The sequence below is a fragment of the Tyto alba genome, unplaced genomic scaffold (genome assembly GCF_018691265.1).
Source record: "Tyto alba isolate M040663 unplaced genomic scaffold, T.alba_DEE_v4.0 Super-Scaffold_23, whole genome shotgun sequence".
NCBI classification, from domain to species: domain Eukaryota; kingdom Metazoa; phylum Chordata; class Aves; order Strigiformes; family Tytonidae; genus Tyto; species Tyto alba.
This window is the reverse complement of record NW_024881297.1, coordinates 25,066,758-25,270,242: the sequence shown is the minus strand read 5'-3', so window position 1 is coordinate 25,270,242 and position 203,485 is coordinate 25,066,758. Positions and strand designations below refer to the sequence as shown.

At 39.4% G+C, this 203,485-nt stretch overlaps 8 protein-coding genes and 1 long non-coding RNA gene across 19 annotated transcripts; 6 read left to right on the top strand and 3 right to left on the bottom strand.

The window, feature by feature from the left end:
• The first annotated feature begins 773 nt into the window (after positions 1-773).
• On the top strand, positions 774-55,081 carry SEC24B (SEC24 homolog B, COPII coat complex component). 4 transcript variants are annotated; one of them, XR_004407807.2, is made up of 26 exons: positions 774-1,031; positions 6,785-7,489; positions 13,948-14,133; positions 19,449-19,553; positions 24,286-24,366; positions 26,048-26,229; positions 27,815-27,999; positions 29,137-29,239; positions 30,140-30,266; positions 30,895-31,004; positions 31,971-32,083; positions 33,630-33,748; positions 34,111-34,166; positions 34,484-34,690; positions 35,354-35,477; positions 36,118-36,276; positions 36,726-36,899; positions 37,568-37,678; positions 38,847-39,022; positions 40,609-40,746; positions 42,875-42,979; positions 44,049-44,141; positions 46,292-46,395; positions 47,665-47,771; positions 51,935-52,869; positions 55,033-55,081. XR_004407807.2 is itself a non-coding variant. In XM_032997646.2 (25 exons), exons 1-25 carry the CDS (start codon positions 908-910, stop codon positions 51,940-51,942), a joined length of 3,702 nt encoding a protein of 1,233 aa, XP_032853537.2. In that variant the 5' UTR covers positions 774-907; the 3' UTR covers positions 51,943-53,036. The 4 variants fall into 4 exon arrangements, 3 of the variants coding, with proteins under 3 accessions (XP_032853537.2, XP_032853536.2, XP_032853538.2); XM_032997646.2 differs by lacking the exon at positions 55,033-55,081 and having other exon boundaries at positions 51,935-53,036; XM_032997645.2 differs by lacking the exons at positions 51,935-52,869; positions 55,033-55,081 and having other exon boundaries at positions 47,665-49,567.
• A 5,072-nt stretch (positions 55,082-60,153) lies between these two features.
• On the top strand, positions 60,154-112,683 carry MCUB (mitochondrial calcium uniporter dominant negative subunit beta). Its single transcript, XM_032997648.2, has 8 exons — positions 60,154-60,432; positions 102,914-102,989; positions 103,248-103,418; positions 108,545-108,649; positions 108,891-109,051; positions 109,870-110,073; positions 111,412-111,528; positions 112,485-112,683. Exons 1-8 carry the CDS (start codon positions 60,322-60,324, stop codon positions 112,560-112,562), a joined length of 1,023 nt encoding a protein of 340 aa, XP_032853539.2. The 5' UTR covers positions 60,154-60,321; the 3' UTR covers positions 112,563-112,683.
• Positions 112,684-113,072: 389 nt separating this feature from the next.
• CASP6 (caspase 6) lies at positions 113,073-125,413 on the bottom strand. 7 transcript variants are annotated; one of them, XM_032997790.2, is made up of 8 exons: positions 123,205-125,413; positions 121,490-121,531; positions 120,676-120,718; positions 118,564-118,614; positions 118,011-118,087; positions 117,400-117,575; positions 115,126-115,282; positions 113,073-114,504 (listed from the first exon to the last, which is right to left on the bottom strand). In XM_032997790.2, exons 1-8 carry the CDS (start codon positions 123,236-123,238, stop codon positions 114,266-114,268), a joined length of 819 nt encoding a protein of 272 aa, XP_032853681.2. In that variant the 5' UTR covers positions 123,239-125,413; the 3' UTR covers positions 113,073-114,265. The 7 variants fall into 7 exon arrangements, with proteins under 7 accessions (XP_032853681.2, XP_032853680.2, XP_042652909.1 ...); XM_032997789.2 differs by having other exon boundaries at positions 118,564-118,710; positions 123,205-125,411; XM_042796975.1 differs by lacking the exon at positions 123,205-125,413 and adding an exon at positions 122,969-123,187.
• An 898-nt stretch (positions 125,414-126,311) lies between these two features.
• On the bottom strand, positions 126,312-131,768 carry PLA2G12A (phospholipase A2 group XIIA). The gene is made up of 4 exons (XM_042796702.1): positions 131,434-131,768; positions 130,202-130,278; positions 128,885-129,050; positions 126,312-127,916 (listed from the first exon to the last, which is right to left on the bottom strand). Exons 1-4 carry the CDS (start codon positions 131,654-131,656, stop codon positions 127,798-127,800), a joined length of 585 nt encoding a protein of 194 aa, XP_042652636.1. The 5' UTR covers positions 131,657-131,768; the 3' UTR covers positions 126,312-127,797.
• Positions 131,769-131,911: 143 nt separating this feature from the next.
• On the top strand, positions 131,912-149,782 carry LOC116962790. Its single transcript, XR_004407812.2, has 3 exons — positions 131,912-132,000; positions 132,652-132,832; positions 149,475-149,782. It is a non-coding gene; the product is annotated as an uncharacterized LOC116962790 (long non-coding RNA).
• Positions 133,935-149,480, bottom strand: CFI (complement factor I). Of its 2 annotated transcripts, XM_009974063.3 has the most exons (12): positions 149,132-149,480; positions 147,218-147,536; positions 145,800-145,944; positions 144,324-144,502; positions 143,198-143,308; positions 141,558-141,674; positions 140,412-140,450; positions 139,815-139,918; positions 139,084-139,199; positions 138,052-138,326; positions 136,824-136,925; positions 133,935-134,911 (listed from the first exon to the last, which is right to left on the bottom strand). In XM_009974063.3, the coding sequence occupies exons 1-12, from the start codon at positions 149,189-149,191 to the stop codon at positions 134,694-134,696; spliced, it is 1,785 nt and encodes a 594-aa protein (XP_009972365.3). In that variant the 5' UTR covers positions 149,192-149,480; the 3' UTR covers positions 133,935-134,693. The 2 variants fall into 2 exon arrangements, with proteins under 2 accessions (XP_009972365.3, XP_042652635.1); XM_042796701.1 differs by lacking the exon at positions 140,412-140,450.
• Positions 149,783-149,850: 68 nt separating the features above from the next.
• Positions 149,851-154,892, top strand: GAR1 (GAR1 ribonucleoprotein). Its single transcript, XM_032997597.2, has 7 exons — positions 149,851-150,175; positions 150,365-150,555; positions 150,636-150,790; positions 152,228-152,287; positions 152,702-152,837; positions 153,740-153,850; positions 154,204-154,892. The coding sequence occupies exons 2-7, from the start codon at positions 150,378-150,380 to the stop codon at positions 154,215-154,217; spliced, it is 654 nt and encodes a 217-aa protein (XP_032853488.1). The 5' UTR covers positions 149,851-150,175; positions 150,365-150,377; the 3' UTR covers positions 154,218-154,892.
• A 708-nt stretch (positions 154,893-155,600) lies between these two features.
• RRH (retinal pigment epithelium-derived rhodopsin homolog) lies at positions 155,601-173,743 on the top strand. The gene is made up of 7 exons (XM_009970955.3): positions 155,601-161,021; positions 167,137-167,327; positions 168,944-169,043; positions 169,765-169,918; positions 170,276-170,444; positions 172,533-172,711; positions 173,638-173,743. The coding sequence occupies exons 1-7, from the start codon at positions 160,916-160,918 to the stop codon at positions 173,741-173,743; spliced, it is 1,005 nt and encodes a 334-aa protein (XP_009969257.1). The 5' UTR covers positions 155,601-160,915.
• Positions 173,744-175,146: 1,403 nt separating this feature from the next.
• Positions 175,147-188,901, top strand: LRIT3 (leucine rich repeat, Ig-like and transmembrane domains 3). Its single transcript, XM_009970957.3, has 4 exons — positions 175,147-175,324; positions 176,538-177,016; positions 185,177-185,482; positions 186,551-188,901. Exons 1-4 carry the CDS (start codon positions 175,209-175,211, stop codon positions 187,660-187,662), a joined length of 2,013 nt encoding a protein of 670 aa, XP_009969259.3. The 5' UTR covers positions 175,147-175,208; the 3' UTR covers positions 187,663-188,901.
• The last annotated feature ends 14,584 nt before the right edge of the window (positions 188,902-203,485 follow it).

Here is a 203,485-nt window from a genome sequence, read left to right as displayed (position 1 = left end):
AGGTGCTAAATTGAATAGAGATTCTTTGCCAACAGTAGAGGCTCACCAACACTTTCCTTTCTGTTTAGATAATACATAGCACATATTCTGTAAAAAGACAAGAGCATTGCCTTCTCTCTCCTTGCTCTTGTCAAGGCCTTTCTGTCTATATAGGTAGTAGATACACGCTATAGAGAGGGAGAATACACAGTCTGCACTCCTAATACAGAAAGAAAAGCCATGCCTCAGCTCACTCTGCCTCACTGAAGCTTTTCTGTCTGTATATAGACTAATTACAGGGGGAAAGTTGTCACTTCACCTCACCTCACCTTGTGAGGCCTTTCCCCCCGACGCAGAGCACACACAAAGTGTTTCAGGGTACCTATATTCCTAAGATATAAACAGCATCTTTTATCTACACCGACTGAAACGACTCACCTAGGCAAAATGATGTCAGGTGTATATACTGTATACGCGCATGTTTGTGCTGTGAGGAAGGGACGGTGAAGCCTCAGCCCCCCCTCCCCGGGCCTGCCCGCCCGCACCCACAGCGTTACAGCCGGGACAAGCGGCCGCCACCCCCCGCAGGCTGAGCGGGCTGGGCCCCGCCGCGCCTCCCCGCCAGGCCGGGCGGGCGGCTCCCCGCAGGGCCCCGGCCGCCGCCCCGGCCCCGGCTCCGGCAGCCACCGCCCAGGCCCCGCGGGCCCAGCCGGGCCGCGGCGGCGGCGGCGCCGCCAGGGGGCGCTGTGGGCGACGGCGGGAGCGGCGCTCGGGCCCGCCTGCGCGCTCCCGCCCTCCCCGCTCCCCTGGGGCGGCCCGCGGCCTGCCGCCCGCTCGGCCCCGTCCGTTGGCGACTCTCGGCGCCCGAGGCCGGCGAAGGAGGAGGAAGAAGAGAGCGGGCCGGAGCGAGGAAGCGCTGGGAGAAGCCATGTCCGCGCCCGCCGGGCTGCCGCCGCGGCCTGCCGCTGCCGCCACCGCCGTTTACCCGGGCGGGCCCGGCGCCTCCCGGGAGGCCGCGGTCCCGCCGAGCGGCGCGCTGCGCTACCAGAACGGTGAGGGGCCGGCGGGCTGCGCGGGGCCTGGCGCTGGCGGCCGCGGCGGCGGGGAGAGGCCGCCCGCGGGGCCCCCGGGGCGAGCTGCGCCGCTCCGCTCCCTCGCTGCGGGCCCTGCCGGCGCTGCGGGCGGGGGGCGCCGGGGGGGCTGCCCGCTTCTCCCTCGTCCGCGGGCGGGGGGTCGCGGCGGAGCCGGCAGGTAGCGAAGCCGTTTCTCTGAGGCAGCGGGAGCCGCCGGGCAAGCACCGGCCCGGCCCGGGCCCCCGCCGCTGCGTGCCGAGTTAACTTTTCAGCGGGCGCGGGCTCTGCCCAGCCTCGGTGAAGGAACGGGGGGGGTGTGGGGAGAGGGGATCCCCCTCTTTCTCTGCCCGCCAGTTGGGCTGTGGCGCCGGTTTTGTGGCCTTTCGGGAATGCTGCGGAGGCCGAGACACCTCCAGGCCTCGGCCCTGGCAGTCGCGCGTGAGAGTAGGGGCAGAAACCCCCGGACTGTTGGTGGGAATGCTGACTTTAATAACTGCTTATGGACTTAAAAGTTGTAGGCGTTCACACGGCTGGATTTGGGGTTTGAGTTAAATCAACAGGATTGGACCAGCGGGAATGCGAGTCACTAAAAAATAAAATAGTTCGAAGTCATAAAATACTGACTTGCTTTTCAGATGGAGGGGTAGTGAGATGAACCATGCTATGAATTAAAATGATTACCCTGTGGTTGCTCATTTTTAAATTGCTGCACTATAAAATCAATTCTATATTGATACACCTCGTTAACTTTTCAGAATGCCTGTATGATCTTTGACACCACTTAATGATGATTTGGTGTCTAAATTGGGCCTCTTGCTTGCATAGAGTTTTAGCTCCTTTTATTTTGTAGTCAGGCATTTTTCCTGCACAAATCAGTATGCAGGGTAACGACCTACAGAATCTTTAATCATGAATATTTCTCATGTCCCAAGGGGTAGTTAGGCCATAAGCAGCATTTACATGCCTGTGAAGTAGGTTTTGAGTCAGTTTGCAGGTAATGCAAAAGCCACTGAAGGGAATGAAAAGGAAAGTAATTAAATGGTAGATTTAGGGGAGATACTAGTACCTCGTGTGCACAGACTTTAGTATTGTAATGCTGAGTTTTGTCAAAATTATTCTGAAAATGCCAACTTATATGGCTTTTAATAAAAATCCTGTCATTATCAGGACACAGGTGCAACAGGATCAATAATGTGGAGGTGTGTTTTGCAGAAACAAACAGAAACTAGTATCATACATTCTCCTTGTGTTTTAAACTGAACGAAACAATTTTAAAGAGCCATCATTTATTATTTTAATTAACTCTACCTTGCTGCTAATATTCTTAAAACCAGCTTGTTTAAAACCTTGTAGTAGACCACTTATTTTCTGTGAAACATTTTCTCTTTAATTCTGGTAAATGTATACAATGTTCAGTAATAGTCTTCAATTTTTATTGTGTAACTTGCTAACTACTCAACTTGAGTTTCTGTGTTCTTTAAGATAGCTTGCAGTGATGTGTATTTGATGATCTGTAGCCTGGAACTCTGAATTTGTCATTTTTAGCAATAGCATTCCAGAAATTTTAGGTTAGTGTATTTGTCTTCTTTTAGCACTGATCTTCTGAAGTTATAACATAGAATTTGAGGCTCTTTTTTTTTTTGTTTGTTTTTTTTTTGTTTTTTTTTTTTTTTGTTGTTTTTTTTTTTTTTTTTTGGTTTTTTTTTTTTGTTTTTTTGTTTTTTGTTTTTTTTGTTGTTGTTGTTTTGGGGGTTTTTTGTAAAATTGTAATAGGAAGAGGAGTAGAGGAGAGTAGTGGCAGGAAAAGACTATACTGGAAATTTCCATTCTGTCCAATAGAAACTAAATTTCACAAAGGAAATTGTCATTGCTTTTGAAATTTAATTTTATGTCAGTAGAATAGAGTATAAATATAAGATACTCAAGTGAATACAGCTTTTTCTATATTGTCTGAAAGAAAACACTAGTGTATCCTTTCAGGTGTTTAGAGTGCTCTGTGTTTTAAGTTCATAAAATGGATTTTTCAGGTAAACTTTGAAGTTACTGGGATCTGGTGAAAGAGGGGCTGTTTTTTACAGAAAGCAAGCAACCTGTTGAACATACAGTGGTATTAAAAAGGATGTTGAGGGTTTTTTTTAGCAACTTTTGTCTGGTCCAATGACCAAGTCCTATGAGACCCATGAAGACTTTAGTTACACTATAATTTAAGGGTTTTTTTAAAAAAAACAATCCAAAACCTTCTTGTTTGTGTGCTGTTTGGTTGTGCTTTTTTTTTTTTTTTTCCCTTCTCTTACAGTGCTTTCAGTTTGATCCTATACTGAAATTAAGTGTTTAAAAAACAAAACAAAAGAGCCCTTGTGTGGGGTGTTGTTCATAAGTCTGGGGCTTTAAAATGCACGACTTTATTTGAAAGAACTGTAAGTTTGAGAAGCTTTTATTGTAGTAGTCTTAGAGGTGGTTTTGTGTGTAAGTGGATCTGTTTCCTAATTTCAGTGTGATAAAATGCTGCTTGTTAAATCAGTACTAGAAGATGATGTATTTTTCCAGTAGCGGTGGAGGACTGTAGTGCTAACAATTTAATGTATTGAAATGTTATGTTGAGAGGATAATTGTATTGAATCCCTGTGGTTCTCCAGAAGATTTTTGTCTAGTTTTATCTACAGCTGGTTTGTAAGATTGCCATTGGTATCTCTACTAGCATTTTGGGACCTTAATTTTCATTATGATGTTATTTAGCCTTGTTTTCCATCCCTCCTCAGACTTCAAATCTTTTGGATAGTTTCATTAACCTTGATAAAGAGGATAAAGGTCTGAAAGATAAGAAATCCCTGAATATTTGTGAAAATGGGACGCTGGTTGAATGAAGGAGCTAGACATTAATTCCATGACTGAACTGTTGTGAGAGCTCAGCAGCAGCTTGATTTGTTGGCTGATTTGCAGGCAGTTCACAAGGTGCAGAATTGCTGCACCCATCCATCCCATAAGGGGTATGTAGTGGGTGAAGGGATGTTAAAAGTTACAGAAATCTAGCAGGTGTTCTTGGCTATAAAGGAAGTTGGTGTTGTAGGGTACATAGACTACATGTGGGAAGGGTAGGTAGCAGATGGGTAAATTGTTCAGGTGGGAGAATGCATGGACATAAAAGCCAAGCAAACATTTACTAATTCACATAGTGGTTATAGCCATAGCACTGTTGTTTTGGTTTTTAGGGCTTTGTTTGTGGTGGCTTTCCCCCCCTTTCAAAAGTGTTGTGGCTTTTGGGGTACACCTGTTAATGTCTGTGTAGTTATACTTTATAATGTTATAAAGTATATAATGTATATACTTCATATAAAGTATATGAAGTGTAATGTTATATTCGTCTGTAGGAGAGGTGCACTTTCTTTGTTATAGAGATGGTGTTTTAGCAGTACACATTCTGTGTGCAGCTAAGGTTTTCAACTCCTCTCTTGGAGTTTTTTGATAGATTTGTCAGGTGTTTTTGGAGGAAGGCAGAGTACTTGAGACATCAGGACAGATGCTGCAATTAACCAGATTTCAAAACGACATTGAACATGTACCCAGATTTCCAGTGTTGAAAACTGTCCAATTATCTAGTCATCATTAGTAGCTTCAGCTACTAATTGCAGCACAAAAATTAGTTTCTACTCACATTTTTTATAATCACACAGACAAAAAACTCACTTCAGATAGTGGGAATAATCTTTCATCTGTAATTGTATAACTTACTTTTAAAGGACCAGGAGTTTGAAATCAAAAATACAATTTTTCAAACGTCACGTTTGCCTGTCTTAGGTCTTCATGGGATTTATACTCTTGTGTGGTCATGTATAGTTTTAAACTTACAGGTGCTTCTACTTAAAAATGTGAATAAAGATGACTGAAATGTTCTGTAACATTGAGGCATTCTGATACCTTTTAATCTGTCTTTCTTTATGGTGTGTGTTTTTAAACCAGAGCTAGATCCTGCAAGACTTTGCAATAGATGATTTGATATGCAACCTTTTATTTAGAAGTCAGGTGCTCCTAAACCAGTTTCTAAATTATATCTGCTCACTTAGTTTAATCCACATATTTTAGTAGAGCAAATGCACAGACTCTTGAGAGAAAAAAATCTTTTCTTACCCTCTTAAGTGACATAATTGCTTAAAGCATTAAACTTGACAAACGTAAGTTACTGGTGTGTATTTGAGTTTGCTCTTTCAGTCTTTAAAAAAGCAGGTCAAAATTCTTCAAGAGTTCATGTAGCTGTTAATGACTTGTAATTCAAAATAATTTTTCTTTAAAGGAGAATAAGCTACAGAGCTCTATGAAGTAGCCCCCACTTTTTCAAGAAAATAGTGAATCTGAAGCACAGTTACATACTGTCCTCAAAACACGGGGTGTAATTTTTTTTTTCAAACTCCTTATACTTTCTCCCAAAGTGCCTTTCTGTCTTTTGACCCAGCAGCCCAAGTTACTTTTGTTCCTTTTTTAACTCCTTTCTCTTCTTCTCAACTTTCTGGCTTGTCAATTATGAAAAGGCGTTTTTGATTTTGTCAGAAAGAAATTTTGGACAGTATGTTTCTTACTTACAGGATGCTGTTAACAAATTTATTATTAAAATTACCTTGCACCTTAATCTTGGTGTTACATGGAGAACAGTCACGTTTCAGAATTTTGAGACAAGAGAAGCAATGCTTAAATTTTGTAATCATTGTAAATATAAGGGGGAGATCAGCAATTCGTTATCACAGCTACTCTTTAATTTGCAAGTGGCCCAGTGCTGTGCCTGGGAAATAACACCGTAGTCAGTGTGGCGTAAGCAGTAGGGTGTGGTAATTTTAAGAAAGGAAGTTATCCTGGGAAATGCATTTGTGGTTCCCTAGAAAATAAAAATACGGTTCAGGAAAAGAACTTGAGGAAGGACTTTCAGATTTACCATTGATCAGTTGGCATTGAAAAAAGCAACTTGGACATAGCTAACATTTGGTCTCTAGCAAACAAGTACTTGTTTGACCCTTGCTGGACCAGTATGTAATTAACTTCTAATGTTGCAGAGCCAGTTGCAGTGGCAGCAGAGGCCAATTTCTCTGATACCAACATCTCTTACACCTGATGTAAGTATCAGGCAGTAAACAGAAATTAAGTGTCTTGTCAGATAGTCGCTAGTTTCATAAAAACATTGGTTTTCATGAAAGCGTAATACAAAAGAATACAGAAGACAAAAATAACTGCCCTGCAGCACTTTATTTTGGTCACTGCATTGACAGTTTGTAAAGAAGAGTACCTACATTTTTATATGTTGACATATTGGTTTGGCTGCAGCTTTTCGTTTTTCATATTCAGTCATTTTCTTTAAGGCATGCTGTTGTATTCAGACACTTAAAAAAATCAGTGTGGTGCTTACTGTTTCTCACTATGTGTTTGAATATTAACTTCCTAACAATGCTTAAAAATAGTCAAAGTATAAATGTGAGGCATACAATCTTGGCATGGAAACCTCTTTCAATACTGGAAGCGATCCGTTTTTCATTTACTTTTGTGTGTGTTTGCAAATTACTTCAAATAGTGTATTTTGCATGCATTATATTATGTACTTGGTTTATTCTATTTCTGCTGATGGCAGTTGGCCTCAAGAATAGTGACAGAAAACGAGAAGAAACCAGTTGTTTGTTAGAGTAAGTACAGAGTCCATTGGCACTACTAGCAGATTCACTTTTAATACATGTGACATTTTCTCTTCGTTTCAGGTCCCGTGCAGAGTCGGATGCAGTTCCCCTCTGGCTATGGCTTGCACCCTCCAAACTATAGTGCACCCTCAGGACACTATTCCCAAGTGCCCAACAAAGCTGCTGCTTCACATGTGGATAATCAGTATAGAGCCGGTTACTACCCTACTTACTATTCAGCACCAGCACAAAATGTTATGACACCTTCTGTGGGTACCAACGTGTTGAATACACAGGAATCGCAGCAGCTCTACAACAAAACTCCTCCCCATTCAGTGGGGTCAGCTGAGGGACCTATTCAAGGAGCAATATCATCTGCATCCTACTTGCATACGAGTGTTCAGCAGTCATATTCAGCATTTGGTAATCACTACAGCACTTCTGTCAGCTCTTCAGTTGCATCTCAGGGATTTCCCCTTAATTCTGATCATTACACCATGCCTGTGGTTTCTAGTGCCATGTATCCTAATGTTCCCTATTCTGCGGCTGCTGGCAGTGTGTATGGGCAGGCATTTACCTCTCAGAGCCTACCTGCCGTTGGACAGTTCAAAGAGACAAATACGTTTTCTAGCCAGAATACATCAGTACCTCATTCACTTCAACAGCATGTTTCCGTGGGATATAATACAACAGTATCAACTGTTTCATCTGCTCAGTCTGTTCAAGACAACCTTTGCAGGAATCTCACTGGATCAGTTGCTAAAGTAAACAACCAAATACATACAGGTATGGTATTGTTCGAAGGATAGTGAACTTCCAGATGTGTCTGGGAAAGATCAGAAATCATGTGTTTTTGTTGGTTTGTGCTTGTTCATTATGTGAAGTTCTGTGTTGTAATTTTGAATTCTGTCCTTATTCATTCTTGAAGCTTTTCTTGTTTGGTTACCACAGTCCTCACAGTAGCAGCTAATCATATCACTGACATGTTTCTATAGAGAGATACAGAAAAAGACTCTTGTTTGGGATGGTTTTAGTTTACTGTTTTTTGGTTTGTATGTTTTTTTTTTTCCATGTGAGTGGCCTTAGAAGGGAATTTTTTCATGCAGTTTTGAAGGAATGCATGGTTTCCAAAATATGTCTATTAATCACAAAGATACTTTTTTCCTTTTCTGGCTAGAGATTTTTTTTCAGTCATGATCTAAGATGATTGTGTAAATTTTACATAAGTGAACACATATGTACTCTTCAGAAAGCTCAGAAAAAGTGGAAGCCTACATGGGTTTGGAGTCAGTTGGGGTTTTTTAATTAATATTTTCAATAGGCATTTAAATGAGTGCAATTACGGTGGTTTTTGCTGATTTCTGTAAGCAGCAACTTGATGTTTTTAGTATGGAGGTAGCTATAGAGAATGAAGTTGTGAAGGTGCCAGTTGAGGGCAAGTACACTCGGTCCTCGCTAGTAGCTGCAGCTTCTGCTTCATGGGAAAACTCAGTGCAAGTTTACAGGGTAGGCAGTACTTGGTAGGAAGAATGGAAGAGATAAGAGATGTGGGAGTGCCTCCACATTCTCCCTCTGAGAGCAGTAGCATGTGCAGGAAAATTCTGGTTTTCTTTCTATACTGGTAATTTTCTGACTTCCTGCAGTTTTGACTTGTAAGCTGTGCAAGACAAATGATTTTCTTTTTCTGCCAAGACAGATATTAGAAAACTGTAGAATGTTTCCTTTTTTAATGCCAGATATTTCAGATTATAGTTTAATATTGGAATTGTTTTACAAGTCCTTGTAACTGGGGTTTTTGAAGACCAAGGACTTAGGAAAGAACATGGTTTTGATGATGGTAAAGCTTTGCCTGGGAAAACCAGCTAAGCTTAAATCAAACTCATCCAATCCATACCAAGGTTGAATTTAGTTTCAATATTGTAATAATTTGAATTCTGTCTGTATGAGGTGCTCTGTGCAATTTTCTGTAACATTTCAAAAACATGAAACAAAATACAATTTAAAAAAAAATAGGGAGCTCCTCATAAAGCTTCTGAAGTTAATGGCATTTCACAGTTGAGCGTAAAAATGAATTCTTTCAAGGACTAAAAGCTTAAAACTCTGTCCAGAAAAACTGATTCTGTTGAGTGCAGAATCTACAGCTGGACTTGACAGAATACCGGTATCATTCCAGAACAGTAAGATTTGCAGTGGTTATATGAAAATGACATCTTGTTTGTTCAGACTGCTAGTATTTTATTTACAGCAGCTTTTAATTTAAATGCCTGTTAACTTTATTTCCCTTGGAGGTGTCTTGAAATCTATGATCATACAATATATTTTATAAGGAACAGCTGTTTTAAAGGTGAAACAGGGGAGCTGACCAGACCATGAAGGGCAATATGAGCAATGGATAGTCTTATTTCTGAACCATTCAGTGCTCTTAAGGGAGTGATTGAGTTAATACATGGCCTTGAGAAAAAGTAGTAATATTATGCTTAAATTTCAAAGAGATGATGATAGAACTGGCTGTGGTAGTGGTGTGTAATAGGTACACACTTTGCAGTTACCAAAATAAACACTGATCTACTGTTTCTGTTACACTTGAGTGATATTGCAGTACTTAGTTTGCTTGCTTGACTGTAGACATAATTACTTAAACCACATTTAAACTTTCTGAGCTTGTAAAGCTGCCGAGATAAGCATGCCATGTGCTTCGTTGCACAGTGGACTGGATTGTGGAACTGATTTATCTGGAGAATGACTTTTTTCTCTCCCCTTTGAATCCTGGTTCAACCTCAGCACACACATGATTCTGTATTTACTGACTGGGAAAGAAAAAATAAAGGTAATAACCAGTAGCTAGACTGAAGGAAGAGCTGGGCTGTTTTATTATTAAATTCTAAAGACTTAAACCATTTTTGAAATCTGGGGCTCAACAGATTGCCTCTGGTAATATCTGACTTTTTTTAGTCTAGAATTCAACATTTTTGGGTAAAATATATTAAAAATTCAATTGCTACAACACTTGGCTAATGAAAGATGGCAAGTAATTGTTTGGTCCTGGCATAATTGATTTACTTTTTGGGACACTGATATGGTTTCTGAATTCTCCAGTGCAGTCTTACTGTTCTCAGATGGAGTCATTCTATATATAGCACTATAATTGTTTGCAGCCTTTAAAAAAAAGGAGTTGGATTTTGAAAATTATATACCAGTTCTTGTATGTCCTTGGAAAATGTCTTGAGTGCAACACACAAGGAATTTAAGGAAATGATGAATGATTCATAAGAAGGATTTTTTCTGAATATTTCATCTTCCCTGCTCTTCTCCGGGAAGGAAATGATGATGGAAAACAGTTGCAGTCTGTTCTGTGCACAGTTTTTAGCAAAATCGATTGGAAAAAAAAAAAACAGATATACGGAAATTCATAAGTGTGCTTTCTGTGACTGCTCATGTAAGTTTGATACAGTAGCCTACTATTAGTTGGAGTGCCAGTAAGACAGTTTGCTGTCATTGCCGCTGCTGTGAAAAAAGACACCTTACAATCCTTATTTATAATTTAAGAAAATCTTAGGAAAATGGTCATTCAGGATACTACTGTCTTCATGTATTTTTCAGTAGCAGTTTTGAGCAATCAGTGAATACTGAAAGCTCTATGATGAAAACGAAACAATCTTTATATGGAGGAATGCCATGTTTTTGATAAAATCTGTGTGTTTAAGCAGGACTTACTCAGGGAACTTAGGCTGGCATGAGCTTTTCAGAAGTTTGGTGATTTCTGAATTGTTTTCTACTTGAATCAGAGAAGTTTTAAGTGTTGGACTTACAATTGAATTTTTAAAGAAACCAATTCCTGTAGGGCCTTGGAAAGCCCCCCAAATGGTAAATCTATTAAGATCAAACCCCTGAGCTGCTGTATGTTACATACTAAGGACACAGAACTGCAACAAAATATTTTTCTAAAACTTTGGTAGGCACTGTCTGAAATCACTGAAGTATTTTCAGTGGATCTTGGTGAGATTTCACTAGAAGAAAATAAATTTATTTTAAGAGGAATCTGTTGCTGGAAGTTGACTTATTCTGATGAGTAGCAGCCAGTGAGAATAGTTTTATTTGCTTTAGGAATTATCAGTAAAGTAGAATAGAAATATTTAATTGGAGATTTTTCTGCTTTCTGGTTTTAAACTGGTTTCATCTAGGAAGAACACCCTCTTCTAGTTCTAAAATCTGTACTTCTTCGGATCAGTGTTGGTATAAAGCTGTCCAGAAACAGTGTTACGCTATGTAAATAACACACTTTGTATATTATTTAGGCTTTTTCACTTTCTAGGACAGTAGCTTTTCATAATGTTTTTCCAGCTTATTTCAGCTGAAATCAGTGCACTCTGAGTTTTCTTGGTGCTTTCCAATCAGTGTGGATGTCAACCAGGATGCTCAAATTTTTCTGGACTTCTCTCTGTCTCCCTGAGGAGAGAGAAATAGAGAGCTTCTTCAGTGTGTATATGGTATGGGTTTCTTTGCCTCACGAATCTTGTCTGTTGTCCTGTAATAGTGGGCAGTGTGCTTGAGCTGGAGATGCTTTAATTTCTTTCTCTCATGCACATACTTCCCCTTATGTCAGATCATGATCTAAAGTCCTTGCTGCCCCAGTTCCATAGGAATGTAGGCTATAATCCTGTAAATCTGCTAATATAGGTATGGTTGGAAAAAGGGGAAGGACTGCAGCTGCGATAGGATGCTGTTGAAAACCAAACTGCAGGGAGGTGGTAAATGGCTCAGTTGAAACTGCATGTTGAGGGGGAGCAGGGAATCAAGATCACAGCTGTAGCAACTCAGAAGGCCTGGTTCTTGCATCTTGTTTGAAAAACTTGAGAAGATACTGTGGTGGTGCACTTTCCAACTACTAGCCGTAGGTCTCCCATTGGAAATGCAATAAAAACTTTAAGTGATAGTGTATAGGAAAAATGATGAATTACACTACTAATTTGCACAGCTCAGCATAATCTTTCTGTAAAACATACCTTTCAGCTCTAGACCTTTATTGGTATATGGCTTTTGTAACCAAGTGGCATAGTTGGTCATTTTTAGTGAAAGAGATGTTCATGGTTGAAAGGCACACACAGTGCACATTAAAAGTGAGAGGAGATAAAAAACAAAAAATACTATGTCACTGAGATTACTTTTTATACTTATTGCTGTGTGGCCAGGCTCTTGGCTTCTCGTGACATCAGTTAGTGGGAATGTTGTATGGCTTCATCAGGCTTGTCCTGGATAAACTGATGTGAAACTTCTACTCTGAACTGGTGTTCAGTCCAGCTTTGTCTTGAACTAAAATACACTATCCTAAGTTGATCAGTACTTATATAACAGGTTGAAAATTCTTACTGGCCAGAAGAAAAAAAAATTGATAGCATAATTACCATAACTGTAGATTGTCTCATATGATGATAGTTGCTGGTGATATATTTTTAAAGGTTAACTTTGTCCAAGTGTTTCCTTTGGTCTTGCTTACTTACAGCTTTCAAAAAATTTCCAGAGTCACCAAATAAAGTTGAACATGTAATTTTGCAGGTTGGATTTTTATACAAAGAAAAAATGACGTGTTTTTTTTTTGCTCTGAGTTTAAAAATGTTTCCTTACAGTACATGTAAAGGATCCATGTAATTTTGAAGGATATTTTGGATAACTTTTGTTTGAGAATAGATATTAGTACTTAGCAGGAAGGTATTACATTTTCAGGTAATCTAGATGTAAATTGGTTTTGGCTTTGAACGTATGACACTGATATTATAGCATTTAGCATGCTGTACAGCAGTCCTTGATGCTGCAAGCATTGCTGTATTGACTTGAAGTGTGGAAAATACCATAACCCCATAAACAACTCTGCTACAAAACCTGGATAAACATAGTAATGTTGCAAAGACCTTCTCATGTTGTCTTGCGTATCTTGCTTGAGGAAGCTGTGTAGCTAACCTAACAGGAACATTTCTGCTGAGAGATGCTGATGTTTCCATGGGGAGTCTACAAGACATAATGTGTAGAAGCAGAGGTTATAGCAAGTACATTTCAATAGAAAGTGCTGCGTGTGTGTACTTTGGAGAAAAACATAGTTCAATTTTGATACCACTTGTGAAAAAAAGCTAATATGTATGCTTAACATTATATATGAAAACTGCATAATAAATAAAAGTTCCATTAAGGTGGTGAAAATGTATGCTGTTAATTTTGACAGTAAATTAGAAAAGCAGAAGGATCAGTTTAAGCCACTTCTTATTTTCCCCCCTCTAAAAGAAGCCTCAAGTTCCCCATAAAGTCCTTTCAGATATCAACTCCATTATTTAAGGAAAACTGAAGGACTACATGAACTACACTGCTATATGTGCAGAGGAAGCAAAGTTAATATTACATGTGCATCCTCTAGTAAATTCTGTACCTTAAATAAGTACTCTACAAATACAGTGAATTTTGTTCTTCCTTAATTTCTGTGTTCGTTTACTGAGTAGTATTGGTCACACCAATTCTTTTCTATTCTTAATTTTAACAGCTTGACCTGTCTGGTTTTTTTAGAAAGAATCATAATATGATGATTTTTTTCAATTTTGAAACAAAGAGCAACCCTCTTAAATGCTAACTTAATTGAAGTTATATTGTCCTTATCTGATAGGAATTTCAACTGGACTGTGTTAAATCTCTCCAAGCACTAATCTGACTTTTTAAAGAAGATTATATCTAGTCCAGATGTTTAAAACATCAGAGGTTCTGTGGAATACTCAGGGTTGATTGAAACAGATTGCTTGGAATATGGGTCTCATAATTGAGTATCAAAATTGCAAAGTGCCAGCCCTGTGAGTGAGGCAGAATACTGGTCTACACAGCTGACTTTCAGGGCTCCTGCCTGTGGAAGGAATGTTGTGAGGGAGCTATCCCACTTATCTGGGAAGAGGAACTTTTGAAAGCATGAAGTTGTGGGGATGGATCAAAAAGGGATCAATTTAGCGTCTGGTTAATCTTGATCTTACTACATTGTGCTTTCCTTTTTGCTGTTAGTTGTCAGAGCAATTTGTTCATTTTAGTGGAGTTTTAACATTATAGGTATTTAATTTAAAAACTAACGTTTCTGTATATACTTGTTTGAAGGCATCTCTTTTTGAAGTACTGTATTGTTTTTGTAGTTATTATGAAATCAAATGTGATTGCTTGCATTGCCTAATTGTCTGTGCAAATACAACCAAAGCATTCCTGCCTTCTGCTGTTGTTTCCAGGTGGCATTGATTCTTCACAGCCCGTGCACCCTGTGAACCAGAGCGTTCTGTTTACCAAGCCAGGGGCTGCAACATCTGCTTCCTCAGCTGTGATCTCCTCAGTAAGGACACCTGCTCCAAGCCTTTCTTCACAGCCACGGTCTTCGCCCTCTGATACACAGTCACCAGAGTTGGCCCATCAGGAAGGTACTAAAAGGGAATGGGGAGTTACAGTACAGACTTCTGCCCTGTTCCACATGCGCACGTGATTGCTGGAAGATTTATTGCAGCTCTTCTCCATTTTTCTGACTGGAGTACATATCTTGTATCTCATCAGGCTCCCTTAGTGTTCTTGTTTTATACCACCTTGATTCTAGCTTCTCTTAGCTCTTCTGTGTGATTTGCTTTGGCCATATGTCATCTTTGGCTTGTTTGTCTTGTTGGCAGTCTTACAGGTCTCTTTCTCAAAAAGCCCTTCTTTTAGTTCCCTTATTCTTCTGAGAAGCTGTTCCCTATTTTAACTTAATGGAAGAAGGTCTTAAAATTAGCTTTTGTAATCAGTCTGTATTGAAAATCAGGTGAAAATTAGCAATTTGCACTGGGAAACAGAGTTTGACTATTAATCAAGCCAATAGAATTGTCCTTTTCCCTAGCTGTAAGCTCCCATGGAAAGCCACTGCAAGTGTTCTTGTGGGAGAACAGAGGAGTTCTTGCATAAGCTTCTTCCTATTCTGATGTTGTTAGCCTCTTCACAAAGAACCAGTTGGGTTTTGAGCCATCTTCAGCCATGCAAATTCTGCCCTGATGTATTGACTTGCCTCTTGACTGTTACATGTTTCTGTATCTAGTATTTCAAATCTAATTTACTGTGATTTTTTTTTTTTTTTGGCCATGCTTTCTCTTGATAATTTCAGAATTTTACATTCTTATGGAAAAAGAGCTCAGTGTGAAAGGTAGAAGTAGGCACTGATTTTGTCCAGAAAAACATGATATGTCTAGTGTTCAAAATAATTCCCAAAAGCATGGTGTGTGACTGTCACAGCATGTTTTTTAATCTTACATTTCAAAATCCTCTGACAGTAATGTCAAAATTTCCCCTTTTCCTCCATTTCTTCCTTTTTCTGGTGGAGTGGAGAATGTAAAGAAATAACTTGTCTGTGAATCGGCTGTGTATGTTTTACAGGCAAAAAGATAATATGTCGTTGCTGTAAAGTCCTATGTGCAGTATACCTTTTTGAGGAAAATAATAAATCAGTTTTTGAAACTGTGCTTGGTTCTTGCGCAGTTTTATAGTTGATTTTGGTACTGTGTAGAATCTGTACTGTAGATGTGCTTGCTAGACAAAACTGTTGCTTCATCTTCCACAGAAATAGCATAATCGTGTTTCTAATGAGGAAAAGGATTTTAGCTGTTTAACTGTGCTTGCCTTGATGTGTAATATACCTGTTCTTGCAGTGATTCCTGTATAGTCTGTGAACACTTGGTACATTAAATACAAATCACTGCAGTCGCTGCTGAACTCTTCACTGAATTCGAATACTTCCATATAAGTGAAGGTTAATGCAGTATGTAGCTGTGTGAACACACTTTAAAACCAACTATATGCCTATGTCAGAAATATAAAGATAAGTCACCAGGAATTTGCATTGACCTAGCTGTATTTACATTAATATAATCAATAATAAATCCATGTACATGTTATTACACACATATGTTTCTATGTTTAGATGATACTTTTATGAGCATTAGAAGTCTTCAAACTCTTTGCATTTAGTTTCATTTGAGGAGTCTCAAATACATCATGTACTCTTGTAATACATTTTTATCAACAGTTAAATGTGATAACTTTATTTGTAGAAATTGACCTACTGAAAAAATAGAACACATTACCTGAATGTTTGTCTGGCTCGTTAGAATTCCAAGTGTGTTTCTCATACAGAGATAAAACGGACTGATTTTTTTCTTATTACAGAGTAGCATTGTCTACATGAAAGCATTCTGGAAAACCTGTTTGAATTAATTTTTAAGGTGGATTTCATTGCTTTAAGCTCCTGTGTGAGCATTCCTATACAGAATTAAAATATTCTGTTTGCTTGGGTAAGTTGTAACAGGACAAAAAAACTTAAAATGTGTTAAAATCTATTTAATCTTACATAAATATTCATACAAATTTAATTGAGATAAACTAATTTACTTGAAAACGACATTCTAGAGATGAACTCCAAGAGTGTCTTTTCTCTCTGGATGTTATTTGTAGACTTCATTAGGTTTTGTGTTGATGAGAAGAGCTGATGAGTAAATGAAAATAATTTAAAGCAAAGAATTTAAGAATGGAGAAGAGGCGAGTTTGTTTTGTAAGAACTGCTATTTGTAAGATTAAAATCCTAATGCTGTAGTAAATTTGTTGAAAATAAGAGGTAGAAAGCCAATTAACATCTATTTTTGCATGTGGTTATTTCCCTTTCATTTTTGGTGGCACATCCATTAAGAAACTTAAGCTACATAAAATATATGCTTTATGTTTTAAAGTCTTTCATGGTATGCGTGATTGTACTTAAAATACCTAAATAGTTGGTTTATTTCCTAGGCAAATGAGTTCTTATCCCAGAGTTTCCTTTGTGTCCTCCCACCTACATTTCTAGGTGTATATAAAATACAATGGCATAAAGCCTTAGAGTGCAACATTACTGTATTACAGGTACACTGGTAACAGGGTTTTGAAATTTCCAGTCCAAGCAATCTGTGATGTTTCAAGTTATGTGGTTGCATTTTAAGACGGAGCTATGAAGTAATATCACTCAAAATAAATAATGACTTCCAAATAAGCTTTTGCAGTTATAAGTGTGGGAGATCTTGACGTTATTAGCAACTCTGTAAAAGATACTAAGCAGAACTGAGTTGTCACAACAGACAGAAATGATTAGGCACATGGTGGCACTTGGAACTGCTGTCTTCAGCCGCCCACTTCTGCCCCTCAGTTGCTTTCTCCCCCGTGCTGGCCTACTGGTGGCATTTCTGGGCAGTGAACCAGAATTGGAGGCTTTTCTACCTGAGAATGACTTTTAAAACTAAGTTATTTTTCAGCCATAGCAGTTCTCAGATGGTTTTTGTGGCTACACAGTTGTGCTAGCACAACACAGGAGTAGCTTAAAGGCAGAAATTTGTAGTACTGCTGGCAATGAAAATAAAAAATTACTCAAACTCAGAAGGCCAGTAAGAGTCAAACCAGCCCTGACTCCAGGGGATTCATGGTGACATAGTTCATGATTCCTAAACTTCTGTGTCACTAGCATATTTTTTTAATCTCTTTTTCTGTATTCTTTCTGAACACGTGCATCCTTGATGTATGTGACCAGTGGCTGGAAAAGGGGGAAGTTTAAGAGTAGAAGTTTGTTTGTTTTTCAGAAAACATTCCAAAGTAGTATTAGTAGAATGACTAATTCAGTCTTCTCTTGTCTGCCCATGCTTGGAATTTTTGCATTGGCATGCCCTTTAACTATCTGTGCACATCTGTGCTATTTGTTAGAGGTCAGTCTTTGCACTCGCACTGTGCTCACCTTCTTTTCCTTTGGCTCTCCATGTTACAGTCTCTCTTCTTGTCATCCTGACTATTTTTCCCTTTTACTTGCATGTTAATTATTTTAGTTTTTTTTTTTTTCTCTTTCGCAACAGTGCACTTGTTCTGTCTTATTCCCCAGTAGCTCTCCCAGGCCTGAGGAAAGAGTCGTCTTGGCTGTAATCTGGTTTTGTGCAGAGAATAGTTTTCTTGTATCCTCCTTATCAAGTACCTCCAGTAGCCTTCATAAAAGATGAAACTATGAATCACTCAAGTTAGTCCTGTGTTTTAGCAGCATAGGGAAACTGAAGCATTGTACCTCCTTGGTTGCGCTTGATTTGATTTTTGCCTTCATCATTGTGACTACTTGTATTGTGGAGAAACTGGATTGGAACTGTAGGAATATTAATGCACTAGATCAAGTGAAATAATGTCAGTCTCTTTTTTGCATTAACCTCTGTATGAAAGTTCAGCTGCTCAGGAATCTTGTGATATGTTTTTCCTGGTTTCATTTTACTTCCACTGTTTGAATAGATACTCTTTACCTTGATTCTGTTGGTTTTTCTTACGTGAAATTGAAGTGGTCCTCTTGGATTCATTTTCTAACCCTTTTGAAAAAAGCCATGAAACTAGCATCACTTTTAGCCCATAGTTAAAATAAAATAAAGGTTGATATAGTTGATTTAAATTGTAGGTGGAGGGGTTATTAATCACCATGATGGTTTCATATTATGCATAACATACAATGCTTCTGTAGTGCTTTATGGTGTTAAAATAAAAAACACTACTCTAATGGTGCCACAGTGCTTTTACAGGAAAAAAAAAAAATAATCCCAAATTCTCAAGTCTGAAAAATTCTGAAGAGTTTAGAAGAATTAGGATATTTTCTTGCTATAGCAATCCATTGGACTGCTAACAGAAACAGTGGTCAGTTGCATTTATTTAGGGTGTCTTTGCCTGACTGCAAGCATCAAATCCTTGCTAACCCTGCCCCGTAACAAGAAAAACTTAAGATTTCTTGGGGGAACTAAAATTGCATCAGTAACAAGCGATGTAGGAATTAATGATAAGCCATTGCTGCATGCTTTACTCTGTTTTAAAATGTTATATGTATGTGTTGCTTTTGTGTATTGTTCACATCTGTTTAGAGTAGAAATTGTAACAAATAAAAAACATCAAATAAACCCTACCAAAAAACACACTACCAACAAACTTTATAGATTATGATTTGGAGGTGATGGTGGTAACAGTTGTTCCATTGTCATCAGATCTTAAAAGTTGGTAGTGTATTTAGGTCCTTAAATATGGGTCTATGAGCCTGAATTTAAGCACTAATTTAAAAGTAAGACTAACCAAGATTTTGGGTTTACCTAGCTTAAATTTCACTGACTGTGTTGCTGAGGTATATGTTTGTACTCTCATGTGTTGCAGCAGCAGTATATTTCATTAATTTCTGACAGTGTTCACAATTCCAACGTGCATTATTCCTATCTTAAAAGGGGCAGGTGTGCCAAGCAAAAATTTAATATTAATGTTTTCATAACGTAATTTGAATTTATCTAGTAAGGAACTAATTTATTTCTATATATTAATTTTGAAAGTATTCCAGCAGACAAACTGATAGTAAATACATATATAGAAAAGCTCTCTGTGTGTGTTATATTCCTGATATACATGTGTGTACACATGTGCGCACACATATATATATATATAAAAAATTGCCTAACTTCCATATGCTACTAATACTTTGCTAAACTAATCCACTAAAACCTGCTTCTGCTGTACTGCTCATATAGTTCATATGAGCTATAGTTCTGTAGTCTAGGGTTGTAGATTTAACTTTTTGCATGTTGGGATTTTCTCTACAATGGCTAATTTCTCTCACTTTTAATGCAATGATTTGTGACTTTTGTTTCTCATCTTTCCTGTCTGTCTGACTCTTATGTTTGTGCTTTCCACTTCACAGGCATGCAGTATGGTGGATATGTTAATAATCAAGCTAGCTCTGCACCAGCTCCCTTGTCATCAAGTTCAGATGATGAGGAAGAGGATGAGGAGGATGAGGAAGCAGGTTGGCTTTAGCTTTACACCAGTATCATCTTCTCTTCCTACTCAAGTTTTGTTCCATATTTCCATCCCTTGAAACTCTTTCCTTTAAGACAAAATGTCGCTCTGACTCATCATGTATCAAGTTAACTAGAAATTTCCCAGCTGTTATTAGTATAGTAAACAAAAAGCAGTTTAGTAGTGGTCAGCAAACAGTCTTTTTTTGTCATGTTAGTATCAGATGGTTTATGTATCTAACAAAGTAATATTCACAGCTTGCACGACTCCCATTTTTTAATATTTTGATTTGCAGTAGGTTTTAAACTCTTAACTGAAGATAACTAGCTCTAGAACTTAGACTGATAATTGTTTATATTAAGTAACAAGATGCAATTTGTATCATTACATTAAACAGTGTTTACTTTGTTTCTCATTTTATGTATAGGAAACTCTTACAATTAAGGTAGTAAAGTAAATAATAAAAGGTACTGAGTATGCTTTTTAAGACAGTAAATTAATCTGTGCTGCTTTTTTTTTTTTTCTAATGTATGCGTGTCTGGTCAGGCACATAGGTTCAGCTTTAACCTTCTTGCTTTGTAGAGAACTTAAAAAGTTTGTTTACTTTTTAAGCAGCAGTTTGTCCTGATTGGTTAAAATGTTACGTTCTTGGTTGTAAGGATTCTGCCTGTATTTTGTCAGAATGGCCTGGTTTTTTGTGAGGTTGTTTTTCACTGCCTTAGTTTCTTGGATGGGAACTTTTTTTCTCCTAACTTAAAGAAAAGTCTTTACAATCTATATATGAGTGGTAACAGTGTAAAAAGCATTTTGAGATTAAACATTAGGCTTCTACCCTTGCTCATAGATGGAAGGAATAGCACATACCTTGTGCTGGTGTACTACTCCCATTTGTGTGTGCTAGCTTTGAGTATTAATTTGGGATAGCAAACTCTTAAAACATTACCTTTAAGACTATAATTCATATTGTAACTAGGCAGAAAAAAATCAATGCCATATAATTCTGAATTTTATTCAAATAATTAAATCATAAAACTAGAGTACTGTGAAAGTAGCTTAGTGCACTTTTAATGATATCATGAAGACTGGAGCAAAACAGTAACATCCAAGTTGTAATTAAGAACAGTGTGATGGATTCATGTTATCAATTTAAATAATATTGATTTAACTCTTATGTTGAATTATTGGTAGATCATGAGAAGAAAAATAGTTGCTGCTGCTCTTTTTCCAGGAAGGTATTTTCAGCCAAAGACACTTGTGATTGTTCCAGCCAGAGAAGGACAATTGGTGCAACAGTACAAGTGATATGATTACCCCCCCACCCTTAGCAGAACACAAGTATTAGGATACTTTGAGTATCCTGTATAATTCTTAATATTTCCGATTATTGATTCAGTTTCTTTACTTTCTTACCCTTTGTGTGATAACACATTCAATCTTTAAACACTTGAGTATTAGTATTAAATTATGTACAGTAACTCTTGAATAACTCATATTTTTTAAATCTAAGGATACTTCCTAATTTTCAGTGCTTTTTTGTTCTCATAGTATGAGCCTAATTAGACTGTAGCATCTAGAAAACAATTCCACTTTGGGATATGAAGTTTCCTTTGGCTGTTGTGATGCAACTGCTTTTTGAACTCTGCTTTCTAAAGAGGAGGCTAAAAGAGCCAGGAGAGCATTTTGAGGTTTTTTTTTGATTGCAGGGCTACCTACTGATTTTCTGCAGATAATTATCTTTGCCTAATCCCATGCCAAGGTTTCTAATCCCATGCCAAGGCTTCTGTCAAAGGATATGTCAGACTTTTTTTTTTATCAATCACAACCTTTGTCTCCTTACTTTGCTCCTTAAACCTACCAGAGGCAAAGTTTTCATACTCTCTACCAACTTTCTTTCTCAATTTCCATACTCCACTAAAGACTGTAGTCTTTGAGCTATCATTGTATTTCAGTTTATTTTATGCAAAAGAGTGAAAGGGCACCCAGGTTCAATATGTAGGCTACCTGATTAATAAGCATCCTGGTTTATGCCCTGTGACCAGGAGTTACTATAAATCCTAAAGAGATTCTGTAGACAGGTTTCTAGCTCAGGCTGTGCCAGTGGTTTTATGAAAAATAGGTGTTGGAACATCTGGTTGCTTGTGTTTGTGTAAGTTCCACATTTTTTTTGTCACTCTCACCAGTTACATATTTAACTATGTTGCCACAGAATTCTTCAGAACTCTGAAGGCAAGAGTTGTCTTGATACTATAATTACTTAACTGTAAAAGCGTGTTATAGGCATGAGTTTTGTCTAAGCAGTGTTTTCTAGTATTTTTTCTTTATAAAACAATTTTATATAAAACTTCTTAATACGTTCTCTGGTCTCGTGCTAAAGTAAACTTTGACAGCTGTTGTAGCTTAATTTAAGCATAGGAAAACTGGTTTTCAATTTTGTGGAAATTCTTGTGGTTTTTAATGATGGAGAATTTGTGACCAGCTTAGCATTTGAAGCTACTTTTGGTCTGCAGGAAGCTCTGCAACTCACTTGTTTTGAGTCAACTGTTCATTTTCCAGTGCAGAGTAGAACAGGGCACATTGTAATTCTTGTAAGCATTGGGACTCTGACAGTTCTCCAGAATATGTTACAAAATTTGAAAGTTCTTTAGAAGCAAAGACCTTAAGTGAAAGGTCTCCAGTAAGTATATGGAATACACAATAGTAGGATTCACTTTCTCATTTTAAGTTAGGCAAATCTTGTTTGTGTTTCAAAATATCTGAGATGGTACTTTCTAACTAGAACTGTTCTGTATGTCAGAAATAATGCTTTTTTTTGTAGTAGCAGTATGAGTACGACTAAGCTGAATAATTTTTACTTACAGCATGCTTTTAAAATATATTCTTTGATACATTTGTCAAACTGGTTTCTCTTATACTTCCCAACCTCTTCTGGAAAATTCATAATATTTCTTCTTTTTGACTCACTGTATCATTAATCTTTTTAGTGAAAAGAGCAAGCTGATTTTATATGGAATTATAATATAAATGGATATAATTCTATGCATACCTTTACTGTGGGAAAAACTCTGTCAAGTGTGACATAGTGGTTAAACCAGGAAGCTTGAACTAGTGTCTTATGTTCACAGCTGTGCTTATATCGTCTTGGTATTTTTTTGAAATGCAGAACTAAATTCTGGTCAGATAAGAGAAACTTCTTGAAAATTCTTAAATCTTGATTTTGATGACCTAATAAAAATGTATTTTGGCTTTTCTGTAGTGGGACTTACTAACTGTTAAAAGCTGTGTTCTTGCACAGGGAACAAAATAATGACTCCTGTTTCCTTCAGTTTCTAGAATAGAAAGATAAAATGTGGTAGGAAAGGAAATCTTGCAGTTACGTTCTCTTATCAACTTCAGGAGAAAAAAAGGGAAATTTACAGTTAAAAAAAATCTGAAAACCAACGTATGAGCTTCACAGTGTTAATACATTATTTAAAATAGAATCTGTTGTTAGTGTTATGTTTTACTGGAGTAGGTTTTCTGTTTTGTAGCTGAATGTTTGAAAGGCAAAATGCTCAAAAATAATCTATACTATGTTGCCATAGTATTACTGTGGCCCAAATATCAGTGATGTTATGTTTCCGAATGCAGGAGCCTCTTTACTTGGAAATCTCAATTGAAGTGGGATCAAATCTCAGATATTCCACCATTGAAGTTCTCCCTTGAAATACTTTTAGCTTCACAAGGGGATGTGTGATCGTGGCTGATCCTTCTGCAGAAAACAGTATCAGTGAATCTTTTGAGTCTGTTCTGCCACAAAAGTTATATATATAATTGTCTTCTTTTAATTCTTAAATACACCTTTTCTTTGCTGTCACACTTCATGGCTTGGGGTTTTTTAAGGAGCAGACACGTTTAATCTTCTTGGCCCTTTTTCTTTGGAAATGTATGTGAAATGTCACTGGAAGAAATGTTTTTAAAATATATTTTTTGTTTGCAGTGGCTTACAGTAAGATATCCAAGATACATGCACGGAGTGAACTAAAAATTAAGCATTAGTAATCTCTTCAGTATTAACAACTATGTAGCTGCCCCTGTGTTTTTTTACTTTTGACTAGTTAACTTTTGTTACTTACTTGTACGTAGTTACTATTTATTCTGACTGAAGCTGAGACCTCTTGTCAGTGTTCTATGAAAATAGAAGCCTTACCCTGAAAACAAAAGAAGCTCTGAATTACAACAGCACAGAAAGGAGGAAAGAATTAAATACTTGTCAGTTTAGCTTGAAGGTGGAGATGGTGCATAATCACTCTGAAGACAATAGGAATCTTCTGTTTTCAGTTGTGAAGGAAGTCATGATAGAGACTATTTTGAAAATGCTGTACATTGCTTCAGTTGAGGTAGTCTCTAGAAAGAAGTTTTAGCTTAAGAGAAAAATATTTTTTATTTCAAGAAACAACTTTTTTCATTGTTTTTATCCTTTTCCCATTGTTCTCTGTCTTGCTATTTCTTGGGCATGTCCTTGTTTGTTTTTTAATACCATGTTGATTGTTTTTCTCTTCTTCCCCCTCCTCTTTCAGTGGTAATACCTTTCAAGTTTTAGGATTGAAGTGTTATGGGTGGGTTTGGTTTTTTTTTTTTTTTTTAGGAGCTTTCTGGACAGTTTCTTACCTAAGTTTTTTAGAAAAAATTCTCAGTCTCTTCTTTCTCCAAAATGTGCCATTTCTGAAGCATCTAACTTTAAATTATTTTCTTCCCCCCAGCAATTGATAGTTCCTCTACTACTAGCAGTGCCTCTCCTGTTCTGAACAATTATGATGCCCTGGAAGGAGGTGGCTATCCAGGTAGGCAATTTACCACATGTTAATTCTGAATTGCTTGTTTAAAGACTTAAACGTTCACTGTTCATGATTTGTTTTTTCTATTTCTGGTGTTGTTTATTGTTAATTAACAAGTAGGTGAGAGGAAATGCCTATGAAAAGAGTGGGGGCAATCATCAGAGAGAACATACATCACTTTTTTAGTCACTTGTCACAGTTTTAACATTGACGTTAGAGTAACTATTGAGTAAAACTTGCCTGTATCTTAATTCATACTTGCCGTTGTAATACTGAGGGTAGTGCTGAAAGTATGCGCAGTGTGAAGGCAGCCACCTTTCTCAAAGTTACACTGTATGCCTGATTGTGGTGACATTAGTAGCTGGTAACAGTTGACATGCCACCAGCTTGCAGAGATGCTTGAATCAGTTTATTTTCTTCTATTTTTCTTCATTTAAAGAAAATGGCTGCTATTTTGATTATTTTTACTCTAAAAATATCAGGAGTGTCAGGTTTGTTCCAAATGAACCTACTATCAGACTACCTCAGTCATGAAATCTGTAGAGCTGTTATTTTGAGAGGTGGAAACGATGCTGTTTAATGTAGGTATGTTAGACAATATTTTAAATAATTGGGTTAATTTTGGGGGCCTCACCTTCTGGCTCTCTTCCACTGCTCTGGCCTCTGAGAATGTCATAGCAGTTTCCTTAGTTTGATGGGTTCCTGTGTAAAGTGAAATGTCTGTCAAATAAAAAGCAGATATTGCTATCCACATAGGGTCTAGCTCATACAGTAAGCAGAGGCATGGCTGCAGGATTATGAATTATAATATCTCAGCTAGTAACTAAACATTTTGGTTCTGCTGACGACAGATTCTGAAAATAACTTGATCTTTCTGTTTTCCTTAAAGAGCAATGGAATCGACTTTAAATTTATTCGATGTTGATTTTTTTTTTTTCTTATTTTTTTTTCTTCTTCTCCTGGGGCGCTTATGCCAAGTGTAGATTCTTGAGTGGCTGGTTTCTTCACATGCTGCTTTTCCTGGTGGATTTTACCAAGTTTAAATTCTTTGGAAACTTAGCTCATATTTGTAGATATTTCTAAAGAGTAGTTTCATCTCTTTACAACTTAAATTTTCTACGAATTTGTGTCTATGTGTTACTTTCAATTTGGCCTTTAAAAATAGTGGGACTAAACTCTGCTGCAGGGATATACAGAAGGGACTTGGAATACTTCGGGAAGGGCTCTGTGTACATTTAGTGAATAGTTCTGTCATCTTAGCCTTATGTTTTAACAGTATTAGTAAATGGTAGAGGAGAGACAAAGCATGAATGGTCCCTTGCAGTCTATATCAAGTGCAAATCTTGGAATAAAATCTGGTTCTAAGTGGTTTTGTTTTGTTGGTAGGTTTTTTTAATTTAGTTGAAATACTTCTTTTTTTATTAAATTGTGCCTTTTTTTTTAATTCACATTTTCTTTTAGTAGTTAAACAAGTCTACAGTCATCTTTCCATGTATACCCCCTTTATCAGCATAATTGCAGTAATCTTCCTTGCCGATTTATTTGGTCAGTGCTGATAAACAGCTAGATGAATAATGCAATAGCTTATAAATGGGAGTGTTGTTTAAGTATTTAGTAGTTTACATTTAAATTAAGAAGGAAATAGTAAGTGTATTCAATACCTATGGGATTTCTTTTGTCCTTCCAGAGGCACGTTCTGTGACCAGCAGCCCAGCTCCTGCTCCATCAGTTCCCCAGACATCCAAAGCTTCAAAGCCCTTTGGTTATGGATATCCAGCACTGCAGCCTGGCTACCAAAATGCAGCACCACCTACTCCTGTGCAGCCTAGTAATTCAGGGCACCATCCTGGGTTTCAGCACTACCCACAGGTTTGTATTTTTAATTTTAAAGTTACTTCATGGAAAGAGTCTTTTCTGCATTACATATTTAATTTTTTTAGATATTTTATAATTTCTGAGATAATTGATGTTAAGTATAATATTGATGTCATAGCTATCAATCTTAACTTTTTATTAGAAGGCTTTTGAATGAAAATTTTAAGTGTATCTCCACAAACTTAGGCTTAACAATTTTGCTTGACTAGATCTTGGCAACATCCACAGTTTTAAGGTTTGGTGCTTCAAAGAGCTGTACTTTATTGATAGGAAACCATGAAGAAGCATAATGAAGTACTTGATCAGCAAATGTATGTTTGATCAGAGCACTACTGTGGGCTATGATCTCAAGCATTAAATCACCTTACGAGCAAAGCACAGCATAGGGTCCAGATGAAAGAGCTCTGTAGAGCCTGCGCTGGGTGTGCGGTGGAGCAGGCCTCCTGCAACTGATCTGTTTTCCTGGTACAGAGAGCACTAACACCCCAAGAAGTTGTGTTACAATCACCTGGCTTCCCTTGCGCGTGCGAGTCACCCAAAAGCAGTGAAATCTGAAGAAGAGGCAGACACTGAGGCAAATAACATACGCTCCTCTGCACTGCTTCAGCAATTGTGTAGGGAATGGAATGTACCGATTTACAAATCCCACTCTCTGAAATAAAGTCCAGCTGGCAAATGTATCAAAGCTGCTGTTCTAGGTGATCAAAATTCCTTACTGATCTGAGTGGAGTACCATAAGTTAGCATATAATATCCAGAAGTGCTTCTACTGTTATAGAGGTAACGTAAAATGTGAGCTAGAGGAAATGTATGGGAGTTTGTTGTTTTCTTTTGAAGTTTAAAGATTTAGCTTCATATTCACTGTAGTGAGAGATTGAGTCAGGCTTCTTGCAGAAGTACACAGTAAAAGAACAAAACCCAACAATTACATGTTGCAGTAAGTGAAATTCTGCTTGGGCATATAAGGTGAAAATTCTTCAGAATGGGAGTGGGGAGCACTAGAACAGATTGTGCTGTGAAGTCTTCAATCCTTAGATATTTTGAAAACTCAGCTGGACAGGGCTATGAGCAACCTGATCTAATTTTGAAGTTAGCCTTGCTTGAGCAGGGATTTGACTACCAGACCTCAAAGGTGCCTTCTAACCTAACCTTTTCTCCTCTTCTACTGTGTTTAGTTTTGTTTTAATTTAAAAACAAATATATAAAAACAGTTTCTGTAACTTGGAAAAGTTACATTGTAACAACTTTGAAGAGGCAGAAGGAAAAATTGTCAGCCTTTCTAGTAACTTGTTTTCTTATGCCTGGAAAGCCTGAAGGATTATGTGTGACTTCCAGTGTTGATTTGTATCATGAATTTGAATTTTGTCCAGTGACACATATTTGGAAAGTATGTCACATTTGTCTTTGAATTTTTAAGTTTCTACCGTACAACTCTCTTCCTGTTTGTTTGGGTTTGTTACTAAGTAGAGCTTTACCTTTTTTTTAATACATGTCTGGAAGAATTGGGATTACAAGATTTATGGTTATTATTTAAACAAGACTGTGTGCTTACCCATTTGCAATGCTCTTACTTTTTTCAGCAATATCCAGGTGTGAACCAGCTGTCCTCTTCATTAGGAGGGTTAAGTCTACAGCATTCTCAGCAGCCAGAAAGCTTGAGACCAGTAAACCTTACACAAGATAGAAATATTTTGCCTGTGTCTTCAGTTCCAGCACCTGTGCCTAACTTGAATTCTGATCTTAGAAAATTAAACTGCAGTCCAGAGTAAGTGTACTGTGTCTAGAACAGCATCTTAATAATTACTAGTCGCTGAAAAATACGTCAAAAAATGTCTGAACTGACTCTTGACTTAAAGTTGTTGTGATGAGCTAATACAACCCCTTGACTTGAAAATAAGTTAATCCTCTGCATCCTTACACAAATGTCGAAACTGTCCTGCTGTCAGAATACATTATATGCAGTGTGTATAGCTGGCTTACTAAAGCATTAAGAAACCTGCATAATCTTTGCCTTGTTTTCTCCATCTAAAAAAAAATAATCTATTAGTAAACATCTTAATGTTATGCAGCACACTTCATAGAATATTTTTGTAATATTGCATAGGATTTTTTCCCAGAAAATTATGATGATCATGCATAAATACACTGAATAAACCGTGAGTATATCTTACTGTGGTAATCCTGTAATCATGATGTATCCTTTCACCTTTAATTGAGATAGTAGATAATACTACTTAATGTTAAGTCAGGTGCAGCTGAGTACAATGGAAATTGATCTTCCCTAAAGATCTTAATTCTAATTCCAAAAGAAATTGTATTCATTGCCCCAAATTAACTCAGTTTACTGCCCTAGTGACAATGCATGGTACCACTAGAAAACTGGGGGTCTCAAAGTCATTTTTAGGTGTGGAGCACTTTGGACAGAACTATTCGTGCATTGGATTTTTCTTAGTGCCCTGTATTTAGCTTTAAGTCCATCCTCCAATTAACATACACAAATTTTGACTCTCAGTATTTGAGATCCTTTTCTACTATTTTCTTATATAAATGTTACTTTCTGAGAACTAGTAAATACTGTATTCCTTCACCCAAAAAACCTTTATAATGAATAAAAAATCATTTTACATTATGCATTGTACCTAAAGCAGTGTTATCTCTTTATTGTAAGTTCATCTTGGTATACTTGCGTTGCTGAACTACTAAATTGGGGAATGGGGAACTATTTTTTGTTTGTTTCTTTAGGAGACTTTTTAAATCTCTTTGCATTATTTTTGTTTATTAAATCATCTTTGTAAAACATAGGATTTCTTAAATTTCAATATTCTTTCAAATCAGGTGTTAACACAATGTTTTTAATGTCTTAACATTTAATTTTGAATGTCATGTTTTTATTTCCTTTCAGCTCATTTCGATGTACATTGACAAATATTCCACAGACACAGGCTTTGTTAAACAAAGCTAAACTTCCTTTGGGTTTGTTGCTACATCCCTTCAGAGATCTAACGGTAAAGTAGCTTACTTTTTTTTTTTAATACGTGTATTTAGTAAGCATTTGTCCTATTTTTGTTCAAACAATAAAATATAATGAAGTCCTAAATTTAATCAAAGTCCTAAATGTAACAAAAGTAGCAAAAAATTGTTCGGGACTTAGAGAGGAGGGGAGAAAAGCCTTGAAATTGCTACTTCATTGAAATTCATAAGGGAGAAGCTTTGGACAAGTTCTTAAAATTTTTTTCCTTATTTTTGGAAGTCTTTGCTTGCCTGTGGTTCTCTGAAGCTCTGAATTACTACTCTGTGTTGGGCTCAGAACTGTCAGATAACTCTTGAAAAGGTGTTTACGGTGCCCTCTTGGAGAGGTGCTCGTGTTGAATATATTACTGCATGATAAATGCTGTTAATAGGAGGTAAATACAGTGTAAGATTGAAGCTGTACTCATAACTGTTAAGCAACTCCTCTCCATCTGATTTACTTGCGTTTATGTAAAAATGTGAATAACGGTCTGGTAGGACTTAGTTTCATATAATGTGTGTTCTTTGGATAAGGTTTGCTGCCTGTCACATCTAGTTATCACACAGTTACCCTGTCTTTCATCATTTCTCTTACCATAGTAGCTGTGTAGTTGTAACTGTGTAATCTAAACTAATTTAATTAAAAATCTTATTACATGTTTGATTTGTGAGATTGGATCAAGACAATAATTAAATGTTATTTCTTCTGATTTTAAAGGGGAGGATATTTTTAATAGGCATCATAATTACTCTGTATGCAAGCGAGCTAAAATGATAAAAGGAAAGGTGATAGAATATCTAGTCTCAGGAAGCTTTTATACACTGTACCGCGCAGTAACATTTTCCATAAAATGTATTGCATACCTTTGTTACAGCTTCCTATTGTTTCTTTTTAGCAATTACCAGTAATAACCTCAAGCACAATAGTGAGATGCAGATCTTGCAGGACATATATCAACCCTTTTGTTTCTTTCATTGATCAAAGGAGGTGGAAATGCAATCTGTGCTATAGAGTTAATGATGGTAAGTTTTTTGTAGCAGGAAATGCTTGCATTTATAGAATCTCTTTCAAGTATCTGTATCATATCAGTCCATGGGATACTTTAGATTAAAATGATAGTGTTCTTAAGATGTTTTTTAAAATCTCTGGATCATTAGTCAGATGTGCTGTGCGTTTTCTGAAGTGAAAGGTTGTTTTGCAATTTTCTCTGAGACAGAGAAAATGTAATCATGTTATTCTGATTTAGTTGTGTCGTGAAATCAACTTACTCCATTGACTGCTGTTGCAATATGCAAATGGCAACATGCTAATAGCTAATACTATCTGCAATCCAGGCCAGAGGTTATGAGAAACAATACAGATTGAAGCTTGTTGTGAAATGCACTGTTTGCATTGGTGTTTTAAAGTTGGGGATATATTGCTGTTGAAAATAAACTTTCTTTTGTTCCCAGTTATTTAACTTTGATGTTGCTTGGAATACTTGAAATATTCCCTCATTTTATGTATCCTTAATGTGATTTTTTTTTTCTGGTTTTAGTGATAATTGAAATATGTCTGCATTAGTTTACTTGTAGCTGCTATAATGATTTTTGTTTGCTGACAAACATCTAAACTTTTTTTGTGGGAAAAAATATAATTTTTTCCTTATAGTTCCTGAAGAATTTATGTATAATCCTCTCACACGATCTTATGGAGAGCCTCACAAGCGGCCAGAGGTTCAAAATTCTACGGTGGAATTCATTGCTTCCTCAGACTATATGGTAAAAAAAGTTTTCATGGTAACTTCAACAGCAATTGCATGTTAATATAAATGCATTTGAAATTAACATTGCATATTACTCCAGTAGTGTGTATACATTTTCCTATGAAGGTCCTTTTAACACCAAAGAATAGTTAAAAATCATATTTATTTTGAGTTTTGGCAAATGTAGATATTCAGAGTCTTGTCAGTTAAAGGCAATTGCAATGTGTATAGTCATCCTGTGCAGTTTAATGTGGCATAGTCTAGTCTGAGTCTGATGCAGTGTGGTTTCTGGGTTTCTCTGTCATTTTGAAGAGGTTTTGAAAGACCAGTAATGGAATAATGAGAGACTTAGGTTCAAATTTTTAATTAGTAATTATGACAGAAGCAATTCTAACTAGGAGTAAACCTACAATTGTTGTCATAGTAGTCTTGTCTCCAAAAAAGATAAACAAGGCCTGGAAAAAGATCCAGTTCATAATGACATTGTTAACAGCAGCAAAAATAAATTGTTCTCCTGTCTTTGAATTGAAACACTGTAGCCAAGATATTTGGCAGTGAATAGATTCATCTTGTTGTGTGCTTGAGAAAAGGATGTAGGTAGAATATTTTAATCCCATTTAATAGATTGCATTTTCCACATACTGAAAGAACAATGGTGTTTTGAAGAGTGATTTCCATACCTGGCATCAAAGAGCCATATTTAAGTTGACTGTTGGAAGGAGAGACCAAAATATCCAACTTCTGTTCTAAAGCATAACATTGTATGCTTATTACAAGTGGGAATTATTAGCCACTGGGAATTGTGGTTAAGTCTATCCACATGACTCATAGTTAGTGAATCAGTTTTTTTGCATAATGTATACCTTGCATTTTTCTGAGTATTCCCTTTTCCCACTTCCCTTTCTAATGACTAATAATTTTTAACATTTCTTTAAAAATGATTTTTGAACATTTTTTTATTTTTATTTTTTTTACTTTGTAGCTTCGTCCTCCTCAGCCTGCGGTATATTTATTTGTTTTAGATGTATCTCATAATGCAGTGGAGGCTGGATATTTGACAATAGTCTGCCAGTCATTGCTGGAAAACCTAGACAAGTAAGAATATAAATAACCTTTTCATATTAGCTAACGTGTTACTATGAACAGTACTAACTTAGTTTTGCAGAAAACTTGCATAGTGTTTAAGCGTTCTGTCCCGAAAGGACAGAAGTTCAGTTGTCTGAGATTCTGAAATGCAACTCAGGTGTCTAAAAAACAAAACAAACAAACCCAAACCACCAAGCAAGCCAAAACACCAACCCCTGCCAAAAAAACAGCTGATGAAGCAAGTTACATGATGAGAGCCATCTTCCCTGCATGTAATTAAAGGCTGATCTGCAAATAACTAACTTATCTGCAAAGAATATTTAGCTGTAACTTCTAACAACATATTGGTTGTACAAACATCTATAAATTGTGCTCTTCTTCCCCTGCCAAAACCAACAAAAATAACTAAATTACAGAGGTTAAATTGGCTGAGTCTTGAGCTGAAACGGTTGAGGTGCTGCATACTGGCACGTTGTAACTGCTGGTGTGAGACTGCCTGGGTGAATGTGCTGTCAGTTCGGGGTTAAGTCACAGTTACCTAGATCTACCTGTGCCGCTTTCTGTCTGTTCTCATTTTTGCACTGGAACAGCATGTATGGGAATGTTGGTGGTGCTTTTTGAGTGAGGGTTAATAAACTTCACTATGTTCATGTCTTCTGAAAACTGATTTGCATCCTGTGGAGGTCTTGCTCTGAAAATTCTCCTAGAAGTTTTTCTTAGGAAACTTGAGTTTCATTCCTGATAAAGACACCAACATGCACAATCAAATTCTTCACTTACATTTATTGGTTTAGTCTTTCTTTGTTCGGCTCTTTACAGGTATTTTTGTCAACAGATTCTCAGAATCATTCCACATTTAGGAAAATCCATAAAATACTGTCGGGGTTTGGGCTCAACCCAGGACAAATACCATGCAAAGTCTATAGGAAAGTCAGCACACCTGGTTAATTTTTATACCCAGATGGTAAAACCAATATTTGCCTCTGTTGCTTTTTTTCACCAACAGGGTTTTCAGCACTTGCTGATGTTTTGTATTTTATTGGAGAAATCCCATTTAGTTTTTCTTTCTGTATTTTTAATGCCATACATAGTAGTATAGGCTACATGAGGAATGAGTATGTTGTATTGTAGAGACATTGAATTTTGGTTTATAGCTGTAAGTACTCTATAACTACATTAGTAAATCGTTTTTTTGAATTATGAAAGAGCAGAATGCACTATTTTCTGTTGAAGAACTGAGAAGGCTACCTTCTTCCATGTGTCAGTGTAACATTTAAATGAACCTACTAAGTTCTCTCTTGGAATGAAACGTCAATATATTTAGTGAGTGCTTATCTGTAACACTTAGTCTTGTAAACCGTATCATTACCCTAGCTTTTCAGAAAATAATGAAGAAATATTACTTGTGTTCATGTTTCAGATCTCCTTTCTTTTGTTCTCCTTTCACCCCTGTATACACGAGCTGAGTTTCTGCTAACATCAGCAGGAGCTATATGTATGTGTGTATCTCGAGAGAAAAATCTAGGGCTTAATACTTTATTTTTTAATGCTTCAGGCTGCCTGGAGACTCGAGAACAAGAATAGGGTTCATAACATTTGACAGCACTGTTCAGTTTTACAACTTGCAAGAAGGTTTATCTCAGCCTCAGATGCTGATTGTCTCAGATATTGATGGTAAGTAAAAAGAAAATGGAAACTAAATTTTTGAGAAGCTACTTTTTTTCCCGGAAGAAAGATGAGAATCTCAGATATTCTGGTGTTAGGTCCATTTTATTGAATATATAGGGAATATATTTTTTTAAAAAATAATTTTACACTAACTACAGAGTAGGTGGTGTTTAAAACGTGAAAATCAGTTGTTAATTTTGCTTTGAACAAAACAAGCTTTGTGTAGACTGTATTATTCTCTCTGATATATGTATCAGAAAAGTAAACTGTATTTCATGGTATGTATAGCAGTGGGCAGTGAAATGATTTGTTCTATTTTAAAGCTATTTTTTTTCTTTAGTAAAATTTTTTTTCTATTCTCCCTACAGATATTTTCCTACCTACACCAGATAGTTTACTTGTAAATCTCCATGAAAGCAAAGAGGTATGATTGCTCAAAATATATCATTAAATTGAAACAGTTAAATATTCAAAATAGAGGTTCCTTTTAAACTTTGAATTCAAGCCTGTCTTCACAGTATGTAATCCTAATGCTACTTCTTAATTATAGAAGTATTACAGAATGTTTGTTTGCATCATAGTTTTTAAAATTATGACTTTGTTTTCATTCGTGTCTTGAAACTAAGCTGATGTATTTGATACTGATTGTTTCACCTCAGATATGGCAATGCAGCTTTTTAGAAATAGCAGAAAATCTCAAGCTTGCAAAATTTCCTCAACACCTTTCAATCTGTTCTGCAGCTGATAAAAGATCTGTTGAATGCATTACCAAATATGTTCATCAATACAAGAGAAACACACAGTGCACTGGGCCCTGCTCTTCAGGCTGCATTTAAACTGATGTCTCCAACGGGTGGCCGGATATCTGTGTTTCAAACTCAGTTGCCGTCTTTGGGAGCAGGGCTTTTGCATTCCAGAGAAGATCCCAATCAAAGATCAAGCACAAAGGTACAAAAGCTTCCTCTTAATATTCATCTCATGAGACTAGGGACTGGCCATGTCTTTCTGACTTGCATAATTCTGCAGATCAGCTCTTGTTTTTCGTTTCTAGCAATTCACTGATTTTTTTATTTTTAATTATTCAATGTCTGTGTTTATGCATTTAAGATCACTAGTTTATACATGTGTATATGTGTTATTGTTTCAAAGTGCATGATCTGTCATTTGGGCCTTTCATCCATAACTTTTCTTGACAAACAGAAGAAGCTGCAAATATCTCTGACTCAGTTAATATCAGCCAGGGTTTTGAACCAAAGTGTGGATATATAAAATTGTAGACCTAAAATGTGATTTCTTAGTATTTTTATGGCCTTGGAGTTTGCAGTATCCAGTAAATGCTACATAGTTACATGAATGTTTATTTGTATGAGAAGGTAAACTTCCTATGAGAAGGTAAACTTCCTTGAAAGTAGGATCATAACTGCTTGTAAATATAAAGAACATGGAGCATAAGGAAAAAAAATTCTGCAGGTGCAAATGCCGATGAATTATTGCTTAAAGGAAAATTCCTTATGATACTTTGCCACTGAATAGTATGTCTTTTTTTCCATGAAGTCTTAAGAGAACGCGATCGTTGTCTTAACTCTTTCCTGTATAATTTATTCACCAAAGGTCGTTCAGCATCTTGGTCCAGCAACAGATTTTTATAAGAAGTTGGCACTGGACTGCTCGGGCCAGCAGACTGCTGTGGATTTATTTCTCTTAAGTTCTCAATATTCTGATCTAGCTTCTCTTGGTAAGGAGTACCTAATGTATATGTTCACTCTTTTCGCACTGTTGTCAGTCTTTGGAAGCATAGGCCACTTCAGGAATTCTTAAATCATGTATATTTTTTTACACTTTTGTAAATGCAGCTAATGCTGCAAAGGAATTGACTTTTAAGTTGATAGCAGTAAAGAACAGGAGTAATGGTTTGGTGGTATCAGACCATTTATTCTTAGATTTCACAGTTTTAACTGAAAAGGTACTCTCCTGTTCAAGAATAGGAAACAGCCAGATGGCAAGGAATTAATGAAGTTTATTCACAGGGGTAGAAACGGAGTTCTTATCTTTCAGTATTAAACCAAGATTCATCTCTGTGCACACGATTAATTTTGCCTCCACACCATTAAATATTTCTGCATGCACTCCTGTCTTAGCTGCCAAAGGTAGCATGCTTATTGAAGTAAGTGTATAATTAGATAACTGTGTATCGGGATGACTCATCATTTTCTTCAGTGGCCTGAGTGTGGGCCAGTCTCATTGTCTTACAAATGTGGGTCATATCAAGAAAAAGATGAACACAGGTGTGACTTGGAGAAGGTTGGACACAGTTTTTGTGTTCTGACTTCGTGCTACAATTTTACTTCTTAACTGTATCTTTGCCTCCTTCACAGCTTGCATGTCCAAGTATTCTGCTGGATGCATCTATTACTATCCATCTTTCCATCGTAGCCATAATCCTGCTCAGGCCGAAAAGTTGCAAAAAGACCTTAAGAGATACCTTACCAGAAAGATTGGATTTGAAGCAGTTATGCGCATAAGATGTACAAAAGGTATGTTTTAAATACTGATCTGTGTGCAAAGTTTGGTGTAAGCATGTTAAATACCATTTTGAATGTGCTTAGTCTTTAGCACCCTTAGATTTCAGGTTATTTCTTTTTCACTGAAGAGTAAGATAGTTGCCTTCTTTATGTAAGATATATTAGGTTTTGCCATTTGATTTTTTGGTTTGTTTTTTACATAAGATGGCACCATCTTGCTTCAGCTAGGTTGACGTGTAGTGTAAGGGCATCATTCAGTTTGGAGTGTTCAGAATTGAACGTGAACTCTGCAGGATCATGCTGAGATGTCTTAATGATTCACATAATTGATTCTGCATGATACTTAATCTAACTATTTTTACTGTTTTCTTAAACATATCCTGAGGACTGTGCGTTTTAATTATTGTAGGAGTTTTCCGTGCTTTTTTAACCTCAATCTGAATTATTTAATCTTTCTCTAGGTCTTTCAATACACACTTTTCATGGGAACTTTTTTGTACGATCTACTGATTTATTGTCCCTTGCCAATGTCAATCCTGATGCTGGATTTGCAGTACAGATGTCTATCGAGGAAAGTCTGACTGACACATCTTTGGTTTGTTTTCAGACAGCTCTTTTGTATACTTCCAGCAAAGGTAAATAAATGGATTTGCCACTGGGCTTTTTGTTTCTTTTTCTATATATGTTTGTATAGTTAGTTCCACAGTGTTTTGTTGTTGTTTGTACCCTAAGAGAATCTTGTCAAAGCTAGTGAGCCTCCTTGGCAGTTAATCACATAATGTAAATCTTCATAAATGCTATTTTGATGGGAAAGTGTAATTTGTCTTCATCTTACATAGACTTGATTCAGCAAGATTCCTTTACTTAAAAGGCATACCGTTGTTACAAGCAGTAGCATGTTTGGCACATGCTTTATCCAATCCATCACAGGTCTGTAATTTTGGAGTGAGTTGCTAGTACACTGGGCGGGCATAAAGAATAGCAACTGTGTTCTATTGTGGAAGATGTCACAAAATTTTGGGGTGGAAATTGATGTACTTCCTTTGTAGGATTGAGACACTTACTGTGGATGTTATAAGCTAGTTTATGTTATGAACTTGTGCTGATTTGTAAGTTGAATGCTTTAGAGCATTGCAGAATTTGAACAGGTTAAGAGATAGCAACAGCCAATAGTGTTACATCAGTTTCCTGACTGGTATGTTTTTACGAGTGCATCTTAGATGAGAGGAGATATGCTGTAATGACTGAATGTGTATACTTCTACCAGGAGATGTCGCATAATGTTTTCTGCTTTTTTTGTTAGGCGAACGTCGAATTCGAGTGCACACACTTTGCTTGCCTGTCGTAAGTTCACTGGCTGATGTATATGCAGGAGCAGATGTACAAGCAGTTGTATGCCTCTTAGCAAACATGGGTGAGTACAGACCAGGAAGATTCAAATATCTTTTTGTATGTTCTTAATTTTTCCAGCTGTTTAAAGGAAGTATTGAATGAAGCCTGGGTATTATAGGAAAAGGTTGCAGTGAAGCACACTGAATTCTGAGAATACAAAAGATGGCAAAATCAAAGTTATACCAAGACTATTATCTGAAGTCTGAATACTTGGCTGACGTTAATCTCCTAAAAGGAGCCGCCTTACATTGTTCTCTAAAGTTTATTAAAGGACAAAGAAACATAGTACCCTTGGATCAAAACTCTCATTTTTGTATCATCATTATCATGATTGCTATCTCAAACTTTAGCATTCTAGGATTACTTAAGAAACAGAGTAATTCAGTTTAGTGAGTTGCTGGAGACTAGAAGGGAACTTCTGACAACAGCGTATCCCAAGATATGCATTAGTTTTCTATGCTTCTGTCATTGCTGGGTTGAGAATTCTAATTACCCCGACGTGTGGGTCACAAGTAGCTGTTTCATAGGCTGATCTCTACCTTTGAAGGTGTATAGCTCAGTGCAGCATTTTAGTATATGCTATGTTGTATATTAATAGTCAAATAAATTTGAAGAAATAAATAGTAATTCCATGTCTTGTCTTAAATGTGCATTCAGTCCAGCAGGTGGCTTCCTCCAACCAAATAATTTGCAACGCTTTCTCAGCAGAGAAAGATGAAGCTTCGTTTACACTAATCATAATTATGCCTCTGAAATAATGGAATAAATTTCTTATTTAAAAAAAAAAAAAAAACACAAAACAAAACCAAAAACTGCTGTAAATCTTATCTTGGAGGTGGGACAGCATAGAGTTGCACCAACAGCTAAGTTATTTGTATAAGGTTTACAACAAGATTTATATCTAGTCTTAAGTATATACCACAGCTTTAAACAATTTTTTTAAGTCTCCCAAGAGTAGGAACTAGGGACCAAAGATCAGCCATGCTGGATTTTTTTAAGCATTGTGAAAATGAGTGTCTGTGTGGGCAATTGTTATTGTTTTATTTACTCCTAAAAAAACTTAAGACCACAGGTGTGGGATTTTTTAAAAATCTTAAAATATTATCCAGGAGCACAACTAATATTTTCGAAATTCAAGGGAACGAATGAAGCCAACTCTGGTAACTTCTTGTATCCTTCTAACCCAACAGCTGTGGATCGCTCAGTTTCATCTAGTCTTTCGGATGCAAGAGATGCCTTAGTTAATGCTGTGGTAGACTCCTTGTCAGCATACATGTCAACTGCCTCAAATCTGCAGCAGTCCATGCTGATAGCACCAAATTCCCTCAAGCTGTTTCCACTGTATGTTTTGGCCCTTCTCAAACACGTATGTATAATCTAGTCGATTAATATTTGCTATTGAATTAATTGTTCCATTTGAGGAATTCTTCAGCTGTAGGTCAAGCAATGTCTGCACTTCTCTAAAACGATGAAAATTGGGTTCTGCTCTTCAAGCTTATAGGACTTTCACATAAAATACGATTATGTTAGCTTATTTTAAATTCCTAGTGCCTGAATAGTTTATGGTTTACTTGATTGTGAAGTTTTTATATTTTGTCTTATTTTGGTTTACAATGCAGACAAAACTAAATATATTGTAACAATTGGCATTTCTCAGATTTTGTCAGCTAATCGGTGTTGCCTGTAAAGATTGTTGGAAGCTGCTTATTAGTGCTTCTTCAATTTTATTATGTGAAAAAAACCTCAAGTCAAATATTTTTTTTCAGTGCGTATGCTTTGTACTGTAAAGTACCAAGAAGGAAAATTACTTTCCATGGAGATACAATGAAATCTGTTACAGAAACTGAAGTGATATATTGTGAAGTTCACATAGTAGTTACTATTTTTTGATGATTTTTTTTAATATTTTTGTTTGTTTTAACAAATATAATCTTTAGAAATAAAAGGAGAACTTTACCGCAGGAATTTGTTATCATTAGATCTCATAGCTTAAAAATTTTCATGTCTGACAGTTCTTTGTTTTCTTATCATGAATAAACCTTTATGTAAGTTTGGTAGGAAATCCAATCATAATAACTTATTTTCTTTGGCTTACGGATTACTTCAGTCTCTGTTACATTGATTGGGACTTCTTTGGTACTTGCAGAAGTGATGTAGTTAATGGCGAGGAAAAAAGCAGACCATTTATTATCAAGAGGATCTGTGTAAAAGACAGAAGTAAGAGTGGCTGAAACAGGAAGTTGTTTAGGGGTTTTGTTTTTATTATCTTTGTCAAGAACAATAAAGCAGCCTGGGATATAGAGAAACCAAACGTAAAACGCTTGTGGCAGCCAAGGAGAAGAGGACTGATGTATTTTGTAGAAGTGAATATGAACTTTCATTACAGGAATCTTCTCCACTGAATCAGAATATGGTGGGTTGCTTCTAAAGGAGATCTGAAAAAGCCAGCAGGAGAGTTACAAATTAGATTTTATCCTATGAGAGCCTAGTTTCTGCTATAAAACATGAAAATGTATTTTTCTTCCAAAGCTTTCCTTAACATTTAATTCTTACTAATATAAAATTAGAGTTAATCTTATCCACAAAAGTGTATTTTTGAACTCTGCTAGGCTCCTATCTTCCCAGGATATCTTGCATAGGTGAGTTTCACAGGCCAGTAACATTTGTCAAGAATAAAAATGAGAAGTACTGGCCCAATGACCTACAAATTTTACACAAAGCGGGGAAAATATTTTTTCTTCTCCTTCATCAATAAGGAGGGAGAACAGATTAGGTTTTAAAAGGTATTGTATTCAAGCTGTATTTGATTAAGATTCTCATGTATCTCAGATACAATTTCTTCACAAAAGCATTGCCATCTTTGCTTGACACTTTCAGAAAATCTGAAATACACTGGTTAAATGTGACATAAAATACAGGATTTATTTGAGTAACAACACTGTTCTCTTACAGAAAGCATTTAGAACAGGCATGAGCACACGCTTGGATGATCGCGTATATGCAATGTGCCAGATGAAGAGCCAGCCTCTTGTTCATTTGATGAAAATGATACATCCCAACTTGTACAGAATAGACAAGTTGATGGATGAGGTAATGTATGAAGCCTGTTTTGTAACATCTTTTAGTTTTAATGGTCTGTTAAACCTGACATTGTGCTGTAATAATTTAATTAAAGTTGTTAAGGTAAACTGAGCATTTTCCATCATTTATAAAAAAATCAAGAAAACCATTTCTTTACGAGTTTTGAGTTGCAAGTACAGTAGTGTGTTACGAGCAGAACTGTGCTTTTACTTCATCTTGTTTCAGTGACCACAATAATTCCATGTTTTTCTATTACACAAATAAAGCAGGGGAGATTGTATATATTAGAAACATCTCCCATGTGGTTCTGTGTTTTAGAACTGGGGGAAATGGATGAAGTAGATTTGGTGGAGGACTCTTAAGTTTTGTATACTGAAAGCAGATAAAGTTTCCTGCCATAACAAACTTCCATTGGTTTCTCAGACTAATGTGAACAAAACAGAATTGTATTTCTAGATGGTCACAATCAGACTGGGGAAGTACTTCACATACAAACCCAGGTTTTATTAATTCTCATTTTACAGAGGTAGCCTATGCAATTAATGCATTTTTTAATAGTAAGAAGTAGGATGGAATTTTACTTGAGATCAAAGTTAGTTGTAATTGCAAAACTGTGGGGTTTTTTAAGTTTTCATGAGCTTGCTAGTCACTAGCTTTGGAAAAGTATATATAGGAGTTTGGTTGTAAGTGTCATTCAAGTTACTAATATAATCTTGTATAGTTCCTCTGACAGTTGGTATTGTTAAGCACAACCTGTGAGCTAGTTACAGTTGCAAAGTTCCTTTTCAGGTATTTGGTAAACTCACATATGCGAATCTAAACTGTGTGTTCTTCAGTGGAATTGCTGAGTTAGTATTTTTTACTCCTCCCCCCCCAGTATTTGTGAAGCTAACTTCTTCAACTAACCTTGTTCAGTTTTTTGCGGAATTTATGCCGAAACACTATATTCAGTGTGCAAGTGCTGTAAAGAGCCAGCAGTGTCTTTGGGAGATCCAGTTTTATTAGCCAAAGGATTTCAGATGAGTTATTTCTGGTAGAATAACACCAAAAATAGGGCTTATTTGACTTACTGAAATGAATTGGCAAAAACATTTAAAATCATACAAAAGTGTGTTAATCTGCTATTTAGTACTGCAGTTTAAAGTATTTGTGACAGAGGGTGTTCTTAAATGCTTTGTTTCTTTATGATGTATAATACAGAACTTTTTAAAAATGCTTTCGCTGGTTTTATCTTAACACTTATTGATTTTTGAGAGCACTGAGTAAAGCCTGGAACTCTCCCAAGTGGAATTCAGTAGCTTTGTTTTCATCATTATGTATAAATCCCCAAAAACTTATAATTTATTGCCTTATAATATGAAATCTTTAAAATAGTGATTTTTTTTTTTTTTTATAATCTTTTAACATGTGGAGGTCTGCTTAGTCTCTAGACTATTTTTTCCCTACATTATTTGTAGAATGCTTTATGGGTTCTTAACAGATATTCAGCCTATTTTTGCATTCAAGGGGGAAGCAGCTTTAATCTGAAAATACTGGGGGGTTGGGTTTTTTCATTGTTTTTGTTTGGTTTTATTGCTGGAGAGGAAAGTGGAGTTATTTTTTAATAATGCCATTGCTAACAGCCAGATTGTTTAATCAGAGCAGTCATAGTGCTCTGCGAAGAAATCCATGTATCACTTCAGACAGGATGTTAAATAAAGGAACTTCGTTACTTGAATGCGGTAAAGTAGTGGATGCTTACAGGGAGTAGAATTGTATGTTTTTCTGCTCTTGCAACATTTCTAGTGAAGCTGAATGCAATTAAAAAAATCCATGGAGGTTGTTTGTAGAAAATATAAGTGTAAACACTAGAATTCTTTGGGGAGTTTGATATCTATAGCATGAGAACTGTTACATACACAAATTAACTTGCATTATTCTTTTCAAGGTAATAAAGTAGCCTTTAGGTTAAGTAACATTCTAGAATTATTTGATGTACGTAATCATTTTAGGCTTAACATTGCATTTTGTTACATGAGAATCCTCAAAACTTTGATAGACATTAACAGTGTGTTTTCCTGTTTCATTTTACCTGGTTAAGATGCAAAATAGGATTTATTTATATTCTAGTGTTATTGAGTACTGGTTTTTGTTACAGAGTACAATACATGTAAATGACAGAGTTGTTCCTCAGCCGCCTCTTCAGAAGTTGTCTGCAGAGAAGTTGACAAGAGAAGGAACTTTTCTTATGGATTGTGGTTCAGTAAGTTACCAGTTTCACAGTTCCTTTTTTTTAAAAAAAAAGCGATGCATGCTGAATTATTAAAAGCAGTCAACTCTCAACAATAGCACTGTAGTGAATCAGCATTCAAGGTAGCCTGACAGTAATCCAGCGAAAGGCTTTCATATTTTGATCAGAGGAGTATCTTTGAGGTTGCATATTAAGACTTCAGAGGTTAATTTTTTTCATGCTGGACTGATCAGAATATATCAAGAGTTCACATCAAGTTTTTTGTTTCTGGAAATAATGAATTTTCATTTTCCAGAGTTTCTCTTAATGGTTATTAAATCATATGTATTATAATCTCTCTAACAAAGCACTTCTCATTGATGCAGGAACCTTCTCAGTTACACACAAATATATAAGTGGTTTTATGATTTGTGGCTTGTGTGACATAAGAGTTGCAAGAGTGAGGGAATTGTGGGGAGTGAACAAAATCTGCAGATATAGTTTAAGGTATTTGTAGAAATGACACTAAAATGTACTTAGTTGGATAAAGCATTATGCTACTCAAATAATGTGATAAAACATTATGCTAATGGCAGTCTAGAAGGTGCTTTAAACCTTGTATGAGTTCAGGGTCTGAGTGTGAATGTCCAATTAGCTTGTCTTCAGCCTGAAATAATTACTCTAATGTGTTTTGATGATTGATACTTTACTATGGTTTGTTTCAATTAGAAGTCACTGTGTGTTAACTAATGCAGTGGTGTGACTTTATAAAGTTTTAGGTTTTTAGTTTTAGGAGGTAAGATAAGAAGCTACTGCATTAACTGTTCCAGCATACATGTGTCCTATATCCTCCCTCGTTCAATATTTACATTCTACCTGTATTTATTTTCACATTTAATCAGCTTATTCTAAATGCTACAAATGTATTAATACATAAATTAACAAGTAGTGAATATAGAGCTCTATGTATGGATTGCAACTGGAGCTCTCAAGTGATTCATTTGCATGAAAGATATTATTCTGGTATTATTACGTCACCACTTGTTTGTTTCTCTAATAAGTATGAGAGGCCTTTACTAAAGCTGATTCTGACATCTTACAGATTTTTTACATTTGGATTGGGAAAAACTGTGATAACAACTTCATAAAAGATGTCCTTGGTTACCCAAACTATGCGTCAGTACCACAGAAAATGGTAGGCGTTTTAATGAACTGTGCTGTATAGTGCATATATTTGGAATCTATATTTAATCTATTTCTTCTGCATTTTCAGGTCTTAATTATGTAACTATGAATTAGGGGTTTTTTATTGGGTACCTTCTAACCTCTTGCCAGCTTCATAGGAGACTTGAGAAAGTCATAGAATCTTCAAGAAAAGAATGTGAACATGTTAATTTTGGCATTCATGGACTAGCAAAAAATCATTCTATGACATTACTGCTTTTACTATTTTAATGGAAATATATATGGGTTTATAAGAATAGGATGAAATTTCATAGAATAAATACAGAAATTACCTGTTCAGGTGTGTTAATTGTTAAGATTAGAGTTATTTTATTGATACGGTTTTCAAAAGCCTTGTGTTCTCTGAACCTGGCGTAAGATACCGAATCTATGGTATGACATAATAGGCCTCTAAGTAAAGAGCAAGAGTTAAATTCTGCTCAGCTTCCAAGCCGTGGGTCAATGTTAAAAAGAAACATTTTTAACTATTAGAACATTAGTGACCTTTGGATGTGTGTTTTGGTGGAGGGATGTTATAACCTGTACCTATAGTCTTGTGCTTGAAACGGAGCAGCAATTAAAGAGAAGACCCCTCTTCTGTGGGTAGTGATTCCAGAATGTCACAAGCAGTGGGTAGGGCTGGACCCTTTTAAGACACTCTAGAATAATTCAGAATTAAGTGGTTATATTCAGATAGTACCAAAAATGTGTTAGTCATTGTAGAAACACATAGGAGAAGGACATGGAGACCTGACATGGGGACCTGCTTGAGTGGGTCCAGAGGAGGCCACGAAGATGCTCAGGGGGCAGGAACACCTCCCCTATGGGGACAGGCTGAGAGAGTTGGGGGGGTTCAGCCTGGAGAAGAGAAGGCTCCAGGGAGACCTTATAGCGGCCTCCCAGTGCTTAGAGGGGGGACAGGAAAGGTGGGGAGGGACTCTTGATCAGAGGGTTCAGGGATAGGACAAGGGGTAATGGCTTTAAACTGAAAGAGGGAAGATTTACATTAGACATAAGGAAGAAATTCTTCCCTGTGAGGGTGGTGAGACACTGGCCCACGGTGCCCAGAGCAGCTGTGGCTGCCCCCTCCCTGGAAGGGTTCAAGGCCAGGTTGGACGGGGCTGGGAGCCCCCTGGGCTGGGGGAAGGTGTCCCTGGCCATGGCAGGAGGGTTGGAACTAGGTGATCTTTAAGGTCCCTTCCAACCCAAACCATTCTGTGAAGACGATGTCTCCATATAAAGCCTGCAAAAAGTGAGTGACAAGTTTTAATTGTAAGAACCACTTAGGGTGGTGAGCTTTAAGGCTACTGTAAAATTGGACTGCTTGTTCAGCAGTTTGTATTTTGCTTGTATTAGCAATTTAAAACTGTCCCCTCTGATCAGCTGGTGGTATTAGCTGACAATTTTCAGGAAGAACTTGGATAAAGGAAGGATGGTAACTTTTTTTCAGTGGTTATATAGCATCTAGCATAAGGAAAATGAGAGAAAAAAATAACTTAAACAGAAGTCATCTTTGCTTTTAAGTTGTCCTCCATTCATTTACTACAAAGGTAGGAATGGAACTACATTTAAATCTGCAATCAATTCTTTTATATCATATTAATTGTGTTAAAAGGTTATATTGGCCTAAGGGTTGGTATATTTAGCTTGGTGGATGGCTCAAGAATTTTTAATTCTATTTTCTTCAGCTCATTCCCCAACCAAATAGTCCAGTATAATCTTTGCATTTAAATTTCTTTACAATTCAAATTTCCCTTCTTCATGTTTTGTTCATCTTTTCAGTGATGCAGAATGCAACATGAAGGAACTTGATTGACAGGGGAAGACAAAGACAAGAATACTGCTAAAGCAGCATTTTGAAAAGATGACTTTTTAAATGAGCTTCCTTTGTAAAATCTTTTGTACTTAAAAGGCAGTTTAAGTTAAAGATGTACTGCTTCCTACAGAATGGGTATTACTGAATTTTTGTACTTTAAGCTGAAGAAAAAAAATGTGTATATGTAACCCATGGTTGGTAATTTCTTAATAGAAATTGTGGTTGGGTCATGACTATCAGGATCTATTTTTTTTTTAAATAGTTTTGATAATAAAAGATGATTTCTTTCAATTACCTTAAACCAGACACAGCTTCCTGAGGTAGATGCGCTTTCTTCAGAAAGGACACGATCTTTTATATCTTGGCTTAGAGACAGTAGACCTTTAAGTCCAGTTCTTCAAGTAATAAAGTAAGTATTTCTGTTAGATACTGAGTAATTATTGGCAACTTGTATTAACAGTTTTTAATCGACATTGGTGAAAAGTGGGAATATCTGGCCCGGAAGAAAATGAGTAACATCCTCTTTCCAGTAAATAGTGCTGTTATCTCAAACCCCGTAGGGACAAATATCATCTTTGAATCTAGTGCAAATTCAGTTACTAATACTTTTATTGGTAGGAATTAGTTGCCTATTTTTATATTGTTAAGAACACACTAAAGCATTGGATGTCCTTACGATCAATGGGGTTCACCAGGTTAATTTCTGCTATAGCTTTTAATTTCAATATGTACATTTAAAAAAAAAAAAATCAAGTAAGGTTAATACTCTGTAGATGGTTTAATAACTGTATGTATTTGTTACTGAGCTCCATAGGGCAGCAGTTGATTTATGACAAATGAGACAAGTTCTGAAGCCTTTTCAAGCCACTACCCACCTAAAGCAGTTTAAATTCTGTAAAACATTTATACTTGAGTTTACATTTCATTTGTTTTCTCTAGAGTACTCAGTTTACTGAGCCAGATGGGAGATCACATTTTAGAGAGGATGATGACTTTCTCACTCAGATAAATAGTTTTTAAACTGAGGACTGAAGCTTTTCAACTCTTGGCATTGTGGTTGCTGCTTGAATTGCGAGTAGTGCTGAGAGACCATAGCAAAGATCAGACCTTTACTGCACGCTCTACTGCACCAGTACAGAGGACTGTGCCCCAGCAAATATTTGCTGTGTCCCAACAAATTTTTGTTGGGGCAGTAATTTTAAATACTAGGTCTTTGACACGTTTACTTTCTCTGTTCTGTTGCCAAATTAAAAAAAAAAAATGGGGAGAGGATTGAGATTACATGTGATCAGAGAGGTAAATTTTCCACTTTTAAAATCTTTATTAGGATTTAGTTTAACCCTTTCAGAATTCATTGCCACCAGCATACTTGTTAACTTCCAAAACTAAAACCATTTTACGTTTCCTTTTTTGTGTTTGTACAAGATATTTTAAATGCTATTTCACCCGCTTTTCTACCATTTTATACTTCTTAAAAAGATGCTGTTATTTGACGGTGCATTACAAATGTTAGTTTTTTTCCTAGATTTTGGATCATTGGTTGGCAGTTGTAGTATCTTTGGCCTGAATCTAGACTCTGAAGGACAATAAGCAATTAATTAGAATTTATGCCTCTGCTTGAATTTACAGTAGTTTTTTTGCTCAATGTTTGGACTAAAATACCTTCCTCTTCTTTCAGAGATGAGAACCCTGCCAAAACAGATTTTTTTCAGCATTTAATTGAGGATCGGACAGAAGCAGCTTTCTCATATTATGAATTCTTACTTAATATTCAACAACAGATTTGTAAGTGAACAAGGAATAAATAGAAGAAAAATCCTGACTTCAGATAGAAGCATGGTGGGCTGAGAGAAGCATATGGGAAGTTATGAAAGTGGATGCTTGTTCTTCACAATATACAGTGACCAGCACTGTTTTGGAAGCTTTACAGCTAAAGAAATACACATTTCCAAAAGAATTTTGCAGATTTACTTCAGTCTAAAAGTGCTAGGAATGATGAAGCTGTTTCACTAGTAAACTTTAAATTGGTTTATGCACGTTTCCAGTTGTGCAGCAGTATGGTGCTCTGTTTATTGCAAGCTGGTGAATTTATGTAGCTATGTGGAATGATATTTCTTAACGAAATGTACAATTAGGTAAAGCCTTTTTTCTTACCTTTATTATAGTAGCCCTTCTAGATCCAAATTCTTAACAGAGATGTCAAAGGGCAGTGATATATGTTGGTTGTTTATATGAATTTCTTTTTAAAAGGAATGATTCATATTTACTAAAGACTTCAGCAAATTCCCTGTGAAAGTTGTAGAGTTTCAGTAAAGTACATCAGTTGTAGAAATAAACTATATAATGTACATAAGTATTACATTTGTAAAGAAAATGTAAAAAATGTAACTAAAAAAAAAAAAGACTTAGCTCAGTGTGCAGAATTGTTGAGTGCTCAATGATGAATTGTTTTGTCCCAGGCTAGACAATGAAGTTGACTATTAAAACATGCTAAAAAAAGGTAGCCACATAGAAGGAACACAGCTGCTTCTTCTGTTAATTTTAGGTGAATTTATTTATGATTGGCTAACTAATTAAAAATATTTTGCTTTATCATGTGTTTTTATATTTATGCAAGTATAATCTTTTTGCAACTAAACTCTTACTGAACTGAATATTGAAGAGAACACGTTTACCGCTTTATTTCACAGACCTCTGGAAAGGAGGAGAAAACACTGCATAGTCTGAAATGAGCTATTGATATAAAGTTCCTGAAACCCTTATGTATTATCCTAAAGAAGGCATATCTGTTAACCTTGTTTTATGTTTTGTAAGCTACTGTAGTCTTGGTCCGGGTTTCTGTTATTGTGTTGTCTGCCATTTAGAGTAAGCATGAGTAATCACTCACAATTCATGATTTGATTTCTGCTGTGATCTGAAGAAAAAAAAGAAGGGGGTGTACAAATTAATTACCTTAGATCAATGGAAGTAAAGGCTTTAAAATGTCAAAATCCAAAATGTCATCACACTTGCATCTTTCTGAAACCTTGATCTTGCTAATGTTTTGGTAACTCAAGGGTTTGGGCTTTTTGATAGATATATCCTAGGTTTTTAAATTTGGTTGTTAAGTTGGGATGGTTTTGGTTTGATTTTTTAGAGGCACATTAGAAATAATTCATAAAACACGATCACTCATACTTAGTATTCTGAACTTTGTTTATTTGTTTGGTTTAATGAAATAATTAAGTACAAAATAGTAACTTGTGATTAGTATGATTATATTTTATTTGAAAGTAGCCTTGAAAAGGCTAACATTGCATTTTAACTGCCACAGCCCCTAAATCAAATAGACAAGAAAAAATGCACTAGGTATGGTTTGCGAATGCTTTAAAAGCTACACTAATTAAATTCTGCAAGTGGTGTTATTCTGCATGTTAGCACAAACTCATTGTTTGGAGAAGATACCTTATAAGTTATATTTGTGTATTGTCCTTAACTAAATGTGTTTAAGTTACCCAAAGATTACTTGAGAAGCTTTCCATTTAGTAAATTAATTTATCATGTAATAAATGTCTGAGGTGATGCTGAATGTTGTCCCTAAACAAGACCTCCAGGATTTCATTATTTGTTTGTAGATTAATTTGCAGTGGGTGAAAGCTAAGTGCTGCTGAAGAGTGGGACATCTTAAAAATCATTTATAATTGCAAAGGTGAGAAGGGCATGTTACAATTTTACATGACCCGTGGTAGATGTTTATGATTTGTAAGCTTGGTATTGAATATCTGGGAACATACTATGCCATGATTAATTACAACGTATTCTGTAAAACCATTACTTAAAACTTTATTCTTCTATGATTTTTGTATATAAAAATTGTGAAAATTACATCTTGAAAGCTATTTGTTCAGTAAAATTATTATAGAGCACAGAGAATCTAGTTACTTTTTTACTAGTTACAGAGTGTGTCTCCATTCTGACTGGTCTTTGGTTTAAATTTTAGAAAGACAGTCTCATAGAAGTATCTTGAATTTGAAACATCTCAGGATTTAGGGTATCGATTTTAGTGTTTTGGACAATAGAATATCAGTAGGCGTGGTAAAAGTATCTAAAAGACAGTTTTTCTTATGATGGTTTGGATCACACCGCTGTACCGGAAGATACACGCCAAAAGATTAATCCCTACCAAGGGATGTGCTCTGAAGCTCAACAAACATTTTGCCTACTGCATAAGACTTTGGAGGAGAGATGAGGCATGTTTTCATAAAGTGCTGAACTATCCAAAGATGATCTCTAGCCATTTTAGGGATTGAACTTTTCCCAAAACACCTACAACTCTGCATAATATAAATCATGTTTATTTCATTAGAAATTCAAGATTTTCTAGAGAAAGTGTTTCCCAGCCCCAGCTAATTAAGTCTATGGGGGATCAGTTCAAAATCTCAGCATTTGAGATACTGAGTGGGTGTCCCTTTCTGTGTCTTAGTTCTAAAAGCAACATCTTGTACCTCATTTACCAGTTAAGTAGTGTGGGAGTTCCTGGTGGAGAAATTACAGTTCAGGAAGCCCTTTCAATGGTAGGACACATGACGCAGTTCCCAGAGAATTGCTACAAAGCTTGATTATTCTGTATTCTGTTTTTAAGCTTATTAGAAATAAGCCTATTCATTAATCTTGATGTAGAGCTTCATGGCAATGGCGAAAAGATTACCAGGTGCAGGTGATTTTGTTTGGCTTTGGTTTTCTGTACATTTTGTCAGATACTAAAAATAATGGTTTTGTCATTAATGTTATTTTTAAAAAGCCAAAATCAGTTGTTGGTAATCCTGGGAGTCAAGAGCTCATCAGTAATTTTAAATGTGGAGTCTTATATTTTTTTCAGGCCAAATGCATTTTAAGAATTTTATGCAAAATTTTCAAGGGTTGGGACAGAAGTGGGTATGAGAGAATAATTACAAGCTCAGTCTCTGATTTCTGTAGTTAGAAGTATTAACTCATGTGTAAGAGTCCCGAAAGATCTTGTTTTGATTTCAATTTATAGTTTGTCTCAGTGCTGTATTCTGATTGCCTGCAGGATGTAACCCTGCAAAAAACTTAACAGCCAGTTTCAGTAATAATGAGCTTGGAGGTCTGCAGCTCTAACTGGTAATGAATTTATGGATTACCCCAAATATGTGTCAGTTACTATGTCAAAAATTATTTTAGTGACTTTTTGTTTAAAAGCAGTTCTTCGGTTTTTAATACATATTGTATATAATTCTTTCTGGTAGTTTATTGTGTTTAAGAAAGGGGTGGAGGGGTGTCTGCCTACACTATTGCTTCTCAGATTTTCAAATAGGAGGTAGAATATAATCACTCTTTCAGAATCAACAGAGGTTAGGTTCTAGCTAGAAGAATGTAATAGCAATGCCTGTTGCACCCAGGTAATTCTGAGATTTAGCGTAACAGGTTTTCCGGTACAGTTGTGTTGGGAATTTTAAAAGGGGGGTGGGCAAAATGTAATGATTTATTGATGTAACTTCTTTACCTGTCAGTTCCTAGAATTAAAAACCCCACATTTCTAGCAGCCTTGAATACCTTTACTTAAACTGATGTTATGTTATATTCAAATGCAGGAATCTGGAAAGTGTAGTTACAACTATTGCAAATAACTGGGATTTGAAGTCTCTCTTGAGAACGCTTTGGTTTTCTTCACAAGCTACTGATGATGCCTTTTCATGAAAAATCCAAAGGCATCCTACTTGTTTGAATGTAGCAAGAATTCTCACATGATTAGTGCTGTGTAGAAGAGATTGCTACAAGAACAGTGAAAATTCAAATAACCACATTGTAGGTGTTTCTTCAATTTATGTTCCAATCCTGAATTCTTACTGGTTGCCACTTGCAGGGCCTTTGATGTCTTTTCCTTTACAATTTTGATAACTAGAAAATATCAAAGACTTCACAGAATTTCTTCTTACTTTCCTTTGAAGGTCCTTAGCAAAAGGGATGGAGCTGCCTAATTAGGAATATCAATCATGCACAAGATTTTAGCAGTCGCGCACTTCTACAGAAGATAGATCGAGGAGATGGCAGAACTGGAAATATTTCAGAACCTGTTTATAAAAGATTCGGAAAAGGAGAATAAGTTTTTAATCTTCTATTTATTGCACCGGTTTATGATCTTCTGTTTTGTATTTTCTGAAAGCTACATATGTAGGTTGTATTTGATTTTTCAGATGTTGAGAACACCACGCTAGATGCATTAGCAAATACAGATCTCCAATTACACCCTTAATCACATTACCATTAAAAGAAGAGTGACAGTTTTGAAAAGGTCACGAGTGTTGGAAGGAAGTACTGTTTGGCTAGCAAGTAGTAGAATATTTCTTTGCTTGTGTTTCTCAACATGAGTAGAAAGTCTCCCCCTTGTAAGACACTGAGGCTTTGTGGGAATCTTGAGTGAAGTGTTTACTGGCACAAGAATCCTCCAGCATGAGGAGGAAGAGGTGGCGGTAATCTACCATTTTGGTAATCTGCTAGCCATAGGAAATGTTACTCTCAAATTGTTTGAAAAGATGTTTAAAAAATTAACAAAATATTTTAATATTAGAACATCGTTGGGGGGGGTGGGGAAAATCACGTTTAAGAAAATACTGCTGTTTGTTAATAACTTCTATAGATACGCTGCTTTCAAAAAGTTCTACAGGCTGTAAATCTCAGCTTTTATGAGAACAAAATGTTACTAAAACTTACCTGATGACCTAATGCTGAAGCAAAGAAAAAAAAGTTAAATGTGTAGCAGTCATCTGTAGCAAAGGTGTTCTTTCTGCTTTCCTTTGTGTCTTTGGCAGCTGAATACGCTGCCTTCGTTAACCGAAGTAGAGCTCAGGAGAAGCCAGGAGTAAAAGTAGAACTGGAACCACTGGTATGTCTGCTGGGTGTCTTCATCCAGCTTGCTGAGCATGTGCGTAGCTTCTGAAAAATTGGTGCTTTGACTGTCTATCCAGATGTTCACGTTTAGCAATTTCTTGTGATATGGTTGTATTTCTAAGTGCCTTATATGTTTGTTCAAAATAAAAGTCATTTGAGTTTCCAAGCTTCCCCTTTCCCCCCCCATCCAAACTATTATTTCTAATTACCAAAAACACTTACACAAAACTATAATTTATTCTTGGACACCATGCACAAAATCTTTCAGCCTTCCAGACGTGTTTTGAAAGTTTTAAGTTCCTGGAAAAAAAGAGTGGAAGGTGCCTCTGCATCCCTGACTGGCCTCTCCAGCAGTGCGGATGGATGGGTTCTGCAGGAGGAAGGCAGCCATTGAGAAAAGCAGCAGGCAAGGGGTCTGTTGGCTGCTCCATCACTGTCAAGCTGCTGCTATGTACCCGAGCAGGGCTGCCCACCCACCTGCTCCAGCATCCTCTTTCCTTTACAAGTGACTGGTATCGGGTGGTCCAGGGTGAAATGTGAGAAATCCCTCGGGTGCAGGCTGTCCGACCCTGAGTTGTGTCTCTACCTTACATATTTACAGATCAGCTTGACCTGTGAAACCCTGTTGGCATTTTTGCCAATCAGAATAACTAAGTATTGTTCATCTTAGATTGAATAATTCCTTCTAATGAAGAGTTTTGCAGTCTAACCACCTATGAAGAGAAGTATAGTTTTTTCTTCTTTGAAAGTTGCCAAATGCTCTGTAGCTTTCTGTGCTGGAGAGAACAGGAGATATCAAACTGCTTTATACCTTTCTGACTTTAATACATTGTTAGGTCCCCTCCTTAATTTGCTTTCTAAGACTTTCAGTTTCGAAGTACGTTTAAATTTTTGGTGTTCATCTGTCTTCCCACGCCACCTGCTGGGATGATACTTGAGATAGGGTGCCTCACAAATGGTGTTGCGTGAGCTGATTTACATAAAGGTGGGTATGATCAGCCTTTTCCCTTTTCTACTCTCTTTCATCCTAATTTCTTGTTGAACAGCAATAACTGGGCCTTTAAATAAGTGTGTGTTGTAAAAAAATAAGTTCTCTTACATGGCTTCCTGGAGAAGTTTAAAAAACAAAACCTGTGAACTATCTTCCCTCCTCGGTAGCAGTTTCCTAAAGTAGCAGGAAGAATCTTTCAGCTCTTGCTTCAGAGTTTAGGACTTGTGTCAAAAGCAACTGGAAGTAACCATGGTCTAGTAGAAACTGCACCTTGCGGAAAAGGTCTAGGCAGGACTTCAGGATTTACTGAAGCAAGAGTGAGGACTGTCCTTCAGCTTTAACTTGTGAATTTTACATGAATCAAACATGAAATGGCTTAGAAGCCAGCCTTCCCTCCAACAAGTTGCCGTGCTCCTGGCAGTCTTTCTTCCTCAGCCTAAAACAATAACAGGGTAGAGAACATGGTATCATCTCAAAGGGAGGGAGAGCTGTTACCCAAACAAAGACTATTACCACAACACCCTTGCACAAACGCCGTCTGTAGAACAGGTGAATGGAGTATAATTTCCTGGGAAGGGAGTGGGGTCGGAGTGGTTGCTCAAGTCCCTGAATATTTGCATAAAATGGGATGTCACCGTTTTTAGAATGAGTATGGGTGTGACTCAAGAGTTTGTGCTCAGCTCTGGTGTTCATTTGTAATGACTAACGTGAAATGACAAAAAAAAAATAAAAAAACACCCCTGTGCATCTAGGCATGCAAGACTTCCTGTGGTACAGCTAATGTTTAAGGTCGTTTGAGGAGTCATTATTGCTATTTGCAGTTTTCAGACTGTAAAGCATTTTAGTTTTACTCTTTCACCTTGATTCCTTGGTTTCATCTGTGTATTCACTCTTCTGAGTGAAGCAGGCCGAGCTGTGCATAGCTATCACTAACTCTTGGTCACCCACGCCGAGGTTCCACTGAGGACCCCTGACCACACGGGTTGCGCTCTGCTGGGTTCTGAACAGTTGTATCTTTCTATCCCACACTGAGGACATTAAATTTACATGTTCTCACATTTTAAGCCGTGAGTCATTCAGAGCTGTAGTGTAGGTCATTAAACTGCCTGAGTGAGGAAAACCACTTAGGTAAATAACAGAGTTTCTAAGCTTTTTCTAATGCTGCAGGTGCCGAGCTAAAGGCAAACGCTCTCTCTGTGGCGGACTGGTGCAAAAGGAGCCAAAGCCTGAGACCGGTGGAAGCTCTGCCCATTGCTGGGGGTGTATCAAGGGAAGAGGGAACAACTGAACTTTTCCATCATGCTGCTGCTTTCTGATGACAGCTTGTCCTGACTTGAGCAGGAGCTGGGCCTGGAACAGCTCCAGAATTAGGAAATCCTAAACAGGAGGGCTCTGCCCATATTTTTCCGGTACGTTGGTTGTGTGTATCTCCCTGCAGCTGTGGCTCCAGTGGCAACTTAAGCTGATTTCCCTGTGCTGGTGCTGACAGAGGACGCTGCCTTGTCCCCATGTGCTCCCACCACCTCCCTCGTGTCAGTGGCAACAGTCATGCGGCTGCGTGTCCTGAGACACAGGTACTCACAACTGGGCAGCCAAATAAACTCTTGGCAAAGCTTCAATGTGTGCCTATGGCATGCACATCACCCTGTACCAACTGTTCCTACTGTTGCACCTGGCTGTTCCTGCAAGGTCCTGAGTACTCAGCACTCTGAGGGATCGGGAATACAAATTTCATTTTATCCCCCAGGAAAGATGTTGGTGACAGGGACCTAGAAACTAGCAGGACCTTTCTCTTTGGGATCCTGTGCTCCCCCGGGGTTGTAAGGAAGGCTCTTCACTGAAAAGCTGTGCTGGTGTTGGCACCTGCTGCACAAAGGCCTCAGGGGCTGCTAAAATTGTACTGGGAATATGAAATTAAAAACTGATATGCTGCTTCCGTAACTAGAATGAATAACATTGAACTTGTGACTTCTAATATTAATTAACGTACTCAAGTCTTTGCCACAGATGCTATTCTAAGTAAATTCCTGTGTTACCATGCTGGGGTCAATTTAAATATCAAACTGCAGCCTTTACCTCTTGGACCAGTTCTTTCTTCATCTGAACCATTTTGGGAGATAAGCTCTGAGCCATATAGTGTGTGCTGATTTCCTGTCCAGTGCATGCCATGTTTGTGTGTGCAATCCCAATCTGAATGACAGCTTACATCTTTGCTGTGATAGTTTTTTGAGGCTTTTGTGCCTATCAGATGATCCCATGTGTCATTCCTGTATTAAGTTCCTAAATGTGATAATTATTTTTGTAAGAATTTATGCTTACAATGCATCAAAGATGCATTAACAAGCAAAAGAAAGCATCCAAGAAAGGAAGCAAAAAAAGGAGACACAGTAAACAGTCTCAGAAGGAGTTAAAAATGATTGGATGATGCAACCTCCCTATAATCGCGACTCAGGTCTCCGCTTTACTGACTTAATGCTCCAGTGCAATTTAGACAGCTTGGCAACTCTGTAGTAAGAATGTAATTTACAATCCTCTGCCTAGTCTGAGCACTTCTCATTCCTTGCATAAGAATTTATCTCTGTAATTGGAGCCTAGGTCTTTTCCCGTGTGGTGTTATGCCTTCCAGTGGTTTATTTAGGAAACCTGAGGGGCATGATCCACCACTCTATAGACAATACAGAACTTTGTGAGTCGGTGATGGGTCTCATCTGACTCTTCTTTTGCTAGAGAAGGGGGATTAGTATGTTAGTACTGGCAGAGCTGACGTTTTGCAATGAGCTCTTCTATACCTTGAAGAGGTTTTTGCTCTCTGTACACTGGGAGAGATCACAGTTTTCACTGATTAAAGTCTGTCTTTACATTGAATGGCTATGGTGCTGTTACTAAGTCCAGAAGGAGCAAAAGAACTTTGTACTGTCCCCTCTTCATGAAAACATAGGGTTTGGGTTTCATCCTTGTGACTTTTGGGAAAATTCAGGCTGCTACCAGTGACTTGTAATGGCCTCACCCGGAGTTCTGCACGCAAGGCTCGAGACCATAGCTCATATTTGCTGCTGAAGAGGAGAGATTTTGCAGCAGCTTCTCACCAGGCGTGAGATCAATCAGTAGAGACATGGTTTTTGGAAGATGTATCACATAATTTTATTCCATTATATTTTTTCTGTTTGAACTGTAGTACACAATAATTAAAAGAAAAACCTCTAGCTGTTGGTTTTCAAGTAAAATAAGTTGCAAAGTTTTGCTCTAGGGGGATGCTGGAAGTGGGAGGAAGAAATCCTTCTTACTGAATAACATCATAGAACTGCCTTAGAGGGAGAGCTTCAATCTATCTGCTGTGGGTTTAGTATTGTTGTACAGATGGGGACTTTGAGTTTTGTCGTCAGGTATTTTTTGCTCTTCCTTACCCTTCAGCTCTGGAAAGGTTCCCTGTGAACAGGCAGGGAAGCATTAAAAGAACCGTGAGAAAGGAGAGGATGGGGAAAAGGGCTCTGGCTTCCCCCTAGTAATGACTGTTGTTACACCTAAGCATGTTTGTTTCCTTGAGTGACAGGAACATCATCCTATAAAATTGGGGTCCTGATTCATTTTGTCATCAGACTCCTACAGCTAGCTAATGAAGACGATATCCTGTAATTAGGCTGTGTGCCTTCCCCTTCTGAATGTATTTGGAATATGATGCATGACCCCTTCAGTTACATTCCTCCCCCTGGTGAGGGCAGAGATCTCTGCTGTTGCAGTTTTGTGCCTCTGACACCGCAGTTGGTGAGACATGTCTGGAGTTAGGGTGCTCTTCGAGCTTGGTGTTTTGCCTAGGGAAAAAGTTTTTAATTCAGAAGATCATCTGCATCCTTCTGTCCTACCACAAAGTTTTTTGTGTTGTTTTTTGTTTTTTTGTTTGTTTGTTTGGTTTTTTTTTACCTCAACAAAGATTTGAATGGCATGCCCTGAGATTCATGAGACAGACCCTTTGCCACTTTGGCAACACTGTGGCCAGGGTTCCTCTTATTCTCCCTCAGTTTCACACTTCCCTAGAACTCCATCTGGTTTTATTTTAGTAAATAGTTTCATCTTTAAAAAATGTCCCTGAGAATATGACTTGAAACATAAGTCTTGAGTCTGTAATAATTTGCTTGTTTTCCTAATCATTTTCTTACTGAGGCCAGTCATGTATGTGTAATATGAAGACAAGAACCCCAATGCTGTGCATACATAAATCACTTTCCTTGAAGTGCCATTTCCTTTTGGCAGAGCACATAAATACCAGAAGGGAAGAGATTAATTTGCATCTCACAGAAGAAGAAGAAAGCTCATTAAAAGCTAGTTTCAAGTTAACATAATTTATCTCCTCCTTACCAACTACACTGTAGGCGCAGGGGGATGAAAAAAGGGCAAAAATTATGGAACTGCTCCATCATCCTAAAAGCTGTCCCCCTTGAACCACCTTCAGGTCCAGACCTTGTTTTTGTGGTTGCGCTCAAAAAACTTTGCCATTCACTCTATTTTACAGCAATTTGAGTGGTATCTCTGACCATTAGCGGTGTTGGGTTCAATGGGTATGAACAGATAAACACAGTTTTATGTAGACATTTCTTTGTCAAGTGTTAATTCTGTAGGATGATAGTTTAGAAGTGAAGTATGTTATAGATACATTTTAAGGTATGATTTGAAAAAAAAAATAAGTTACAATAAGTAACTTAAAATAAGTGAGTACTTACAGTGGAAATTGTAAGACATAAAACATGTTGCTTAGCCAATGAAGAAGGAGTTGCTTCGCGAGGCAATCGGAAAGGCGTGAAAGGTGAAATGTAGGGCAGGTTTTTCAAAGAGTCAAAGTCATCTTTTTGAACTTGGCAGCGATGCAAGGCCCAACTAGTGAAATGTTCTCTTGTTTCTCCTGGCCTGTAGATAAAAAGATGAGTCTTGATTCCCAATCCCCTGCAGAAACTAACATCCACAAGTTGCTGTGAGTGGCAATGTTTCTTTGTTCCTTATTGACCTTTTAAAACAAAGTACAGACAATAAGTGTAGCACTGAACAATAACAAAAACTAGATGATCTCTTTTCTAGTCCTAACACTGATTCCCGCCCCCCCCCCAAGAAGGTGATTTTTATAAAATCATCGCTATGTGGTAGGAGTATAACAAAAAGCCAGTTACCGTGACCTAGTAACCTCTGCTTGATGAAATCATAAATATTCTATCTCAAATTAATATGCTTAACTCTGTAATCCTTTATTTCACCTTTGGCAACTTTGTGCATCTTAATATAATTTACTTAATAAGGTACATAAGTCCAGAAATTAACTCTTACTGTGTCTAAAGGAAAATGGCTCCAATAAAATTTGGGGAATTTTTGCTGTGATAAATATTAGTTCTGATTGTATCACGTTATTGCCTTTGGGGATCACTGCCCATTAACAGTGCAACTTCCCTTCTGCCGTTCTCTGGGACCATACTCACTTTAACATATTGCAGAGACCCTGAAATAGAATCAAGGGCTCCATGATTCAGGTTTCCCTTCCAGAGGTTGGAATATGGACACAACTGGGGTCTTATTTAGTCCCCCAGAGCCATCAGACATGCACTCAGTTGTGGAGTTTCTCCATGAGAGTGACACTCTCTCAGATCCGCAACAGCCCAGTTTCTAGGATCCTTTTGTCATCTTTGGGGTAAAGTTGGTTTGGTTTAGTTTTGTGTGGCATTGGAGGAACATCCTAAAGGGCAGAGAAAGCAGAGGAATACACCGCTTTCCTGTATGTTTCCCCGATGTAATGCCACGAGCCTGATGCCCTTCGGTGGTTTGTACAGAACACGAAAGCCCGCATTTGTGGGGGTGGAGATTCTGCAGGATAAGGTGATATCAAATGAGTGACTAGAAAAGGGTTAAGCCTTGCTAATTGCTCTATTGCTGTAAACAGAACTTTTGTGTTTTGCTGTTCGTTCCTGTGGCACCAGGTGTTTATTCCACTGAAACAGAGGAAGTAGCGATAGTCCTGTTCCTCAAAAAAAAAGGCAGCACACAGCTACAGAAAAGGCAGGTGTTCAGGAAAACCAGAAATGTATTATTGCCTTGATCTCATTGATAAAACGTAGTTACTGAAATCCGATTTCAAGCGCAAGAAGAAAGAGGGGGCCAGTCCCTCTGTCCGCAGGGCAAGGGCCAGGCGGGGCCGCCGCGCTCCCGGTGTCCCGGCCCCCGCCCGGGGATCGCCCCGTCAAGCGGGGAGCTGCCCAGCCCAGCCCAGCCCCTCCTCGGCGGCCGGCGGGAAGGAGAAGAGGAAAAACGCCCAAAACCACCCGGACCGCCCGAGGAGACGCCCTCCGCTTGGGCTGCTCCCCGCCCGGCGTGGCAGCCAGCGCCGCCCGCCCCGAGCTCAGCGCGCCCGGAGGCGGCCCGGGCCCCGCCGGAGGAGGAGGAGGAGGAGGAGGAGGAGGAGGAGGAGGGAGGTCCAGGACGATGCTGGCGGGGCTGGGGCGGGCGGTGCGGAGCGGCTGGCCGGCGGGCAAGCGGCAGCCCGCGGGGCTGCTGGGCGGGCGGGATGGCTGCCCGCCTCCCTCAGCGCCTCAGGTAAGACGGGGAGCGGGCGAGGTTCCCCGCGGAAGGGCGCCGGGGAAGAGGCAGAACTCCCACCCGCGCCGCGGGTGCTGGCGGCTCGCCTGCCTTCCCCACACACACCCCACCCCGGGGGCCGCCCTGAGGCGCGGCGGGGCTCGGCGCGGCGGCGGGGTGACGGAACGCGGGGGAACTTCGGCGGCGGCGCGGTGGCTGCCCGGGCCGGGCGGGAGGCGGAGGGGCTGTTGGGGGGGGGGCCGCCTCGCCGCTACCTGGCTTCCCCGGGGCCCGGGCAGGGGGGGAGGCCGCGGGTGGGCCCCCGTGCCGTGGGTGGGCCCCCGTGCCGTGGGTGCTTACCGCGCGGGGCGGCCGCTGTCGGGGGAAGGGCCGCGGTCGCGGCCGCGGGGGGGGCCGGGCCGGGGCCTCGCTGCGGGCGGGCCGCCCGCCCTGCGCTCCCTCTTCGCAACTTCGCGGGGCGCGTTTTCGGGCGTTTGTCTGCTTTGACGGCTTCGAGCTGGGGGGAGAGGAATAGGCGAAGCGCGGGCTGCCGTGGTAAAGTGCGAGATATAAAACGGGAGCGCAGAACAAAGTTTTCCCCGCAGGCTCTCGTGGCACTTCCTTGTACGTGTAAAAATAACGAAGTCCATCTGCCTCTGAGCTTCTCTCGGCTTTGAGAAGTCTCGGAGGTCCTGTGAGCAGGAGGGATGAAGGAAAATACAAAGGCACAACGATTTCAAAGGTCTGCTGGGACGTAGGACAATGCGGTTACAGAGACCGAAGCGACTGCCTGTTGGGAGAGGGGGCAGTTTTATCCTTGGTTGTCATTAACAAAAAGTGATGCTATGTGTGCTCGGCAGCGTTGCTGGGATGAATCACGACGAAAGCCCCCCGGCCCGGGGCCCACCCGCGGCACGGAAGGCGCTGGGCGCTCTGCGGCTCGTCGGCGAGCAGCTTCCGCGGTCTCGAAGGCTGCCGAGGCAGTTGGAGTCAGGGAGTTGTGCGGGATGAACTCCGTAGTTCTTGTTAAGAATTTTTGCACAAACTACTCCAAAGCCTTCTACAAAATTCCATGGTATTAATTTGCCCCGCCTCTGTTAGTGTGAGCGAAAGACTACACAAAGCAAATGTGTAGTCTTTGCTTTGTCATGCGTGTATACGAGGACATTTAAGAAGGGAATTTAAGATAAATATTGATTTAGCCTCCTTAATCTTCTAAGGTTCAAATGAGGTGTGCTAAAAACATCTTGCACCTCACTGAGAGCGTTTACACTGTCATTCAGCACACACTGATACTTCAGTTTGTCACCTCTGACTTATCCAGGGTGCTGCTTCGCAGACAAGCTTTGTGCTTTTCTGAGGCTCTAAAATGAGACTGAAAGCTGATAAAGCTTCAGGAAGAGACACCAAAAAGGAGAGGAGGAGGAGGAAAAGCTCTTGCTTTGGCACTGCTGCCATTATAAGAAAGAGCAGAAAAATGATTGGCCCTGTCACTTCATGGATAGAACATGACGATGATGTGACTTAGGAATTAAATTCTTGCACTGACTAGGTTAAGTAGAGGGATGTTGTTATGTTGAGGAAAATTCTAATTGAGAAAAGTGCTTAATGTAAGATTTTGTTAAGTGGAAATTTTGGGAATAAATATAAAATGCTTTTTATGTATGCAAGCCATAGTTCTAGTTTTTCTATAGAGTTGCTAGAATGGTAGATAGTGAAGCATGTTCACTGATTTCCCCTTTCCTCTTTTATTTTTTGGGTACCTTTCAATTTTTTGACTGTGTGTCTGCAGAACAGTTCAGGCAGTTAAAATACTTGTTCTTGTAAACATTGGATGAATGACCTGTAGCTGAAATTTCAAGCTAGTGAAAATAAAAAATGTCCCAGTTGTTTAGCTCTTTAGATGTTGATGTAATGCAGAATGTCAGACTACATACATCTTGTCCAGTGCAAATGCTGTTGTGTTTATTTGATTATCTTTTTTTTCACCAATATTTTGTTTTGTTTTTTTTTTTTTTTTTGGTAAATCATTTCTGTTGTGTGTTACTATCTCTGCTGTTTTACATTGCTACTTGGGTGAACAAATATTTTGCCTTTAGCTCAGGAAGGAAAGGTTGGAGTGTTTGTGCAGGGCTGAGGAAAGCAGGGCGTGGTGGCTTGTTGCTTGGGGTGATCTGGTACCATCGTGGGCCACTGTTCGCCACCTTGTTTCATGCTGTGTTTGGTGATGGGAATCCATTTGCCCAAATACCTTCTGGGGCACTGACTGTTGGCTTCCATTTGTAAAGGTGGAGGTGATACTTCTGCGGCTACACAGGGTTGTGTACGGGTACTTAGTCATCACATACTGTGAGATATTCAAGTAATACTGTGTTGATGGGCAGGTGTGTAAGTACACAGTGTATTTGTGCACTGTGTTTTCAACTAATAAATACACTGCTGTGGAGACAAATGAACCATTATTGTAATGGTTAATTTGCTATAATTTTTCTGTAAAAGCAGGGATTGCTGTCCTAAAGAGTTGTATCCTTAATTGTTAGTTTCTCAGCTCCGCTTTTAGACAAAATCCACAACTATTCTGATGGCTGTGACTAGCTTCTTTGCCTTGGGAGTGATATTTATACAAATTCCTCTTTATTTTGTAAAGTTTTTCTTGTTAAGTGTGGGGTTTTGTATTTTACTTTTTTTAAGTGGCTAGTGCTTAGACAGACACTTAGTTTTTCAAACTAAGTGAAGCATGTTATATTGTGTTCTTTGGATAGGCTTTCTTATTACATATAATTTTGTTCCCGAAAGGGTACAGTTCGTTTTGCTAGAGTCCCAGATTTGTAATGCTGCGGTTACTTTGCAGGTAGTGAAACCTAAAAGTTGCCTGCTTTCACTTGCTCTTCACTTGTGCATTTTAACTCCTGCAGCTCTTACTGAAAGAAATGCCCTGCTTGCACTGCTCTCCGGGAAGAAAAGCTCCCCTCACCGTATCGCAGCAAGAACAGCTGCGTTAACACAGAATCACAACTTAAAATTGCTGGGGTTTTTTGTATATTCATAAACCTTCCAAGCTAGAAAACACTGAAGGGACTGGATTTCATTTTCTCTTTTTTTTTTTTTTTTTTTTTTTTTTTTTTTAAATGATCCTAGTTAGTTTCTTTGTAGTGCTGAATCCATCTGATCTAAAATTGTGTTGGTTTTTATGGCCATTTGTAGACATGAGATTCCTGGTTTAGTCTGCACTATGGAGATCTGTACCAGCACACCTACATCGCTTGGGATGGATGGCAACTGTGGAAAATTAAGCCTGGCTTATACAGCTCCTCTTCGCTTAAAACTGGGTTTCTTTGCAGTTGTGCAACCCTGTTGTAGCTAGAACTGTTTTTATCTTGTATGAAGATTCTGGAGTGGTGAGATTCCTCCTGTGACAGGCAGGGCTTGCTTTGAACAGGTATGAGTGAGGGAACTAAAATGGGAAAACTTGAATTTTTTCAAAATGTGAATTGATTTAACATCATTAATTAGGAATGCATTCAATTTGTATGTGCGAAGTTCTCTTAAAATTGTGCCACTAGAATAGATTGGCGGCGGGAAAGATTGTGTGTAAGCTGGCAAGATGAAATTGCAAAGGCTTCTGTGAAAAACATTACGGATTTGTTTTCTTCCTTGATTAGTGTATCACATATGCTTGTTGCTGAGGGGAATTTTCTTCCTAGTTGCAAATTGTAGCCAGTGGGAGAGTCATTGGGTTTGTTTATCTGCAGAAAACAGAAGAGAGAAGGGTATTTTGTTGAGGGTTTTGTTTTTTGTTTTGTTTTGGGGTTTTTTTGTCAGTTCCCAGTGTCATCCATATGTGTCAAAAATGTTTCTTTTAATGCTTTCAGCTGATAAGTTGCTACTACCCAGTTCCTCAGACTGCCTTAAACTTTTTTCCTGTCCTTCCTGTTAGTTTTTATAATTATTCTTCTTACTCCTAAATGATCATAATGTTCTAATATTTCCAGTATTATACCTATCAATTTTGTCCTCCAGTTTTACACAGTCCTATAAGCAAGGATCTAAATGAGTCGTAATAGCAACAGAATAATTAGAAATGTGGGGTTTGATTATTTTTTTTTACTTATTTTACCTCTTTTGCACATACTCTGCTGTCAGGATTTCTAAGATACTCTCTCAAAGCAGCAAACCCAGGCAGCTACAGAGAAGTGAGTTATCATTGAGTGTCTAGTGCAACTGAATATTTCACATAAATGTGGATTAAGTCCCTGCTTTTTATTTTCAGCCTACTTGGGTCCTTTGGAAATTGAGATCTAATTGGAGCCAAGAACTGGGAGTAATTTGAGGCCGCTGGGCCTATTCTCCCCTGTCTTTCCTTCCCTTTGAAATTCTTGCGCAACAGAAGTTAGCTTGTTGATCCAAGTCTTGTTTTCTGAACAGAAACCTTGTGCTTATACTGGCATATGTCAACAAAAACGTACAACCCACTAAACTGTTTGTTTGTGGAAGGACCGTTCACTCTTCCGAACGTTCATTTCTAAATGCCTTAAAGCCATTTAGAAGATCTCTGGCGCTTGCTGTAGGAAAAGTGCTTGTCTCAGCAAGTTTGTTTATTTGCCTTTGATACGGTGCCTGTGGCAAATAACAGGATGGCGTTGGGAATGGCTGCTAGCCATTTGCTGTTGTCTCTTCTTATCTGGCAGCTGGGAGATGGCTGCATTTTCTCTGATTACACTTTTGGGGAGAGATGTGATAGACAGCACAGAAATTCATCATCCTTTGTACTTCTACACATAGTCTCATATACTGCTCTTCTGTGTCTTCTCTCTCTGCTATGGATTCTGCAGTAACTCAGTGGGTTGTGAGATACTCTTGTACGTGCGTGTAGAATTACCTGCAAAACACTAATTTCCTTAGAGGTTTAGGAAGTTTCTAATAACCAGCCTCACGCTGTGTTTGAAACAAGCACCAACAGTGTGATTTCCCAAAATTGTCGGTGTTTTTTTCCAACAGGGCAGAGAACAGCAAAGCAGCAAATTGGGATGTGTTAGATCAAATCAGCTTTCCTTGCATAGAATATTAGGATGCTTTTTTGCCTACTCTGAGTAAGTGTCAGTAGTTGCATGTCTTTGGTATTTGTGTGAATACAACAATTCCTAAGAAAGCAAGTGAAAACCAGCTCCTGCAAGGCTGGAAAGAGTGCAGTCGTGCTCTTCAGGATGACAGGCTTAAAGAAGTTGGAGATTTTGTGTGCCAAGTAGAGGCTGTGTGGTACTGCAGAAAATGTAAAGAAACCCTAAAACTGAAATGCTGGCCTAACATTACTATCTATAGCAGAATCTGTATATTTTAGAAAACTTCCTGAAGAGCTTTCTCATCTGTGTTATAGGAGTAATACGCTTCCCAAAGGTTGGGAAGTATATTACTCCAAATAAATGCAACAGATTTATCATAAAGGAAAATAAAAATTTATGTAGCTTCCTGTTGATAACCATAGCAACATTGTTTATTTATTTTATAGATTTTTTAAAAATTTAAAATGCAGATGGGCATAGTCATACCCTGAAGTGATGCCTGTACTGGGTGCTCTATGGTTAATAAAGTAGATGACAGGAAACGATGCTGTGATTTCATTTGAAGTGGATGCTATGGTCCCACAAACAGTGCTGTAAGTGTGAGTAATATTTTTGTTGTTCGGGAGATGAGGAACACCTAAGTCTGACACTGTTTCTTCTAGCACTTTGGGCAAGGCCTTTACTCTCAGTTTTTGTTTACCTCTAAAAAGACTAATACTAAACCTCTAGAGGATGTCTGAGAAAATTGCTTGGTAAGTATCTTGGGTACTCTGAAGATTTACCACAAATTACTGAGATGCAGAGTACTTAATGCTCTTTACAAACCTAGTGCATGTTTTAAGTGTCTTCTGATGATGTTTTGTTTTTTTTTTTTTTTTCCTTTTTATATTTTTATGTTTTAAAATCATGTTTCAAAGTTTACAGGTCAAAAAAATGTAGACTCTATTCTAGAGCTTATAATATCTTAATTTTTGAAGGGGTGGGACAGGAAGGAAAGGGAAATAGAGATTTTTTTTTTTTGGTTGGTTGTTTTTTTTTTTTTTTTTTTGTTGTTGTGGTGAGGACTTCATCTTCTAAAGTCCTTCTTACACAGTAAGATTTTTGGCATCAGAGAGGAAGCAAACAGATGTTCTCAACATCTAGTTAAACATTAAAGTCTTGATTTCCCCCTTCTCCTTGAGGGGAAATGAGCTGAAGGAGAATGAATGGACCAGCTGGGCTTGAACTAGACTTGCTTTCTCTTGGATTATCTTCGTCCTGCTGGTATACTTGCAAGTCAGCAGCAAAGATAAATTTCTTGTAGGGTGAGGGTGTGCCCACAGCCAGGTGAGAAGGCAGTAAGCTCTTCTGAGCTCAGAGGTGTTTCACAGTCACTTTTGGGCATTGTTAGAGTATGATGTTAATTCAGTGTCTGTTAAGGGCATGTAACACCAGCTCTTGCTCTGGGTTGGTTTCTCTTCTCTCTTGCTCTTTTCCAGAAAGATGAAAGGGATGACAGGTTCTCTGTGTTGCTGCCTTGTCCTCTGTCTTGTTGTTAAGATACCGAGTAATAACTTGGTGATTACATTTGCATGGGAAAGAGATGGCTTTTTATAAGGTTGCTTCTGCCACTCTTATGACTGCTCACTGTGTCATTTCTGGTATCCCAAGCTAATCTGAGGAGTCCAGTGAACAATTAAATGAAGCTATTAGTTCTGCGAATTTGCGTAGGAAGGCTAGGAGGATGACAGTTTTCAGGCCTGCTAGTTATTTGCTGTGACTTTTTCCATCCTCATCTGACGCATGAGTCCTGGATCATCTTGAAATTGCATCCAGTGCAGATATTCTTACATGCTGTCCCCAGTGTACTTTGTGTTTGCCAGGCAGGCTGCTCTTTAGTTCCTGCGATATGTGGAGAGTGGCTTGGTCTATAAAAGTACTGCTGTGCACCCATTGCTAACTGGTGCAGTGTATGAGGAATCTGTGGGTTGATCATGGTGAGGAGAGATGGCTTGCGGGGAATGCTTGACCCAAAGTCTGTGATCCCCAACTGTTGGGAAGCTGCAGATCTAGGCTGTGGAGGTCAGGTCTATCACTAGTAGAATACATCCCTCATGTTAGAATGACTCTATTTACTGTAACACAACAGATGAAGAAGGGAAAAGAAGTTAAAAATGAACACTGATCGGCTGCCTGTCTACAGAAGATGGATACTTTTGTAGTCCATAAACCTATTCCCCTTCATCCAAGGGGGGCTGGCTGGTGTGAGCGGTCTACTGTGTGTGGAAGTATCGGGTGTCAGCAGTCAGTGCATGGATAAACAAATAGCTTTGCACTTGTGCAATGACGACTGGCAAGCACAGCCCTCCCTTGCTGCTGAGGAAACGTTCGGTACTCCCTCAGACTGAAAAGGAAAAAAGATGTTTACTGTAAAAATGAGAAATGCATGCCTTTTAAAAGCTGCATTTATCGTGCTGAGCACAGGCAGCACGTCTTCACAAGGACAGAAAAATCGAGTACATTATAGGCAGGCAAGATAGAACTTTTTTTTAACTTTAGATAAGCAATTTTGAAGCAATTATCTTCACATTTATCTTCTGGTCATATTAGATCAAAATTACTTTGGTCTTCACATTCTAGTCAGGTGGAGAGAAATAAATTGTCTTCTTTTAAGAAACATTTTGTTTATCTGCAAAGTAGGCAGCAATTTAATCTTTTCAGTATCTCCCCATTGGTACTTAAAAGTATAGTAAGAAACCAAGAGGTTGATTTAGAGATCACAAAAGCATCTTTAAAATGTCTTTTTTGTTTGCCAGAGTGGAGGAAGAGTTATACTGCTCTCTTCCTGGCAAATCAAACTTAATGTATCACGAGGACATCACTTTGGTCAGAGTGCCACAATGGGGAAAAGATGAGTACTTTCCACGTACAGTGCAGTCACCTGTTTTGCCTGAAGCGCTTATGCCATACTGTTCACAGAACAATGTTAGTATGGTTTTGTTTGAGGTTTCTTTTTTCCAGGGCCTGTCCTGACCTTTTCTACCTTCTCATGTAAGCTATTTGTTATTTATATTCTGTGCTTGCTTTTTGACCCAGCCTCTCTCTGCCACTGACAGCACAGCTGTGAATGTATTCCATGGTGCTATCGATGGAAGAGACTTTTTTTATAAAACATATCCCTCACTTTTACATGTTTGTTCTAAACAGAACTACAAAGGTGCCAGGCCCCTGACATGCAGCAGCATCTACATTCCTAGGGACCTCTGTGGCCCCAGCTGCTCCTTGTGCAGCACCTCAAGGCTGGAGTCCCTCATGTGTGACACAGTCACAAGAGGGTTCCAGATCCAAGGAGCACACCTAGCACAAACCTGGGTTTGCAATTGGGGTGCAAAAATATAAGCCCAGTGGAAGAAATACATCCGTAACAAAATAAATAGTATGTGGGAAGTTGAAGTTAATGGTCTTGCTGTCCTGAATGCAGTACCCAAGTTTATCAATTCTGAATCAGCTGAGCCTTGGGAGTCAAGGATCTTGATCAGTGGCTCAGGTAAATACTTGTTGCTGTTAATATAGATAAAATAGTTGAAACTTAAAGGCAGTCATCTGTCACAACTACATCATAACAGCTGTGTGTCTGATTTGTGTATCTTACGTATTTTAAGTAGACTGGATACCTGTGAAATGGCAGGGTTAGAAGTTTATCTTAGCTTCTCAGTGGATTAGCTTCAATTTACTGGCCCTTCCCCTCCCTCACCCCTGAAGTTTTTAAGAATTTTAAAAATCCAGATAAATTTACCGGGAAGTTGTTAACAATGCACCAGCTTCTTAAAAGGCAGCAACAGTTTTTAAAAGTTTACACTGAGCTCATGAGTTCACAGAACCGAGGGAGATGTATTCCCCAGCTCTGTAAATTGTACTGTTTTTTCAGAGCATTGCTCATGCTAGTATTTTTAACTAAAGGCAGGAAGTCTCTTCAATTTGGGGAGGGAGGGAATGGAGACACAGCAATTTGTGATCTTGAGCAATCTGCTACTGCTGCCAGAGGCAGGAGGGTGAGTGTGTCTCTTCTGCCTTCCTCTATTTTGTTTTGACTGCTGGATGGCCCGGAACTGTGTTTTAAACAGGAAAACTGAACCAAGTCCTTGGGGCTCTTTTGTGAGGAGCTTTCGTGCTCAGTAACCAAATGCCATGATTCAACCCCGCACTGTAGCTGTGTTAGATTGGATTTTGCTTTTAGTTTACATGTTCCCTTTTAATCTTACATGCTGCTGGTGATATTCTGGATTCTTAGTAGCGCCTTCTCAAAGGCTGCTTTTAAATATGTCTTGAACTATTCAGGCGTCATGGTATTTGCATTTGTGGCACACTTTCTGGCAGTTTGCCTGTTGGTTTGGAAAAGTTTTGGAAACCATAATGTGTTCCCTGTAATATCCCAGAGCGTAAGCCTTGATAAAGGTGCAACACAAGGAAACTGTCAGGGTTCAGAATGGGGACACTCCTGGAGGTTTTGCCCTCAGTTGACTCAGATGACCTGCTGCAGGGTGAGTTGCAACTTATTTAAGTCAAGAAAAGTCTAATAAAAATCTTGAGACAAGATTCCTGCCAGAATGTGTTCCCGGGCAGCGGCACCACAGCAGTATCTTTTCTCTTGCAGTCAATTCTGACTGGTACAGTTTCTCAGCTAGCTGCAGTGGCTTTCAGTCAAAAGCAGTTTCTTGTAAGGCAGGTAACACTGTTTTTTGCAGAGCTGGAGCTAGTCCCAATTTAATGTACAGGCACTGAAATTTCTGCACTGAGTTTTCCACCACTTTTTTCTCATTTTAATCATTTTCTCATTTTAATTGTGAGAGCATTCTGCAGTACTCTTTATTGTAGTAATTTTAAATAACATTATTTATCTGAAGCCATAAGTTTGACATGCTATAGGATATGAAACTACAGTTCATATTTAGGTCTGTGTGCTTTAGTCAGAAGCCAAAGGTGCGTATTCAGTGTTTGTAGCCTTTCTGGTGTGATAAAATCGGGTGTGCTTAAAAGATTGCAGTTTGAAGGTTGAAGTTTCAGGCTTGGCCTTGCAGTACCCTGTGACTGTAATCACACTGGAAATGTGATTGAGCTGGGGTAACTTAAAGAGATGTCAAATAGCCCAGGCCCTAAAACTGAATTATGGCTGTTAAACCATGCGTACTCCTTGGACTACCAACCCCAAATTGCTCTTCATGGCAGTGGAAGTGTTAAGCGAGTATATTTTGCTATAGATCAGACCCTGGTGGTGCCATCCTTCAGCATTTCATAATGCGGCATCTACTCTAGCTTGTTCCTTTGTGGGTTGGTTATTTTTCCTTCTGCAATGGCTGTGTTACTTTTCTCGGGAACAGGGATGTAGCTACCTTTGGGGATTCCCCTGAGCCAGCAGATGAAAGCTGTAATGTCACTGGCATTCAGATATGAATGCAGTTCTGGGTTGTTGGGAAGTAGGATCTTGTAACCATGCACTCTGCTGCTAACAATTAGAGCACATCTCGTCTTACTTGGCATTATCTGTCAGCAGTTAATAGCTTTCTTGACATATTACAAAAGCTTTTGTGCAAGTTATGAATATTCATAACAAATGCAAGAAGTAACCGCATAAAATTACATAATAAGGTAGATGCTATCAAAAGTTATTAACAGGTTTAAACAAAAATGCTGATGTTGATTACACACTGCTAAAAATGTTGAACGTCATATAACATTTAGAATTCAAACCCTTCTGTACTGCTGTTAGACACTGTGGTGTTCCTAATGGTTTCTACATTTTGGCTGAGGCTCTGCAGTGGTGGGTCAGCCTGTTGTGCAATCCCATGAGTCACGGTTTTGAGACTTAAGAAAAATACACGGCACCTTGCGGCGGCAGTCAGTCTAGTGAGTTCCACTAGAAGAAGCCAGCAGCAATGTGCTGGTTCACGGGTCAATGCATGCTTCTATGGCACAGGCTAATCTTATCTGCAAGCATGCAAGAGAAAAGTAATGTATTTCCATGACACAGATTTTAAATACTCCATATGCACAAGCAACACAAAGTTCTGGGAGTGGCCATCATAAAAAATAGTCATCCAGCAGCTGTGCCTAGGCCTGGAGCTGACAGGTCTACCATCTTCTCTGCTGCCTTTTTATTTCGTTTGTAACCAAACTCAAAACTGGGATGGCAGGTCACACATAATTAAATCAGGTGATTGCTGGTGTCAGAGAGGCTCCCTTGCTGCTTTTAGAAATTCACTGGTGCGTGTCATTTAAAATTAAAAAAAAAAAACAAAACAAAACAACCCAAACCTCTAGCTCCTGCTCCAGGCACCTCACTGCTCCTTTACTTGAGAGGTCACTGTACAGTGCAGCCCAAAGCCCTGCAAAGTGGTGAGGGTCCTGCTGCTGCAGTTCTGCTTTTTCAGCCAGTATCGGGTCATGAGGTGGTTTTCAGCATTCATGGGAGATCCACTTCAGGGGGAAGCTGTAGTTGGAAGAATTAGTTTTGGTTTGTTCCCTGTTTTCATGCTCTGTCCCTGCCCCCCGCATTGATGAAGGCAGAAAAATGTGATGTCCGAGTTCAGGAAGATACAGTTGAACCCCAATAACACATATTCAGAGGGAGGGAAGTATTGAACAATGTTTATTTAAAGACAGTGATGGAAGCACGGAATTGGTGGACTCCTGTGATAGCCCAAACTATCAGTATTTAGTGGGCAGTTTGTCTACTGGTTCATTGTAGCGTGCTCTGCCTGGTGTAACATGCACTCTCTGGTATTTATATCTCACCAGTGCAGAACTACTCAGGCTGTCCCTTTTCGTTTAAGTTATTATTTGATAGTGTTAATTGAGGCTTCTGTTTAAATTTTAGTAGTTTGCATCTTGCTTCAGAGACTTCAGCTGCAATAGGTAAATATGGCAGGTGGTATGTTTTTACCTGAACTTCAATCATCTTATTCTGAGAGTGAAAGAAAATAAAGATATGGAGGGAAACAACCTACAAAGACTGATTAGTCTCTTTATACTCTATGTAGCCATAAAACAAGTGAGATAAGAGGTTTGTTGGTATGTTTATTAATCCATATCAAATCCTTGCTCTTAGAACTGGCACACTGAAAAAGCATATTGAAGCAAAATATGGTGGTGTTAAAGAGATTGTGACTGTATTTTCCCATGTGCTTTTTTCCAGGATGACACATTGCAAACATGATTATGAGTCTCTATTGCTCACTTGTTGTTACTCAGGTATTTTTTGATAATTTGCTAGACTTAGTAAGCCATCACTGAAAAATTTCAGACACTATTTTGTACTCCAGGAAAACTCTTACTGAGTCCTAAAGGTGTTTGCTATAAGCTACTGCATTCGTTTTTCAAGAAGATGCAAGTTTTATAATGTGAGAAGGATTTACAAGAATCCTTCTATTGTGTATTTGTGGAGAACTCAGTTCAGCCCCAACTGTCTTCCTTTCTTTCAACAAAGCAAGAGAGTCTGAGAGCATAGCTGGTCCCATTTTCTCCATTTTGGTAAGGAGGATAGTAAGTTGATAGTCCTGGGTATCTGCATTTTGTATTGCAGATGGTCTTGGGTGCAGATTGGGCTCTGCGGGCATGATTATGCTTTTCTCTGCTGCTCATTCTGAGTGGGCTGCTATATCCAGAAAACACTGTCCATATGGAGAGACTAGCTGGGATTCTGGAAGCGGCGTGTAGCTGCTCAGTGTGTTGGTGCACCTGGACCAGAAAGCCCTTCTGTATTGTGCAGCATGCAGCTAATGTGCACCTTCTCACCAGGTCGGGAAGAGACCAGTGGTGCCAAAGCTTGTTTCAGGCTCTTGCTTCAGGATGCAGCTTTTTGTCTGAGTGTCAAATTCACAAGGTAACACCAAAAAAAAAAAAAATCCTTAACCAATATAGGTTATAGGGTACAGAAGACTTTTATTAGTAGAAACACAGGGGGAATGTCCTCTGTGTCCACTTAAGTCACTCGACAGCAAGCAGTCCTTGAATATTTTGTGTGTGTGTGTGTGTGTGTATTTTTTTTAATGTCCTAACTTCTGAGAAGCATTAGGCACTTATTTTCTAAACAAAATACTGTGATTCTGTGTACTTGCCTTCCACTGGGATTTGAGCTTTTCAGGTGGATTTGAATAGTGGTTTGTTTTAAGCTCTTTCATAGTCAAGAGGTTGATACATTGTTTTATAAAAAGTGAGATTTTTATCCTGTAGACAAGCAATTACAGAAGATCTCAAAAGAAAAAACAGCACAAGGATTTGTAGTGTGTGCATGTCTGTGAGTAGCTGAAGGATATGCTCTGCTATCTGGGATTGGACATTTTTAATTTGTGTTGTTTTTTTTTAACTTGGTCAGCAGTACTGACCCAAGTTAAAGATTGACTTGACTGAATGTGAAGGGTGTTGTTTCAGAAGGGATTGGGTTTCAGCATCAAATTGATTTTCCAAACAAAGGAAGTCTGATTATTGCCTTGATAATGTTACGGGTATTTTCCATCAGAGTATGTTTTTGTCTCATTCACAAAATACTTCAATTTTTACTATAAATATAAATATAATAATATAAAAATACTTCAATTTTTAGTATTCAGCCTCTCCTACATAATGAAAGAGTCAGTTAATCTGTACTACTGTGTTTTAACACAAAGTAGTTTAAGCAGACATTGTTTTGCAAGTAGAATTTACAAGCTCTGAATTAAGAAAGATGTACCAGCCAAAGTGCTACTTTTGCTACTATAGCTCCATCCACTGTAGGAGTTCTGCCTTTTGAAACCTGTAATGAACAAGGATTTTTCTGACTAAAGTCCTAGTGTTGAGGAAAGCCAAGGAACTGGTGTTAATCCTAGTTTAAGATCTTTGAAGGAAAAAGAAGCAGTGTAATTATTTATCTGTTTTGCATATATGAGATATTTCTATACTAGAGACTTTGTTGGTATAACTATACTACAAACCTTTTTTGTGGATACTTTGACAAACAGGAGACACAATGTTTATAACAATAGTTTTTGTGTTTAATGCACAGCAGTTACTAGTCAGTTGTTTTCTGTTTACTTTGAAAGTTCTAAGCTTAAAATACTTAGACTAGCATGCCATCATAACATTAATATACTAACACACTTAATTTCAGGTAGGCTATTTAATAAGAAATATGAAAGAATATGAATGATGTTTTGATAAACGTACAGGGAAGTCTCAATATCTAGCTGATTGATCATTTTCTCTATTGTGGCTGATAGCTCTAATAATTTATGGGGAAGAAAAGGTGAGTAGATTTTTTTTATTTATTAGACACTTCAGAGCCAGTAGTAGTAGCTAAAGGACTCCCATAGATATATATCTTGTGTCTTTGTCGAGATGTTTCCTGGTGATAGAAAGAGCTTATCGATACAGCTAATGTTGACAATGTCTAGCAGAGGTAATGTGAAAATATTTTAAAATATATAACTCTGTCTTTAAGATCTTAATTATGGTGGGGCAAGAGCTAAACCCAGTGTTGAGCCAGCTGGACACTAACCCCATCTATCCAGTGATGCTGTGAATCAAGGTGAGCAGCTTGCCAAGAATAACATGTCCAATTGTCTTGTTCTTTGCTAAAGCAGAGGTTAAGCATGCTGATGGGTACTCAGTGGAAGCCAGAGGTGCAGTCTCTCAAAGAAGCAAGATGCTGCCAGCCAGTTAATTGGTCATATCTTGCCTCTAAGTGAGGCAGAAACTCTCAGTTTCTGTTCAGCATGGAGCTGTGTGGGAGTCGGGACCTGGGAGCTGATGACTCTCAACACACGGGGATGCTGACCCTGTGCCAGCCTGCCAGCATCATCTTCAGCCATAGAGCCATCTTTTTGCACCAGCACCATGCGATGCTGATATCTCCTTTGTTGAAAGGACAGAGGCCAAACTGAAAGCTGTTTTTTCTCACCCACTGCCAAATGCAACATAATAATCTATTTTGTCGCTGCTAATGCTGAATTGAATTTAACGCACGCTAATAAAGTGCCTGCAGAGTGAGTCCTGCATTCTTAGTGGGATACCGAAGTGAAACAGCTAGTGTAATAATAAGATCTGCTGCTTGCTATGGATCTGAAGGTGTATTTGGGAGTGCAGTCTTGGCATTACTCTTTTAATGGTGCTGGTGACAGCTGGGCTGGAGTGACAGAAATAAGTGATGTTCTAAATTCTCATTAAAAAAAAAAAACATTTCTTCTGATGAAAATGGTCTAACTAAAGCGTTTAGCTGCAAATCAGAGATGCAAATGAAAGCTGCTTTGTCCTATCTTTGCAGTGGCACCTAAAAGACATAAAAAGAACTTGCAATGTTGCTTAGACCCACAGATGTGTCCAGAACTGCATTTCAGACTGGCCCTTTGGATTTCATGCCTTTGTAGGCTTTTAATTAATACAAATATACTTAATTTTCCTACCAAATAGATTTACAGGTACAGGACCTGTAAGTGCAGCTCTTGGGATTTTTATGTAGTGCCTGTTATTTTCTACGAGCTGCTTTAGTGATCCCCTTTCAGTTTTGAATGCTGACAGGAGGAGCAGAACTTTAGAGGATTCGACTGACTCTTTTTTGTCCTAGGGAGATCTGAACATGCTGGATGCTGTAAGTTTAATTTTAATAGACTCAAGACATAAGGAGAGGGGAAAAGAATAGGGAGAAGTGATAGTCGTAACTCTGACCACTCCCTCCTTCAAACTCCCCAGGGAAGGAGATGCCTAGGTGCTGTAGTCCTTGCTGTCTAGAGCTGTGGGCACACTCTCTGTCTTGAACAGACAGTGGTCAGGACTCAGCTTGCATCCTCAGAAGGATGCAATAGATTGTGGCTGCTCTGCGCTTGCTACTGGCCTTTCCCTGTAGCTGCTGAGGCCTGGAACTGGCTGACAACTTGTTCCACATCTGCCCTTCCCCACCCTGGAGACCCATAGCTGTGAAATGCCACCCCTCTGTCTCCTTCACATAATGTTAGAGACTAAGAATTGTTCTCCCTCTCTGTAAATAGTCGAGAAAAGAGCAAGTTTTTCTAATTTGTGAAGCCAAAGCTCATAAAGCAACAAGTGTAGAACAGACATTCAGATAATTCCTTGTCTGAGCAGGTAAGAGGAGTGACTGAAGTTTGTCTCAGATTAAATGCTGTTGTAATCTATTGGTAGGATCCATTCACATCCTGGAGGAAGAGTATGCTTACATTGCTAAATATGATATGCTATCAGTCTCAGACCATAGGGTAAGATGAAAGCGTGATGCTGAGGTAAAGTTAAGGAGAATCAAGCTGAGAAGTATGTTGACATGATTCTAGTAGTTAAATATTTACCAGAAGCAGACTGCTCTTACTTTTCTTCAGCCATCAGTATAATAAGTATAACCATGCATAGATAGTAGTTCTGTGGGGAAATGGCTGCAAGGGGTCCTGCTTCTTGAGCAAGGACAATTAATGTCTGGTTCCTTTAAAAAAATAAACTAGAATATATTGAGTATTTGTTGAGAGTCACTGGAAAACAAAGCTTCTGCTTGAGTTGTAGAGTTGGTGAAGCACAGCATTAGGGAGTGTTCGGCCTCTCAGTTCACTTCTTCAGGTGTCAGAATGGGTGCTGGCTGTAATAGGGTAGCTGCTAAAGTGGACATGAATTTAGTGGTTTGGTGGGGTTGGATTTTGCTGTTTATCATCTGCAGGTTCAGTAACCAATCTTAACTCTTTAGCCTGCTGTTTGTAAAAGAAGGAGTTTTCAAGCCTGTGACCCTAATGCTAATTTGTGTTAGTGTTGCATCAATGGGTGCAGCGATTATGCAAGGCCTCTCTCCTTATCATAAATCACTTTTGCAGGCATGGTCATGAGTTTGCCAGCTTGATTTGGTGTTGTCCTCCTTCACAGCCCCCTCCCTGCTTACCCTGGTTTCTTCCCCCGGAGAAGTGCTCCTGCAGAGGTCCAGAATCCGTGTTCCATGGAAGAGGAAGAGCAGCGGCAGTATGGCAATGCCTGCTGTGTCTTAGCACAGCTGCTAACATCACCCTGCACCTGCTGCTACTGAACAGAGCGAGCGTGCTTATGTGGACTTCGTTTTGTACATGCAGAATACAAGATGAAGTTCTGAAGTGGCCAATGTATTTTTCCCAGGCCTTGCGATTTTGCTGGTGCTGAAAAAATAGCCATTTGATTAAAAGAGATGAATAACTGTAGATTCCTCTTGTGTCCCAGTGAAATCCAATGGCACAGATGTTGAGAGAGAATCTGAAAGGCATCTGAAGAGCAATGTAGAAGTGACAGGTTTTAGGGGAATTGACATAGTACTTCTTTTTGTAATTTTTGTTGTGATAATGTAAACTTGAAGTTGCCTGATACTCCCTTCCATTCCCCTATCTCTGTGCTAGACAAAAAAATTGCTAGACAAAATGAAAAGAGCAAATGTAATACCTTTGTTGTGCTCCTCCGCATCTCTCTGGGAGGAAACCCACTGAATTTTGACACTCTTGAAAAATGGTTTTAATGACAAGGAAACCATGTGAATATGCTAGGGTGGTAGGTAGGACCAGTGTAATTTGGTGTTGTATGTGTGGGAGGAATTATTTCAGGGGACAAGAGAATAAGAGTGCTGCTATGACAGTACCTGAAAAATTATATCAGGCTTCAGTGTTCCTATTACCATGAAGATACTGATCATTGAAGGGAACACAAAAGCAGTGTAAATGGGTAGAAGCTGTAGAGATTAATTTATGAGGAAAAATGTAAGAATTAAATATGCATAACTTGTCTAAGCAGTGACTACAGGGGTTCATAAATATAACAAGCATGAGAGGTGCAAGCACAGAAGAAAGAAAAGAAATATGTCTATAGTCAGAGATAAGGCAGAATTGTAGCATGACAAGGACATCAAGCTGCCATACTTTGTGAAACCCATGTTAAATGCAGTCGTATTTTGCTCTTTCAAAGAGGAGACATGTAAAATGTGGTGTGAAAGGGAATTAAAGCATTCTTGCCCTCTTCTCATTCCTCTCTGGGCATCCCTAAGGGATCTGCCCACACAGAGTTGGGTGGGGGAATGTTGAGCGAGCTGGACTCTTGTCTGGACCATGATGGCCATTCAGTAGGGTCTGAGATCAGTTCTTGGTTTCAGAGTGGGTCTTTCTTCTGGATACCTGATCTGCTATGCTCCCAAAATACAGGCAGCAGATGAGACAGCACCCCAAAAAACCCCTAGGGTCCTTTGATCAAAAAATAGGTAAATCAACGAAAATATGCACTTCTGAAAAAAAGTAGGATTTAGATATTATAGATTTACAATTTAAAAGTTTTAGGTGGATAGTTAAAAATGTAATGTTTATCTTGGTCGGGTTTTTTCCTACTAAGTCCTAGAACAGGGGAGCATACAGTACTTACTCTCTTGTATGTGATGCAGAGATGATACATTGATATACTGGTCTTGTTCTTTGCTCCACCATAAGCTTTGTGTGTTACCTTTGGCAAGTCACTTGAACTGTGTTGTTTTTTTCAATCTGGGTAAAGAAGTAATTGTACTTCCCTGCCTGCAGCAGTTATCTGAGGATCAGACACAGAGCTGCTCAATTTTATTGTGAAGAAGAGACTTATAATCAAATAAGCTGTAAGTGCTCTAAAACATAGGAACATGTTTCCTGCCTCCAACCTTTCCCTCTTTTCCAAAGCAATTTTTTTAAAAAAATATCTTTTGGCAAGCTCACTGCTTTGTTGTTGAGCAGCAAATACTGACAGCTGTTAGGTTCTGGGTTGAGGTGCTCTTTACTGTCTGTGTCTGAACACCCAGCAGTTGAAAATAAAACACTGGAATGGATTAATATGCCGAGGGTTCATTCTGTTTCATGTTTAGGATGCCAGCTGTGATTACCACGTAGGGTCAGGCTGTTGAAGCGGAGGCATCCTTCAGAGAATGTGAAGCGAGGAGCTACAAAGGTCTGTCTCCGTTTTGGAGGGTGTCAGTCAGCTCCTGACTGTCACAGCCTGAAAGTGCAGGACCTGTCAGAGCAGCTGGTTCTCAGGCATCAGCTGTAGTGAGACCGGAGCGTGACTTTCTTTCCACGATAGGGACTAAACAGCATGTGGACTAAAACTTTGGTCTAAAGAAGCAGCTCCCCTTGGAGACCAAGGAATCCTGCAGCCCTATAAAAAATGTTGCTGTTGCTGCTAGTTTCATTTTCAGAAAGCTCTTGTTCTTTCCTAGATTTGAGCTGTTTTGTTATTTAAATGTAGCTGTACCTTGAAGTGTTGAACTCATGAAGCACCTTTGTTAATTTATTCAGATAGTTAACAATTACCTTATAAAGTCCCAATGAAGTACACGGTGCAAAGTAAATACAGGTTTTCAGCACTTACAATTACAGGTATGTAATTGGCTACTGGAGCCTGGCTAAATCTTCACACTCCAAGTGGATGGGTAGTTGTTCCAGTTCAGTCATCCGTGAAATATTCCCAGATTTACAATCAGTTTAGAAGTGAAGCTGTCAAAGCAGCCCACCTGATAATGATAAACAGCTATCAGAGAAGTGGCAGGCAGCTTCTGGGCTGAAGTATTTCACTTCAGAAATTTCAGCACCATTTGCATTTTGCGTCATTTCTGAGAAATGCATATATAAAAATTCTTTCTCATTTGTGTTTTTTTAGCGATTTTGAGATGTCCAAACTTGTCATCTGGCTATTGTTTTTAGTGGGTTTTGTCTGTTTTTCCTTGCAAAGGAAGAAGGAGGAAATACATGAATGACTACATGTGTTGTGAAAAAATACCCAGTGATGGATGAATTTATACAGCTTAACTGCCTGACCACGCTGTCTGCAGGCAAGTGGTGAATCAGTGTTTTAAAGTTTTCAGAAGAGACTGTCATATTAATAGTAGTCTTAGTAAGCACCCACAAATAGAAATACAGCAGTTGGGGTCGGCTATTTCCCATCTGATTTCTTAAACACAGGTCTACTTTTCAGATGAAGTAAATAAAAGGAAGTGGTGCTGTTGTACTGATCCACTTGGCTCTGTGTGGAAGGTCTTCCTTTCATGCTCTAAGGGTATATAGGAATGGGATGTGGCAATGGTCTCACTGGGATCTAAGTGAGGGTATATTATGAAAGCAAGCGCAGACTGAAAAAGAGAGTGACTTGGAGAAATATGCCAAAGCTGCAAACAGAACATCTCCCCTCTGTGCAGGAGGGAGAAGGATATTGTATCTTTGCCACTATGCAGTGTCCACCTCAGAAACAGCTGCTGACTGCTTTTCTTGTTCTATGGCAGTAGTTTTAATTTCCTTTGCCTGCTCTGTCCATGCTGTTCTTCTTTTCTGTTGCCTCAGGTGAAAACCATAAAGATGAGAGAAGCAAGGGGCAGAGATGCTGGGGAGAAAGCCCAGCTCCTGAGGAAGCGGATGTGTCAGGGGAGAAAGCAACACATAGTTGGCATTCCAGTGGCATGCAGGTTGTGGTCGACTCCGCTGCTCTGTCATATTGCTCAAGTTTCTGTATTTGTGCATCTCCCAGCCCTCTAAATCCATGTCTGCAAACCTTCAGTGGGGCTGGTCTGGTATTTGACCTGAGTGTTCGGAGAACTGATACCTATTGGGCTGGTGACCTACAGGCAGGGTTGTTGTCATTGGGGACATCTTTTACAGGGTATGTGCAATTTCAGTGGCAGAGGAAGATTTCAGGCAGAGAAGGGCAAAACAGAGGTTGGTGTACAAGCTCCATACCTTGCCATGCCCTGGCCTGCTTGCACCGTCTGTCTGAGCTGCGTGGGCATCTCAGTCCCTCATTAGGCGAGCTCCTGTTGTACAGCTTTGCTGTTACACTGCTAGTGACCACTGAATTGCTCTGTGCTTGAGTGCTTCAGATAAAAGTCAATGCTTTCAATGTAATATATTTAGCATACTGCATAGTTACCACTGCAGCAAAATTCAGCTGTTCTTGTGACTCTCCTTTTAGGATGCAGAATGTTTTTTTCTGTTCAGAAGACAACTGACTTCCTACTTGTTTTGGTTTGTTTGTTTCTGTTGTTCTTTTTCTAATCTGGTTCAAGACACACAGGTTCCCATAGGCGACTTCTTCAAGATTAATTTAGGCTCAGACACTCCTTCCCTGTTGTTTTTTTTTTTTTTTTTTTTTTATTGCCTGTTCTGTTGTGCTCAGATTACCGTGTGAATCCACTTGAAATCTCTCCTGCCTCTACTGTCTCTATTCTATCCTTTCATTATTTTTCCTCTCTTTCTCTGGGCTGGTTTTCAGTTGGCTGAGTTTCCTGTTCTGGTTGATCAGCTGGTTGTAGTGATGAAGCTGGGACAAGTCATTTTGCTGTGAGCTGTGCTCTGTATCTCCTTAAGGTGATCATTAAATTGTCCTGATGAATGCTCAGCCAAGGAAATATGGTTTTGAGCACCTCCAGATGAGGGAGTTGCAGGAGTATTGGAGATTGAGAGCAGTGCTCCCAACAGATTACTTGAAGACTTTCTTTTCCTCCCCCAGGGGTCTGTACTTCCTGCCCTACAGAGCTCCAGCAAAACGGCTGTTTATCCTTATTATGGAGGGTCTGCCCACCCTGGATTTCTCCTAGTAGTCAAATGTTAAATCTAGAAACAAAGAAACTAAGCGCTTAATTTGCAGTTTATTTTTGTTGGCATGTCAGGCACTCTTAGAGAAAATGCAGGCTGTACCTAATACCTGTAAAATTGAGGTGGTAATAGCAAAATATAGGTGGGATTTTAGGGGTGATTAAAATGCAAATAGCGAGTCAGAGGGAAGTGTCACCGTAGAAATGGTGGCACTGGCACAGGATGCAAGATTAAGGTATGTATGGAGTTATGGAGAGAAAAGCAGCGAGGCTGTGGTGCTATAGCTTAGTGTTGTGATGCTGATCACGTTTGTCCTGCTGAGCTCCTCTCTGACAGAATTAAACAGTACAGAAAATACAAACAACATTGCTGAAAACAGCTTTACAGCTAGTGGACTTCGGTTTTGTACCTTTAGGCCCACAGCATGCTGTGAAAGCTCAAGCCATTTTATAGCTACAGCAACCCCCTTCCCTCCTCTGTCTATTAGGCTTTGCAGAATGTTTTGTTAAACCTACAAGCGTTTTGGATTCACTCTTTGGAATATGAGGAAGCGGGATTTTCCTTCTTTAAATTAATGTGGGAGAGATGGCTATCACACTTTCTCTGAAATAATTGCTTTCTTTTAGGCTGAATTGCTCTGGAACACCAGGAAATGTGAGTGTTGACTTGTGGGAACTCTGTTGTGTGCAGATTTGAATTATGTGCAAAACTGGTGCAGAGTGCAAGATGCTATAACAGCCTTTCTTTATGTTTATATTGAGGTAGCCTGTAGTGGTGTGATTATAGGTTGCACAGGACAAGCTGTCATAGTGAGATGGCTCACAGAGGCCCAGTGAGCCTGTTTTTCTGCAGACATATGACAAATATCCCCCTGATCATCCTTGGCCTTGCCTACAGGACTTGCTACATTGGGCTGGGAGTGGGAAGTGTCGGTGGGTCCCCGGCTGCTAACGCAAGGCCTGCCTCTGGGAGTGGGTGAGCCATTGTCTTTTCCTCCCTGGGGGCATTAACTCATCTCTCTCTCTTCTGTCCAGCCCCCAGTTTTTCCATACAGCCTGCAAGATCATCATAACCTTGACACCTCTACCGTTTCTCAAGATTGAGTTGAAATTAGCTAGCAGGTGTAGGAGCTCCAAGGATATGGAGGACAGACAACTCTCTTGCAGAAGCATCGCTTTCTTGTGAACCCATGCTGTGATCATGGTGCATAGGTACAGTACCATGAGTGGAAAAAGTGAATGATTTACCATTTACATTATATGGTATCAGGTGGTGGGTGGCTGGGACAAGAGAAAGAGCCATGTCTCAGCGTGCACGTATGCTTCAAAGACTCATTTCTGGCTAGGCACAGGCAGTTCAGTGCCCTTAAAACCATGGGCACGAGCCCATCTTCCACTGTCTCTTTACAGAGAGGTACAATTGTGTTGTTGGTTTTAGGAAATATAGAAAACTTCATTAGCCAGATGGGTTTTTATTTGTTTTTAATCTCACAGGCAACAAGGAGGTCAATCAGTTATGTTCAGTGCAGCAGCATGCTGGAGAAACAAAACAGATGGCAAACGGAAAACTTTGTAATTTATGTGTAGGTTATTTTCTTCATTTTCTCGATTTATTTGTTAATATTTTGACGACTTCGGTCAGGTGGACTTGGATGAGTGCTGGAATATGTGATAGATCTCTCCCCATATGCAGCTGTTCAACATCCTGGTAAGAGTAGAAGAGACTTCATTTAAAGAAAAAAAACTTACCTTTGGACTACTGAAGCCCTTTGGAAGCTCCATGAAAGTGATCTCAGTGCCTGTGTTTGTATTCCTGGTTAGTATGAATAAATACTATGCTAGTTTTTGAGAGCTGGGCATCACATGTCCAGGAGCTACTTCTGTATTTATCAACAGCAAAGAAAAGCTCTATGGTTCAATACACTGTAGAGATAACATAAATGGTAGAAAAGAGAGGATCTTCTGCAGGTGTGGCAGGCACTGGAAAAGAGGGAGGCTGATCAGGGGGAGAGTTGCTTACCATCACTATCAAAATAGATGTTCAACTGGTTAAAAACAAATCCCCAGACTCCTAAGCTTTTAGCTTGCTTACGAGTCCTCTCTTGATACTGCTCAATTTTACTCTCGTCTAACCACCTTACATGCAAAGCTACTGGAAATTAAGGAAATCTTGCATGAGAGTCAGCTGCTCTTTCTGGTTGGCAAGGATCGGCAGCTCTGTGGGAGATTCTGCCCTGATTGCCTTGCTCTTGGTGTACCTGAAACAACACATGGGATTTTCTCCTTGCTGTGGGCTTTGGGATGTGATTCCAGATAGTGAGGATGGAATGTACATTTTAAGGTTCTGCAAATAATGAGCACTGTTTGGCAGCAAAACTGAAATAGCTGAAGTTGGGTCAACCCAAAATAATATTGCTGTTCCTTACCAGAAGAGGATTTTGAAATTAACTGTGGAGTTCACTGACAGCAATCCACCTGGTTTTCAGGCTTTTCTAATTTAAGCCAAGGACAGGAAGGAGATATATATAGATAGATATATATAAAAGTAAATATATATATGAATGAAATAGCTAGTTGAAGGTCATGAAGGGGCCTCTGATATAATTTTTTTCATAGCTCAGGGCTTGGGGTGCTCATCTTGGCTCTAGGTAGGATAGGAGTGTGAGTATCTACAGTGACCTGTCATTTACCTTTGCTAGTTAACATGAAACTCTGGATCATAAGCATTCCTTGATTTGTTGCTTTAATCTTCTAGACATAACACTTAGCTTTTGACATTGCCTCCCTTTCCTTGGAAAAAAAATTGAGTCCCTAAGTCCCTTAAAGAGAGTAAATGGTTTTCTTAGAAACTTCTGACTCCATTTCACCTACAAGTGAATGCTCTGCTCTTACTTGTAGGACATAAATTATGAAACAAAAGTGAGATTTTTTTTTTTCTTTTTTAAATGATGATGCTAGAGACTTTTTACTGATTGCCTGGGAAATTGCCTGCGGCTGGCAGCGTGGGATTTCAAGACAGAAAGGAAATGAATTCAGCTACTCACCATTTGACAAAGGCTGGGCTCTGACTGGTTATGCTGTTTTATAAGGAAATAGGTGATCACACATAATGTAATGGATGTATGAGATGGCAGGCTAACTTGACCATAAGGAGAAGAAAAAAATAGGCAGTTTTTCTGATTGCGGTGAGTCCTTAAGCACTCATTATGCTTGCACTGTATGGAACCTTTTGCTCTATTGTCTCTGTTGCATTCCATCTTTACTTTATATTCTTGAAGCCAATTCTCCTTGTAAAATTGACTTGAAAATTGTCTTTCACTTTTTTGTACAAGGAGTCTCTCTGGCATTGTGAAAGGTACAGTAATCCATTTTAAATCATAAAGTCTGACAAACCAGAGGTAGGAACAAGTAAGACCTAACAGAGCTACCAGCATACTAAATAATAATACCTACTAAGCTTGCTTTTCTTTCATTTATAAATAAGATGTCAGTAAAGTGAGAGTACATAATTAACTGTGAGTGCAGTGATGCCACACGTTTGGTGTGTCTGTAACAGCTCTTACCTGCTAATGTTTGAGTATCCTAAGCATCTAGAGCAAAACACAATTACTGGTAAAATGTACACATTACCTAAACAATATGGTTTAGCAGTTGCTTTGCTGATTGATGGAGGGGTCAGTGATGAGTAACTCTCAGTGCTTGCTGAAGTTGATTCCTTTTTTTCTGTTATAACACGTAAAGGCTGATAGAAGTTAAGGTGAGAATCATTATTTCTATGTTAAGATACTCCTATTTCAGGGTATGGGGAATTGAGGTCCAGTAGCAACTCCAAGGTTTTGCAGTAAGCTGGAGGGCATTGGAAACTTTATTCTGTATCTTGCTTTCACCCAGTGGTATCATTTGAACACATTTAAAAAAAAAAAAAAAAAAAAGACATAAAGATAAGGTCCTCCATCTGGAAACAAAGAATGTAAATGAAAGAGTACATCCTGTAAAGCAGCCATTCTGAAAGGGTCACAGAGGTTGTGGTGGCTGGATCTGAATCCCATTGTGAGGTTGTAGTCAAAAGATTTTTGGGCAGATGAGTATGAGGAGGGAACCATAAGGTAGGAGTATTTTTCTCCCGTGTAATGTTAGTGAGTCTGGAATTCTGAATGCTGGAAAACTAGAAAGTTTGAGTGTTTTTTAAAGAAGCTACAAGAATTGTTTCCAGAGCAGAAAAAATATTCTACAACAAAAACCTGAAGATTTTCAATCCAAGTAGCTGCTTGTAGTCTACAGGTACCTACAAAGGAGAGACAATTCTGAGGCTAGGCAGCTGTTAATCTAAGCAGGTTAAACTCTACGGAGATTAACTGGCTCAACCCATTAAAGAGAAACATAGTGCCTGGGTTTTTCTGACTGTGCTAGTTTATAGTTGTTATCTTTGATTTATGGTGAATCTACAACAACCCTTTTAAAATATTTTAAATCGGGGCAAAGATGCTTTTGGGGAGAGAAGGTATTTCAGTTTAGTCTGAGCTTTGTGAAGAAATTTCCATGCTGTATTGTGCAGGTAGGATCAACCTCACTGGTCCATTCCATCCTTAATATCTTGGGGCGTGTTTTCCAATCTGTACTGTTGCTGTTTTGGTTGCCTAGCTTTTTTAATAACTGGCCAGGATAGCAAAAAAACCCCAAACTAAAACCAACCAAACAAAAACCCCAAGGTTCTTCCTCTTCTCCTTTGCATATGATGCAATTACTGATACAAAAGTTCAATAAACAGCGACATATGGAAATTCTCTGTGTCAAAATATATACAGGGCTAAACAAACCTCCCCCAAACTAGTACATTTTTGTGGAAATAAGTGTCCCTGCCTTTCTGTGCTTTGGTTGCTTGTGAGATCCCTGAGCTGAAATAGTGTTGAGGCAGTTTAAATAAGGTTACAGCCTTAGCTGCATGTGTATTGGAAATATGTAAACATACTAATGTATTGTGACACTTCTTATGCAGTTCTTATTCTAATAAAAATGCTGGAAGATAAAAGCTAACAACAACCAGAGTTCTCTGGTATTCTCATGTGTTCTTTAGCTGATGAAATCAGATACTTGATTATATTAGTTATTTATTACTGCGAAGACATGGATTGATTTTTATGTGTGTGTGGATGTGGTTGTTTACATGAACTTTAATTTATGTGTATAAAGGGTAGCATATTTGGGCACTACATGAACAAATTAATTTGTGTACCTATTGGCTCTTAAGCTTTCAATGCTAACTAAAAAAGTGAGTTTTATTCATGACATTTTAAATGTGGGAGGAAAAAAAAATAATTAATTCAGATTTTGTTAATGTTGTTCTATCACTCTTAGCCATACTGAGGGATACCAGTTGATTTGTATGTCATTTCTCCTCTGCTCTCTGGTTTCTCCTCTAGATTCACCAACATTTTGTTTGTGATAGTCATTTATGACTAGACTTTTCATTGTTTCGCATCCTGCAGTTTCCCTCAGCTAACCATTAGCTATGTATCAAGTACATTATCTGCTTTATCCTTTTGAAAAAGTAAATCTTGAACATCAATACTTGTAGTTTGAATAATGTTATTACCAAAAACCTGAACGTGGCTGATTACTTCTCATAAAAATTCAAGAATGTTGTCTTGCCTGTTTTCCATACACTTTCTCACATATACACAAAACAGTTACACTTTCTCACATATACACAAAACAGTTACACTTTCCTGCAAAGCTGAATATACAGAATATTATCAGTGAGGGTATCCATTAATGGAGATGTTAACCTGGACAATTGTAATGACTTGTAGTACAAAATCAGATTGGTTTTGTTTTCTGGAGAAAGTTCTTAAAACATCTCAGAGTAACATTGAGGTTAGTATTTTTTCCATGTACACACATTTTGAGATTAAAGAAAAAGTTTCAGAAGAGGACATCACTACAACTTTCAGGAGGATATTACACTGTTATGTATCACGAATATAAAAACATGATGCACAAGTGTATGCTTTCAACTGAATCTCTTCATCACATGAAATTGTGTATACCAAATCCCTGCAAGTTGTCCATATGGAAATCTCCAGTTCTGATTGCTACAACTTGCTCTGTGATAGATCGAAACCCCTGAGACAGGTCACCTTAAATCTCATCCTCATGTGGAAGTAGATGTGCATTGTAGGTTATGGCAAGTTATGGTTGGCTCCATGGTCTGCTGAAAGTCTTACAGCTGTATTTCAACTGTAAAGCTGAAGTTTAGAGACTGAAAAACCCAGCGTTTTATGATGTGCACACAGATTTGGGGTGCTTAGTTGGAAGGCAGATGTGACTGAGGCTGAAGTCAGTGGTAACTTTCAGGTACTTGATGCCAGGCTTAAACACCTGAAGTGTGAAACTATCTGAAAACTTGGAAGTGAATGACTTTGCCAAGTCAGAACCAGAATTACCGCCTGGTCTGACTTCCAGCTCACCTGCTTACATTGCCAGCAGGAAGAAAATTGCTGCATTGTAAAGTGGCAAAGAATACGTCAGTGTGGTTCTTTCACTTTTATGGATGTTAAAATTGGTACCTTTACTGAGATAAGAAAGATACACTCCTATAATAGATTCCTGGAACAGTCTGTGCCGACCCTGGCCGAGGGCAGATTGGATTGGGAAAAGCTTGCAATAGCACTGTAGGAAAAATGACTGAAAAGTGCATCAAAGATGAAGTTCCTGCATATACATTAAGCAGCGTATAAAGCCATTTTCCTACGGAACAGTGGTTTCTCACCATAGATTGCACATCTTTTCCATGCTTCTGACATGTTTGTTATAACTTGGTTGTTCCAAGAAAAGCACTAAAAAACATATCTTTGAATATGGTGCCCATAGTGCTCTTACCTTGCCAGTATTCAGGCTTCATGGGAGACCACAGGCTCGAAACAGCAGTATTTGCAGTGCTCCAGTGCTCGCTCTGCAGGTAAAGCTACTGATGATCTTTACGGAAGATGACAGTCTTTCCACACTGTTAGAGATCAGCAGGCAGAAAGTATTTTTTGTTTGTTTGGGAATGCTTTTGTCCGTATGAACAGAATAACATGTTAAAACTATTCTACATACAAAGTAATTGTTGTTAGAAGGGTACTGGGTAAATGCACTGAGGTGGAACAGCTCACCCTTTCTCCTTAACAGCATTGCTCCTCTGTTGCTTTGATGGTATGGAGCAGCAAGCTTGCTGCCGGGAATGAGCAGATGTTAGATGTCAGTTTTGAGTAACCTCTCTGTAATCATAGTTAATTTAAAATTAACATTGCTAATGTGCTAATGCATCCTAGTAGAGGGAATGTTGGCTGGTGGGTCGGTGTGCACTTTTGTTAAGAGTGGCTGGTAGCTGTGTAATTAAATAAACTTACATTTTCGTGGAAACTGACTTTGGTAGACAGGCATGCAGCATGATTATGTGTCTTGTTCCTATAGGAAACCACCCTACTGAAGCAACAGAAAAATCCAGATCGTCCATAACTCTTCATGATAGCCCTAACCTGAATGGGGATGTCAGTGGTGGTGGGTTTTCCTCTCTCTTGTTGGCAGGGTTAGTAAGGCTTTGAATTGCCCCTGATGAACTGAGAAACTTCACGTGGAAAACATGAGGTCACTTGGAAATTCAAAAGTGCTAATTAATGAGATATATAACATGGAGCTGCCTTGCTAACCAGTTTATGAAGATAGGAGTGCAGTGAAGATAGTTTGGATTCCTTCAGAGCAAAGACTTTTTGCAGCTGCTGATTGAACCTGTACTCTATATATTCCTTCAGATCAAAGTTGCTAAAAGGGAGAAACAGGATCTATATTTTTTAAGGGCTAAGTGTAATTTTTAATTCAATTTTAGATACTTTTTTCGCTTGACAATTAATAGCTTTCCAGTAAATGGTTTAGTTGGTGTATCAAAAATGTAGATTGTCCTTCTGTGTTAGTGTTTTAAGGATGAACTTTGCTGTTTCAAGGGAATATTGGGTACAATGTGTTAGAATACCTGTTGGTTTTCCACCCCCAACCTGTTTTTTTTTTTTTCTGCACAAACTGCATATACATAATGCTTTACAAAATAAGACAAACTTGATACTCTTTGATTTTTAATATCAAAACATAGTGGCAGAGTATTTTCCTGGTAGGAAATCTCTTTACATATGTGCATTTACGTAACAGAGGGAAAGAGTAACTTTAATTTTCCAGTCATCCCGTGCTAAAATTCCCAAATTAAGAACTAGTTTTGAGGTCCTTTGAATGTGAGTTTATATGTTCCATTGCTTGCTCTGAGTAGTAAAGCATTAACAAGTATGTCAAATGCATAACAATTATAATATATTACTTAAAATTTGACTTTTACAATTCCTGTACAGATTTGGGTGCATATTGTGTATGGAGTGAATAGTGACCACAGACCATTCATTTTCTAGGTCAGTGTTCTGGCTTTTCCTGGAGTACAGGCTGTAAACACAGCAACCCGACATAGGATTTATTTACCTTATTTTAGAGTTTTCTTGTGGTAATGCTCTCCCAAAATGATATGCTTCCATTCCATTGGGAGCAAGTCTGGGGAGAAAACTGGGCTTTAACAGCAAACTTTACTTCATTAATTAACAAGGTGGGAGGATTTTTTTGAGGTAGCTTGGAGGAAACATGCCAGCATAAAACAGACTTTTGTTGGTGTTGCAGGCTGGAAATTTTGCTGTCCACAGGAGTCTGATTCATTGGTGTCGGCTTCAGTTAAATGTATCCCAAAAGCCAGAGCTCAGTAAGAGGTTCTGCCTTATTGCATGATAGCAACCTGCTTGTGTTGGAACACCAAATTACTACATCCAACATATATTGATGTTACTGTGGGCCTAGGGAGAAAAAGAGTAGCAGCTTTTAACTACTGGTTGCTTGTTCTGCATGGCATTAAGTTCTTGTTTGCTTTAGTGTTAAAAAGGGCTCCTAAAAACACTCGGTAGACCCTGTGTGTAGAGAATGCAGATTCTTGCCCTGTCTGCGGCAGGTTTTCAAATACATGACCTAAGTGAATTAATAGAGGAAGAGGAAATAGAACAACTCTTAATTGGCAGGAGTTCAAAGGCTCTGGGGTGAAAAGGGAGCAGCTGACATGCAGATTTGCTAACCTCCACAGCAGGCGCATCAGAACACAGGTGTTGGACCATCCGGGGCATACAGAGCCTTTCATCTTCTTCTAGTGGTTTTAATTGTTTTTCTCATGATAATAAGCTTTAGAAAAAGCCACTGGAAATCTTTACAGGAAATCTGTAGTGTTTCTGTTTGCTTTGCTTTCTTTATAGACAGGTATAAATGTGCAGGCTTGTAATACAGAGTAAAGGCTGAAGGACAGAGTGGTAGCTCAGTGTATCACAGCCAGTATTGGTTGTTAATTTCCAAATATCATTGCCGTCTGTATGCTTTGTACTTTCACTCCTACAGGAAGAAGGAGAAAATCAGACTATGCTGGATTCAATAAGGAATGTTGCACATGAGTTCACTGAGTCCCTATTTCCACTAAGGTATGTTTTTAAAACAGTGATATCAACAGCTGAAACATGGCAGTGGGCAGCATCAGCAAAGCTACAGCTGTCTCATGGTTTTAGATTAAAATAGCTTCTTGAACAACAGTGGGAGAAGATAGGCTTCCAAAAGTAAAACAAGATAAAGCAAAAATGTTTTTTTTTTTTCTTGACAACTGACAACACTTCGGTGTGTCGCTTTGCTGTTGCCCAAAGGGACATGCCAATGTTTGAGACCTCCGTCCACGAGTATTTTTAGAATGATAGGTCCTTAGACAGAAGTTGTGGGGTGCCAGGACATAACATGCTCATCAGGACCTTTGCTGAACTCTTGGGTTAACGAGGCCCCTGCACGCTCAGCGGCATGGCTGTGTTTCACACCACAACAGCGGTTGGATTTTCTGGGCATCTCTGCTGTGGCTGCCCTTTTAGCAGGAATGCTGTTGAAGCTACTTCTCCCAGCAAAAGGCTTTTCCAAGAAAACAAATAGGTGGTTGTAAGCTTGCCTACTTGGATGAATTTTGTGATTTTCAAAATATTTATGTTTTAATATCAGATAATTAATATCAGATCACTGATAAGGGACTTGGAACCAAGTTGTCTCCTCAAGTGAGGTGTTGCTGTTGCTACAACAGTGTTGCTAAACCCATCTTGTTGCAACTGTTCTGTGAAGTGTGCATAAAGGCTGGAGGCACTTAATCTCATTGGTACTGATGCGTTTTTAATGTGGCCCCTTTGATCTTGTTGCTTAGAAATGTTTGCTTTCTTTGCTTTTGTCTGATTTTTAAATTTATTTATTTATTTTGTATTAACTGGCAGGATTAACTGGCAGCTCTACAGTTTCTGACAAAACCTGTTGAAGTTTCTGTTAAATTGTGATCTGAAGTTTTCTGTTAATTACTGGCTGTGGACGTTCTTATAGTATCTGTCCTAGGAATGTTTTTTATGTTATTTATCAGAAGCCATGGAAAGGGAAAGGGTTAGCCTTCTCTCTTTACTTGGCTGTTTATGCCTTTATTTTCTTTGGTTACTTTCTAACAAGGCTAAAAATATATTTTGCACTCCCTGTAAGTAATTCAAGAATCCTCAGGGGTGTAACAGCATATAAAGCTGAAATATAATCTAACTACTAAATTCCTTTTAGGAATTACTTTCTAACTATCTGTTATAAGGGATATAAATCACTGTATCTACCAACGGCTACCAGGGAAAGGATTTTGATTTGATCTAATCTGTCAGTTCTTCTGTTCCTACCTGTTTTTCTTTTTTTTTCCTTTTTCCTTTTTTTTTTTTTTTTTTAAGCAACCAAAAGAAATTTATGATTTTCCTTTGGAAAAGTACCTGTTTATATCTGCCTGTGCAAAACACTGTTTCCTAAGTGTTCGGGCTAGTATAACTGCACGCTTTTTTTTTTTTAAAAAAAAAAAAAAAGAAGTAACGGAAGTAACGGAGATACAGAGATGTTTATAAAAATGTCTCTCTATGGTCTACTATGTTAAAATAATTACATAGGCAAATTATTCCTGGAAATTTCAGGGCAGGAGAAAAAGGAGAAACCTCTCCTTTTTTTAATAGCGCAACAAATTTCAGATACTCGCAGCTAAATTTACTCTTAAATTATATTGGGACTAAGCCAGACATGGACATAAGACTAAGTACCTACCCTCTGTTACTGTCCTCTGTTGCCTTAGATTGGATCCCTAACATTTTCCTGCTCCTCCAAATAATAAGACAGTTAGCTCAATACAGGTGGGCAAATGGAACAAATCCTCCTTGTCTGGCTGAAAGCAAGTGCAATTTTTCTTGGTCTGCATTTTCTTGCTGGGACGGCATCTTCTGCACCAAGGTGACCAGGGGAGTGTTTGAGAGCAAACGAAAGAGGAAGGGCTCTGCCCACGGCTCTGCTGGTCTCAAAGTCTGGTCCACAGAGCTGGCTAGAGGCTGGCAGAGGTGGCTCTGGACCTGCAGCTAACAGTCTGCATTGCCAAGAAACATTCTGCTTTTGGGACAATGGTGTTCGTGTAGCAGAAGCTGGCTGTGGGGAAATGTTCTTCAAGAGAAAACAAAATTTCATTACTACTACATAAGAATAGTGTGGTTATTTTTTGGGGGGGGGAGAGGAAAGGTGGAACAATGGAACAGGGAGGATGGTTGCTTTGATTTTGAAGGATATTGGGTTCCTCATGGCTTGTGGTTAGACCCTTGGCAGGTCTGAGAGGGGTGGGAAATGCACTCGCTGAGATGGAGATGGAAATGAATTGCTGGAGAGGTGGCCAAGTGGGGAATGGAGGGGATGCTGTGGAGAAGAGCCATCTTTCCCTGCCCAGCATGTTCCAGCAGCTGCACAGCTGGTTCCTTTTCCAAGGTCTGTTTGATGGAGAGGATCTGCAGTGTGTTACCTACTAAAAAACTTGCTGAAAAGCTGGGTGAGAGCTGTTGCTGGGAATTTCTCCACTGCTGACAATTCTGACTGACCTTTTTGCATGCATCTGTCAGATACTAGTTTTAAGCCCCAAGTCAATCAAATTCCCCAAGCACTCTCTTCTTTATTAACCAAGCTGTGAATGTCTTAAGGCATTTGAAATCTGCACAGCTGAGTAAAGAAAAACCTAGGAAAACAATATTCATAAATATTAACAAAAGTGCTTCCTTGTACGTGTATAAAAAATGGCCTTATTGTGTTGGGGGTAGGGTTATTTATATTGTAAACAGAAGTGTCCATTCCAAATGAAAATGTTGACAAACAGTTCTGTTTTCTGAGTCACATCATCTTTTTTCCTGTGTGCTATAACCTGCCCAGTGCTTTTAATCTGAAAAACTCTTTAAGAGAAAAGCGAGAGCTGGATGTCACTTTGGTAAAGCTGTAAGTGCATTCATCTCACTTTTCATCCTTATCTCTCTTCTGTTATCTCATTCCAGCTGAAATTTAAACAAGCTTTTACCTCGCTGGCAATCTGAAGAATTAGTGTTATTCCTAGAGATGAGTTTGAGTAATTTTTTTTTTTTTTGAGAGGTACAAAAGCATCTGCGTGCATTAAGATACGCTCTTTCAAAGACCTCTGTAGGAAGAGACACAGCAAGCCTATTTTCTTAGCTGGTGAGGTATACTGTAAGCATATTTTTGAAAGCAAAGTCACTCTTGTTACCCTTGAAGTAAAATTTTGCAGTATTTCCCAGGTCAAGATGCGTGTCCCAGAAGCACAGCACAAGAGCAAAGATCCATTCTGTGGGACAAATTAAGAATCTTGTCTGTGCGGACAAAATTAATCTTTTGACCAAGACTACCATTGGGGAACAGATGGTGCAGCTCTTGAACGTAGGCTTGCTTTTGCTTCTGATGAAGCACAAATACATTTTCACACTATGATCCCTCCCTCTCAAAGTCTTACCCCTCTTTGATTTGCAAACTTCCTTCTAGGTGTCGCATCCCATCTTCCGTTCTGAAAATAAAGTAGGTTGAGCAGAACAGCAACTTTCAGACAACTAGACTTTTTGGAAACCGGGTGAAGATGTGAGGTTTCCAATAATGTAAAATCTTAGAAGAGATTTTAGATCTGCTTCTCTTTGTAGGAAGGAGAAGAAGGTTTGATAAAGTAAGACGACATGATTTTTGGCCTGTGTAATTGTCTTGGGTTTAGGCCTGTCCTTGTGCTTGCTTGGAAGGCTGCTTGCTTTGAAAAGCAGGGATCATCTGTACCTTCAGTGTAGTCTGCAGAAGATGCTGTGGGCAGATGTCAGCCGGTGTTCCTCCTTCTTGTCTCCTCAGCACTTCCTGGCATTGCTTCTTTGCAGTGGGGGGTCACTTACTGCAGTTGTGCTCTCGGACAGAGGAGGGTGAGGCTTAATTTCAGCGTGCTTTAAATGTCAGTGTTTTTAGCATCTACTTTTATGCCTCATAAAACTGATACGGATGCTGTTCCAGGTGCTTCCTTAGATACCCGGAGCTCTGCATCCTCAGCTGCCCAGCGGAGAATCAGATGACCCCAGTGACATCCAGTGTGGGAAGAAGGACCTTGCCCCCTGTGATCATCCATGACTTGCAAAGACTGCATAATGGTTTCTCTCCCCTACCTGCAGTGCCAAGTGGAGTGGGGGAGGTATGTGGGGAGGAAGAGTTCGGCAGGGAGTGTGTGAGAGAGCACAAAGGACAGCGAGCAGAAGTGAAGCGTAGGATGCGCATTTGCTAAGCGGAGGCTGGGTGGAAGGTTTCCCTGGGGAAGCCCTGCTGCAGGGGTGGATTTGACCAGCTGGGCCTTCACAAAAGCAGTTCTTGGTGGCCAGTCACCTCGATGCCCTTCTCATCACAGCTCTCACTTTGGTCATTGGTAGTGTTTGGCTGCCTGCTTAAATCTAGTGCCAACTCGGAACCTGAGCAGAAGCAGGAAATGAAAGATTATCAGAGATGATAAAGGTGCAAAGAACGACACATGAAACCAAACGTTTGATTGCTTGGGCTCTTTTTTTTTTTTTTTTTCCACAGTGCTGTAAGGCAAGTGAGTTTTTGTCGTGGTTTAGGCCTGATTGGCAGCCAACCACAATGCAGCAGCTCTCTCTCCCTTCCCCTCTGGCAATTCAGTGCTGGGAATTTATTACAGACACTAACAACACATAACAGAGTAGGACAGTGAGAAGCATTGCCACCTCTTGCGAACACCTTCCCCCACCCCTCCCTTCTTCCCGGGCTCAGCTCTGCTCCCGATATCTCTACCTCCTCCCCCAGTGGCGCAGGGGCAGGGAATGGGGGGTGCAGTCAGTGCTGCCACTTCCTTCATCTTCGGTGAGAGGAGTGTCCAAAACTTGTTCCCTCCTGCTCCATCGTGGTCCCCCTCTCACAGGAGACAGTCCTCCACAAACTTTCTCCGACATGAATTCCTCCCATGGGCCGCAGCGTTCCCCACACTGCTCCGTCATGGGTCACTAACTTCCTCCGACTGGATTCTCTCCCACGGCTGCAGCCCTTCCCGAGCTGCTCCGGCGTGGGACTCCCCCACATGCTGCAATCCTCCCAGCGCTGAATTACAGCAGCGGGGCTGCCTTTTCCCATGAGACCCTGGCCTTCTTCGGGTACAGAACCTTGATCACGTGAGCAGGAGCAACAGGCCATAAATCAATGTCTGCTCCACCGTAGATCTTCATGGGTGGCAGGGGGGGGCCGCCCTGCTGTCTCACCACAGGATACAGGGGGGTCTCTGCTCTGGCACACCTCCCCCCTCCTTTCTTCCTCCGTTCCTCCACTGACCTTGGTGCTCACGCAGCTGCAGCGACTCCTCCTCACAAGTCCGACTGCCCGTCACCACGTCCCTTCTTAAATACGTTATCGCAGAGGCGCAGCCGATTGGCTCAATTTTCCAAACAGAAGTGGAGCTGACGTGGAGCTGGGGGAGCTTCGAGAAGCTTCTCACAGGGGGCCGCCCCGATAGCCCCCTCCCCTGCTACCAAAAACCTCCACCACTCACTCAACCCAGGACAGTTTTGAAGGAAGGTCACATGAATGCTGTATTGCTCTTGTTTCTTCAAGATCACCGCAACACGCATACTCATGTTGAAACTACTGCTTTGCTGGAAGAGACCTCTTGGTTGCTTTTCTAAACTTTGATTTGTACTGAGGAAGGAGTTAAAAATACTGTATATTTTGAATAAGCCGCAGGGTTGAAATATAAATGTTGCAGTGCAGTTCTTGTAGTGCCCTATGGAGCAGCTGGGAGAAGGCATTCACCACATGGTCCATGTTGAGATAGGAAGGCTGTGTCTGAGGAAAATAAGAAAAAAAATTTTTTTTTCTTTTTTCCCTAGGAAAGAGAAATATATCCTGAATGCTGCCAAGTGTCAGAAGTATCCTCCCTATCTGAAACTAGGTATAGGGGTATTGTGGCAGAATGAGTGATGTGTCTGCTGCAGGGGTTTTGTTTGTTTAATTTAAGTTGGGCTTTCAGAATATGTTGCTAAATCTCAGCAATATGCCTTGAAGCTGCTCTTTGTTTTGAGGCTGGTGTTGCATGGTATCTACATCAGTTCTAGGACCAGTGGAGAAACAATGAAAATCCTTTCAGTGTAAGCAAAGACAAATTACTGAAAAGTTAATGAGAGAGAAGGTGTTTCTGTAGCTCAAATGGGTACTTTTAAGATGATCGTAGGTGGTTGTTAGGGCTCCTTATGTCTTATTTTTCTACTTATGTGGGATTGCTTATAAAAGCAGCACAGAAAATTAACAGCAGATACCTCCAAAATGGCCTTGATAACTCATTTTAAAAAGGGAAATACCTTATGTGTAGTTATTGTAAACTTGATCGGAATACTGATTCATTTTTGGTCATCTTGGTTGTGCAAGATTTGCAAACTCAGTAGACTGTGACACCACTTGCTTTTTTTTTCTCCTCCTTTCCCTCAGTTTTATACCTTTCTGAAATGTCTGTAGCTAGTTTGTTCTGAAATTGCAGGTTCATACCCCGTAATTAATTGCTCAGTTTGTTTCCCTTGGAAAATCAGAAGGAAGTTGACATCATTCATAGAAGCAGAGAACTTCTAGGTGTGCTTATTAGAGATAGAAAAACATATAAGTCAATATGGAAAATATAAATAGCTTTTTATAGCACATGCTCTCACTGAACAGTGGCTAACACATACCTGCCCTTATTTTCCTCCTGCTCCAGACAAGCAAGCAGTATCTAGAGAGGTGACTTGTCTTGCCCTCTCCTTCACAGGCTGGGCAGGGTCAGCGTGCGGGGAGAACAGCTCGTACTGGGGATGTTGGCTCATCTAGTGACACTGGGAAAGGCCTCAAAATTAATTTTTAGGCATTGTAACTACTAGTTTCCCCCATGATTTTTTCTCCCTTCTGTTCCCTTCCCCCAGTCCTTCTCCAGCAGCTGTGTGGAGGGAGCTGTACCAGGTGTTGGACAAGGACTCCAGGAGATAACTGAGCTCTCCTCTTCTGCCGAGGGAAAGACTGTATCGCTACATTAGAATTGAAAAGCACACAGCAAGATACGTTTTAATTAGAGTGTGTTTTGCTGCAGTGTAATTAACGTTAAAAAGCTTACGCTTCACAGAGTAGGGAATTTTATTATTGTGCTTTTCTATTTCAGATTCTTATCATTGCCTTAGAGAGAAGGAAATGAGAATGTGAGAGACCATAGCATTTATAGTAACAGTCTGCAGTAATAATTTTTTGTGAAGGCTGCTTACGAGTTTGGCTTGAGGCATTCTCGACAGCATCTCATGCTAGAGGAATACAATACTTCAGTTGTAGTACTGCATGGCACTGTATGAAGAGGGCAGATGTTGCTGAGCTGACTATGTTTTTTGGTTGGGACGAACAGCTTTCTACTAATAAATGCAAATTAACGGGGACTTCAATGTTGAAGGAGCATTACATTATTTTTGCTGTTGAAATAACAGACCAAAACTACCAAATCTTCTGAGATATATGTAAGTGAAGACAAAACAGTTTTAAGTATGTGATTGTTGGCTAGCTGCGTTTGGATTCAAATTTTTTACATTTTGGTATGGCAAGTCAAAATGGAATAAATCAACTAAGTGTCAAAGGCAATAATTTCATGCATTCAGAAAGTCTCCTAATGACATATTTTTGTAGAATTCCTTTTTCAAGGTCACGTTTTCATGAGAAAAATATTTTTATTTCTTGCTCTCTTCCCACCCACATTACAATTTTCTACAGAACAGAAGTTATGGTTCCTGATGAGGTTTCTATTTGCATATGCAGTGCTGAGGAAGATCAGAGGCTTTCATGTCACCTCATATGCTGATGATGATACCAATTGCTTACACATAGCTGGTCACACATAAATTTGTGCTTAGGTTTGCAGGAACAGCCACTCAATGTTGTGAGAGATTGTCTGTTTGGAACAGCTAACTGCTATCCAGAAGCTGCAGTGTAGGTAGATTCAGTTGTTTGCCACTCTCAAAAATGAAAAATGTAGTATTGCTACTCCTGTCTCTCCCACTCCTCATGTCTGGCTGCTTAGTTTTCCAGCTCAGTTATGCTGCTACATTAGTCCCTAAAGCTGTGCTGTGAACCAGATCACTGAAATTTCCACTCTGACTTTAACAGTGACAACTTCTCTGCTGTTAGTCACCAGAGGTACCCTTAATAGATGAAGTACTTCTTTAAACTGGATATATATTTTCTGTTTTAAACCAACTGGGATTTTTTAATGGATATTGGATTATTTTTATCCCAATTAACACTCTGTGCCTTAAATTCTTGTGAGTTTTCACTCCTAGAGTCCATGCCTTGAACTGAGTCAATAGATGTAGTGCACTGCAGCTTACTGTTGCTCCCACGTGTTCTGCGTTGGTAAGCAAATATCACCAAGGGAAAAAGGGTGTTTCACAGCTAAATGCTGTTCACAAGCCTTTGGCCCAATTCCCAAACATAGTTGTGATTGCATTAGAGGGGTTTTAGCCAGATGTCCTGCTGCATGTGTGTTTGAGTTGCAGAAAGATGTAGAATAGCTTGCTTTAGCCTTTGTGTGGTTAGGTGAATTAGCCAAGAGGTGCGTGTACTCCAGCATAAAAGAATTAGTAGCATGCTGTCCTCCTTACAGTATCTCAGAGTTAAAGTCACGATGCAGTTAATTCAGGTTACATTCCTCCTAGTTCAGCTCTCACTAATGTTATGGTGAGGGCAGTCTCATTGGTTTTGTCCCGTAGTCCAAGTCTTCCTTTTAGCTGTGGTGGTTGCTGACTTCATTTCTTTTACAGTGGTGGAGTAGGAGTTATTCCAGGCACCTCGAAAGGGGCACAGTGATTTGGCTGTAGGGTGCAAGCTAATGGTTTAATAACTTCACTGAAACTGGAGATTTAAATCTGGAAAAATAGGGAGAAAGTTAACTCAGTTCTTAATGCTTCCCAGTTAGTCAATTTAGAGCTAATATAAAACGAGTTCATTATTTGGAACTGAGTTCAACTACCTGGCTCAGTGGCTTTTGCTTTTCTTATACTTGACATGTTCTCTGCAGGTGATTTTAATGGGTAGGCTGCAGTAACAGATAATCTAAAAAAGAAAAGAAAAGCTTCAGTATATATAGAGTCTTTCAATGGATCATGAATGGTAGTGTCAAAGTCTAAAGAATAATAGAATGACATACCTTAAAGATCTTATTTCAATACATGTAATTTAATATGATAAATATTTTTAACTTAATATATTTTCTATATCAAAATACTAAAATATGTATTAATTATTGAATGCATTGTTTGCTCTGTAAGTAAAGTAGATACCTAAATTCACAACAAAAGAAATTAAGAAACCTTCAGATACAGGCTGGGTGCAGTTCAGTGCCTGAGGCGTGTTGGATGATAGAGATCTAGATATTGATTGCAAAGTTACATACCAAGTATCTGTAAAAATTTAGTTCCTTAAATATATCCCTGTGAAGAAACAACACAGCTGTTATATTCAAGGTTATTGGGTATTACCATGGAGTGTTCTAATCGGTGTGTTTCAGAGTCTTTTGCAGAAAAACAGATCACATGTAGAATGTTGTCTTTGTACTGCTAGGTTGTATGTTACTAAATGTTTTGTGGGTGCAGGTGCCCTCTGTAGGTGGGTGAGAAGGGATGAGCTGGGCTGTGTGTCCTGCTCTGCTCCAGGGAAAGTCTCTTGCTCTTCTTTGAGAGACAGTTTACACACGTGTCCTAGCTCTGGGTGGCTGTTTGGCATTCCTGCATTCTTAGTGTCTACCTTTTTTCAAACAATACTCTTATGTTTAAGGTTTTTGCTATTTAGTCTAGGTTTCTGACTGACTTTGATGCCTGAAGATTACACTATACAAATTTCTCAGCATCGGAAAGTCCCAGAATGATTTACTTTATTTTCTATAACTCCTGAAAAGTGCTTGTTCCAGGTAGAAAGTTAGGGCAAGATCAGTATCTTTGAAACACACAGATCCATTTTGCAGATGAATTATTTAACCTAAGAGCATATTTCTATCCAAACAGTCAAGCTTGTGATTCTTTAAAAACAAAGAAATCACATGAATGTTGTGAGCAGTGCCTGGCATACTGAATGGGCAGAGGCCTCTGGTGTTTGTAGTTTTCCTTTCCTGCCTTGTCGAAGAAGATTAGTTTGCAGACTCTGAAATGTTTTGGCCTTCAGAAATACGAGCTATAAAGCTCACCAGAGGGAGAATCAGTCCTTGTCACCTCTCCCCACATCATTTTCCACTCCCCCCAATTACCGTATTTCAAACCCCAGGCCTCAGTCCAGCTCGTGCACAATTTTTGTAACCAGCTTAGTCAGGGATGTGATTTCCCTTCCTACTCCTGCCTGTTACACTTAGTTTATAGCAGTAATGCCTACTTTGTGGGAGTCATTGCAATAAAATTGTTCCTCTCCTTGTGTGGGAGGACTAGCTGTAGGTGCAGAGGACTTTTGTGTCGAAGCGGTTGCATCTTCCACAGCATGGCTGGACTACTTTACACAGGTCTAATCGGAGCAGTTTGTCTTCTCTTTAGACATGGCCATGTTGAAGTGACTCGATGGTTCTCACCAACGTCTCTGGAAGGGGGACGGGCTTGGGAGCACAACTATGCAGGTTCAGAAACCTGCTGTCATTCGTGTCCCAGGACATAGGGGATACTTACTGCACCTGGGTGTGCTGCCTTCTCTCTGGTACCAGAGGCTGGTGGTGCTGTTAGTTGCAACAACATGTCATCTGGAGTTAAAACAGCCATTCCTATTTAAAAAATAAAAAAATCTTCCATACCTTGGTAAACTGCATTGTTGTTATTGTCTTTTAACACCATGAATGTCAGCAGTGAACTTTTGGTATATGGTGTATAATGATGAAGCACAGGGGAGTAACCTCAGTCACTTGTATTTTATTTGAGATTGTTAAGAGTGCCATTCTGTTTGTGATTCAGCAGTAAAAGACTTCACTGAAAACTTGTCCACTGTTCTAAGTTACATTGCAGACTCTGAACTGCTGCAGAACACTTCAGCCACCACGATGTAGAGATTTTTCAAGCAGCTCTTTTCTGGGGGAAAGAAGAGGGCTTATTCTAAGAGTTGCATGAAGCACTTCAGAAACACTGCAGTTTTTTTTCCTTTCTTTCCTTGCCCTTGCCCTTTTTCCTTGAGTTACTTAAGCCACTCTAGACAAAAATTCGTAACTGTGGGAAATACCTTAATACCTTAGGCAACTTTTGTGCTTTCTATTAGCACGGTTCTGTCTTTTCCATAGAAATTGCTAAGCGAGGGGTTTTTCTCCAGACGGTCACCTCTGCTGTCAGATCACACAGAAGCAGATCACCATGACAGTCTGGGTACTGCCTTTGCCCAGATAAATCTTGGATCCTAACCCTTCTAAAGCCAGCTCCCTGTGTCCGTGCTGCAGGTGTGGCTGTGGAGACAGGCGGGCGCTTGGAGGGGCCGGGCAGGAGCACCTTACAGCACGCTGGTGCCATCTGACGGTAAGCTTTCCCGGCAGGTTTCCCCCCCTCCCCTTCGATGTCAACAAGCTTTTCATTCATTTGGTGGAATTAGGGTGAGATGATGTTAGTTGCATGGGTTTCTAGGATATATACGAGTACTATGCTAATTAAAGAATAAAGTATGTAATAATGTGTGGTTTTCTTTATTCATCCTGTCTTTTAAAAACAGCTTTTAAATTAAACTACAACTTACAATATGGCTTTTTCACTCAGTTTTCTTTTTTTTTCTTCCTCCAGAAGTAACTGTTAATTACAGACATGGTCTTCCAGTGATAACTCTTACACTCCCCACAAGAAGTGAACGCTGTCAATTCACTGTTAAGCCCGTGGTGACCACTGTAGGGGCATTCCTGCAGGATGTGCAGAGAGAAGATAAAGGAATTGAGAGGGTGGAAGTCTTTGCAACAGGTATCTTATATTTCTGTCGTATCTCAAAATGAATACATTCCTTTTTAAATGGACTGTACTTCTCTCCTGAAGCAAAAGTTCAGTCCTCCATCAGGTTTAGCGCTGTTGCTGTTGGGGTAGCTGTTGGATGTTTCTGGGGTTTATTGGTGTTTCAGATTTAATATCTGAGTCCTCTTGGAAAGGCTGATGAAAAATGCAGAATTGGACATATTACTGTAACCTTCCTTATATCCCAGCAGTGTCCCCTATTACCTTTTTCAGGTAGCTTCTCTTTGTAACGCTGTCTTTAAATAAGTGTCTCTCTCCTGGTTTCTGTGATAGCTTTTCTCTTTCCTTGTTCTCCATGATCATTCTTAAAGACAACCAGTCGGGCTCTTGAGTGTGATATCTGCCAGTTATGCAGTGTTACCTGGAGCTAGAAGAATCCATTTGCCTTACTACAAAATTGAACTCGTATAGAACCTTGCTAAGAGCTAAGCAACCAGTTAACGTGTGCAGTGATGAAAGGCAGCTTTTTGAGACTTCATTCATCAGCTGGAGTACAGCACTTTGAGGCCCTTGGGTTGAAAGGAAGAAGCTGTACTGATCCATTAGCACTGATGTGGTCTTTCCTCCTTGTAGCACACTCTTTATCCCATTGTCCCAAGTCTGAAGGTAATTTTCTCAAGCTCTGCTCACTGTTTTCATGTGTTTTGTCTCTTTGGTCTGCCTGTTTGATGAGAGCTAATGTCCAGTTAGTTAAACTGGTTTTCCATTTTATTTCCAAGGCAACTTGGTTTGCGTTTTGGCAGTGCTTTGTAGTTTTTCCACAGTAATTCTGAAAAGCCTTGCAAACCCTGTCCTGGTCCTAGAGAAGGACGCAATCTCAAAAGTAGAACTGAGATGGAGTTTTCTTGTCTGAATCTGGTAGAATAATGAAGAGGGAAGACATAGAGAAAATTACAAATTGCCAGGAGCGGCAAGGTCTGTTTACAGGCCTGCTAAATGTAATAATATTTTGTTCGTAGTTCTGCTTAGGAATCTGCCCAGTGAAGGAATAAGGTCCAGCTTATCTGTGACTAACAGGCTTGAGCCTGTCTGCTTACACAATTCAGGTACACTCACTCCTATCTAGGAAAAACAAGGTAATGGAAGAAGGACACTGAAGCCTGCAGCTACCAGATGCAACTGGTTTGGTGGTCTCAGCTATAAGGGAAGGGGGAAGACAGAACCAAGTTCACAGAAAGGACACTGTGATGAAGATGAGAATGATGAAGTAAACAACCACCAGAGGTCCTGGAAGGCCACCTAGAGACTGTAGTGCACATGCCAAAGTAGGCGGCAACAAATTCTAATGATTTATTGGAAAAGTAATGAATATTGTAATGAATTCTTGGAAATTACATGAATATGTAAGTGAATTGGGTATAAATATCATAAACTCCACTACAGTGGTACACATATTAGGAGGAATGATCCCCCTATGCCTCCAAACCATTGGATAAAGAATATCTGCTTAGTAGCTATCACAGCTATTGAGACCGATTTCTTGGCTTCAATAAATACTTGAATTTGGCTACCTAAAAGCATCTATTTCTTCCCTTTGTCTCTCACCCCGCCTAAAAAGAAAGAAAGGAGAGGAAAAAAAAAAAAAAAAAAAAGGATAGCTGCATCCATATAGAAAGATTTGTTTTCCATCAGGTAACACATAAACAGAAGAAAGGATGCGGTCAAGGAACGTTGGTCTGAAGTTTCACAGCTGGGTACATTCATAACATTCCCTTTCTTCCTGGTTGATATCGCAGAGGTCTGCAGGGACTTTTAAATGAACTGAAAATAGATTGATGCTTCTAGAAGATCAGGAAGCCACAGATCTAGGAGAAGCTGCTTAAGTTGCCTTTGAGAGCACAGTTAGTAAAACAGGAAAATACCCCATAGAGCAATATATCATCTAGAGCAATGGAGATGTGATCTGTGTGGATCCCAGTGTGTGCATGAGCTTCATGTACACAGGAACTTGCTTTTTTTTCCTCTTTTTTTTTTTTTTTTTTTTTTTTTTAATGTTGTGTCTGCTAGGCAGCAAAGGTAGGAAATTCTCTTGAAAAATATATTTTCATAAGAGACTCTTGCATCTTCAGAAGCCATTGTAACAAATGATCATTTTGAGCAGCTGGCCTTCCTCTTAACATGGAAGTTTTCACTAAAAAGGATTTCTTACTGGGGTGAGGCAGGACTAGCCAGAAACATGCACCGGCAAACAGTTAATCTCCGAGTACTTGTTACCCTGCAGAGACATCCATGACAGAAGTATTTGTGATTCACTGTTGAATCACATTCTTCTTAGGTATGTCAGCAAAAGCTAACTACTCATTCTGCTTCAGTGCCAACATCAGTCACTTGCGAAGCATAAGATAATTTCTGTAAGAAACCTCCAAGTCTGGCATTTTTGGCACGGGTGCACAAGTGAACAAAGGTTCCAGAGTGGAAAGGAATTTGGGCTGTTTTCAGTTTGTCTCATCTGTTTAAATCCACCCCACCCCACCCCCTGACTTTGGGATAGAAACATTGTCCACGTTGATTAAAACAGTGACTGTTAAACAGTTCTCTGCTTTGTATTTTTCAAGTGGCAGGCAATTGTAATGTTAGAGAACAGCTTAGATGTTTAATTTATTATGAAACTGATACTATAAAGAGAAACTGATGGTCAAGTACTGAGAGTTGAATTTAAACATTTATTATTAAAGAACAATTATGAAGCCTCGATTTAGTGCAGACACTTCTTCTGTGTCAGCCATTAAATGAAACCTGACCTTAATTGAAAGTATTATTGCTGTGTATGATGACTCACTTTCATTTTCTGTGGATTTGATTTTGGTCCTGCAAAACTTCTGTAAACACAAAATGGTCCTTCATCTACATTCAAACACTTGTGCTTAGGTACAGGAGGGAAGGTGGCCTTTTGCTGAAAGCCTGTGGAGTATTTTCTAAAATAAAACACCTCCCTTCCCACAAACTTTTCTGCTTTTCAGTTAATAAAAGGTTGGACAGGTTAATAGATTGGTAGTGTATCGCACCCAGAACAAAGACCCTGTCTGGCACTTACTTTGAAAAGCAGTTTTTGCTTACATGTCACTTTATAATTGTCACCTTAATAATTACATGCAAATGAGCTTTGATGTTGTATTACACTGTTAAAAAAAAAAAAAAAAAAGTGGATGGGGACGTTAAAATTTCAGCTTTTGGATTGAAAGCAATAGCCTTCCAGGTTTGCTTTGCTACCCACAGAGAGCGGGTCGGGGAGCCAGCTGGTGCGTTAGCTGGCAGAGTTCAGAGGTCTCAGCCTCAGCGGGTGGGGCCGGAGGACAGAGTTCCAGTGAATTATTATTTGCAGGTGTGGGGTTGTCTAAGGTGCCTGTCTGTAGTGGGCACATGGGGACAGACGGAGGAGCTGGGGCAGTTGTACTGAGACAAACATTTACATACAAAAACCTGCATATTTTGTAGCCTAGTCGTTACTCATCTCAGGAGGAAAGCTGCAGTTTTGCACCACTGCAGGGGCAGGGGAAGATGACCTTTTTACATATAGGAAATGAAGACCAGGGCACTCAGGTACCGTGGAGCAGTGGCTCTGCCATGTGTCCAGTGGTTCTTGGGGCACCTGAACCCCCTGGGGGAAGGAGCTGGTTTTGCTGGATGCTCTGGGATCTGCTGGACTTGGGCCAGTGAGAGCTCTGGGAACTCACTGTTGCATGTTGTTGCTAATGTCTCCAGGAGCTCCTTTCTGGTGTCTTCAGCTCCCTGTGGGACGTGACACGTTCCTTTGCCTCCTGGCTGTGGTGAGTTGCAGTGGACGGTGAAATGAGGAGGAGATAGCAAAGCCATCAGGCAGGAAGAGTAGTAATATACTGAAGAAAGGTCATTTACAAACTTTGGGCCCCTTTCAACAGGAGAAACAAAAAGCAGAGGTGGGACAACACAGATATTTTACATTTCAGCAGGGGTTTTGGATTACATCTGCCCTTGTGTATTGAATGTAAAATAGGAAGGGGTCCATTTCTTACTTGGATGCAGGTATTTTTCCTATTATCAGAAGATCAGAAATGTGCCAGAGTACCACCCTTGCAAATCTGATGTGTTGAGAGTGCCCTGGGAAGAGCTGCAGTGTGTCCATGCTGTTGGATGAGAGCCTTTTTAGATATTGAAGTTGTGGCCCATCCACCAGTGGCACATCTCTTCTAAGCCCTGGGCAGACACAAATACTGCCTTTTGGGTGAAAGGGCCTTTGGCAGAGAAAAATGGTAGAGAGGGAATGAGAAGAAGGAACAACTATAAAAACAGGATAGAATCTTCAACAACCAGCTTTCCTGATTGAATGTCACAGTTGTCCCCTTGTCTCTGATTTTAAGTCATTGAAAATAGATATGATTTATTTTTTTTCTCAGCCTGTTCTCTGTGTTGCTGTTCAGATACATTTTTGTACAACAAAAGTAGAAAAGAGTTATCCAGATCTTTTTAGACTAATGCCTCTGTGGTTCCTGGTCTGCCTTGTATTGGACAGTCTAGCTAGCTACTTCTTAACTTCCAGTCACAACTGATAGTAAACCAGAGTGATTTCAAGTACCATTAATAAAAATCTGAAAACCACTGCTGACAAGAATTGGTCCTTTTGACTAGAAGAGCCTGTTTAAGGAAAGACATAAATCTGTAACTGAAGATGAGGTCTTTGAAGATCTTTTAATTTCCCAAACCCCTTTGTCCTAGTGAAGGTGCAGACTTGTGTGTGGGTGGAGAAAGAAAGATGCAGATCTGTATGTTGCAATTTGTTGTTATTTTCTGCGAGGCTTCTTTTTCTTCTGCCCTCCCCTTCCCAAGGGTTGATTCTAGTCATAATCATAACACAAGAAAATGCAGGTCTGCTCGTAGTAGTGACAAGTCCAAATGACACTGCTAGAGAAAGCATTCAGGCACATGCTCTGTGTTGTTGTGTTCCTCCTTACTATTTAGTATAAGTCACAAGATTTAGTAGAAGTATAGTTCCCTTCCAACCATTATTAATAAAGACCTCTAGCACTTTTCCAGAGGGGTATCAGCTAATGTTTAAGGTTCCTTACGACAGCTGATTTAGAACTTAAATCTTTCTTCTGCAGATGGTAGCAAGGTCTCTGATTCAACCTTGATGGAAGTCTTACTGATGAATGACTTTAAACTTGTTATCAACAACACAGCATACAGTGTGTCATCTCCTGTAAAAGGTAAGAGCAATGCTTAGTAACTCTGATTATCTCACCTCATCTAGTGGAAGTCTCAGAAAACTGGAACCTATCTGGAGGAAGGAATTTATCTTTGTTTTTTTGTTTTGTTTTGTTTTGTTTTTTTGTTTGTTTTTTTTTTTTTTGCCATTGGATGGTCCCACTTTTTGGGGTTGGAGGTGGGGAGAGAATGAAGAAGGGTGGGTTCTTGAAATGTTTCACATGACAATCATTTTATTTTCAGATAAGCTGAGCAGTGAGCACGCTACTGAAATGGAAGATATCAAATCATTGGTTCACAGACTGTTTGTGGCTCTACATTTAGAAGATCACCAGGTCAGGAAAGAGAGAGAATTGCTACAGAAATTAGACCATCTGAAAGAAGAGCTGATGCCTCTTGAACAGGTTGGAAAGTGGGGCTACTTTTTTTAAAAAAACTCAAAAGCATTTCCTTTCATCAATAGTAAGTCCTGTGATAGAAGAAAATCAGCATGAATGGCTCAGGTGTGTCTGTTTTGTTACGTAAACGAGGGTAAATTCAAACACAAATGAGATTATTTTCAATTCCCTCCTGCTATGCACATTCCCTGGGTAGAAACCACAATACCTGGAGAAAGCTGTCCTGAACAAGCCTCAGCATGGCTGGTATTGAGATTGAAAGTACACTTAGTCACCTGTTTCTGTATGAGTTCTGAATACCCATTACAGAAAAAACAATAGTGAGGTAGAAACCATCTGTTGCTCAGGCTAGGGTTTTCTAAATCACCAAGGCAGTAAGGCAAATTGTTTGGATTAATGGGTGCCAGAATCCAGGAAGGGAAGGTATGAATGTTGATCTAGAGCAGGCTAAGCAAACCCAGCATGAGGGGAAGAAGCCAGAAAGAGCCAGACGAAGTGGACAAACTTTTCCTTGGCTTCAGAGCTGCTTTGGGAGGACCAGCCTTGACCAGAGCTTCCTTGAATGGTAAATGGAAATCCAGTAGACATAAATCCCTAGTAGTGAGAAGATTAAAAGTAGGATTTCTTGGTGCACGACAGCCTGGAGATCTGGTTGCCCTTGGATTTCAGGCTTTTTCTTTCTCAGCAGGGTAAGTTGGTAAGAGGATTCAGTAAAAGAACCTGAAAAAGGATCTAGCCCACCAGGAGAAAACAGAGTTGAGGAGCTGCTTGTTACAGGAGCACTCATGTCTGCTTAAACAGGTTCCTGTATTTCTTTTCCTTAGATGAAAGCCAGAATTGCAGAAAGTGCAGATGCAAAGACCTCCAGGCTTCTGTGGGTTGGCTTAGCGCTGATGTCAACCCAAGGGGGAGCGTTGGCGTGGCTCACGTGGTGGGTCTATTCGTGGGACATCATGGAGCCAGTCACATACTTCATCACTTACGGGAGCGCCATGGCTTTCTATGCCTACTTTGTTCTTACTAAACAGGTAAGTCCTGGTTTTGTAAATGTCTGGAGTATTGTAAAGGAGGAAAACTGGCTCTGAAAATCACAATGTTCTGATGAAAATACAGCTCAGTAAGTAGCTTTGCCATCAGACAGGGACTTGTTTGATCCCTCATGGGGCTGGATGCGAATGTTACATCATGCAAAATCAAGCCAGGCACTGTTACACATGAACTGCAGACCAGCTACCGAGCGTAACTACTATCTGTAAGGTTTCATAACATACAGAATGAAAAGTGATGAAAGAAGTCTGTCCTTTTATTCTAAATTCTTGTAGATCACTTTGAATAGTAAACAGCACCTTGCTCAGGGTAGTGCTGTGCCAGTTTGTGAACGCTGCCTTACGGAAGCAAATGATTGAACAGTAGCTTTTATTTGCTGGAGTTTATGTATAAATGATGCGGGGTACCAAACTGGTTGGAACTCCGGCAGTTGCATTATTGAAATATACCTAATTTAGTGCCTAAAAAAAATGATACTGCTTTGTTCTTCATAATGTGACTGCTTTTCCTTGACTTTGAGTGAATGGAAATAAATCTAGGACAGCGGAAATGGAGCAGGAAACAGGCATAGTTTAGAAGAAAAAAAGTTTGCTGAGCAACAAAAAAAACAGGTCTTAACTGAGCTGTGGAATACACTTGTTCTGAAATCCTGTAAGACTTTGGGAAATGTTTCTTTTTCCTGTTTTAGCTATGTTCTTTACTCCCAAAGTGGACAACTTGATGTTGAACTTCCTGTGATGCAAAACTTTTTGTTATGGAGGTGTGTGGAAGAGTAACCAGCACTTCCTTCCACAGTACCAGTGGATCTAACGATCAGGTTCCTGTAGTGAAAATGGGAGATGTGTCTGTTTTTATGAAGAGCTGGCTCCGAATGCAAGTTCTACTCCTTCTCACTGATTTTTAAGAAGCGCTAAGGCATTCCTACTTTTTGTATATGAGTCAATAAAGAGATCACTGCTTGGCTTTTTTGAACAGCTGCAGGTGCCATTGCTGGAGGCTTTCAAGTGGGTCTTTGAGAAATAGTAGCTGATGGAATTAGTGTCCATTGACTCAGGTGGCTCTAGTCATTAAGATCACACTATGTCTTCATTATAATTGAAAATTCCTTTAGATGCAGTAGAAATGATTCCTACTGCGTGTTTAAAAAGCCCTTATAAGGGCATAACTTCATATGTAGCCTCAACAGAACAGATGTGTGTGGTGAACTAGATAAATCTTCCTGAAACAGGCTGAATTTCTATTGAAAACTCATTTGTACGGATAATCTCGTGTCTAACCATTCTTGCTAATGCCAAATATCTCCCTGCTTTCTTCACCAGGACTACATTTACCCCGATGCTAAAGACAGGCAGTTCCTCCACTACTTCTATCGGAAATCCAAAAAACAGCATTTTAATGTGGAACGATATAACAAGCTCAAAGAAGACCTAGCAGAGGTATTTAAATACAGTCCTTAAATAACGTGGTAGCCTCTGGCTTAACTTTTCCAGTAAACTCTCAGCTAACAGAAAATTGACCTCAATGTTTGCTACTTACATTCAAAATAGTGTATCAGCCAGTTTCAGCTGTTCAAATAACTGTACGGTGTTTGCCATCGATGTGTAAACCACTTCAGTTAAGTCATCAGAAAGGGACACCTTCATGAATTTAAAACAAATAACTCAGTTTATCAGCCCTACACATATATTTTTTTGCATACTCTAGTATGTTGCATTTTTGGCCATTTTAATAGGTTTGGGGTTTTTTTTTAATAGAATGGCTTTTGGAGACAGTGAGTTTGCTGCATTGCTCTGGTAACGATATCTCCTCCCTTCCTTAGAAGGCAACTGTCTTGCAGAGTTCAGCATTTAATGTCCTAATCCTCTTGCTTAGGTAAAAGGCTCAGATTTACACATGGGCAACTAGATGGAAAAGGCGGTGTGTGCACCTAGGAGAAACTTTGTGGTCTTCATAAAAAAGTGTAGCAGATCTCTCACTACTCAATTCTTACTCCCCCATCCCATCTCGCCAGCCCTGCATTCAATGTCTCATAGAAGAAAATTGAAATTACCCCCAACTTTAGTTCAGGACCTGTGGTTCAGGATATTGTTCCATGAGCCACATTTGACATAAGGCTGCAGTTTGATGCTTTCTGAGTAGCCTGTGAGTATGAATGTTGTGATTGTAATTTCAGGACAATAACACATCAGGGAGTGGGCGGATGGGCAGGGCACATGCTTCTCTCTGGAGACTGGCTGAATGACCTGAGCAGGTCTGTAAATGTTCAGTGTCCTCCATGTGATTAGTCTGGTTCCTTGCCAATGCCTTCTCAGACAGGAAAGCTTCTGGGCGTGTGAAAGGGAAAACGGAGGGCTGTAGAAGGATGAACTCTCTCTATTTTTTGCACTGGCAGGCAGAAGAATCCCTGAGGCGTCTGCGCCAACCTCTGCGCCTGAGGCTTCCAATCCAGGAAATCAGCGACAAGGACTGACTTCGGTTTTGTATATATTAGAATTGCCCTTTCAAAGCTGACACAAACATTTAGTTACTCTATAGAAACTGGATATTTTTGACCACTATAGTTTTAAAAGTTGAAATAAATATCTATAAAAATTATTTGGTCATTGATGGTTTGGTTTTGGTTTTGTTTAACCCTATAATGAATCTGCTGAAACGCAGTTCTTTGAGATATTTGTCAAGTCTAGTTAGTAAAATGGAGGCATTCTGCCTGCTGGTAAAATGACAGGCATGTTTTATAGAAGGGCTGTCTTTCTAGTACCATTTACTATAGCACAGCAGTAGCTCATAGAGTAATTAACTTCTGCATTGAGAATGAAGGATTTTTTTCCTGAAATTACCGTTTCCTTTTCCCTAGCTCTGTGCATTGACTCTGTGGGTGTAACACCATTGGTGGAGGTTAGACTTACATAACAAGTAAGATTTTTTAGTAAATAGCACCGGAGAAGTACAATATATCAAACTCATTTACTAGAAAATCATATATATTTCACTGTTGCATTTTATTCAAAGAATTTATCAAAACATTCAAACATGCATGATTTATACAAAGCTTAAAAGTAGACCCAGTAAGACTTAATATCTATGACTCAGAACATAGTATATGGAAAGAATTAACTAAAACAGAACCAATAAATCAATTCTTTTATACCCAGGAAAGTGGATTAAGACAATTCTATCAGCTTGAGTTCTCCATTGTCCCCCAGAGTTAAACACATGTACCAGTAATGTAAAAAAATAAAAGAAATACTTGCTTCTAGTCAGTATCATTGAAGTTACTGACGCTGCAGTAGTAACAGTCCTGTGGTGACAAATGACAAAGTCTGGCTGATCTCCTCTGGGCCCAAGGGGAGAAAGAGGCTGATCCAACTCTGAGGCCTGAAGTATGAAGGTTTCTATATGCTGCGTTTTGCAGAGCTGCCTAGAGACATCCAGCGGTTATAAGTGAGCCTGGAACCTTGAAATGATTTGCTTTGGCTTCAGAGTTGTGTACAAGGCAAGCTCACCCAAAGTCGCGCTAAGCAAGGTGTACGTGGTCTCATTTCACTACTGCTTGCTTTTCTCCTGAGGATGCAAAACACCAGCAAGCTGTAATTGTGTCTCAAACATAAATGATATGCAAGCAAAAAGAAGCCCTTTATCTATATTAATGCTACAGTTGTACTCAAGGAATTAAGTTCCTTTTTAGTGTTGAGAGAAAATAAAAAAATGTTTAAAAAGCTCAATAAATCCACCAAGATTGGAAGGTGGATACTGCTGTCCACATATAAAAGATGCCCTACAAACATACTCCCTGTAAACTGTGCTCTCAGAGCAAAACTAAACTAATGTGACATTTGAAATATTCTGGAAATAATAAAATGTGCCACAGTTAGATGGCAATCAATCAAAAAGCTTTTAAGAAAAAAAGTAATCTAGAGAATCATTTTCAATAAAATCTGAGCACCTTTTAGTAGTTTTGCACCAGTCAATTTTTCCCCAATTCCCTGAGATGAACAGAGCTGTAATACCAACTTCAAAATTGCTTTAAGATTTTAGGAAGTATACAAACTATAACGTTTGATCCCAGTGCTTTTGCAAACAATTTTGTAGGATATTAGTCTCCTGAAGTAAGATGGTGTAGTTTTCACTTCTGCAGTGAGCACTAAATAATGGTTGTCATTGTTAAATAACAATCTACTTAGATTTTGGATGAAAATACAATTTTTTAGTTAACATGGAGGCAAAACAAGGAATCTGTTTTTTTCCTATAGCATTAATGTCTCTGCACATATCCACTTTGCGATAAGATACTTTCCTGTTAACAACAGTAAGAAGTTCAGTGAACTCCAAGGAAGAGCCGTGCTTCCCAAGTGCCTCACACAAATCTTGAATGTACCAGGAGCCATTTACAGTTTCACGATGAGAAAAGTAACCTATAGTAGGACAGGAACATAAAATGATATCTGAATGTGAGTAGTGATGCCACTTGAAAAATATTCATGAGAGTTACTGCTTACTAGCTGCATCTGTAAGGCATTACTAATGGGTGTAAATCTGGCTTTGCCCATTATTTAATTTCACTGGAAATTGTAGATGGGAAATGGCTTTAAGGTCACTTACAGTGCTCAGCCAAGAGGAGCACGGCTCAGGGACTGGTACCTTACAGGATTTTTATCTGCACACTGCAAGAGAGTGGATGGGACTGAGGACAAGGTACGTGGAGGGCTGGAGAGGACAGCCATGTACTGCAGGGAAATTTATAAGCCACCAGAATCCTACAATCCTGCAAGAGGGGAATGCTTGCTGTCAGCAGACAGCTCGGCAGCAAGTTTGATGAGAACGTTTCTGCTTGGCAAATTAACTGCAAACTGGATAGGTTTTTTTTCCACTTTTTCCTTGACATGCAAGGCTCTTTCCCAGACGAGATGTCACTTATCAGACATGTAAAACAGATGACCTGGAACCGCACTCATTCTTTTGACTGCAAAATGTAGAAGTGCTCAAGCTTGTTACAGTGAAGTATCAGACATCGGATGTAAAAGATGAGAACTTACCTTGTGCCACAGAGTAACACATGATAAAGTCTGCACCAGCAGGCAGGGTATAGACACCAGCTGCATCCACTTCGGTCTCATTGACGATGGATTCATTGCTACTGTCTATTGAATCCTGAGCAATAACTGGATCATCATGTTTATCACCTCGACATGCCTGTTGGTGAGAAGCAGTGTTACGCTTTCACCTCTGCCAAGTGTATCTATGTTAGTACGGTCTTTCTGACAGTAACCAGAGGGAACATCTCTTCAGTTAGGTGTTCCATGAGTTGGGACTCATCAAGACCCACTTAACTACTCTATCAGTTAAAATGTTGGTGACAAAGTCCAGTGAAAGCCCTGAGATGATCACAGATTCACCGAGATGGAAGAACCTCTTAAGATCACCCCTAGCTAGAGCAGGTTCTCCAGGACAGTGTCCAGTCAGCTTTCAAGTATCTTCACAGATGGAGACTCTACAATCTCTCTGGGTGACCTCTTACAGTGTTTGACTACCCTCACACTAAAAAAAGTGTTTTACTGTGTCAAGAAGGAGTATCATGTATTTTAATTTGTGCCAATTTCCTCTTGTCCTGTCACTGGGCGCCACTGATAAGAGCCTGGCTCCCTATTCTTTATTCTCTCCCACCAGGTGTTTATAACATTGGTAAGATTCCCCTGAGCCATTTCCTCCAAGCTGAACAGTCGCAGCTCTCTCAGCCTCTCCTCATATGAGAGATGCTCCAGTCCCTTACTCATACTTATGGCCCTTTGTAGGACTCACTCTAGTAACTCTGTATTCTTCTTTACTGAAGAAACCAGAACTGGACATAGTACTTCAGATGCAGCCTCCCCAGTGCTGAGCAGAGAGAAGAATCACCTTCAGACCTGCTGGCAAGGCAGCACTGAAGCACAGCCATCATTATATGCTCTTGTACTTCTCTTAGTTCAGTCTCAAAAGTGTTAGTTGAGGGAGGGTTTTTTGTGAGAAGCCAGTAAGTGACCCCAGTATTGTCAGTGTTGCAAAAAGGCTATACATGGAGGATAAGAAGGTAAAAACACACTCAAAAGATACAAAGTAGGTAAGGACCATTACTTAAGAACTATCATTAAAGAGAGAAACATAAAAATCTTCTTTCATTTACAGTGATGAAGTTCTGCCCTTGCTGTTTTCCTGATTTCCAAAGATAAATTCTATGCCAGTTGTGCTGTAAAAGAACTCAGTTGATGAAATGAACTACGTTAATATGCTTTTTGATAAGTATAGATTCTAAATGTTTCCAAGTGTAAATATTTTCCCATCTTTGGCAACTGGTTATAAAAAAAAAAAAAAATCAAAGATGAGTAAGTCCTAATGAAAGATGAATTAACAACATGCTAATTCTTGCAGGAGCCCTGTGCCTAAGGAAGCTTTCATTTGAAAAAAAAAAAAAAAAAAGTAATTCTTAGAATTACTCTATAAACTACTACAGTTACAGTCTGCTGAAAGCCAGGTTCTCCTGTGAGTTTGCTAATTGTAATCTGAATAAAGATGGGATAAAGCCATCCAACTCTGCTTTGAACAGGAGGCTGGACCAGAGACCTCCTGAGGTCCCTTCCAACTTGCATTATCTTGTGAACCAAGGAATGAAACAGGAGGTTACATAGGGACTTTATTTGACAGCTTAGCACAAACTGTATTTCTGAGACAATAAAGCCTTCAGTGATTCTTTAAATTCTACAGAGGTGCCAAGTATTGGTCATGGACAGAAAAGAAAAAAAAACAAAACCAAAAAAACTTCACCACCACCAAACCACTCCCGCCTCCCCCCCCCCCCCCAAAAAAAAAAAAAACAAAAAACCAAACTTCTGTAAGGATCAAGTAAAGGGACTTGCCTGGAAGGAAACAGTGAAGGTAAGGAGCCTTCTACAGCCTGGCCTAGGGCTGTGAGGTATGAACAGTAGGAACTGAGTTGAGGCTGTACACAACCTTCTCACAAAAAAATGTCTTCTCTGCCATTAAATATACACTGACAGACAATCAAACGGCTTAATTTGGGTTGCTCTTTGTAAAATTACTTCTTACTAAATACAGCTAGAATCATAATATTAACACTTGCATGCATAAAGGTTTTGTTAAAAAAAGAGAACAATCCTTGTCTTAAATGCCTTTAAGGAACAGTTTTCCATACTTTCTTTCCTAAAGATGCAAAAGCTTGCTCTTGTGGAAAGACTGTATTGGGAAAACTGACTTCTGTATTACAAGAAGACATAGGTCAGTGTTAACTCCACTGAATTCAGAAACAGACATCTTACCTGAATGATAAATATCTTTGGTTTTCCTACCAGACTCTGGCACTTGTCTCCTCTGAACATGTCTGTGATTGCCTGAATTTTGATTTGAGCATCATATGCATAAATATGATCATCCTCTCCATGACTCAGGAACACACAAACAAAGCAGTCAGCATTACTGTGGTCATCCTTAGAGGCTGAAATAGTCAAGTGGTGCTTAGATGACTAAACAGTGATCTTCAGGTTTAAAAAACACTGTACATTTGTATCATATAATTTAATCTCTGATCAGTCCTCTTTCAAATGAACCCTATTTTCAGATAGTATAATACTGCAGGGATTTGAAGGTGCAACGCTTCAACATGGTTGAAGGCAAGGGCCACTAAAAGTAAAAAGAATGTTATTCTCCCAGCTGCAGGTACTTTCTTTCAGCTCTCAGTGACTTCATTAGTTCTCTCCACAGAAGCTTCACTTGCATTGCAATAAAATAATCTGAAGTCTAACCCCTAAGTCCTTCTAATGTTAAGCAGCTTCCTTGTGCACAAAAATTATTTTAAGTTAGATAGAGAATAGAAGAAAATATATCTGAAAATTCTGCTACAGTTAGACATAACCAATATGTAGACTCTTACCTTCATAAATTTTCTGCAGTACATCTTCTGCTTTCAGATCATCAAAATGTCTGACTTCAAATCCAAGGTCTGTCAAACTATTGTTAAAAAACATCAGTATTAGTAAAAATATTGGTCAAATTATGTCAGTTTCTACCAACTCAGTTGCTTTCCCTGTGAGAGAATGACTATTCGTGTTTATGCATTATTTATGGAAAAAGCTACTAAAGTTGATCTTGAACTAAACCAGTGTCAAGTACAGGTGTAATATCTGGTGTTACTTGAAGGAGTTTGTCCTGAGGGAACTCTGGACTCACTGAGATCACAGGACTTGTGATCTCAGTGACTTAAAGGAATATGCCTTGAAGCCATATTAAGCCAGCAGTTTCTGTGACTTAAAGGAATATGCCTTGAAGCTTTTTTTATTACGACTTTTTTTGCCAGGGTTGCATAGGTGCTTATGTCTGCAGAATCTTTTGTTCTATACTTAAATGTAAGATTTAGAAAACTTTATTTGACCATGATTTCTGAAGTTTAGCTTTTTAAGTTTTAGTAGAGAAACCAAGTTTCTTACCTGCGTTTCAGATTGTTTCTGTCTGCAAGAGTCCCACGTCTGTCTGGCAGCCTTAAATGCCAAAAAAAGTGTTCATGATTGAAGATTAACGCAATTCCTCTTCTTTGGTGGTTCATTTTGTATTGTACTGCAGGATCAAGTGTTTGTCTGTTGCCAGAGATGGAAAACATTCTTGATAAATGAGTTAATGGCCAATTTAATTCCCTTCCTGTATTCCTGCTAGCTGAGATTTTTTTAATTGACTAGAGAACTCAAAATGTTCAGTATTTTAGGAAGAGTCTAAATTGCTAGGTCTTTTTTAAAAGCTCAGGCATGTTAAGAAATTCAGTAAAAACAAGTGTTGGGTGTGTACTAGGCTCTATCAGGTAGGTTGAACAGTTTATCTAAAATGGGTTTGTATTTTCTTGTCAGGAGGCTGTCTCATTAGTAACACAGTAAGGCATAAAACTATATTTTCGACTTGGCTCCAATTCTCCATGTTACGTGTTTAACTAAACGTTGTGTTAACATAATTGGATACTCCATATGCACTTATTTGGAATTGTAGCTGTCTGAGATTTGCTTGAAGTTTTTCAAGCTGAACTGAGTGCTGCATCATAAACAGACCATAAACTGGTGATGAGGTGGTGTGCATAGTCTATCTTGTAAAAGGAGAACAAATTTCTATTATTTACCCTAGCAAAATGAAACCTATGACAATACAGTGGCTCATCTAAGCTTTTAGCAACCAGCCAGCAAGATCCTAAAGCTGAAGGACAGAACAAATGACCTACCCAGCTCCTAAGTAGAGGACTTTATCATGGCAACAAAAGTATGGAGCACTTGTGTGTTTGCAGTAGCATTCAGCCATTTTATTGTTTTATGAGCAAAACACAACATAGAAGTCTGCGATAGCACACTGTGGACTGTACACCTGAACCCAAAAGGTTGTTTCCAAGTGTTGGCATGGCTGTATTTTGAGAGACAAAGCAGACAATCTTGCTGCTTTTGTAGACACAGGTATCTGCAGAAACAGAAACTAAAACACTTCTGGCAATAGACAAGGCACAGAATGACAGTCCAGGTCATGCTGCCCTAGGACTGGCTCTAGTCAGAGCTGTCATTATTGGCATGTTACTGGGTTTTTTTCCTGCTGTGGAATGTTCAGTTTTGGTGCAACTGGTGGAAGAAGTTGCTTAGAATATTTGCCTGCAGATGTTACTTAAAAGATCGTATTTCATCAGCAAAATGCTTTTGTTTCACTACAAAATGGCCAAAGTAAACTATTTGTGCTTCTCCACTTTGAGTAGCCCCTTAATAATAATAGCCCCCATCTTTTTGTAATGTCTGCATAAGAATTCAAACAGGGAACAGGAATTCTGGATAACTGTTCAAAGTCTGAGGGATTCTACAATGTTGGCTGGATAACCAATATGAAAAGTTAAGTGGGGTGCTCCATCACACTCCGTCAAATACAAGTACTTAACATGATAAAATGCAAAGATGATAAACTTCAGCCCTGTAATTATATTTCACCTGTACCAGTACCAGAGTTTATTCGGATTTTGACAATTTATCTTCCTTAGGATTCAGCTGGACATAGGGCTAGTAGGGATTTTCAACAGTTACCTTCCTGGATCCTGCGAATGATCATTAAAGGGTGGTTCCCTCAACAGCTCCTCCTCTGCTCAGCTGTATTCACTGAGTGGGTGAAGCAGAGGAATTTATCAGGTAGGTAGGTTACCTCTTCCAGGGCTAGATGATGTTGTAGAGTAAGAAAAATTAATGGAATCACTATCCCATGATCCCTTTACCCTCCTTGTAGAGGAATATATTCCCATGCTACGCTCTACCACTTAGTCTGCCCAATTTCTCCTTAGATCGTGGTGGTATTTTTGCTACAGTCTCTGCACATTGCCTAACATAAAAGGAGTCCACTCCTCAGAGTCCTTTCTGCATGCCTTCATGATAAGAAGGGTGGTTCTACATCTAGTGCAGCTAAAACTAGAAAAGTTTTCTGTCAGTGGGTAGAGTTGAGTTGAATAATCCAGCCACATTCTTAACAAAAACCAGAAAACCCTGCACTGACCTCAATGCTGTGGGCCATCTCTCTCATTGCCATGGGATCTTTACCTTCTATCGAGTGCATCTACTTCTGTGATGTTCCGATTTCCATCTGTTAAAGAGATCAAAAAGTAATTTAGCCACTAAATCGTTCATTAAAAAGAAACAATTTGAACTTGTGCAACCAGCCTTAAAGTTAGCTGTTAATGTGAACCAAAAGCTCATTTACCCAGCAAGTAAGTAGGCATGCAGTTGAACAGATGTATTAGCATTTGTCCGCACCCACAGCTTTTGGAGGATGTTCATAAAGTTCTGACTCCCAACAGTCTGACTTTTAGGTGGCTGAGACATGCATATTTTGTATTTGTCTGTGTATCTGTATCTATATAGACATATTCAGGGATCATGATTTTCTATAACTAACTAGCTGGCTGTATTTATTTAAAGAGAGTCTCTGACTCAATAGTTATGATTTTACACAATCTAAAAATACACTGTTCCTTTTATTTCAGGAGTGCTGCTAATCCAAATGTGAGCATTCTCTCCGAGACTGGATGCAGCATATGAGTCACAGTAGGTAGGGTAACAGTATGTATAGCTAATGACAACTGAGAAGATGCAAGATTTATACTTTTTATTTGCTAAACGATATAGACATAATTATCTCCAGTAACAGAATGCATATAAAAGTAACATTGTGGGAACAACAGGGAACATGCACATCTGGAGAGATCTTGAGAGCGTGCAGAACTAAAGACCTGCAGATGGCCAAAAATATTTATTCCTTTCGCTTAATCATCTCAATGGACTATAAAATCACAGCTCTTGCTACTACTGGTGGAAACTAACTACTACATTATGAAAACTATATAATATACTGTACCTGTGGTGGTTAATGTAGGTCTACTATCCAACTGGATGTTGCCTGCAATTATAAAGACGGGTTATGTATACGTATACTTTACAAACTACTTTGTATATATGATACTACCTTTTCACCTCTGTTTTTCACATCTGATTAAAGCCTTTTGCAAAACAAACTAACATAACTATGTATTGATAGAGGATGTTCATACAGACATTGTAATAAACTTGCAGAAATCCAGACTTGGCTCTGGAAGCTTTTAATAGCACAGGAGAGTACAGCGTGGCTCAAAGGAAGTCACATGCTTCTAAGTATTACTATTTACATGTAAACCTTCCACTGGCAAATATCCATCATGCTCTCAGGTGATGAGCCTTACAATTATCACTAGTAATCAGAACGCACAAAAAAAGTTATTTCAGTTTGCTTGAAACTTAACCTGTAGGTCAGACTAATGACAGAAGTGCTGAAAAACGAGTGTAGATAGAACACAGCAACACCAGTGCCTGTGACTCCTGATAATAGGTAACAAGAGATTAGTGCATCTGTATGTTTAAATTTACGCTGTATTTTAGCTTGTCTACCTGAGATGTGGCTGATGCTTTTACCTCAACTTAAGGGGCGGGAGGGGGGTACTCCATTCCCTCAAAAAACAACAGAACATGAAAACGGTATAGTCATCAAACTTTCTGACAGGAAATTCTGTCATGTAAACACAGGAAGAACAGAATTCATGGACCAAAGAAAACTGGGGAAAGATGGTTTTCCTGTTCTTTTAATCCTGTTTAGTCAGTTGCCAGTCTTTAGCTTTTCATCGCCACTGGCATATTGCAGTTTCATTCAAGTAAACACTACTTAAATTATGAATATTATTTATGAAAAACTTTCTGCTTGTCTTACACAGATCTGTTCTAAAACCTGATTGCTCTCAGTGGGCCCACTTGTCTTAAATCTTGTGAAGATGGACGGTTTCAAAGGAATCAAAAAATCAGGCACGCACTGGATTACACTGGGATCTGATAGCATCTTTCCTTGGATGTATTTTAATCTCAATAGGTCTACCATTTGGGCCAAAGGACATGGCATTCTGAAAATACCGGTAACCAAATGGCACCAAAACGCCCATAGGTAAGCTGACAACATCTCGGGAACCAACCTGCCCTGGCTTTCCTGTTCCTCTCATCTCTCGTCCTCCTGTTACACATCACTGTTCTTGAATTTTTACGATGCCAGCTGTTTTTCTTCTGTGTTGGGAAAGCAGCCCCGTGTCCCCGATCTCGCCTCGCCGCCCTGCCGGGCTGTCCCGGGGCTGCGGGGCCGGGCGGTCGCGCTCCCCCCTCGTTAAAAACACCGCCCACCCCCTTCTATCGCCCGCCGCGGTGGCGGGACGGGACGGGACGGGGACTTTACTCAGTGGGGTGCTCCGAGTTTTACACGAAAATCTACTTCCGCGATGGCCGCCTCAGCCGCCGTGCCGGCCTTCTCCGCGCCCGTCACCTTCCCCGCTGCCCCTCCATCTCCGACGGGAAGCAAAGGCCGCGCTCCGTCGCTCCGGTTCGGCCGCGGGCCCTCGCACAGCCATTCCCCCCCTCCCGCTCTTTCTCCGCGGGGGGCGATGGGTTCCCGGCCGCCCACAAGCCGCGTCGAAACCCTCGGTCGCCAGGGCACGGGGGACCGCCGCGACCGCTAACGACCCCGCACAACGGCCGCCATTTTCTCCAGCCCCCACCCACCTGCCGGCCGCCGCCGCCGCTCCGAGCCCGACATGACCGCGGACACGGGCACCTCCGTGCGCGCCTCGGCCTCCCGCGGCCGGCCCGCCTCCTCGGCCCGGCCCGGCCCAGGCACCCCCGCGGGGGCAGGCCCTTCGTCGTCCTTCTCCCCGGCGGCGGCTGGCGAAGGAGAGCCCCGCGCCCTGCAGGTAAAGCCGTAATGGCAGCGGCCTGGTGTGGCAACGCCCCGCTCTGGAGATGGCGAAGGCCGGCTGCCGTGGGTCGAAACTCAGACGGGGAAAGGGAAGGGTGATGCGTTAAGGCGTCTCCTGTTTAAGTCTGTGGTGCCTTATCTGTATTCCTGTGATGTGTACTGTACTGACCGTGTTTCCTTAACCGCGCCGTTGTATACAAAGGCATCACCCTGAAACACGGTGAGAAGCTAGTGTGTTTAGTAAATTGAGATTTTTCAAAAGTTGTAGAAATTCCCTTAAAGGCACATACCGTTTCCTTTGCAGTAACACTACTATTACTCAAAATACATTTTCATTCTAGCACCTGCATGTAAACCCTTGAGACTTCTGTGTGTAGGTAATTCTGCAGCTTTGCTCTGTTCTTGCATCAGTTCTGTTTGATGATCTTAGAACTGTGAGGAGAGCACCAAGGTATTAAAGAGAGTGCCAAGGTATCTGTCCAAATGCTGGTATTCCCAGCCTTTGCATTATTTGACACTTACTTCACGGTCACTGATGGACTGCATAAGAAACAACAGTTTCTAAACCAAAGCCAATGACAAGAAAAATCCTGTATAAGAGCTTTGCAGGTTTGTACCATGGATGGATCTGAATTTCCTACCTGGCCTATTTCTAGGAAGGCTCTAGGATAAACTGGTGTCAGTATGCTCTTAGAGATTGCTGCTACAAGCACAAAAGGAGGCGGATTTCGAGTAGAATTTTAGGTATTTTTACCCAGTCTGTTTGGCCTGTTTTTACACAGGCTTCTCGCATGACTCAATCTCAGACAAGATGACTCACTTCTGGTTAAAGGCACTATGGGTATTTCTGATCACCTTTGGTTGTTTTCCTCTTGTTTTGACTTGTTATTATCAGACTGCCAGTAGGCAGCTAAATCAGGATAAAACTGTTTAAATTGTCCTTGTGTTTATGTTAGAACATGATACTATTTAAGAGCTTAGCATCTTCCACTGAAACATCTAGACTCTTACCAAGAAGATCCATTTTTCTGCAATCTGCAAATCCCAGATCCCTCATCTGACACTAGAGCTGCCCCTAAACCCAGTGGCAAGAATCCTGTGAGAAATAGCAGCTGTAGAACCTAAATGTAAGACTCTATGAGAGCTTTCTGTTCAGCAGTTTGAATTCATATCAGACATATTCCTCAGTCCAAGATTGCTTAGATCCTAATAAGACATTTAAGCATCTTTTCCACTTTGTTTTGCTGGTGGCTAAGCGCATACTCCGCCAGCCACTGCGTTCAGATGAGTTACCAGTAACGATCACGATGTACAGAGCCTAAGGTAGCATTTGACTGGTGTGTGTTTCCAGCTGATTTTAATATATGAAAGTTTTTGTTACACATGCATGTGGATGTTTTCAAACGCTTCCAGATTGTTGCAGTAGCTCCATCATAAGTAGGTATTATGGGCGTATCAGAACTGCAGTTTAAAGAAGGAAGTTTGATTGTGGACACACTGCTGATACTCAGATCATCCAGAAAAGCAAAGCAGCCTGAGGAAGGCAACTTTATTAAGACTTTAACTTGTTAAAAAAACAAAACAAAACAAAACCACTGCAATATTTAAATAATACTACTGGCTACATAAAAGCATGCAGTATTGAGTAAAATGCCAAGAGCTGCTATAAATAGTATTGTCATTTAACCCAGCAGGCATTTAAACACCACACAGCCATTCGCTCACTCCCCAAGTGGAACGGGGGGAAATAATCAGAAAAAAAATATGATTTTTGAGTTGAGATAAAGGCAGTTTGATATGACAGAAGAGGAAGGGAAATAATAATGGAATAATATACAAAACAAGTGATGCCCAGAGCAATTGCTCGCCACCCGCTGATGCCCAGCCAGTTTCTGACCAGCGAGGTGGCACCCTGCATCCAACTTCCCCCAGCTTTATTGTTCCAACATGATGCCACATGGTATGGAATATCCCTTTGGCCAGTTGGCATCAGCAGTCCTGGCTGGGCCCCCTCCCAGCTTCTTGTGCCCCCCCAGCCTCCTCGCCGGCAGGGCAGCACGAGAGCTGAAAAGTCCTTGACTTGGTGTAAGCACTGCTCAGCAACAGCTAAAACATCAGCATGTTACCAACATGATTCTCATCCTAAATCCAAAACACAGCAGTATACCAGGTTCTAGGAAGAAAACTAACTCTATCCCAGCCAAAACCAGGCCAAGTATTACACTTCTTACATATATGTCTCTATCTACATAAATTGTTAAATGGTATGATTAATCCTGGGGGTGATAGCTAGCCTTCATTTCGGGGCTGTGGCCTGTAAAATGCATTTTGTATAGTTTGCAGGTAACTATAATCAAGGATTTCTACTACAGGAAGTTTACGCAAGGCAAAGACTTGCTGGAAGAAGTCAAATGCTTCCTCTAGTTTGCAAGCAGAACTATTAAAGTGCTATCCAGCAGTGTTAAAGCTCTTTTTAGTATTATAAATGGTTTTAAGGAAAGTCTGGAAGGCTTTCATGGTACAATTACAGGTCAACAGAGAAGGCAACAAAAAATGGTGAAAATTTTCCGTGTTCGTTTAAGCATCTAGTTTAAGCTTGTTTCTACCCAACTCAACAGCCATCTAGTTGAATTATTGTGTTTTGGACTCATTGTGGTACTTCTTTTATTTTAAACAAACAATGCCATTACCATTCCCTGCTTTGGTGCTAAAAGACTTTTAGGGTTCCAACCATGGAATTACAGGGTAATTCAGAGTTGTTTCTATTCCATGGCAGAAAACAAATTTCACCAAATATAGAAGAAATACAAGTTCTTCAAGCAGAGTTTTGTAAAACTCTATAGTAATACTTTCCTTGCAGTGCTACTGCATATCCACAAATACGAAAAGAAACCATGAAGCATGGCCAACAAAATTTAGCAGGAATTTTATTCTAGGAGGCACTTACATTCACTGTCATGTACAGTAAGCTTTAGTGAAAAACAAAACAAAAATACCACTAACAACTGGTAAAAAACAAACAAACAAACATATAAAAATACTTCCAGAGGATAAATCACATTATAGCCCATGAGTCTGGTAAATTTTAGGCTTTTAGCACAGTTTCCACTCCCTGTTCACAGACGCAGTATTTTAATTTTCAGTCCACTCCTCCTGTGGATTTCTAAGGCAGAATCGGGGCAGCAGGAGAGCAAATCAGAATCTTTATGACAGAAGACCTAATGCAAAAGTTAACTAAGGACTGTCCACTGGAGATAAGCCATGAAAGATCAGTACAGAGAACAAACCTCACATAACTCCGACATCAGGTGATTTCAGCTAGAGAAGTCAGAGAGGGAAGAGATGACAGAAGTACAGGCTTAGATGTTTCTCAGCCTCACAGAGGTCATGGGAACAGATGACAGAAATACAAGTTCAAGTATCTGTCAGCCTCATAGAGGGCATTTTAAATAAAAAGGTTTGTTGGGCATACTGACCCTAACTGTGGAACTTTCTTTCAGTTTTCATCAGAACGGACTAAATGAAAGCAAAGATGAATACAGTAACCAAGTTGTGCCACAAGACAAATATAAGTCAACTTATTTGAACAATATATCCTTTCTATGCATGTAATACACAACACAAAATGTTTTATTTGAAAAATAAACATTCAATACATTTTTAAAATAACATAGCAACTACATTCCACCATTTTGTCAAATCAAAAGTATATCCATAGGTTGCAAACTGTTCCTTTTAGTGGTCAAGCCTTAAAAGGATCAACATATTTGATCTGAAAAGTGCTGCAGAAGTAAGGTTGAGCTAGAATCAGGTAGAAATATGTAGTGCAGATATATACCCTTGCTAAGAGCTTGGGGTTTTTTGTTACTGTTTTTTTAAAAACAAACCCATGGGACAGCACACATCAAAGAGAACTGAAAGCAACTGTACCCTAAGCATGAAAGTACAGGCTATTTAAGTTGCCATATTAACGCACAGAAAAGGCTCCTTCCTGTTGGAGCTATCCGATGTTATCAACTGCTAATAAACTTAAAATCTGACCTATATTAAAAATCATCTGAGAATTCAATACAACTCTTCTGTGTCTATGATTTCCTCATTATGGGCTTTTCTTAAAAACTTTAAAATGGCACTAGTGTTTTACGATAGTGTACCCTGAGTGGACATACACCAAAGGAAACTAATTTCAGTTTCCAAGCTTCTGGCATAAAGGGAGAGAAGGAAGACTTGTTTCTTTTATACATTAGGAAGAATATCATAGTGTCTTTCAAACCAGTCCATTTGTGTCAGTGTTTGATATATTACTGTCTGAAATGCATAAAGCTTTGTAACCAAACACTTGCTTCGTTCCAGCTGAGTCTTTGACTTTATTCTACACCATACAATTTCATTATCTTCTTTCAGAGATCTGTCTTATCCTCATATTGACACATACATGCAGCTCTCTGGCTATCCAGGTATGGTTTACATCCTAAATGTATAACCGCATCAAACAACAGCTGAACAGTTGATTCACAAGCTGCAAGCGAAGAGGAGTTCAGTTAAAAGTACTCTTTGAATGGAATATGAAACAGGGCATAGCAAATAGACTGTAAAATGAAAGACTGAACCAATACAGAATCATTTAAGTCGTGAGGAAAGATTTTTCATGTGTCAAATAAGAAAATTCATAACATGTGGAATGTTATCAGTGTTAGAAGCATCATTTAGTCTTGGAAAGATGGAAGAGCTGGTTTAGCCCCTCACTTTTTGCACTCCTGTTTATGCAGAGGTCGCCATCTTTAACAGCAGCTCAACAGAATTGCACAAATATTCACCAGTTCTGACATTAAACACTAATGCCATGACTTATTTGCAGTTAAATGAATTTGAGAAGTTCAAACATAGACTTGTTCTGAAAACATACTGCTCTCAGTGGGACTACTTACTGTAAAAGTGACGTTGTCCAAGTTAAAAAGTGCAGTTATGTCATTTATTCATCAGATGCAGGCCAACAACCAGAAGGAGTATCATATGGACTGTTACTAAAAAATCTACAATTTATTCACTAAGAGATATCATTAACTACTTCCACTATGACAATATTTTATTCTTATATCTTATTTCATAAAAGGAAACAATTTAGTATGTTTCTACAGTTTACTAGAAATTACACATAGTAGGCATTTAGAAATGACCCAGTGAATATTCAGCTATGCTACAGTAAATAAAAGAATTATACATGAATTTTGATCAAGTTGTATTCCGATATTCATACTCCTAAATGAGAAGCATTTTTTTCCCCCCCCTCAAGGTTAGTTTTAACCCTAATCATTTTCCTACGCTGTGTCATTGATCTGCTGTACAAGTGTCTGGGCTGCACTACAGAGGGACAGAAGAAGGCATCAGCTTATGAAAATGTGGCAATACTGCACTGCACAATGATTCTTCGACGAATGAGCTCACTTAAGCTTGAAAAAAAAAAAAAAAAGGCTTTTTCACACTTACCCTGGACACTCTCTGAGATCCCAAGCGTTTTCTGCACATCTCTGCAAATTTTGGAGAGGCATGACTGAAACTGCTCATCACAATCATTTTTTTTATTGCCACAAGTATCGTAGCATCTGTCATGGTGATTGCAGCACTTTGTCATCGAAGGGATACCGATGTCAAACTGTGAAGTAACGCCCCCCCCAGACACTCCATTGATATTCCAGTTAAGACAAATATAGCCTACGAATAGACTGTAACAGTTACAAGTTAAAAACTAATGCCATCAATCCAGCTGTCATTCACTTACCTCTCTATTTCACTGTTCACCTCAAGTAAGCTGTGGTGGTTTGGCCCTGGCCAGCAGCCAAGCACCCACAGAGTTGCTTGCTCAACCTCTGTCCCCTCTCCATGGAATGGAAGAGAGAATAGGAAGAGCAAAAGCAAGGAAACTTGTGGGTCAAGATAAAGACAGTTTATTAGATAAATGAAAACGGAAAAAAATGCCCCAAAATAAGCAGTGCAAAAACAATCATTCACCACGACCCACAAGCAGATGGATGCCCAGGCAGTCTTTGAGCAACAGCCACCTTGGAAGCTAACCACACACACTCCCTTCTTCCACTACTCCAGTTTTTATTGCTGAGCATGACTACATAGTATAGAATATCCCTCTGGCCAGTTTGGGCCAGCTGCCCCAGATGTGTCCCCTCCCAGCCTCTTGCCCAGCTCCCCCCTCTGCTCTGGGGTGGTGGGTGGGCAGAGCGGGGAAAAAAGGTGAAGTCCCAAAGCTGTGCAACCACTGTTCAGCAGTGGCCAAACCCACGAACACTGTTTGAGCCCCAAATCCCAAACACAGCACCATGCAGCCTGCTCTGAAGAACGCTAACTCCATCCCAGCCAGATCTGGTACATAAAATAACCCGTATTTTCTTTCTAGCATTAAGGAAACTGGATTAACATCAGTAAAAACAGCAACAGTTAGAGCCAAACCCTCCAATCTCACAGGGTTACAGTTGGGATTACTCAGCACTTTCAAGACTGTGAGTACAAAACACTAAACCAAACATTAACAAATCAGAAATTAATCATCAACATTCCATTTGATCCCTGTAATATTTTATGTCAGTGATGAAAATGTTTATGTTATGTTGGTTTATAATACTAACATTTTTCAGATGTTGTTACCAAAGCATGTGTTGGAGTTGATAAAAGCAGGGAAATTGTACATGGATGCTGTCTCATCCTTAGAAAGGGGAGGGAAAAAACCACCCACATCGAGGAAAGCTGATATATGAAAGACACACGAAGATGCTCCGAAATGGAAATACTTACCTGAACTCCAAATAAAGGGGATCCACAACCATTTGGTGGTGATGGTTTATAGCCATAGCGAGGAAAGGGCTTTGATCCTGAAAAAGGTAATTTATCAGGCCTCAAATAGATTTTTTGACAGAAGTTTTTGTGCTATTAAAACTCACCACAGGCATTTGTTGGGCTTAAGACAGTATCAGTTATATTTCTGGACTTAAATTAGGCACCTGAATATCAACAATCCTTACCAAATTACCACTTAGGGGTACTAAGCACTTTTTTAAGAAAGGGAGACAAGACACCTGAGCAAGTGTTAATGTTAGCTTCCCAAATTAAGAAAAAGGGCTTGAGTTACTAAAATTGATGTGTCAGTTAAGTGTGCAATATATACAATTACATTAACGAACAGAGTACTTTAATTAATTAATAATCCCATGCTTTATATACAGTCAGCAATAGTACTCCGATTTTTTTTGCTTAAGCATTAAAATTAAATGGAATTAAACATCTTTTTATTTCTACAACTGCAACATTAATAAAATTTAAATTAGCAGAGACTGCTAAAGTCATATCTCCCTGAACACTTCCTAGTGCAGCTAGACAGGGAATTCTGCATCCCAAGTTAAGGAAGATTGTAGAGTTAATTTGAAAAATGACCCTCCACCTTGTTTCAGTATTGGAAACAAACTGAGGCCACAATTAAAAGTAGTGGAGAGGAAAAACCGTATTTGAAAAGTGCATATTCTAGCACAGAGGGGAAATGTCACAGTGTCCCGGCCGCTGTCGTGGAGCCAGTCAGGGTGCCACCACCGAACTAATTTCCTGATTTAACAAACAATCCAAGCCAGTAAACTGGGGGTAAATCGATTCAGCCGAGAGGAACCAAGAGGGTCTACCTGAACCCCCCACTTTGGGGGGGCTCCCGAAGCGCCGGTGACAAGCCTGGCAAGAAACCCCCTTTCTGGAGCATCGCCCGCCTGGCACCCCTCTGCGGCGGCCGGGGACGACAGGCAAGCCGCCGCCAGGCAGGTTAGATATATCTATATCTATATCTATATATATATAACTGCACACACACCTGTCTAAGAACTTGTTCCCGAGGTTTCCCCGGAGCGGCGCCCAGGACCGGCGGGAGCGCTGCCGCCAGCCGGTCGCTCTGACCGGGCCGGCCCGGCTGAGGCGAGCCGGCCGGCGGCAGGACAAGGGTCGCGGCGGGGTCCCGGCCCCCTCCCCGCCCCGCCGCCCAGCCTCACCGTCGCTGCACTTGTACTGGCAGAGGCCGTCCTCGCCGCCCAGCAGGTCGAGGGCCGCGTTGAGGTACACGTCGATCTTGTGCACCCCGTTGCGGATGGTCTTCAGCGTCATCCGCCAGTCGGGGGTCTGCGGGGCCTCCTGGCTCCGCGCCGGCCGCGGGCCCCGCCAGCCGCAGGCCAGCACCGCCGCCAGCAGCAGCAGCAGCAGCAGGCCGCGGGCCATGCCGAGCGGCGTCCCGCCGCCCGCTAAGCCGCCACAGCCCGCCCGCTCCCGCCGCTCGCCGCCGCCGCCGCCATCGGCCCCGCGGGCGCCGCCCCCGCCCGCCCGGCGGGGAGGGCCCTCGGGCCGGGCGGAGGGTTTCGCCCCTCAGCTGCAGGCGGCGACAGGAGAGACGCTGCAAAACGCGGGCCTAGCACCTGCCCCCTCCCCCGCCCCCCCCTCAAAACACGGGCTGTTTCCAGAGGAGAAGGGCCGCCGGCTCCAGCAGGTCACGGTGACCCGTGTTCCGCGGGGGGAACCTGCGCCCAGCCGGTCCCGACAGAAAGCGGGGGAGCGGCTGCCCGCCGGTTCGTGTGGCTGAGCAGGGCACGGGGAGTGGGGTATCGGTGCCATCAGATAATGCGAAACACCAGGACTTTTTTTATTTGGAAAACCTTTGTTTGAGGAGCGCGTTCGAAGTGGTGGGCTTGGCGTTGCTAAATGTGAAGGAAACGGCGATAGCGTGTTGGAGGAAAGGCGGATTTTCCAGCCGGCCGTTGCGAAACCGCGGCCGTGGGGCTGAGGGGAGCGGGCGGCAGGGCGGGTGTAGCGCCCTTCGTGCAGTCCGGGGGAGAACTGGTATTGATGCCGCTAGAAAAACGTGACCTTTTGCAAACCACACTCGTGTGGCAGCCGCGGAAATGCAGTATGGAACGTGTGCTTGAAGTGTTAAAAGTTTTAACCTAATTTTATGATGTTCAGTGTGAAGGGAACTGGTCCGGTGACCTTTACACACGCGAGTGATTCAGCTTCAGGTAACATCATCAGATGTGCAAGACGGGGTTGTAAATGAGGGCAAAATGAAAGTATATCAATTAAACATTAAAAGCCCAGTCTTGATTTGCTGAAAATAAAAATGAGACCCAAATTAACTCACTTGCTAGCTAACCATTCTGGTTTTGTTTGTTTGTTCGTTTTTTAATTATAAACTTTTTCTAAATTTTACATTTAAACTCTAGATGCTTCACAGATGAGCTAAAGTGGAGCCATGTGGAAATCCTTGTAATTTTTGTAATGAAAGCTCTGTTTTAAGACCTGGAATCCATCAGAACATTGTAGTATGTTCAGGACAAAGTTAACTGTAAAGAACAGGAAATGGAAAGAAAACCAACAGACTTCCAGATCAATAGGCAGAGCATTGTAAGTATTCTACTGTTTTTTCCCTTTTCAGCCTCGGCATTTATTATTATTCGTAGTTAACTGAAGCAATAGGTGGAAAAACTTCCCAGAAGTTAAGTCAAACAAAAGAGGGAGCTCTTCCTATGCCTGTCCCGCCTTTCCCTATGATTACTTGACAAAGACCCTGATTCTGCAAAATAATTCCTGTGTAGGAATTGCTTAAATGCTTTCCTAAATAGCAAGCCGTGTTGGGATGGGGTTAGGAGAAGCAATTCATACCCTTACTTAAGTTGCTGGTGATTGAAAGCGTCTTTAAATGACAAATAGATGCCGAGGTGGGTTTTTTACAAAACTGGAAGATGAAGAAAAGTCAATGAAAATGTAAAAATGGTGTCTAAAGCAGATGGAGATTGTCTTTCTGAATTCACCAAGATGGTACTGAAGCTATTTGACAATTTTGTGTCGAGGGTGCCAACCCACAAACCAAATTCTAGTACTTTTAAAAAATTTTGTGCACACTTTCTGTGCCTAACTCTTGCTGAATATGGGACTACTACATATAGACTGACTTTTTCTTATGGCAGGTACCATTCCTCCTGTCTAAAAATGTGTAGTTTACACAGTGGTCATTTGGGCTGTGCTTTCTGATTATCGTGGGCAGAACTTCCTCACAAGGACTGGTGAAAGCAGAATGATTTTCTGCTTAATCGTTCCAGTTTTGTTGATGGCCCTTTGTCTTCGACCAGTTCTGGGTCAGTTAAGGCAGCAGTAAAACTCCCCCTGACTGCACACTGCAGGATTAGGCCCTAGATACTCTTTCTTGGCATCACCACTTCACACTTCTGTCTGCTGGTGTAGGAAGCTTGGGCTGATTTGAGAATCTGGAGGGGGGGGAGGGGGGGCTTACGACTGAGAATATTAATTTTTAACTTTAGATCTGTAACTTGGTTTTGTAGAATTAAGTCTATATGTTTAATATATAGACTGTTTATATATTGTTATATACATTGTGTGTATATGTGTGTGTGTATCTGTATACTATATATACACACATGTAGTAAACCCCTACTTGATGTTAAGAATTTATTGGATATCAGAAATAGATATATACATACACAGAGAATTTAAGATAGTAAAGACGCTTTTTATTTAAGTTGAAGATGCAATTTTAAAAATTCCTTTGTTGTTTGTGACCAGCTGCAGTTAAATTAATAAAACTCTGAGCTACAAAAATTTCCTGAATCTAGATGATCAGATGAGGTATATTAGCTAGATAAAAATGGTCCGAGTTTGTAGCTGAAAAAACTACCACCAGCGTTACTATTTAGGTAATTGTTGCATTACAACAAACGTCATTATCAATCTGTCAATTAATAGATGGTCTGAAGTCTACTTTTGCAATAAGCCTAAAGAATCATCTGCCAAACAAAGGCAGCATCTCAAGGGTTTCTAGTGACCTAGTCTTTGAAATGATGGAACTTCCCTAATGTACTCTGGTTGCTGTCCTTTCTGTGAAGTTCACATACTGCCAGTGTAGTCCTTTTCAACCACTGCTTTCCATTGGTTGTCCATTTAAAATAAATAAACAGCCATAATTGAAATGCAATGTGAAATGTGGAAAAAAAAACCCAAAGTAACAACAAGAAAAAGATATTTTGATTTCCCTGCTTTTGTTAGAGACTTTTGCTGCAGACTCATGTGACTAAAATTCTCCTACAGGTTCTGCAAAATTGTGGTATTCATAGTGTGTTAAGAAATTTAAAAATATATTCTTTAAAGATTTGTACTAATTGTCGCTAAGTTACATGGCTGCTGATTGTAAAAAAGGACTAGTGTTTGGGTTTTTATGGTGATAAGGAGGAAGTATTTAATTTCCCAAACTTCAGATATTATACCGTGAAATGAGACTCCTTGTCACATGATGGCTAATCCAATCATAATAGCAGGCAATTTTTGTATACACACCAGGGTGACCAGCCTCCCCACAGTTCTCGCCCCAACTCACAACACCCCAGACATACGCCACATTTTCTGCATCAAAACAGACCAAGGGTCCTCCTGAATCACCTTTGCAGCTGTCTGTGGAGCCATCATGAGTACCTGAAGCCAAAGAGGAAATAAAAAGCAAAAATGAGTTCATACACAAGCTAGCACACCAAACAGAGCTCAGGAGGTGTTTCAGGTCCCTGTCGCTCCCTGACAGCTGTTTGCCTAATGGTCACTAGTAAATGAGGTTCCTAACCTCTTCCGTCTGTTACTTCTCACTTATTTCTTAGTGTGGGGCCTCTCTAAATTTGTGGCTGGCCCAAATTCTCCTCATCTGCTTTGATGTCAGTGATGTGAGTCTTGTTTTACCTTGTGCAATAGAGAAGAATTCAGCTATAGTGCCTATTACATTGTTAGGTGTAGCTCAATAAAAGTGGGAGGAAAAAGGTAAAAAGATTTTCCTATGGAAATGATGCTATTTTAATATGCGTGTCTATGTGTCTGCCTTTGGTGTCGTTCACCCAATAATTATTGGCCAGTTTCATCTGTACAGAGAGGCAGAGGCCTTGAAATTAGTTTTTCTACCAGCTTTATGAAAATGGGTGGGCAAGTATAAGAAGAAGAGCATGCAAATGCTGGGATGGGAGGGAGAGCAACTGTCTGTAAGTGCCCTCCCTGCAAGGTCTCGGTCACTGTGTGGGCCCTTTGCAATACCAGGTAGCACCCCTGAGGCACAAGTGTGTAGGACCCAGTGTTCTTCATAGGTTTCACTGCTCGTGGAACTACTTGTTTGCAATTCAGCAAATGTAGTGCTTGTGAAAAAATTAATTAAGAGTGAAGGATGTGATAGAAACCATGTTACAGACCTAGAATATGATTTATGCTTGTCCTGTATCCTCAGTAGAAGTTTATTAATTTCTAACACCCTTACTGCATTTTTCTGCTTGGTTGCTTGACCTAGTATGAAGGAACCCATACTAAGAATGAGTCTCCAAGTTTTTAAAAACATAACTTCTTTCCTGAATCTCTACATTACCGAGAAAGAGTTTTAGGACCTTTTCAGAGTTGGAATTACTAATCCTGTAAATCAAGATTTTATTGCCTTTACTCAGTTTAATTAATATTTGCTTGTATAACTAACTCCCGTGGATGCTAGCCCTTAATTCCAAAGATTGTATTTGCAGCAGGGAGGGGAAGCTAACCCCAGATACCCCTTTTCTGATGCTGTCCCATGTAATACTGTCTTTGTTCCCTCCTGGTAAACTATGATTACATGAGCTACATTGAAGATCAAGGAGATAAGTTACAGAACCCAGTATCTTACAGATGTCATGCTGAACTGATCACAAATTATTTGGCTTTTATATCTGGCTTTCATTTTTCTCATTGTTTGTTTAAATATTGCCTTTGTTTTTTGATTTAAAGAACAGTTGAAACTATCTGGCCTGTAAGTTGAATACTCATTGTTCTTTCAGTCATATATTTGGCAACGCTTTTTGTTACTTGAGAAGCAAAAAATATGTATTTGAAATCCTTATTTTAGTGCTAGGAGGGACAACCAGTTTCTTGGCCAGACTAATCTTAGTTAATTGTATTTTTCTTGGGGTACAGTGTGGTAGTAGCAAATGTCTAAGCAGAGGAATAGTCATATTCTAGTCAAAAGGACTACTAATGTGCTCTAAGACAGGCATTTGCTTAAATATGTTGTTGAATCAGAATCAAATATAATAAAGGTAGGAAGTTCAGTAGGCTGTAAAGTGCTTATGTATTTAGAAAACATAACTCAAATTGCATGCTGAAATGTGCCCACATAATCGTGCAACCTTGGCATACTGTCATCTTAACTCTATTTATAAATAGATATATAATGGTGGATGCATCTAGGCTCCGATGGCTAACACTTTACTAATGGTGATACTGTGGCAATTGTCCTTCCCAAGTCTAAAAGATTCCCAGCCAGTATGTCTGACCTTGTAAACAGTGGGTGCAATGGTAGAGAAATTATAGTAAGAAAACTCATGCTTGCCTGCACATGCCATTTGTTTAAAAAATCGTCCTGGATACAATTCGGAACAATTCTGAAATAAATGAACATGGCCCCACTTGAGGACGTGTGTTTTGTTATAACCTAGAAAAGAAAAGAATAAACTTTTCTAAATCAAAAATGGTAAGTACATCTTAGACACTTTTAATATCACAAATTGACAGTTATATATTTGCTTATCTACGGAATATAATCTTCAGTATTATAAACCAGATGCCTTAAACTGCCACTAACACCCCGTATGAATTGCAGTACGTCGTCCACAATGTCAAAATAAAAGCAGAGTGGTTTAATTGCAGTGTTAAATACAGTATTTTCATTTTGTCATATTTTCACCCTTTCCCTTTCCTTGTCTTCCTCATTTTTTTTTTTTCTGTGTTTTCCATATCGAGGCTTTTAGACACTGGGAAACTGGTATATTGTTTTCTGTGAAATGGAGATGTGACTCAGATTATCCTTGTTACCTTTATTCCAACCCTACTCTGTCTTTTTGGGATGAGTGGACCAGATAGTGAAGATACTGGTGACCTATGTATTCACAAGGTTAAGGAGATTCTCTGTCCATTTGCTAGTAATTCCTAACTTTGCATTTGTTTTATGGACTTCAACTGAGTACAGACAGGAGAAGCCTCACCACCACTATGCGGTAGCTCCAACGCCAGGCTGTAATCACTGTGATGAAAAACAAATGCTTCCCAAATCTCTGAAAGCACGATTGCATTTGGCTTATACATCTCTGTGCAACTTCCTCTGGGCTAAACTCAAAAACGGCTGAGACAAGATGTTCTGAGTTTCAGCACTGTTGGCTGCAGCTCACATCCTCTTGGGCAGGGAACAGAGGACAGGCTGTGCCTAAGGGCCACTGTCAGCTCCTAACCACCACTTGTTAAGTATGGTTGCCAGGTCTCCACAGCCAATATAAATCTTAGATTGGCAAAAGGAGCATTTCTTATCGTCAGGGTAGTTTTTAACCAGGGGTGTTATCCAGATCAATTTACAAAGTGGCTGAAACAGCAGAGGAAGCAGTACAGAAAAGAGAAGCAATGGTAATAGACAAATGCTGAACCACAGCCTATGTTTTCTGTACTCAGCCTCTTCTGAGTGCTTTGTGCACAGCTACTCTTCAGCCTTTTCAAAATGAGAGCTTACCACAATTAGAAAAGAAGTGATACAAATAAAACATTCTTGTAGTAAGCACTAAGGCAAATACCTTGCTCTAGTCCCCATCCAGAAACCTTGCATCTGTCACCAGCTGTGAACATATACTCTGACCAGGGGATGCAGGCAGGTGTGCTGTATTGCAGGGGGCATTCTCCATTTGCAAAAGCTTTCAGCTCCAGCAGAGCAATGTCATTTTCATAAGTTGACGTGTCATAGTTTTCATGGATTATCACTTGTTTTAGACTGAAAGTATCTGTCTCTTTGTCATGCAGTGCTGTATGCAACAGTCCAATCCAGACACGGTACAGATGAACTCGATTTGCCCTGGAAAAAAAACAGTGAAGTAAAACGTTACGGAATTTAACACAAGCACTATACATTTCAACTGGTTGTAAACGTTACCATTTTATCAAAGATTCTCTAGAATAAAAATTCATATTATAAACATATAGTTTCTTTCTGGACTTGATGTACAGGTTTTTCTGAAGTATAGCAAATGCAAAGCAGATGAGACTTACTGCTGAGTACTGCAACTAGTACAGAAGAAAGATACTAAAGGCCAGCCTCTGTGTTTAGTGCTGTGACAAAGAGAAAGCAGGCGTTCATGCCTCTCTGACTTTAAGTGGAAGAAGAGTGAGCAGATGTGGATGGGATGCTGGGACTGGCAAATCTTCCCTGTCTGATCTTGCTTGTTTTGGGGAATACATGACCCTAGCGACTTTCTCAGGGAACAGATCCTGGACTTCCCCAAGGTAGAGATGGGGAAAAGAGGAGGAGGTCCCTTGTATCTCCCTTTCAGACAAAGTGGTTACAGTGAACCTTTCCTGCCTGGCTGCTATCTGACTGAAGAATGCTGTGTCTCTTCCAACTCATCGTTACTTTTTCATCTTTCTATTCACTGCCAAAATATTCTACTCTCTGAATCTTCCCCATCGTTAATGTGGGTGAGTCAGTGTTTTAAATTGTTTTATTCAATAGGAAAATAGGAATTAGCAAACAGGTAGCTAAGAAGGAAAATAATATCCAAATCAATCTTTCTGCCTTGCAAGAAGAAAATAATGTCCCAGTTTGTTGTTTTTACCTGACACAGTGTGCAGCAGTCAGAACCCAACAGCCTCCAATATAAACCCCTCCACAGTACACTGTTGCACCTTCACTGTGAATTTCTTTAATTGCCACTTGCCAAGGGAATTCACCCTATTCAAACAACAAACACCCATAATGTGAGATCATAACTACTATTTTTAGTGCATAAAAGGAAACACACTTCTTGGTATCACCTCATGCTTGACTGTATCTGACTGTAAATAAAAAATCTGCTATCTAGAAGTTGTGAATTGGGCTCCGTCTGGTATAAAGTATATAAACTCTAAATTATGGTAATTCTGTTCAATCTTCTGACTTTGTGCAATGCTTCCTTCCTTCGAGCTTTCTGTGATGAAACCTCTTGGAGCCAGAGAAACTGATGTAGAATCTGACCTGATGTGATCGAGTATAGCATTTTTGACTGCATTCTGTTTCAAAGGCGCAAATCTAATTCCATTTTGTCAGAATTGTTATTGCTTGCCATAGTATTAAGTATTTTGCTGAATCATTTTCAGTGTGTACTTGTAATATTCAATTTTGCAACTCCATATTCTACTTTGTAAATTGTGCTTCTCATTACTTTCATTTAGTGCACTGCCACTCCTGCAAAACATGAAATTAGTGTTGTAGCTGATTTTGTTATTTCCATACATTTCAACAGAAGGAAAGTAACGCCCATTTAAATTGATGCTGAACGAACTCATATCTGGTAAGGTTGTCTTTTACCTTTCTTGCAGTCTCTCCACCTACAATTCTTTTCCGTCGAGTTAATGTGTGATTTGTAAGACCACAGTGTACTTTGGGAAGAAGTGTCTTTATCATTTTTCTTTCTTTAACAAAAAGGAAAAATGTGTCTCAGAATTCAGGTACCCATTCTCTCTATTTGGTCAGGTTTATCTTTATTTTGAAAATCTGAGTGCTGTGAATATGCCAGTAGCTGAAGTAGCAGGAAAGCAAAGACCAAAAATCTTGGCATCTGGTTTTGCTTTGAAAATTGCTTGTGTCTTAGCAACACATTGCTTCCCTTCATTTTCCACTGCTGCTTGCATTCAGGCAAATAATTTTAAAGGATTTCTCCTTGATTTGCTGAGAGTTTACCTCCACCAGTTGTCAAAACATGCAGATGTGGATCGTCAGCCAACATGAATTATTACATCATTCTTGAAATTAGTGAAAAGAGAGACAAATAGTAAGCCCCAGAGTGTATTACTAAATCACAAAGTCCAAATATCTGAGTATTCTGGATCTGACCTGCTGGCTGGTAGCTAGAAAGCCACTAATGAGAGGGTATGCTGTTGTTTTTGGAGTGTTAGTTGTGCTTACCTTCATCCATACTGTGACTTTCAGCATCTTTGTCTTTGCCTGTAGTAGAGTAACCAAATACTAAAAATACTGGCAAACATTTACATTTGTTCTATTACTTAAATATATCTTTCTTTGCCAAAGTCATGGTACACGTTTTAAATGCCAAAGGGCACACCATTTCACACAGACAGCATTATTCTCTCAGCCTGGTGCCTATTGTTTCTTTTCCTACTAGACACTCTCTGGCTGCCTCAGCCTACAAATGACCTGCATCCAGCAGATATTCATTTGTAACTACATGACATCTACTCTGCCTTCCATGCCTAGGGAGCCCTTCTGCAAAGAAACCCTGAGAAATGGACTTTTTTTTGGGTTTTGATCTCTAAAGTGATATCCCATTCTCCTCCACCAGGACACAACAGAAATTCTTCCTCCTAAAGCCCAAAGGAACATTAGATAACAAGCTTTATATTTTTTTTTTTCAATTTAGATGATGCTGTTGTGTACTGTGTGCCTCCTTTAACAGGGCAAGGGAGGGTATTCAACATGCTTCCTGAATCTGGTTTGTCAGCTTTTATTCAGACAAAATGCCCACTGAATTTAGTTCCTACATGGAGGTTAAGGGTTGGGTCTGTTCTCATGTTACTGGCAGTAATGTTTACATTTAGAGTTCAGTTTACCAGTAGTGTTTGCTTTTTGGCTTTAGACTTTGTCTCTTACCAGAGCAAGGAAAAACATTCTAATTTAAAAACAAAAGCTTTTTAACAGTGAGGTGAGCAGCACACAAGAACTATTATATTGACAGGCTAGTTGAATTCCTCATCTATGAGGAAAATATTCCTGCCCATCCTGTCTACACTTTCTTCACAAAGAGGGGATACCAGTTTAATAGATGGCCACGTAAGGAAAATACATAATCTGCCGTAAGCCTCCTAAAACATTATCTGTTTCTTCCTTTAGTTTTCTTGGTACTCTTTTCTAGAAGGAAAGGGAGGAAAATTACGTAGACATTTCTTCCTACCATGCATAACACAATATTGGGAAGACTAATTCTTGCATGCCTTTTGGTTTTGCTAATCTGTTAATTTAATAACATGCATTGTGTAGTCTCTAGTTACAGTTGAGCAGAATGAAAGAAACAGAAAACATCTTTCAGAAGGAAACCTGCACAGAGAACTCGAGCTTCATCCTCTCCTGTGAGGCAGTCAATTTCTTTGTTACAGACATTCTTATTTGGAATACAGATATTTGACCGACAGTGGAAACTGTTTTCTCTGCACTCTGTAACACAGGAAAATTACAAATGTAAATCACAGATCATATGATTCTGCAACCTCACATAGTTAGACAGCTTTTTAAAATATAAACACGAAATCATATCCATGTTATGGGGGACTTGGCTGTTCATAAATAGATCACAAAAGCAGGCTCTGTAAGTATAAAATGAAATGAATACTTGACTCTCCTCTTTTTACAGTCTTGAAGTTTTAAGACTTGAAAATCCATGGATCTCTGTTACCAGTTCAGTACTGTACTTACTAGACTTGGTATCACTCCTTACCAGTTTCATCCACAACACATGCCCACACTCAGCCTCAGCCAAAGGACTTCCAGTTTTGTCAGCATTACTCATCATCTCAAATGAGGAATTTATGATGCTTGGGTCAAATTTCCCCCCCACAATCCCAAATCCAAGCTGGATTTTAGTTGAATGAGCTAAATTCCTAAATGCAGAGTTAGGAATTAGGACTCCTATTTTGAAGATACTGGATTTAATAGCTTTTTTATTCTAAAATTCTTAATTATATGAAACATTTTAAAGCTGAGGACCCCCTTCCTTTTATTTCCTGTGATCACTTTGTATGTATGAAAAGGAAAGCAGTGCTTGAATTTATGGCACCTTTTTTTGAGCTACTTTATAGTCTTATGTCAATCTACTATTTAAGGATATATCCAGATATCCTGATATGATCCAAAGACCACTGAACTCAGTTGAAATATTTCTTTTGATTCCAGGAAGGACTGTTTTCAGCCCATACAGCTGAAACAGCACTATTTGTGTCAAGTGGAGTCTGAATAAATGCTCTCTGAATATATGAAGCCACAAGTGTATATATATACTTTTTTCTCTAAAATGCCTGCAGCTGTGTTTCCATGATTATCAGATTTACTGTCAATTACAAAATTAAGGTTATTTAGGGATAGTGATGGGGTTTGTAACCCACATTACTGTGTGGCACCTGAAACACAACTCCTGAAAGTATTCTCCTGCATTCAAGTCATGCTAGATCCAGTCCTTGTTTCTTATCAAAATTGTTACAGCTAGAATTGCAGATGCTGAAAGAATGTCTGCTCGTGAACAAGCAATGTGACAGGAACTGTTCACAGATAATCTATGGATAATCTTGCATTAGTAATAAATTTAAGAGATCTTAATTTGGTTTAGTGATAGTTCATTGGAAAAACTGTCTTTTTTTACTTACTATTGATTTTTCCCAACTAAAAATACATTTTCATTCTAACACGGTTCATTTTTTTGTATCAATGTTTAACGGCCTCCTGAATAATCACTGTATTTCCTCATCCTCTGAGGAAATCCAGATTCTCAGAGATCATTTGCCTGCTTCAAAAAATTATGTGATGCCTACTTTTTTTGCACTTGCAGATATATGAACTATGGTTTCATTGCTTTAATGTAGTGACTTACTGGAAAAAAGACTTCAGCTGTTATGTCACTGTAAAATTATTTGGGGGTGGGTTTCTGCTGAAATGATTTTGAAACAGCTGAGAAAGGAAATTATTACCTCTACAGCACAGTTCATCACTTAGGTCTCCGCAGTCATTGATTCCATCACAGGTTTTATTCAGAGGAATGCACTTCTTGTTGACACAGTGAAACTCACCATCTGAACAAGCTGTGCAGCATGATAAAAATGAAGTTAGCATGGAAATGTCTGCAGGTTCACAACTGCCCACAAAAATATTCTACTTGTGCATTTTATTCTATCAGCAGTTTGGCCTATCAACAGTAGGCATTCTGGGGCTCAGTAATGTAAATAGGAATCCTGTCATTTTAATCACCTTCTCGTCAAGCTTTCAATGTGACCACTTATATTCCTCTAATTTGCAGTAGCCTGGCAAAAGGGAACTTAATTTCTTCTAGACAAGGACTAAATCAGAAATTACCAGTTTAAGCCCACTGTAAATGATTCAGGTGATTAAGATGATGGATGTTCCCTCTCTAAAAGGAAGTAATCAGGAGTCTGTGAACTCCTACTTTTGTGGCATAAGAAAAACCTGAATGATTCATCACTCTCTTAACCAGCAGCATCTCAAGCTGGTGCTTATCAGTGCCAAAGAAAGCCCACTACAGAGAACAGAAAGCTGTTAGAATTCAAAACAAGGACTGATTCCCCTTATCAGTGAGAAACTGAGGAGTCCCAAAACTCCCCAGAAGACAGGAGCAGTTCCAGAACAGTCATGCTGGTCTGGCTGAAGTGCTATTTGTGTCCCAACTGATCCCCCTTGTAGACAAAACGGTGAATAGGAAGTTGTCACCTGTCTCCTCACCAGTTATCCCAGAAGAGACAAGACTTGTGGGATAAAATATACCTTGGTACCCTTGGAAGGGATGAGCAACCAAGCAGAACCATGGGTGAAATATATTTACTTTTGGGAAATACCTGTAAGAATTCTTTAGGAGCAACAGTGAGTTTCCAAACTCATAAACTCAAGATTGTCTTAAGACTGCCTCAACTCAAGACTGCTTCAGTTGTCTTAAGGTCTGCAAAAGGATTATTTTAAAAAATCAGAATGTTTCCGTTCAGGTTTTCTGTGGCTGAGAGTTCGGCAAACTAGGTCCTAATTATTTAAAATAAACTTAAAATGTAAGAACCCCAAATAGATAAAAGACCAAAAATACCTACTAACCTCTGAGATTTTCATGGCACTGGAGGCTAACAAATCCCTCATTTCTATCTCTTGATTTCATCTGTATGTGACATTCAGCAAGACTTGTCTCTAGGCCCCTGCAAGTTATTTGCAGACAGTGCAGTGAATTTGAGGCAGATTTTGTGATGCTGGAATCGGCTTGGTAATATTCAGCACCTCTGTGAAGATACAAATAATAACAAATACTATCATTTCACAATGGACTGTCCACTGCTTTTATTATTTAGAATTTATATGACTTCCTCAGCGTTAAGGAATTTTGGTCATGTCTAAGAAAAAGAGCAGACTTCCCATGGAATTGTCTAGGGGTAAGTAGATGTGTATTATTGAGAAAATTAAAACAAAGCACCAGTTTTTCCAGGTTTCTGCATAGAACTGTCCCTAAATCCGTATGTATCTCTATGACAGTAACTGTGTATCATAATGGATAGAAAAGTCTCCTTACATAGCAAAGCTTTTAAGCTCAGATCTCTATCTCTCTGTGGACACAGGTGAGCCATAATTTGGAAGCCATCCTGCATGGGGTCGAGTATCCTTGATGTCATCAAAACCAGTATGTATCAAGGAAGCTCTGCAAGGCTAGGATTAATAAATTTTATCTCCTTTGGTTTTACCTGAGCGGTATCTTCCTAACAGATTATGTGTCCAGTACCTTAAAGAAATATGGATTGAGTAAATAAGTAACTAGAGAGGTTTACAGTGGGACTCGGGGCTGAATGCTCTGTTCCAGGACAAATCCTTCTCTGCTATCTAAAGAGATACTGATCAGGACTAGGAAATGTTTGTTTCTCACCTAGAGGGGACAATCTACGGCACTGCAGTAGCATTTTTAGTCTTCAGGTAGGGCTGGGGGGGCAGCCCAAGTTAAATTAGTTGTATATGCGTAAAATTATTATGTACCGGATATAGAGTTGAGCTGAATGTGCAACTCAGGTCATCGGTGTGGCTGCAGGAAAAAGAACAAGCTCTGTGTGGCTTCAGCCATCCCTGGAGCCAAAGCAAGCAATGACAGCGGGGGCAAGGGGTGAAGAAAATAAACATATTCTGGTTCTGGCTGGTGCAAGCAGCAAAACAGAGCTGTGCCCTGTTGTCAGCTATTGTTTCTTACTTTTCTGTGCATACAGGTTATTGCTCAGATCTACTTGGGCATAGTCCCAACTATGTACTTTCCCTCACAGACTGGAGAGAAAACCTCTTTATGGGTCTTCAGATTTATTTTGAACGTAAAACAGTTGCATCTGGTATAGTTGTAATCTGTAACAGAACACAGAAATCTAGGTGGGGGCTTTCACTCCCGGGTGTCAATTTAAGAATCCTTATCAGAATACTGTAGCCAATACATTGTTGATCAGTTTTCTGTCTTAACTGTTGGCTGGCTGTGACTGACACTTATGTAAGCATCACTACTTTTTCAGATCCCTTGCAGTTATCCAGAGAGAAATTCCCCAAACTTACGATTTAAAGCCAAGATGCTTGCAAGCCACATTTGCTTCATTCATAGTCCACTCACTATCACATACAAGAATGTAGTTATTTTGATTCAAGGGTTTTACTCGAAGCAAACTTGAATCTCCATTGCCCAGAGAGACAGAAAATGTTTCTAAGAAAAAAAAAAAAAAAAGAATAAAAAAATCCCCAAATAAAATCATATTATATAGATGTACCTAGTGGAAAGACAGCACAGGAAGAAATGAGGACTATTTTTGTGTTGGCAGCATAAGTTCATATGGAAAGAACAGTAGTCTGGGAATCAGAAGCTTTAGGTATTTTTCCTGATTTTTCTGAGGACTGACTTGTGGCTTTGAGCCTGCCACTTTTTCAAAATACACCAGTTTCAGAACAAATGAGGGTAATGGTTCCTACCACATAAGAGCACCTGGAGGTCTACCGAGGAAAGGTTGCATCTTAGTATGACTTTCATTAGAGGATTTTTGATAACCAACCAGTAACGCTTCAGGTGAAATGTCCAGATCCTGCTTCTATTACCTGTGTAGCAAAACTTCTGTTTACAGTGGAGCTAAGGTCCTCAGCTTAATTTAGTGAACAGAGGCTCTCCTATCCTTTTCAGTAAATAGGCAAATCGAATTTTGCCACACTGAGGGCAGTGGGCTGAGGTGCTGCTTCAGTGGAGAAAGGGAGGGATGCTGCTGGGACAGAGACTGGGCAGGAGAGGTCTGGGGCTGGCTTCCTGCTCCCGCTGCGTTCAGTGGAGGTGGGGCTGGAGGATGGGTAGGAACAGCAACTGCTACTGCTCAAAGAGGCCCCTGCCTAGTGAGCAGGAGCCCTTTCTCCCTGCACTCAGATGGAGGTTGAGCTGAGAAAGCCGCTTGGTGCAGCCTAAAAAACAGATGGGAACAAATGGCAGCATGTCAGTGCACAAATGGCCACCGGTTTGCAGGGCAATAGCTTTCTGTTCGGATGAAATCCACAGTGTGAAGACAACTGAGGTGAACATGGCTTACCTCTCCCCCTGCACTCCCACACACACCTCAGCAGCTTGACTCCATTCCTTGGACCCTTGCTCCCATGACGTCTGTCCCTCTCCAGAAGATACCCTCTCCACAGGCCCTCTCTCACTGTGCCTCCCACCACAGTCAACGCCCTTCTTGGAAACCTTTGAGCTCTTTCCTGTTTCTTCCCTTTCTACAAGGTGATTTTGGGCAACCTACCAGCAGCAGGGTGACCTGGGCCTGTCAATCACTTTAGTTTTGTGAAAATCAGTAGATACTGCCCATTTGCAATGATTTTTCATTTTCTGTTTCATGTTCTTACTAGTGCAAGGAAATGAACAGACCTCCTGAGCTGTAAATAGTAAGCATCTCCTTGGCCACAAATGACTGACTGATACATTTTGGAAAAGGAGGTGTTAATACCTGCAGACTTGCATTTTCCTTTGTGCAGAAACTTTGCTTCAGGACGTTGACACTCATAGCTCTTTAGGTGACAGTAAGTATGGAAGTACTTTCCATTGGTAGAACAAACCGAGGTGCCATTCTTTGGGCACTGGTAGGGAAGCTTACAAAGGCATCTTCCCTCCACACATCGTTCCCAGGGGTGACAAAAAACTTTCTCACAGGACTTGTGTGTGTATTCCTTGCTTAAGCATTCTCCTATCAGGTAGGTGTCTTGCTCAGCTGGCTGGGCAGGCTCAACCTGCTGAAACTGGTTTTCTTCAGCATTAGATGCTGCATACTGCAAAGCACAAAATAAAAAAATAAAGGGAGTAAGACTAGGAGCTGCACCAAGAGTTCTGCAGATCCCTTTACTGACCTCAACGAAGTGTTCATTCATAATCCTTTTCCTATTTTATGAGCACAGAGGTGTTAAATGTCATTTATAGTTTTTGTTGCCTTGTCTTTGGTCGTCTCATCTTTCTCAGTTTTTCAGAACTTTTTTTGGTTTTGGATCATTCACCTGGTGTGATCTTTACTCTTACTGGTCTCCCACAAACTTTTTACTCTTCAAAATTCAGCTAAAGTGCACAGCAGATCACAAACATTTTTTAATCCAATGGTTTATAACACACCACAGCAATGAGATTGTAAGCAAATCAAAACATAAGGGGACTTAAACACCAGAAAAATACAAAAAATGGCAACTTGCTTTTTTTCTGAGACTTTTTTATTGGCTTGGTTGGCTTTGGGTTTAAATATAACCTATAAATATTTATGAACTACTTGGAAGCAACTGAATATAAGATTATTTGTTTTACCATTTGACTGCTGAAGTGACAAGTACTTTAAAGAAATATGGTAATTAAGTGCTCTTCTTTACTAGCTCTTTTCCTGTGTCTTGCACAGCAGTGGATTTGCAGTGTGGCTGCTGGTCACCACTGGACTGCAAGTCCAGATTCTGACCCTCCGTCCGACTGCCTCTAAGCGAGTGACTCTGTGCTTGCCTTTGTGCAGCTCGCTCCTGACGTTGTTGCTGGCTGAGTGCTTTTGCTTACTAAGATCCATGGGCCGGAAGAATGTTGAAACATGAAAAAAATATATATGGATGGACTTTGCATAAAAATGGGAGAGAAATGCTAGTCCTCAAATGTGATTTATCAGCTTTGACTAGGTCAACTCAATCAACAAAGCTGAAGTTTGAAGTTCTTGTGAAGAAATCCCGGCCACAGTAAAGTCAGTGGGGATGTTGCTGAGGCGGAATTTAATCCAACAAACCCCCTTTTCACGGTTGTATAATCTTACTAAATTCTTCCTGCTGTTCTCAGGTCAGTAGAATCCAAATTGTGAGCTTGATCCGGCTTGGCATAACTCCCATATTGTACTAGGCATTTCTCCTGAATAGGTACAGAAGGTGCTGATTTTTATCAAAGTGTTTCTCTCAAAGACTTGGGGCATGCTGAATGTTCAGCTTATGGGGGCTTTCTGGGACACTTCTGCCAGAAGAGATTCAGCAAACCTCCAGGCAGCATGACATACCACATTGCCATGTTAGAAGGCTGTGACTGAATGTCTCGAAATAAAGGGGGTCCGGGAAAATTGCAGCACCTTTCTGTGGTCAACGATGCTTGAAATTGGGCTTAGGATAGGATCATGATTAAAACCTTTTCTGGAAGCTTGTTAGTGTAAACCCCTGATAGAATCAATACATGAAAGAGAAATAGCAAGCTTTAGACATTCAAGGTGGGCTAAAACAAATGTATGAAACTCAAGTACTATGAAAGGAAACTTAAAATCATCTGGTTTTGCTCTTATAACAATAAACTGCTTTTTTAACATGACGTTTTTTTTTTTTTAAAAATAAGCTGCTGCTACCACAATAAAATAAATTCTTACCTCTGATCCACAAACCCAAAAGAGAGACAAGAAAACGAAGAAAACCGGGACCACTTGCATGATGAAATTTTATCTTCGTTGATCAATTTCTCTGGCTGGGATTCTTTTGAATGTCAATTGTTAGATCTGTGTTTAATTTTTAACCATTAGTAAAATATTTTAAAGTGTGTTTAGAAATAAAGTACAGGAGCCTCAACTATTAACTGATAAACCTGTTGGCTCCAAAAGGATCCCGCCTCAATTGAACTGGTTTTACTGTAAGTGCACCACGAGATAATGAAAGCGAAGTAAATGATTAAAAGGAAGCACTCATTAAGGATACGCGTTTCCTTTCTTTTGCCAGAGGAGGCTGACTGAACTGTCACGCCGGTTCCCCCGGCTGCAGGCGTTCACCATTGCCAGGCTGCTGGAGAAGACAAGCGTGTTTTAATAGAAGGGATGCGTGTGTCTTTTATAGGTACGTAGAACCTCCCCTGCCCGCGCAGCCTCCCTTAGCTGGATGACAAGCCCGTGTTACACGGCTTGCGTGGAGATTTTTTTTTTTTTTTCCCCCTTCCGTTTTGCGCGGGGAAGCCCACTCGTCCGTTCGGGCGGGCGGCCCGGCTCGGTCTTGCTTTGCGTTCCTTTCGCGACGGGGACGGTCGGCGTCGTCGTTTCATTTTACGGCAGGCAGCTTCGTTTCCGGCGGCTGTTTCCGGGTGGCGGCGCGCGCCGCTGACGTAAGAGGGCCGGGCCGGCGCGGACGGAGCCGCCACGTGCGGGGGGGGGGCGGGCACGAGGCGCGTGTGGGGGCACGCGGCGGGGACGTGGAGCCGTTAGCGGCCGTTGGCCGTTCCTCAGCGCCCGGGTGCTGCCGCCCCTCTCGCCCCTCAGCCCTGCGGGAGCCTTGGAAGCTCCCCGCGCCCTGTGAGGCGGCTGGGAAAGGCGCTGCGCGTGTGCGCACGGTATGTTCGCGCTCCGTCGCGGGGCTGGGGAGTTGCATCACGGTCACCCCTCGTACGTGTGAGGGAAAAGCAGGCCGTCACTGCTGGTCGCTTTTTACAGGTAAGCGTTGCAGTGGGTGACATCTTAGGTGTAAACTTGTTTTTTCGTGTGCCTACCGTGTTTTCAGAACTGTTAACCGTTAAAGGCTGCCAGGAGGCTTTAATTCGTACAGCAAATCACATGTGAAATACCTTAAACATAAACAGCTGCGCTTTTTCCCCCCCCCCCCCCCCCCCCCCCCCAATTTAGGAAGTAGTAGAGAATGTCTTTTCGTGGGAGAGGAGGTGGAGGAGGAAGAGGAGGTGGCTTCAATCGTGGAGGAGGTGGTGGTGACAGAGGTGGCTTTAATCGTGGTGGACGAGGTGGCTTTGGACGGGGAGGTGGACGAGGAGGATTCAACAGAGGTGGATATGACCAGGGACCTCCAGAAAGGGTAGTTTGTAAGTTACACGAAGAGATTACGTTTACTTAATTCAGAATCACTGCTCCAGGTCTTCAGCTTGTTTGGCCTTTATTTCAGTATTGGGAGAGTTCATGCATCCGTGTGAAGATGATATTGTTTGTAAATGTAAAACAGAAGAAAACAAAGTGCCTTATTTCAATGCCCCGGTATACCTGGATAATAAGGAACAGATTGGCAAAGTGGATGAAATCTTTGGACAGCTGAGAGATTTTGTATCCTTCAAAAAAATGTGTGATGTACCATGTTTGCTTTTTAAAGGCTGATCGATTATTAAATAGAATTTCGCTAGCATTTTGCAATAGTTAAAGGCTTGACTACCAGTTAGATGTGAACAGTCACAAGTATAGCTGCAACTGTTGGTATCAATCGGTGCCTCATTCACATTAAGTGCCTATCTTAAAGCTTTCCCAGTATGACAGAGCGTACTTTATGTCTGGCAGAGGATTTCAGTCAGTACAAGTATTGGCAGATGTCTTTTGGATCCATGATGGTTCGAGATGTTACATTTCCTAGCTACCTGACCAAATTTTCTGCTGTAGGTTGCTCACCTATAACAGAGTTGGATCAAGGGAGCGGGGGCGTTTTCTGAGCATGAGGGGACCTTGGTCATGCTCCAGCTTATTACTTAATTATAAAGGTGAGGTTGTGCTAGGATGTCCTATTGCTCATCGTCCAGCTTACTACTTAAACTGCCAATTAAAGTGGGCTTCTGCTAGGACATCCTCTTGCAAAGCAAGCTTGTTGAGACAGAGGCACTGGATCCATTCTATTGTCACACCAGATTGACAGAAACCATGACAGAAGCAGGACAACTGGGGAAGTGACCTGGTAACATGACAGCCTGTGTTGGTTGGTTGAGCATCAGTAACTAGCTGCATGCATTTTCCTCTCTCATATTAAATGTGAAATAAAATGTGCCGGGTTTAAATCACTCTCAGGCTCTGAATATATTAACTTGCAGATTTATTTTTTTATCAGTTATTTGAATTTTAGAAATTTGTTTTCTTCCTACAATAACATATTAAGAAAATATGTTACTAGATTTTTTTATCTATTTCCTTCCCCATTTAATCTTGAGTTTTAATTACACAGAATTGGCCAGCAGCTCTTTTTGATCTTGGGAACTGCATGCCAAAGTCCTTGCATACTGGAGAGCTGTAGGATGCAGCTGGTCATGTGACTGGTCCCGCAGTCCCTGCTGGCTCTTCCCTCTCCACAGCCAGGCAGTTGTACCACCCAGCAGCAGCAGCAGCACTAGCAGAGCCCCTGCAGCATGTGAATTGTTCCAAATAATCCTTGAGGTCACCCTGGGGATAAAAGGTGTTGTCACTTGCTAAACAGATTTGTTTCCTTACAGTTATATTTTTATGTACTCTTTCCACTGTTATGTCATTACTTATGCCTTAATATGTGGAAGGAAAAAATTATTTTACCGCAAAATACAATATTTGTAACTATGAAAAAACCCTGAGAAAAAATTGAAAATAGTTTCTCCTGATCTTTTAACTGTAATTTTTCATTGTTGGTGATGATTTTTAGCTTAGTCTATAAAATACTAATTTAGAAAATTTATGAATATGACTTTAATCTAGTAATCAAAATCACAATTTCTAATGTTTTACTTCTGTATTCCTTAAAGAAACTAACAGTATTTTTCAGTGAAGCTGTCTGAGAACATGAAAGCCTCTTCATTTAAAAAGATGCAAAAGGTTAGCCAGTCTCAATAACAGAATTCTTCTGTATGTCATCAGTTCGAGAAATCTACTCTATGTCTTGAGATAAGAGCTTTATTAAGTTTTTTTATTAACTTTAAAATCTTGTTGTCCTTTGTCATCATAAGTATTCATTTCCTCTTCCTTTTCACTTTTGTATTTGCTACATTCTTCCTTCTTTCTGTCCTGCAAAAAGAGATGTAATAAATGAGATTCATACAAATGTCATCTATACTTTAATAATTTTATAACACTGTGATTTATTTCTTGTGTGCTTTATTACTTTGGCTATTTGCAGAGGACAATTTGACACAAAGGAATAAGACCAAATTGTGGATATTTGTAAAGGGAGTTATTAATGTGCTCTTTAGCCTTGGTATTTTCAAAGACTAATGGAACTCTTTCGTACAGTTTTACATCGATCCAGCAAAGCTGCTACCCCTTCAGAGATTTTTGCCAAGACCACCTGGAGAAAAAGGTGCTCCCAGAGGAGGTGGTAGAGGAGGACGTGGTGGTGGACGTGGAGGAGGGAGAGGCGGTGGTAGAGGTAAGATCCCAAGAATGGAACCAGCAGAACGCTGGGCTTTTGTTTGGTGTGGGTTGTTTGTTTTTTTGGGGGTTGTGGGTGTTTTTGGGTAAAGCTGCAGTTATGTACTTGAATATCAACAGCTGTATTGAAAAGAAAAATATTATGCATGTTTCTGTTTGATGACTCAATGGGAGAGACAGTGATATCTTTCCAATGGCAAGACATAGGCTTCTGTAGCTAGCTAAATAACGGCTCCAAAGCCCAGGGAGGAGTGCACTCATTTGTAACTAAGATAGAAGGCATGAGTATTAAGCAAACTTGTGGTAAAAGGTTATCAATAATTCACACTCAGAACTGTCAGTGAAAGCTGTATTTTTAGTATGTTCTAAAAATCTAGTTTGGACAAATTACTTGAAATGCAGTGTTTGAGAGAGGGGTGAATGATCTGGTAGATCTCATCCCTCTTTGCTTTTTAAACATCATCTGTGATGTACTCTTCAATTAAAGCTGAAGTTAATTTTTTCTTACATCACAGTTTCTTGCCTCTTCTCCCTACCCTGCCCTTTTGCAGCAAGGCACAAGTGTTTGGAAGTTTTTTGATTTGTTTCTTTTAATCAATTATTAATTAATAGTTGTTGGTTTTTTTTGTTGTTGTTCATGAAAGAAGTTTATCGTGGAGTTCTGTTAATGTTTTTAGTATTTTGGACATTGTATATCAGATATTAAACAAGTCCTAAAATGCTGCAGATGGTCCCTAGAAGAGAACAGGTACTAGTAATTGGCCTAGTAACTGTCCAGCAATTGATAGTTTCTGGGTTTTTTTTTGTCATTGCTTTCCTTTCAGAAGCTGTCAATGAAATAAGTTGTTATGTATAGGAATTAATATACTCCTCAAAGTGTAATTTCTTTCCTATGTTCAGGAGGATTTGGAGGAGGAAGAGGTGGAGGACGAGGAGGAGGATTCAGAGGAGGAGGAAGAGGTGGAGGAGGAGGATTCAGAGGAGGAAGAGGTGGTGGAGGAGGCTTTCGAGGTGAGTGCGTGGTTTTTACATTTCAGTAATAAAAATGGCTCTTGATTTCTTAAAGTTTTAAATATTAAACAGAATGTTGTGGTTCTTAATCTCTTACAGATGTTTATACTTTTCTACAAAAATTTCTGTGCATCACAGTAGCTAGCTTAAACCAAAGCACAGGATTCTGCATTTTTTTGATGCTTGTGTAAGACCATGCTATTTTTTTGTGTTCAAAAAGGCCTGTGAGAACAGACAGTGTTGATAAATTACTTATTCTGTCAACTCATTTAGTGTTATGTATACAATTTATTTGCTTTAAATGCATCTAAGATGTGAATTGTTTGGTGTATTTTTCTTTCCCTTTAAAATAGGAAGAGGATATTAAAAATGGAAGCACGAGTATCTCTCCACTGTTACCATATCATCTGCAGAGGTGAAGAACAAGGAAAAATATTTGTAAAGGACCCTGAAAAAGTTATTTTTATAAAAAACTTGAAGCTGTAAAATGACAGTTATTTTTACATTTAATGACTGTTGTTCAATACATGAGGAGAGTGCAGCCCCAGGCGAGGAACTGAAGACTGCTCAGAATATACTTGAACTTTTTAAAGTAAGCCAGGATTCAATGTTACTCTTTAACCATTTGTTTCTGACAAGTGACAGAGTCAGTGCTTGACTTCATGTTGGAGCTTGGAGTAAACAATCAATTGAAGTGTTTTTTCAAAAAACATTGCGGGTTCACTACATGCACTTTGTCAGTATGAACCTGTTACCTATGTATGACTGATCCCTCGTTCTCATCCTCTGTATTGAATCTTCTGGATTGCTCTAAAGTGGATATGCCATTTAAACAACCTTTGTGAACCTTTTTTTACAAACTAAACTTCAAAATTTTGTGTTGATGGAATGTTTTTGTACCTAATAATGTATAAAATGAAGATAGCAAAGGTTCTTTTGTGGATTTTTCTGTATTTCTCTGTGGATTTTTCTCAATGAAAGCCAAAGTCATTAAGACATGTTCTTCTTAGAAGCTGCTATCTAATGAATAAGACAAGATTAATACTATTTGTAAGTCACCTAATTGTATCTAATTCACTGATACTAAAATTGCTAAGGTTTTTTAACTGCCCCCACCTCCCCTTTAGCCTCTTTCTCTTGAGGTTTTGGTGTCCTGGCACCGCACCTCTGGTCCTCTGAGCTGGCTTAGGGCTAAGATTAGATAGCCCATCACAGGGCTCCTCTGCACACAGTGCTTTCAGTTAAGTATTTCTTAAAAAAGGGATGAAAAAATCTGCACGAGTCTTTGGTCTCTTGAATTGGATGCAGTGTGAAGGTTGTTGAAAAGCTAGTAACTGTCTCAAGGATGGAGGAGAACAGGATGCTTCTCTTTAACTTTGGAAATAAGAGTAGAAAAGTAGAATCTCCCTGGATTTCATCTGGAGCCAGGAGTGTGTTCACAAACTCTCATAACAAACACTTTTGAAAAGGGATCTGTAAAATAAGCTACATGAAACTATTTTGAACGTCTTGTTCAGTGTGGAGAGAAGTACATTTCAGAATTCATTGTACTATTATACTTTTTAATTAATGAATGCAGTAACAGGGTGTTCTGGGTTGAGTGAGTGGTGGAGTTTTTTTTGGTAGCAGGGGAGGGGGCTATAGGGGCGGCCCCCTGTGAGAAGCTTCTCAAAGCTCCCCCAGCTCCAAGTCAGCTCCACTTCTGTTTGGAAACTGAGCCAATCAGCTGCGCGGTGGTTGGTTGCCGACCAGGCCCAAACCACGACACAGGCAAATGAGTTACATTAGTCTTCTGTTTAGCAAAAAGAAACAGGTAATTTGCCAGCACCAGGATTGGACAGTTACTGGCCATTTTAACAAATGTGACTGTCAATTTGAATAATCTCTGGAACAAAACTGGAAACAGGGTGGCAAAACAAATGTTCAAGAATTCAATTAAGTCTGAACAGGTACTGCATAGGGTAATAGGTAAATATGTTATTCAGCTTAAAAAGGCAAACCACAAAACATTGGAATTTCTGCTAGATTTGCTTTTATGAGAAGACGCTGAGTGTACTGTTCAACTGTGGCACAATCAGGAATTGAGGGATACTGATTATTTTCCTTATATTGCTACAGACTTTAACCAGGTCAGTTAAATCCAAACCTCTGAAAGTGTTTAGATTTTTGTTGCTGTGTATTGCTAGGCCTAAGTGACTTAGGGCTCTGACTTGAGGCACTGTAGAGTTGCCCTTTATCTAGACAAAATCCTATTCCAGTCATTGCATCTCTGGCATACCACATTGCAGTTGAACAATACCAACCTGCAGTGAAGCTGGAATTGTCATTACTTTTGTCATGTTTGTAATTGCATCCTCTGCTGTTCTTTATTCACTAATGCTTCAATAGCCAGTTGTTGGTAGCTGACAGATATTTCCTTATTTTTCTGGTTTTGGAAGACTAACATAACACAGTCCTCACTCTTGCACCCACATTCATGCTCTGCTTTGCTATTCTCACTGCATGCTTTAGGGACATACTTTTTCCCAGGATACCAGAAGACTGTACTGCCATCACCTTTAAATTGCATGATGTGGCAGCTGATGTTTCAGTTGCATAAAGTGCCACCTCGCAGCCCAGGACAAGAAGTGTGCTTTGAATCTCACAGCAGGTGGAGCAGTGAGTCAGCCTGAAGCTGTTGCAAGGTCAAAGTGAAGACTTTTACATCTGTGTGTGGAGGGGTTAAAGAACAATATCCATTGCAGCTCTAGAGGGAAGATTGGCCTCTTGATTAAAGGGAACAGGATTGCAGTCCCAGTTGAGAAATGCACAAGGAGCATTATGGCGTGCCCTACACATGATGTTGGATAACGATTAACACAAATATCCAGAGAAAATGATAATCTTAGATCTTTGTGGAGGTTGTAGGATGTTCAGATGCCGATGGAAGAATGTCCATAGTTATTGCTTGTGAAATGAGCTGCTTTATGCGGAAACACTGCTGGACTTGTCTGCTGCATGGTGATGCCTTTTTTTTTTTTTTTTTTTTCCCCTCTCTCCTTCCCCATTCTGGGGAAGGATCGTGTTTGGTTGTGGCAAGGACCATCCAGTCCCTGTTCTGCCTCATCTTTGTGCCATGGCACGATCCTGCCCTCCTAACGCAAGTAGTTGCTAAGCAATAGGTGAAAATTCAGTGTCTTAAAAAAATTAAGACAACATGTCTTGTCTGCAGTGTAGTGCTGAAATGAACTAAAATACAGGTTCTCTAATTTTATATGACCCTTTCCTCTCCGTCTTGAACTTTTTATTCAAATCCTATCTGTAATTCTGTCACTGTGCTGATCCTAGTAAGTGAAGAGGTTTATGGATGTGCTTACAGGTATCGTAGGCTTTTTCTGCAGAGAATAGGAAAGGTGGGCTCACCAGCACATTGACAGAAGTGTGTTGGCAGAAATGGGAAGTTTCAAGTAGCTCTAGTGTCTGGAGAAAAAAAGTCACAATGCAGTCTGAAGTGAGGGGAGCGAGGAAAATGTGTTAGTGGCAGTGTAGGCTCTCGATGGCAGTTTGGCGTTCCCTGGATTTCCCCTCACCTTTGGAGCAAAGGGCTGGGACACCTGAAGAACTCACCTGCCAGCCCTTCCAGCAGCACAGAGGGGCTTGCTGTCCTGCAGCGTTCCTCAGAAGCTCAGGAAGAAGGTAGGCTTCAGTGCATCCCACCGTGCCTGCCTTCCCACCCAGGACACAGCAGCGGTGGTGTCACCTACCTGTCTCCTTGTCCACTTGTCAGTGTCTGCATGTGCCCACTGTTGGCAGAGGCAGAGCCCTTGTCAACCAAGTCCCATTTTCAAAATGTGGTTGCAAGTGGATGTGTTAGCTGCTGCAACGTTTGACCCAGACATAGGGCCTGACTTTCAGCTGATTTTGAAAAAGCTGGTAAATCACTAGGATCAGAATATTTAAGGATATTGAGTATACCTTGAGCCTTTTGTTCTTGCCATGCTAAAATTCTAGTTTTGTATTTTTTCTACGTGGGATCTAAATCCTTGCTAAAGAGAAGGTTAATACATAGAAGTGTAATGTAAAGCTTAAATTGTTACCCATCGGGAACAGCTTTAGTGCCTCTGCATTCCTTCTTGGAGGGATGTTTTTTCTCCTTGTGTTTTCCGTAGTTGCTGGGATAGAGTGGTTCAGTATCCTTCATAGATTTGTTGTGCTACTTTGACAGGGACATTTGATCATGTGAGGAAAATGGTGATATTTTAATGCATGTTGGCAGCACTAGGCGTTGAACAGAAAGGATTCTCTAGCACTGACAGAAGTAATGAACATTTGCCTGAAGCAATGCTTGATCGTCACATACATACTGGTGCAAAGTTATTTGCAGTTGTGCAAAGCATTGTCTTGGCAAGAAATGGTGTTTTCTTTAAAAAAAAGCGTAGCTACTGCATGACGTATGGCAAGTAAAAAGCTTTGCAATCTCACATTGTTCAGGATGTTTTCTTCAGTCAGATGAAAATATCTGAGTCAAACTTCTCTCATCAACAGTTTAGTGACAGTCTATGTGAGGGAGGAAAAGAAGCAATTTATTAATTACTTTTCCATTGGGTTTGGACCATTTGCATGTTTGTGGAAAGATTAAAGGGAAGTTCTGCCTCATAGAGCCCTCTGGTGGAGATGTGCTTAATAAACGTGGGAGAGTTTTTTTTTTAGTGTGGTTACTACTGAAAATAGGAAAAGTGTGGGGTTTTGTTTTGGTTTTAATGCAGACTAAGTTTTTCTACTCTCATCACTTGTGAATTGAAATATACTTTACACATAACTGAAAGCAACTTGCTAAACCCTGTAATGGATTTTGCATTGCCCCATATCTATACAGATACCTATAAACTGAAGAATAGACTTAAATAGAAATTGCATTTTGTTGCTACTGATCTGAGACAAGTGGGAAGGAAAAGCATTGCTTGAGGGTATAAAGTACCCCTCTGATACTAGTAATAGTATCTATTATTGAAGGATAAAAACAGCCTGAGGTTTTGGATATATTTTTTTTTCTTATGCCAGTATTAACAAGCAATGTGGTAAGCCATATTTTATCTGGTTTAGGAACTGTGGTTCCAACTCTGGATTCTTTATATGCTTTAATTCCTTGCTTTATCTTTTTGGCTTTGTTTTATGAACTGCAGTGTTCTAGAAAAAATTACTTTTAGGTTAATGATAAGTAATGTCTGCATTTAATTTTCACTTTTTTTTCTCTCAATTCCTGTTGCTGCAAAATTAGCCAAATTAAAGAGAAGAAGAGACAGAGACCATGTGATGGTACATAGGATGGACTGCACGTATTAGAAATTTGCATTTCAACCAACAAGTTTGTATAAAATCTCTATCGTCTCATTAACTGCTAATCTAAGTCTGGAATCCTATCTGAATAAAAATAGCAATGCATTGCTTTTCTGAGACATTCAGCATTGCAAGCTCTGACTTCTGTGGAAGCTGCAAGATCTGAGATGCTTTTGAAAACCTTGCCAAAGTTTCAGGGGAGGAAAGCAAAGATATCAAATTATCACTGTGCTTTTATCTTTCAGGGCAGGACTATGGGGCACTAGGGAAGTTGCTTCATTGCCAAACAGATCATCTTTCCTTTCAGAACCCTCCCACCCTGTTCCTGCCTAATCCTCTTCTGACAGAAAAAATACCATAATAATACAAGTACCCTGAGAACTGTACGAGTGAATGTAGATCTCTGGCATTAAAGAGAATGTGTGCTGGTAGAACTGTGACACGTGATCATCTGTAGTAACGATGACTAAATGTTGTGACTGCACAAGTTTTATATTGAAATTTTCTTACCTTTAGATTCAGATGGCTGAGTGATGCAGGATGTCTGTTTTGGAAAGCTGAGGAGTGGGAGGGAATGCTCATGGGTTAGAGAAGGGGGGGCTCTTCAGGTATGCTTCCTTTCTTATGGGATGGCTATATTCCTCAATACTGCCTGTGTACTGCACCCTTTCTGCTTCTCAGAAGACACAGCCCCCCTAGCCTGGGAGCCTGCTTGAGCTGTCTGTGAACAACATACAACTGAGGAACCATTGGTTGCTCATCCTCACCTTTATATCCAGTATGAGTACAAAACTGGGGGCAAAAACTGTATGAAGGGGAACTGGTGGGAAACACCTTCTTTGATTGTGTATACTGATGCTACGTATGAGCTCTTTGGGCAAGAGTTTATTCCAGCTGATATTTATGCAGGATTTTGTAAAAGGTCTCTACTTCAGTGTGCTGCTACCTCATCACTGAAAAGAAGAAAACATGAGCTGCTGCTCAGGGCTCTGGAAAATGCCTAATAATTTTCTGCCTACTAACATGCTTTGGAAAATGTGCCCGAAATACGCTTACGTGTGTGTGTTTAGGAGAGGAAGGGCGTTCAGACTTATGAGGCATATTCAACAACCATTTTCTGAAGACCAGGCTGGTTTTGAAATGTTGCGATTGAGTTTTCTGGACTGTGTTCTTGTGTCTGTGTCAGCTTGAGAGTTTAAATCAAACTAAGAATCTTGATGAAGTTAGGTTTTTAAAGATATGAAGGGATGGACTTTAGAGGAAGCATATCCTGCTCTTTAAAGAAATTGATGTTTGTGCCTCTATGTTGTGCTGCAGTTTTTGTATTCGCTGTGATGATGGGGATTAATTGCAAGCCAAGCTGATGACCAACTGACCTGAGCCAACTTTTGTTGAGGTTTCCAAAGCGTTGCACAAGAGGTTTGAAGGAAAAGGTTTGGGGGCATGTGACAATTAATCTCTTTAGCAGTAAGAATGAAGTTTAAGCACACTGTTGGAAATGTACTCAGTTCTGTGCTGCCCTTTGTTTTAATTAATGAACTCCTGCATAGATTTGGAGTGTAAACTTCTTTGCCCTTTAGTCCAATTAAATCATGCTTGGAGGCTGTCAATGATGGAGGGAACTTCCCCCTACCCCCCTTAATTTTTCAGTGAATCTGTTGAATAATGAAAGATTTTGCCTAACAGGGGTTTATAGTGTTTCGTGATCTTGAATTATTGCAGAGGTTAGACGCCAGTTTCTTGTCCAAAATGCATTGGAATGATTCATCCAATTCTTCAGAAAGTGACAATGAAGCTCATTCAGCCTTTACGCAGACTGAGCACAACATAGTTGCAGCTTACTTAATAACAGCAGGTATGGGCACTGGCAAATTGTTGTGTAACTTTTAAAAATAGAACTGTAGATCTGAATACTCATTTTGTATAGTAACAGCGATGGTATTTCATTTTGTATTACACAAATGTCTGATGGCTTTTCTTCATAGTTAACTGACAAGTTAGTAATCAGGAGGCTGACTGAAGCATGCAGAAACATCTAAGTTTTCTGCTCTATATTTGAAAGCAGCGTTGTGTCTTGAAAAATATATTTTGTTGATATGTAATTATAGAAGAGAGTGAGAATTAATTTCTGCCAGCTTGCAAAAGACATAAAAATAGGGCATAGCTGTCACATCTTGCATTTTTCTGCGATGTGCTGGAAGCTATCTTGAGATTTCTCTTGGGCCACATGTTCGTAGTAATATATGTGTAGTCTGAGCATTTGAGCGGGTGTCTGTTAAGGGGATGTAAGGGGAAGGGTTGGAATGTGACTTTGAGGGAGGGAGCTGGTCATTAATCAGAGAAGAGCAGAGTCCAGTTGCAGCTGTATTTTTTACTGATGACACATGTTAGAAAAAACATGCTGAAAGGCTTGACATGGTGTTCATTCCCTGTGACTGCAGTGGCCTTTGGCTAAACCTGAATGATTATGGAATTATTTTTTTCTCCCCTTGAATACTTTCTCATTGTTATAACCACATTTGCCTCAGTAATTGTTTTCTGAAGCTTTGAGTGCTATAGCAATGAAGTATCAACCTGACCAAAAACTGAAACCTACTGTGTTTAAAAATAGTCCTTCTATACCTTTATTATGGAAAATTAAATCAGTTTATAAATACTCTAGTCATAGACTGTACCTTACATCACATTGTCTATGTTATAATTAGCTTTTAAAATACTTTAGAATATTAATGTACTTTAGGTTTGTATGAAATAGTATTGCTGATAGTCTCATTTCACTTAGCATATCTGCTTGAGGTGGTGAGTATCAAATTGCTGTTCTGTAAAGAGGATATTTTGAATACAGTCCATTAATTTTTTCAGGTTTTTATAGAAATTGGTAGGACAGCTACACAGATCAGTAGACTTGGTAAGAAGCTGTAGAAATGGATGATGGTTAAGTGTTGGAAGGCTGGATAGTTCTGTATCACTACCACACTATTTCCAGGTAACTGGATCTGTTAGGTGTTGCAAATGTATATGACACTTGTTACATTTTAATTCAAATTGATTATGTTGTATGCAACAAGGTGGTCTTATCAGATAGTTTGACCACCTGGTGTTAGAAATCAAAGCTATTGTAGGTGATCAATGGGATTAGCCAGAATCAACCCAGCTCCTCTATCTTAATTGTGCATGGAAATTAAATGTCTTTAAAAAAAAAAAAAATTACTTTGTGGTTTGCTTGCGGTTTTGTTTTGTTTTGTTTTTTCTTATAATTTGGGGAGTCTAGTAAATCTTTCACCTGTAGCTTGGACTTTACTTTCTTAATGAGGAATGTTTTTTTTCAGTAAGGTCTCTGACATCTTTGAAAAGATGATTGATTGCTTTGCAAATGCCTTACCACAGCAAATCTCACATCTGGAAAATTTTAGCTGTGCTAATAAGCAGATGTCTAAGAATGAAATAGAGGTACAGGGTTCATCATTATGCTGCTTTTTTAAAAGGTTTGGATGCTTCCTTCTGTTTTGCAAATAATTACTTTATTTTCTGAGACAGAAGTAATTGTTAAATATTGCACTCTACAGTGGTCAGTGTTGATTTTAGTGATGACAACAGGGATACTCAGGCTGCAGGAAGCAATACTGCCTCATGGGTGTCCTTCAGCTTATAATGATGAAATGCTGTGGTATCATTTTAAAATGCTAACTGGAAAAGTAAATTCTGTGTTATACATGGACATAACCTTCATTGCTTTGATGCTACTACCCATGTGTCTTGCTTGACTCTGTTAGGACTTGTATTTGCATTTGGTCTGCCTTTGGATTATGTTGCTTCGCTGGAAAGAAGGAAAATTAAGAAATTTGGCTCTTGATCAGGTCATAAGGCTTTCATCTTCACAAAACTGCAAGGTTTAATTAAAGAAATATGGGAATAGTTGTTTAACCCTAAGATGTTTCACAGGCCAAGTGGCAGCATCCATGCGCTTTTTCTGAATCATATGAGTTTGTCTCAGCTGATGATTTCAGGTTACTGAAAGTCTTGGGCTTGGTCTGCGCTCACTGCCCTCTAAGAAATCATAGACTCATAGAACCGTTTAGTTTGGAAAAGACCTTTAAGATTGAGTCCAGCTGTTGATCTAGCACTGCTAAGTCCACCACTAAACCATGTCCCTAGGTGCCTCATCTACTCGTCTTTTAAATACCTCCAGGGTTGGCAACTCAGCCACTTCCCTGGCAGCCTGTTCCAGTGCTTGATAACCCTTTCAGTGAAGAAATTTTTCCTAATATTCTAAACCTCCCCTAGTGCAAGTTGAAGCCATTTCCTATCACTTGTTACTTGGGAGAAGAGATCAATCCCCACCTTGCTACAATCTCCTCTCAGGCAGTTGTAGAGAGCAATAAGGTCTCCCCTCAGCCTCCTTTTCTCCAGACTAAACAACCCTAGTTCCCTCAGCCACTCCTCACAGGACTTGTGCTCTAGACCCTTTACCAGCTTTGTTGCTCTTCTAATGGGCTCTGCTTAACTGCTGCCTGGAGAAACTTTGTTCTTCTACTTGACCTGATCCTAAGAAACGGGGAAGAGAGCATTTCTTGAACCTACATGTTTTTTCTCACTTTGTTCAAGGTGCTAAAATTTTTAATGAATGTATATAGGCTTAGCAATTTCCACTTTCTATTCCCTGGTTTGGTTTGGTTTTCCTCCCCCCTCCCCCCTTTAATTTTAAGATTGGGCTTTGAAGCACTAGATTTAAGTGTGTCTAGCCGGCTCCTTCCTTCACCCTGAGGATATGAGTTTACAGTCCTGTTGGATTTCTGATTTCATTCTTGGTAGCTGTAATATCTGTTAAAGCATGCCTTATAAGAAGCCTGTATTGTTTTATAAACTTGTAATTCTATTTTGCTTCCTCTTTCCCAAGAGATGACATACTACTTGTCAACAGGAGACCTGACAGAACTGGAACTGCAAGTGCTTTTACTATGGTATTGTTTTCAGATCACATCCCCAGCTCCCTGCTTTTGTTCATTTTAGGGGAAAACTGACTATGAGCCAGCAATGTGCACTTGCAGCCCAGAAAGCCATATACATCCTGGGCTGCATCAAGAGAAACGTGGCCAGCAGGTTGAAGGAGAGGATTCTCCCCCTCTTCTCTGCTCTGGTGAGACCCCACCTGCAGTGCTGTGTCCAGCTCTGGGGTCCCCAAAGTAAGAAGGACATGGACCTGCTTGAGGGGTTCCAGAGGAGGCCACGAAGATGCTCAGGGGGCTGGAGCAGCTCCCCTGGGAGGCCAGGCTGAGAGAGTTGGTGGGGTTCCGCCTGGAGAAGGCTCTATGGAGACCTTTGAGCAGCCTCCCAGAGCTTAAAGGGAGCTACAGGAAAGGTGGGGAGGGACTCTTGATCAGGGGGTGTAGGGATAGGACAAGGGGTAACTGTTTTAAACTGAAAGAGGATAGATTTAGACTAGACATAAGGAAGAAATTCTTCCCTGTGCGGAGGGTGAGGCGCTGGCCCAGGGTGCCCAGAGCAGCTGTGGCTGCCCCCTCCCTGGAAGGGTTCAAGGCCAGGTTGGACGGGGCTGGGAGCCCCTTGGGCTGGAGGAAGGTGTCCCTGCCTGGGGCAGGGGGGTTGGATAATCTTTAAAATCCCTTTCAACCCAAACCATTCCATGATTCTATGAAACTCCTTATGTGAGTTTCAGTTATAGTAGAAAAGGTGCCAATTTACGTAATTGAAATGGAGGAACTCTGTTTAAAAGCTGAAGAATGGGTGGTGTTCCTAATGCCTGTTATCCAAAGTACCATCGTTGTTATGTTTTTATGTATGTTCTTATGATTTCACTGGATTTCTTTTGGCCCTTTTTCATATCTGTCATGGTATCAACATAGCTCTTGCTGAGCATAGAGGTTCAGATGGTACTTCTGATGTGTGCTTGACTCTAGAAATGTCTGCTTCAGTTTGATGTTCTGGGGTGTGTCCTGGCATTTACAAATCTATGCGTTGTGTTCCTGTAGACTGCCAGTGATAGAGTCCATGGGACTTTCCATGATATGAAGGAATTTCCATATCGATATCAGTTGAAGTCTTCAAAATTAAACTGTGGAGCTGAAGTGCTTGAAACTGATTTTTGCTCTCAGGTTTTCTAATACTGCTGATTTAAGGTTATTGTTTGAACTGCAGTGCATTTGTAGTCTGACTATAAACTGATGTCAGAAATTTTTAACTCTGTGCCGTGGCATTGACAGTGACAGAGGTGGAAGAACATTGTATGATACTTAGAAACTGTGTTTCCCTTTCCGCGGAGGCATGTCAGCAAAAGCTAAGCTGTGTGTGAGATTTTTGATGGAGCCAACAGAGGAGCAGAAATCCCATCAGTGAAGGTGGTTGAATGCCACGGGACTTATGCTTCGGATCTGTGAGGATGCAAACTGTAGTGTTTTGATTAATAGGTGAAACTTTTTAAATATTAAAAAAAAATAATTCTGAGGGGCATTTCCATGGACGCGTTGTTAGACTTCTACCAAAATAACATTCCACTATGCACTTGTAATTTAAGATGCCTAGGCTATACAAATGTTTGTAAATTTAGGATTTGGCCAGGCCAGGGAATCTATGAACAACTTACAAATTCCTGTTATTATTTACAAGCCATTTTTTAAATGGCCATGTTTGCTTGAACATGTTGGAATTCTCCATTTCATTGGTAAGGGCTGTGAGTCTTTCTCTGCTGAGGTGCAAATGGGAATTTTTAAGCTTATTAGCTGTTTATTAGTATTTTATATGAATAGTGGGTTAGTAAAAGTTTAGGGGATAGGAGTTTGCTCTTAATGTCTCTGCAGCAGGCTAGAGTCTGAAGAGAATGAACCTACAACAGAAAAACTCCCTGCTTTGTGGGGGTGCCACATGAACTCAGTCCACAAACCATGCAGTAGGATTTGGCTAAGAAAAAGGAATAGCAGGAGAAAAGGAGGATCTGGATGTTTTAATATAGGTCACCAGCATCAGTAAAAACTTGCCAATGCACAGGATCCCAAAGAGTGTCTTGGGCGCCTTGAAGAACATTAAGTCCAAAGCAGATTTCAGAGGGATTGGATGTGACGAGAGAATGTACATTTTAGCTTTAATACTGCATTTCTTTATTACAACTCTTTGTCTCCCAGCCAGTTCTTGTGTTGCCTAATAATAGACTTCACAGTTTGAGTCAAAACAGACCAAAGAGGTTTATAAATACATGTTAGTGAGGCAGGAGCAAGTTCAGTGTAGAGCTGGACTTTTATCCTGGCTATGACACAGCCCTAGAAGCTTGTCAGATGGAGGAAATAGCTCTGGTGCAGGCCAACAATGCTACTGTGGCAGGCTGTGCGGATCATCCAGGCTGCTTGACAAGGCTTAGAAAATACCATTTGCAGCAACCTGAGCCAACTCTGATGCTTGAAAAGAATTGGAACCTCATGAGCAGAGAGAGAGGTTAGTCTGGCTAGGATACTGGTAGCAAAGCTGCTGTAATCCTTTTGCACGGGATTATTGTCTGAATGCACAGTGGAGACTCTCTGCTGAGAAAGGGAGATCTCAGGTGGTGGCAGGGGCCTTCTGCTAGGTCAGGTGCATCATAAGCCCTGCTTTTTTTTTTTTTTTGCCAGTTACCAACTTGCATTCTTTTTTGCCATGGAACACAGCACTGTACCTGGTGGCTTGAGTATTTGAATTGTAGTCCTAGATGCTTTTGAATTTCTGCTATGCTTGTCATTACACCAGAAGTCCCAGGTTCGGCAAAACACTCCACTTTTGGCCCTTATTGAATCCAAGTGAAAGTTACCCAATTGGAAAAGCTTTTCACTCCTTTTCAGGTGTCTATCCTCTTTGCAAAACTGTGCTTGACAGAAAATAAAACTTGTTTAGGACTTTGATATTACAATAGGCTGCATTTTCTTCTGCATGTATATTTCTGGCTGATGTGTATCTTTTGTAAAGTTTCCCTTCTTCTGTTTTTACAGGAGTGATAAGCATTTTCAGTAACATTGTTGTGTTAGGCATCTTTGTTAAGTACAAAGAGCTTCGGACAGCAACCAACGCAATTATTATCAACTTGGCTTTTACTGACATTGGTGTTAGTGGCATTGGTTACCCCATGTCTGCTGCCTCAGACCTGTATGGAAGCTGGAAATTTGGATATACTGGATGCCAGGTATTGCAATTCAGTCAGAGAGAAAGGTTTGAGCACTTAAAAGCAAACTGAGAAATAAGTAGTAGCTCTACCCGATACTAGTTATTTTAAGAGATAAGATGGAGCTGCAAAATCTTATTCTAGACCTGAAGCTGTTATTCTGTAATGTCAGCAATTTCTGAATATAGGATTTCACGTGAATTTCATTTCAAATTTATATTCACAATCTGAAAACATTAAAGTGTAACCTTATATTTGTCAACTAGAGATTTTAAAACAGCTTTAAGAAGGCTCAGAAAATGAAATCCCCAAATGAAGAGAGTTATAGTAGCACATGCACATTTGATGACTTATTTGATAGTTAAAAGACTTTGGATGTGGCTACTGTTTTGATGATGAACTTGACAGATCTTAATGAGTTCTGCTTGACAAATACACGTTCTTTTAGGTGGGACTGTTAGGATAGCTGAAATGAAAGCCTACAAGTCTACTGGTCTCCATTAAAGATTTAGCCTAGTTTTAATAACTGTCTATTTTAAAAAATAAACTAACTGGAAAATGTACCTCCATAGCAGAGAGATGGTGCTGTTTGCTTGCTGTGTACTGTGATTTAAATCTACTTTTTTTAAAGACTGTTGGGCTTAAGTGCCCAGGGAAATAAGTAGTAATGTGAAGGCACATGCTGAAAATATGGCTCAAGGAAAATGTTAGCAACACCATACATTTTGGAACTCTTTTATAATGGATATTTATAACTATCTGACATCACTCGCATGAGTACAAAGTTATTTCAAGCTCAAAATTCAGTCAATGACAGGAAGCCTCACTTTTAACATCTTTGAATCTAGACTGACTTGTAGTGGGTTGAAGTTGATGTGAAATCTCACTACCAATGCTTTGGGAGTTAAGATCACTCGAAGCACAATTCATGTCAACCTAAATCAAATTAATGCTGTGAAGTGAGGTGGCTGAATGTCATGTGGTTCTGTTATAACCGCTGATGGTATGTGGGCTGGCACAAGGCTCTGTATTTCTGGGGTACCAGTCCTTCCTGGTCAGGCTGCCTGTGGGATGACAGGACAGATGCATTTGGAGCATGTTGGGATTGCAGCATGTGTTACATGGTGCAGTAGATCTGACACATGTAAAAATTGGGACCAATTCTGAAAAATCAGTGTACCGTATCTGTGAAATAAGTGTAGTTATATGACAGAGCAAAGAAAGACAATTCAGGACTTCACGCTTGCTAAAGCCATAAATTTTTTCATTAATCAAACATTTCTTTAACATATATCGAATACATTAATTGAACCCCCAACCTCCAAACTCTTTATCTCTGGATCTCAAAATTTACTTATTGAAGTATGGTGTTTGTTTTTTAGATTTCTGTCTTTAGGATTTTTGATGTGCACACAAGCATGTTGCCTTTGAAATGTTTAATTTTAAATGAGTCAGCTCCCAGTTGCCTGCACTGAATTGGTTCCTTCAGTACCTTTCTTATGGAAGAGAACACTGGCTAAATGTAATGTGTCATAGTGCCTTTGATTCAGTCCACAAATTTGTGCTTGTAACTTTGAAAGATTTCTCAGAATGTTTGGTGGGTTTTTTTTTGTTTGTTTGTTTGTTTTTAATTTCAGATCTACGCTGCCTTAAATATCTTCTTTGGAATGGCGAGTATTGGATTGCTCACTGTTGTTGCAGTTGACCGTTATCTGACAATCTGCAGGCCTGAGATGGGTACTGTACCTATGGTCAAAAATGGTTCAGTGTTGGGCTTCAATGAAATAAGAGTCTAATTGTATTGTTTTCTTATGAATGACTCCATAATTACAGTGCTGGGTATAATTTGAATTTAGGGCATGATCCTACAGTACTTGGTTAAGTAAATTATCTAGTTGGCATGAATGCTATTGATTGTGAAGGTGAAAATTTCACAATTAAGCTGTTGATCTGTTTATAAGCTGTAGTTTCATGGCTGTTTTCAGTCTTCAGAGACATACAGAAGCACATGAAAAGCCTCTAACTGTGGGAGGTTTTGACCTCTGTCAAGCCGGTGTGTGCCTCCAGTGTTGTGTTAACACTGTACTGGATGTTTTTCTCTCCTCTCTGTTACAGCTGTGTGGTAGCAGTTAATTCCTTCCCCTGCAATCATGCAAAGGTGTACTTGAATGCACTGTTGCATAATAAGCTTTTTGGCATGGGGTTAGGATTGGGTATTGTCTGTATGCTCTGAGTTGGAATGGGTGATGATATTTAAGTGGCGTTAAAGGCTGGAAAGCTTGAGATGTAATTCAGCAGTATGAAACAGGTATGCTACAGTGTTTGGGAGTGTAGAGCTTTGAAAGGATCATAATTTTTAACCTGATATGTGCTTGTTGGACGCCACTTGTCGTTCAAGTTCAACACTGGAAAGAAGCAAAAGTTGACAACGATTTGTGTTTGTTGTGCTTGGTCACAGGAAGAAGAATGACTGCTCGTAGCTATGCCACTCTAATCCTTGCAGCTTGGATAAATGCAGTCTTTTGGGCTTCCATGCCTACAGTAGGCTGGGCTAGCTACGCTCCAGATCCAACTGGAGCAACATGCACAGTAAATTGGAGGAAAAATGATGTGTAAGATTCTCCATTACCCTGTCTTTTAAATTTGCTGTCTCATTGAAGGCTAAGATTATTTAATTCACCATTATATAACTTCTTCATTCTGAAGTATGAAGCCTAATTTATAAAAATCATTTTAAAACAATGGGAATAATACAGAGGAAGTCTAGAAAAAACATGGGAATTGGGCCATGCTTGAAAACTGCAAGAATTGTAGTTGCTAATAGAAAAATTAAAGCTAAAGAAAATTTTCTTAATTCTTTAAAAGCTTGTTTTAAAATTTCATAATCAAATCAAAATATGAGATTCTTTAGTAACTTTTCCTGGATGGCTATTTGTAAGTTACTGTGTTTTGTTTTTCTGTTTTATCAGGTCCTTTGTTTCCTACACAATGAGTGTAATTGCTGTTAATTTTGTTGTACCCTTAACAGTCATGTTTTACTGTTATTACAATGTTTCCCGGACAATGAAGCAATATGCCAGCAGTAACTGCCTGGAGAACATCAACGTAGATTGGTCTGACCAAGTAGATGTGACAAAGGTACAGTAAATTAGGGCATATTTTGTTTTAAGCATGTTCTTTTGTGTTAAAAGTCTCAGGGGCCTTTTAAGCATTTCCTACATTCTCCCTTTTTCTTTTGTACTAAATATTAAATGAAATTCAGCCTCGGTGAAAACTCTTGGCTTGACTTGGAACACTAGATTCTTTACTTTTGACCTAATGCTCTTTCCAGATGAATAGGTAATTTGAATTCTGGGAACAACATGAATTTTCCTTGCTTCTGTCCTCTGTCATTGCATAGAGATGTACCTTGGAGGTGTCCTAGGAAGACTTTTATTATTTGTGTCTGCAGAGCCCTCAGGCTTTCTCCTAGGTTCCCAGGTGTATCTGGTCTGAAATGGATTGGTCAACTCTGATGTGAATCCATGGCCTAGAAATGAAAGTGCATTTCCAGGCTCCTGAGCTGTGTGATTCCAATCCCTTGTTCTTTTAAGCCCGTTGAGCTTATCTCTTCCTTATGTAAACACTAGCAAATGTGAGTTATGGCATAAAATGCTATATCCTGTGTGGAAGATTGACATTCTTTTAACGTATAAAAGTCCTTGAGAAAGCTTGAAGTTGTTCACTAGTTCCTTTGGTTTTGTGTAAAGATATGATTTGTGGTGGGGCATGATAAAAATATGAGTGAGAATTGGACAGAAGACTATGTACCTGTGATTTTGAATTAGTTATCAATGCAAACTTAACATCCCTTGGAAAACTTTCTTATTGATAAATTATGAAAAATGGTATTTTACCTAAAAATAGTAATTTGAGCATTTTGCTCTTCTGAATAACTTTCAGAATGCTTAAAACTGAGGATTCAGTTATAAATTTAGAATCCCATTTGTGAAGAAAATGCATTTTTCCTGTTTTGCAGTTGAAGACGCTGAGTTTTTTTTGTTTTGTTTTTGTTTTTTGTTTGTTTGTTTGTTTGGGTTTTTTTTTAAAAAAAAAAAAAAGGAAAAAAAAAGATCGAAGCTTTGGAGTTAAGCATTATCCTTTTTTAGAATTGGACTGCTTGATATTTCACAACTAAGCTTTCTACACACCAAACAAACTCCTGAATGAAACGGTTCTTTCTTTACACTATTATCAATAGGTATTACATCTGTGTTTAAATAGTAATCATCTGTGGAGAGAGTCACTGCTTGTTTGTTGGTCATGCTCTAGAACAGCTCATACACAGTAGCTTCTTGTTCTTCATTTTGCTCATCACTGAAAGATTGAATAAGGGTATAAGTAAACAACAGTAGGGAATCCTGTACATACAAAGAGCCCTGCGGTTTTGTTTGGTTTTCTGGTGATTTGTTTTGTCCTCTTGATTAATTTCAGAGTTCTGTTCCAGTTTCCATTACTCATTTATGTCCCTGACAAAAGCCAGAAACGTGTCTCCCAGTAGCTTGTTGCTCTTCAGCTCTAGATGTGGTACGGTGGGTTCTGGAGTGTGAACCCCAACATGCCCAGATTGTTCTCTCTGACAAACAGGCAGAGGAGACGTGACTGCTCAGATATCTCCTCAGTATGATTCTTGAACATAACTATCATGCTTCATTAAACCAAGCAGGTGCTTCTGGGTTCCTTAAGTATATGGACTGAGCCTTTGTGTCCTAGAGCATTTGCTTTCTTTTATTTAACTGTACCATAGTTAAGCCTTATGAAACATTTGTGTTAACAGCCTTCTTAAACATTTGGCTTAGTTTTTTCTCTCTGTTCATATTTATTGTTTTTAATAGCATCCCAGAGTGACCTGTTATGGTGGTCATAATTTATGTGTGAAGTCCTCTCTGGCTCTTTAAACTTTGGATAGATAGATTTAACGTAATTATTAGTGCTGACAGTGAAGGAAGATTGTACATAATGAAATAACAGCATGCCAAAATACATGGCAGTGTGATATGCCATTAAATCCCCAAAGTGAGATTTCATTATAACCTGTCAAAATTTGTCAGGTCTGCTTGTTTACATGTTGTTATTTTGTTCTGGATGATTCTATTTTCACATAGGTGCATGTGGTTTTGAGGTTAGGTTGTGAGGTCTTCATCTTCAGGTAATACTGGTTATATGTCTGTTCCTCTTGTTTTACAGATGTCTGTTGTGATGATTGCAATGTTCTTGGTGGCGTGGTCTCCGTATTCTATTGTGTGCTTATGGTCTTCCTTTGGAGACCCAAAGAAAATTTCTCCTGCCATGGCCATCATAGCTCCTCTATTCGCAAAATCTTCCACATTCTATAATCCCTGCATTTATGTTGTTGCAAACAAAAAGTAAGTGTTTCTAATTTAGTACCAGTCTACTTCATGATTTTAGCATATCACCTAACTATAGAAGCATCATCTGTAAAATATGACAAACTGATTAGCAAAGAGATCAAAGGGTAAGCCACCATTGATTTAACAAAGATGACCTTTTGGACAGGAAAGTCTAAAATAAATTTTGATCATCATCATAACATACTGAACTGATAAAGGCTTTTGAGAACACATTAACGAAGCTGTTGTAAGACAGTTCTGAAAGTCCCTTTATGGTTTCTCATAGGGACTCATGACAGAATTTGGGTTCCATCGGCAATAGACTTGTTTGAATGACTCTGGCCAAAATGTGTGGTGGTTTAGTGACATGTAACTTCTGTAGGTTTCCTTGCATGATTTGGGATGTGTCATATTCTGACTGATTAGGATAGATTGACACTTTTTGTTAAAATAAATTAACTAAGCCTATTCTTCTGTTTGAGCAAGCATATCAAATGCTCTAACCAAGCCAGTGTCTTTGACTGCAGTCTGGGTTTTGCAAAGAGGCATCCTTCCTTTTGCTACTACCAACCTAGAAGCAGAGCCTGTGATCTGTGTCTAAGTGAACTTACCTGATCCTGCTGAGTCAATGAAAAAACATTTTGTTCTTGTTCTTTCCCCTTTCTGTATATTCATCTTTGTTGTGTCTGAACCTTGCCCTGGATAAGCAAAAGCTGCTGTGACCCTTGTTGTAGAAGAAACACTGAATTTAACTGAGTTATTCCTGTATGTGAAACTGAAAAAGACTTGGGTCCTTTTGAATTCCAAATACATTATTTTTTTATTAAGTTTTACTGAAGTTGAAAACTGTCATAATACTTAAGGCCAGCTTACTCAGTTTTTCTTTGTATTTGGCTCTTCAGTCAATGATCTTTCTGGTTTCCTTTTCTTGTCCTCTGCAGGTTTCGGAGGGCAATCCTGGCAATGGTGCAATGTCGGACAAGAGAAGAGATAACTATAAACAATGCCTTGCCCATGAGCACATCTCAAAGTGCACTAACATCATAGAACTCATGTCATTTGTCTGCATAAGTTACATGGAAAGGAGTGAAATCTGGGTTAAAGTCAATTAATCTTTTGGAAGATTAATCTTTTGGAATTATAATCAGCCCCAGCCAGCCCAGGGCTGCTAATCACAGTAATCTTTTTAGATGGGTTAAGAAGACAAGAAGACAAAAACCACTAAGACTTTAGTTTTTGAGTGAGGTTTATTGGCCCCATATATCTGTCTCAAGCAAAAAAGGCTAGTGAAGTGGTCACTGTGACTTACAGGGTTGGACAAGGTGACACAGCAGCAGGGAGAGACTGAAGCAGGAAGTGCTTAGGTTCAGCAACATAGATTTTGCACCTGTAATTCTTTTCATGAATTACTTTCCCTCAACTTCCCTTGAAAGTTTTAAAGACTTGAAATATTTTGGATTCTCCCTGTTTGAATATATTTCTATACCAAGTGTACATGTTGGTATGCTTTGCAAAGTTCTGTTTCTATGAATATGTTAAGATATCAAAATATCTAGCCAAACCATATAGAACCTATTATCAGCTTTTAAGATTTTGAAGGAATTTCAGGATATTTAATGTATTCTTTAAAGTTTTGGCTCACGCAACCAAATTAATTTGTAAAAATTAATTTGTTTTAGTAGTAGTACATTTCTAGTGCTTGTGACTAGCAAATCCTGAAAATGAGACAAAATGTACCCTAAAGCTTGACACCTAGGAGGCACATAAAACCTGGTAAATATTTATGGTCATTTCTCATAATTTCTAAGATAATATCATGGTTATATAGGTCTGCTGTGTGATTTTCAAAAAAATACCTCTGGTGATGTGAGCAATGGGTTTATTCTGGATGGAAAAGCTGACTGTGTCTAGATCTATTTATGAATGGTAGTATGTGAACTCTTGATGATCCTCAGATTTTAGAATAAATATCTTTTATTATGTATGCATGCATCTGAACTTTGGCTTTGTAGAGGGTAACTTATTTAAAATATATGTGGGTTTCTGGTAAAAAACTTTTTACAGGATATTTTAAGAGTTCTGGAATCTAGGCTTCCTATTAATTTGTAATTTGTACTGTTAAAAAAAATGCCATGCAGTATTATCACGCTGTACTAGTTTTCCTTCAGGAATCTTGGAACACTTTATGTACAGTAACTAATGCATTGCCTCTTAGAAGGAGCAAAGAGATATTTTATTGCATGCTAACTCTTCAAGATACATACCAAAATAATCTGTAAACACACTGGATATGGTTTAAAACAGAGCGTTCTTCTGACAGAATAAAGAAGCTGGTTTAACTGATCCCTTTCAGGATACATTTGAAGGTTAAGCAACTACAGATCTCGGCTAATCTGATGTAATCTGCTGTTACTAAATGGATGTCTACATTCACATTTGTAGCACACTGCACATGAGTGCCTAGGAATAAAGTTTTCAAATTTTTTCATATCAGTTCTGCTGATAGCAAGCCATGTATCTGTTTATTTACTTCTACTTCATAATGAGCTTCTTTGAAGAAGTACGTGGGTTTTGTCCTTCACAATGCACTTGCGTTTACCATGGCAGAAGTGATGGCACTGGAACAAGGTATATATTTTCTTATTTGTTTTAAAAGACAATTTTGAAGGAAAAGGGTGGGAGCAGTTGGAGACAACATTCTCATACATTGCAAATTAGTTCTAGCATAGTTGAAATAAAGGCATATATTACACTGGTGTTATATGTCTAGCAGTGTGTCTGAACAGGAGCAGATGGTGATTATGGCTTTGTATTTAGCAAATAGCTACTCTAAATCTTCAGGTTTTGCAGAAGGCAATTTCATTCTGCTCCATGATTTTTCTACTATTGTAGTGTCCTTTCTATTTCTACAAGCTAGTTGTCTACTGTAAGGTGATTCTGGTTTAAAAATATGCAGTAGTTTCTTCTTTTTCAATCTGCAGGAAAATCATATTATTTTTGGTAATAAGGAAGTTAATTTGAAATTTGATAATCTGGGTATTGCCAGTTTTGGGAGATACTGTGTTATTGCTACTTATTGTCACAACATATCTTCTGTAAAGCTACCTGAGGAGAAAGTAAAATAGAGGAAGAATACAGAGAAAAGGGGGAGAAAATTAAAGATAGGCTTATTGAGGAGAGGGGAATCTTCAAGCTAATATGTGCAAACAAATGTACCCCAAAGAAATGGAAACATACTGATTCTTGAAAACGCTGAGAAATCCCATTTCACTGAAATCAAAGGGAGCAGAAAGTTCTTAGCAACTCTGAAAAGCAATTATTTTCTACATAAACACAAGAAAAGGGGCTAGAAAACTCACCTTTAGAGAAATATGCTAAGATTTTCAGTCTATTCTGAAAGGTAGACATAGGGAAATAATTTGAATCTTCAACATGTGGAAAAATTAGAAAACCAGTATTCTGAATTTCAGTAGAACAGATGGCATGACGTTCCCACATGAGATACATGCATGTATTATTCTTTCTACAATGATTTCTGGTTTTCAGTTGTCAGTAGAATGATGGACAGAAGATGGTACTTACATGCTTTAGAATAAAGCAAATCTAGATTTCATGTGAAAGTATCGCTGTTATTTTGTATTCTTTTTCTCTTTAGAAACTCCATGTTTGTCTTTACAATATTTAAATGCAGAGAACTGTTCTTGTTATTCTTTATTCTGCTAATAGTGTTGCAGAAAGTAATAGCATTTACATTTAAAATCTGAAATACATATTTCTGATAAAGGAATGCCAGTATATCTTTTCCTTTTTTTTTTTTTTTTTTTTTTTTTTCGGATGCTAGGTCTGTGCTCTGTAATGATCCTGACATGCATGAGATCCCTGTAAATGTTCCTGTGGATACTGTGAAACTTCGTGTAGAGAAAACTGTCATACGAAGGATTCCAACTGAAGCCTTTTACTACCTAGTAGATCTCAAATACCTGTGGGTAACATACAACTGCATAACCACCATTGATATCAGCAGTTTCTATAACTTGAAACAACTGCATGAGCTACGGCTGGATGGTAATCTGCTCTCAACTTTCCCTTGGGAATCACTGGCAGAGATGCCCAACCTACGGACTCTTGATTTACACAACAATAAAGTGACCAGTGTTTCTGCTGACGCTGGCCGGTACCTGAGAAACCTCACCTACCTGGACATATCCAGCAACAAGCTAACCACCTTGCCCTCAGACCTGATGGACATTTGGCCCCCCTTCTCAGAAGCTGTTCTGTCCAAGAACACAGACAGTCTGGTGACTCAGAGAGTCGTTTTGGGTAAGTTAAACAGCCCATCTCTTTCCTTATTAAAATGTACTTAAATGTTAAGTTGCCAGTGAGAACAGGTAGGGGACCAGCCTGGGATTCAGTAGAGTGGATTTTAACCAAGTCAGTCTTCCGGTTTGCTCTGTGATTATCTAGCTAGCTATTTATCTAGCTATTTATGTATGTATGTATCTATTTATTTATGTATGTATCTATCTATCTATTTATTTATTTTCTGTTGGTGACATAAAACTATAAAATTAAGATAGTGACCTCCATGTATGTTGTTATCTCAGGGTTATAAAACTGAAGTAAAATTGATGAGATTCCAGTCCACAGGAATACAGGCCATACGGAGTATTCAGTATCCGTATAAATGCAAGACTTCCAAAAATTGTGGTTCTGATGACATCTCCATATCACTGTATGTGGTTGCAACTGAAAGAATATACATTTCCAGCTTTTTTTTCCCAGTGGCTCACAAGCCAAACAAGTAGCTAGAGTTGATGCTTACATGAAGCCTCTCCTGAGACACAGTGCTGCACATGGTGGTTCAGAAGAGGGGGACACTGTTCCCCCCATTGACTCCTGTTCACCTTGTGTTGCTCCAAAGCTGACTGAATATCCTGACATTTTGCCCAATTTACATGATGAATATGAGAGGATAGGAATCTGATCCCTACAACTTCATGGTACTTTTTATAGTATTTAAGGTAAATATTTCAGAATAGTTCGGCCAGACTGATTGTTTTCAGAATTTGATTCCATCTCTCTAGCATCACATCTCTAGTATCTACCATCACATCAGTTCTCTTTGACTTTGTGCTTTATCTTACACTTTCTCTCCACTTCCTAGTCTTTCAGGTAACTCCCTTTCTCTTCTGCAGTCTCAGAACATGGCTGGAACAGCTTTATCAATGGCGTTCTCTTCTGTTGCTGTTTTGTATAAGTGCATGTTTTGACGTTTTTGTAGTGTAGTATAGCGTTTGGAAGGGAGGAAAACCAGCTGGCTCTCTCTACTGCAGTAGTTCTATACCCACAGGTAAAGACCTGCCCTGCATTGTGCTGCCTAACATTTCCAGTTCTTGAACTAAACCTCCACTATTCAGTGTTCATTTGTTCAGCTGCTTTGTTTCACTGCAGAAGCTGCAATTTGAAACTCGCATTCAGATGAGGTTGTTTATAAGTAACTTAATAGATGCAAGTAGGCTGAACAAGTTCCTCGTGCATGGTAACTGTAGGTTTGCAGCATTAATAGGATCTTCATTTATTCATGATTAAAAAAAAAAAATAAAGAGCTGTAAAAGTAAATTCAGCTCTTTACCTCTTTCCCTGTCCCCACCCTGAAGGCTCCAGGAGGCAGTAAAGTAGGAGCTGACTGTGTTGACCTAATCCTCCTGATGATCTCATGTGGGAGTCCCAGAGGTTATCTGGTTTCCTTGTCTTACATAGCCCTCACCACTTTTAAAAACAAAACGAAACAAACAAAAAGCCAATCCAAAAAAACCCCAAACTACACACACTCTTCTCCCCTTCTCCCTGGAAACCATCCACGGGCTTTGTTGGTGCAGGTGCTTTTCCAGCCTCCTCTAGTCCTGGCAAACCCTCTGGTGCCACCATTGAGTTTCTCTAGAGACTTGGGATGTGACCATTTTCATTTATAAACTACAACTTGGTTTGAACATGAATCTCCAGAGGGGAACCTACACTGGGTTCAAACAGCACCTTGTTCCTCTTAATGTTGCATGCTGGGGGAGACTCCGTGCAGTCACTGTGGGCCTGGATCTGAGAATGCAAAATGCTGGGTAGTACTTTCATTGTGTCATGTTGAGTAAATCTACCCTAGGTAAGCTGTGAACAATTAGCTGAATTTTCTTTCATTGATATCATAGCCTTCTGATGAGTATATCCTAATGCGGACAGACAGCGCTTGCTATATAAGAAGCTCTGTAGTGAATAAGAGAACATTCCCTTCCTCTGGAGTTTAGAAAGTGCAGTGCTCTTTATGTCATGTGTTATTTTGACAAGCTTTCTTAGTCTCCACTGTTAGTTTTATTAACTATATAACTGGAGCTTGCAAAGTTGTCGTTATGCCAGTCACACTCACTGCTGGAGACTCGTCCTTAGGTTGCTGTTACAAAGAAGTTGTTTTTCAAGAATGAATGGTTGATAGAAATTATCAGGCTAGAAGTATGACCTAGGAATTGAGATGTCTGTATAATGCTCCAGCCATTGGAGATGTCTGCTTAGAACAAGAGGAGCGAGATGTGCTCTGTGGCACAGCTTCCTCTCTGACACCCTTCCTGTCCCTACTAGGCTTGCTGGAGCCTGGGGGAGAAGTGTATCCCATAGATACTCTCCTTCTCTGAGGTGGAGATGAGAGTCACAGGGGTACGTGATCAGGAAGGAATTTGAAAAGGCCTTTAGCCTGCTGGGATGCAGATCCAGATGAACTGATTTAAATCAGTGCTGTTCTTAAGACCTGTAGCCAGACCATTCCAGAGCCTTCTCTGGTAACCTCTCCCAGTGCTTATCCATCAGGATAGTGAGAAAGTTTCACTTAATATCAGCTCCGTCTCCCTTACTGCAAAATAAGCTGATTACCTCTTGTCCTATATGAGATGGACATACAGAAAAACAAATCACCATCTCTTGTAGTAACCTTTCATACGTGTTCCTTCCCTGTTTGCCAACTTAACTAATCACACCATTTCTTTCACCAGTTTCTTATAGATTGTGAGGTTTTTTTTGTTGGTTGGTTGGTTTTTCTTTCCATTTTCTACCATAGTTACCGATTCCCTTTGAACTCCTTTGAATAAGGTATCTCTTAAAATGTGATGCCCACAATTGCATGATTTGATGCTCAGGAGTGTCCTATGTGCTCCAGCTGTTCTGTGTGGAAGCATTCAGCCTGACCTGTGTGCTTACATGGAAAGGTAACTGCAGCCAGAGCTCTGCTAGAAGCTGGCACCCAGAGCAAACAAATTATGTTTTTGTCTAGTCAGGAAAACAGCAGTCAGATTCTTCTTAGAGTAAGCAATTATGGCTTGAGCTGGCTTCTCTCCTAGTTCTGGCAAAACAAGATTGTCACTTGTCTTTAATTAACAAGATCAACAACAGCAAAGTGCCAAACTCAAAAGTTTGTGCATATGTATTTTTTTAATACAATATGGGAAGCAATTTTATCTTCAGTGGCTTGACTGAGCATCGAGAAGATTGCATGTAACAGAAAGTTCAGGTTCCCCATGTTTACTTGAAGGACTGTTGGAGGAGCCACAGACTACTTTTGCCAGGGGACTGACAGGTCAGCAACTCCTTATTCCAATTCATAATCTTTGTACTTAGGAGTTTTGGATTTTTTATTACTTCCCACTGCATGATGTTCCTCTGTGTGGACACTATGCTAAATGAAAGAGGGTTAGGGAATGATTCCTGGCCCTATGGCCCAGTGGCTCGCTCTGTCTCTCATCCACACAGTTTAGGGACAGCTCTCTTTAAAGCTGACTGAGTGTTCCACACTTTTTAAGATTTAGCCCTTGGTTTTCTCTGGGATGCTGCAGCGACTTTAAAAAGTAATTGTGTGGGTGGGGATGTTTTTTCTTCAGTTCAAACTGCCTGAAGTAATGTGAGAATTGCATTGCAACCCATAGAATTGTGCTTTTGTAATATAAAATAGGAAGGGTGTGTTGTATGCCTGATGGCTTGACAGGCATGCAGGATAGTTTGGAGGTGTAAAGCCTGCTGCAATTTTGTTGGGGTCAAGAACATGGTAGAGAGAGCCATCCTTGGTGAGGCCTCATCCATAAGGCTTTCAGGGAGCAACCCCTGGAGTGCAGACTGTCCCTGGAGCCACATCTGGTGTTGTCTTGGAGAGCTCTCTTTGAAACAGTTCAAGACAAAGCTGTGGAGTGAGCTGACAATTAAACAGTGGAAAAGATCGAGGCACCGGTGTGTAAGTTCATCTAGCCCTCTCTTGGTTACTTCTGGAGCTATAGCTTAATATTTTGATCCAAATCACAGCTAAGTTTCAGCATTGGCTGCTGTACAGAGATTTAAATTTCTGGCATAAATGATGGCAGTAGCATTTTCCATATGGAAAATTGCATCTAGTGAGTCACTGAGAGGAACAGAGGACTCCAGGATTTGATAGAGTGGCAGTTAGATGAGATCTTGCCTCTGTTGCATGTAGAGGTACCAAAAATTTGAAATGCTGCAGGTCCATCAGGCTTCCAGCTGTTATGCTGGGCCATTGGGTAGATGCTGCTTTTCCTGAAACTACTCCCTGGCAATTACTATATGTAGGAAACACTGGGGCGCGAAGTATGGGAAGTGGGTTTTACTGTTTAGAACCGTGGATCAAAAATTTTGTAGCTTCAGTTGGAAGAGAGCCTTGGGTAGGTCAGCCCAAGCTGTGCTGAATATTTCTATTGGCCCAAAATGTGAATATTTCACATACTGCAATTTTACAGCAACTGAGAAGCAGTGTATTGTACAAGTTGTAGTCTAAGACTGGTTACTGATTTACAAAGGAAATTTCTCTCATAGCTGTTTTGAATGCTAAAGTTCGTATTGACACAACATGGGGAAACCCTGCTTACTGAGAAGACTGCAAAAACGTGCATGCACAGACATACATATACATATATTTGCCATTATGCACACAAACATATATATAAATGTGTGAAAGTAAATTTAAAATATGCTAAATACAGAATAAGTAAGGGGGTTTAGAGCAATGTATAATCCATACTTAATGTTAAAATACACTGCCTTTGTATATTGCAATGCATATTTATCCGTGCATGTTTTGCCTTGGTTAGTATTTCTTTCTCAGGTCAACAAGCTGCCTTAATATTTCTACAAAAGAATCAAGGGTTTATAAAGATTTGGCGTTTCATTAGATACACATGCCATTGGAGACTTAGCATTATTTTTATCTTCTCTTCTTAGGAAATTATTTTCCTGAGGAAATTATTTTCCATGTCATTCCTTTATTAAAGCTTCTCATTATTTCTGGTTTCTTCATTTTTTTTTCCTTTTTTTTTTTTTTAACCTTTTCTTTATTCTTTCATGTGTTTCTTCTCACTCTTACCATCTTGTAAACACAAGCTGTTAAATTTCAGAATGCCCTTTGTAGTTTGGAAACTAGGTTTACATTCATGTTTCTGTTCTCTTCAATAGCTAACTGAAGTTTAATAAAATTCAGTGGTTTATCCTTGCTTCCAACTCAAAAGTGCTTTCATCTTTTCATTTTGGGAATTCACATGACTTGATGACTTACAATGGCTGTGCAAGTTTACTAAAAATAATGTGAATACTGTCAGATGTTAGCAAGACACAGATAAGTAGAAGGGATGAGCCATGGAGGCAAGGAAGGAACTCCTGTAGCTGTATATATTATACATATTTATATACATCCTGCTTCTTTAACCAGTTCCACTGGGAAGCATGATGGATGGGGGAGACAAGGTGACAACCTGAAATAACTCTTTCTTTGCATTAAAGCACAGAAGTACAGAGTCTTCTGGAACTATAACTTTCTTCTCAAGCTGAAACCAGGCTTTCAAAAGGATCTGAGGTGGTCAGACCTGTGTCCCAGACTGGACTAAACAACCATCCAATCTAAGGACCATCCATCTTTGCTTCAGCATTTCTTCTGTTTTGTCAATTTCTGTTACTTAGTGTAACAACTTTGGGTCTTCTTTGAGACACAATATGAAAGCCATGTATTTATATAAAGAGAAATTTCTTCACTGAAAGACTTATCAAGCACTGGAACAGGCTGCTTGGGAAGTAGCTGAGTCACCATCCCTGGAGGTATTTAAAAGACATTGATGTGGTGCTTCGGGACATGGTTTAGTGGTGGATGTGGCAGTGTTAGGTTTACAGTTGGACTCAATGATCTTAAAGGTCTTTTCCAACCTAAAGAATTCTATGATTCTATTTGAAAGGCCTTTGAGCGCTGCTAGTAGTGTTAGAAACAATAATAAACCCCGTTCTTTCCTGCGGTAAGGCTTATAGAATACAGAAAGGTTACATAAGAAGTATTTTCAGTAGCATTCAATGTAAAGGGAGAATCTGCTGTCTGCTGTGTGGGACAGGAGCTCTACTGATGCTGCAAATCTGTGCTGATTAATGCTGTGGACCCAGAGCTCCTGCCCTGCCATCTGCGTGTAGCACTGCTGCCCTATGCTTCTGTCCTCTAGATCACACACAGGCCATGCTGGGAGTTCACATGCATTTTAGCAGCATTTGTTACAGAGGAACTCTTGCAGTTGAGGCCTTGTTTCATGGAGATCTTGTCTTCCCTCTTATAATTTAGGAGAATTTAATTTTCAAATGCTCACATAGTTTCTTTTTTAAGATAGTAAGGAAAATTGACCCCTTATAAGCAAGTAAGAATGAAAAAAAAACCCAAACCCCAAAACACAAATATTGTCTCTAACTACAAACTAAAGCTTGTCTAATTTAAAAGATGAGCACAAATAGTTATGTACATGCACTTGATTGGGCAGAATTTTTATGAGAACAAACCGTTGATGTGCCTAGACATATGGAAATCATTTGGAAGGTATCCCTTTTCCTTGTGAATATATGTATGAAGTTCACAGGAAAAATTTTTATTTTTTGGAGATTATCTTTTCCTTTTTTTTTTAAAGAAAAGCAGTTGCTGATACAGTTCCCTTGATTTCTTCTTCTCCATTCCAGCAGGCAGTAAGTAGTGAATAGATGTGAAATCTCTTATGTCTGGAAGGTATGAAATTGGATTGTGATGTTAAAGTCACGGAATCTCTTCAGGTCAAGTCTTGTTTTAAAGAGTGGGGATTAATTGGGGTTTACCACAGTTTTAACCAATCACTACCACTGTGCTTAAAATAATAACCTAATCTTGGTCAGGTGATAAAGGAAACAGTAGTTAATTATTCCTGTATTCTTTCATCTACAGGTTTCTTCCAGAACAAAAAGCAGGATTCTTCCATTAGCTGTTTTGATAATTCCTAAAAATACACATTGAACAATACTAGCGGGTGTTTCAGTTTGTTTTTTTTTTTTCCTTTTAATTTTAGTTCAATTAATATGACTTGCCTGTTGCACTAATCAGTAAATTCAATAGCAAGGGGTTCTTGCATACCATCCTTGATTTCAGGCTGTAAATTCTTTTTATTGTTAATACTTGACAAAAAATGAAAAAGGTATGCTCAAAAGTGTAAGTCAAATCAGAAATATTTGAACTCATGAGTGGTATGTTGTGTAGTGTTTTACCCGGTGAAGCTGCTGTTGCTATGTGAAGGTCAACATAGTGGAGTAATCAATACCAGCTGAGGATTTAGACTGCTATTCCTCGGAAATGTCTGTTCTCTTTCACCATAATAAGCTCACCAAGAGGGAGAAGCCTCTAATTCAAGTACTTTGGAATCAAGAAGCAAATCTTATAGTCTCTAACAGAAGAAGAGAGGTAGCGTTCTTGTGTGCCATCATAAAAGTATTGTAGTCATCAGCTTCTTTCAGGGTCCTTCCCATTTTCTACTCTTCTGCTATTTTTGAATGTATTTCAGAGGTTGTCTTAGATTGAAACCGGATTTCTAAGAATATTGGCATAGTTCAGAGCTAGATAAGAATTTTGTTGGCCTAAGATTTTTCTCCTTAGTCTTTAAGGGGAAGAGATGTTGGTGTAAGCTCTAAACCTTTAAATCATCATGTTCTTTGCAAGCATTGAAAAGATGGTCTGAGAAGATCAAACGGTAAGAACCCAAAGAAGGACAAAGATCAGAGTGACAAGATGCAATAGCCCTGAGGAGCTATCTTTCCAGAAGGCATAAACAGGTGAAAAATTATCATCAGTCTTAAAACATTTTTTCAAAGTGCTTTTTCCTAGATAAATAACGAAGTCAAGCAAAGGTAGTGCCAGTACCTTACTATGCTCCTGTAAACTTCTCTGAAGAAAAAGATCAGCTTAACAAACTTTCATGCTATTCTTCCTCACATCTGCAAAAAACTCCCCCACCAATCAGCCGAGCAAAAAAGACAAACTGAAAGAGAAGAGGTTAATTCAGAAAAGGCTCATGACTCTCCTTAATTGTACTTGGTGATAGTCAAGTGTCATACTGTGATCACAATATCCATATATTGTCTGACAACTTTTTTTTTTCTTTTTTTCTTTCCACTCTTCAGGTCTGCAGGACAACCCATGGTTTTGTGACTGTCGCATTTCAAAGCTAATTGAACTTTCCAAAATTGTGGACAATTCAGTTATACTTCTTGATCCATTGGTTTCATGCAGTGGACCTGAGAGCCTGGCAGGAATCTTGTTCCAGAGAGCTGAGTTAGAGCAATGTCTTAAACCATCTGTAATGACATCGGCGACAAAAATCACTTCCCCACTGGGAAGCAATGTTCTGCTACGCTGCGATGCGACTGGGTACCCAACACCACATCTTACGTGGATTAGGTCAGACAATATACCAGTGAACTATACAGGTATAATTGCTCTTTTATAGGAAATGGGAGAGCCTGAAATTGTTGGGTTGCATGTGTTATGCTTTGAGATAATTATAATGAGTAACAATGGACCAGGTATTGCATCAAGCTGGCAATTGTATCTGTGCAACAGCTGTTATGAAATTCTTTGTCTAGGTCTTTGTCTGAACAGGACCAACAGACTGTTCTGATTCTGGATGTGGTCTATAAGAAGAATAATGTGCATGAAGGGGGGAAACGGATGAAGTGGGGGAAGGATAAATGAAAATGGAGGTTGGGATAGTTGGGCCCTAACTCAGAAGCTCAAAAGCAGAAAGGAGAATTAATTACTGGAATCACCATTTTGGTTCAAAATGTTCATGCTAAAAAAGCTAGTGAGGCCATAACTGAGCCACTTAAAACTCAGCATTGTAAACATAGGATTTTTCCAAAATCATATTTTCTATGTTATTTGCAAAAGTTTATCATTTATTTGCAACACCCATCTTGAATGCAAAAGAGGCTATGATTGCCTGATATCATTCTAGCTGCTATGATAGTTATTTATGCAGTAACTTAAATATAAAAAATGTTTTTTGCTAATGCCAAGTAGTTAGCAGTTATCTTAAATTGTAGGTCTGAAGAAGGTAACAGTCTAAAGTACTGAAATATCTTAAGACAAAGGTAATTTCCAAAAATGTTTTAAATGGCTAGTGTGTTCAGTGTCACGTGAAGTCAGAGACACTTGCATTTCCTAGTCACTTAGCAGCTTTAAGGCATTTGATTTCTCTTTATTTGGTTTTATTTTTCTTAGTGAACTGCAAATTATATTGTAATTCCTCCAGGCATTCAATTCCATTTTGGCTCAAGCTGAGCACTTTTCTGCAATAATATAGTATGCCAGGGAGTTCTATAGTTTGCGGGGAGGAGGTTTGGTTTTCTTTTTTAGTTTGTTTTGTTTTGTTTTGTTTTTAAAGTTTAGTATGTATGATTCCTTCTGGCAGAAATAAGAGAATAAGTAGTCTAATAATGTTTATTTTATATTTAGCTCCCTGTTATAACGTTTTGTTCTTTGCATTTTTCCTGTAGTAATTCAAGAAACACCTGGAGAGGGTGTCAGATGGTCCATAATAAGCTTAACAGGGATTTCCTATAAGGATGCAGGTGAATACAGATGTAAAGCCAAGAACTTAGCAGGAATGTCAGAAGCTGCTGTTACTGTCACAGTGGTCGGTGTAGTTACTACAACTGTGTCACCACAGAAGTATGGAAGGAAGCAAGAGCCAGAGAGACAGAATACCACTCGAGAGGAATCCAAGCAGGAACCTGAGAGGACAACCACACCTCTTCCCACCACACCAGCCACCACACCAGCCACCACACCAACCACCACGCCAACCACCACGCCAACCACCACAACACTAGTTAGTACAGAAAGATCAACAAGCATCAGGTTTACTGACAAGAAGCAATCCAGGCCTGAGTTCGATGGGAAGAAAAATTCAAAGGCAGTGACAAATGGAAACAAAAAGCATACTGGGGAGATAAACAAGAAAGATGAGGAGACTTCACTGAACACAACAGGTATGGCTGAGCAAAACGTTACTGTAAAGAACCTAAGAGTGATCAGTGAAACTGATGAAAGAGTAACCTTAACTTGGAAAACTGTCAACGGCACAAGCAAGTCTGCAGTGACTGTGTTATATTCAAAGTATGGTGAGAAAGATATGTTGCCTCTGAGCACTGATTCTAAAAAAAACAAAATCACAATTGATGGTTTGCAACCTAGTACTCAATATATGGCATGTGTCTCACCCAAAGGAGTGCCACCTACAAAAGAGCAGTGCATTATTTTCTCTACTGAAAGGTTAAATGGTGAAAGCAGCTCTCAGTTTTCTATTCTGATATTGGCCAGCAGTGCAGCATGTGTGGTTGTTTTACCTTTGATATTTTTCTTACTCTACAAAGTTTTAAAACTTCGTGTGAAACCAAAAACTGCAAAAGAAGCTGACCTTGCAAAAGAGACCTATGTGAAATTTGAAACACTCTCTCTAAAGCCTCGAACAGTGAATGCAGGAGAGCAGCTCTGGCCACGAAGGTGCACAGATGAGTCAGAAAGACTTCTCCTTTGTTCTAGGTCAAGCATGGATTCTCAAATGACCTTCAAAAGTGAGGGCTCTAAGTCTGAGCATCTCTGTTGAACATGGGTGAGGGTGGAGGAGATGGAATATACAATAGGTTAAATTAATCCAAAATGATGATACTGCATCTGGAAGCAGGTTGGTGCTAGGTGGTGGTCAGAATATATAATGTGATGTAATGCAGTCTACTGGATGGATACAGTGGTGGGTAGGAGAGAGAATAGAAGAAAAATGTTGCCTATTTTCTTTTTTTATATTTGTGACTTTGGATGTGAAGGAATGATGTTCTTCAAAAGATAAATACATCATGAAATGGTTGCCTGGATAAAGATCTTCTATTTTTTGTTTTCATTAAAACATCATTCTGTTTTCTCTCATTTTACTGTATGATATGCTAGTTGTATGTTTTAAACATTAATGACAACCTTCATAAAAACTATGTACTTAAAACTAATAGGAAGCCAGTTTAAATTACTTCTATTGAGGTCAAAACTTTGTTTGAAAATACAAGTTCTCTTCTGACATTGGCTTGTACTTTGAGATGTCACACAGCTCTGCTTGTACAGTATCTTTGACTGGAAGTAATCTCAGGACAATCAAGACTGAAGCTAGGGAACCACAGCTTATGGACTCTTGAGAGGTACAATACGAGTCATATTATCATTTTGCATATGCTATGGCAATGGAGCTTCTTTAGTATTCTGAAGCTCGGGTAAGATATCATTATGAGTAACTCTGTGGGAGATACTAGATATTAACAGTGTTAATTTACATCAGATGATCTTATTGCAAAATCTCAGCCTTAGAATTTACTTGGATGTATATGTCTATATACCTCAATTCCCGAAATCTCAGTATAGAAAGTTTTGTGTTACTGTGTAATAAAACACACATTCTTATATACCTGTATATTACATAGATACTGCACAATATTATGTACCTATGCTGTGGTAATATAATATATTCTGAGATACAGTAAGGGGAGGTCTTGTCCTCAGGTCATGTTGGATGTATAAGGAAGTTCAATGAGCATAGTGAAAGTTAATTGTGAGCGTGCTTCCCAATGTTTAAAAAATCAGGTATTAGCATTAATAATAACAATGATTATAGAATTGCCTATTAATGATAATAATGAATTGTCTGTTCTGAGGCTGCTTTTTTGTTGTCTGAAGTAAATAACAGAGCTTTTATTGTTTTAGGTTCAGATATTATGGTTAGGAGTATGTATCAATTAAGAACTATGTTTTTTCCTAAAAATTACAACTGCATTGTTTTGTTGGACCTTTCTATGCCTAGAAGATGTTTATTTTGCTAGGAAATTGGGAATCTATGCCTTTCTATGTTTGTTTTGCTAGGAAATTGGGAATCTTCTCTTCCCAGTGGGAGAAATATTACTTAAAGCTACAAACCAAAACTTAGTTAACTTTAAAATGGTGGCATTTCTTGGTGTCACTAGTGTAGGATTAAGTTTTTCCTGCTGGAATGCTAGAGAACTTATCTTGTAAGGCATTAGCTTGGTGAGAGAAAAGCATTTTATCAGAAAGCCTCCAATGTAAAATCATGGCAGAAAATGAACACACTGAAAGATCTTCATAGCATCTACATGATGGTCTTGATGGTCTGGAATAGTAGAATGAGTATTTGAATACCATGGAAGCTGTAGTAAGGAAGCAGGTGAGATGTTCAAAAGTAAAAAACTAGGTTATCTGTGTATGCTTTTAGAATTAATCTTGGTGTTCCTCTCTGTGTTACTAGTATGTGTGGTTAAAAAGCAATCTTTCTTCTTTTTCCATGGATAATTTTGATTGCAGTGAAAATACTTTTAGTTTTCTCAGTGGAAAATTTTTACCTGGGCAGTGTTCTGAGATTTGGGATTTTTTAGGGAAAGGAGATTTTTTTTGTGTGTCAAAACCAAGGTTCACCTGACAAGCAGTTTATGATAAACTAAATTTTTAACAGGACCTGAAGCGTTACAGTATTTGCCTTCTATCTTACATATGGACAGTGTAGCCAGTAGTTGTTGCTGAAGGTTTTTCCAGTTAAAGACACTATGTTTGTCATTAATGAGAGCAATTATTTTAACATTTATTTTTTAATTTCTGGAGAATATTTGATTTCATGTTTCAGAGCTTTGCAAGAAACTTGAATCTAATTCTGGAGTTCAGAAGTGCTATAACCTGACTTGTAGATGATACGTCAATGTATTGGACTGAGGTGATGTAAAGCTCGTTTGAGAGAGCTCACTTGCAAATGTGAGACCTTTGATTTGACTAATCCTTGTGGAATTAGCATGTCCTAAAGTTAGAAATTAATCTTTATGACCATGTGTGCTATCAGTATATCAAAGATGGAATGTACTATAAAGGGCATATTCTTTCTTGAAAACATGAGATACATTATCTTTTCCACAGTTCTTGAGACAACAGAGTTATATAACCCAGACATGCTTCTGTACCTCATGTCAAACCAGCAGACTTGCTGGGGAATTTCGACAGAAGTTTGATGCAAAGGCCAAATCACACAACAACAACATGTGCCCTGCATCACTCAGGACTGGTTTAATGAAAGAGCTGAAGAAATACTTCTGGTAACATGCAAATTTTTATACTGTAAATTGTTAATATTAATATTAAAATCATTATGAGAGAGATTTTGTCAGCCATAATCAATTTGTATAATGTCTTCTGAAATGCAATATTGCATCAGTCTATAATCTACGTTTGCTGGGTAGGAGAATTTTGAGAGGACTTAACCAATGTTTATGAATCGCCTTTCGTGTATTTTGCACTTTGTTAGCTCAATTCATCCCGCATTTCACCAAAATGGTTAGACCTCTTTTTATACATTGCCTACAATGGGTGTGTCAAAATTGGGTGGTTAATGAAATAACTGAGTAATGTGAGCTGAATTCCAAATAGACCTAATTTTTACCTAAAGCTTAGTGGGCCTCAGCACTTGTCATAGCTAACCACAATCCTGGCTTCAATGTGCACTTACTAAGCCAAACTTTAGGCACCCATGCATCTATTCTAGTCCTTGCTGTTGCTCACAGTGGAGACTGTATTCTTTGTACTATCAACAGATTTTCATACTTTTCTCAGGCAGGAGATTAAGAGAGAAAACTCGTTGTGTGTACCATAAAAATGTCTGTAATAGCAAAAACATTCAGACTGTCTAAGAGCCTAAACAAAGGACCTTTTAAACTCATTACCTTTCCAAAGAAGTAATTAAAATAGAAGTTGTTTTGATGTGAAAATAAAAGATTGGTTTTATACATGACTGTGTTTTCTTGACACTTTGATCTTTGTTTATAGCTTTAGACAATATGTGATGAGTGTAGCTGTGGGGACAAGAGGAAATCTGAGAAGAAAGGAGAGAAAATACAAAAAGAAGGCTGAGAAACAATGGAAGAGAATACTGGGATTGCGTTCCACAAAGCCTTTTGCTTGCAATTCTGCAATGTACATGGCAAAGGTGCTGGGGTGTCTGCAGACAGGTAGCTGTGAAAGAATGGATGAAGATACTGACAGCTTATTGCAATGAGTGGAGCTCTGTACATGCCCAGTTTCAACAAGATGGGGACAGCTATAAAATTGGAGTGTGGAACAAAGGCACTAGGGGAATTTGAAGAATGTACTTGAAGCTGGTCTTACAACTTGCCTGTGTGCTAATGAAAGTTGTGAGATCTTTTGAAGAACATTGCCTATAAACTGAAAAGGGGAGAGTGAGTAGTTAATGCATTTGTTGCAAGAAAGAGGATATACATCAGTATCAATTCTGGCTAGGGTGTGAATCCTAGACATAACATACCACAATGGTCCATTATTTTCATCTATTTTTTTTTTACAGTTTGTTAGATTTGTGTCTTGGAGGTAGACCAACTTGAATTTCCTTCACAAGCATAGATGAGATTTCAAAATGAGCCTTTTTTTAATTATCTAATTGGGTTTAGACTGGAAACATGCTGACCTGGATGCCTTCTCTCACAGAATTCATTACATTGTTCTGGGTGTTATAGTCAGCCGCAGAAGCTCCAGACCATCACTCTCACTTTCCTTTGTTGAAAATGAGAAGTTTTCAATAGAATAAGTGCTTTCTCTTTTCTTTTTAAATCCTTGAAAAATTTTTCCTCTGAATTTCATAAGATCAAAATTCACATCAGACTGGAGTCATGAATAATGTGTCATTTTTATAAACTACTTTTTATAACTCTGAAAGGCTCCCTTACTGTACAGTGGCAAAATCAAGCTGAAATACTAGTATGAAATAGTCTATAACAAGGAGAGGATTCTTTTTACAAAGCTGTGTGCATTATTTATCAGTATTCAGGATGGGAATCTTTTCAATCAATAAGGCAGAAAGCAACTATGAACAAAAAGATATTGTCTTTCCCAAGACCTAAGTAAAAAAGATACACTTTTTTCTAAGTTTTTGGTTTTTTATGAGATAACATCCTAACCTTTTATTTAGAAAAGAATGTGAGATTGCTCCAATTATTGCAGAAAGTTCAGCAGTACCTGTCAGGTATGTATTTTAAATATATTTGGTCTAATTTAAGGCCTGGTAATTTTGAAAAACACTTTATTGATTTAAGAGTGTTATGAAAGTAGTTGACTGTACAAACAACTATAACTTTAACCTATCATAATAATGGAATACCAGTGTACCAATAATGTGTGAATTGCTACATTTTGGAGAATATACTGTGGCAAGAAAATATTCTAAAACACAATGACTATTCAAGCATTTGGCATAACTTTTAAGGAGGAGTCAAAGGAATTCAGTAGTGGTGTGGCTGTTTGGTTTTGATTTTCGTGGAACTAAGGTGACTGAAAGAGGACTTGGTGAAATACTTCATGTCCAGAGAAGGCTAAGATGGAATGTCTTTTCTTCTTTCTTAATACAGGAGAAAGGAGCTTTATATATGTGTGTATCGAGGGCAGAAATAGAGCCTCAGACAAAGTTCAAGTAGTTTCTTCTGAGGCCTCTAATAAGGGCTGCTGATACTTGAGACATGCTACTGGACTAGATGAAAATTAAGAACAATCTAAAATGACGATTGCTACTAGATTCAGTGCAACTATAATTTAAATTCAATGGGTTGCTTGTTCAGTCAACTAAACAAGTGCTTTGTTGATATATTTTTAGTCTTTTCATTCATTTAGACCTACAGTTGTAGGAAACCTTTAAAGTCCTCAAACAGCTGTTTCTCTAATCCTTCAGAAAACAAATTCATAAACAAATCTCCAGATCATGTTCTTGCTTAATGCTTTCTTGTTTATTCCTTCCAGTTCAATATTACTTTATAAAACAGGAACAAAACAATATGTATAGTCTGCTTTGTAATATTTTCCAGTCTCTAAAACAAGTACATGTTTGTCAAAGAAAAAGGAAATTTAGTCCAATACCCATAAGTATATTTTTTTTGTGTGAGAACATGATTTAGATAATGACGCTGAAGTCTAATGCCATGGGTTGATCGGATCGACTTCTGAGTCACGTGTCTTGAATTTTATGCTGGTAAGATATGGCCAAACATTTGAGCCTCCAAAAATAACTTGTACCAATTATATTTTTTTGTTTCATAGCCCAGTTCCTTGTGTTTAAGATCATGTAGAAGTTAAATCACAGAGGGAGAAAGAGGACAGTATGCTAAGAGTATGGTAAGCAGTCAGCTATAGAGCATGACAAATTAAATTATTTTCTTTGTCTTTTAAATTTTATCCTTACTTGACTTTGGATAAATCCGTCTTCTATGTTAGACTAATCCTGCAGCGTACTGCTAGCTTCAGATTACATGAATGACATTATCTGCGAGTATTTTTCCAGAGCATGCTCTCAGGTCTTGAGTGATCTGTTCTGATTTCTCACTGACTGGTTTAAAAAATAAAAATACCTGGTATTTCTTGTTCTCTAACATAAAAGCGACATGGTGAAGTGAATTCCTTTCTACTGAAGCAGGAGTGTGAAAACAGGAATCATAGCACTCCTGGTTGTTCTGACACTCAATCTTCATAGCTGAGGATAACTTACACCTGGAAATTGTAGTGTTTGCTGTCAAGTCTGCATTGCATCAATATCCATAAAACACTCAGTTTCTGGAGTTCTGTGCCTATCATTCTGAGTTCAGCCTAAAATTTGATCATAATAATTTTTAGCAGAAGATTGGCCCTAATTATTTTTCAAAATTAGGAAATAATATCTCTGGAATGGCTGAGGCTCATTTTCATGCACAAAAGTGCTGCTTATTTGTTCCTTAGCTTGCTCAAGCATTCTTTACTCTTTGACAGAGGAGCAGACATTCCCTCTGGATGGGGTAATTGGCAGCAGAAACAAGGCAAGCCACGTTTTTCACAGGCCAGAAAAATAACGGTCTGTTCTGGTCGGGCACAATGATTGAATAGACATTATGTACAATATCTATATGGACTATTTCTTTAAAACTGTAACAGGGACTTCACAAGGAGAGATAGCTAATAAAGTTCCTTGTTTATTGATAGAAAAAAGGGACATTTTCTTGTGTCTTTAACAGGAACTTAGCTCTAGAGATTGCCTGAATGTGAATTGGGACAGACAAAAGTTCAGCTTGTTACAACACAGTTAAGTTTACAGTTTCTTACTACTGAAGATTCAAATAGAAATGAAGTCTGGGTCAAATGATATGAGAGAAAAAATGGTGATTCTTAAAGCTCATTGACCTTCATAAAGAAATTAGAAGAATGAACGTGAAAATTCTTTTAAGGCTTGATCAGCCAAAAATGATACCAAAAAAAAAGGAGTAATGGTTAAGCAATTGCTGCTTTTTTGTTGTTGTTGGTTTTGTTTTTTGGTTTTTGTTTTTTTTTTTTTTTTTTTAAAATAAAAGACTGGAAAGGTCCGTAATCAGCCAATAGACATTTGGAAAGGCGTTCAGTACAAGAGAACACATAAATGATAGTTTGGTGGCTGGGACATGAAACAAGAATTTTTAGTATAACTATTTATGTGCGAGTCTGCCTTGGAAGAGAGCATTAAATTGGCAACCTGATCAAACACAGATTCTAAACAAGCAAAAAAGCTGTGGTGAAGGGGAATGCATATGGAGCTAAGAAGAAATTTCTACAGGAAACACAGAAGTGAGATTAACTACAGAATAAAAACACCCTGCTGAAGAGTGCTCAGTTCCCTGAGGGGTAATACTTAATTCACCAATCTTTTGGCTTATAAAATCACAGATATGAACTGCAAGGAGGAAAAATAGTGAGAATTCACCAGTTCCAATAAACGGACCCAAGAAAGATCTTCAGCAGAGTTAAGATAAATCTGGTCTGGTGGACAGAAGACTGTATTCTTGTATATGGTTTGTTCATTATATTTAACATTAATTCAGGAGCTGAGGTAACTGCTTTATAGCAAGACTTATGGCAGGGAAAGCCGTAAACTTCGGTTGAAGGAAAGAAGATTAGCTTTCTGAGTCTGATGAGGCTACATAGACAAGGAGCCATGTGATTAACACCTTTGCTATTAAAGAAGTCTAACTGAACTGTAAAAATGAGATGGGCCCCATGTTAAGTGGGAAAATCTAGGACAGGATTTTATGACAACTTCCAGCTAGAAAGATAGCTGGAGTGAACTTGGACAGCACTGCCTGAATGATTTTCAGTCTTACTGTGAAGAATACTGAAACAGAAGAGAGAAACCAACTATGAAGGTGACGTACTTTCATAAAGTCTGTTATAGTCAAAACGTATCCTGGCATATCTTTCTGATCCTTCGCAGTTATGGGAAGTTCTGGGCAGAATGAGTTGGCAAAACTTTCGCTATAGGAAACCCATTACAGTACAAATAACTTGTGATTCATCAAAAGGGCAGGGGGACGGGCCTGGAGGAAGTTGAAGTCAAATGTCATCACCTAAAAATATATCTGAAATGATGAGGTTTCTTCCTCTGAATATTGAGTAAATTCCACAAAAGGCCATGCTCTGTATGAACTGTATGATACCGACCTTGCGTAGGCCGAGGATAAAGCATAGGAATGGGTTCTGAACAGATGCTCTAAATAATTTATTGACCACATCCTGGGAACTGGCATTTGACGATGTTTCTAAGCCCACAGCCATTTCAGCAAATGCCAGTAGCTCAAGATTTAGCAGAGTGGTACTCTGGTTACAGTGAGATAAATCACATGTTTCAGGCAGCTTTCAGACAGCAACAATAAGTACGCACAAATAGCGAGTGTCTGGTGAGAGGTTGGGACATGGGAGAGATTCAGAAGATGTTTCTACATCTTGATAATTTCAGCAGTGTGACAGGTAGATCATAAGCCACTTGCGGTATTGAGAAAACAATAATAGTTGGACAAAGTGTCTCTCACTAATGCATTTCAAACCTATCTCAAAACACATTATACCAGGAAAGTCTTAAAGCGTGTCTGACTGTCTGTTAAGGAGACCATAGACAACTGAGATTTTCAGCATGATAAAGGAGCCTGTGAATGATGCAACCGAATGGCTTTCTTTCATCTCTGTATGAACCTGGTGTGTGTAACTAGCTGCTGATGACCACAGACAAACAAAAAGTGTCCATGTTTTTTTGAGTTGGCCTCAGTGGCCGTCAGGATGTGTGTTCTGCCTGGCACTTTTGTGCAAGAGCAGGGAGCTTTTTGTTTACATGCAGCAGCTTCATAGCAGTTACACCATCCTCAAAGGTCAGCAGTTAATGAGAAGTAGCCTTGCCAGCTGCCTTAAAGTTGCCAGTCACAGAGCTTAACATAACCATTGCCTAAGTAATGAGGCTGCAGAAAGGTAAAGTGACAGCCATTTACAAGGTAGCATACCAGCTCCTTCTTTGGTATCGGCTGACTACTTTTTCTTGTTTTGTGGAAATGCTGCTTTTCAGTAACTCTGCAGTTCAGCTGGTCACAGAAAAGCAATTGCTTTGGGTTCAGCACTTCAAACTCTAAACACTTTGCCTGAACACTGATTGCAAAGATCTTTGCTGCATCGAAAAGACATGTTTTTTTTTTTTCTTTTAAGCTACTGAATAATGACCGCAATACTTCTAGGAATAGTCCAGTTGGTTAGTCAGAAGTAAGTAAGAAGTCAGTATTTCCTGAAGAGCATATGGTAGAGTTATTCTCTTACCCACGGACCTAATCTCTTTTGATTTCTGCGGGAGAAAAAATAAATGTACTTATTTAGAATGTTGACAATTAAGACAAGAATCTGACCCTTCTATAAGATAGGCCTAGTCCAGTGTTTTTAATGCAGTCAATGAGAGTTTGATATTGACTTCGGTGATCTCAGGATCAGTTTCTCCTTCATGCCTGGAAGCAAAGAGCTGTCACTCTGGGTATTTCATCCTGGAACGTGAAGACAAGCCTGTGCTCCAGCAACATTCAAGGAGAGTCCCCGCCCTTGGTCCACATGTTTTGCAGCAATGAACAGCTATGAGCATTGAGAATGTATACTGGAATAAGTGTCTTTAACTTCTATGTCAACATACACAAGGTAGGTCCTTCTATAAGTCTCTCTCAAGATATAGAGATTATATTAGAATTGTACTGTTTGGCCTAGGTATTTTAGGTATTTAAGTTCTTCTTATGACACGTTCAGCCTTGCTTGTCAGCCGAGTTCTAAATAGGGCAGGCAAATGCAAACGCGCAAAGGGAGAGGTTTCTTTAGCATTGGGAAACACATGCAAACTCTCAGAATAGATTTCCCATGCCCCTCTCCTCTTACTAGAGTCTTGTTTCATTTTGGAAAACTGGGCACCTATGGCTAATTTTCAAAGCACTGCCCAAGAGGTACGCCAAGCCCTCTCCCATGGGCATTGCTTAGGATTTGGGTGGGTACTTTTTATAATTTTGTCCTAATGCCCAGTTGATCTTAACTGCAATAGGATTTTAATATTGTACAGAATGGCCCTGAAGTACTTCAGTTTTTAATAAAGATGCTGTAATAGGTTGGGGTGTGTTTTATAGATGGTGATTTTGGATTAGCTACTGTGTTTATTATTACTGTGGTTTCAGTTTGGTAACTTGTGAAGTGACTTGAGAGTGTGAAGCATTTTTTTATGTAGTGTATAAGTAATGAGTCTCAGAAATGCTCTCTTAGTACTTTCAGCTAGCTGATGTATTCCTACTGATGTTGTGAATTAGCTCTAGTAAAGTCACAGAAGGCTTCTGTGTGTTTTATCTCATAGCACTAGTAGGAATTTTGTTATAATAAACTTAGCTTGCACTTTGAGAAATAAAAGCTTCTACATTATATAGTGTAATGATTTTTGGTAGAAATACAGTATAAAGATTAACATATCTCCTTCAAAGGAAATGTATTTTTACTGTGCTTTTCTGTATAGAAGTGGACTTATATTGCATTCTGAGAGTAACAAGTGATATTTAAAAGTATTCAGTTCTTTGCAACACCACTTGGCAAGAAGATTGGTTTTTATTTCTGATGCAGCTAGTGTACAAACCCAAATTAATTTTCTCTTTTTCCTTCTATTTTGTGGCCTATTTTTTTCACTCTATGTGATCTTCACAGTAATAAATTAACAGTTACTTCGCAATTTTGAATGCTCCCTTACATACAAGGATCTCGGTGCACTGTATAACAGTTATTAAACTAAGTAACCCTTCTTCATGGAAAAGGGAAGTATTGGTCCTTTTTATTGTAAAAAGGTGAATAGTGAGGTGCACAGATACTGCACAGTATGCCAAGATCATACAGGAAACCTGTGGCAGGGATGCAGGTGGAATGAAGCGATCTTTTAATATGCTGTGCATATGGTTATAGCACCCACAGATTTTGTCCATCCATAGACATTTTAATTTACAAAGTCTAACTGTGCCTGATTTCACTGTTGATTTTCATGATTTGTTAGTTGACTAGTGTAAGGCAAAGGTTGTGCCAACCAATACATACTGGCCACTATAAAGAAGGTAGCTATATCTTTCAGGAATCTGTTTGTTCACTCTTCAGCTAGGCAGACATTGCTCATTGCCATGCAGTCAAGTAGACATTTTGTAAGAGTGTATGTGATTGCTAATGACTACTTTGCTTGCTGATTTTTTTGTTGGCTATACAATCACTTGTATGCTGCTCTGTTACAAAATGATTTTCCCTGATCCTTAACACTTAACCCAGGGCTTAGTACTTGCTTGATCGGTCCCCAAGACCAAGCCTTTGTTAGGTCGTTTCATTTTCTTCAGAAGCAAGGTGGGAATAATACTATTTCTGACTCCTGCAGGTAATCTTGGGATTTCTGTAGTGCAGTGGTGTTTTACAGTGCTTCAGAGGCAAAGGGACTACTGTGAAGGACTGTTTCTCTCCTTTCTGAAATCACCACCATCTCTTGATTCTGAACTGGAGTCTCTGTTTTCACACTCCCAACAGCAATACAGGATCTGTCCGAAGCTTTGGAGTAAGCAGAAGCATTATCTAAGAGTTATCTATAACGTGGGCTATCACCCGTACATAAGGTGTACTTAGTACGCCTGCCTTTTCCCCCACTGCTCTTCCCTCCTTGTCCCTGTCTAGATGGAGAATTGACAGCTGTGGCCTCAAGCAGGGTGTGTTTGGTAGCTGCAGGATTTGGATGCCACGTTCTGGGATATCATGCTCACAGCGGCATTTGGGTCTGTGATAGGCTCTGGCATTGCACCGCCTGCAGCTGTGAGGCTCTCTGAGGTGGTGTCGGGTCAAGCTGCCTCATACATGGCAGAGCCCCTTGCTGATCACTTGCCACTGTTTGTACCAACTACTTCCTGATATGGTATAAGAAATCCATACGCCAGGACTCTTATGGCTACTGCAGACAGGGTCTGACAACCGTATATTGTTTTGCTTTAGATCTGCACTGTGTCTGTAAAATTATCTCACACAGTAGATGACATCACATCAAAAACTTGTACTTCCAGTGCAAACTTACTTTCAGCAGTCTCTGGGCAAATTCTTCAGGAGCTTCTCAGTGTTCAAGTATTTATTAATTAGGACACACTTGCTTCTGGAGATCTCTTGAATCTGTTCTATGAATTATAGGGAAATTAACATTCCCAGAAGTTAGTGATGTATTTTATTACACCTGCTCTTCATTGCCCACCAATTCACTGATGAACCCCTCTGGCACCAGCTGCATGGCCATGTACAGGAAAATGTTAAATTTCCACAAAGAAACTGTGGCTTGCAATGTGCTCAGGAAGCCTCCACCTCCTTCAGACCATTTGAGTCTGGCAGCAACTGGGAGCATCCTGTAGTCTGCTCGCTGGAGCTCAGTACCAGGCACTGACATCACCTCTGGTAATTCCAGTCTTTTGAGTTCATCTCATGCTTTTGCTGTGGAAAGCAGACTATAACAATGCCTGTTTCTATTTCTACTCTTATTTACCATCCAGATTCTGCCTTTGAGATGTGATACACAGATGTAAGCTTATGCAGGTGTGGTTTGTGTAGGTATGCCATACTGGTGTAATAGACACACCAGGTGAAATGGGGTTAATATGACAAAGTGAATTAGATTGGTAAATGCAGTGATTCTGTTCCACATAGCCAGTGAGGCAGCTGGAAAACAAAACCATAAAATATTCCCTGGTGTTTTTTTTTTTTTTCCAAAGAGCATCATGGTCAAAAGAAGAATGAACCATCTGAAAAGATCTATGATGTGAAGACAAAAGTTGACTGAAAATGTCATTTTAATTATTCATCTTCCCAGCCCAGAACTCATAGCATAAATAGTAAAAGTAGCAATACCTGTGATAGGTGGACTCCAACTAAGAACCTATGAACAGAAATTTTAAATCCTGATTTCTCACTGGTATAAGTGGAAATGGTGAGTAATCAGCAACTCTGAAAATCAGTGAAATCAGATTTCAGCCAGTGCCTTTGTTCTGAGAGATCTGTTAGAGTAGCTGTTCTAGTAAGTGCACTAGAAATCATTTTGCTGTTGGTGAAACAAAGGTATCCCTGGGATGGAAGCACAGCAGAAAGCCATGGGGAGGATACAGTTGTTTTGACCCTGATAGTGAAGTAATGCCATAGCTGTTACTAAAATCCTTTCTTAAATGTTCTCATGTAGCAAGCTGCACAGACCTTATTCGTGGTAACAAATGACTTGCTTTATCTTCAGTTTTAACTCTACTTCAGAGAGCCAAATGACTGTTTCAACATGCTATTTTAACTATTCCTCTATGTCTGCTAACATAGAGGCCTAACGTAGTCATCTAACATTGATAAATGCCATAAGTCAGTAACGTGCTATGTGGCTTCCCCAGAATGTTTTGCTCTTGTTCTGCCTGAATATGAGAGTATATTTAACTTTCTTTCTGGATTCTTCTGTGGATTCCAGTGTGGTCTAGCTGATGAAATAAGTATTCACTAAACAGCAGCTGGTGAAAGGTGCCTGTCAAAATGTTAAACATAAAACTGCTTTAAAAAGATAATATTGGTTATAATTAACAGTATGGTTTTAACGTGGATTTTCTTTGTCTTCTTCTTTTCCTTATGATCAGATTGCAATAGGAAAAATTGTAACCTTAGCAGAAAAGTCATAGGACTCAAACTGCCAAAAAAATTCCACTGCTTATTTGTTGTAATTGCTGGTGTGAAACAAATTGAAACAAGGTTGAAATAAGTAGAAAGAGATTACCTACAATAGCGCTTGCTTTTCATAAAACTTTCATGATTTAAAGCCCTGCTCTTAAATTAATTTTACTGATAAATTAAATTACAGCATCCTGCCAGCAAAATATCATCTCCAAACTGCTGAAGAGAACAATGAGTGACATGCTTGAGGACAAAACCAGGACTGTCATACCTCCGGAGGAGATTTCAGGCATTTCTGGCTTTTAGAGATCACTGGAATATGCCACTCTCATGCTGTGCCTCCCCCTGCTCTGTCTGACAGGCAATTTAATATCACATAATGTCCCTTTTGTCAGAATTATACAAAATGCAGGCTCAACCTGCTGAAATGACGTTAGCAGTACTGAATCAAGCACTGTCATGACAGAGAAAGTATGGTGATCAGTCAGCCATCCCTACACTGACCCTGAGAGCAGGCTTTAGTAAGTAGGTTTAAGGCATGGCTTACAGAAATGCTGTGTATTTTTCCTGAAGGCTATCAGAAATCTCCAGTATCATCATAAAAAGTTGCTTGTGTCAATCAGCTATTGCTCTGGTGTCAATATCTTTTCTGACAGAATGGCACACACATAAGCATGTTGACCCAGGGGATGGCAGATTCCCTGGGGCCATGGGGGAGGACCTGGAAGCTCTTCTGTGGGGTCTGAGTATTCCTCACTGCTCTGTGCTATTAGTACTAGAGATAGCTGCTACACATTTCCTACAGTATTTCAGTGAACTCTTGCATTTAATCATTAACCAGTGTTGGCGGTAGTTGGGATTGTGATGAATATAAAATATAATTTTAACCAGATTAGAGTATGCCTGAAGCCAGAATCAAACTTTTAGAGGCTGACAGGAAAAGAAGTCAAAGTGCTGACAAGCTAATGTAATGTGTAATAGGTAAGAATAAAAACCAATACATGATTTAAACAGTGTGCTAATTAATACAATGTAGAAACTGAAAGACCTGGGAAATTGAGAGAGGGCTTTGTTTCCTTCACAGTTTAGGAACAGCCAGAACATACCATCCTTGAACAAGATAACAGCAGCTCCTTGCCAAGGCAGGGAAGAAGACCCTCTCCATTTGATTCACTGTCTGGTCTTTACCAGCTTTGGCAAAAAAGGCCTTCCAAAGCTAGCCAAGATAGCAGGAAGTCCAAAAGAAAGGAATGAAATGTTTATTTGTTGTTAGTTCATCAGACTTTTGAGTCAGCAGGTCAAATGAAACTAAGTCAATTCTTTGCATTTGATGTACTGGGACAGATAACTTTAACATCATTTGGACTGATTCTGTGGTGAGCCCTGAAAATGATACTACTGTGCTATTTCAGTCTAATTTATCATATGAGTACTAGACCAAAGTAAATTGCTGTACTTAATACCTGTAGGTGAAAACAATAGCTTGCTTTGTGGAAACACGTTTGAACAACTTCTTAAATGTTAAATTACTTCAGGTGTGAAGGAATTATTGTGTGCAGTATGCTGAACCACTTAGTGAAAAATGGTATGTCTGAAAAGTTTAGGTGTGGTACATATTTTCATATTTTATTGAGAACTTTCTGGCTTGGTTTTAGAGGAGGTGATTGGTTCTATCTACTTTCAAGTAACTTACTTGCATCCTTAGGCCTAGATTGTATCATGTCATATTGTGTGTTTCAGGATTAGTTCTGGTCTGAACTATATTTGGTTTTTGAGGGTAAAAAAGAAAAGGAGTCCCACTGTTAAGAGATTTTTCTTCCTGTTTTTAAACCATTCATATACTTCTAGGGTGGTAGTTAGTGACATTATTAACCACTCTTTACCTGACTGCAATGAAGGTATTTCTTCTTGCAGAAAAGATCGTTGTGGTATTGGCATGTCAGACAGTTCTGTCTTCAGTTTTACTTCAGAGAAAAAGGAGAAGTTCTGGGACATACCTTTGTGTTTTCAGTAAAGGCAAAAAGTGGAAATGGAGCATGGGGGGGAAAGATTGAGGGAGATGTTCAGAAAAGACAGTGTGAGTAAATGAGAGACTAAAAGAACGTAAGACAGAAAATGCTTCTGAGTTTTATTAGGAAAGGGAGAGCTTTTCAATTTGTCTCCTTCAGGGAGTTTGAGACTGCTCTGGAAGAGGTCAGGGCTGTGCTGGGACAGCCACCCTCATGGTCTAGCAAACACTGCTGGCAGTTGCTAACAAAGAAGTGACACATTCCTTTTGAGCTGGTTAGTTTGCATGCTCCCAGCTAGAACACTGAAGAAAATTGTGTGAGGAGGAGTCAATGGCTGCAGAATTAGTAAAAGAG

What these genes read in the sequence shown, in the direction of transcription:
- SEC24B (XM_032997646.2), top strand. Translation starts at nt 908, where the DNA reads ATGTCCGCGCCCGCCGGGCTGCCGCCGCGGCCTGCCGCTGCCGCCACC. An exon ending in AGAGTTGGCCCATCAGGAAG is followed by an intron (nt 14,134 to 19,448) that starts GTACTAAAAGGG and finishes TCCACTTCACAG; the next exon opens with GCATGCAGTATGGTGGATAT. An exon ending in GCGCATAAGATGTACAAAAG is followed by an intron (nt 36,277 to 36,725) that starts GTATGTTTTAAA and finishes ATCTTTCTCTAG; the next exon opens with GTCTTTCAATACACACTTTT.
- MCUB (XM_032997648.2), top strand. Translation starts at nt 60,322, where the DNA reads ATGCTGGCGGGGCTGGGGCGGGCGGTGCGGAGCGGCTGGCCGGCGGGC. An exon ending in CACGCTGGTGCCATCTGACG is followed by an intron (nt 102,990 to 103,247) that starts GTAAGCTTTCCC and finishes TTCTTCCTCCAG; the next exon opens with AAGTAACTGTTAATTACAGA. An exon ending in GGTGGAAGTCTTTGCAACAG is followed by an intron (nt 103,419 to 108,544) that starts GTATCTTATATT and finishes TTTCTTCTGCAG; the next exon opens with ATGGTAGCAAGGTCTCTGAT.
- CASP6 (XM_042796974.1), bottom strand. Translation starts at nt 123,053, where the DNA reads ATGGCTGTGCGAGGGCCCGCGGCCGAACCGGAGCGACGGAGCGCGGCC. An exon ending in ACCTACATTAACCACCACAG is followed by an intron (nt 120,719 to 121,489) that starts GTACAGTATATT and finishes TCTCTTTAACAG; the next exon opens with ATGGAAATCGGAACATCACA. An exon ending in AGAAACAATCTGAAACGCAG is followed by an intron (nt 118,088 to 118,563) that starts GTAAGAAACTTG and finishes TTTTAACAATAG; the next exon opens with TTTGACAGACCTTGGATTTG.
- PLA2G12A (XM_042796702.1), bottom strand. Translation starts at nt 131,656, where the DNA reads ATGGCCCGCGGCCTGCTGCTGCTGCTGCTGCTGGCGGCGGTGCTGGCC. An exon ending in CCAGTACAAGTGCAGCGACG is followed by an intron (nt 130,279 to 131,433) that starts GTGAGGCTGGGC and finishes TACCTTTTTCAG; the next exon opens with GATCAAAGCCCTTTCCTCGC. An exon ending in CCCCTTTATTTGGAGTTCAG is followed by an intron (nt 129,051 to 130,201) that starts GTAAGTATTTCC and finishes GTTACTTCACAG; the next exon opens with TTTGACATCGGTATCCCTTC.
- CFI (XM_009974063.3), bottom strand. Translation starts at nt 149,191, where the DNA reads ATGCAAGTGGTCCCGGTTTTCTTCGTTTTCTTGTCTCTCTTTTGGGTT. An exon ending in AGGAAAATGCAAGTCTGCAG is followed by an intron (nt 145,945 to 147,217) that starts GTATTAACACCT and finishes TTTTTTTCTTAG; the next exon opens with AAACATTTTCTGTCTCTCTG. An exon ending in AAGTCACAGTATGGATGAAG is followed by an intron (nt 139,919 to 140,411) that starts GTAAGCACAACT and finishes TTTTTGTTAAAG; the next exon opens with AAAGAAAAATGATAAAGACA.
- GAR1 (XM_032997597.2), top strand. Translation starts at nt 150,378, where the DNA reads ATGTCTTTTCGTGGGAGAGGAGGTGGAGGAGGAAGAGGAGGTGGCTTC. An exon ending in ACCTCCAGAAAGGGTAGTTT is followed by an intron (nt 150,556 to 150,635) that starts GTAAGTTACACG and finishes CCTTTATTTCAG; the next exon opens with TATTGGGAGAGTTCATGCAT. An exon ending in AGGGAGAGGCGGTGGTAGAG is followed by an intron (nt 152,838 to 153,739) that starts GTAAGATCCCAA and finishes TCCTATGTTCAG; the next exon opens with GAGGATTTGGAGGAGGAAGA.
- RRH (XM_009970955.3), top strand. Translation starts at nt 160,916, where the DNA reads ATGCATTGGAATGATTCATCCAATTCTTCAGAAAGTGACAATGAAGCT. An exon ending in AGCTTACTTAATAACAGCAG is followed by an intron (nt 161,022 to 167,136) that starts GTATGGGCACTG and finishes CTGTTTTTACAG; the next exon opens with GAGTGATAAGCATTTTCAGT. An exon ending in ACCAAGTAGATGTGACAAAG is followed by an intron (nt 170,445 to 172,532) that starts GTACAGTAAATT and finishes CTTGTTTTACAG; the next exon opens with ATGTCTGTTGTGATGATTGC.
- LRIT3 (XM_009970957.3), top strand. Translation starts at nt 175,209, where the DNA reads ATGTATCTGTTTATTTACTTCTACTTCATAATGAGCTTCTTTGAAGAA. An exon ending in AGTGATGGCACTGGAACAAG is followed by an intron (nt 175,325 to 176,537) that starts GTATATATTTTC and finishes TTCGGATGCTAG; the next exon opens with GTCTGTGCTCTGTAATGATC. An exon ending in GACTCAGAGAGTCGTTTTGG is followed by an intron (nt 177,017 to 185,176) that starts GTAAGTTAAACA and finishes TCCACTCTTCAG; the next exon opens with GTCTGCAGGACAACCCATGG.